This window comes from Anas platyrhynchos, chromosome 1, assembly GCF_047663525.1.
Source record: "Anas platyrhynchos isolate ZD024472 breed Pekin duck chromosome 1, IASCAAS_PekinDuck_T2T, whole genome shotgun sequence".
NCBI lineage: Eukaryota > Metazoa > Chordata > Aves > Anseriformes > Anatidae > Anas > Anas platyrhynchos.
In genome coordinates this window covers 87,687,023-87,965,493 of record NC_092587.1, presented here as the reverse complement: position 1 = coordinate 87,965,493, position 278,471 = coordinate 87,687,023, and the positions used below count along the sequence as shown (strand labels likewise).

Below are 278,471 nucleotides of genomic sequence, written 5' to 3'. Positions count from 1 at the left end.
CTCTGTGATGGCTGATTACTTCAAGACCCGTAGAATCAAGGCGTGTATGCCACACACGTCAGCATTTATCTATTTGAATGATGGCTTGGAAACAACCCAGTACATTGCACAGCTTCTTTTCTAAAGGTGAAATCCCATGTTAGAGCTGAGCTGAGCTGAGCTGAGCTGAGCTGAACTAACAGCATGCTGCAAATTAAAAAGGGGATAACCAACGCAGCAAAGGCCTCACTCTCTGTGGGTCTGCAAAGAATAAAAAAATTGAAGAGGTGTGACCTATCAAGCTCATCTCAGTGCAGTGATAAGCGAATGCTGATAATCAAAGGTCAGCCCTGCTAAATATTGAGTTCTACCCAGGAGAGATGATATGAAGAATCCTATATCTACACATTTGTTGTAAATAACTTCTCATTTTCAGTCTTAATCTTCACAAATGAGCGAACAATGGAAAATGGCAATCATTTATTCTGTTTGTCAGAAAGTGCAGAGCCCAGGAGAACAAGCTGTCAGTCATGCCGATGTAGAAGATAGACAAGTCAGGTTCAGGGAGCTCTGTACAGCTCCGAGCTGAACCAATCAATTTGGGTTATTGACATAAATTCAGTCAGTGTAAGCTGATTTATCTTTGGGGACTTCTGTGACAGGTTATGGGTAGGTAGGGTTGGAGGCCTTTGGATCGAAGTCTAATTTGACTCCAATCTCTAAAGTTAACCTAATTAAAATACAAGTAACGTTATGTCTTCCATCCTTCAGTGTCTTCCCTTGACTGCTGAAGAAAATTTTAAGAGATGTTTGAGAGGGTTCTCGAGCTCTGTTCTAGTGCATTGAGTGCACTTCCCAATGCACTGACGGATTCCAGCTTCATCTTTGAAAGTGGATGGATCCTCACTCAGGAAAAAACGCACTCAGCCCAGGAGCTCGTATTTATGTTTCAGAAATGTTCTGGTTACTGTTGTCACGCTAAGATTACTGTAATTGAAAAAAGATTTGGGGAAAAATTGCCCTGTTTTTCTAACATGGTTTCTGTAGTGTGTTTGACAGCTCTCGTGGATAGCTAGTTACACCAGTTCCTTTACGGTGTCACTTAGTCATCTCTCCTGTTTCTCAGAGTTTTTCACACAGTAATAGGAGAAAGACATATTTCAAAACAGGAAAATTTGATTGTGAAACCACTAAATTTTTCAGGGGAATCACTGAAAAATCAGACAGCTACACAGCTTGAAAGTGCTTTTGATTCCTTTCAAGTAGGGAAGATTTCCAGCCTCTGTTATTCTTTATAGCAGGTTTTAACCCACAGTAAAACCTTTTCTTCCCCCCAGAATGACTCAAGTTCCATGACAACCTCTTTAGAAATTCAGCTGTTAAAGAGTTTTTTCACACTGTAAAGAGACTTCTTTACTTTCTCAGACGTAATTCTCTCGTGTCTTTATTTCTTACAGTAACAATCTACAGTAGCATTTTGGTGCATCCCCCCTCCCCGCCCCCGCAGTTTAAACTTAGAGGTATAATGAACTGAAACAGTGATTACACCACAAGTAAATGACTAACTGTATCTTGGAATTAACATATTATATGAGTCAGAGCAAGTTATGATCGAAAAGGCAGTACCGGATGCTTGGAAGAGGCCAGCTACAATAGGCTGAGCTCTGCATTCTCCTTCTACCATCAGAGTGCCTGTGACCACTTAGCAAGGCTTGTCTGGAATGAGGAGAGAGAGAAACAAACAGAAGGGCTTTGTACTAGGGTAGAAATTGCTAAAGTACTGTCAGAGTTTTTTATGTGGCAGGTTTGTGACTCTGAAAATGTAGCCACAACAGCGCAGGATGGAGTACAGGCTGAAAATCTGCCCCGCGCACTGGATGAGTAGTAAGTAGTTTGAGTGCTGTGAGTTTCGTGACAGAAATACATGAACCAGCTGCCCTGAGTTGATGTGACTCAGACTCTTGAAGCTGCAATCACAGCTTTTTCAGTGACAACGCATCTTTAAAAGGGCAGCATTGGACACAATAAAAGACTTACAGCTTTATTGTTAGTTTCCCTTTAATACTCTTTTATCCGTATTTGTCATTATTCCTTGAAAATGTATTCTATTCCCATTTCATTTTCTTTAGGCCTTTTCCCCATCTTCAGAAATTCCATTCTTCCTCACACCCAAATTCTTCTTTTATTCTCCTTGTAAGCCGTTTCTGTTCTGCCACCATTAGTGTCCTTTGCAGTGTCAGTCTCTTTTCTGCTGTCTCATCCAAACTCAAATGGCAAATTTAAAACACAGCCAGAAAATGACACTTTTTCACTGTAAACTCTAGTTTTTCAATATGAATTGTCTGCAGCATGGCAGGAATTCTTCTAGATTTCAAACTTTAATATCAGGAAGTGGCTTCATATGTTGCAGAGAGCTGAGCACACTGGCAGAACTTCATAAAGAACCTAAGGTTTCAGTCTTCATGTTCAAGACGGAATATACCTTTGCAGTTGCCAAATACTAGTTGTTAATGTTTCTATGATCTTCTCATGCTCTATAGCTTTCTTCAGTGTCCTTTCAAGCAGTAACTCAAAACAGTTGTTTTTGTAGGCAAAGGAATGATGTTAAATCTCACCTAGCTGGAGATGAGATTTGATACAGTGTCCTCTCAAAAATTGTAAATTAAGCCAAAGAAAGGAGGGGTAACTGGAGGGAAGTATGATGGGTAAAAACTGTATCAAGGAGAGAAAGCAAAAGGCAGAGTTGAAAGGAAGTGTCAGGTTGAAGGTAGCTTGCTGATGATGTTTCTCAGCAGGCAAATTTTATACAAATTCTGTTTAGCATTCTTAATAACGGTGTTGGCATTTGTATCAGGAGTGTGTGAGGAAATTTGTTGAAGGCAGAAAGCATATGGTAGTATTAATATAAAGAAGGGAGATGTCACAGAAGAAGAAATCATTAAAATCCGTCAGCTCAAAATGTAATAACAATGAAAATAGTTATTACAATAAATTGAGAAGCATTTCATGATAGAATGCCTGCAAAAATGATTTGATGCAGTGATTTAGAGGTCTTTTCTTGAGGCTGTATTTGAGCAAAAGGGCTATGTCTCAATAAAAAACATGGCTTTGTAGAAAAAAGGATAGGTATGCTGCACTATTGGCCGTGTTAATGTTTGAGTGATGTGTTGGAATCATCTAGTTTGCAGAATTAACACCTTTGCTCAAACCCTCCACCGAAAATAAATCATCACTGAACTTAACAAGCTGTTGTATTTTATATGACCCTGGCTGTTAACTTTGAACTTGCTAGAGCAACCTCTGCGTGCAGGGTGAGTAGATCTTTATCCTTGCAGAATGTCAGCTGGAATAGATGGGAGGAGAAGGGGCTTACGCTGTATGCCAAAGGGGTTTGGGTAGTATTTCTTCCAGAGTAGCACTGTGACGCCCTGTGTAACAAACTGCAAAGACCCTCTGGACACTTCCCACTACAGATAGAGATGCAGAGTGTTTCATACTCTGTTCTGCGTGCTGAATTTGACTTTCTACTCTCTTCCTCTTGAGAAGACCAAAAAAAAAAATTAATATTGTTTATTTACGCTTAAGTGTCATTTTCCTGTTATTCCAAACAAAAATAGAGCATTGACTGCAAAAGGTGGGTTGTATGCCCTCTTCTTCATACTTTCCAGAGAGCAGATAAGGGACTGCTGTGAAAACACACTAATGACTTCACTTTTCTATAGTTAGAATCGCAGTCACACCTTGCTTAGTGTTCGGCTTTAGCATTGTAATTTTTTTTCTAGCCTTTTCTTACTCGATACAAAGATAAGGCAGCATAAGAAGATTCCCTACGCTTTATTCTTCTGAAAGATTGTACCTCTGTGTACAAAATATATCAGCTGCGAGTATTAAGTAGAATGTACATCTGCAAGTGCATTACCAATTAAAGAAAAGCTGCTTTATAGTCATAGAGTGTGCGGTGTACTTGCAAAACCGAACTCCTCCGTTTCTGGGGTTTTGAAACTAGACACCTTTAGACATCGTGCTTGGACCATATCAAAGTAAAATGTTATGTCACATGAGCATGCTTTGAAGATTGTATTAGGGCAATTTAGATGACTTCTGAGAATTTTTTTTGTTTAATTTAATAGTATGGAGTTCTGTTTTAAGTGTTTGTGTAAGAAAAAAAAGGCTGTTGTGATGTAAAATGTGTTTTTAGTGTAAAAGAAGACAAAATAATTCTAGCACATAGAACCAAAGGAGCAGCAGAGCAATAGTGAAATCGAGACAAACGTGTATTTATCAGAATTGGTTTTTAGCCTATGATTTTTGTATCAGGAGCAAGATTGCAGAGTAAACTAGAATAGGAGGCAACAGAGACAAGAGCACTGAAACACCCAAAGACAGTGGAAATGAGAAGGCAGTAAAACACCCTAGTCTACTAACACTAGTGAAGGAGAATTTAAAAGTTTTTGTTTGTTTGTTTGTTTGTTTGTTTTTAAGGGAAGAAGCTAAGTAAAAGCAGTTGCATTCAAGAAAGTTAGGTATCTGGGTGAACTTGTACTATAGACAGGTGGCTCTGAAGTTTTAATTCACTGTTATGCACCTCGTACACTCTAATTTCTGCACTGAGGCAATGCCATTGTTTTCATTTTTTTACTCTTGGTAAAATTGAGCTAACATAGAGAATCACATCTCCTTATTGACATCAGATTTCTTTGTGCTTGCACTGAAGCACACTGTCATATCTGTTGTCACAGGCTAGTACTACAGATCCAGGACTTACACAGCTGATCATTGCAAATGTTACTCCGATAAAAAGAGTTTAATTGTATGAACCTCCTATAGAAAAACTTGCTCTCCCTTATCCCCTTTCCTTTGGAGTACACACACAACCACGAGGTGTCTTATTTGTTTAGTTAAACAAATAAATAATTTGTTTAGTTAAACAAATCCGCCTATGAGGATTCCTATAGAAGGGTTGGTAGTACAGATCGTGCACCAGCAGCTTCCATAGCATACTGTCCAGCCATGCTTGGGGACAGATCTAGACACAACAATCATGAAGTTGCTGCCCCTTCCTCAGCTGTAAAAACTGACCACGGCACATGAGGCAACATATTAAAAATATGTTAAGGCAAACATTAGCACAGGTAAAGCCTGGTTATGCACAAGAGTTTTTGCATGACCTTATTTCATTCAGGGTAGCTTGCTCTGGTCTTCAGAAGGGGAGCATAGTTCCTTCGAGCTTCATACAACGTTAAACTTCTCTGGATAGAGAACACACACTAGATCATCTTAACACATCTGGCCTGTGATCTCTAAGGGAAAAACCTCGTCACTACACCTTGCTGAGAACCGTCACAATAATATTGAAGGAAACATGTTTAAAAACAGCCTTAGCTAAGATCTTCCCATCAAAAGTGTGCTGTTTGTTTCGGAGGGGGGAGGTTCAAACGTGAAGTTAGATTTTAACACATCTTTTTTGTGTGTTCTTTGAAGGGGAATATCATTGATTCAAGACACCAAAAGGTTGAAATCTAATTGTCTTCTGGATGAAAAAGAGAACTTTTTTTTGGCATTAGATTTTTTTTTTATATATATTTCCAGCAAAGTCCCACTTTAAAAAGAAATTTTGCCTGTAGGATTCTCCTTTGTCTCCCCCATTTTCTTCAACAGTTTGTGACATGTCCATGCTCCTTTACTTTTTGAGCAGCTGTACTCAAAAGCATAGACTGTCTCTGATGCTACCATAACCTGTGTGTATTACCGTGAGACAGTTCCTCGGTATTCTTCTGAGATAATTTCTTTACTGGAAGAATGGGGACAAGGGAAGGGAATGTTTTTTTTTGTTTGTTTGTTTGTCTTTAACCTCTAGTGTGCCTGTTGTGAGTCTACTAATGCAGAGTTTAGAAAAAGTGTGTGAAGATTTCTTTTTTTTTTTTAATGTGTGGCACTGAGGTTATCATTTTGATCTCACTTGATCTGCCAAACACACTACAGGCAGGTGTTCCCTCACTGATAGCAATAACTGTATCCATTTTACTTACAAATATCTGTATATTTTAATATCTTTAAGGATAGTATCTTCTTTTCTGTCCAAGTGGAATGAAATATTTCATGTCCATGCAGCTTAATCCTACTTGTCCATAATAGTAATGGACATAAGCATGTTACATGTTATTCAGAGATGTCCCTAGCTGGCAGTTTAGGTTTCTGGAACTGCTGCTCAAATCCCTAATTACATGAGCAAGTCCCTGGACCGCCGCATGGCATCTGAAAGAGCACAAGCTCTAGAAATGCAAATGAAATAAACCTAGGAGACATTAGCTGTCATAGCTAGAATATATTAAAACTAACCCAACTACACTAATAGACAGAGTCAGAAAGGATTAGGAATGTCACTATCTTTGACACCAAAGCCCTGGCTGTGCCTGATAGCAATCATTCCTGTTAGCCTCAGAATGAAATTGCAGAAACTGCTCCCGGCTGTCAGCACACCAGTGATCTTCCACCACTCCTAAGAAAGACACGAGATCCCTGCCCTGTTTCGTAGTGTCTACCACCTCTCCTCAGCAGAAACCTCATGGCCAAAAGCTTCACGTTCACAAACGCCTTCCTGGGCATATTTTTAATAGATCAAATGGATCAGTTTCTCAGAGGATGTGGATTTAGTGGTCTTAGTAAATAGGCTGTCTGTGACTAGCGGTACGTTATAGCCATGAGTCACTAAATAATTGCCTGTATAGAAGTCACAGGGATAATGACTGGCAGCCTTGTGACCACTGAGAAAAGAAAAGCAGGAGCAGATATTTGGGAAGCATGTTTTGATTGTGCTCCGTCATTTTTAACAACTAAAGAAAGTCATAACATGACACATAGCCCTTACGGGGAGAAAAGATCTGTGCACGTTTCCATTTCTTCCACCCTGACAGCTGAGCAGTCCCAGAGAACAGTTAGACTCACCCGTTATTCTTGTGAGCTTGGTGATGGTGAGCAGCACGAAAATACACGCAGCCTTTCCAGCAATCTTCATGTCAGCTCCTTTTTTCATGGCTCAGGCGGCTCCGTCACTCCATCCGTCCCACTGCCAACCTAGCTGTGGTCATGGGGCATATTTCTTGCCTGCCAGTGCATCCTCAGCAGCCCAGGCGAGCGTTTTCTCTTCCCCCAACCTTCCCCACTCCTCTCCTGACTGCCTGGCTCCTCAAAGCTGGAGAGGTTCCTCCTTCTGCCTTTGAGAGCAGGAGGCTTCCTGTGCTGAGAGCCTGGGCGAACGCTGAGGAAACAGACTGAACAGCTCTGCCTTCCGTTCATTGGCTCTCCTCAGGAGGCTGATGAGTGAAGATAAACCCTGCAGCACAGCTCAGATGGGGTAGCAGTGGAGGAGATCATTTAAGCCTGACTTTAATATCAAACAGAAAATCTTCATTTTGTGGCGCTAGAGAGAAACTTTTTCTTCATCCTTGCCACTGCTGCTATTCTGCATCTTCAGCACTTCTTTGTCACTACCTCAAAGAAAAATCCTTCCTCCTGTCTTAATGATTTCTCCCTTCAGAAGCTTTGTTTCCACCTTGAACAACAAAGCTTTCCAGACCCCCAGGCCCTTGGAGGAGAGACTGAGTGAGAGAAAAGAAATACTCTTTTACATACTTTTCAGCAGAAATCATAGGAAATCAAGCTGGCCCACATCTTTCAATTATTTTTTTTTTCTTCAGGATACTGCGGTTTTTGGGTTTTGTTGTTAGTTTTTTGTTGTTAGTTTTTTGTTGTTGTTGTTGTTAGCACCATACCTGTCTCTCCACTTCCTCACTTTAATCTTCAGATTCAGAGCTTTCTTTTCCTTTCTTAAGCCACAGCTCTTCCCTGGCACAATTCTGTGGGCCAGCAGTAGAGAAGGTTTCAGCTGTTGAAAATCTACAAATCAGAATGATTACCACCAAGGACAGAGACAAAAACAGTAAAGACAGAAAAGACAGATCAACAAAAATCAACAAGAAATTGAGGTGTTCAGGAGCTTGGGCAGCCCAGCACATTCGGACATTGTCAGGCTGCAGTGATGACAGTAGTCTGATGGTCTGGTAATTTTGTTGGGTCAGACTAGTGTTCAAAAACGGTCTGCATTAATGTTCACTGGAGCAAAGGACTATGAATTAAGGTCTTAAGTAAATAAGTAAAAAGACTGATAAGGAACATGTAAAGAAAATCAGGCAAGGCAGAAAGAAATTTAATCTTCTTGGTCCTAGAGTCTTATTATTGACTGCAGTTTTGTGTGGTGAGGAGTACTGTACTTTTGTCCCACTTAATTTTGAAGCTCAGTTTAATGTTTTGATGCTTCTCAGCAGTTTTCTGAGGTTTTCAATGTGCTATCCACAGTAACACTCTGGTTTATATTTTGAGTAATTACCGTTGATCTAGGAATTAGTGATGCATGTGAATAGATAACAGGTATATTTTAGACAAGGACACGGGGAGGAAGAAGTGTTTGTGTAAAGGAAAGAATTAGGCAACGTGTAAGCAGTATGAGGCCTTGGATGTGTAAGAAATGGTGCTCAAAGTTGATGCAAAGGCCAAATGAAACTAAGCTGGTGTAAATGTGAGACTGTATGTAAATTGGCAGACTGGATGATTGCTGAATGAAATGAGAGTCTTGAAAAACGAACAATGCAACGGGGTAGAAGAGATTTAAGAAGAGAGTTAGCTATGTTAATAATAAAAATGCTACTTTAAGTCGTCAGAATTATGGGTGTCTGACATTCCTACAGGGATTCCTTCAGAACCAGAAACTGGACAGCCGGATTCTTTTGCTAGGCAAATGTCATTTAAGACGTTATTAAGAAGCCTTGTGAGCAACTTTCGACTTGAAGCTTGGGTGTCCAGAAAAAAGCTGGAGGCTCATGTAAGAAGGTAGGACAGAAACCTGAGGATGCCTGAGAATGGGAAGTACTACCACCGTGCCTCTTTTTACCTTTTTGAAATTACTACTACAGACACTGGAATTTAGGAAGCGAGACACGCAGTCTGTGGCAGGACATTACTGAAAACATAAATTTACCACAAGAAGTGGTGAATCTTTATTTCTTCTTCCTGTCCTCTCAGTTACACAGTGGGAACCGGGATCCCATAACAGAGGAACTGACCCTGAGAAAGGCCAGACTGTGACAGAGGAGAAATAATGCGTGGAGACAGGAGAAAGGTGTTGGGGTTTGCTGGCTGCATCAGTCAGAAATGTGGTGTGCATTTGATGGAAACGAGGAGAAAGAGAGGGATAAACTGATTGTGAGAGCTGAGTCTGAAGCCTGAGACATAGTTGAAAAAGAAGAAGTTGCCAACAAGGTGCAATTAAAGGCACTTCCAGTGAGTGCACATTTCTACACAGCAGCAGAGAAAACCCAAAGCCATTGCAGTCTTTCTGGAGTCTGAACTTTCCCTGTCTTTTGTGTACAGAGAGCACAGATCTGGGCTTTGCCTGTGGTTTTCAGTGTGGGTGATTGCAGACCCATTTTATGTTAATTATCATAATGTCATCAGATATTATTTGACAAAGGCACAGTCTGTGATCTGCTCTGTTTGAAGTGGTTTTACTCAGCCTTAAAGTCCTTGCTGACAGCAGATTCCATGCTAATAACTTGTTCAATAAGAAGTGCAGGAGTGCAGAGCTGGGTTTTAACTACCAAGGTGCAGACAGAAGATTTTTTTTTCCAGGAACTTCATTTCCAGTGATGACATAAATACCAGTGTGCTGGAACCTCAGCTGGTATAAACTCATAACCTGGATTGAGTCTGTTGACTTCTCACAGAGCTGCCACGATTTTGTCCACAAGAGAATTCTCCCTGCTGTGTCACCTTCTGTGTCAGCTGAGGACCCTAAGTCTTGGGACCATACACATAGCACAACAGGCTGCACATGTGTAAGAAAATCCAGTGATATCTGGAGCTGAGAATGGTTCTGGAAAAGTGTTGTGGAAAGTGTCTGTGCAACTGAGAGATGTGTTTTACTCGCAGAGTAAGTGCACACCCTAGTAATGAAATAAAATGATCTGGTCTGGGAATTTGGCAGGTAAGTGTACTTAAGGCTGGATTACATTATGTAACGGTCTTGCCCGATGTATAGGGCATTGAAAACACTTGAATTCTTCCAGAAATAGCATTGTGCGTCACACTTGTAAGTGAATTTCCTGCCTTGCGATGTTCTTAGAGACGAGAACTTGTTACATTAACAATGAAGGAAAAAAAAAATCATAAGTTTTATTTGCATCCTTTGTAACAAAATACACTAATTTTGCATATGGAGGTACGTGATAGAGAAAGCAAAAGTATTGGATAGCCTCACTTCTTGTGTGGGCAGATGCAAAACTTCTCCTACATCTACCTTGCAAACGCACTTTACTGTGACTGGCTGTTCCTCCTACTGTTTCACTTCAGAACTTTAATAGAGTTCATCCAGTCTATGTGGAATATGACTGACAGGCCTGCCCAAAATATGATTGAATGCTTGCAATCGCAGGCTCTGTAATTTCAGCTCTTGCTTTCAGCATGCCGTGAAGGACGGGGCGCAGTGGACATTTCCTAGCCCATCACATGGCAAGTCCCTTAGCAGAATGGCACAATGTGGTAGGCTGGCTCTGGAGATACCATTTATAAACTTTGCAGCACTAAAGTGACACGATATGCTTATAAAGCCGCTTCCTGGTTGTTCTGTGGTTGAGTGTTGTTTATTCCTGGAAACACCCACACACCTGAAAGTCCTGATGAGAACACGGTTTCTTTCACCTACCTCCTGCTGGAGGGTAGGTAAGCCTGAGGTGAAGCCCACATTGCCAGCGTCCCTCTCCCTTCAGGGAAGCTTGCATTTAATAGCAAGACGGAAACAGGAGGACCTGACTTTGTGTTCAGAGCTGTTGTGCGCCATTTATACACGTGTAGGTAAACAAAATTATACCCATGTTTCAAAGTATTCCTGTGGGGGTGTTGTGTGGGAGGCTAAATGCACTAAACACTTCCCTGCGGCCTAGTCTGAAATTCTGCTCCCCGTGCCTCCTTGGATTCCTGCCTCAAGCCTTCTGCAGGCCATGCCCGTGCCGTGCAGTTGCTGAGAGTGCAAAGCTCCCCAAGCTGGCTTGGAGCTAGCTTCAGAAATGGCAGTGGGACGCTCAGAACAGCACAGCACCTAGCCGGGGCACAGCAGCCTGTTTGTGCACCTAACTGCTGCCCTGAGGGGATGAATGTTTCTACCCAGTACGATGCGATGGCATGTCGGCTTACGGGAGCTAATTCTGGTGTCGCTAACATATGCGTAAGGCACAGTTTCTGCTGGTATGAAATGGTGTGGCTCTTTTGAAATCAGCCTTAACATCACTAACATGCGTGATGTTGGCCTGCTCTGAGCTCCAGCGTCGGCCACAAAACTCAGGAGTTTCACCCTGTGATACGCCGTGTTTATGGGCCAGCCTGCCTCCCAGCAAGGCTTCCCTTGAACCATGCTCCAGATTGTGCAAAAAAGACTGGGCTTACTTGGAGAAGTGCGCTGAGGGCGTATGATGAAAAGTGGGGAGGAAGTGACTCAGAGCACCGGATGAGCTGAGACAGATGTTTGGTGAGAGGGAAGGAGTGGGAACTTGCAGATGAGCCCTAGCTCCCCTCCGTGCTGGAGTTCCAAAGTGTTGGAGTCAGCCCTTCTTTGCTTCGGTCGGGAGGAAAATCTTGCAAGACGTTGCACTGAAATAAGTAATTAAGGCTCTGCTTTCTCAATAGGAAGACGTTTCACTTCTCTGATTCCTTAAAGTGCTGAAATCCTTGGTTAGATGGAAGGAACAGGATATGGAGACATTTCCACGGTGTTTTCGTATTTCCGCAATAGCTGGTAGGTACAGGGGTACATAGCCCATTTATGCAATGAAGGAAGTGACTTCGTTTTCTTAGCTTGAAGTTGGTATGAGAAGTGGTCAAGCATCCTGCCATTCTTACATAATAAAGGGAAACAGAAACCAATTTCTAGTCCTAATAATGACTATTAGCTAACCAAACGTGGCTTCTAATCCTTCTGCCCTTCTAAAAACTGTGTGTGTTTTGTTTTTTTTCCAGTCTGCATTTCACTTCACCTTCAATTTCCATTTTTCCCTCTCTGATTACCTGTTTGAATCAGAGGGCTTCATCCTCAATGTCACTAAAATTGCAGTCCTCTGATGAACTTGTGGAGTTGCCTCTTGTCTGAAGAGGTTTGGTACAGCAAGATGTTTTGCTTGTCTGCCACAACCTTTTGCCACAATAAGAGCCCCCGTTACAACTACGAGGTTTTTCAGGGGTGAGGCCTGTCTGAAGGGCAAGTTGGTCAAACCGCTACGATGTGGGTTTTTTTTCATTTAGTGCAGCTGCTGAGATTCACAGTCTGTCTGTGCTTTGGTTTTCATCTGTTAAATAAGGATGGCAACAGTCACCTGTTTCATAGGGAAGTGTGGTGGGTGCCATGATGACAATCTTACTCTCGGGCACATGAGGCTGCTGTCACCAGATAGCCATCTTTTTAAGGAAATCCTGCATGCAGGCAGGATATGAGTTTCTGTGTAATCCTATGGTGGACAGAGTGATGAAAAGTAAATGTTACGGTCATGTGGTTGCAGTGTGGGGAGTCTTTGATTAAAGGTGTGATCACGGGGAGAATGACGCCTGATGTTTTCTGTTCCTTAGGTGAAAAAAACGTGAGAGGCGATTTCTGGATTTCTCACAGGTAGTTTTCCTACTGCTCTTTAATTTGCAAACCACTTTATTAAAACCTGTTTTGGAATCTAGAAATCCACATACCCTAAGCGCGAACAATATTCAGGTTCTTAACTTCTTAACACAGAAAAACTGAGGGCAGGAATGTGCTATCTCCCTCCGGCTGCAGAAGGGCTAGTGTTGGAGGTTGTAGTAAGAAAAACATAGGTCAGAGATCAACAGATAGAAGAGAGAGCCAAATGCCACGGCCTGGTAGATTCTGGCATGTTCATTTGAAGCTGTAGTCTGTAAGAGAGATGAGATCAGTGGCCACATAGATAAAGTGGGGAAAGGTGACCAAAAGGTGCCGATTGTTTTTCAGTCTTGCACTTCCTCTAGATGCATCAAGAGAGCTTGCCAAAGGCAGCTCTACTGCCACAGAGAGTTAGCAAGGCTCAGGTTTGCCATTTGGAATGAAAGAGATGAAAGAGAGAGAAGGAGAGACGGCATCCCAATTCCAAAGCAGGGATATTGAGGTGAGAGCCAAGAGAGGAAGAGTGGAGCACACGGTGAGTCACAGTGCACAGAGCAGGGCACCCAGACAGAACTGTAGGTACTGTGATACTGCAGTAATGTCAGCAGCTAATAGCTGTAACTGGGACATAGTTGTACTGAGCGCCTGTTTGCCAACAGTATCAAGTGCAGCTTTCTGGAATTTGGTGGAGTGGTGGGACTAAAAATGGGAAAGAAAGCCCTTCTTTATAGGATCACCACCATCAAATTAACCAAGAGCATTTGTTGATATTTCTCATCCTGAAAAGGCCGAACTTTACAAGCTATACAGGAACAAATTTATCAGTTTTAGTGGAATTTTTGCCTAAGGTTTGAAGCAAACTCTGTGAACTAAACTGACAGATTATCTTGGCTTGTACACTTCCATATCCTCAAATAAGAAATACCTTTCTAGAAGCTCTAAACCTTTAGTTAGATAGCTATAACAGCATATATATATATATAAAAAAGGACATTTTGACTGCATGAAAAAGTTGCAACACCCACCAAGTTACAGCAAGTCAAATTTAAACTGTAAATCAGGCGTGTGTTTTTAACAGTGAACATGACCAAGTGCTTGAACAAAGTACCATAGGAAGTGGTGATTACAATGTCTTGATGTCATCAGGTTAAAAACTAGCAGTCTTCTGAGAAAAGTGCTCCACTGAAGCCTGAGTTTTCTCACAAGAGAATGAGAACTAGCAGTACCTCTACTGAGATGAAGAACAGGCTTCATGTGACATTTGAAACACACTTTATTCATACCTATTCACTCCGCTTTAACACCCTAATAAATTGTATAGCAGTGATGAACCTAATCTGTAAATAATTAAGGGAAGTTATGTGTTGTCAGCTTTAGGTTTTTACCCTGCACTGTTCTTCATTTTTCCAGTGAAAGACAAAGAGCTATAGTGGGAAAGGAGGACTGAATTGAAAAATAATAAGAAACTCATGATTTTCTCAAGGCTATGAAAGACCTGAATTAAGATACTATCACTGAATCTTGTCCCATGCTTTTCCTCACCTCATCTCTGGGTATCTCTTTCTCAAGGGTGCTGATAAAAGTAACCCTCTAGAAACTGAAACAGGGGACAGTAGCCATTGTCTCTGTTCCAGCAGAGTACATCTTACTTTCTGAAGAAAATGTTATTCCATGAAATAGGATTTTTCTAGCAAAGGATTCTATGCTGTGATCCAGGTCATGCTGAAATTAGTATCTTCACATTCAGTCATCAGCCACAGATCTGGGAGGTCTGGAAATCTTACATTATTCAGATAATAGTCAGAAGTATTATGCAGATAATGTCTGTGCCTTCTTTTGCCTCTAATGTGATCAGCTCCTGTGTCACCTACTCTTTCAGAAAAAGGACACAATTTATACTCCATACTTAAAATTGTCATCTGGTTGAAAAACATTTAGCATTTGAGGAGTTCCCTCAAAATTTTTGGTAGTGGGGGTGCTACAGGGGTGGCCTCTGGGAGAAGAGGCTGGGGGCTTTCCTGTGCCGTACACAGCCAGTTCCAGCTGGGTCCAAAATGCAGCAGAGAGGAATTTCTGGGTACCATCAGTCCCCTCACATCCCCCTGGGCCTCTGGGGGAGGCAGAGGCATTGGGAATGAAGTTGAGCATAGGAAAGTGGGGAGGAAAGTTGTTCTTTGAATGTCTGTCTTCTTGTTTCCCACTACACAAATAAGTAATTAAATGGTTCTTTTAATTGATAATAAATTATTTTTGCCCAAATTGAGCCTGTTTTGCCCACGATGGTAATTGGTATGCAGTCACTTTGTTTCTGTCTTGACCCATGAGATTTCTCATTCTTGTTCTCCCAGTTTCTCCCCCTGTCCCACATAGGCTGAGAGGACTAAGTGAGCAGCTGGGTGGGAATTTATTAGTTAGCCAAGTCTAATCCACAACCGTTGTGTTAGGCATACAATAATTCAGTTATAATTGGTTTAATTAAGATGTGCAGAATTTAAATGAGTGTCTGTTGTAGCTCTGGAAAGACCAGTTTATTTATGTATTTTCCTGATGGAAAAATAATTTCCATCAATCTCAGTGTTTGTAGGATGGAATTTCCTGATTTCGATGTGCTGTTCTTTACACTTTCTAAGACAGGGAGGAGACTTAATCTGGGAGGATCGGACAGGCAGGAAGTAAAGATGACTCTTCCACCTTTGGCACTGGCTAATTCTGGTTCTTTTCTTTTTAGAAGTGAATTTTTAAAATGGCTTGTGTCAGCAGAGAAGCTCAACTACGTGTGTTGTATGCATATAATGCTTATGTAGTGATGTGAATGCATGTACTGGAAATCAACAACAAGTGGGCTTCTTTTATGTAAGCAGACTTGCTAAACTAAAGAGTTAATTATTTTTTTTCGATACAGATATATACTAGGAATCAGCCCTGCTCCTTAGACCGGAACAAACAAGGCTTGTCTGGCATGAGGAAATAACAGCCTACGGCTGTTAGCAATATAGGGCTAAGAGCACAAGGGGTATATCATCTGTATGAATCTGGAAGAGAAAGTTCTGCCAGTCCTGAAGACTAAAAAATCATTTCTCAACCCGCTGGCCACAGATCATATGACTACAAAAGAAATGCATTTGCTTAGGCGTTTTTGCTCTGTGACAATAATGGCTAGAATATGACATTCTAAAGAACTGTGTGATTCCAGAAGCTGAGGCATTAAGTGATATAAACATCACTTAATTTGGGAACTTGGCAATACTGACAACACTTCAGTGAAGAAAAGGACAAGATGGAAAAATTCGGGTAGTTACAATAAAATTGGCTTTTTATGTAGTTTTAATTGGGTCAAATTTTCTAAACTACATACTGGTGAATATAAGTTGTGACTTGAAATTTGCATCTCTCCAGTGCTGGGCAAGCTTGTCAGAGCAGCAACAAGAAAGAAGCAGTGGGTTAAAAGCTCAAAATAGTAATTTGTGCACTAGCAATGACATGTTTTCACACACAGCTCTGTTCTTTCTTTAGAAACTGCTGCTGCAGCTATTTAGGATGAAAATGCTGAAATCCTTACGTAGAATGAAACAACACTAAAATCCAGGAAATCCTGCAACTTCAGTTTTGATGAGACAAAAGGGTGGTATTTAGCTTCTCACTTTTGGATTGTTTTTGAAACCTTGTGCTCTTTGATTACGATGGCAAATTATGTCTGAAACTCTGAAAAGAGACGCTGTTTACCCTGATAAAGCTATAAATTTTAACAGCAACTTACTAATTAATGTGTTGCTTTTGTCAGTAGGAGTGCAGCAGAAGTACAGCAGTTTTCTTCCCCAAAAATCATTTTGTTGATATATTGTTGTGATTCAAATCACTGCTTAAAGTGAGTACAACTTTAGATTAAATCTTCTGTGATTAAATATTCTGCTTGTTTTCAAGGTAGGTTGGGATGCATCATTACATCATTATTTAGAATAGCTGAAGTTTCCTAATTCTCTCTGCAGTGACTTGGTTCAATACTACTGTCTAGAATACAAAATGGCATATACAGTTAATGCCTTGAACGGCAGAGGCTTTTTAGCATTGATTAATGTTTGATTTCTGGGAGAATCCAAATCTACATCTAAATCCAGAAGGATCTTGTTAATGTTCAGAACAAACTAAAAAAGGCAATGGAGAACACTGCAATGTGGAGTTCAGCCCAGGTTCTGCACCCTACAAATATCCCAGATTTTTCACTGGTATTGTCTTTATGTGTAAAAATACTTATCTGAGAACTCTAATCACGTGACTACTTTGAAAATAACTCTCCATCAGAGAGCTGAAGTAACTAAGATTTCCTGCATTGCTATCCACATTCAGCATGGACTTTTTACCTGATAGAGTTGGCCATCCATACCACCTGTGAGAATAATTCTTCTGCAAACCTACCAGCCTTCTTTTCTCCCTGGCTTGGTTTCTGTATCGTAAACATGTCACAAGGTCCTGTTTCACCAAAAATACTGAAAGACTAGAAGTGACTTTACAAGGAATACCTCATACGTGTTGCATGGTTCTACCGCTGTATCTACTTATATTCCACCCTACTCTTTCAGCTACTTTGGCAGTAAGATCTAAAAGATTGGTGTTATATGTCTTCCTATGGAGAAAACTGTTTTTCTCCGTTCTACCCCACAAATTTATTTAGAATTCACAGTGAGCTGAATTGTTGTTTTATCTTTTTCCCAGATGTCTCAAAACATAGTGTCAGATAGTCCTATTTGTTTTTCTCATCGTCCAGTCTGTAAGACTAGACAATTTTGATAATGTGCATTTGACCTGTGGGTAACTTCAATAGATTAAAGATACAGAAAACACTCTTATTGCGTTTTCATTTTCACCTTGTGATCAAACAAGATGATACTTCTCTCTTTCAGAAATACATTTTAGGATGGAATGAAACATGTTATTCAGCCCAAAGTATAATATTTAGTTTGCTCAGTGGAGTGGGATTTGTATTTTTAAAAGTATTTTTGAAGGTCTACTTTCTGTGAAACTTTAGGAGAAAAAGTCTGCACTACTGTATGATTTTTTACTGAATGTAATTACTTGAACAGGTATAGCATAATGATTGGTCATCATTATTTTAGGTTTATTTAAAAATATTTCAATCAAAAAGTTTTATTTAATTTAGACTGCTGCATTTAAGACTCCTGCAAAGGTTTGTCTTTGTCTATGAAATGTAATGTCATTCTTTGATATATTTGACAACAAGATAAACAGGAAAAAAAAAATCCTCATTAAATGGAAAACTAAAATTAATATGATGAAAATTGCTGCTTGCTCCCATGGCACGAAACATGAAATCAGCAGAACTGAGTTCCCTGTAATGATGTACTTGTATTACCTTGGAAGTACTTGAAAGCTGTGATTTAACTCCCTGTTCTAACAGACGACAGTAGACTAAGTTTGCAGTGGCTCTCAATGCAGCGTGTACAAATGGGCCATGTGTTTTCCCAGTTCTGTGGAATAGTAAGGGATTTGCTTACTCAGGTGGTTTGTAGCCCATGTGACAGTGAATATGAACGATCCTGATGCTAGATTTGTCTCCCTGTCTATAATTTCTTGCTCTACTCAGTCCAGCAATCCTGAAAAGAACCAAAGCTATTTGTCTGGAGTAAAATGCATGAAGTTACGATAAGTAGGCAGTGAAGCTCTTCAAATGGTGCACAGTGGGCTGCTGATACATCACAGAAAGTGAGCAGGTGGAAAAGCCGTACCAATACCTATTTTACACATAATCTTACAGTGCTTTTCATGGGCTCTCAACATTTCACATTCAAGTTCTTCCCACACATTCTTCTCTCTCTTGCAAAGATTCTCTCATACACATACATTGAAAACCCATGTGGTTTTCAAGTCCATCTCTGAGGCTCATCTTTTACTGTGACATTGTGTTCATAGAAGTTTCATAGAAGTTCCATAATTCTGTATTTGTCTGGGTGTAGTGGGCTACCCCCTTGCAAAACTTGAGATTCATTAGTTTAGAGGGTTGTTTGTGCTTGTCCTGTCTCATAACATGTTCCATTTTGATGACACTATCAGCAACATATGAAATGAACAAATTCTTCTTGATGCAGTTTAAGATAACCTTCAGATGCACAGATGTTAAGCGAATTACTTAATAGGAAAAAGTTAGTATGCATGAGTGGAAATATCACAAGTAGTAAAAATTAGCAAGGGCTGTCCAGCCTTCTGATGGAAGACAGATAGTAGTAAGTGAAGATTAGGCAGGCCCTACTTATTTTTCCGTAGTTAAACCGTCTGCATTGTGAATATTTGCAACTTCATTCTGCAGATTTGGCACTGGACAGTCCCCCATTGCTGAAGCCATGCCAGCAAGGAGGTCCTTTTGCACTGTTGGTCAGGCCTCACCTGAGCCTCCAATTCCACTCTCTGCCCATAGGCCCAGGAGCCCCATTCAAACCCCGGTAGGGGCCTTTGCTTCCTGCTTGAGCTGTGGTGCAGGAATGCCAATCTCTAACTTGGTCATGCCTCGCTATGGGCTGATTTCCCATCTTGACCTGTCTTGTCACTGTGAATATGTGTAATGCCTACTGGGCTGTTTCTGCGATGTGTCTGACCCCAGTTACCTTGATCTCATCTTATCTTATGGGACGTGTCCTGGCTTTTGCTCTGCCAGCCTCACTGTCCTTCTGTTTCCCTTGGGGAGCAGCTGACTCTTGCTGCTCTGTGACACCTCTGCCCTTTAAATTCCTTGTCCTCTTTAAATTCCTTGTCCTCAGCCTGCACAGGGATCCCACAGTATAGTGGCAGACAGAATTTCTTCCTGACTTCCTCAGTCTCTTCTCATTCTTCAGAAGGTGACGTGACCAATTGCCCTAATTTAAAATAATCATGATTTTATTTCCTTGAATGTGCAGATATCTACTTTGTGGAGTGTTATTTTTTAATCTTGGCAATATAGTGAACACTCCCTTGCCTCAACAGAGATAAAACTGTATCTCTCTCCCCTTATGGTGATTCATTGTTATTATTTCAATATGTTCTGAATATCATACTCCATAGCAATCTGTATGTCAAGAAATATACTTGGTATATATTTCAACATTTTCATATTTATTTTATCCTCAAATGACAATAGTAAACATAATCCATTAGTAGCCTTGAATGAGGTTAAAATCTAGTTAACAATTTCTCCTCAACTTCCTTCTCCTAGTCATCCAATAGAGTTGGTGGTTTCTCTTTAGAGCAACATTTCCAGGATTCCTGGGATGTCTGATCGAATGACAACATTCAGTGCCATATTTCTGAACTCTCTATTGTAGGGAAGGGGGTTGTTCAGTATACCAGGTATCTTGTTTCCCACTGTTCCCTTAAAAAATGGAAGGAAATACAACATATTGAGATAGTTATCAAATTCCTTAATATATTCTTTTGGGAAAGGAGAAGAAATAAAACAGGTCATGAAGAAGAGAGTGGGAAATGGTTGAGGTATTTTCTGCCCACATCCAACGTACTGTTCTGTGTTGGCCTTCAACCCTGCAACGTCAGGTAGGTATGAAGTCAATCCCATGGGGGAAGGAAGGAGTAACATTGCAGAACATATTATCTGACTACTGCAGTCCACCCCTGGTGCTGCACAGCACTTACTGGGTAAAGAAGCTGACATACCTCATTTCTCACAGGAAATTATCTTTGCTGTTTCCCCTGCCAGTTTCCCATCATGCTTTCTTCATGCCTGCTGTCTGTGGCATTATTTCGTATGTTCTAGCAGCCTGACAGAATGTGGAGTGTGTCACAGCAGAATGCCAAAAATGTCCTTCCCTCCAGGCAGAGTAATGTGTGGGGCTGACAGGGACACCTACTGCAGGATCATCTCTTGGACAGATTAGGGTGGTTCAGTCTTTCTAGTCCAGCTCAGCTCATAGCCATGAAAGTGATATATTTAAGCATTAGTCAAATGGAAGAAGTGGTTATTTTTCCATTTAATATGTAGGAGAAATTCTGCTCTTTTGCTTTGCTGTAAATAGGAACTCAGACTCCAACAGTGCTATCAGGCTTGCAATCTCGTAACTGAGAGAAATCTGAAAGAAGGCACGTCTGCAAACCCTGATAGATACCTCATAACCTTATGTCTGTCTTGCTCATCTGAACATTAGAAAAATATCTTTTTACTGATACTGTAATCTTCCTTGATGATGGGAAGCATTTTTATATCATGATTTCCTTAGCCTAACCTTGTATTGCATCTAAATCACTGATAATACAAGAGCAAGTGCTGCATTCTGCACCTGGGACAGGGCAACCCGGGCTATGTGTTCAGACTGGAGGATGAGAGGTTGGGGAGCAGCCTCACAGAAAGGGATTTGAGAGTGCTAGCTGACAGCATGTTGAATATAAACCAGCACTGTGCACAGGCAGCCAGGAGGGCCAACCCTACCCTGGGGTGCATCAGGCACAGCACTGCTAGCTGGTGAGGGAAGGGATTGTCCCACTCTGCTCTGCAATGGTGTGGCCTCACCTCGAGCACTGCATGCAGTTCTGAGTACCACAATATAAGAATGACATAAAACTGTTAGAGAGTGTCCAAAGGAGGGCTACAAAGATGGTGAGGGGAATAGAGGGAAAAACGTATGAGGAGCGGCTGAAATAATTTGATTTCTTCAGCCCAGGGAAGGGGAAACTGAGGGGAGGCCTCATGGCGGCCTGCAGCTCCCTCACGAGGGCAGGCACTGAGCTCTGCTCTCTGGGGACAGTGACAGGACCCGAGGGAACAGCATGGAGCTGGGACAGGGGAGGGTCAGGCTGGGGTTTAGGGAAACGGTCTGCACCTAGAAGTGGTCGGGCACTGGGACAGGCTCCCCAGGGCAATGGTCACAGCACCAAGGCTGCTGGAGTTCAGGAAGTGTTTGGTCAACGCTCTCAGACACATGGTCTGATTTTTGGGTGGTCCTGGGTGGACCCAGGATGGAATTGATGATCTCTGTGGGTTCCTTTCAACTCAGGATATTCTATTATTCTATGATAACAGGAGATAATTTTCCATCAGCTCTCAGAATTACACGTCTGAATGAGATCTTAGAGTTCTCATACAGCTGTGCTGGGAGCAGGAATCATTGGTGAGCGACGTCATCTATTTGTGTATAAATATCATATTCAGAAAAACTTATAATATATTCAGCACTGAACAGAAGAGATATTCCAAAAGGATGCAATCCCTAGAGCCACTTTTCAGGCACTTACAGAAAAATTGTATATTTGCAAAGTTTGATATTTTGTTCATAAGTTTTGTAAGTTTGATACTTATTTTTCATACCGCTTTTCTCCTTCCTGAAAGTTTGTTATGTTAATGTCAGCAAGAGGATGGCCAAATTCCAGAGGATGTGGGTCTCTGGCCAGTTTTTCCTGTCATACCATCCAATTATCCTGGAGCACATTTAGCTTTGGAAGAGCGGTTCTGCATTGTGATTACTATCAATATATTGGGTTAATGCAGCACATATTCCCATGAGAATCAGAACAGACATTTCACCTATGTCATTTCAGAAAGAAATGTGACTCTTCCTCAACTGTCCTCCACAATTTCTGCTTCCCTTCCTACATCTTGATGCCTCATTTGAACACCTGGGATTCTGACCTGTTCTCTGATGTAATCTGGTGTCTGGCCAAGACCATGGCAAAGTTAGAAAGAAACAGCCTGGGCACAGAGCCCTGGACCTGGTATGTACAAGCACTGTTTTCCAAAGAACCTTTGCACACGTGGTTTCTTCACACGAGGCACGAGCAGTTTTTGCAGCAGTGTTTGAGCCCGCTCTTGCCTCTGTGTCTCGGGTTTTCTGTTCACTGTGGTTTGTGTCAGTACATTTTCAGCAGAGTAACTGCTCCCTCTTCACTTCTGTGCTGTGACTCCCCACGCTTCTGGTGGACCAGATCCTTGAAGCTGGAGAGCTTCCACCCCCTGCCTTTTTAAGGAGCTGGGCTTCCTGTGCCTTCTTGGTTCTGCCTTTCCTCACAGAGCTGACCTGCGGCTGATAACCACCACAGCAGATGGGGTAGGAGTCTTTTCTGGTATCTTTGCTATCAAAGAGCATTACTGTTCTGACCTAGTGGAAGAGACAAGTTCTCCATTTAGCACTGAAAAAGCTGAAATTTTACCAGCGCCTCCCCAAGCTTTCTGCAAAGTGCTAACAGTATAAGCCTGTTTTTCATTTGCATGGCTGATGCTTTTTCCAGTGCAGAGGTGCTCAGCCTGGGACAAGCTGGCAAGTACTGATGGTTATAGCAGTAATAATGAGTCTGTAGTCAGGTGTTTGCTGTTTCCTAGGTAAATCTATTTGTGTTCACCTAAGTCTTGAAACTTGTCGACTGGACATTTTTGGTAGGGGAAATGTGAAGGCAATTTCTGGATCTCTTAGGGAAAAGTCTGCTATTTATTTCTCTTACAGCTTGTCTAGACAACATTTCACCAGTTTGGAGAAACCTAAGTAGCAAATAGAATGAAGATAAAAAACACTAGTGGCTAAAAACCAAATATGGCTGGTACTCAGAGGAAGTTGCTGACAAAGTATCTCTCTGCAAGTAAAATATATTTCTCTGATAATATCTGAAACCATGGCAAGGCCCACAGTCTCATGAGTGAGGATGCTGAAGAATGATATCCACAAAATATGCAGTACACCCTTTGTACCCCCAGCGTCCTAGGTTTGTAACTTGTCTCAGAGAGGCCTCAGTAGGTCTTGAAGCATAACCTGCTTTTGTGACCAGGGAGTGGCTCCCCCTGTGCATGAGCAATGCTAGGTGTGCATCCGCTGCGTGACTGAATATGAGCTCAGGTTGTTCTGATGAAAAAAAAAAAAAAAGAAAAAGGATCTGTAATAACCGAGCACGTTTCAACTGCAGCAGGATCACTTTGATGGCATGAACTTGATTTTCGTGATAATTTAAATATATATTCAGGCTCGCATAGCTTTCTGCTGCTGAATTCTTTGTGGCTTTCAGTTATGCAGTTATATTACCACAAGAACTAATATCAACACCAGTTTAGTCATGTGAAGTGCTTATTGTGCTGCTTCTCACTTTTCAGCACAAAAGGAAAAAGTTTTTAGGTCTGGTGGCTTTATTTACACCACATTTTGACTTTGTATATAGACCATGTAGAAACTGTACTGCCTACAGAAACATACACAGATAAACTTGTATGTCTAGATGATGCCTCTCAGTAGGTTTAACTTATTTTTCTTCAAAAAGAAAAAAAATAAAAATAAAAAACAAAAACATGGACATGGCTTTTGTCTGTTCCAAAATTATGGTCAAAATTACTGACTTATCAGGTTGAAATCTGACCCGTACCTATGTTCTCCAGCTAAACTGCCGACAAGAGCTTGGCTGTGAGGGAAAGAGAGCATGAGAAAATGTTTGGAGGACAGAGAATAGCAGAACCTTCAAAGTCAGACCATAACAGGTTTCTTTCAGCCTCCACGTCTTGCTGGTCATGGTCATGGACAATGATCATTCTCCTGCCCATTAGAGGGTAAGAGCTTGGTATGTCAGAGCACATGACTATGCTGGGCAAAGAGAACAAAACAAATGTTTTTATCCAGAGCAGCCATATAAGTTTCTGTGGACATTCTCAACACTGTTTGCAACTTCACATGTCTCAATGGTGTACAACAGAATACAAGTGGGAAGAAACCTCTCCATGCTGTAATTTTTTGCATACCCATAGTATCTGCTTTTTCCCAAAGAACAGCTTAATTTACTTATGTCCCAGAGGAATGAATAACTGGAATTTCTCTTAAGAATACCTCTTTACAATTTCTCCCTTCTGGAAGGACTTACTGTGACTGATATATGGCCTCCCAGACACTGAAGGAAATATTACATACTTACGAAAATGGAGTTTTTTCTACTTTGTATGCAGGTAATTCCAGCGCTGAACCTCGTGGTAGCTGCATCTGCTACGTAGTGGTGTTGATACAGCTAGAGCTGAAAAGCGGAAAGGCTGGTCCAGGACTTCTTTCTTCAGTCACTGGCTCTGCTGTCTTTGGCCCATTTTCTGAGCCGTCTCTGTACCTGGACTGCTTCTGTAAATGGAACCCAAGGATTCAGGTCCCACAGAGGACAGCTATTCACCCACATAGGGCAGCCAAAAGTCAGGCTTGGTTTTCCCAGTGCTTCACCCTTCTGATCTTCCTGGTGTACAGTTTTATCTCTCGGTGTAGCATAAAGTACAAAGAGATTTTTCAGACAGGTTTCTAAACCAAGCTCTTTCTTCTAGACTTCACAGAGAATAGAGACTAAAGTGACTTGTCTATCACTCTCAGTTTCCTTGTCCCTCCTCAGCGGTTGTTTGAAATTGGATTGGTCATAGCTATAGGTTTCTTTATTAGGCCATTTCTCTTCTGCTGGACTTTTCCTCTGAACCCCAGAGGCTTACTGTGCATTCCTGTCATGATAACTCTAGCAATCCTAAATCCCCCTGACTTAAATACAACAACTGTTCCTCTCTGTCCTGATTTACAAAGGGCTGTTACACGAACTCCACTTCCCTTTTCTGACATGGCAGGCCCAGCTCTTTTTTATTCTGTTCGTACTTGTAAGATTAGAGTTATTTTGAATTTGAATTTATGCAGATACATTCATCTGTCTTTAGAAATACTTCTATTTCAAAATGTAATTGCCCTTTGCAAGGACTTTAGGGTCTGGGCTTGCACTCATATTTTTGTGAATAAAGACGTGGAGCAGCACTGGGCTGTACCTGAGCTTTCAGCCTCTGGAACTCCTGCATGCTCATTTGGGATGAAAGATTCGTTGAATAGAGCAGTGCACGTATGAGATGTACATTTATAAAGTCTTGTTCCGTGATTAATTTGGACCAGGCCTTTGTGGGACTCAGCACAGCATGTCATTAACAGAAAGGTAAATGCTGACATGTATTTACCCCCTGATCTAAAATATATCACTGCTACAGCTTTTTCCAATAAAAGCCTGTCCACACTTTTGGATATGAGCAAACGGTTCTTGGAGGTTATTGACCTAAGCTAAAAAGTAAAGGAATAAAATCAAATACCATGCTGAGGCAGACATCTACCACAGATAATCCAGCATAAACATTTAGCAATATAATAAACTGTAGGAAACATTCGTATAACGGAACTGTCACGCATTCTTAAGGGCTGACCGTATCACTCCTGCTTACAAGCACCCACACATCCTTCTGCACAGTACTTGTGCTGAAGATTACTTGTATAAAAATAATAAAAACAACAACAACATAGACAAACAAACACAACAATATAGTTAGTTCCGTGTAAAAGGCTTTGCCTACTACTCATATTTCAGGAGGTTCACTTTTTGATAAATGATTAAATTCTATTTTGCCTCTTCTTTTTATCTAATCCTTTTCCAAAGTAAATTAGCAGAATGTCCCTCAGCCATTTCATGCCCTTCCAGTAGTAATATTGCATGAAAGAAGAGGTCTAGTGACTAAGGTGCCACGCTGTCTGTAGCATAACCTCAGCTCAGCTTTGTTCCAGACTTCAGGCTTCCTGTTTGCTGGTGAGCAGGTAGCTGCTTGTAATTTCCTAGCTATAAGCACATACATATTCAAAGGGCTGTTGTGTGAGTAAACACATGGAAGATGAAGAGGTGCTTACATAGCAAGGTATTGCTAACTTGAGATAGGTAGAACGGAGGTCACGGGGGAGCTCACATGCTGAGAAGATGTAGGTGGATTTTTCATAACCCTCTGATGGACAGATACACTGAGTAAAAAATAAAGACTGTGTGGTCACAGATTTGCTGTTTTGCAACTAAGCATGTGTGGCAGAGGAAGACTTGAAACTTACTGATCTCAGTTTGTTTTGGTAATGGAAAGTTAGAAGTAATGGTTGGTTTTCTCACAAAAAGCTCTTTCTACTTCTTGCTCGCTTTATAGCATTAGCATAAATATAATACATCAAGAAGTAACACAAACAGAAAAAAAAAAGAAAAACAAACAAACAAACATGAAAATCATGTTTAAAACACATTATTAGAGGCTTGAAAACTAAGCAAATGGAAGATGTAAGAGAAGGTCCAAACAATCTACAAATGTAGCATATGAGCATTATTTTACAGTCTGTAATTCCTAACAATGTGATATGAGCACAGACCAAAGGGAAAGGCTATCCAGAAGCAATTAATGAGGGGTGTCGTTATTTTGCCCAGCTGTGGCTGGGCAGTTGCTTGCATGGATGACAGCTGAGATGAGTTGGGTCTGTAGGAGAGAAGAAACTGGGAGGGGGGATGGGAACAGCTTCCTTAGAAGTGCTGGCGATAACTTTGTAGGGTTGTTTGTTTGTTTTTACTTGCTTGACATAGAGGCACTTTGGAACTCAGAGAGGCATCTGCTGCTCTGGATTCTGCTCTTTTTTCTCCTCCAAAATCAGTTCAAGTGTGAATTATCTGCAAGTTGTGGGGAGCTTCTGTTTCACCTGTGATCCTGTGGTATCCAGAGTGCAATGCTGAGCCTGGTTAGCCCTGAGGGGAGTGAAACCTGCGGCTGGGTATGTAGAAAGAAATTGTTAAATGAGATGCTAACTCTTTCGTTTCTGTTGTGCCCTGGCTGGACTCCTGCAAAAGTACAGTAAGGTTACTGCTTCGATAAAGCCTGGCAGGAAGTGGTGGAGAGTGCTCAGAGCAACTTTTCTGTGGCACTTAGGAAATTTTGACCTGACCTAGCAGTGATACCTGGCTGTAGAGTCTTGCTTGGTCTCATAAAGTTGAATGAGACATAAGTGTGCCTGTTGGTGAGGTATGTCTTGGCAGGTGCATGCAAAGCTGCCCTGATTCAGGTCACCTGAGCGCCTTCCATTGTAACCAGCTTGTTTTACTGTGGCACCTTGCTCGCTAGCGTGAGAACAAACATGAGTTGGGTCAGAGTGGTTTTCTGTGTCTAGACCTCTTGTGGCTTTCAGCAATATAGATTCCTTATCGTGAAACAACAACAGAACCATAAGAGATGTTTGAAATGAAGTCCTTTCTTATGCCTATGGTTGATTTGCATGTTTTTCCTGCTCCATAAGATTGAAATGATTTGATGGCTCAAGTAACTGTGCCCAAGTATACAACACAGAAATCCATGTTTACGGTTAGTCTTAAGTTGTACAAGTTTAACGAGGGATTTTTTTCTGGTGCTAAAGACAGCAAGTTTTTGTGGAGACCAGTAGAGCTGTGGGACATAGAACTTTTCTTCCCCTGACAACTGCTTCCAACTCAACCCATCTCAGAAATTGATTTAATTGAAGAAAAGCTTCCTGCTAGTGTGAGTGAGAATAAAGGCGTTCTCCCCAGTGGAAGTGCAACTTTTTCTAACAAGTTTAGTGCTAAAATTTTGAAGGTCCATTTATGAATAAAAGGTGCCTCTCTTCACCTCATTCCTAATTCCCTCATGGCTTGGCACTGGTTTAATTCTTTCTCTTTGTTGAAAAGTTCATGTCTGAAAACTAGTTCTTTTGACAAAGATTTGATTACTTATAATCTATCAAAGCCATCCAAGATGAAATACCAGGTGCTAAAGGAGTCTTCTGTGAGAAATGTGTGCTGTCCATTAATGGCTGGAAATCATAGCCAAACAAATTCTAACAGGAAAATAGGTACAGATTTATTTTCCCTTTAGTCTTACCCTATGACTAAAGCTCGCTCTAGTAGTAATGTTTGCCAACAGACCTGCTCTTATGGGGAAGACTGTTCCTACTGGATCTCTCTGAAGATAGGTTTGGTCTCTTCTGTCATGAAGGATAATGTCTGCTACCCCTACTACAGGGGGGTCTGTGGCAAAACCCATACTTTTCTTTCAGGAAAATGTTTCCAAAAGATATGCTAATGAAGAATTATAGTTAAAATGCATTGTAGGAGGAGAAATTTACTTACCTTCTAGCTCATGAGCCACAGTTTCTTTTATTTCTGCAAATAAGAGTGAAGAAAGGCTTGGGTTATAAGAAGAGACAAAAGCAAAGTCTGATTAAAACTGACTCTCAGATTCTGGAGTTACGTGGCAATGCCAGGTGCCCCCAGTCTCAGAGGCTATACTGTTCTTCAGAGCTTGGGAAATGACTCCAGACCTAGCGCAGTAATTCAGCCAGGACTCTGTTCACCAGCATGATGCCTGATGTCAGGTTAATACAACGCCTTGCTGCTGTGTTATGAGCAGACATGCAGAATCATTAAGCATCTAGGTGAATGTGAAGGGAGCAGGGGAGACCCTGTCTTCTCTTCAGCTCCACCTCTTTGGCTGAGGGTGCAGGACCATGTGCAGGCAACTCTAATACCTGACTGTGGTGTTTGCCTCCAAAGTCTCATCCTAAGGTGTTACTGCTCTCGTTCAGATGTGGACTGCTATGACAATGCTATTTTATTTGTACATTTCCATGTGAATACACTCCTTGATATACCTCCAGATATTTTTTAATCTGTTGTTTTTTTCACATCTTGGTGCACGAGATATACTTTCTGATGTATGATATGCTAATGTAATTTCTAATATACTTTCTCATATGCTTTTTTTGTGTAAAACCAAGGTAACAGTTCCAAAATAGACTATCTGCTCTTTAATCTCCATCTTACACGTCAAGCAAGTAGTAACACTTAACTTTTAGGGTGGAATGAGAGTTTTCACTGAGCCAAAACAGCACTTGATTCATTGTGAGGATTTCCTGTGCATCTTTTTTGGTTGTTGTTAGACATCAGTCAAGACTTGGTTTTCTACATGTTGAATCTAAATGTTTAATTCTGAGGCTTCGTTGGCTGAAACAAACTGAAGTATTCAGAAATTCAACAAGCATCATAAATATATTCCCAGCTCTCTCTTTGGTACAGAATTCTTCTCCAAACTCTTCTGCACTGTTTTCTGTTTGTGTTTTTGTTTTTCCTTCAGTTTAACTCCGAATGGATTTGCAGTGGCAAGCATCTGCTTTATCTGGTGCCCTGAGCTTTTTGTGCATGGATGGAGCTTTACAACAGATGTTTAAGCATAGCTGTGGAAACCACAGAGCACGCACAGTTTCCTATTAGCTATTCCCCTCCAAACACAGGAGCAATCTAACTGCTAGATATGTGGGGTTCAGTGGTTTTCTTCTGTGATGTTGTTTGGCAATCATGATGGCAAGCGCTGTTTAAGCGCTTTAAGGAAGATAGCGACACAGTTGTCTTTACTTAATGCATTTGTTTTCCTAACCCAGAAAGTGTTTGTCCTTCTGGATGGCGTCCGGTTCTGGTACACCTCACGAAGGGACCTTGGTGGCTATGCCTTGGCCTGTGTTGTGATGGGCCAGGCAGCCAGTTGGATCTGCTGTCTACTCCAAGACAACCTCCTGTCCTCAGCTTTATGTGTCAGACAGAAGCCTGCTTTGATGCATGTTCCTCTGAGTAGGTTCAATAGTGAGCTTCCATCAAAGGATTTTCTCTAAAAAAATCTGTCTGAAGTGTTTTGAAGAGAGCCTGAACCCAGGGGAAATACCAGCTTGTATCAACCAACAAAAAGCCCAGTGAAAGCCACTGGCATGCGTTGCTGGATAGTTTGGAACCCCTAGATAGGGATTTGTTTTTCCTGTCAAAAGCTAAACATCTTCTATGCTGTTTCCTGCGAACTTTCTCCCACACATCCCCCCCAACCCCTCAAAACCCACCAAAGCTCACTGCCTTCCTCCCTCTCTGTCCAGCAGCGAACCAGGAAAGGCCATTTGGATGCTCTCTCAGCTGAGAGTTTGCGGTGTGGCCTCGTGACAGGGAAACGTGGGGAGCACACTTGCTTGGTCTCATTTTTCTGAAAGACTTCCCACTGGAGGGGAACACAGGCTACTGCATTTATATTGCAGCTCCTGCAGTGAACTTTCTTCTGTCCTTTTTCCATCCAGCTGTTGATTAGTACCCTGTTCCTGATGTGAACATGCTATCTAGCCATGGGTGCAACCAAGCTAAGGAACAATTGGTGCACATTCTCCTGACCTCCAGCATCAACAGCTGCTTGCTCCTGAAGGCAGTCTGCCCTGGTTGTTGCTCCAATAGCAAGCAGTGGGAAGGCTCAGGCAATTTTCCAACAAATTTCATGCCAAATTTGCTCTCAGTGCTCAGTGGATGAGTCGCTCAGCTGCGTAGGAAGACCTTGCTGCTGTGCTCTCAGGAGTTGGCATCGCTGTTTGCTGTGCCAGACCACCCTGACCAGCCTGCTCCCAAATGGTCTGCTTGAGATCCCTTTTCACAACACCAAGCTTCCTGTGCTGGCAGTCTGGGAAGGCGTGTGGAAATAGATATAGTGACTGTGACTTCTGTTTGTCCCCCCTTCTCACACAGCAGCTGGGTGAAGATAAATTTTGCTTTAGATGTTACGGAACTGGAGGAAACGTTTTTCCTCTAGTAATGACAGGGTGTTATCACTGTCCAGGCATGACCCGGGCTTATTCCCCAAAAAACTAATAATCTGATACCTTTTCTTTACAGTGTGATCTTCTGCCAGTGCCTGAACGTGTCCAAAGACAGAAAAGTAGTGACAGGGTTTTCAAAACAGCTTTTGGAGAAGGCAGCTGTGCCAGAATGGGGGAGACTCACTAGCAGGGTTAAGCAGAAATGCCTGTTGTTTATTCACCTCTAGATACCAGAAGAGCTCTTTAAAATGAGTGGCCATGTCTTCCCTTGCAGTCTGCTTTGCAGTTTCTTTACCGCTGTAGAGATATTGCCTCTAACTAGAACACAACTTCTCTCTTGTGCTGGAGCACCACCGGTGTTTGAGAGGACTAAGCAGCTGCTGCTGTGTAAGGAGATGCCTTCACCTGCCCTGCCACCTCCGGGCCAGTCCTTTCCCCTGCCGTGCTGCTTCCTCCCTTAAGGCAGTCTTGGGGTAGATCAGACCTCAACGCTGACTCGTTTTTACATACCAAGTTGCCCAACTGCTAATTGAGGAGCTGCATAAACTGGTACCAGTTTCAGTGATGGGACACTTATGGCACACAACCAAGAAACAACCATGTTTTGTACATATCCTGCCAATACTACAAACCCGAGATCAAAAGAGGGAGCTGGGCTGTCTCTTGCTTTAATCTCTAGCTCTGGCTCCCTTAGCACCTTTTTCCTTTTGAGTCACCCTCTTGGCTTAAAGTGAGGAGTTTTGACAGCCACCCCAAAAACACCCAGAAGGAGAGGACTGTTTTTCCCAGTGTTCTGTCAGTTTGGTCATTCTCGCACCCACGTTACTTCTACGCAGATCTGGGAGACAGAAGCAGGGATGCAAACACTTCATAAGATTTTCTGAAGTAACCCAATCTTACGCTACCCACAATGAGAAACACACACGTGCCATTTTCTGCATCTTTGTTCACATGTTTATACATCGAATGGGAGGTCACTGTGAGAATCACACTCTCCTGTTCGTTTTATCTTGCTTTTTCCAGCTGTACAAATTGTAGCAGGTGGAAGAAAAGCAGGGTTCTCTACAGGTCTGTGTGAGAGCTTGTCAGGGGAATGACGTGGGTGTGTGTGCTTGTGCCGAGCTTCAGAAACACTCTGTGGAAGTGAGAACGTCTTTCAGCGTCTGTGTTCCTGTTTGCTGGGCTCAGACAGCACTGGGGGGATATGAGGAGAATTGTGCTAGGGATTTGTGACTAGTAATGTGGAAGAGATGCAGCTGGCGACGCTGGAGAGCTCTGAGTGAATTCCGCAAAAGAACAGGATGTGAGAGGGGGTTTATGTAACACTCTGGGGCAAGCTCACCACGCACAAATAATAAGACTCTGTGGTCTCTCAGTTGTGCGAACATGATGGGGAAGGACTGAAACTTAGAGAAGTCAGTTCTTATTTAGGGGTGGAGGTGGGGGAGAAAAATTGGTGCAGTCTGAGTTTGTTAGAAGTTTTTCCTCCTTTGTTTTTTTGTTTGCTTGTTTTTTGAGGGGGGGAAGAATAGCTTAAAACTGGTATATTAAAATACCCCCAGTGACAGCTAAAGAAAGAAAAAGGCAAGCAATCTTTTCCTGCCAAAGCTCTTTGTGTAGTGAGCACACCAATGAGAGGATGGGGCATCCAGTGAAGGAAAGGAAGAAGCATTCTCGGTTGCTCCTGTAGTTGCCCAGGAGACTGGGCTGAAACTCGGACTGTAGAAAGCCTAGGTTGCTTTATCCTCTGTCCTGCAGAAGGATTTGTGATGGCTTTGGGAGTAAATAGACCAAGGAATAGGGGCAAGGCTGGTCACACAATCCTGTGGACTCTGCTGTGCGAGTTTGATCTCTTTCGTCCCTAAAGGAGGGTAGAAGGACCCTGAGCCATTTGAATGGAAATGGTGGCAAAGAATGTAAGTTATTTTTCTTTCTGGCTAGAGTCCTGAGCAGTCTGGAGAACAGGAAGGGAAGTACAGTAGGTTAGCCCCAAACAAGAGGTACAGCAAGTCTCAGATTCATGTCCTGAGTACTACTGACACTGGCGGGCTATTGTTAACTTAGGGCATGTCTTTGGCATCTCTGAAATTTTGCCTGCCTACGGTTTGCAAAGAGAGGAAAGGAAGAGATCTCTGCGTGCTCCCTTTGTCTGTAATATACTTAGTAAGAGTCAAGCAGAGTTGCAGCTTTGCAGGTGGTCTCAACGTAAAATGCAGTGGTGGAGAAGCTGTGTGCTTGTGGGCAGGTTTGTACGTACGGGTGCTCGGAGCTTGCTCAGCTGCTGCAGAGATGCGACTTAGCCGAGTGTGATGTGCGTGCAGTCAGTCAGTTGATGTGCGCTGTGGAAACCAACTCGCCAGGATAACTACAAATATCTACTGAAGTCAGTGTGGTTTTCTGCTGGCCTTTGATAAGGCAGTTCAGTCACCACAAAGAACTAGCAGTAACTCAGCCATCCCAAGCGTTTCTTCGTTTAGCTCTCATCTCCGAGTTCATTTGCATCGTGTGCCAGCTGTGCAGCGTTTGAAGCTCTGTGACCAAGCAGCTGTGTGTAGCAGCACACGGGCACAACAGGGCCACATCAGTGAGTGAAAGGAGCGGTTTCACTGCACTCTGTCAGCAGAATCACTCTGCGTTTGTACGGTGTCATGGCCAGAAACACCCCAAAACAGCCATTTATAGGAGTCTGTTGGCCACACGTGAAGAACGTGAGGAGAAGCAGGGCAGTGGTGTGTAAATTAGCTGTTCAGCTACGAAGTGGAAGCCAAGCTGGTTTGCTACTCCGAGAGGAAACAAGACATCTTCCACGTTATCAGGTTATGAGCAAGACTGTTAATAGACAAGAATAAGCATAAACCATCTTGAGACTCTTAATATCTAAATATAAGTTGCAGGCCTGATGCCTAAGAGAGGCCAGGGACTGTCAGACAGCCATGCTGCTAGAAAAGCTGCACAAGGTGTGTGGTGACACAGCATTTTGTGTTCTCGATAAAGCTAGATGACTATTCTCCATGTGCTGAGACTTACAAGCTTGCTCTTCTTATCACTGAAGTTTATATGAGGTTTTGGTGCTGGCTCAGATATGAAATAAGGCTCGCAAAGCTTGAGAAGTGGTCAGTCATGCACAGAAGCAGTGAATGAAGAACACAAATCAAGATCATCTTCCAGATTTCTGAAAGCCGTGGAGTTCCCTGTTCTCTGCCTTCTCTTCCAGCTACCTAAGTTCAAGCTCAGCCCAGTCAGGTGCTATTCTGGCCAGGGGGTGCCGGCAATCACCCTGTTTTGTCAGCCTTAAGCCTAGCGTTTGTACACAAGGTGCTAGAACAAACGTATTAAACCTGGTTGAACTTCATCAATGCCCTCAAAACACCAGAGGTTTGTGGTCATTTGTGGAGAAAAGCCACTCTCCTGAAGAGCCTCCAAGGTCCAGGGGAGTTTAATAACTTAGTTTCTGTGTTTTACTTTCTCTGTAATATATTAATGCTCCAGTTTTAAGCACACCTTGCTGGCTGAGAGCTAGAGATCTGTGTAATTGATACTCCAAACAAACAAATGCTTGAATGGCTGTTGATGTGAGGAGTGGGCATGGGAGGTGTAATTAACATCATGTGGGATCAGAAGAGTTGTAAAGAGGATAGAGAGGCCTAACAGCTGGCAGATGGAAAAGGTCTCCAGGTGTACTAGTTTGGAACAGGGTCTTCTGTATAGTGATGCTGATGAGACCTGGATTTCTGCTGAGTCTGGAGAAATGAGGTGGGTGTGAAATACCTACTGCTTCTTTGAAATTTCAGGTGCAGAGTAATACTCAGCTCTACCTGAAATAGAAGTTCAGAAATGATGAACAGGCACGGTTATGTTTAGAGGCTTAGAAGTGGCAGCCTGTCATCAACTGGAAGATTACAGTCAAGGACTGCCTTGTGTTAGGGCCATTAAGATGTGTTTAAAGAAACTGGTTATTAAAGAGCTGTGTTGCATGGGCTCTCTGGATTATGCAAAGAGGTACGTGCAAGTGTGAGGCTTAGATCTCAGGATTGTAATATCTTCTATGTTTCAGGTGGCATAACTGCTCAAGATCATTTTTTTTAAATTTATTTTTAGTTCTTATTGATGCATCTTTAAAACTCATATAGGGACAATGAGAACGCTGCTCACATTTAGCTTCAGTGCTGCGTAACCATACTTGGAAAGCTACTTCTCATTAGTATGCAAGAAAACTTCTGATTTATCTTAACCAATAAGATAGGCTACTTAAATACTAGGATATAATCTATTTAAAACAGAGTGACTTGTTTTCATACAAGGCAAATTAATTTCTTATTGCATGTATGTTAGATTTGGTTTTATTAAAAAAAAAAATATGCTTTTTTTTTTTTTTTTTTAATTATCAGCTTTTTGTCTGGGTGATAACGTCTGCAGTTGCACTAGAGAAATGGTATAAAAAAAGCTGACAAAGGTCAGGTAGGGTCTGCCCTGCATGCCATGTTTCGGTGCAGTTACACTGGCTGCACTGTGGATGCTTGTTTCTTCTTCCTGCGTGCTTTGGCACTGGTGAGTCCCTGCTGCATCTCGCAGTGCTGATTGGGAGTTTCTTTCATCTCTCCTCAGGTGCTGCGTTACAAATAGCCCCAGACACAGCTCTGCAGATGGAATGTGCCTTGGCCTTTACTGCTTCCTCATTGTCCTAGGAAACAAGACATCAATACTGTAAGTATGAGGACCAGTCTCTCTCGTGAATGCAGTTTTGGGCTCTAGGAACATTAAAACAGAAATCCTCCCCCTTATTTTGATAGGGATCTCAGGAATAGAAGGCTTTTTATTTGAGATCTCACCTTCATACTTCCTGCACTTCACTGCCCCCGCCTTCCATAGTTTCATTTGAGTAAGACAAGATCATCCAGAAGTCTGGCTCCAACGTCAGAAAGGCAATTTGCTGCCTGGCAATCCTTGTTCAGATCCATCAACCAGCCAGATAAAACTACCCATTCCCGTTGTGTTTCTGCTGCTGGAAGAAGTATGGCAGCAGCTCTGTAACACCACATGAATGGCCTCTAAGACCAGCTGTGCAAACTGAACTAGCTTGCTTGTGAAAGCCTGAGGTGACTGCACATGACATGGAGTACCAGAAGCCCTTCTAAACTTCCCATGGACTGGCCAGAGGGGTTTGTGTACTGGTCTTGCACATACCTGTTATCACAGAATACGTAGAGGTGAAAAAGAGCAAAAAGGAAAATGAGGCTCAGCAGACAACCAAGGATCATGACGTGGTGAAGAAACCATGTGACGCTGTCTGAAGAGAAACAGTTCTTTTAGGTACATTTCACAGATCATTTACCGTGTGCCCCTTTCAGGATCATACTTTCTAGACAACACTCTTTTGTGTACATCTGAATAATCCTGTCTTCTCACAGCCCTATCTGTGGGAGGGAAGACTACAGAAATCTATCATTCTGACTAAAATTTCACAGAGCACTTTTCAATTCTCACAGCATTTTTATCTTTCCCTGACCCCAACAAATTTCTCCCCGGAAACTTCAGCTCAGCTGCATGGCTCCTGCTGCAATCTTCCTAGCGTCACTGATGCCTGTCATAGTGCTTGAACAGAGGGCTAGGCAGGATTTTGAATGCTGAACACGCAAGGGGGAGCTTACGTGAGGAACAGTCTGTGGACATGGTCTCATTCAGAGTTGCGTGGTACACCTTGCAGGTTACAGTCTTCCTGTTGGTGCTGTGTGCTGTGAACCTGCTGAGCACGGTCACTGTCCCGTTGTCGTGGCTGTCTATTTCAGTCGTGGAGCTGTTCTCTGGAACCCACAAGATCTCAGCAGCCGGCCTCCCTGCCGCTGCCTCGCACACGGGGATGCTGTGGTTGTCACAGTACAGGGACAGCCTTGGGGGCACTGCAAAACATTAGGAACGGGAGACGTGTGGGTTCCTGCAGTTGGCAGAGGCTGTTCTTATTCTTTACCCAAAAGGAACGTCATGAGAAGAGGAGAGTCAGGTTGGAGGTGCCATCCCGTCACAGCAATGTGTGCCAAACTGACAAGGACAGATTTCTTTTTTTTTTCCTCATTTTGGACACCTCTCCCACATTGAGGTGAGTTACCACAGCCATGTACCATTAGAGGAGGCATCTCAGGACGTGGAGGTGGGAAATTGCCCAGAATACAGGGCTGAATCAGACTTCTGTCCCGATCAGCCTTCATGCATGTGGCTTAAAATGGATTTGAATGCCAGGCTAGCAGGAATTGGGGCTGTTCTTCCTGCCTGGGTAACAACATCCCGTGTTTGATCGAATAGCTCAGTACTCGGAGGTGTTGCCCTGCTGTGTTTTTGTCATATTAAAGTAGCGTGTTAGTGAGTGACTACAGGAAAACAAGATGCACGTGCAGACTCCTTCTGTAGTGTACTGGGGATTGCTTCACACCCATCACTTGTAACTCTGCGGGGGAGAAAGGGGCAGCAGAAGGGATAAATGTTTTGGCAACTGAGGAGAGGGAAGAAACAGAGCTACTAAATGACTGCGTGACCATTTGTGCCACTGAGAAAGCTCCTCTTCTCAGTGCACGCTTCTTCCTGTGCGGGAGGAGAGGAGCTTTGTCTGTCTGGGGCTGGAGGTGGTCCTTTGGAGAAGAGAGAAATGAGGAAGGAGTCCCTTACCTAGCACGGTCAGCTGGTACATCTGGTGGAAATTCCCTTCCTGATTTACCACTTCGCAGCTGTAATATCCTTCATCAGCCATTCCCACTTGCTGTATCTCAAGGGCATAAAACTGTTCTGGTTTGAATTCACTTTTCACGCTGTCACTGCAGTTTGTTCTGTGCACCCTGTTCTGATCAGCCCTGAATTCCAAGGTGCAAGGGCCTCCTATCTTGGGGCTTATTTTCCACGTCACCATAGTTGCTCCTGTTCTGTGAGGGCAGGCCATCACAGCGCTGTGACCCGCTTGTGCTGCCATTCTGTTTCCTGGAGGAGACAAAGTAGAAGGATGTGTGAAAAGGTGCCCAAGGATGTCACTCACAGCCTTGGAGTTCTGGTCTGTGCTTCGGAGGGAAATGTCAGCTCTGTTACACTCCAGAGAGAGGTCCTGTCTGTGCCAGCCCAAGGGCTGCATGTCTCCTTTTTTAGACAGAAAGAAATAGCCAAATTCATGGCTGTGTTTGCAAAAGTTGGTCCTTGGTACTCTTTTCTTATGCAGAGTTCTCCTCCCTAAAGCACTAGATAAACAACATGACTGGGAAGCAGAGTCTGGCTGAGCTGCAGAGCCCACCTGTATGGGAAGATCTCTGGTTGCTTTTCTCTCTACATCACTGCCCGATACAGGAGAAAAATGACAGAAGACATTGACTCTACTTTTGTGCTGGCTATGAGCAGCCCTCCTAATAAGGTCAAGCACAAATGACAAATTTTGTCCTGTTCATATGAACCAATTTCCCTGGTACTAGTGCTGTCAAATGGAACAGTGGAAGAGTCAGTATGACATTTAACTGGAAATAAAACACACGCCTGCTTTCTGTCGGATGAAGAGATCCCTATTCGACTCATGATCTCTGCCCCATAACCACCTGTCTTACCTGATCCCAATAAAAACAAACGTGAATTTTCATAGTTAATGTAGGGTAGGGAGGAGAAAGGTTATTGCTGTCTTTTCAGATCCCATTGTCTTTGGGCTTTATCTTTTTAAAGTATTTAGCAGAGTTTGTGAAGAAGAACGAACCTTCCCATTAAATCTTAAACTCTTGCAGGTTATTGCTTCTGCATCAGAAAAGGCCCTTCAGCTCTTTCTAAAGATTCCTTCCCCTAGACTTTTTCCCCCAAAGAAGAATTGAGAAAACATGACTGTGATGCATTCCCCCTTAGCCCTTAATAGCTGCTTGGTCCCAAGATGCTGCCAGAACTACCTGTGGCTCCTGTGACTGCAGTGATGGTGAGGAGGACGACGATGTAAATGGTCTTCCAGATCTCTTCCAAGGCAGCTCTTGCGTGTCTGGATGATGCAGGTCTCCTGCACCATCTTGCTTGCTGTGAGATCCTCATCATCCCCTGCCAGTGATCCTCAGCAGTCAGAGCCACCGCTCTTCCTAGGCTCCTGAAGGTTCCTGACTGCAGCTACAAACAACACAGAGCACTTCTTCATAGCACAGAGCTTCTTCCTGTGCTGAGAATTGGTGAACGCAGAGGAAATGGTATCAATGTGTGCTTTCTGTACACTTCTCACAGTACCACTATGCAAGAAAACCTATGGCAGAACTTGCACAAAGTATAAGCCGAGTGATTTTCATGCCTGGTTCTGATCTGACAGTGAGGATTTTATCCAAGAGGAAAAAAAAAATAAAAAGCTACCTAACAGCTTAAGATCTTTCCTCTAGGAGATACTGGCAATCCCTCCTACCCTCCAGGCAGGGAATGTAGGTGGGTAGAATCTTTCTGTGTGATAACACTGCTGTCTTCTACCAGCAAAGGTACCTTCTCTGGATAGAAGATGAACTTCCCAGGAAATTAATACACTAAACTGAATTTAATCAGAACAGCGTTAGCCTCCCCAGACTGTGAAGCCACGAGGCTGATGTAAGGTGGTGCCTGTTTGCTTGTTCTAGGAGACAAAACTCTTTCCCCACAGCAACAGGCACAGCTGGTTTATGCATTTCCATGGCTGTGCTGAAATGTGCCCACCTGGAAGGGTTTCCGTTCCCTGGCCAAATGGTTGCAAGGCCTCACTGATCCAGAGAATCACTGGAGGAAGGCAAACATCCTGGCCCCCCTCCAGGTAGTAGGTACAGGTTAACTGAGAAGAGGCAGAGCACCTGTTGGGAACACAAAGGTAAAGCTGGGTGAGATCAAAAAGGAAATTAGGCATCCTGTGATTGCAGCTCTTATAGTGAGAGAAGCCAGCAGCAGTGACATAATGAAATCCTCGTCTCTGCCGGCTGCTGTCGCTGCAGTTTTCTTTCTGAAACTCTCTTTGACGATTTCAGCTATCTTGGTCAGTGCAGCTTCAGCTGTGTGGTTTGGAGCTTATGTGCAACAAAAGCTTCTCACATTTAGAGGTGGGTCCGAGACACAAGGATCACATTTGTCTCTCTGAGACAGAGATCCCTGCAGCATGGGAGGTACTGTAGCTTCAGCCATGCTCATCAGGGTGACATAGCTCAGCACTAGATGGTGGAGGCAGCAAGAAGCAGGTGGGAAGGTTGTGTATTAGCAATCTGGCTGAGATCAGGTGGGGCTGTCAGGTGTTTTTGTATTTCTGGAAGCCCAAACTCTGTCTGCCTTTAGAGCTGGAGCCACACAGTGTGGTAATACTGTGGTAAGGGCATCACTGCCGTGTCCTGGGCAGCTGCTCCGAGCTTCTGGCTTTGTTGTCTGTCTCCAGCACAGCCCTGGGGCTGGTTTTAAGTGTCCTTCAACCTCAGATTGCTGCTGCCTCCTCCTCAGCTCAGAAGATGTCTCCCCAAGTGGCTCCGTGCCTCCAGCAGCGGGCCTTATCCTCCCTTGCTGCCCTCCCGGCCCCATCCCTGATGTGCCAGGTGCAGTTTGGTCCCACTTCACCCTCCGGGCTGCCTCCTGCAAGAGGCCGCGCTGTGCTGCGCTCTCATCTCCATCTCCTGGGCGAGGCGGGCAACGGCACCCGCCTGGAGATGCTCCTGCAGCGAGCAGCTGCTGGGTCCCGAACGAAGCCTGCCCTTTTGCTTTTAGGGATGGTCTGTTTTGCTTTCCAGCCTTACTGCGTTTATGAATTATCAAGGATTTTGCCCAGATCCTCTCCTGAAATGCTTTCTGGATGGATTACTGGAGAACATGTGTGGTGGTTTTACCGTGCTGGGCAGCTAAACCCCACAACCGCTCTCTCACTCCGCCTCCTTTAGAGGAGGAGGGGGAGAAGTAAAGCAAAGAACAACTCACGGGTTGAGACAAGGATAATTTAATTAAAGGGAAATAATTATAATAATTAAATAAAGACTACCATGAACTAAACAATTTAACTAAGGGGAAATAAAAGGGAAAGGGGAAAAGGAAAAATAAAAAGAAGTGAGGAAAACAAACAAAATAAATTAAGGCTATGTGGAAGTGTAGAGGAAAGAAATTACTCTCTACTTCCCACAAATGAGCGATGATGGACCACGTCCTTGAAGCAAGGCCTCAACACACGGAGCCGGTGTTCGAGAGGAAGACCGACGTTTTCTCAACGAGAGCCCACTCCTCCCCTCTTCTTCCTGTTTCCACCTTTTATTGCTGAGTGTGACATCACATGGTATGGAATATCCCTTTGGTTGGTTTAGCCCAGCTGCCCTGGTGATGTTTCTCTCCTCACTTTTTGCCCACCCCGTAGGAGGGTTAGAGAAAGGCCCGATGCTGTGCCACTGCTGCTTAGCAGCAGACACAACACTGGTGTGATAACACTGCTGTTCCAGCTACAAGTGCAGAGTACGGCACTGTATGGGCTGCTGCCGGGAAAGTTAACATTCCAGCCAGACCCAGCACAACATGGTAATCTGAGCAGCCATGTCATAGATCTGTGAGGGGCAGGAGCCAACGCTTACAAGGGCAGTCTGGGAGCAGTCTCAGAGTTGTGGCCTGTGCGAGCCATCAGCACCGCTGAATGATGTCGCACGATGGCCTTTGGATGCCCTGGCCACAAAAACTCCCACATGCTGAAAAGGGCAGTCCTGAGCTGGTGCCTGGAGACCTGCCTGGCTACGGAGGAAAAAGCTGGCAGCGGGAGACCACGGGGAGAACAAAATCAGACAAGGTTGTTCCTTCCCACCTGAACACGATCAGCCTTGCTGAAGGTCTGGGAATGCTACAGCCACACAGAGAGGGACATCTGCACAGCGAGGGCGCGTCTGTCACCCGGGCTGTGTGCAGGGGAGCGAGGCTTTAGGTGGCAGCTCTGTCTGTCTGCCAGCCTTTGGGATGGCCCCACAGGGACTCCCCGTGGGGAATGCCAGCGGCAGTGAGCTGTGTGGGACAAAAATACCTGAAAGCACCCACTCTGCTTATTTATGTATTTATTTATTTATTTATTTATTTATTTTAAAGCCTTTGGCTTAAAAATGTGGAAATCTGCCTACCAGGATGGTTACAAAGCCGATCTCTGGCCAGGGTGGGTTTTCTGGTACCGGCTTCACCGCAGAGTTTAATTAAGCTAGGTTGTTAAACCACCACAAAGCACTAGCGGTGTGCCTAAACTAGTCCTTGCGGTGTTTGTTCCTCTGCTTTTTCTCTCCGCACCCACCTGTGATTTACTCGCACCAGGGGGCTGGCAGGAGAGAGGCGCTCTGCCTACACACAAATCACACCTTTACTCGCTAGCGCTGTGCGTGCAGCAGGCAGCGACTGTGGCCTGACTGGAGCTCGAAGCATTAGAGCTCCACCTTGCTGCAGGAGGAGCAGAGTTTAAGGGGACGCAGCGCTGTGCCCTGCTGCCATGCGGCTGCTGCGGGCGGCCCGCGGCCGGGGACGGGGACCGGGAGTGGGGCCGGGACCGGGACCCTAGAGCGGGACCTAGCTTGAAGAGGACTTTTCTGTTAGTTGATGGTGTAGTAGGACTGCAGAAAACAGACCATATTGCAGTAGAGATGCTGGAAGAGTTTGGGATTCCGTATGTGGTAAGCGATGCTTTGTTCTTGAAAAGGTAGAACAAAAACTTGTGTTATTTTATGCTAAAGGCAGTCTGTGTAGCTGTGTACCCTCTGCCTGAGCTTTGCACGTTGTTCTACCTAAGTAGAATACCTTCTAGCCCACCTTTGTTGTTAGTAACGTAGGTCTAAAGTATGTCTGGGGGGATTTGAATGACTTTTTGCTTGATTTATTAAATGAACGCTTTTTTCAGTGCTTAGATCAAGGAATGTGAAAAAGTCCACAGCTTATGCAGGCTGTGGAAGTGTTTTGATGAACTGTATTATACCATTTTTTCCAATTAGGTAAGACCCGGAGCTTTCAGCCTGCCTTGCAAGATACTCCGGCATAGTAGCAAAATAATCTCTTTTTCCTGTCTCAATCTTCCCTTTCTGTATCTGTGCAGATGGTGTTAACAAAAATTGACCGAGCTTCCAAGGGACTGTTGTTAAAGAATGTACTGGGGATCCAGGAGTTTGTGAAGGAGAAAACTCAAGGATGCTTTCCTCAGCTATTCCTGGTCAGGTAAAGCTCTTCTTTGTTGCTGCTGTTGGCTTTCAGGTGATGATTTGCACTGGACAAGCTACCTAAAATGGGTCTCTCTGCACTAGGGATGACAATTCCTTGTGCCCCAAAGATGGCAGGTGATCTTCCTGCACAGGAATGCCCCTCTCCTTCTTCCCCATCCTCTACAGCTGAGTTGAGTTCAGCTTTGAAGGCTGCTGAGAAGGGCAGCAGTACCTATGCTGCCTGGTAGCGGGCTTTGTCACTTTGTTTGGAGCTGTGTTAACAGCAGCAGGCCATAATTGATTACATTGTAGAAGTGCTTACATCCCCCCAGTGCAGTACAACCTTAAAGTAATTTAATACAGCCAGAGGCTGAGCTTGTTTGTAGTACGTGAAGGTAATGCAGCATCAGGGACTGAATATACATGTCTATGTTTCCACAGTTCTGTAGAGTTTTCAGGAATCCACTTGCTAAGGTGTTTTATAGCCCATGTTACTGGAAACCTGCCTACTATAGAGGACAGCTGAAGACTGGCTCCTGATCTGCTCGGCTCATCCAAAACATAAGGTACCAAAACCAGAAGTCTAGATTTTCATCATAAATAACCTGAAGCATTGAAGTTTATTTCTGGATAAATTTGTATAAAATGTTGGATAAATTAATGTTTGCAATGATAAGTTTTTTCTTTAATAAACTCATCAGTTCAGGAATTTTGCACTGTGAATTAATCCAGGGTATTTTAGAACTATTTTTCAAACCTACGTGATTGTGCGGAGAAAAAAACACTCAGACCCTCCAAAGACAAGCTAGATTTTAATACAGCATTTCCTCTCCCTCCAGGGAAATGTTCAAAAAGCTACCACTGCATACATAAGCTCTGCGGTAGTTAGGGTACTAGAGGGAGTCTAGTAATCTTATTTAGAAACTGAATGTCTTTGTATAGAAAAACTATAGCTCTAATATTAAGCAGACTGTACTTGCCAGATTGAACTGAATGATATCCCAAGGTTTATTTTTCTCAGCTGATGTAGCAGAGACTGAAAACTAGCAATTGGGCATCAGCCTGCTCTGAGGCTATGTTGAGTGGAGTTAGCCAACGCTTTCTGCGGGGCTTTTGGGGAACTTTTTGTAGTTTTTTGCTCTTGTAACCTCTCTGCATTGTGCATTCCATAGGTTCAGCATTACAGCGTGCCTCGCTTGCATCCAATTGTCCCTGTTCCAGGTAGATGCAGGAAAGGAAACATTTAATGGGATCTGCATCTTGGTTGCTGTCAGCTTGAAGCAGTATGATAGATGAATGACACCTAGGGGGAGCCTGTCCTTCTGCCCGTTACCATCAGTCAGCGCTGCGTCTGCCTTCTGATTTAAATCCCATAGAGAGTTCTGCAGCTGCACTCAGATGAATTGCCAGAGACAAATCCATTCTCTGCATCTGCCCTACCCTGGAAGCTGGAGCACAGTACCGGTGTACCACAGCAGCTGAATGTGGCTATGAACACCTGACTGGGGGGAGACCAGAGCTGGCTGGTTAAAAGGTACAGAATCAGCAATAAGGATTGCCTTTAAATAGCAGTAGCTGTATGAGGACATTTAGACGAAAGCTATTAAGTGCCTGTGTTAATCTCTGGCACTCGTCTTGTCCAGTCTTAAGATTGCCAACTGTGTGCATGCAGCTCTCAAAGTTACTTAACATTCAGTTCTTGGGAAAGCGTAGCTCTGTAAACTGCTGAGGGTTAAAAGGTAGGATTTCTAGTATTTTGTTATGTTACAGAATTTATTGTAATGCTCAGATTAGACTGGAATGAAGTAAGGTCTGTTTCCAGTGCATACATAGGAAGTGGCAGTGTATGAGGGATGCAGGAGACAGCTGTGTATCTCTAGTTTCCACACCTGAGCAGAGGTCAAGCCTGTAGTTCTGTGATATCTTACCTCTAATCCAAAAGTGTTCCACAGCAAACCAGCCTGCGGGATGTTTGATCCTAGGGGTAAATACAGTACTATGTAGACAGATGGAATTATGTGCAAGTCTTAAAGACCAATATCTTTCAAAAGCATCAGTGTTTTAGTCTCTCTTCAGAGCAAAATCCTTTACAATGCTAGGAAGTGTTTTATTAACTATTTAAGTACATCAAATAAGTTTGGTAAGTCCATTTGTAAAAATAAAAAGTGTTTTAAAGTGGCAGCAGACTGAATCAGACCCTGTAATCCTTGAGTGTGTGTAGGGTTGCTGCGAGGTGTCCTTGGGGGCACCAACATGAAGCTAGGTTGTACGGTTTCTTAGAGCCATACTGGAGTCAGCAGGCAGAGTCCTATCCTGAAACAACAGCCTTACCTCTGGATATACATGTATTTGAGTTTTCTGCTGTGATGGCCAAAAGATTCTCATTCAGGAATGCTTCAAGTACTGCAAAAGCTCCTACTGTGTTCAGCCATTTGCAAGAGAGAACACACATCAGTTATTACATGTAGGAATCAGTGCCCCTGTGGCAGGTAAGATAGGTAAATAAAGTCCTCTGCTGGACTTTAATATTAATCTTGGTAAGTGCATTGGCCTTGTCTGTACCTGTTGTGTACAGAAATGGTGTTTGTTTGAGTACTGGTTTCTAAGGAAAAGGATTCCCACCTTGAGCATCCTCTGGTTGGTTAGTTGGTTTGTTTGTTATTTTTTTTTGTTGTTGTGAGATATGTTCATCTGATTCGTGTCAGTATGGAACAATGCTAGGGCTGCACGGTCTGATGAATGTGACCTTCTGTCCTACATACCCTTGTATAACCACAAGTCTAAGAAAAACAGAGTGGTTAATGTATGTAGCTCTTGTATCTTGCAAAGGAATGTTTTAGCAATTTCTGTCAATAGAGAGCTTGAAGGGAAATGCAGTTGTAGGCTTTTCCTTGAAGTCTCTGATATCTGGGGGGTTTCAGAATAACTGCTAACTCTTATGACTATTGCATGGGACACTATGCAAGTCTCTGCTATCTGGCCAGAAGATTAAGGAGACGGGGAGAGCTGAAGAACAACTAAAAGGCAAAGCTTGCAGGGGACACTGCACAAGTGTCTGATATACAGCCAAGTTGGACAAAGGAGAAGGACAAGAGGGAGGAAGACTATGAGCCTTCAGCACGAGAGACCCCCAGAGGGACCACCAGAGACTGATACACATGCTCCAGTAGGAGGGTTTGGATTCTGGAAACTAATTATAATAACCCTGGGTTTTTTTAGAAGTAGTAATGAATATATATCAGCCTAGGAGCATAAAAATCAGCTGCTTGATGTAACTGTTGTGCGTCTTGGTGGAGCAGAGAGTCCCAGTGCACCCAGTGCTGTTTGCTTATCTCTACTCCTTTAATAAATTGCAAACTTTGATTATAGTCTTATTTTGAAGACTGAGCCATTTATAACAGTTGGGGGCTCGTCTGGGATGGCTTTGGTTCCTGAATTCTGATTTAATCTAGGAGAGGCACCCCACCATTTGGTGGCTCCTGTTTGAGTCGGGTCGGAACTAATGCCATCTTGAACCTGAATAAAGGTAAGCAAAGATTTTGATTTTTTTATGAGGTCCGTTGCTGGCTGCAGCACTGTATTTTGCTCATAATTCTGCGCGCGAAGATCCAAATGAAGATGACGGAGTCATAAGTGTTTAAGGAGTATACCGCTCGGTTGGGTGGGATTCGGTTAGCTGTGTGTGTAAGAGTGTAACTGAGACGTAACTTATTTCTGAAGTGAGTGTGGAGGTCTTCTAACCGCAGTTCCAATCTCCCATGAGGAACTTGGCCGGTGAAGGACTTAAGCAATTCCTGTAGGGTTCGTGGGTGGGTGATAGGTCCTAAACCCCCTGCAAGACACTCTTACTAAGGTAACCAAGGGCTGTGGGAATTGCCATAGTAAAATCCCTAGATGGGTCAGACAGAATTGAAGACCAAGGACCAGAAGAAAGAGAGCAAATTACCAGAAAGTCCATTAGGAATAGTGATTAGAAATTGGAACAATAGGGGCCCCAGAAAACAAAAGAGTAAATTAAAGATGGTCCAGTATTATATGATAGAATGACCCAAAGAACCCTTAAGACCCCATGTATTTTGGCTGATATTTGGGTCTGCAGAGGACAGGGTCTGTCAGGCTTTGAACATTTAATATTAATAGTAGAATACCCGTGGATCCGGAAGAGAGCAAGTATGCTGTAGCTGAAACATTGGAATTAGAAATTAGAGAGCAATTGATTAAGAATGAATATGTGCTACATTTGCGATGTACTGTGCCTGTGCTGCACTTAGACCTCCAGATAACAGGAGTCCCTTGGACCCCGAGAACCGGATCAAAACAACCTCATGGTTCCGACTTTAACCAAGGGGTCTGAGATAAGGAGGACTGTTCACAAAGGGACAGGTTATGCATATGTATAGGAGTGTTGGGAAACTTCATGTATATGTAACTCTTTACTAGATACAACGAAAGCAAGTTGCCATGTTAGGCATGCACGACTTTGGTGGGACTACTCCCCCCCCCCCCCCCCCCCCCCCCCGTGCCGCCCAGAACTGAGTAAACATGCCTACTTTACAATCTTACTGATCGTGGAGTGAGCTTTCTGTGAGTCATTTCGGAGAGCCAGGCAGGAGACACTCTGCTCGGCTGCAGGATCTGCTGCGGAGCGGACACCCCTAGGTGCACCCTGAGTGTTTTGCTCGGAGGGGACTCCACTCTCAGCTGCTCACCACAGGAGCAGACAAAGATCTCCTGAAGCTGCGGACAAACGGTATGTTTTCGGCTGCTGGAGGGATACGAACTGGAGTGTTAATAATTGTATGTCTTATTCTTAAATGTCCAGGTATTTTGTGTTGAAAGTATTTGTGTAAGTGTAAGGGTTTGAAACAAAGTGGAATAAGTCACTCCACGAAGAACACAGTCAGAGACAATACTTGTTTGGTTGGTTATCATTCTAAATTATATTCTTGTGGTATTGTTATATATGGAGTGGTAATTCGTGTCGAGAAAATGGTTGATATTAATAAAGAAAGGAGAGATTTGGGAATGTGGCCATGGGGGTTGGAAAGCCCCATGGTTGAGATAACATTAGACTCTTAACGATGAGGCCATCAGGAATGTAAAAGAGGTTAGAGGGAACAAAGAAGGGTGATTCAGGAGACTCCATGCAGTCTCCGGTTTCTTGTTCTCCAGCCGTTACGGCATGGAAGTGTCTGGGTGTTTGCTGTTGTTGTTACATTCAAAGTTGCTTGACCAATGAAAAGTTGTTTTGAAAAGACCTACTGTGGAGAAAAGGGTGTAAGAGGGGAGCCTGCCCTCAAGAAAGAAGAAAAAGAAAAAAGGAAAAAAAGGCAACACGAGGAAGTTACGTCATCAATAAGAAGCAGGAAAAAGAAGTGAGGGGGAACAGGCTGGCAGAATGGAGACCAGGACAGGAACAGGCACTTTGATCGCCTCATGAAGATAGGTTGGGCCAGACTCAGCAAACCGCTCAGAGAGCTCGTACTGAAAGTCACTGGAAACAGGCGCACCGAAGCTGGAGAGAAGCTCGAGCTGAGAGAAGCAGAGCCGTGCACACAACTGCCTCTTGCTGGTAAGCAGTTGCGCATTATGGGGAATCATACGTCCTTGGAAACAAAGACTGTCCTGGTAACCTTACAGCTTATTCTCCTTATGAACAACTGGACAGATTATGAGCCTGAAATATGGGACCAAACTGAGGTCAAGGTGTGGGGTTGCGGTGGGATTGCTCGGCACCTGGCGAGCAGTCTCTGAGGCCTTGAAGAGCTACGTGGAGCCACAATCACAAACGTGTGGCTTGCCAGACTGTGAGGGAGCTGCGGGCTCCTTTACTGATCCGACTGCTATGCCATCGCCATGGGCCCCTCCGCTGCCACAGCCATCGAAGGCTTTTGCTGTTATGCCCCCTGCTGACCTGGACGTGCCTTTTGATCCAGGCCCTGTTGGCCTTGAAAAGGAGATGAATATGCTTCTCTTCGATCCGGGAAGAACGGGATACATAAGGCCTGAAGACCGGGTTGCTTGACAAATTGAAGCGAGACATATTGTTCAAAGGGAATGGAAAATGGAGACTTGTTAGTAATCAAGAAAAGGAATGGAAAATGGAGACTGTTAAGTCATGGAACTTAAAGGATTGTTTGTTACCTTTCCTGGTTGTACATACGTATAGGCACAATCGGGTTTAGTATGTAAAGCAATGTTCTGTATATTTAGAAAGTTTGATGTTCGTGTGTGCGTGTTGGTGGAGCGTAGACTGCCTGCACACCCAGCGCTGTTTACTTGCCTTTTATACCTTTTAGAAATATTTGTTTTATAAATATTACAAAATTCAGAGTTGAGACCTCATTTATAACAGTATGAATGAGATGTGCTAGAGGCCTCTCTGTGTGATTGTGCTGTGTGAGCGAGACGCAGCGTCGCTGCAAAGCGAGTGCGGAGTTCCGATCTGCGGCTCCGTATTCTCCGCGAGGGGAATGGGCAGAAACGAACGAAGTGCGTGACAGACCGAAAAGAAGGGCTGTTTTAGTCGAGGTTTGATTGGTGGTGCCCAATATATGGGCCTGGCGGTGTATCTTGTGATCCTATTCTTGCTCTTAAGTGCTTTGAGTGTGACAAGAAAAAAAAGGCGGGAGCGTTATCTAAGTAACTAACAGTTGAGCAGTGTTGGCGTATTTGCTGTGGTGTTTGGTCAGTTTCCCACGTACTGGGGGGGGAGGGGGCTGACTGATTGTCAAAGCAGAACTGAAAGAGTCATTTCTTCGGTGGTTCGGGCTCGAGCCTTGGGGAATTTGGTAAGAAGGGGGAGAGCGAATTTATTTAGGCCTCAATAGCTTTTTAAACCCCCATATTGACGGATAAGCAGGAGTGATTCCTTGTTTTGTATGGGCTTCCTAACAAAGTGCATGAGAAAAATTGGCATTCGGCTCGAAATTCGGTCCTGTTGAAATGTAAATTTTGTGGAAAAGGTGGTAATGTTTGTCTAGAAGACAGAAGGCTGAGTGCTTCAGCTGTCTTCCTGAAGTTCCGTGGATTCATGATTGGAATGAGGCTCATTAATCTGAAATAGTACAGTTTGTATGTGGGAAGAAGCGTTGAATCCCAGAGAATTGGGACATTGGGGAAGAAGATTAGAAAAAGATAGTAAAAACCTGCAGTAAAAAGGTTTGTGTGGAAATTGAAACAAAGGACAGTAACTAGTAAGAAATAGTAATAAATAAATAAACAAATAAAAGGGAATGGGAAATCAAGGAAATGGGTAATGCCCAAACCAAAGACGTTTTAAAGAAAGCCTCCTTGGGTGCATATTGGCACATTGGAAGGATATTGTTAGAACTGGGGACACAGAAAGCAAGAGGACTTTCACTAAGTATTGCAATCAGTGGTGGCCGCTATATAAACTAAATGGCCACTTTATAATCGACTATAACACTAACTTGCTATTAATGTTGTTTTAGAGGAGAGAAGGAAAATGAGATGACGTGTATTATACCGATATGTTGTTTCAGCGTCTTAGAGGGAAAAGGAGTGGAATTAAGTTGGCCCCTGACTGAGCCTTTGGTGTTGGCATGGGAAAAGTACAGGCTGGAGAAAGATAAAGGAAGGGTTAAAAGAGTTGTTGAAGGTGTTAAAGGCGTGGCATGTAGTATATAACAGAGCTGTTTGAAGTTGAATGAGCAGGGAAAGAGGATGTAAATAGTTCTGCCTCCACAGGAGGCTGTGATCTCAAAATCATAGGTGTGAGCCCTCTGGGGCAGAGGGCCATGATGGGTGCGAGAGAGTTGTCATGGAAACAGAAAAGCAGTTAACCCTTAAAACAACCTGAGTTTGAGTGAGCTCAGATTGCCAATGGGACCGCTCAGGGAACTGTTGGCAATTGCATTCCCCTGACGGACCCCACACTGGGACTATAGTCACCCCGGAAATAACGATAAATACCAAAATCTGGTTAAATTGGGAATGGAGAATCTGTTCCAACAAAATTCAAAAGAAACCCCTATGGAATTTTTGGACCGACTCTGAAATGCAATGGAAAACAAAACAAACAAACAAAACTGGAGAAAATAGGGGATAAATTAAAACAAGGAAAACGGACACCACCAGACAGGCAAGAGATATTGCCAAAAGATTATGTGAAGCAAACATTGGGACATTTGCATGCACAAACACATTGGGGTACAAAGGCATTAAGTGATCATTTACTAAAACAATTTGGTTGCACTGTTGTGTTTTTGTTTTGTTTTTTGTTCACAAGATAAATAAGAAAGAGTTTCAACAAGCAGCCACGGGAGGGAGAGGGGAAAAAACAACAACAACAACAACAACAACAAAAAACAGCTTCAAAACAGCTTATAGGCCTTTTGAGAAAGTACAAGTTGATTTCACTGAATTGCCCAAAGTAGAGAGGATAAAATATCTATTGGTAATAGTAGATCCATTAACACAATGGGTAGAAGCTTATCCCGTAGCACGAGCTACGGCACAAATGGTGGTAAAAATTCTATTAGAACACCTGATACCTAGATATGGGATAATCCAGTGCATTGATTCTGATCAGGGCACACACTTCACTTCTAAAATAATAAAATTATTATGTCAATCATTAGGTATTCAGTGGGAATACCATACTCCGTGGCACCCACAAAGCTCAGGGGAAGCAGAAAGACTGAATCAAACAATAAAACAACAATTGGCTAAATTAATGATCGAGACACAAATGCCCTGAATGAAATGCTTACCCTTGGCACTTTTAAACAGAAGAACTAAACCACACAGTGAGACTGGATTATCACCATATGAAATGTTATATGATATGCCTTATTCTCAAGGGATGACTCTAGGGAACAATGTAGTTGAGGATCATAGCATCCAGAAATGTATAATTACTATTGGAAGGAGATTACAAGAGCTAAGAGAAATTGGAATGATGGCTCAAACACCACCTTTAGGATTTGCTATTCAAGATACAACCAGGAGACAAGGTCTTAATAAATAAACCTGGAGGGAAGAATCACTGAACCCCCCATGTGAGGGACTGTACCTTGTTTTACTTACTACTGAAACAGCTGTGAGAACCGCAGAAAGGGGTTGGACCCACGCATCCAGAATAAAAGGACCAGTAACTACCAAAACTTGGAGGGTTGAGTCCGCTCCTGGGGAACTGAAACTCAAGCTAAGGAAGAACTAATATTCTGGCAACAAGGCTCTGCATGAATTAAGGATGCCAATAAAGGGGACAAGCCTGAAGGGAGGAAAGGGAGAAGGCAAGACCGGGGCAGGACCCTCCACTGTGGTGTGTATGGTCTACTGAGGGAGGCAGCCCCTAAGGGTATTGACTGCCGAGTTAGAGGGCCTTGACTGGACTTCTCCCACACTAAGGTCAGGTTGTCCTGAGAAAATAACGTAAGAACCTTTTTTTTTTTAAACCTATATAAAATTGTGATTCATTTTCCAGAAGCTGGATCACCCTGACAGGCTGAATGGTGACACAAACCCAAATCGACCCTGAAAGCGGGCCCAACCCCTTGATTGAAGGCGTTTGCCTATCATGATCCAGCTACGTGGGCAGAAGATGCATCCTGGGGCTATAGGACCCCAATATATATACTTAATAGAATAATTAGGTTACAAGCTGTAATAGAAATAGTTATAAATAAAACAGGAGATGTGCTTGGATTAATTGCAAAGCAAAATACCAAGATGAGAACTACTTTGTATCAAAATTGCCTAGCTTTGGATTATTTACTAGCACAAGAAGGAGAAGTCTGTGGAAAATGTAACTTTAGTAATTGCAGTTTAAAGATTGATGATGAGGGTGTTTCTTCCTAGTAGGTGGTAGAATGCTATGTTCTGGCTTAGGATGAGAAGAGTGCTGATAATATGCTGATGTTTTAATTGTTGCCAAGCAGTGCTTACACCAAGCCAAGGACCTTTCAGCTTCTCACTCTGTCCTGCCAGCGGGCAGGCTTGGGGGTGCAAGAGCTGGGAGGAGGGCCGGACTGCTCAGGGTTAGGCTGGGCATCGGACAGCAGGTGGTGAGCAGTTGCATTGTGCATCACTTGTTTCGTACACATTATTAATAGTGGTACTATTATCATCATTATTGTCATTATTATTATTGTCATTATTATTATTGTTATTATTATTTTCTTGTCTTTATCTCAGCTCACAGGCTTCACTTTCCCATTTCTCTCTCCCATCCCAGAGAAGGAAGGGGGGAGGTGAGCGAGCGGCCGTGTGTTGTTTAGCTGCCTGCTGGGTTAAACCACAACAGAAAGAAAAGCTGTAGATGAACTTGGAAAAGGAAACGAAGAAAATTGCACATGTCCCAGTTCAAATTTGGAATGGAATCGATCTAAGAGGATTATGGAAGGGGGCTTTATGGGTGGTGATTGGTTTGCTACAATAAGGATGGTTGTATTGGGGATATGTGGAGGCTTGTTAATAATTCCATGTTTAATACCTTGTATTACCAGACTAATACACTCGGTTATACAAGGAATGCAAATACCTGTGGTACCTGTTGACCCAGAACTAGGGAAAGTGAAAACCCATTCCCTGATGATAATAAAAACAAAGATTCAAAATTGTTATCAGTTGGTATCAATTTGGCAAGTATTGACTTGATTGGAAAGGAAAACACGAATCAATGCCATGAAAAAGGAGATGGGGGATTGTGAAATGTGTTCATCTGATTCGTGTCAGTATGGAACAATGCTAGGGCCACATGGTATGATGAATGTGACCTTCTGTCCTACATACCCTTGTATAACCACAAGTCTAAGAAAAACAGAGTGGTTAATGTATGTAGCTCTTGTATCTTGCAAAGGAATGTTTTAGCAATTCCTGTCAATAGAGAGCTTGAAGGGAAATGCAGTTGTAGGCTTTTCCTTGGTCTCTGATATCTGGGGGGTTTCAGAATAACTGCTATGATGACTATTGCATGGGACACTATGCAAGTCTCTGCTATCTGGCCAGAAGATTAAGGAGACGGGGAGAGCTGAAGAACAACTAAAAGGCAAAGCTTGCAGGGGACGCTGCACAAGTGTCTGACATACAGCCAAGTTGGACAAAGGAGAAGGACAAGAGGGAGGAAGACTATGAGCCTTCAGCACGAGAGACCCCCAGAGGGACCACCGGAGACTGATACGCATGCTCCAGTAGGAGGGGTTGGATTCCGGAAACTAATTATAATAACCCTGGTTTTTTTTAGAAGTAGTAATGAATATATATCAGCCTAGGAGCATAAAAATCAGCTGCTTGATGTAACTGTTGTGCGTCTTGGTGGAGCAGAGAGTCCCGGTGCACCCAGCGCTGTTTGCTTGCCTCTATTCCTTTAATAAATTGTAAACTTTGATTATAGTCCTATTTTGAAGACTGAGCCATTTATTACATTACAATCCTGAGATCTATGTTTCAGGTGGCATAAATGTTCAAGATCATTTTTTTTTTAAATTATTTTTAGCTCTTAGTGATACATCTTTAAAACTCATATAGGGAAAATAAGAACGCTGCTCACATTTAGCTTCAGTGCTGCATAACCATACTTGGAAAGCTACTTCTCATTAGTATGCAAGAAAACTTCTTCTGATTTATCTTAACCACTAAGATAGGCTACTTAAATACTAGGATATAATCTATTTAAAACAGAGTGACTTGTTTACATACAAGGCAAATTAATTTCTTATTGCATGTATGTTAGATTTGGTTTTATTTAAAAAAAAATTATACATATTTTTTAAGTATCAGCTTGTTGTCTGGGTGATAACGTCTACAGTTGCACTAGAGAAATGGTATAAAAAAGCTGACAAAGGTCAGGTAGGGTCTGCCCTGCATGCCACGTTTCGGTGCAGTTACACTGGCTGCACTGTGGATGCTTGTTTCTTCTTCCTGCGTGCTTTGGCACTGGTGAGTCCCTGCTGATCTCGCAGTGCTGATTGGGAGTTTCTTTCATCTCTCCTCAGGTGCTGCGTTACAAATAGCCCCAGACACAGCTCTGCAGATGGAATGTGCCTTGGCCTTTACTGCTTCCTCATTGTCCTAGGAAACAAGACATCAATACTGTAAGTATGAGGACCAGTCTCTCTCGTGAATGCAGTTTTGGGCTCCAGGAACATTAAAACAGAATTCCTCCCCCTTATTTTGATAGGGATCTCAGGAATAGAAGGCTTTTTTATTTGAGATCTCACCTTCATACTTCCTGCACTTCACTGCCCCCGCCTTCCATAGTTTCATTTGAGTAAGACAAGATCATCCAGAAGTCTGGCTCCAACCTCAGAAAGGCAATTTGCTGCCTCTTTTTCTTCATAGCCTGGCAATCCTTGTTCAGATCCATCAACCAGCCAGATAAAACTACCCATTCCCATTGTGTTTCTGCTGCTGGAAGAAGTATGGCAGCAGCTCTGTAACACCACATGAATGGCCTCTAAGACCAGCTGTGCAAACTGAACTACCTTGCTTGTGAAAGCCTGAGGTGACTGCACATGACATGGAGTACCAGAAGCCCTTCTAAACTTCCCGTGGACTGGCCAGAGGGGTTTGTGTGTACTAGGTCTTGCACATACCTGTTATTACAGAATACGTAGAGGTAAAAAAAAGCAAAAAGGAAAATGAGGCTCAGCAGATAACCAAGGATGATGACGTGGTGAAGAGACCGTGCGTCGCTGTCTGAAAAGAAACAGTTCTTTTAGGTACATTTCACAGATCATTTACCGTGTGCCCCTTTCAGTATCATACCTTCTAGACAACACTCTTCTGTGTACGTCTGAATAATCCTGTCTTCTCACAGCCCTATCTGTGGGAGGGAAGACTACAGAAATCTATCATTCTGACTAAAATTTCACAGAGCACTTTTCAATTCTCACAGCATTTTTATCTTTCCCTGACCCCAACAAATTTCTCCCTGGAAACGTCAGATCAGCTGCATGGCTCCTGCTGCAATCTTCCTAGGGTCACTGATGCCTGTCATAGTGCTTGAACAGAGGGCTAGGCAGGATTTTGAATGCTGAACACACAAGGGGGAGCTTACGTGAGGAGCAGTCTGTGGACATGGTCTCATTCAGAGTTGCGTGGTACACCTTGCAGGTTACAGTCTTCCTGTCGGTGCTGTGTGCTGTGAACCTGCTGAGCACGGTCACTGTCCCGTTGTCGTGGCTGTCTATTTCAGTCGTGGAGTTGTTCTCTGGGACCCACAAGATCTCAGCAGCCGGCCTCCCCGCCGCTGCCTCGCACACAGGGATGCTGTGGTTGTCACAGTACAGGGACAGCCTTGGGGGCACTGCAAAGCATCAGGAAGGGGAGACGTGTGGGTTGCTGCAGTTGGCAGAGGCTGTTCTTATTCTTTACCCAAAAGGAACGTCATGAGAAGAGGAGAGTCAGGTTGGAGGTGCCATCCCATCACAGCAATGTGTGCCAAAGTGACAAGGACAGATTTCTTTTTTTTTTTTTTTCCTCATTTTGGACACCTCTCCCACATTGAGGTGAGTTACCAAAGCCATGTACCATTAGAGGAGGCATCTCAGGATGTGGAGGTGGGGAATTGCCCAGAATACAGGGCTGAATCAGACTTCTGTCCCGATCAGCCTTCATGCATATGGCTTACAATGGATTTGAATGCCAGGCTAGCAGGAATTGGGGCTGTTCTTCCTGCCTGGGTAACAACATCCCGTGTTTGGTCGAATAGCTCAGTACTCGGAGGTGTTGCCCTGCTGTGTTTTTGTCATATTAAAGTAGCGTGTTAGTGAGTGACTACAGGAAAACAAGATGCACGTGCAGACTCCTTCTGTAGTGTACTGGGGATTGCTTCACACCCATCACTTGTAACTCTGCGGGGGAGAAAGGGGCAGCAGAAGGGAGTTTTGGCAAATGAGGAGAGGGAAGAAACAGAGCTACTAAATGACATGCGTGACCATTTGTGCCACTGAGAAAGCTCCTCTTCTCAGTGCACGCTTCTTCCTGTGCGGGAGGAGAGGAGCTTTGTCTGTCTGGGGCTGGAGGTGGTCCTTTGCAGAAGAGAGAAATGAGGAAGGAGTCCCTTACCTAGCACGGTCAGCTGGTACATCTGGTGGAAATTCCCTTCATGATTTACCACTTCGCAGCTGTAATTTCCTTCATCAGCCATTCCCACTTGCTGTATCTCAAGGGCATAAAACTGTTCTGGTTTGAATTCACTTTTCACATTGTCACTGCAGTTTGTTCTGTGCACCAGCTTCTGATCAGCCCTGAATACCAAGGTGCAAGAGCCTCCTATCTTGGGGCTTATTTTCCACGTCACCATAGTTGCTCTTGTTCTGTGAGAGCAGGTCATCACAGCGCTGTGACCCGCTTGTGCTGCCGTTCTGTTTCCTGGAGGAGACAAAGAAGGAGAAGGATGTGTGAAAAGGTGCCCAAGGATGTCACTCACAGCCTTGGAGTTCTGGCCTGTGCTTTGGAGGGAAATGTCAGCTCTGTTACACTCCAGAGTGAGGCCCTGTCTGTGCCAGCCCAAGGGCTGCATGTCTCCTTTTTTAGACAGAAAGAAATAGCCAAATTCATGGCTGTGTTTGCAAAAGTTGGTCCTTGGTTTTACTCTTTTCTTATGCAGAGTTCTCCTCCCTAAAGCACTAGATAAACAACATGACTGGGAAGCAGAGTCTGGCTGAGCTGCAGAGCCCACCTGTACGGGAAGATCTCTGGTTGCTTTTCTCTCTACATCACTGCCCGATACAGGAGAAAAATGACAGAAGACGTTGACTCTACTTTTGTGCTGGCTATGAGCAGCCCTCCTAATAAGGTCAAGCACAAATGACAAATTTTGTCCTGTTCATATGAACCAATTTCCCTGGTACTAGTGCTGTCAAATGGAACAGTGGAAGAGTCAGTATGACATTTAACTGGAAATAAAACACACGCCTGCTTTCTGTCGGATGAAGAGATCCCTATTCGACTCATGATCTCTGCCCCATAACCACCTGTCTTACCTGATCCCAATAAAAACAAACGTGAATTTTCATAGTTAATGTAGGGTAGGGAGGAGAAAGGTTATTGCTGTCTTTTCAGATCCCATTGTCTTTGGGCTTTATCTTTTTAAAGTATTTAGCAGAGTTTGTGAAGAAGAACGAACCTTCCCATTAAATCTTAAACTCTTGCAGGTTATTGCTTCTGCATCAGAAAAGGCCCTTCAGCTCTTTCTAAAGATTCCTTCCCCTAGACTTTTTCCCCCAAAGAAGAATTGAGAAAACATGACTGTGATGCATTCCCCCTTAGCCCTTAATAGCTGCTTGGTCCCAAGATGCTGCCAGAACTACCTGTGGCTCCTGTGACTGCAGTGATGGTGAGCAGGACGACGATGTAAATGGTCTTCCAGATCTCTTCCAAGGCAGCTCTTGCGTGTCTGGATGATGCAGGTCTCCTGCACCATCTTGCTTGCTGTGAGATCCTCATCATCCCCTGCCAGTGATCCTCAGCAGTCACAGCCACCGCTCCTCCTACGCTCCTGAAGGTTCCTGACTGCAGCTACAAATAGCAAAGAACACTTCTTCATAGCACAGAGCTTCTTCCTGTGCTGAGAATAGGTGAACGCAGAGGAAATGGTATCAATGTGTGCTTTCTGTACACTTCTCACCTCACAGTAGCACTATGCAAGAAAACCTATGGCAGAACTTGCACAAAGTATAAGCTGAGTGATTTTCATGCCTGGTTCTGATCTGACAGTGAGGATTTTATCCAAGAGGAAAAAAAAATAAAAAGCTACCTAACAGCTTAAGATCTTTCCTCTAGGAGATACTGGCAATCCCTCCTTCCCTCCAGGCAGGGAATGTAGGTGGGTAGAATCTTTCTGTGTGATAACACTGCTGTCTTCTACCAGCAAAGGTACCTTCTCTGGATAGAAGATGAACTTCCCAGGAAATTAATGCACTAAACTGAATTTAATCAGAACAGCGTTAGCCTCCCCAGACTGTGAAGCCACGAGGCTGATGTAAGGTGGTGCCTGTTTGCTTGTTCTAGGAGACAAAACTCTTTCCCCACAGCAACAGGCACAGCTGGTTTATGCATTTCCATGGCTGTGCTGAAATGTGCCCACCTGGAAGGGTTTCCGTTCCCTGGCCAAATGGTTGCAAGGCCTCACTGATCCAGAGAATCACTGGAGGAAGGCAAACATCCCAGTCCCCCTCCAGGTAGTAGGTACAGGTTAACTGAGAAGAGGCAGAGCACCTGTTGGGAACACAAAGGTAAAGCTGGGTGAGATCAAAAAGGAAATTAGGCGTCCTGTGATTGCAGCTCTTATAGTGAGAGAAGCCAGCAGCAGTGACATAATGAAATCCTCGTCTCTGCCGGCTGCTGTCGCTGCGGTTTTCTTTCTGAAACTCACTTTGACGATTTCAGCTGTCTTGGTCAGTGCAGCTTCAGCTGTGTGGTTTGGAGCTTATGTGCAACAAAAGCTTCTCACATTTAGAGGTGGGTCCGAGACGCAAGGATCACATTTGTCTCTCTGAGACAGAGATCCCTGCAGCATGGGAGGTACTGTAGCTTCAGCCATGCTCATCAGGGTGACATAGCTCAGCACTAGAAGGTGGAGACAGCAAGAAGCAGGTGGGAAGGTTGTGTATTAGCAATCTGGCTGAGATCAGGTGGAGGTGTCAGGTGTTTTGCATTTCTGGAAGCCCAAACTCTGTCTGCCTCTAGAGCTGGAGCCACACAGGGTGGTAATACTGTGGTAAGAGCATCACTGCCGTGTCCTGGGCAGCTGCTCCGAGCTTCTGGCTTTGTTGTCTGTCTCCAGCACAGCCCTGGGGCTGGTTTTAAGTGTCCTTCAACCTCAGATTGCTGCTGCCTCCTCCTCAGCTCAGAAGATGTCTCCCCAAGTGGCTCCGTGCCTCCAGCAGCGGGCCTTATCCTCCCTTGCTGCCCTCCCGGCCCCATCCCTGATGTGCCAGGTGCAGTTTGGTCCCACTTCACCCTCCGGGCTGCCTCCTGCAAGAGGCCGCGCTGTGCTGCGCTCTCATCTCCATCTCCTGGGCGAGGCGGGCAACGGCACCCGCCTGGAGATGCTCCTGCAGCGAGCAGCTGCTGGGTCCCGAACGAAGCCTGCCCTTTTGCTTTTAGGGATGGTCTGTTTTGCTTTCCAGCCTTACTGCGTTTATGAATTATCAAGGATTTTGCCCAGATCCTCTCCTGAAATGCTTTCTGGATGGATTACTGGAGAACATGTGTGGTGGTTTTACCGTGCTGGGCAGCTAAACCCCACAACCGCTCTCTCACTCCGCCTCCTTTAGATGAGGAGGGGGAGAAGTAAAGCAAAGAACAACTCACGGGTTGAGACAAGGATAATTTAATTAAAGGGAAATAATTATAATAATTAAATAAAGACTACCATGAACTAAACAATTTAACTAAGGGGAAATAAAAGGGAAAGGGGAGGGGAAAAGGAAAAATAAAAAGAAGTGAGGAAAACAAACAAAATAAATTAAGGCTATATGGAAGTGCAGAGGAAAGAAATTACTCTCTACTTCCCACAAATGAGCGATGATGGACCACGTCCTTGAAGCAAGGCCTCAACGCAAACAGCCGGTGTTCAAGAGGAGGACCAATGTCTTCTCAACAAGAGCCCACCCCTCCCTTCTTCTTCCTGTTTCCACCTTTTATTGCTGTGTGACATCACATGGTATGGAATATCCCTTTGATTGGTTTAGCCCAGCTGCCCTGGTGATGTTTCTCTCCTCACTTTTTGCCCATCCCCTAGGAGGGTTAGAGAAAGGCCCGATGCTGTGCCACTGCTGCTCAGCAGTAGACACAACACTGGTGTGATAACACTGCTGTTCCAGCTACAAGTACAGAGTACGGCACTGTATGGGCTGCTGCCGGGAAAGTTAACATCCCAGCCAGACCCAGTACAACATGGTAATCTGAGCAACCATGTCATAGATCTGTGAGGGGCAGGAGCCAACTCACAAGGGCAGTCTGGGAGCAGTCTCGGAGTTGTGGCCTGTGCGAGCCATCAGCACCGCTGAATGATGTCGCACGATGGCCTCTGGATGCCCTGGCCACAAAAACTCCCATATGCTGAAAAGGGCAGTCCTGAGCTGGTGCCTGGAGACCTGCCTGGCTACGGAGGAAAAAGCTGGCAGCAGGAGACCACGGGGAGAACAAAATCAGACAAGGTTGTTCCTTCCCACCTGAACACGATCAGCCTTGCTGAAGGTCTGGGAATGCTACAGCCACACAGAGAGGGACATCTGCACAGCGAGGGCGCGTCTGTCATCCAGGGTGTGTGCAGGTGAGCGAGGCATTACGTGGCAGCTCTGTCTGTCTGCCAGCCTTTGGGATGGCCCCACAGGGACTCCCCGTGGGGAATGCCAGCGGCAGTGAGCTGTGTGGGACAACAATACCTGAAAGCACCCACTCTGCTTATTTATGTATTTATTTATTTATTTATTTTAAAGCTTTTGGCTTAAAAGTGTGGCAATCTGCCTACCAGGATGGTTACAAAGCTGATCTCTGGCCAGGGTGGGTTTTCTGGTACCGGCTTCACCGCAGAGTTTAATTAAGCTCGGTTGTTAAACCACCACAAAGCACTAGCACTGTGCCTAAACCAGTCCTTGCGGTGTTTGTTCCTCTGCTTTTTCTCTCCTAACCCACCTGTGATTTACTCGCACCAGGGGGCTGGCAGGAGAGAGGCGCTCTGCCTACACACAAATCACACCTTTACTCGCTAGCGCTGTGCGTGCAGCAGGCAGCGACTGTGGCCTGACTGGAGCTCGAAGCATTAGAGCTCCACCTTGCTGCAGGAGGAGCAGAGTTTAAGGGGACGCAGCGCTGCGCCCTGCTGCCATGCGGCTGCTGCGGGCGGCCCGCGGACGGGGACGGGGACCGGGAGCGGGAGCGGGGCCGGGACCTAGAGCGGGGCCGGCGGCCCTGTCGCAGGCGCTGCGGCTGGAGCGGAGCCGGCGCTCGGGCTCGGCCCTGGTGTTCCCGCTGCAGGGGCTGGCCCGCTGCCTGCTGCCCGGCGCCGAGGCGGCGGCCCTCGGCCTCTTCCAGCCCGGCCTGGCCGCGCTGCGCAGCGCCGAGCGGCTCTTCGCGGCCGGGCCCGGCCACGCCGTCGGCTACCTCAGCTCCGCCGTGCGCATGGAGCACGCCCCGCCGCCCGCCCTGCCCGAGGTGGGGGCCGGGGGCACGGGGATGGAGATGGGGCCGGGGGCCCCGCCCGGAGTGCGGGGCGCAGCCTGAGCGCCCGCCCTCCTGTCCCGCTGCCCCAGGTGTGCTTCATCGGCCGCAGCAACGTGGGCAAGTCGTCGCTGATCCGCGCCCTGTTCGCGCTGTCGCCGGCAGTGGAGGTCAGGGTGTCCAAAACGCCGGTGAGTGCCGCGCTGCCGCCCTGCGCTGAGTTAGTTTTAGGCGCCGCTGCTAAGCCGGGCGAGAAGGGTGAAGGGAGCGAGGGCTGGAGAAACATGAGGTGACAGGGAGCGTGCCAGCTCGCACCCAGCACAGGCTTGGCTTCTGCAAAGGAAAGGGTAAAAAGTGCCCAGCTTTACACCTCAGCCAGGGCTGGCACAGGCGGCCAAGTCTTGCAAGCCAAGCAGTCGTGATGTTAAGCCCTTTGGGAAGCACCGGGCACAGAGATGAGCATAGGTATTTTGAGCCTGTTATTTTAAGGATAGAGCCATTTGGGATTGCAAAAAGGAGAAAACAGCTTAAAGCAGCACTAGCATTTTTGCAGCTTTCTCTGGGGCGTAGGGTATAGCATGGATATACTTTGCAGCGCATCTCCTGCTCCGCTACTTAAAGCAACTTCTTAACCCTCTGTCTTAAACATTTTTAAATCCTCTCCCCAGGGCCACACAAAGAAGATGAATTTCTTCAAAGTCGGGAAGTACTTTACTCTGGTGGATATGCCAGGATATGGCTACCGTGCCCCAGAAGACTTTGTGGAGATGGTGGAGGCCTACCTGCAGAAACGGCAGAAGTAAGGAACGTAACTGCACCTCCATTCAGCAGTGGGAGCTGAACACCCATATGCAGCATCGAGGGGCTGGATGGAAAAATGCAGCAGAGGTGGCTGCTTTCAGGGGTAGTGCAGAAAAGAAAGATGGAGGTGCTGCTCCACGCTGACATCTCAGTTGCCGTGCATGGCCCAAATCCTACATTACTTGTTCATGCTTACGAATTTGGAAGTAGCACAGTGGGATGATATAACGGTGGTGATTAACGTTGCCTGTATTTCTGACAGCTTGAAGAGGACTTTTCTGTTAGTTGATGGTGTAGTAGGACTGCAGAAAACAGACCATATTGCAGTAGAGATGCTGGAAGAGTTTGGGATTCCGTATGTGGTAAGCGATGCTTTGTTCTTGAAAAGGTAGAACAAAAACTTGTGTTAGTTTTATGCTAAAGGCAATCTGTGCAGCTGTGTACCCTCTGGCTGAGCCTTTGCAAGTTGTCCTACCTAAGTAAAATACATTCTACCCCACCTTTATTGTTAGTAACGTAGGCCTAAAGTATGGCTGGGGTATTTGAAGGACTTTTTTTTCTTGATTTATTCCAGGATAGCAGCAAAGTAATCTTCTTTTCCTGTCTTAATCTTCCCTTTTTGTATCTGTGCAGATGGTGTTAACAAAAATTGACCGAGCTTCCAAGGGACTGTTGTTAAAGAATGTACTGGGGATCCAGGAGTTTGTGAAGGAGAAAACTCAAGGATGCTTTCCTCAGCTATTCCTGGTCAGGTAAAGCTCTTCTTCGTTGCTGCTGTTGGCTTTCAGGTGATGATTTGCAAGCTACCTACAATGGGTCTCTCTGCACTAGGGATGACAATTCCTTGTGCCCCAAGGATGGCAGATGGGCTGCCTGCACAGGAACGCCCCTCTCCTTCTTTCCCATCCTCTACAGCTGAGTTGAGTTCAGCTTTGAAGGCTGCTGAGAAGGGCAGCAGTACCTATGCTGCCTGGTAGCGGGCTTTGTCACTTTGTTTGGAGTTGTGTTAACAGCAGCAGGCCATAATTGATCACGCTGTAGAAGTGCTTGCATCCCCCCAGTGCAGTACAACCTTAAAGTAATTTGATACAGCCAGTGGCTGAGCTTGTTTGTAGTACGTGAAGGTAATGCAGTATCAGGGACTGAATATACGTGTCTTTGTTTCCACAGTTCTGTAGAGTTTTCAGGAATCCACTTGCTAAGGTGTTTTATAGCCCATGTTACTGGAAACCTGCCTACTGTAGAGGACAGCTGAAGACTGGCTCCCGATCTGCTCGGCTCATCCAGCACAAAAGGTACCAAAACTACAGGTCTAAACTTTCATTGTAAATAACCTGAAGCATTGAAGTTTATTTCTGGATAAATTTGTATAAAATGTTGGATAAATTAATGTTTGCAATGACAAGTTTTTTTTCTTTAATAAACTCATCAGTTCAGGAACTTTGCACTGTGAATTAATCCAGGGTACTTTAGAACTATTTTATAAACCTACGTGATTGTGTGGAGAAAAAAAAAATCAGAACCTCCAAAGACAAGCTAGGTTTTAATACAGCATTTCCTATCCCTCCAGGTAAATGTTCAAAAAGCTACCACATACATAAGCTCTGCAGTAGTTAGGGTACCAGAGGGGTCTAGTAATCTTACTTAGAAACTGAATGTCTTTGTATCAAAGAAAAACTATAGCTCTAATATTAAGCAAACTGTACTTGCTACATGGAACTGAATGATGCCCCAAGGTTTATTTTTCTCAGCTGATGTAGCAGAGACTGAAAACTAGCAAGTGGGCACCCTGCCTGCTCTGAGGCTATGTGGAGTGGAGATAGCCAACGCTTTGTGCGGGGCTTTTGGGGAACTTTTTGTAGTTTTTTGCTCTTGTAACCTCTCTGCATTGTGCATTCCATAGGTTCAGCATTACAGCGTGCCTCGCTTGCATCCAATTGTCCCTGTTGCAGGTAGACGCAGGAAAGGAAACATTTAATGGGATCTGCATCTTGGTTGCTGTTGGCGTGAAGCAGTGCGATAGATGAATGACACCTAGGGGGAGTCTCACCTTCTGCCCGTTACCATCAGTCAGCGCTGCGTCTGCCTTCTGATTTAAATCTCATAGGGAGTTCTGCAGCTGCACTGAGATGAGTTGCCAGAGATGAAACCATTCTCTGCATCTGCCTTACGATGGAAGCTGGAGCACAATAAAGGGGTCCCACAGCAGCTGAACATTGCTATGAACACCTGATTGGGGGGAGACCAGAGCTGGCTGGTTACAAGGTACAGAATCAGTACATAGGATGTGGCAGTGTGTGAGGGAAGCAGGAGGCAGCTGTGTATCTCTAGTTTCCACACCTGAGCAGAGGTCAAGCCTGTAGTTCTGTGATATCTTACCTCACAGCAAACCAGCCTGCAGGATGTTTGATCCTAGGGGTAAATACAGTACTATGTAGACAGATGGAATTATGTGCAAGTCTTAAAGACCAGTGTCTTTCAAAAGCATCAACATAGTCAAGGTTATAATTTTTGAGGCCTCAGCCTTGACTGAGGAGCTTCTAAAAATAAGCCTGTACAGTTAATGGGTGCGTGTAAAAGAAAGCATATTTCTGGTTTTAGTCTCTCTTCAGAGCAAAATCCTTTACAATGCTAGGAAGTGTTTTATTGGCTATCTAAATACATCAAGTGTGTCTGTGAAGTCCGTTTGTAAAAATAAAAAGTGCTTTAAAGTGGCAGCAGACTGAATCAGACCCTGTGATCCTTGAGTGTGTGTAGGGTTGCTGCGAGGTGTCCTTGGGGGCACCAACATGAAGCTCTTGGTTTCTTAGAGCCATCCTAGAGTCAGTAGGCAGAGTCTTATCCTGAAAAAACAGCTTTACCTCTGGATGTATTTGGGTTTTCTGCTGTGTTGGCCAAAAGTTTCTCATTCAAGAATGCTCCAAATACTGCAAGAACTTTTATTTTGTTCAGCCATTTGCAAGAGAGAACGCTCATCAGTTTGTTACATGTAGGAATCGGTGCCCCAGTGGCAGGTAAGATAGGTAAATAAAATCAAGTCCCCTGCTGGACTTTAATATTAATCTCGGTAATTGCATTGGCCTTGTCTGTACCTGTTGTGTACAGCATGGTGTTTGAGTCCCGTTCCCCTCCGCGCCGCGAGATGGCGGCCGGCGGCGGGGCGGGGTGGGGCGGGCGGAGGCGGAGCGGGGCGGTGGCGGGCGGCCATGGCTGACGAGGAGGAGGACGCGCCGGTGAGCGGGGACGGGAGCGGGGCTGGGCGGGAGCGGGGCCGGGTGCGGGTCCCCGTGTGGGACCCCCGCGCTGACGGCGCCTCTTCCCCGCGCTGAGCCCAGTTCGAGGAGGATGCGGAGGAAGGCGGCGGAGGCCTGGACGGCGGGCAGGGCCGCAGGAAGCGGCTCTTCTCCAAGGAGCGTGAGTCGGGGCTGCGGCGGGGAGGGGGGAGCGGGGACAGGGCGAGGCGAGCAGGGCTCACCCCGCGCCTCCCCGCAGTCAGGTGCATGATGTACGGCTTCGGGGACGACCAGAACCCCTACACCGAGTCCGTGGACATCCTGGAGGACCTGGTCATCGAGTTCATCACGGAGATGGTGAGTCGTATAGAGCTGTATGCGCAGTGGGGTGACAGCACTTCGCAGTTCTGGGACTAGGGACTAGGACGGTGGTGCCCAGATCCTGAAATTGCCAGCTTCTTGATTATAAAAGTGCCAGGGAATGAAGCTGCACAGAGCTGAAAAAACCCTCAGGGGCCAGAGGAACGCTGTTTTTCGTCTTGTCTCTTACAGACACACAAGGCCATGTCAATCGGCCGGCAGGGGCGCGTACAGGTGGAGGACATCGTCTTTCTAATCCGCAAGGACCCCCGCAAGTTTGCCAGGGTTAAAGACCTCCTGACCATGAACGAAGAACTGAAACGAGCCAGGAAGGCCTTTGATGAAGCAAACTACGGGTCCTGATCCTGTGCGCAGGCTGCTCTGGGGCATGTCTCAGGCAGCTGCTGCCCAGCAGGAAGCAATGTCACTTGTTGTTTGGAGGGGTCACTCGGGATGGACACCATCCCTGAGGGATATCAGCTCTGCCCCTTCAGAGAGGTGTTCAGGCAGCTGAATGTTACCCAACTGGAGGTGGTATGTTTTTGTACTATTCTATCACTTCAAGAAACGAGCTGTAAAGATTCTTTGAAGGGCACAATTTTGTTTGAAGTAGGACTGTGATGAACGAGACACCTAGAGGGCTAATGATTTATTTTTTTTTTCCCGTTTTGGTTATCACTAGGTAATCTGTTTACAGGAAACTTAGAAAATGGATTTCGGTTAAGTGGATAAACCAAGTTTTCTAGCCCAAACTCTGATAAGTTCTTGCTGTCTGTTCTGTATATACTCCTTGAATAAAATAGTTTGAGTTTACGTGTGCTCATTATTCATAAAAATTTATAAGGATCACTTCACACTGGGTGCATAATGTGTTGTGTTTTTTTTAAAGCACCTAAGCGGCTGTTGGGGTTCTATCCATGTAGACACAGCTCTCTCTTTTTTTTTTTTTTACCCTAAATTAAATTAGGAAGCTGAAGCTCTAGCTTTACTTGCACTTAGACATCTTTCTTACCCCTGTTGGGCAGGTAAATACAGCAATAAAGCTGCTTAGTCTTTGTTCTGAGAATTTTTTCTACGTAGTTTCCTGGTGATGCTGATCTTGAGACTTGGGCTTTGGCTTGTAACTGATGGAAAGCACTGACCTCACTGCTTGTTCTAACGTTATTTTGTAAGTACTTGGTGGAATAGCCCACCTTACCTTGCCAAGCAGGCAGAAATTGCACACTGAGAAGACTTCAGGCAGTGGGAGACAAGTTCATGGGTAAGGAATTTACTCTTACAGGCCCCAGCTGTGCTTTGCCCCATTTCTGGAGCAGCAGGATTCAGGTAACTCCCCATTTCAGGACAAGGACAACAAATACTGAACAGTGATAACACTGCAAGACAAGGCCCTCACCTAAATGAGGCAGCAAAAAAGGAAGAGTATAATGTATGATCTGGTCCGAAGCAACAGCATGTGCTCAGCTGCAGCCCTCTGCCTTGGGTGGTAGTTATTTGCTGACGGTCCAGCAACAGAGAAAGGATTTTAAATAAGAGGTAACTCAAAGCTGCTGTTCCTGAAAGGTCTAGGTGAAAGGATAAAGATTGCTCAGTAGTTTTGAACACTGTTCCAATAAAAAAATACTATTTTATAAAAATATACTGAAATATTTTCTTGGCAGAATGTAGGGTACGAGTTACCAAAACACTGCAAGTATTCTGAGAGTTTTACATAGAAAAAGACACCCCCTGATCTTCCCAGTCCAAGATCAGACCCCCATTGCAGCAAAAATAGAATCGATATCCGTGTTGTCAGAGACTTCTTCCTGCACGGAGCCAGGAAGCAACCGCTTCGGGGTCCCTGCCACGCTCAGTTTGTCAGCGGCTGTACAAGCGATGGGAGGTCCAGCCTGACCTGAAGGCCCCACGCTGAGCAAAGCCCGGTTCTCACAGACTCTGAAAAGCTCAGCCTGGTTTGGCCGTGCAGTCCGAGTTCTCTTCAAGCGCCTGGACGATTTCACTTTCCTCTGCCAGAGCTGTGCCCCCAGGTACTGCCTTGGCCAGCGCCTGCGCTGTGAGCCACACAGGAGGTACTTGCAGAGAGAGGTTTTGACGCAGCACAGCTTCTTCCGCAGGCTTAAGGGAAGGAAGGTGCAAAACAGAAACAAAACAGAACTTTTAGCAGCTGTTAAGTTACCTCTGGTGCTCTCAGAGATTTGGTTATTGGCGTTCTCTGCCATTTTACTTATCACACCCATGAGATACAGCAGCACCTTTACAATACTAGCTAGGGCTTTCTGAAGAAGCCTGGCACCCTTAACATCATCTAGCAGTTACCACTTACATGCCTGTGGTTAAAACTGCATTTTCACTCTCCTGCTTTATTCTGTTATTTGTGCATCTCTTTACATTTTAAATCCTCTCACAAATGAAACCAAACAGAACATTCACATCACAGCATGTAGTGACCTGAAGTAGTGATCCTGTTGCAGCTCAACAAAAGGGGTTAGATCACTGCATTTCCCTGCACTGCAGCAAAACACAACATTAAGGTGTAGTGCCAGATCCAGAACCCCCTGCATGTGCAACATACCTGCATCCTTGTGCCTCCACATGGTGTAGCCGGTTGCTTTTCAACAATTTGTTACGAAAAAAATAAGCTGCTGGCTTGAGTTTGTGGCCTTTGCACCACAGAATAGCTTTTCTGAGTGCCTCTGATAGCTCCCCAAAAGATGCAGCTGTTTGGAACAGCTGTAGGAGAGACCCAGTGTGCTGCAATTTCACCATGTAAGAGGAGAGCGACTCTGGCATTTCTTTAAAAGGTGTTGATGTAAGGTATCTATCCTGAAACAAGGAATAACAGAAATAGTTACCTTTTAGAAGTTACATCACAGTGTTAGGAGCTTTGAAGTTAAAATAAAGAATGTGTAAAATGGTGGCACACACACCTCTTGTGTTGGAGGTCTGGATGGTCTAAGTAAGCTCTTCACGTCAAAGCCCAGCTGCTTTCCTGGAGGAAGAGAGCAGCGTTCCCATTATGAGGTTTTGAGTTTTATGCCTTTGCACACAGACACTACCGCTTTGTCCTGCAGAGCTCTCGGCTCTCCTTCCCTCTCAGCAGGCTCATGCCTGCATTCAACACTCTCCTCCTCTTCCAAGGACAGGAGAGGGGAGTTTGTAGTCAAAACGCCCCCTCTGTGTAGTAAAGTGCCTGGCTGTGTTGGGCATAGGTTGCGGTCACCTCAGCTGCCAGACAGCAGTGGCACCGCGGCATGCGGCCTTACCTCTGTTCTCTCTGGTCACCAGAACTGGCTCTCCAACATCCATAGGGATGCTTGGGTTTTTCATAGCACTCTCACAGGTCACAAAACCATTCCCAGCCTCTGACTCTGCCTTTGGCATGTCTGGGAAAAGCTTCTTCACCCAGCTGGTGGGTCGTTTTGCTGTTAGTATTGCAGCCTTTTGCTTCTTCACCTCAGAAGAAAGGTCAGCTCCAAGAAAGTTTCTGATATCAGACGGGAAGGCAAAACCCTTAATGTAAGGCATCTGCTGGGTCTCGGACACCAGACGCAGTGATGCTGACAGCACGCCGTACAAGGAAATGAGGCTCTGCAATATGCATCTGTACTGAATCCTGAGGAGAGAAGAGATTGGAGTCTCCTCTAGCAAGACCTTGTGCTTGCACTCACGGAACAACTCCTTCAACTCAAGAGGAAGAGCTCAAAGAAAAGATCCCAAGCTGCCCTTCCCCTCTACTCCCCCTCAGTACACTTTTCACACTCCACCACCACGTTTTCCTTTAGTATCAGTCGGAGCTCCCCCTGCTGACACCTTCCACCTTTCAGGCACACTCCTGATCAGAGCATAAGACTAGCAAAGCGGATTTCCCTGAAAAATTCAGCAGTGATGTAGAATAACTTTATCACAGCCCTTCCGTTTCAGCATGAGGCAGGCTTGCTGCTCGCTGCAAGGAGTACCAGATGCCAGGGTCTGTGGCAGGCTGGTGTTAACGCTGTGGTTTTACCAGCACCCTAGAATCAGGTCCAAAAGCACGGAGGGATCTCTGATTCATAAAATTTTTTTCCCCCTCTCCTCCCAGCTGAATAAAGCTCACTCAGCAGCAAGACTTTAATTACAAGCCCTTCTCCCTGACAGGCAAGTCAAACAGACAGACAACAAACAAGACTTGACTACACAAACCATAGGCGGCTCAACAACCCCGAAGCCACGGTGTTCAGAAGTATGTATTCTTGTGAGCAGAGGTGCTTAACGGACAAGCTGGAGATTACACCAGTTAAGGCTAAAAAATAAACAGCCTGTAATGAAACTTGCTGAGCACACCAACTAGAGGCGGCTCGCAAGGCAATATCCTAGATTATTTGGGGAGATGAGTATCAAAACTTTGGGCTGCTCAAGGAGAGGAGAGCAGCCAGCCAACAGCCCAGGGTTCCCACTTAATAACTTGAAAATGAGATGTTTGGCTATCAAAGAAGCTTCAAGTTGCATACATGAGTTGCACTGCTGAATCCATCAGCAATACAGGTGCTACAGCAGACCTGATTTTGCTCTCATAAACTGGTGACCTGTAGGAATGTTCACGCAGTGAGAAAAGGATACAGAAATGCTTTACAGCAGCAGTCCAGCAGACGCAGAATGAGCTTGCAGCCTCCCAGTACCTTCACAGCCACCGTTTCCAGCATAGGCTGGCTGGGAACTAAGTACTCCGCATGGGCCTCGAATTTATTTTTCCTGTGGCAATACAAAGACAAGGAGATGGCTATGATCTAGCACCTTCTCGTTCAGCTCTGAAGACTGAGTCAACGGGCAGTATAATGTACAGCATCACGATGCTTACTTGGGAATCAGTTCTGCCAGCGTTTCAATGCTGCCCACCAAGTTCATCTTCCACAGGCGCTTCAAGCATTGTTCCACCTGGAGAAAAGAGAATTCCTTCCATCTCAAAACTGGTGCTTTGAGATGTGAGTGCCTTGGTCTCAGAACTGTCACTATAAGCACTACGGTGAATGGTGAGTTCAGTTTTTGTCTTAAATGAAGTACCTGAGAGAGTGGCCTGTGGTTGCTCCTCCCCCCCTCCCCATTATAATTAATTGGGATTCAAATCCCTGTACTAATATTTAACGGTACACAGTTGTGCATACTTCAGGTCTTGGTACAAGCAAGAGAGGGTTGACTACTAGTTATAAAAGGCTGAAGAGTGCAAATTCATAGGATCACAGAAACATTAAGGTTGGAAAAGCCCTCCAGGATCATCTGGTCCTACCATCCCCCTGCCACCAGTGTCACCCACTGACCATGTCCCTCAGCACCGTGTCCAGCCTCTCCTTGAACACCTCAGGGACGGTGACGCCACCACCTCCCTGAGCATCCCATCCCCGTGCCTGCCTGCTCTTTCTGAGGAGAAATGTCTCCTCAGTGCCAACCTACAAAGAGCACTGACAGCAGAGAGCCTGGAAACCCACGTTGGACTGAACCGACGCGACTTAACGACGGGCACAACGCAAAGACGAAGAAACCTGTGGTGTTTTTTTTTACATGCATATGGCTTTGTGCTATTTTCTATTTCTCCCCACAGCCCTCACTCACCTGCTGCAGGGCCAGGTACGGCCGGTGCCGGAGCAGCCTGCGGCGGTATGCGTACAGCAGCCCCCTCAGCACGCCGCCCTCCACGGCCGGGCCCTTCCCGCGCAGCCCCCGCACGGCCGCCAGGCAGCGGCGCCTCAGCTCCGGCAGGCTCCTCACTGCGGGCGGGAGGCACTCAGTAACCACCATAACTGCTAACCCAACCGCCACAACCGCCAACCCACCCGCCATAACCGTCCCGGGGACCTGCGGGGTGCGGGGCCGCCACGGGCAGCGTGTGGCTGCCGGCCGGCCACGCCAGCTCCAGCCGGTTCCACGCCGCCTCGCCCGCCGCCATCTTCTCCCCGTCAGGGCGGGGCGGGACGCGCTGAGGGGAGCCGGGCACCCTCCAGCGGCTGCTGCTGGGATGAAGGAATAAAGTTGAATTAAACACGGATCTCGCTAGTTTGTGTCTTTTTTTCGGAAGCCCCTTTGCTATACACTTCACCTTGTTTCTGTCAAAGCGGCGTCCCTTTAAAAAAAAAAATGTGGAGCAAATTTGGCGTTAACGATGGCACCTGGGAGGGAGGGAGGGAGCTGTGGGAGAGCAGAACTGATAAAAGGCTGCTGCGCCAACAGCCCCTGTCCTGGATGGGGTGTTGAGCTCCTAGGTTGGGGGCACAGCCTGGGATGTGAGGTGTGAGGGTGCACATGGAGCCCCCGTGCTGCGAGCAGAGGGCTGCCAAGGTGTCTCTGGCTGAGGTCCTGAGGTGCTTCGAGCACCCCATAAGCGAGGAGCAAGCCTGGGCGCTTTGCTTTCAGTGCTGCTGCAAGATGAAGCAGTTGGCGCAGGGGCTGTCCCCGTCGCTCCACTCCGTGTTCATAAAAGGCCCTGGGAGCATTTTTATCCACGCTGATGGCACTGCTTCCTTCAGGGTGTACCATAAGTCTGGTAAGAGTGAGACCAGCTGAGGATGCTAGGGGTTGTTATAACTGGTTGAAACTTAGGGGCAAAGTGGGAGAAATTTTTTTTTATTCCTCCTCTATATGTTTTTCAGTGTGTTCTGACTGTATAGGCTGTTTTGTTGCCTATGTTTTATTTTAAAGGGCCAAGGGAATAGCTGAGATGAAAGCTTATTACAACTTACGTTAATATAAATTGTTATTTAAAATAAAGCCTCAGATTGTTTCATGTCCTGCTCTGTTCATCTCTGAGCTTTGGCTCCCTTCCACTAACTCTCAAAGCAAATCTAAAACTGACTTTTTTTTTTTTATCACTATGTGCAGCTAGCAAACAGCAACAAGCTTTGTCTTATGTAGTTGCACTACTGCAGAGTTCATTGCTCTGAGGGGGCAAGAGTATGCATGGAGTAAAGAAAGAAGATAAATATCCATGGCCTTCCTTGTGGTTAGATACCTACCAGCAAACAAAAGGAAGCAACCAGCATCAGTTAGTTTGGGGCTAATGCTCACAGTAAGCAAAAAGAGTATCTGGTATTTCTCTGCAGCAAATGCAGGCCTGGTTTCCTCGGGTGGGACTGACCTTATTGAGAAGGATTTGTTTCCTTACTACCAAGAACTCTTCCAATTTCTGTCTCTCAACAGAACTATTAAAAGCTGTTTATCAAAGCCTATGCAGTTACATTCCCCTTACCTCCTCTCTTGTTTCCCTTTCAGATGTTGGCAGCATTCAGCAGTCAGAGGACAAGGTAAGCCCATCTCTTTGCCTTCCTATGTGTGCAGATACAATCCTGCAGTGGTAGCAGGCCAGCCTGGGAGATGCCGGTGTCTGAAACTGCCAAGGTGTCTGTACTTGCTGAGCGTTGCGGGAGTCACTGTCCCCTGCAATCTGGAAAATGAAACAAGATGCTAGGAGTGAACTCAATTAAAACAATGTGCACAGATGTTGTGTACCCTGGAATAGCCCACAGACTTTTTGTCCTGGTAACAGATCGTTTAGAGGTGCTAGATAAATCCTTTAAAAGTGTAAAATAGCTTATCTGGGGAGTGTTTCAGGTTACTTGATGAGCACCAGGTTGCTTTTGGAGCCCTTCTCATCCTGAGCGTTGTGCTCAGCTGTGAGGGCAGCAGAGGGCCCCCCATGGCTGGGAAGTGAGGGCCGTGCAGGTCATTCACAACACTTGGTGCTGCACTGCTTCCTTGGCCTCTGTCTGCAGCTGCTGGAGTACTTGGGAGTGGTGATCTATGAAGCCCTGGACTGGGGAATCGACAGCCAAGTGGAGCGAGAACTGAGTGAGCCCCTGGAGAAGCTGCTCTGCCTGATGTTGAAGCTGGATGACGAGGCAATGAAGCCAGCGGTCACCCTGCAGGATATTATCCAGGTTTCCTTCTTCCTGCTTAGTAAATGCAGCAGCTTTGGAGGAGCTGAAGGTTAACAATGGTGTTAACCAAGATGACAGACCATTTAGGGGGAAAAGCTGAGTAGCTTGTGGGAGGACATAGAGGGAACACACGGCTTTCCCATCAGAAGGAGAAGGCAAAAACATTTTAGGTGTGCTCAAGTACCTATGGAAAAGAACTAATAAAGAAGACTGAGCATGGCTCTTGCAGCTCTGTCTACAAAGTCTTTCTGTGCATAGTCACAAAAGGCAGCATTCAATAGCTGGGTGACTGGACAAGTGACTTGTTTCAATATCCATAAGATTTGGTCTCTGCAAGAGGACTCAGATGTCACAACTCAAATTAAGAGCTTCCTCTCAACCATAATTTAAGGGTACAAGACACCTTCTATGCCCCAGTCTGATCAGGGTAGGGGAGCAAGGGGGAAAAAGAACATGAGGAGTGACTGCACCTGCTGTTTTGTTGTGGGGTGTGTGTGTGTGTTGGAAGCTTTCCCTTCCAGGCACTTGTTTCAAAGCATACATTATGGAGAACAAGATAGATAAATTACACACAGCTACTTAAGTTATTGTACGTGTGAGGTTAGGCATTTTGCTTCTTTGCTCCTCTGCATCTGCAATAGAACAAACAGAAAAGATACAATGGAACTGAGGAAGATAATTTTTAACCATACATCAAGAAATTGAATTTTGCTTTCTTCCAGCCTTCCATGTTTTTTCATTTCAAGATCTCTCTATTAAATAGCTCCACTTCTTTCAGGCCTGTGAGGAGCGCTTGTCTGTGCCTTCTGAGGCTAAGAGCCATTATGAAATGACCTGTAGGAGTCTTTTTACTGAATTTATGGAACTTCAGAAGCTTGTGTCCATCATCCAGACCTCCAAAGAGGTATATTTGGGATCACCCCTTAGCTACTATCCTTTCTACCTGCATAAATTGATCTAATTATAAAGTACTCTTCCTGTTGCACTAGAAATGGAGTACCTAGATGAAGGGCTATTTTGATTATGTGAATGACTTCTGTCTCTGCAACACAGTAGTGATTTATTGTAGCTTTTGAATGTCTGGGTGTTTGGGGCTTCTAAGCTTTTCAACGTTAATAATTCATACTGGATAGATGAAAAAGCACTGGACAGCCCAACGTAATTACCTCATTTGTTCGCTTCTCAGAGTCTGAGAAAAATGGATGTTGAAGATTTGCTGGAAACGCCCCTGCAGAAGAAGGAAAAACAGAGGGTAAGGGATTTAATTCCTTCATTATGGTAGGTTGGGCTTTTTTTTTTTTTTGTCCACCCATGCTTCTCTGAGGTTTTCTAATGACTCTCTATAAAACAAAGAAGGGAGCTTGAACACCAACAAAACTTCTTAGGTTGTTCAAGAGCCTAAGTAGTTAAAGACTTGTCTGCAAAACAAGCTGGGAGTGAACTTGAAGTTAAATTATTTCATATGCTTACCTCATGCGGACACTTATTCTGCACAAAGAGCCTCTTTGTGGTTCAACTTAAACCACTTCTAAAAGTGAAATTGGAGGCACTCTTTGGAATAAGTGTCCACAAGTAGTTTCTCATGCTGTTTCTTCCTGAAAATGAGCCCCAAACTCCATCTCTTGGCAGGAATTGATACCTGCCAGAAGCAGCCTGCTTCCTTCTGCAGCTGGATTGACAGCTCCCAGAAAACTGATCTCTTGGTGGCAGGAATAAGGTGGATGAGATCATTTTATCGCGTGGGGTCTGTGCTGGTTCAGGGCTGGAGAAGCTAAAGGTATTTGGTAGCTCTGACCATCCTTTTGAGCTTCAGCAGCTCAAAAAAGGCAGAAAGGAGGGGGAGACTGGAGATGTAGCTCCTATCTCCTGCTCGTTATCTTTCCTGTCCTTCCATTCCGTCCTTCTGTAGATCTTGGACTGTGCGTTTGGGGCAGAGAAAGCAACTCCCTCTGTTCTTTTCAAGGCCCTCCATAGCTAGGGCTCAATCAGAAACAAATAGCTCTTCTGGCTGGAGCTCTGCCCGGCATAAACAAATGCAGTGTAGTCTGGAGTCTGTGGAGACAAACGGCAAGCCCCGAGAGACTTGTGGACTCGCTCCCTTTGTCTAAATAGCACTCGCTTTGAAGCGTGCTCAAACTATTCGTATGAAAATGTTTGTGAAATGTGTGTTCGGGCATATTCTCAATTTTGTGATCTATTAAAATAAACTGGCAAGCTATCTCAAACCACAAACTCATCAACAGCAGTTGATGCTCTTTTCTGCAGGGAATACATGAATAAATACATGGGCTTTGCCGTGTGGCCTGAAGGCCAGTGTATTTGGCCTCTGCTCCTTCAGGAGACATAAATTCCAAAAGCAGGATGTCTGTTGCAAATCCTCTGCCTCTGGTTTCCAACTCCCTGTGCACCACTCGATTGCATCGTTCCGACACACTCTTGAGTTTAAAATAACCAGGGTGCCAGCTTTGCTGGGAGCCCGCAGATTGGAGCTGATGCCTTGAGCGGTGCCACGCAGTTAACGCTGTCTGTGGACCAGGCTTTTCCATCCTGGCTGCTCTGAAAAAAGGGCTTCTGAAACACAGGCCACAAGCTGGTGTCATGCAGGGCTGTACCATCTCAGCAGAGCTGACCGTGTGTGCCAGAGGACACTCTTCACCTTGAAATCTAAGCACCGAGACCTCTTATGAACAGCTGTCTTCCCATGAATGAAAAGAATGAAATGTGTTTGGTGTTGTACAGGAAGCAATGCTGATCAGTTTGCCCAGCTCTTTTTTCAGTAGGACTTTGATTTTTATTTTTTTTTTGTGTTCTCCCAAACAAGAATTATGTTAATCCAGGAGATATGGCTAGCGTGTGGCTACTGTCTGAGTGTCCTGCTGGTCTGGAGTTGAGATCCAACTGTTCCAAAGCCTGGCTAAAACAATCCAACTGAGCATCCTTCTCCTTGAAGGCAGCCCATCAGTCAGAGCTTGCATAAGACTTTTCTGATATTATACCAAGATACCTGAAAGGATAAGTTAAGAGAAGGTGCTTCACCCTGTAAGTGAAAGAGGGAGAGGAATTCAAGTCAGAAGCTTTGTTCTGAGGCAGTTTTAAAAATGTTTTACTTCCTTTTCACTGTTTATAATACAATCACTCGTTCTTACTCAATTTGCCTTTGGGATCCAGATAAGCTGTTGACTTAGCACTTCCATTACAATGTTGTCTAAACAGGCTATTGAGTGGATTATGTTTTTTTTCCTGTCTTAACTTTTGTTGGGTTATCCTGCGTGCCTGAGCATCCTGTGGAAACAGGTATTAATACAGGAAGAGGATGAGCAGATGTCAGTGTTATCAGATTGTGTCTCCAGGCTGAAAAAGCTAGCATAAGCTGCTGCAAAGGTGGAAGTGGGAGATCTTTTTCCCTTTGTCTTCCTCTTTGGTCTGTGGGTCCTTCAATCCTTGGCTTCTGAAAATTCAGAGGATTTTAATGGTAAGGTTTGGGATTTCATTCTCAGCATTTCCTAGGAGGTAATAAAATGGAGAAGGATGAAAAAAAAAAACCAATAACAAAATCGTCTAGCACCTGCAGTACTTCCAAGAAGCACTTATTCAAGAAAATGGGCCTAGGTACCTAGTAAGAGAAGCTGTTTTGCTGAAGTATATTCATAAAGTTGATGACGACATTCAGGAATGAACTGGGGAACCAACTCATTTATTTTAAAGTGATTCTGTAGAGAGAAGCAATTCTACATCTTGGTACTGTGCCCCACAAGTGGGTTGAAGGGGGCGTTAAGGACACATTTGTGTTTCTGCAAGACCTAAGCTGCTAAGTGTGCCCTGTGACAGGGAGGGTGAGGATGCTGCTCTGTGTGTTTCTGCCCGCTGGTGACTTGTCCCTTGCTGGCTTCTCCTAGGCACCCCTGTGGCCCAGCATCATCTGCGAGCTGCAGGCTGGGGTGAGGCTGCGCAAGGCCACCGAGCGACTGCAGTGCCCTGCCCCGCTCAAAGAGCGTGCCTGCTCCCCCTATGAACGACTTCTGGATGACATTCAGCACAGGAGGTACAACCTTCGGAAGGTGAGTGACTGACCGACTACCGTCAGTAGACAGTTTTGCAACCACCTGCTCTAACTACTTGGTTTCTAAACCATCCTTGCTGAAACCTCTTCCCCAAATCTTGTTTTAAAGCCTTTCTCAAAGGTACTCCTAGTCCAGAACTGTCTGGAGCTTCCTCTCAGCTGTAACTCTATATTTGATCACCACGTTTATCCACCCAAACACTTTATTTCCAGCACTGTTTTATTTCAGGAGTAGCCAGACTTTTATGAAGCTGGATGGTAAACTTGTTCTCCCTACAGGGCAGCAGCTCCATGAAACAGACCCTTGCCTGCTTATGCTTTCTTCCTCAGACCTTTATGTCTTCACAGGCTCCTAGAGCTGTACTGTCTGGCATTTCTTACTAGTTTTTCTTGCCTTTTCAGCTGCTGTGGGATGCATGAAAGTGTAAAATCACTTTTGAGCGAGTGCTCTGCTCAGCCTGGGGCAGAGGCCTGTAGGCAGTGTAAACAGGCTGCTGCAGGAATTTAGGCAGGGTTTTTAAAAAAAATAAATCCAAACTGCTTCCAGGGGCTGTGGTGCTGACTCAAGAGGTAGGGGCTTCCAGCAATGTTGATGGTGCTGAAGATGCCCGGATACAAAAACGTCTGAGTGCCTCTGAAGGTTTGGGATGCTGTTCACTTGCTGCAGCTTGAGCTGGGAGCGATGAGCAGATCTAAAACATTGGCATGAGGCTTTGTGGCCTTGGCGTGCTTTGCAAACAGACATCTTGGCAGGAGATGAGACGATTCTACTTGTAATAAAGAGCAATATTTTAGAAAGTGTAAAGTTTGCTTACCATGCTAGACAGCAGCTTTTTTTCCTCCCCTTGATGGTGCTCCTTGAGTGCAGGGGGTTAACAGCTGCAGCTAAACCATGCGCCCCTACAGAAGTTCTCACTTTCCTTGGCTGTGGCTCCAGCCTTCCGAAAAGGCTCTGGCATTTGTCTGGAGAATGATAATTTGTTCAATAAATAAATGGATAGTAACAGAAGGGAGAAAATACATCACTACTTGTATTTTTTTGCAGTGCACGACAGAATCGTTGCACTGTGCAGTACAAAACTGTAGCTCCAGGTGGCAGGATGAACTGCCTTTTGATTCCTTTTTTCTTCCCGGGGTTGATGAGAAGTACAAGCTTCAGTCTGAAGTCCCAAATGCTAGAAGGAAGCACGGAGTACTTACTACTTAGGCCTTTGTGAAAGCTCTTCAGCGAGGATTTCCCCATCTGCAAAGCTACTTTAAACTCCTGTAGCAAACAGTGGTCTAATTTGCAAATGAATGAGAGCCCAGCAAGTGTGGGAAGCTGTTGTGGTGTTCTACCTGCACTCCCACATGTTCTCCGCTTGTACACACAGAGTAAATAGCATCGCCTTTGAGTAAGAATAAGTGAACCAGGCAGCTGGAGGCAGCTTGACTTCTTTTCTGCAGTGCTCCCCTCTGCAGCAAGCACCTCATCGTTCTGTATTTCCCTGTGCCATTTTTAAGTCTTCCCCACATTCCTCACTCCCAAATTCTGACTTGAGTTAACTGTGCCACTGACCAGAAAGATGTATGAGGAGTAGAGAAAACCTTATTGCTTAAGCATAATTTCTGTTCTTTCAGGTGATCGTCGAGCAAAAACGCAGGACCCCCAGTGATGATGTAGCTGCTCCCAAGCCTCATCTGAAACCTGTAGGTGACCTGCAGAGCTGATGGGATGTTTTGTAAGAATATAGAGTTAATGTCTTAGCTACTGGCTTGGGTTTGGGAGAGGCACGTGTGAGCCATACTTAAATTTTGGGCAGACCCTCTGCCAACATACCACGTCAGGAACATGGTAGGTGACAAATCTTCAGGGGAGAAAGATCAGTCTCCCTATTTCTGTTGCTGTTTCTTCCATCTGGAACATTTTGTGGTCCCGAAAATACTCCACACTCTTTGATCAAGCCTTGCCTCAAATTTGAGAGTTTCTAAAAGTATTTGACAGCAAACACGCTATCTGAAGCTTCTCATGTGCCTCAAAAACCAGAAATAAGGTATGGAAAGCACAAGTGCACAGGGCCCAGAGCCCTTTTAGGGAGAGGCAGCTGTAGAACAGTGCCATTGCTGAAGATCCAGTTGTCACCACTGGTCTCACTCTTCCTGTCTCTCTCTGGTGCTATGCTCTGCCTGCAGGTGCTGCAGAGGAAGCTGAGAGAGTGCGTGCCACAGGAGTCCAGGTGGCACCAACAGCTCCTGGCAGAAACAAAGCGACCCCAGACGCCGCAGCCATCCACAGCAAGGGAAAGCGGGGGCAGGCCCACAGGTACCTGCTGCAAAGGGACCCATCAAGCGTGCAAGGGAAGTCATGGCTGGCTAAAAATAAGGGATGGCCCTTGAAATGGAAGCCCACTTTTTTTTTCCCATAGCATATAATGCAAGAGAGGTGGGAATGTGAATTTTATATTGATAAAGGTGATATGGCACAAGAATTCTTTAGAAAATCTACTTGTGGTGTATTAAGACTTGAAAATGTTTCAACACTACCCTTTTTTAGGGAGTTCAAATTTGTCAGCTAAGTTAGAGAACAGGATTTTAACCATCACCTGAAACTAAAGACTATCTAACAGAACAAAGTTAAACCAAATACCAAATTCTGATCTGTGGGTATAAAATCTGTTATTTTCTTGCCACAGCAAAATGTCTTATCTTGTGTGTGTTTTTCTTCCCTTCTCCTAACCCTCAGAAATGCCTGTGATGCCTAAAATCGCCTTGAGATCTCCAAGTGATCGTTTCTTAACATTTCAATATGCCAGTCCAGAGTTTAAAACTGTCAGTGCTGTAGCACAGGAGCTGGGACCAGAAGTTCAGGTAAGGCTTTAAATGAAGGGACTGGAGAGGTGTAAATAGTCTGGTCTGGGCTTTGGATCTGTACACACACATCCTAGAACATGAGGTTTAAATCTTAGTGTGAGTAATCTTGTCCATCTAAAGTGAATAAACATGACATTATTAGGTTCACTGAAGGCCTTGCCTCTACAGAAGCTCATGTGATGTTTAAACACTTCATTGTGGCATGACTGCAGCCTATAAAAGCTAACTTCTGATCTGGTCTCTAAAATTAGGGCTCGCAGAAGTCTTGATACGCTCAGAAGTTTGACCAATATGGGCCAAAACTACTCCCATTTTACCTCACAGTGAGGCAGCTGATGCTAGGAATATTTGCATTTCACGTGATTTATTTTCAGGAAGCATCTTCACTGGTGAATTCCCACTCTTCTGCCTGTGGAGCAACTGAAGGAGTACCATTCTTCAGTAAACTGGGATATGTGGCCCCTGGGTTCCTTAACTCCTCAGACTGCTGATGAAAAGCTCCACTGCTCGATTCTGGGATTCAGTCTGAGCGTAGTTGGAAACTCTGCGGAACAGAACTTGAGCCCTAACACATCGTGTCTAGCACAGATGCTCTGGCAAACAATCAGCAATCTGCTTTCTGTAAACATCAGCCTGGAATACAATTGCTTAACTGAGGAAAACGGATATGAATTAATAAAAGCAGAAAAATGTAGCTATATTTGTACAAGTCTGTGCTACTTGTAGGAATGCTCGGTGCTTGAGGAGCACGTGGTTGGTGTATTGCTGGAAGGACCTTCTTTATGGAGACTGCAATATGATTGAATTGTGTTCCTAATTATCTAGAGAAGTTAGAAAATGCTGCCTAGATACAGCATTGGGTTTGAACTGGGTTACTGGGGCATAGTTTCTTCTTCTCCAGTGTTGCTACGTGTGAGCTGGAGCCAAGAAAATGGCAAGGTACTCTGAAAGCTGTGAAGGAAGAACCTAGAGTAGTTGGTTCCTGACCAGATAAAGCTAAAATCTTCATTAAGCTAAGTGAGGGAGATAACAGGGGAATCTGAAATGTCACCAGCTTGACCAGAGCTTCCTTGCTGGGGGCAATTAACTTGTAATTGCTTCTTGGAACACAAAGTTTTTGAATATACCACAGTTTGTTTTTTTTTTTTTTCTCCCCTCCACTACTGACTAAGCCTTGGACTATTTCTGGTCAGTTTTGGGTCCTGGGTGTTTTGTTTAGCAGCAGTGCTTCTGAACAAGTGGGCTTGGTCTCTCCTGTGTGCAGCTTAAGAAAATCTCATCCTCTGATCCACAGGAGCCTACTCCCAAGCTGTCTTCCAGCACCCACCTTGCCTCAGCCAGGTCATCAGTGTCCTGCAAGAGCACAGGTCAGTCTCCTTTTTGGTGCAAATCCAAACTCAGTGGTGATAAAGTGTAGTCAGAGTCAGTGCCTGCTGGGCTGCCAAAGCCTTAGGTTGGGGCTCACTGTGCTACACCTCTCTGATCACCTAAAGACACTTGACAGAGGAGAAGCTCTGACATCAATTAATGAGTTTAGGGAGGTGCACTTAGGGAACCATTCCTCTGCAGTTGACTGAAGCTTGTATGGCTCCTGCAGCTTCAAAGCAATGATAGCATGTCCCCGAAGGCATAAGTGGCAATCACAGTAAAAGCTAAATGAACATTTTGAATGTTCAAGAAGAAAGCACATTTTATTAAACTAAATGGTGCTAACTATCAAAAGCTCATCACTCTACTGACAACTGTAATTACTGTAACCTCTGCTTTTTGTGATCAGGGCTGATGGAGGTTGAGGGCTGGGAAAGCAGGCCTTGGTGCTTTCAGAAAGGAGGGGTAATGCTATTGAGCAGTCAGCTTTTGGGGAGAATATTTAGAAGTTGATATTCCTTTTTTCTTTCTGCAATCCGAAACTCTCTCTTCCTGCCCAGGTCTCACTGCAGATTGTACACGTCCTCCCGTGAGTGCACCCATGCTGGCAGACATCAAATCTGAGTGTTCCCTGAACGCTGGCCAACAGCAGCTGCCTCCTTACAGAGCAAGATCCAAATCTTTAGAGAGTGGCCTTCAAAGCAGGGAACGTGTAAGTGGGGCATATCAGCTGGCAAGCTGTTCTGATACATCTGGTGGTGACTCCAGAAGGCACCTTGAACCTTGTGCATGCAGTGATCACGTTATATTGGTTTCACTTAAGCCCAGTTGCGTGCTAATCTTCAGTTGGGACATTTGTTTCCTTGGAGGTGGTGTAAAACAAGGCTGCTGTGGTGTCCTTGTGGAATTTCTTACCGTTCAGTTTGAACAACATGAAAGAGTTCTTCCTCATGTAAGACAAATCGAAGTCCCAAGAGACTGGCTCTGGGGATGGGATTAACTGCTATGGGGACCGAAGGACCTGCTTCAGGAAGCTGCTTGCATTCTTGTCTATAAGCTCAAAAACTAAGCAGGATTCCCTGCATGTTCTTTACTAGTATTGTCAGTCAACGCCTCCTGCCTATCGCTAGCAGAACTGAGTTTTGGGACAAATGCTGCTGAGCCTCCTGGGACCCAATTTTGAGGATGGCTTCCCCAAATACGTGTGCCTTCAGCTTTCTCTGATGCTTAACTCCTGTCTTTGGATAGGACCATCACCTTCCTAACATGTGGCCATCACCAACCATTGCTGAACTGATCGGAACCAGATACACAATGAGAGTGCTGGAAGGGGAAGGCGTCTCCCAGGGAGGCAGTGATGGTGCCTCTTCAAGAGGAAAGGTAAGTTTCTTTTCCTTGTTGTTGTGCTGTCCGTGCCTTTGCTAAAGCTGGCTGCCTTCACGTCCCTCAGTGCCGAACTGCTGAGGTGCTCTCTGCCTCAATTTATCCTGTTCATGCAGCTGTTCTGAGTTTGGCCCACGGCTGCATGAAATCTTTTCATACTTGTGCTGTGATGACTTCTAATCAAACATAAGCTGCGTAAGTTGCCTAGGAAGTAACCCAGCCATTGCTAAATACTTCTTGACTGTTGTTTCCGTGCTAGCAGAACTGTTCCTGTTGGCCAGCTCTAAAATCACAAAGATATTTGACTGGGATTTGGTACATGGTGAAGCAAAGGCTGTTAACTCCCACAGTTAACTGAGCCGTGTTGATGTGAACCACCCTGCTGAGTGGTGGCTGCACAGGCTGGGGAGATGAGGGGCAGGGAACAACCTGCAGCACAGGCCTGCTGGCTGCTCCCTTGTTTACTCACCCAGTCTGCTCTAGAGGGCTTGTTCCATCGAGCCCCTCTAGAGCAGATGCCTTCAGTGCAAGCCCTTTGCAACACAGGTGTGAAGAATTTCATGCTGCTTGTTTTGGGGACCAGCTTTTTGCCCTCACTTATTTAGCAGACAGCTCTGATACTTCCCCACCCTCTTTATCTTGTGCTCCTGGATCCGTTTTCTTCTCACCTTGCTCACCGACCCTGCTTTAACTTGCCTCTCTCTGCCTATGCTAAAATAGCCTTCTTACCCTCTTTGTGTTCCTGCTGCTGAAGTTTTTTTAGCTTTCTCAAGCTGTTTCTCAAGATAATATCACTTCTGACTGCCAGCTGTGTATGAATGTTCTTTTTTATAAAGTTCAAGCGACTCATCAGCTTCCTTATAACTTTTTTTTTTTTTTTTGCTTCAGGATTGGATTCAAAGTTGCCCTGACTTAATCTCTTTGGGATTGCTGCAGTCTACCTCAAAGAATGTCTCTCTTCTTCCCTCTCTTAACTAGCTACTGTTACACTCTTGCACAATACAGCTATTGTTTGTTCAAGAGCCTTTTTTTAAACTCCTGTTGTCTGGCAGCTGCCCCAAACCTCTGCATCATAAAAACACAGGCTTACAAATAAGGCTTTTTTTGCCTTTTTAGCCTTTAATTCCTGTCTCTCTGCTATCCTTTGGATCTCTGTTATTGTATGTGGATCTAAAGCCCTTGGAAGGTTAGTTTATGTGCTTGCTCTTTGGCAGGCGGTGGATGCTGTTGGTAGGAAGATATTTCCAGTTGGCATTCACAAATATAACTTTCCATTCCACAGATCTGTTTCAGCTGCCGTAAGCAGATGTTTCTGAAGTGGCCTTACAGCTGTTACCTCTGCAGCAGGTGAGCTGGTACAAAGGGACTGAACAGGGAGGGAGAAGAGTGAAAGAACAGTGCTGAAACACTCAGTATTCAAACAGTTGGAGCACTTGGATGGGAACGGGTTCCTTAGCCTTTCAGCTTTGCCTTACTACACAAGCCTGGCTGAAGCCTCTACAGCTGCAGAGGAGATGGAAAAACTTGCCTCTGAAGTGGTATCAATATTAACTCCTAGTATTAAGCTAGCAATAACCAAATTTACTGTGCTATTGGTTCTTCTCAGCAATTAGTCCCTTCATTTCGCTCTGTAGGTTGCATTTTACTTCAGTCAAGGGCTTGAGAGGTTCTGGGAGAGGCTTTGCAGCAGAATCTTCCATTTAGGACTGGAAAAGCAGACTCCAGACCTTGTGACTGGGAATGATGTTAGACCCACAAGTATCCACTTATTTGTTTTTCTCATGGGAGAGAAGAATTTCAGGCTCATTCAGGCTCACTTAAATCTATTTGAAGCAGCAGCAAAGCATTGAATTGGTTACAAGCAAACCACTGGGAGTTTAGTAACTGATGGTGCTGGGTGAGAAGCAGTGGGTACTTGCAGATAAAGCCTTCAAGCTATGACTGCTGATGTGCTTCAGCTGGCTAAAACTACCATAAACAGGAGGGCTGGAAAACCAAATGGGGTGTTCTAGACTTGTTCCCTTTGCCATCAAGTGATTGTGCCACGATCACATGTTAAGGCTGCTTTGGGAAAGTCACCCTTAGCTACAGCATTGCTGTCTGCTGAGCTTTACCCAAATGATAATGCTGGGAATTTTTTTCTCTTAGTGTCGTCTGCTGTGACTGCTGCATCAAGGCAAGTCTAGTCTTTACAACAGCAATTTTTTTTTTCTGTTTTTTTTCCTACACCTCACCTAGTCATAGGAAGCTTTCCTTCACCCCACTGATACCTCAAATCTACCTTCTAGTTTTTTTTTGTAAGAAAAGAGGCCATAATACAAGGTGCAAAAGCAGCCAGGACAGACAGACTGTTCAGCTGAAACAGCTCTGGCTCCTCTTTCTTTGATCCTGTGTAAAGTGGTTGGGATTACTCCATGCTCTATTTATACAAGGGTCAGGGAGTTCACTGCATTAATGTTTATCTTGTAAGTGCGGTAATAAATCAACTACATGCCATGCAAATTTTCTTGCTAAGGAGGAGGTTTTCCTTGAGAACTCGAGTGACTTGTGCTGTGATTGTAGATGTCCGTGCCCTTCAGAACGTGTGTTCATCTCCCACTCCACTTCTTAAAACTTGTGAGGCTCTCCAGAGAGGAAGACCCAGCTACACAGGAGAGGAAGAACTCGGAGTTGCTGCATGAAGTAGAGCACTGGGAGTGTTCTAGGTAGGCTGGGACAGATACGGTTTCACCTTGAAAGGTGGTACCTGTTACTTGTACATGCAAATCAACAAACGTGATAGCAACTACTCTGTGTAGTCCTGTGCTGGTCAACTGCATGTTATGCTGGATGATTCATTTAGCTTCATTTAGATTTGTTTAGGTATAACTAAGAGTAATGCAACAACTGGTTTCCTGAGTCCTCCCCTAGACATACCCTTTCCTTTTTGTCCCTGGAAAGGGAATTTTTGCAAAATAAGCTTCTGAGTGGAAAAGGCAGACCTTGTGAGTGTAAGTGTAATATCTAGGACTGGAAACATAGGTTCTGTTCTCTTCTTTCCAAATACATGTTTGTATATATTCTACTGGGTGAACAGGTATCTTTTCTCTCTGAAACTGTTCTTTAATGTAAGTAAAATAGCTGCAGTGGTTTCTGGTTCAAATGCTCTTACCTCAGTGTTCACTACTGATGTTATCACTGACAGTCCTTTGCCAATGCTGCAGAAGAAGGTCTCAGTGATGGCATTACTGCCATCCTTCCAGATGTCAAAGAAACATCCTACAGCACATGCTGTAAGGATTCAGCCATAACCCTGGATCAATCAGATATCCATTAACCCTTTAGCTGAAATGTTGTGTTAGTCAACAGAGGTGTCAGTAAATGAAGCTGCTCTGGTGCTTAGTAGCTTCCCCAGGTGGAGCTGACTGCCCACACTCATGCATTTAGATAAATCACTTAATGTTGGATCTGGCCTGGGGGAAGGGTGGAAAAACTCTGTACCCTCTAACAGATACCCAGGTCAGTTTTCATGTTTTTTTTTGTTTTGTTTTGTTTTTTCCTCTCCTGCTCCAGCGTGCCTGTTATTTTGGAGCCTCATTGCCTAGCACGGCCTCTGTGCTGTTACTCGAGGACCATGGCAGACTGGCTGACTGCAGACCTCTGCACCCAGTGTGAGCAGTATCTGCTGAGCGTGGCTTCCAACCAACAGCAGAACATCCCACTCAGGAGAACTTCACAGTCTTGGACTAAACTGGAATGACTGCCATGCATTTCTCCTGTCACTTGTTCTGTACCTGAATAATTTAAACAGCTTTATGCACTTTCTGACATAAAGGCCTGAATAAAAGACTTCCCTGCTGCTTAGTCTAAGCAGGAAGCACAGTTAGTATTTATGTATCGCGAAGTGTTATAAAACATTGTGGTTTTTAGAACTGTTTTAATTCTTTTATGTGTCTTTGGGGAAAATAAATGTTGAAGCACTATCACGCCTCTAGCATTTCCTCGTTTGCACCTGCAGTTGTCATTTTGTGGCACTGTTTGCATTCCTTGCTAAGCTGACTTTCCCTATATTCATGGCATAGGGCAAACTTTTAAGCTAAAACCTCTATTTCATTTTGCAAACACTTATTCTTCCCTGATAGCTCACTGCAAAGCACCCGAACTCACTGCTGTGATGAATGTAACACTAGTGAAGGCTGTCAGGCAGCCTGCTCCAGCTGTTTGCTCAGGAATTGCTCTTGATTTCTTTTGTGTGTGTGTGCTAGCTGTGCTTTGCCAGCAGAGCTCTTCACGGCACTAGTCGATCTCAGTGCCATCATCACCTGAGGGAGGGTGGCTGTTTTCTAGGGGATCTTGCTTTTTGTATTGGTCTACAGCTTTGCCCTAAGCTAAACTGGACTATTGCAACCTGTGTGACACTGGAACAATAAAGAACACTTTGGTAAATTCTTTGCCTCTTTGTCCCCAGGAGTTGCTTATATGGAAGGGGTGTAGGTGCTCTGATTTGTTTTCCACAGGACTCTCTGTGGTGTGGCTCATGGGGCCTGGATAGACAGTGCTGAAGGATACAATGGACTTGCAGTTGGAATGAGTCATGCTGAAGAAAATAATGACTGCAAAGGGAAGTGAAGAGCCAGTTTCCCCAGAGAGTGGAGAAGGGAAGAAAGGCATGTTTAAGCTGAGCTCAAGGTGTGCCTCCAAACTGCCAGAAGGGTCAATATCTCCAACTGACTTGTGCTAGCCTAACTCTGCTTCCTCTAAATTGCCTGTCTGCAAGCTGATGCCTACATGCACGTTTGGGCAAGCTCTGCAAGTCAGTGAATGCAGGGAGGCTGAAGCTTTTGCTTCCTTTTGGAGCAAGTTCAAGTGTTCTTCCTTCAGTCAATTAGGAGGGGTGCAGCCTGCCTGCCTGCCTGGGTCCTCTCCTGCATGTGCTAATTGCTGGCGCTGCTGGGAGGCACATCCATATCAGGCAGGTGGGCTCCTTGCAGGCTGCAGGGAATGGCAGCCAAGCCACAGCTGCGCTTGCTGGCGAGATGGGCACACAGCGTGGGGCCAGGGGCATGAGGTGCTCCTGGATTCCTGCTGAGTGAGGTAGTACAGACTGAGCAAGAAATGAGCTGAGATCAGCCTGTCTTGAGTAATCTGCAAGCCCAAAGAGCCTCTCAGGGCCTAGGTACAGTAGTATGGGGAAAAAGGTGTCTGTATTGTGCTGATGTAGGTGATTTATCAGGGTTGGAGGAAAGCATTCCCTCTGTGAGGCTGCAGCAGGATTTGATCCGTCTTCTAGCCTTTTGCTGGTTCCTCTCACTATACAGACCTGAGCTTCCCCTGCTCCCAGTTAACTGATCCCAGTTGTTTGTGTTACATACAGGTGGAACTTACCTGTGGGATTTGGGGCCTCGTGGTATCCTCACACAGCTGCAGGGAGCGCTTCGTGCCCAGCCTCTGGCCTTAGGTCCCCTCACGCAGTCCCTCAAAGCACAGCTGCGCTCTTCAGTGCTATCCCAGTAGCGAACCATGACTGAAATGGGGGCAAAGAAGTCTAATTACTACAACTGGCGATAGCGAGAAGCCCTTTTTTAAGGGTTAAATATAATTATACGCTGAATATAGCCGCCCCGGGCCCGGCAGGGGGCAGCCACGGCCCGCGGCGGGGCTGGGCCTGGCCCCGGGGATGGCGCCGGTGGAGCTGCCTCAGGAGCGGGCGGGACTCGGTGTGCGGCCGCCCGGCTTCGTCCCCGGCCCGGTGTTGGCCGTTTTCTGGAAAATAAAGGATATATTTGTCATATATAAACGGCCTCTGTTTTGTTTTGTTTGTCACTGCTGGGTTGGGCAGCGGGAGGCGAGGGGTGGTTGGGCTGAGGGGTGACAGGGTGCGACACACACAGGTGTGCAAGGCCAGGGAGCGGGGATGGAGATAGCCGAACAAAAAGGGGGTTTTAGGTGTTGGCCAGCCAGCAGGAGAGGCCTTACTGCAGTAACATTGCGTAAATTTCAACATCTTTCTCTGTGTGATGCCATAAGGCAGCTGGGAAAACATAGGGACTGACCCTTGTAGGCACAAACCCACTTTAATAACCTCACCTGGTGAGCCTGTGCCAGCTAAATGAAAGGTTGTTTTCAGTGGGCTTTCACCCCCTGTTCAATTCAGACCTGCTTAATTTTCTTCCTTCTCTTATTAAAGTCAAGGGTGACATTTTATATCTGAAGTAAAACTGTGGATATAGTGTTGGACAGAATTAAATTTTAAAAATAAATTAGCCAAAGCGGGGAAAGGGTCTGGAAGAAACAGGAGGCCATTCAATACGGGTGAGTGGAAAGTCTTACACTTCAGCAGCAATACGAGCTCCACAAAGCCCGGCGAGGGAGTGGCGGGTTAACTAGCACTTCTTCAGAAAAAGGATCAAAAGCTGAATGCAAGTCGGCTATGTCACGGTGTTGAGGTGATGGAAAATGAGAAGAGATGTGGAGTAATTGGATCCAGCCCAGAGGAGAGCAGGGAGAACAACCGGAAGCCTACAAACTATTACCTGCCAGGAAAGCTTGAAAGAACCGAAATTCCCCATCCCAAAGGAGGAGAGAACTGAAGTCTTTAAGCACATAAAAGGGCACAATCTTTACTCCTTGTCTGTGATGGAAAAAGAGAAAGAAGGAAAAAAAAATAAAAGGCTTAAATCACAGCAGGAAAGACTCAATTTAGATGTTAGGAAAAACTTTCTAATGACAGGGATAATAAAGAATAGACTGCCTGGGGAGTGGAGAGCTTTAAGATCAAGTTAGGCAACATCTGTCAGGGATGCCCGAGGTTTAGGTGATGCTGCCTTGGGTTAGAGGGATGGACTGGTCTGACCTTTTGAGGTCCCTTTCAGCCCTAATTTTTCAGTGGTTCTGCGGGCCGACATTAATCTTCTTAATGGTATTTAAACAGTCAGCAGCTTCTCTTAAGTAACTGCTAGCAAGTCTCTTCTCTTGCCTGCGGTTTAAAATTAGCTTAATTTCCATGCATCACTTTCACCCTCCAGCTCCTGAGTCCTGCACAGCCAACCAGCGGCTGAATTCCTTGACTGCCTGTCAGTACCTTGCTCGTGGCTCTGTAAATATCCAAAAAGAAGAAGAAGGGATAGAAATAATGAATATGGGTGGCTGTCTTCAGGGGGAGGGCGGCCTCCTTTTATGCCTTTTTATGTAGGAGATACAGTCCCCTTTCTTGTAATGGCCCAAACTTGCATACAGTTGTTTCAGTGCCTGCCCTGCACCCCAGCAACCTCCCTTTCCACCCCACTGCAGCTTTCTGAGGGAGCTTTTTGTACCCCACTCTGCCACTGAGTGAGGAAAGAGCCACCTCTAGCAAAGGTTGACCTCTTCCCTGCTGTTGGTTTGTCATAGGGCAAGTAGGGAGTGTCCAAGCCCAGAAGCTACCCAACATGTGTGGGCACTATGACAATGCTAAGGTGTGTAACAGCAGGTGTTGGCGTTAATACATTGTCCACAGGTGATCTCTGCTCAAATGGCACAAAGCCTAGAAAAGGTGAGTCTGTGGTGTGGGGCTGGCCCTTGGTCTGGGAGCATATACTACCACTCCTTGAAACCTCAAATGAAGGTGAGTTGAGTTTTCCATCTGCTAGCAATGGAGTTGAGAACTGGGGAGAAAACGGCAAGGCTCTGCAATCCTTGTCTAGTGGGCTCAGTTCTTGGAAATCAGATGAGCTGGGGAGTGCATCTTGGAGGCAGAGGTGTTTGCAAACTTTTTAGTTATTTGCTTAAAGTAGAAAAGATGGTGTTTCCATAGCTGGGAAAAACTGCCCCTAACAAAAGGGGGAAACAAAAGTATCTTGTCTGCCCACAGAGAAGCCGTCACAGATTCTACCACTTATCTTCTGCAGTGGTTTTAACCAGCTGAGATAATCGTGGGGCAGACATGCAAGCCTCCCCATTCTCTTTTGTTAACAGACAAGAGCTGTGCTATCTCTCTGTGACTGTTAAGTATTAAGAGTGTTATTTTATATGTGGGAGTAATGTACAAAGAAGCAAAGTGGCCACCGCAGTAGCAGGCTGGAACACAGGGTCTTTCACTCTCAGCCCTGAGCACCTTCTTCCAGACCGTGTTGCCAGCTCGGAGACTTGGGGGCTTGTTATTTATATGCATAATAAAACACCACCTGAATGCAGCTGGAATCCTACCTTTGAGCACCATTAACACTCCAGTGACTTCATTTACAGTTATTTCACTTTGCCTCTCTTGGAATGAGAGCTTCAGGTGTGCTCTCCTTTAAAAAAAAAAAAAAAAAAAAGCTGTGAAATATGCATATTTTACAGGAGGCTGTGCTTTTGTAGAGTCTACCCAGACTATATAATAGCCACTCTGTGCACAAATTGTACAGCCAGTTCCACTATCAGAACTATGATAGTTTGAAGCAGACTTTCTGAGACCTCAAATTTTAAGGTACTTTTAGGAACAAATACACCAAGCTCCTAAGTTCCTCATGAGTTAAGGGTGAAGCAAACTTATTCTGCTGTGGCTTGGTAGAGCTTTTTAAAGCTTTTTTTTTTTTTTTTTTTTTAAAGTGCTATAAAATTCATAAACTTTCTTGAGGTATTCTGAACGCTGCTGTCTTCCAGGATTTGGGGGTAGGATAAGATTAGTCTCCCAAATATAAGTTATTTGAATGAAGTAATTTATATAAAGCGCAGTGGGATATTTCATGGGAAGAGGAAATCAGGGCCTTTTTTATTTCCTGACCAGACACTGCCACCTGGGGAACCGTGGTCCATTTCAGCCAAGCACCCTGCATTTTTGGGTGCTGCAGACTCAGAGGTTTTTCCATTTGAGCATTGCTGCCAGCCACAGCGAGCTCGATCTCTGTGTAGCTCCAGAGCTGGAGCCAGACTGCACGCTAGCACAGAATGGCTGCAGGCCTTTTTGGTGTTTTTACTCTGTGGAGTTTTTATGAGACCATATCTGTCAAACGTATGTGTGAAGATAAATCAAACAAGCACAGCCACGGCTATTAAATAAATGTGAAATCTGAGTGGCTTCCACCAGCCCCTCAGTCCCTCCCCCCCCCAGCTGCCGTGTGTGCTGAGTGTTTTACAGAAACAGGAGGGTGAGGGATGGCTGGTTATGGGAAAGGGAAAGCAGAAGGGAGGCAGCTCCTGGGGAAGGGACTGATTTCTTTGCGGGGGAGGCAGAGCTACGAGAAGGGTTTGGGGCTCATGCTGCCAAAAGATTTGGGTCTGGAAAGAGCTTGTTTGAGATTTTTTATGACTTTTGAAGAGGTAGGGGCTCAAAGCATTCCATCAGGAATGCGGTCTGACTGCTCTCACGACATCCAAAGTGCAGTGAGGATGGGAGGAAGTTTCTCCAAGAAGTGTGATCAGTTGGCAGTCCCAGACCATGTGTGAGCACCATGAGGTGGCTGTGCAGTGAATACCAAAGCCTGAGAAGGACACCCAGCTTCTACACGCCTCACAGACTGTCCTCTCCTGTGGAATAAAATTATCTCAACCTGATCTCCACTCAATTTTTCTCCTGTCCTTCCCCCAGGAGAAGGGTGGTCCTTCCAAGGTCAGGGTTGAGGCTGCTGACAGGTCAGGGAGGGCAAGGTCAGGCTTGAAGCTGGCTGCCTGTACCAAATCTGTCCCGTATAGGGAGAGGGCCGTGCAGTTTCCAAAGCCATCAATCTCCTCCTCACTTTCACCAGCTATTCACCTCTCCCAGTTTTAAGTGGAAGAAAATACAGCCAAGCTCTTCAAGCCCTTGTGTCGCGCCTCTGGGAGCTGCATTCTTGCCCTCGAGTGGTCAGTCAGCGAAGCAGAATAGCCAATATATCACTCGCGGAGCCTTTATTGGAGGCTTGAATCTGGATCAACGTATCTGAAGGCTACTGTAACCGGGAAATGATTCTTCTGATTCCTGACAATGGGTCCTCTTCTGTCGCGAAGGAAGCATTTGTCATTTCCCCCTGGCTGCACTTGGGTTTGGCTGAGCGTGCTTATTTACCCCAGCACTTTGTACACACCGGGAGAGCGTCCTTGGGGAGGAGATGGGGCCAACACGAGCCAAGGCTAACAAATTGTGCAGTAACGCAGCGTGCCATGCTTGTGCCCAAGGTGAAACAGGAGGGCAACACTGTGATGTGCTCTGGACATGGCCTGTAAGGCAGGAGCAGGGGACAGAGGGTATTTGACTTGGGTCCTATGTACGTGAAACCATTGCACCTCTGTCGAATTGCAGTGCTGCTTTCTGCTGGCCCCAATACAGTCTGCTCTGTGTAGTGTGTCGTGAAGTCTCTGCGACGTTGTGGTCTGCGTCTATCACCAGCGTTCAGCTGAAAGAAAATAAATATCAGAGATGCTTTTTGCCAGTAAAAACATAAAAGGAAAGAGAAGGCTAACATACTACTAAGTGCATTTCTGCTAAGTTGCTAATGCAAGGCCAAAAGATTGTTAGTAATAATTAGCAATGAATGTGAGACAGCTGTTGAATAAATGATTGATTAACACCTGGAAGGCCACTTAGGACCAATCTTTCCTTGAAGGCAAGTCATTCAGATTGAACTTGATGGGCTTATAGGGCCAGGTTGCTCAGCTGTGTGTCTGTTCTTAGTTGATGTGCTGGCACTGTTACCTTCAATGAAATCTGAATCAGACAATTTAGGTGATCTGAAAAATCTTAAGTTTTCTGTTGATTGTGGTTAACATTAACTATTTAAGGGACTAGCTTTTCATTCAGTATTGGGGATAGTTTTGTGTTTGTTTGTTTTTTTTTCTTTTTTGGCTGTTTGTTTTGGAAATGCAATTCCATTTCCAAGCACAGGTGTTTCATGGAACAGAAGTAACACGATGGTGAACCCAGCCCAGGATAACTTTTAATTCTCCGGCCCTCCATTTATTCTTCCTCTTTCTGCTTGTGGTCACCAGTAATCTTCTGTTTACATTACTGCCCTGTAACCAGCAGCAGAACCTTGTTAAGATCACTCTAGGGATGTCGATTGGCTTCGACATGTAATGTTTTGAGTGAAAAAACAAACAAAAGCCTCCCACTGAGATCTGCAGCACGCGCTAAGGTGCTCACAACATTGGCGCTTGCCTTGGGTGCCAGACTCGCAGCCTTTCCCTCTGCTTTGCCCAGAGGAGAAGGCGCTGGTTGCTGAAGAAGTGTGAAACCAAACCATGGTTTTCTCACCTCCCATGGGCATCAACCTCTGCTGCTGTCACTGCTGGCAGTTGTGACTGCAGGGAGCCTCCTTTTGCCGCAGCAAGAGCTGTTCCCCCACCAACAGCATCGGGAGCAGCAAGCCCTGTTTCCCAGGGTTTTCAGTGCTCTTGGGTCTGGCCTGGCCTCCTTCACCTCCCCGTGGCAGGGGAAGTCTAGGCTGGCCCTTGCAGCTCCTCAGATGTGCGAAAAGATCTGAGCACAGCAGATCAGTGACTGCAAGGGGAGAAAGCGCAGAGGGGTAAGGGTGATTTAGGGGAGCAGGCTGAGGGAGGGCAAGGAGAAACGCCTTGGCTACCTGCCCCGCTGAATGCTCTTAGCAAGGCCCTCCGTTTCAGGAGGACCTTTCCCAGCCCTCTCCCTCAGCCAGCTCCCCCAGAGGAGGCTCTGACGGCCGCCAGATCTCTGTTCCCCCTCCAGATCCCTGGGGCAGGACACTTATGTCATTCCTGTCAGCTCTCCAGCCTGTTCTTCAAGCTCTCCCCTCACAGAGGCTTCGCAGCTGGATACTTTATGCGTTTCTTCCATCTATTTGCCCTAATAGTTTCATAACATCAGGCCTGAATCTTTCTAACTGCAGATTAAGCCTGTTAATGTATCCTAACCTTTCCCTTATAGGCAGATAAGACTGGTCAGTGCCTTTCTTCCGTTGCAGCAATCATTTGTGAACATGCAGACTTGTGCTTCTCCTTGGTCTTCTTTTCTTGAGGCTAAACTTCAACAATTCTTTCAGATTTTCCCCAAGATCACGTTCTCTAGACATCTGATTATTCTTTTTTTTTTTTCTTTCCTCTGGACTGTATCTAATTAGCCCACATCTTTTTTTTTTCTTGGCTCTTCCAAGAGCATGGCACTGATGACAAACAGTTTGGTTTTCAATCTGCTCTAAACCTCAGCTCCAGTGGTTCCACATCCATATTTGTGCAGCCAGTTATTCCTCAGTGTGGAGCCTTGCATGGATTCCTACTGTGCCCGTTCTTTTTTTCCCCTGACTGTTTCTCTAATTCATCAAGCCGTTTTTAAAAAAAACTCTGTTCCTGCCTTCAGTGTACTTGCAGAGCTTTCCAGCTTTGGACATCCTGCAAATTTAATCATCTTCCTTCTTGTTCAAAGTCCAAGTCACTGACTGACTGGAGTCAGACCCAGGGAGAAACCTGTGGATCTCTCTTCGATGTGTATTTGGTATAATGTGTGTATTTGGTCCTGTTCACGACTTTCTGGGTACCAGTGCTGCATCTGCTCTGCAGTAGACAGACCACACATTCCTTGCTGGTTTAAGAGGATTTCATGCAAGCCAGTGTCAAAGAGCTTAGCTCAAGTAAAGATACTGACGTCTGCTGCTTCTCACCAGCCTACGAGATCCGTCTCCTTGTTTTAAAAGGAAATTGGATGGGTTTGTCAAGACTAGACTGTGAAGCTAATATTGGTTGTTACCCATTCCATTTCCATTCTCTTCAGTGGTGTAGACCTTGCTGCCTTCCTGTCCCAGGAACTCACTGGGTGCAAAAATCTCCCGTTACTATCAAAGCCTGGGCTGTGGTTGGAAGCTGCTGTTGCTTCCTGGCTTGTTGGCTTGCAGGAGACCTGTTGTTGTGATGAGTCCTACATCTGGTGACCTGTAGGCCATCCTATGCTGTTGATACCCATGTTTTCTCCTTGCACTATATTAACTATAGCATTTCACCTAGCAGATCTGGGTGAGAGTCACCATGGAGCTACCCACCTCAGCACGGGTGCCACCTCATTTCTTTTTTTTTTGTTTTGTTTCATCTTGTTAGAAATGCGTGAATGAGATGGTCACATCCTCAGCGATGCCCAGCAGCTATCCATTGCAGCTACTCTGGAAGAGATGGAATCAAAAGTGAGCACCGCTGGCAAACCAATTCCTCCCTTGCAATTACTTTTCTTAGCCTTTGAAGTGAAGGCTGGATCTGCATCGCTCTACTGGCAATGAAGTCCTAACTCAGGCCATCTTTGCATAATGTTTGCTCAGGTGTGATGTTGGAAGTGAAATCATCGCTGCCCCTTTCCCAGAAAAAATAGTCATTATTTGCCACCTTTAATTAAGTTTTCTCCTCCATTCACGCCCCCTCCCCCAGCCAGATCTGAAGTTAGTTTTATAGTTTCCTCTCAGCCTTCTCCTTTGATCCTAAAGTAGCTGTCACCTCAGTACCTACAGCCATTCCTTTCTCACCTTGGCCAGCATAAAATGTGTTTGTGTGTTAATGGCTTTCTCCTCGGGGGCTGCTGACTCTCTTTACTAGTCAGCTGGATGCTAGATGAAATCATTCTCCCTGCTGTTGCAAGTATGTCACATATATATTTCCCCGCCTGTGCTTTATGTTCCATCCCAAATTCGCTCATAGGAAATGACTCTGTTTGAGTTCATTTTGTTTTGGAAAGTGAATCTGTTGCCAGGGGAATGCAAGAGGTTTCCAGGCGTGGGGTCCAGGTTTGGTGCAGGAAGGTGCTGTGCAGACCTTGCCACACACAGCCTGCTGCAGCTCCTCGCTCCTGCTCTGCGAGGAATTATTCTCTCCTCAGCACTGACCATGCTCAAACAAAAGTGTCCTAAGTTGTGTCAGATCTCTGCCTTGGTCAGCTGTGCGTGTGACCCACTCTCTACACCTCATCTGATTTGTGTCAGCTAACTCGCCCTGAACGAGAACTGAGCCTTGAGCTCCTTAGCTGTGGTTTTGGGATGAAAACACAGGATCCATCTCACGGGCATGGTGTACTGAGAGGGCTAATGGGGGACAGGGCTGATGTGAGGAGAGTCTGGAAGAGCAAATCTAGAAGGGAGGAGTGACAGCGTGAGTGAAATGCCAGCAAAGAGACGTGTGCAGCTACATGTAGATGCAGGGACCTCAATGTGCTCCCACGCTGCTCCTCAGAGGTGAAACCTTAAGCCCCCATAATCAGTGGCAGATGCTGGCTGCTGAACCAGAACCAGGAGAGGGAAGTGAAGACGAGGGTTGTGCAGAGATGTGTTAGAGTGGCGTGTGAGGAATGGTTGCAGATTAGTCTCCAAAATGAACAAATGTTGTTCGCTAGCATTTGCTGAAGATTAAATTTTCTTTTAAACGACCCCCCCCCCCCCCCCATTTGTAGAAAAGGTCTGTGATTTTTGCTCTCTTTTTTTTTTTTTTTTTCTTGGCTTATTGCTCTGTGAGCAAGCTTATTAAATCTTAGTTCTGCAGATCATTTTCAAATTTATGCTTACATTATGACCAAAAAAAAAAATGAAGGAAAAAGATACCTCCATCCAAAAAAATGGCTGGCAGAGGATGAAAAGAAGTCTGCTTTGGAAATGAACGCTGTCTCTCCCTCTCTAATTCATATGCACACATAGCCTTGGTGGGCAGACCACTGCTGATCAAGGTTACTAACAAAAGTTAAGGCCAAATCTGGAACAAGGGAGAACTCTGAGTAGAAACAGCTCAGCAGATGCACATTTATTTATTACATTCACTGCAGCAGCAAAGAAAAAACAAAACAAAACAAAAATATTTCTTGGTGCCTGCATCTGATTTGCCTGCGATGACCTCTCTTTCCTTCGAGCCAAGTCCTTTCTTTCTGCAGATCTCCATGTATGGTTGGCATTCCACAATTAGGGAGGCGTCAATAAATCAGTGACAGGCAAGCAGGGACTTCAGCCTTCCCTAGAGCTTGCACTGCCAAAAGTTCATCTCCGAGTGCTCCCCCTTCGTTGTGAGCAGCAGTCAGCATGCCTGGGGTTTGCGAGCAGGAGCAGCGTGGGCCCGAAGCCGGCCAAGCTCCGAAGCTGGAATCGGAGGGGGTGGGGACAGGGATCACATTAGGTTGAACTGAACGCTGTTAGATATTGGGCTGCGCCGTGAGCCAAGAACTTGGGTGGTAGCTATTGTTGTGAATCACGATCGAGAAATGTTGTTATTACATAGTGCTGTACAATGGGCTGGGGCCTGATGCAAGCGGCGGGGATCCAGCTTTGCAGAACAGAAAGACCTCAGAAAGGCTCGTGGGGCAAAGGGGTAGAAACGCCTGTGTGTGGTGGAGAAGGTGCTCTATGAAGTGCCAGTGGTGTGGTGCAGTTGCCCAGGTGCCATCTGAGGTACCCACGGTGTGTCTGTCACAGAATGGTTTGGGTGGGACAGGGCCTCAGCTGGGCCCTGGCCTCAGCTGGGCCCTAGCCTCGGCCCCCACTAAGTGCAAGGCTTCTCCCAAAGCTAGATCAAGTTGTCCAGGCCCCTGTCCAGCTGCATTTTGGAAATCTCCAAGGATGAGGATTGAAATAAGGCAGATTCCCCCTTAGCTTTCTCTGCTCCAGGCTGGACAGGTCCATTTCTCTCAGCTTCTCCTGACAAGGCCTGCTGCAGCCCCCAGCCCTCTTAGTGGGAAGTAATTTTTTTTTTATCCTTGTCTATTTAAGGTCTTTAAAGTAAGGTCTGTGGGATGGGTCTTGTTATTTGGTACGCATGTGGCTATTTGAGACCTCCTGGATCTCTCTGCAGGGGTCTTGCAAGTTCACTGCATGTAAATAAATAACAGAGCACACATCAGCTTTGGAAACCCTCTGAGACCCGGGTGTGCAGAGGGGCCTGGGGAGGTGATGAGTTAGAGTGGGGAGGCGAGGGCGATGGATGATCCCTTTATAGGACAGTTTTCTCCTGGGGGTTGCCCCATTCCATTGCCTATTGGAAATCAGAGAGGGGCTGCAAGAAAATCTGCAGGATCACGTGGAGAGCAGGACTGGGAAGGAATACACTACTGGGCACTTGGTAATGGTGTCATAGATGTCCGCACCTAAAATGTACAGGTGAAGGAGAGCCTACAGTATCCTTAATTGGCTCCAAAGCCTCCCCATTAGTGCTCAGCTGGCCTAAATCTTTGCAAACCCAGTTCTCCTCGTGCTGCTCCTTTGGACTCTAGTCTTTAGCACGAGCCTTTATGTATTGAAATCCTGTTATGTTCCCACTTAGTTTTCTCTTCACTAGACTAAACAAACTCAATTCTTTCAATCTCCCCTCATAGATTGTTTTCTAAAGCTTTTATCGTGCTTGCTGTTGCACCTCGGAGCGCTTCCCAGTTTGTTTACCCCACTGGAGATTGCTGCCACGGCGTCCCCGCTGCCAACTGCAGCATGGTTGTTTTCTCCCATGCCTGGCTTATGCATCTCGTATTCATGCGTCCCATCGAGAGACTTGTCTGTTTTGAAACAGCATGACAGCATTGACTAGATTTTTGTCTGTGGTGCCGGGAGCCTGTCCTGCAGCCGTGCTCTTTGTGCAATTAGTCCCCGCTTTGCGCCGCAGTCCCAGCACCTCGCTGAGGCATTCTGTGCTTGCTCTGGTGTGATTTCCATCCCGCTGATTTGAGACCAGCTCTCCAATTTATCTGGATTGTTTTGAAATCTGTTGCTGCCTTCCCCTCCACACACCCCACGGCTTCAACTCCTCCCAGCTCAGCGGTGCTCGTGAATGCTGCCCTGCTTTCTCTACAGCATCCCTGCAGATGCTGTCCCCATGATCCCTTCTCCTGCAGCCAGCCAAGCTGTTGAACTGCGTGGGGCCTGGGGCAGAGCCCTGCTTGCAGCAAAGGCAGTGGCTAAACTTTGAAGGCAGCCTTATGGGGAACTGCACACCTTCCTCCAGGGTGGTTTCACCTGGTGGTTTCTGAGGTGGTTCTGCACACTGGTGGGCACCATGCCTTGCTGCTGCTTGGTCTGTTGGGAGCAGCATTGCAAAGGACCAGCCCCAAAAGCTACCTTGCAGTTCACAGCTGTGAGGATCTGAACTGTGGGGAAAAGAAAAAACAGAGGCAACTTGGAGGCAGGTGGGCGGACTGGAAGGTCAGGCTGCAGCACCGTGAATACCTGAAGCACTTGGACTAGATGATCTTCAGAGGTCCCTTCCAACCCCATCCATTTTGTGATTCTGTGAATCCCCCTGGGCCCCTGCTGGTCCCACAGTGGGACCCACCTGTTTCAAGTTCAATTGCAACAGCATCCTCTACACCTGTTAATGCTTTTGATTTAGGTATGACATTCCTTTGATGCATAACTGCTCATATGATGCTCAGGGGATTCATATGTCTGAGGACAGTGTTTATAGCTTGCCTGTTGTCTTTGCAGGACCGCCATTTCAAAGTAAGTGCAGTTCTCAGAAATGCATTGGTTGTGTTTCCACAACTGCCATTCCCTGGCAATTCAAAGGGAATAAAGAGATGGTCGATTCTGTGTCTTGTAGACTCTGTTTGGAACAAGTACCCACATCCTGATGGGGACACCAAGTCTTGCACATTTTCATTCATCTCTGTTAAAGGCAGACTCACTACCGACCTCCTAAAGGGATCTCTGTTCAAAGAGCTGCTCTTCCGTCCCACTTTGCTAACTTCTTCCATTCGCTCTCCTCAGGTGCGAGGCCCTAATTTAGCAAGGTGTTTAAACACCTCTTTAAGCCTAGGATGAGGCAGAGCCCTTTAGCATGCCCTCAACCCCAGGCGTGAGTCACCCTGCAGTACAGCGAGCAACGAAGCAGGTGCGTGGCCGGAGCAGAGCCTAATGACTCCTTAGGTCCTTTGTGAGAGCAGCATAAATCCTCCTGGTGACAGGGCTGGGAGTGTGGATGGATGTATGCCGTTATCATCACCCCCTCCCCAAAGCTGGGCTTGCTCCTGAAGGCCGCCTGCTGCATTCCTCTCTCCGCTCCCCAGCTGCTGGGTAGCCTTCACCTCTCTGAGAGGAGCAGTGACCTGCTACACACCCACATTTACAGAAATTTTGGCGAGATCATCCTCCGTTTCACAGGAACGTGGGCTGAGGGCAAGGAAGGGAGGCTGGGATCCCCCCAGGGCTGGCTCCCGGTGACCCGAGCAGGGCGATGACGGCGGGGCCGCCCCAGTTGACGCCTGCTGGGGACGTGAGGGGCAGCGAGGGAGGGAAAGGTTTTCTTTGGTTTTGTTTCTCGGAGCACACGGGGGCCGGGAAGCCCTCCTGCAGCCGCCTCATCGCTTGGAAAGCGGAGCACCATCTCTGTTTAATTTTAATGCAGCCCATTAACTAAGCTGCCTCGCTGCACTTTGTCCATCTGGGTCACCCTGTGCGCGCCAGCGTTTCCCTTTCACATTATTCCCCCTTGTGAGACTCACCCCCCTCTCCCAGCCCATCCCCATTGTGCTGCTCAGGGCCGCAGCACAACCTGCTGCTGCTCCTGCACCGAAAGGTGCCAGCGTGTCCAAAGATAAGCTGTGTGTGTATTGCAAGAAACTTTTAAAAAATGCCATTATTTCATGAGAAAGGGAGTAAATGCAAAGCAGGGCTAGCACTGTGCACAATTGTTAACCAGTAAAAAAAATAAAAGGGGAGAGGGGAGGAGGAGGATGGAGGAACTGGGGGCAAGGGAGGCAGCTAGGAAAGCGGGGTCCCTCTGCTGCAGCCATCAATTACGGGGCTCGGAGCTTGGTAGCTGCTGTTGTCGGCAGCGTGGAGGGTTGTTTTCTCCCTCTCTCTTTATTTTTTTTGTGAGGTCTGGGCAAGGAGGGCGAGCAGCCGGGGGCGGGGAAGGAGGGTGAATGCGGGATTTTGCCCAACCCAGTGATTCTCAATGGAGGCTCCGGGCGATGCTCAAAGAAAGGCACCCGCGGGGCTGCGGCGTCCATTGCCGGTGGGATGCTGAGGAAATTTTGGCGCCCTCGGAGGCCCCCGAGCTCAGTCCCTGCGCTTGTGCTCCGCTGTAAAACCCAGGCGGGTAAATAAATAGGCTGTGCAGCACGGAGCTTTGGCCGGGGCGATGCTGGCCTGCGCCAGCTGGGGCTGTGCGTGCGTGTAAAGCTACACATCCACATGCTTGTCGAGATATATAATATACACACACACACGTATATAACACATTCCTGTGCAGAGCGTGGGCTTTACGGCCATCGGCGGAGACTGCTGGGGCTCTCCCCCTCGCAGTTTGTGCAGTCCCCAGCTAGGTGATATCATCTCTTCCAGGAAAACATCTGGTCCTGATTTACCGGCTGCCCTTCTGGGTAATGTGCTCCTCGGATTAATTACTTTCACAGTTAAAAACGTGCACCTTGACTTCACAGTCTGAAGCTGTCCGGCCTCGGCTCCCCGCAGCTGGTCCTCATCATGCCCCTTTTCTGCCAGATTAAAGGGCTCTTTGATATCGGGAATCCCTCTCCCCCTTGAAGTGCTGGTAGATCAAATCACTCCTCGGACGCACCGAGGAGCCTGTGCTTTTTAAATTACACACAATAGGGCAGGTTGGCTGGGCGTCACGTCCCACCTCCCCAGCAGAAACCTTTCCAAATTGAGCTGTGCGGCGTTAAATATCCCGTGGCATCTGCACCTGCTCCTGCTCCTACTCTCTCACCTGTGGCTGAGGCAGGCACAGTGGCAGTCATGCCCTGGTTGGGCTGCTCCCACAGTGTAAAAGGAGCAATTAAAAGGAAATTCACTGTCCTTTTTGCCAACGGGAAAGTCACGGCACACCAAGCAAGGGAGGCCAGCGGCCAGCACATTTTTTGCTACCACTCTTTGAGGAACAGATTCATCTCTTGGGCCAAAGGGTGTTTAGCCACAACAATTTAAATTTGGAAAAAAAAAAGTTTATTTTTAGGAACCTTTTGCTTTTTTTTGATTGTTGGCTTACAACACACTTTCAGATTTTATCTTGTCATCGTAGTGTGACACGAATGGAGCACAGCTTTTCAAGGAAGCCAAATGTGAAGGTGTCTCCCCACCCAGCTTTGCAGATGCCTGTGTCCTAGAGGGGACCCTGGGAAAGCTCAGCTTGGCTGAAACAGAAAGGAGAGCCACGTTGTATCCCCACATGCTGCATTTTATAGCTTTTTTGTTGTTGCTCATAAGCCGTTCAGCACAGTATTGCTTCTGCATTTATTAAGCTTGAGAATCACGCAGGACAGCGTGTGGTTCCACCCAGATTTTAAACAGTTCTCTACTTTTAGCATTCCTGTACGTGGTCTTTGCTTCTGGCCCTGTCCTGTTTGAGTAAGTCTGATTCCTTTCTCCAAGAATTTGGCGTAAATAGGAGCAACCCCACCTCGGTATAAGGAGCTGGCTGGGGAAGCTGTCCAGCTACAGCTGTACGGGGGACCTGAGCTCTTCTAGCTTGTCACTGAACCATCTCCCAGGTGGAGCCATTTCTCAAGAACATCAGATCGGGAAGAGAGAAGACTGGCTTGGGCAGCCTCTCCCACTAAATGACATCTCTAAAACTAGGGATTTCTCTCTCGCAGTGTGTTTTATGCAGAACTAGGAGTTTCAAGGCGAGGGCAAAGCAGACCTTTATTCCCCATCCTCTGAACTCAGGAGTTAAAGCCATGGGGTGTCCCGGGGGGAGCACTGACACAATATAGCCCAACCCCTGGTAAATGTAGGCAGCCAAACTTTCCTCCAATGATGGCTTAAAATTAATCTTTTGGAAAGCTTGCCTTTCTTTACAGGCTCTGTGTGACCTCCAGTTGGGCCTCTACCTGCTGCAAATTAAAGCTAATTGAAAAAGTCTCTTCAAGCCACCCAAGCGAGCTGACTGAGGCACTCCGTCCCCACTGGTGTGCCGACTGGTGGGGTATTTCCACCAGGCCCGTATCTCCATCAGCAAAAACAGAGAGAGCACTTGGCTCCTCAGACATCAAACCTCCTGCTTCCCGTGTGGTGCTCAGTGCTAATGGGAATGGAAAGGAGAAAGATCTCCTTTCTTGCCTCCAATCCTCCTACCCCACGTCCCAGTCCCAGGGGTCCCGTGTGATATGAGACATGTGTTTTCCTTTCATCCCTGCTTGAGAAACTCATGTTTCTACATTAGCATGCAAGATGGAAGGGAGCCAGCCGTTCAGCGGGGCTACTTTGGGAGGATTTCATCCCGAAGACCACTTTTACCTTTTCCTCGCTGTCTCCCCAGCATTGCCTGAAGCAAGAAACTCCTGTCAGTGTGTTACCTGCTGGTTCCTGGAGGTGCTTAGCTGTGTCTCCTGACCCTGTTGGTGATACACTTGGAAAAGATGATGAGCATTACTCACCAGAGCCTTTTTTTGGCAGCTCAGGTACAAGGTGCCCTATGGAGCTGGTGGCGAAGGGGTGGAGAGAGGAGGTAGCTCTTGCCTCACTTGGTGGAGAGGTGCTAATTAAGGTGGCTACGTTGATTTTCCTCCCCTGACACACTTTTTCAGGTTTCCCACAGCCCAGTTAGACTGTCATGACCAAACCGACCTCCAACCTACTCCTCTCTTCATCACAGGTCCCTTGCCCAGGTACCCGAGCATGCTTTTATTAAGAATAAAAAAACCTGCTTGTCCTGCAGCGCAGTGCTGCTCTGTGGGGAAACGGTGAATATATTGTGCCTTTTTATTAGGCCTACAACTGCTTGCTGAGAGAGGAGCCCCAGAGGAACGCTTCCTAACCAGACATGGGCCAGACCTTCGCTGTGTGACCTTCTGGCTTGTAGGCAGCAGTTTTGCTAGCACTTCCAAAACAAACCTATCCTTTGTCCAGATGCAGAAACTGCACGGAGGCTGCTGCGTTTAGAAGCCCTTCTTCACACGGCTTATACCCCTGGCGGACCAGGAGGGCTGTCAGCCTCTCTTGTGAACTATTTACCACCTCTGCCCTTTGTAATACCGAGACTTCTTGCTGCCCTGCTCCCTTCCCCGGGACCAGCGGCCTGCAAGCAATAGCGCACACCCCATTCCAGCTCTGCGTGACTCCCCCAGCTCTGCCTTCATTATAAATAAGCCAGTTGGGCCTGGCCAGCCCTTCACGGACATCCGTGAATTTTTCCATTCCCAGCGAAGCAGGGACACTTTAAGTTTCCTCTTTCCCACTGCAATAGCCCAGAGCTTGCTGTCTCGATCTGATTTGGAATGGGGCAGGGGTTCACGGTTCCGTACCGCCGCCAAGCCGTGGGTGGGAGCAGAGAGGAGGGTTTCTTTCCTAGGGACTTGAAATCTCTTCTCGCTCAGTTTCTGAAAGATTTCATCTCTCCAGGAAGCAGCGCTCTCCCGGGATGAGCTGTTTGTGCGAGGCTCGGCCCTGTGGGCTCGTGCTGAAGACTTCAGACATAGCCAAACCAAAAGCCTGCTCTTTTTCTGGGCTTGCTCCAGCCAGGATCCATATTTCAGGGGAGCCTTCCCATCCAAGAAACTGAATCTGAGCCGCTCGTATCTCCAACTGGGAAGCGTTTCAGATGAAAGAATAGCTTTAGCCCAAGGAGGCATGTGGGACGCCGTCGCCCTGACTTAGCTTTCCCTCCAGGCAGAAGACAAAGCCGTGGGCCGGGGGGCTGCTCGTGGCCGGGGTGGGCGGGCGATGAAGGGACTGGACAAAGGGCACACAAACAGGCTGCAGCAGCGACGGGAGGGGGGGGGAAAACTGACGTGCTGTTTTGTTATCCCTCTCCGGTCCGCAGGGACTGGTCTGCACAGCTGGGTGTGGATCAGAAAAAAAAAAAAAGAAAAAAAAAAAAGGAAAGATAAAGATACAGAGATTGAGTTAGGAGCGAGCAGACCCCATTTCTAAGGGGCTTTTAGCAGTGGTGCCAAAGCTGGGGGCCGTGTGAAACACACCCCGCTTTAGATCATGAAAGCCAGCACCTGGGGCAGATTTTCTTCCAGGGCTGAAAGCGTGGGAATGCCTTCTCTCGAGGTGTATCTTATTTCTTTGCTCTGGCTAAAGAGGTCCCTCGCTCCCAGACCGTCACAGCCTTTTGTCTCGCTCCCAAACCTCCCAGCACAAATGTTTGCCTTGAGATCAGCTGCCACCTCCCTGCGCCGGTCCCTGCTGTATTTGCCAGCCCGGTGTGTTTTATTTCAGACTGTACATCTTGGGATGAGCTGTGCTTCAGGCTGTATGTACCCAGAGGAGTATTTTGGAGGCTGAACATCCTCGCACCCAGCAGCAGCATCCCTCCCCCTTTCCGAAAAGCCGGCGTGGGTGGAGGTGGCGGGGGAAATAAGATGTCACTCTTGTCCCGGGCAGGGAGACAGGGACTTGTCACTGGAGGTGGGGGCAGAAGGGGCTGGGGGAGAGGAAGAAGGTGCTGACAGCCCCTCCCCGAGATGTCCCTGACCCCTGCCCAGGCTTTCCTCATTGCCCCAGTGCATGCTCTGGCCAGCGGCGCGGGGGGCCCTTAAAAAGCCTTGCTGAGAAAGGTATTTCTTGTGGGGGGCATGAAAAAAAAAAAAAGCAGGAGGTGGTGGTGGGGGAGAAGAGAGAGGGCAGGCCCCTTCGCTCCCCACTGAGCCCATTTCTCCTGCTTTGCCGGAGCTGTCAGCCTTGAATCCCGGCGGCGTCCCGGAACGAATTGGCAGCAATGGGGGCTTTGGGAGCCGGGCGAGCGCGGGCGCGGGGGGCGTTGGGGATAAAGGCGCCTGTCACCTCCTTTGTGCCTGCCCGTGGGGGCGTGCGCCCCTCGCTGCGGCGGGCTCGGCTGGGGGGCGAGGGGATGGAGACGGGGGCAGGAGGGAGCTGCTCCCAAAGGGATGGGGGGCACAGGGCTGCTCCTGCTGCCCCCCACAAGGAGGGAGCAGGATGGGGTTGTGCTGTGATGTTGGGGAGATGGAGAGGCCAGCACCCCGTTTTCCATCCCGCTGACGAGCCCTTGTTGTGTCTGAGCGAAAATCTCCTTCCCCAGGTGAGAGCTGGGAGCTCTGTCGCTGCGCTTAGGTCTCTGAGTTCATCTTCTGGAGGCAGAGGCTGGGGCTTCTCCTTTGTCACGGAGCCAGTTGCACAACCACGTCACAGCGTCGCAGACCAAATATTGTCCAGGCGACGTTTTTAATGGCTTGGGCTGACTCATGTAAAAGCGCCTCGCCGCCCGTGACATTTGCGGAGACAATCTGCTGATAAAAGGATTCGTGCGCTTGCAAATGGAAAGAAAGACAGAAAAATAACAATTGCGCTTCCCAAGGGTCCTTCACAGTGGAATTTAATAACTGAAGCAACCAAACAGGGACAAGTGTAGGAAAAACAGGCTCCTGAGGCAGTTGGGCAAGAGTACAGTCAGCGAGCACACACAGCACAGCGCTGCTCGTAGCGTGCGACATTTCTGCTTTGTACCCAGTCTGCACCCAGCTTTCGGGACAGAAAATAAGTGAAAGATGGGCCATGCATTCATAGGTCTGAGGGCCAAAAGAGATAATTAGACCATCTAGTCTGAACTTTTTGTTTCACAAAGACCCCAGGGTGACACCCAACTATCCTTATTTTGAGCTAAATGACTTGGATCTGACCAGTAGTTTTCTTTATAGCAGTGTCTTGTCTCTGGAGCTTGAGTAGACCCTGTGTAAAAAAGTCTGGGCTCTTGGCTAAATTAATTTACAGTTCTGTGTTTGCCTCACCTGGCTGGTGCTTGTCCGTGCTTCATCCATCCAGTGGCCACCAGCTCCAGTCCAAGCTCCCAAGGAGCTCTGTAAAGAGACTGAGACAGCTCAGAAAGGATCGAGACCCTGCTGTGTGCTCCAAACAGTTGTTGAGAAATGGCTGCACTGGTCCTTGGCCACTTGTAATGGTTGCACCATGGGCTCTGTGGAGCACAGGCCGCCTAAATGCTCTGTGTTTTCAGGGCACCTCACTCAGTACAACGTTAATGTGTAATATTAATTACCCCAGCCCACGTTCAATGCCAAGGCCCTCCTGCGAGGGTGCGAGTGGGGCTGGCATCGCTTTTGCAGTGATTTTTCAGGAGCTGCACAGATGGGCATGCTGCCCACAGCCAGGGCTCTGCTGTGCCCGAGAAGAAGTGGTTCCTGGCAGAGGCATCAGCACAAGCCTCCCATTTGCTCTCTCAACTGACAGCAAAAAAAAAAAAAAAAAATTCATTTTCAGGTAATACGGTGCTGTTCTTTCCATGTGGAAAAATTGGGAAGGCATGCTAGACTGTCACTCTTGCATTGTTCTTCTTGCTAATTGCGTTGATTTCTGCCTCCCCACTCCCAGCTGCCGCTCCCCTCCAAGTTGCCCTTTCTGACTCCTCGATTAGCTTCTTTGTCCACCCGTTTACCACTAAGGACATGGCGACCCTGAGATGTAAATCTGCACTGACGTCCCTGCCGCTTGCCTGCTTTTCTAGGGGCTGACATCTGCGAGACTCCTGGCAGCACCGAGCAGTGCTCTCCTCCCCGAGGGCTGCTGGCCCCTTCCCAAAACCCAGCGCCTTGGTCTGGGACAGAAAGCCAACAGCGAGCAGCCTGGGTGACTGCTGATGCTGGTCTCCAGCCACCAGGTGCCATGTGAGCCCTCGTGTAGTCTGTACCCTCTGGTTTCTGCTGGCTCACTCACTCACCTTGCTTGCCATCACCTCCTCAAGCCATGGGCTGTCTTTATTCACTGCGTTAATTTGGGCAGACACTCCTGGTGAGACTTTGGTTAATTTGGGGCCCGGGCCAAGCTTTCACAAGCTTTGCTTTGGAGCTAAACTGTGCTTTTAAGACGGCATCTTGGGAGTCACTTTGAGGGTGGAAACAAGGACAGCTGGGCACAGGCTTCTTTTGAGCCATCATGACAGACCAGAGTTGGTTTTTGGGCAGAGCAGAGACTTGAATAAGTCCCCAGCCCACATGCAATGCCCTTTGTGGAGCATGGGAGCCACAGCTGTTTGAAATGGGAGGTTTGTTCATCCTAGCAGGAAGATGGAGGAGTTTTGGGGACACCTCCAGAGTCAGGACAAGGTGTGTTTGCTCCTAATGTCACCTCAGGGTGAAACAGATCCTCCCTACACAGCAAATCTCTGACAAGCCTCACAACAGGAGGGGGGCCAGAGATGGTGGCAGGCCCTGATGGTGCATCCCAGACCGTACTAATAGGAAGGGTGGCCACAGCACCACTTTCCAGGGGCAGGGCCCTATAAACTCTTGAAGGAGATGCACAGTTATTTCCCAAATGAGGTCCTAGGCTGTGACATAACAGCATTATTTGCCCAGATATGGGCTTTATTCTGTATTCAGTCTGACTCTTAAGGCCTGGTAGAGGCAAGCAAAGCACTTGTCCTGGAGCCCTGCAGCTGGCACCGCCGCTGCCAGGCGGAGGACAGGGCCCTTGCTCAAAGTCCTTGTGAGCCACTGAGGGAAATGATCTGGTTGATGTTTATGGATTGAGCCCTTTATCTTCTGCTCAGCATTATCCAAATCAAGCAAGACGACTTTGTGGAGGTTGAAGTAAATATGCTGGGCAAGCTGAAAATCCCAGCCTTGATACGCTTGGATCATGGCCTTGCTTCATTGGAGGGTGTGCTCTGATGATGTTGCTGTCCTGTGCCCAGCTGCTTGAAAGATTTCTTTTAATTACTTTCTTTTAACGTAGCTTCCCTTAGCACGAAAGGAGCCATAAACATCGCAGCTGTGCAAAACGATGTGAAGACGTGATACAAACCTATGTGCTCGAGAGGCCTGTGAGCCTGACAGCACGCTGTAGGCAAATGGTTTTTAATGAAATCATATGCAAGCTGCGTTCCACCAGGGGTTTCATCTGTCTCTTCCCACTCAAGTGAAAGGAAACAGAGGGGCATACTCTTTAAAAAATGATTTTTAAGGTTTTAGAAAGAAGCAGAGAGAAAAGAGAGTGGGACTAACAGGTGGCCTGTGTTCTGCCCGGGGCTCTCCCATGGGCTAGCTGTATGGTTGTGTTTGGTTCCCACCACCGCTCTGCTCCTCTGCGTCCCCATATGTGGGATGGAAAGAAAGACAACGAGTAGATAAGGAAAATGGGAGCACAGATAGGGACGAGTAGGTGGATAACGAGAGGAAAAGATTAAAAGGGTCATCAATTCTCAGGCTGCAGGATTCAGCTCAATATTTATACACTGCCAGGAGGAAATCTGGGAGCTGTATGATACGACTGCTCCCAGCCAGATTTCGTGCACTTTCTCGTTATTCTTATTAGGGATGACCGGCTGGAAGGGCCCAGGCGAGTCTCCACCCCACCACGGCCCACAATGGGGCGATTACAAGGCAGCAAGTTAAGCGTGAGCTTCGGGGGCTGCTGCCTTGAGCTCTTCCAGCTCGGGCTCCCTCTGCTTTAGGAGGGGTTTGTGCCCTGGGAGGAAGGGTGCCGGCTCTGCCATCCCCTCGCCCCCGGTGCTGTGGGAATGCGGCTGCGTGCCGAGGGCCTGCAGAGCTGCCCTGCCTCTGGGGCTGAGGGCTGGGGGGAGAGCCGGTGGAAGGGGGGAAAGGAAGCAACTTTTTAAATAAAAAAAAAAAAAAAATAAGTGATGAATAGATCGGCTAATCCCGGGAAAGCTTGAGAATATAGAGCAGCGTCTGTGGGGCCTCCCTTTTTTCTTTTCTTTTTTTAATTTTCTTTTCTTTAATTTCGCTGCAGCACGTATAATCAATTATGGCCTGAATCGGGGATAAGGGGAGGGAAAGTACTTCAATTCATAAATCAATTTTATACGGTCATCAGTCAGGTTGTGAATGCAAATACCTCTGTCGGTTTAGGTTATTCAGAATTAATTGACTCCCACCGGGCTGGGCTGCAGATGGAGAGGAGCTTTCTCACAAAGTCTGCTCGGGCTCAGCATGGGGGCAGGCAGGCGGGCCGGCTTCCTCCTCCTCCTCCTCTTCCTCCGCTTTCCTCTCCCCGAGCATTATGCTGCTGGCGTTGGGGAGAGTTTTGTGTGCGTGTGCGCGTCTGTGAGAGGGAGCGGGAGAGATGCTTGAAGAAAGAAAGGGATATGCAAAGATTAAAGTCACAAGCCCCCTCTTCAGCCCCGGCCTGCGCAGACACTTTTATGTGATTAGGAATGCTTTGCTTTCAAGGGTTTGCTTTTAAGCCTTGAGCTTCTCTTGAACTTCTCCAATAAGAAAACAAACAGCAGTGTCAAAGCCTCCCCCTGTGCCTGGAATTCGGGCGAGAATCGTGTCATTAAAAAGCCACTTTGCTACTGGGACTTTGGCATCTGAGCCACTGTTTCAAAGCCCGTCTGGGGCAGGAGAGATCGAAAGTCATTAAACATCTAGTGGTTGTTTTGGTGGCCTATTGAAAAATGAGTTTTGGAGGGGTTTGGGCCACTGGGAGGACGCGGGACACACGCTGCCACCTGGATCCCCCCTCCCTGCTCCTCCTGGCTGTGGCAGACCAGTGGCCAAATTATTTGGTGGAGGGGTCTTTTTGGAGGGGGCTTTTTGGAGGAAGCCCGAGGTATGGATTTGCTGTGAGGGTGAAGATTTGTGTAGCCCATAGCCCCTCTTTTCTGCCCACATTAGCGCTGCCCTGCTTTGCTGTGACTTTGCAGACCTGGGCATCTCAGCTCCAAAGCCCAGGAGAACTTCCTCTCAGCTCTCCAAACTCTACAGAAGGAGGCCCTCAGATATGCACCAGTAAATAGCTAACTTATTCCATCAGCAGATACAAGATCAAGTGCCAAGAACAGTTGGCACATGCAACCCTCTTTTAAACAGGGGTAAACTGAGGCAGAAATGATGTGGCCCAATCCAAAACACTACCCTTTAAAAATGGCATAGCTGGAAATAAAGCCTAGGTCCTGTGATCTCCACTTCATTACTGTATCTGCCAGGGCACAGACAGCAGCTCGCCAGAGAGCTGAACAAACACTTCTACCTATTGTAAAGTAAAAGATAGGGCATGTTCATTCCTGTTTTGGGTTTTGGTGGGGCTGGAGGATCTGGTCTAAGCTGACCTGATGGAGCTGATCCATACGATCGTGTAGAAACAACAGGTCAGCAATGCTGAAAGCTCAGAAGATACCATGGAGACAACCATCCCTGAGGCCTGGCTATGCTCAAAGTGCCCCAGGAGGAGGAGGCTGCAGAGGAAGATGTCTGTAACTGTTTGCAGTTCAGTGGGGAGGTGGAAAGCTGCCTTGCAGTCCTTCAGCAGGAGGAGTTCGCTGCAGACCTTGGCAAGGAGAAGTGAGAGGGAGCAGCAGAACAAGAGAGCCATGCAACTTCCCCTCAAAGCCCTCCTCCATTTTGGGCAAGTCTGCTATTGTGGTGATAACCAACGAGCCAGGTGCTCTGGACAGCCTTTCACAAGGCTCTGCCAACTTCACAGCACCCCTTATCTTCAAAACCCTCTGCTATTTTTTACACATGCAATTTTGCCAAAGCCTCGATTTTGCCAAATACCGTAGTCTAGAGATGACACAGGCTGGTTTGCTAACTCCAGCACTGACCTAAGAGCTCCAGGGAATTTACCACCACTGCTGTATGTTCAAGTGCAACCTATGAGAAAGAACAGAATGGGTATTTGCAGGAGTGTTGAATCCTTCAGGATGAAAATGAGAATTGTGTGGACATGTTCAGCTCCCTTCTGCTGGCGTTGGTGTGTCTGGCTGTGTCTCCCTCCTTGGAGATCTTCAGAAACCACCTGGGCATGGTCCTGGGCTGCCTGCTCCAGGAGGCCCTACTCAAGCAGAGGGTTGGACCAGATGACCTCCAGAGGTCCCTTCCCACCTCAGCCCTTCTGGGCTCCTGTTGCTCTGTTTGCTGTGGTCAGCATGGTTTCTCTGCTGCTCCTGCTCTTCACAGGAGGAGTGTTTGGTGTGTCCAACTTGTGGTGCCACAGATGAACCTCAGCTGTGTGGCTCCTTGTGTAGCAGCCAGGTGCTCTTTCTTCCCATGCCCAGTGCCAGAAAACTCATGCCTTAGATAAAACATGACGCTGTGGCCTGTTTCGCTCCAGCGCTCCACTCTTTGTGGACTTTGTCCTGGTCCCATGTTCCCGCTGGCCTGACAGGAACCAGGCCTGACTCCTCCTAAACACAGCCCCCGGGGCCAGAAGCTGGGATATGTGCCGTGCCGGAGCCAAATCCCCATGTTAGAAGCCCCTGAGATGATCTGCTTGGGATCCGCCAAGTTACAAAGTAGTTTAAAAAGCCTTTCTGCTCGCCAAGCAAATTTCATGTGCGAGAGCAAACCTACTTTAACACCCCGCCGGCTCTCCCCGCATTCCCTCGCTGCTTCATCGTTCAGCGCCCGACAATGCTTCGTGTGTTTCTGTTTGCTCAGCGTGCAGAGGGGAGGCCTCCCCCTTCGCCGGAGCTTTCTTAGCATTTTTAATCATGTTTATAAAGTCAAATACCTAAGTGACCAAGAGCCGCCGGAGCCGCTTCTCTGCCCGGCGGGGTACCGAAATCTCTCCTTGAAGTCCGTGGGGAGAGCCACGCTCCGCCGAAACGCCGACCAGAGCCGGGGCGCTCGCAGAGGGGAGGAGCGAGCCCCTTGTTCGACTACACAGCCCCTTTTCACGGGGGCCCGGGGAAGGAGGGGGAAATCTTTACACCCGCGGTGGGACTTCTGAAGAATTTACAGTCGTCTTTCCTGGAGACACTAAAGATTTTACAGCCCTGGTACCAGCGGTTACAATGCCCTATGGAGCGCGGGGCTGAGCGTGTGCCAGGGACCCCTTCATCTCGCCAGAGGCTGGCCGGCGGCCAGGGTCTTCGAGCGGGGCCGTGCTTTTCAGCGAGGGAAGGGAGCAAAGCAGGAGCAGGGGAGAGGCCGAGCAGAGGGGGCGAGGAGGGGAACAAAGGAGCGCGGGATGGGATGGGAGCGCTGCGGGAGGAGAGGAGGCAGCGAGGAGCGAAGGGAGGCAGAGGAAGGAGAGGAGGCGAGAGTGGAGGATGAGGTGGAGGGAGCCTGGGGAGAAGCAGCCGGAGTGAGGAAGGAGAGGGAGGGAGAAGAAATGGGAAGGGCGGTGGAGGGAGGAAATGTGAGAAGAAGGAATAACAAAAAGGGAGCCAGGAAGAGGGAAAGGAAGGAATAGCAAATAAGAGCTGAAGAAAGTTATAAAGCAAAACAGGGTCTTCAAGCAGGTACGGCGAGGAGGCTCAGAAACAGCTCACAGCCACGGCGAGGAGGCTCAGAAACAGCTCACAGCCCAGTCCCCTGGGCAGCCCCAGCAGAGAAAATGAGGCTTTGCAGAGACCCTCCCCAAGCCTTTACACTCTCAGAGGTGCTGGCAGCTCTCCTGCATGCCCCATTCTGCGTAAATCTGCACACCAGGTGCCTCCCAGGCAAATTCTCACCACAACAAACACACGAGTGCACACACCGCTACATGCATGTGCAGGTGTGTCACACACACCCCCCGACGTGTGACATCCGTGCTGTGCACCTGCTGTGCACCAGCGGGCTCTCCCCATGCCTTCCCTGCCCATGCAGCACCCACACACTCAGCTCCAGCTCCACTCCCTCTTCGGCTGGCTGCAACACAAGGCTTGTGCTCCGTGAAAAATGCCGAGGTTTGGGCATATGCGTTCACTTTTTTTTTTTTTTTTTTTTTTTTTTTTTTTTTTTGGAGGTGCGGGGGAAAGAATCCAGCAGAAAAATGAATAGCTGGGGTAATTTCCGAATGCTGCATGTGCTTGGTTTGCAAATGGGAGGGTCCCATGTGCTGGTACACCTCCTGCTAGCAGAGCCGTGGCAAACGTGTTGCTCTCAGACCAAAAGGGACATACAGAGCTACTGCCAAGTGTGTGCCTGATACACTGTGTTTTTAAAGCAGGATATGCCAACCTATCCTCCTGGAAAGTCAGCCACAATCATAAAAGTCCCTTGTAGTGAACTTCATGCTCAACACACCTCTGCCTGGTTATAATGGACAGAAAATAGCTTGCAACAGAGGTTTTCTAGACTTTTATATACATTTCTGTAGCCCAGAAAAGGTAGGGAACTAAAGGGTGAGAGGCCTGGTAACTGCGTGTTGGGATGAAGAAGCAAAAATGGTTTAATTTTCCGTTAAAATCTCTCCCCATGAGCTGTGCAAACTTTCTCCTGCTAGAGAAATGCCATGCAAAGGGCAACACATTGCTGGTGGCACTCTCCCACATGGACAAGAACCACAGGCCTGAGCGAGAGGCCCAGCCAGCAGCCCGCGGAGGTGGGTTTGTGCACATGAACATGTCCTGACATCTGAGCACCACAGCGGAGCCACAAGGACCTCAGGAGATCATCCTCTGGTGTCAGACCTCCTCTGTGGGCACCCCAGGGGACACAGCTCATTGGGAACAGCTGGAGAGACAAGTGCCATTATTTCGAGGCCTACCATGTGTGCATCTCCTTCAGCATGTAGACCGGCCTTTTGGGAATGCCCACCTAGTGCCACTGGCTGTTACCACCTCCTGTTAAAACACCGCTGCTTCAGAAATGCCCCCATCTCCTTTCTCCCCATATTTTCCTTGAATCTTTTGGCTTTCCCAACGAATAACCAGAAAAGCATAGGGCATGGTGCATGCATTGAGGGGACAACCAATGTGAAACAGAAAGGAAATGACAGGAGCATGTATTGGGCACGCTCTCTGAAACCAGCAGTGCAGGTTGAATTTGCTTTGTTTTTAGTCTTCAACCTGTTCTTGTTTGGTCATCACAGGTGGCAGCAAAGCCGAGACGATGCTTTGGATACACACGGTCATTTTTGCTAGGAGAGATCACTGGGGAGCTTACATGTCAGGGCAGGAGCGGAAAATTGCTGGCTCTTGTGCCGAGACTTTCTTGTTAATCCAAGCAATTCACCCACAAAAAACCCTAATGACTTCAAACCGGAGTCCAGTGGGGCCCCAGCATCCTCCAGCCATAAACAGAAGAGAGAAATGGATCTGATAAAGAGCAGCCTGTCTGGTAGGCTTGGAGGAATGTTAAGTGCGTAGTCCATGGGAGCGGGAACAGGCATGGCAGAGCACAGATCTTGGCTCCGGGGCTGATATACCACAGATTGTGCACATCTTTCTCTCCTGCGGGTGAATGATTGTCCCCCCGGCTGGTGGGGAGCGGGTTCCTCCTCCAGCCTAACCTGGCCTTCAGCTACGACACACCGTCCAAACGTTTCCAGACTCCAGCAGCAGCCCATACGAAGCGAAGGAGCTTGGCACCTTGGGAGGTGTGGCCCACAGCCTTCATTCCTGATGTTATTTGGTTCCCTAATTTTGGAAAGAGCAGTGGAAACAATTAGGTCTCTTAATTTCTCCGAGGCAAGATCCAAATACAGAAAAGAATACATCTCCCAGGCAGGGAGAAGCGGGGAATTAACTGCCTTTTTTTGGATGAGATCAGAGAAAGCTGATTTATGAAGCAAAGAGAAAGCAAAGTGCTTTTATGGGTAAAATGTTCCCTGCTTATTTCCTTTCTGTCAGACTACGTTCCTCCCACGCTTCTGGCTGCAAGCTTGCTCCTTGGAAGCCTGTTTAAGCATTTCAGCATGTGCTGATTTAACTGGGCAAGGATTCTGACAGATCTTTGCAGAAAACATCACAGGAGCTGCTGGAGGTGACTGCCTAATGCTGACCTGGGGCACACCGAAGAGGACCAGGCTGGCGAGCAGAGATGCAGCCAGCTTCATGCCCTTGCAGCTCCCCCAGAGCATCAAGCTCTCAGGAGATGCTCCTCCTGCTCTGCTGGGTCGGGGTGTATCTCCCCACCTGCTTTTTCTCCTCTTGAGGAGTTAGAGGCGAGTCCAGTCTATGAACAGGGGGGCTGAAGCCTCTCTGAGACCGGGGGCGTTTGGTTCCAGCTCAGCCAGAGCGAGTGAAAGCAGAACAGGAGAGAAATTCAAGCGGGTGGGTGTGGAATGAGAAAGCTTGTGCGAGTGAGTTTCCACACACGGGGCTTTCAGCTCCTGCCAACGTACACACGGGACGGATGAACTCAGGGGAACTCAGAGAGGCTTGTGTCTGCTAAGGGAGGCCGGAGCAAACATCTGACATTGAGCTACAGGGTACCGGGGCTAAGGCTGAGGTATCTGAAATGCTGACAGTCTAGCCATGCTGCCGGCACGGTCCTGGTGACAAAGGTGTCTCTTCAGGGCCAGACTGAGCTGCAAAAATCATCTGCAGTGCAATGCCTTGCAAGCACAGCCCATTTTTGACAGAGGTAGGTGCAGGCATTGCTGGAGGGAACAGGAGCGGAGCTGTGCTGGTGTTTTATGGAGCAGGTGAGTGCAGCCTGGTTTGCACACACACTAGACTGTCCTGCAGGGGTGTGCCAAAGTCTTGTGCCAGCGGCTGCCACCCCTGCTCAGGTACCACCTGCTGATGAGGTGTCCCCCAGAAAGGACACCTTAAGGAGGCTGTAAGGGACAAGAACAGCCCAACACCTGGCATACCCTCACAGCATCAAATCAGCAGAGGGGACGAAATGAAATTATCCCCCCTCGAAGTCAGGCAAAAGAGGGAAATATCATTTAATAACAACCACAGTGATGTCTAGAAGACCCCGTGCTCAGACCCCAAACTGCGGTAGGTTTACAGGGAGGAGGAGGGGGGTAGGGAAGAGAAAGCCCCACAAATTGACCTCTCTCCCCCCTGCCCCCGCCTCTTTCTTTAAATCCCCACCTAGTCAGGAGTGCTCATTAAGGATGGCTCTCGTTTCCCTAATTAGGCTGCCCCCTTCTCTTCACGGGGCTCCAGACCTCTGCCATTCAGCAATAACAAGAATAACAAGAAACTCGTTATTTTACAACCTGGGCCGGGGAGGAGGGGCGAGGGGGAGAAGATGGGCTTTGTGATGGGCTGCTGGGAGGGAAGCCAGCTCAGAGGAACCTGGGGGCTGCGGGGAGGGCGTTTTTAAGTGCAAAGTGACATTTAGGCACGGGGAACTCGGGTAGGGACAAAGCGATGCCAGCCCTGGAGGTGTGGCGAAGCGCTCAGAGGTCCTACTGAAGGACCAGGTTGGCGCATGCTTTGCATAGCATCCTGCCCCGTGCCCAGCCACCACGACCCCACATGTGTTTAAGTGTTTTTCTGGATGAAGGGGGGAAAACAAAAAAAAAAAGCAATGCTCGCCACCTTGCAAAATCAGCCCCTCCCTGGCCATTTGGAATGAATTTTGTCAAGAACAGCTTATCGTCTCCATAAATTGTCACAGATCCATGCTATTTTGCAGAGTTAAACATTTCAACATTTTATCCACATTACCAATTAAGCCATCTTTGCTCAATTTATGCCTCATTTAAATAACTTATTACATCAGATATAGCTTTTTTATAGTTTGGTTTTAAGTCTCTTTCTCATACTCTCTTTAAGACTTGTCTAAGTCTTTCAAGATGTTCTTTAAAGCCCTCAGACCAAATTAAAACATCATTCACTGGAGCTTCGGCACTTAGCAGTTTCTCACAGATCTGGCAGTTACCCTTTGAAATACCTCGGGAGCAGAACAAATGCCAAATGGTGTCTGCCTCAACTTATACAGGAACGTTTTCAAGCACGAACGTCGAGTTATGCCTCAAAATAGGTGCAAGGCGTGCGAGCCAGCAGCCCTGATTTTTCTGAGGTGACGACCGTCCTGCAACAGTGTCCTGAAGGATTTATGATATCAATTACTTGGATTTTGCCTCCGAGCCTTTCTTACAATGATGGGTCATATTGTTTTCTAAATTCATGCTCATGCCTTAACTCAGTTGCATCTGCTAACGGGTTCAGATTGCCCTGATTGTAAATAGGCAAACAAATATGTATCTGCTGGGACCGAGGTTGACTGTGCCAAACCCTCTGTAAGCCCTCTTCTCTTCTCTTCTTCCCACAAAGAGAGAAAAAAAAAAAGAAAAAGAAAAAATCACCCCCCCCCAAAAAAAAAAAAAAAAAAAAAAAAGTAGAGCAAGGCAAATTGTTTCAGCTGAAAGTTTTCTCATGGTAGGTTTTTTTGTGCCACTCCCACCCCACCCCCAAAAGTTGGGCCACCTGAAACATTTAGCAAATTTGCAAATTCTCCCACCAAGAAATGTTTGGTGAGGACTTGGGCTGGAGAGGAGGCATCTTATGGCTTTGTGGATGGCCTGAGCTGGCGGAGCCTGCTCCAGCCTGTGGAGACGTTCAGTATCTTCAGGACTTTGCCTTTTCCTCATGGTAAAATACATTTTTTTCTTTCCTGGTTACTCTGGCCCCTCTGCCCAGAGGAGCACTTGATGTTTTGCCTGTGCTGGGGCTGGGAGATGTCTTGGCCACGGTGGGAAGGAAGAGAGTGCCTTGGATTGCACATCTGGTTCTGCATCTCCTCTCGCTCCTCTGTTTCAAGCAGAAACACATGGCAGGTATCTTTACAAGCTCAGCGTATCTGTGTTACACCAAGTGCATCTGCGTTGCACTTGGAGGGGAGCTCAGAAGTTGCTTTCCATGTTAGGCTTGCTGTCTTTACCAGCAGTGGATGTGGGAAGGTGGAAGGGTCCCAGTGTGCCCCAGCACCCCCACTGCTGTCCCCACACTGCTGAACTGGTGCCTTGAGATGAAGGTGGGGAAGACCCTGGCTTCAGACAACTGAGTGGCTTCTCCACAGAAGCAGAGAGCCATGTGTGAGTGCTATTGACTTGCACCTCAGGGATATTACAGGCTCCTTTACTTGCTGAAAGGGGCGATGGAGGAAAAAGCCCCATTTTCTTTCCCCCGCCCCACTCTGTCCCTGTTGCCCCGGGTGCATTGTCCCCTTTTGTCCCCGAGAAGCACGCGTGTCCGGTAGCACTGCAGTTATTTTTAGGACAGCTTGGCCAGCATCCACGCTGGTGGTGGCTTTGGTGAGCTGGGAGAAGCCGACTTTTCTCTCTCTGCCTTTCAATGTTTGGAAACAGTGAGGCTGCCAAGGGAGCCCGTCTCCTGCTCTGCACTTCCAGCCTCTGGAAAGCGAGAGTGAGCCCTGAAAAGCCTGGCAGGATGGCCGGGCGAGCGTGCCAGGGAGCCAGCAGCGCGGTGCCAACACCATCGGCCCTTCTCTGCGACCGGCCAGAGAAAGACAGAGCTGGAGAGTGTGTGTGTGTGTTTGGGGGGGGTGAACGGGAAGCAGGGGCGGAGGGAGAGGCTGGAAAAATTGCACAAGGCTCCTCAGGGGGAGACTTTTCATTTCCTGCGCCTGGCTTTCTGCGTTGGGCACGAAGGCAGCTGGGGAGGGGGCCAGCATCAGCACAGCGGATGGAGCGGGGAGGTGGGGAAAGACAGCAGTCTTCCCCCAAAAATGGTGCCCTTGGCCTCCTGATGCCTGGTGAGAAGGGACAAAGGCATCCTTAGGTAGGTCAGCAGTGAAGAGCTGGACGCTGCAGTGCTGGGGACACAGAGGATGCTTTGTACCTGAGGTGCTCCTGGTGGAGCAAAGACCGGGTGTAGTGCAGCCTGCTCAGCCAGCCCGTGCTGCCTGTGCTGTTTTTGCCCCAGCCACTCCAAATCTCGCCTCTGAATGAAAGTGTATTTTCTTCTGGTATTTAAAAAAAATCATAATAAAGGAGCAGAAGGCGTATCTTTGTACCAAAAGCACTGCGGATACCCCATGCCATGCCGTCGGGCTCCCCTCCCACCCCGCTCTCCTCACACAGCGGGATTAATCCATCAGCCCGCGCCACGGAGGAGGAGGGGCGAGGAGCCCGCACTCCAGTGAGCACTGGAGAGGCCCCCATTCATGGGTCAACAAAACCGGGGAGGACTCTTGGACTTAATCAGCCAAGGAGCGCTCCAGCCCTGCAGACAATTAACATCAAAGCAGGGCAGGAGGGAGAGGAGATGGGGCAGAGGGGAAAGCCTGCAAACCCGTGTGTAAATCCCCTTTGAAAGAGAGGGAGGAGGCCGGGGCGGCGTGCAGGATGGGGAAGCTGAGGTGCGAGGCCGTGGCCTTGCTGGGGACAGCCTCCCAGCTTCCCCACACTCCTCCCCAAAACCTCTCGCTGAGGCCCTGCCTCGCTCAGAAGGCTATTTCCAACAGGCCTGTCATAACCCACATAAGCAGGGAAAAAATTGTTAATATTTTGTGACTAGAGAGAAGCTCCTGCCTCTGTGGTTGTGTGAGCACGGCAAACTCAATGGAGAGGGGTGCTTGGAAGGAGAAAGGCTGGTGGAGGAGGCCATGGGGCCTTTTTCTGGCACTCGTGCTGCAGGCTTCCCCTCGGCGGGCCTCCCTCTGCAGAGACCTTTCCACACCTCAGGAGCACCATGAGGAAACGTAAGGCTGCTGGCCAGCCCTTTCAGTTGTGATTTACCATCTTCTGAGTGGCTACGTGGGGACTGAGTGGAAAATCGTATCCGTGCCACAGCTTGACAGCTTATTCCTTCTCCTCAGCCTCACGCCGTTTTGGGCTTCTCCTGCCTGAAGCTTCGTGACAGGTATTGCTGGTGCTGTGTTGAGATGTTACAGCCCACGTAACAGCTTCATCCATGACGAGGGTGGTGTTATCATTACGTCAGGGCTGCCAAAACACTGCTGCCAGCAGCTGGGTCTGTGGGACTTGCTCCTGCAGTGGCAAAGCACCAGTCCTTGCAGCTCAGAAGCTGGCACCACAGCTCTGTTCTTCTAAAATTTACCTAGGGGTGTGTATGCATCGTGGTGATTAGGATGAACGCCTCATTTCGGGGAGCAGGGAGTTCTGGCTCATGCTTTTTGAAGAAACCACACAGAGACACAACCCTGTTACAGACTGTGAAGAGAAATCAGGGGAGATGGAGCATGCAGAGTAACTTCTAGAGCATTTCTGAAGGTGCTTTCTGAAAAGCTTTTATTATCTCTTTCACCATGAAAATGGTAGCCCCATCCCTCTGTACATCCCAAGAGCTGATCACTGCAAGCCTTGCTGTTTGGGGACAGGAGCTGATGAGCTTTCCTTTCTCCATCCATCCTGATGCTGGTCTCCAAGCTGTGAGTAGCCAAGCAGGACAAGGACAGGGCTCTGTGCATCCCTCAGAGAGCAGGACTCTAAGGATGGGCTCAGGCCAAGGCCCACTCCTCCAGGTGGGTTTGTGGGTTTGTGCCGGGGTGGTTATCTCAGTGTGGGTACATCAGCGGCTGGCTGGCAGGCACAGGAGCAGCTCTCGGGGTATCCATTACGTCTTAATTGTAGCTGTCTGGCCACGAGGAAGGACAGGAAGGTGAGTGCAGGGCCAGCCTTGGCTTTGGTTTCATGCGCTGAACTTTCAGGCGCCTCTTTCCTTTCTTCCACCCACCCGTTTTTCCTCGGGTAGAGCTACTCACACCACGCGTACTCCTGTTTTGTCCCGCCGTGGCTCTTCTCCAAGAGCTGTTTTTTTGGGAGGGGGGAGAAGGGGTTGCAATGAGGTAAAGCAGCGTAATGCATTCCTGCACCTTCCTCCTCCTCTGTGCCGTCTCCTGAGCATCCCTCCCTCTTCCTCAGCAGGTACCTGTGAAAAGTGACCCTGTCAACAAAACCCCAGCAGGACTGGCCTTTGGTCTCGCTCAGGCAGCTGGTTCCCATTAAATGTTCTCAATCACGGAGAATTCTTTCTCTCATCTGAAATATTTTATTATTGCTTTTCCTTTCTCCCAGTTTCCTAAGGAGAAAGGAGGGGGTGTGAGTGCAGTGAACTAAAGGAAGGGAATGTAAAGCTTGATCTTATCACTCCCATGTGGAGGGCCTGTGAGCTAGCCAGCAGCTGGGACATGTATTCCCTCTCTTATGTGCACAATGTATTCCTCCTCATCTTTTCATCCCCCCAATGCCCCAGGTAGGGTCAAAACAGATGAGAAAAGCTTCTGTTACCCTGAGCACAAGTCTCTCCTGCTGCTTATGTGCAACTAAGTGAGTCCAGGAGTTAAAATGGGTTGGGTTACCCATGGCAGGAGGCTGAGGGGACAAATATGAGCATGCTGGTTTTGCCTAGGCGCGACAGCTTTTGGAGTAAGAGAGAAATATTTGGCTGGACTGTTTGCTGGTACCCTCTCTCCTGGACCAACACCGTATTTTTCCCCTTTTTGCTTCTCTACAGCAGATGAGGGTGAGGTGAAGGGTGTGGGAACAGCTCAAGAAAGGGAAGGAGAACAGTAACAAGGAGGCACATGTTTTTTGTCTGGCTGGTAAAGAGGGTAGGAGTGCTTCTCCTTGTGAAGAGAAGGAAGTGTATGACTGCATAAAACCACCATTTTGCCAGGACTGACTCCAGTGTTTAACATCTTAGGTAGGTTTGCTGCAGAGCTGCCATGGCCCAGAATGACAGAAATGGGCACGTACATTTTCACGAGTCACTTTCCAACCTCTGTTGCCTTGGGAAGACAAAGAAGACGTGAAGTCCCACCTTGTCCAATGAGCAAATGCCTGTGCTTGGTCTTCTCCTCTGGAATTTCAGCCATTTGTCTCTGCTGTTCGTCTCTATCCTGCTGACTGACTGTGGCCTGGTGCGCTGCCTGCAATGTTTCTCTTGGGGCCAGAGACACGTTTCTCCTCACAGCTCGTTACGAGGAACTGTCATATCATCTTCAGCCATCTGAGAAAGTATCCTCAGTATCCTCATCTCCTTGCTCGCAACTGACTTGCGAACAGCTTCCCTGTTGGGCTGGATGGCGAAGGATCCTGCAGCTCTCCTGCCTTAGCATGGACACATGAGAAAGAAATCAGCCCTGAGTGCTTCACAGTAGGGATGTAGAGCTGGAAGGGATCCCCTATTTTACCACGTCTCGTCCCTTGCTATTGTCAGCAATCGCATAATGCAATCATTCTCACAAACGCGAAGCTCCAAACAATCCTAACAAGTTTTAAGATTCTCCCACTACCCCAATTAGTTGGCTATTCCAGAACTTGACAGCTCTGAGGCTTCAGCCATTCTTCTTATTTCCAGTCTCAATTTATTCCTGGCTGGAGCATGCCCACTTGTTCTCCTGCCAACATTGTTCCCAAGCTTAAATAGCTCTGCTCCCTCCCTGGTGCTCGTCCCTCTGATGTGTTTACCAAGAACAATCATATCCATTCTCAGCCTGCGTTTTGCTGGGTGAAATAAATCAACGGGTTCCTATCCTGTGATAGGCACCCTTTTCCCCTGACCATCCAGCTAGCCTTTGTCTGCACCTCCTCTGCTCTCAGCTCTTCTCTTTCCAGCACGGGTGGTGAGAACCACAGACCATTCTCCACTATCTGTGCCTGGGGCAGGGACTCAAGTAGCTCCGGGATTTCTGATGGTGCCCCGGAGACAGAAGGTCCAAGCATGGGGCTTTTTATAGGCACAAACTGCTTTTCCCAGTGGATTTGGTTTTCAACCCCCTAGTGCTGTGGGATGCAACCTTATCTCGGGGTGGTTTTCTTGACACTGCTATGGAGTCAGCGGTCCCACTTGGCTCTGAAGCTATTGTTGCTCAGCTTTCTATAAAACATGCAATGCTTGCTTGCAGAACCGTAGGTATAAAGTTACTCTTGAGGTTTTGACTCATTTGGTGGCACTGGCTGTTAAAGCTGGGTCTCCGATTTCCCAGTGTAGTGAGGCACCCTGAGTCGTATCACTGGATAGCTTTAGCAGAAGGTTTTGTTTATCCTTCTTTTTATTTTTTTATTTTTTACAGAGCAATAGGTCCGCATACTTTTTTTTTTTTTTTTTTCTCCCTGCGATGCTTTCCTGGACAGTCTGAATTCCTGTCAACAGGATATTGAGAGGCCCAGATAAAATTATATAAGTGTGTGTGTGCTTCTCACATAATTTACTATGTATCTGACCCTCTACCTCTCCTATAACACTTCATTTTTTCCTCTTGTGAAAGGTGTGCAGAGTGGAGATGACAGATTTTAGGCTGGAATACTCTGCAGCAGAAAGAAACAAATAGATCTACTTTTCAGTTAAGCCAAACCTGGGCTTCAGGGAGAAAAAAAAAAAAAAAAAAAAGGAAGAAAAAAGCCAATTTCAGCTCCTCAAAGTGTAGGAATTCAGCCATGCTCCTCATTACTGTACTCTGTGGCTCATCCTTTACACACAGGGTACTCTCCTAGTACCATGCCTTTTAGATTTGAGGAAGGCAAGCAGTTGTGCAAGTGCATTGCAGTATTATTTTAGGAGCTGGAGTTAGAAGTGACTAGCTGAAAGGGAGATGTGCACAGGCTACAGTCCTCGGGGTGCAAAGTCTGCCTCTGGGTGCCTCTCACCAGCTCGTAGTTGTGTTTTCTTACGTGCTGTTATAAGGGTGCCGTAAAGAAATCTGAGTTTTGCCCTGTATATCTCATTTTTGGTGTGCAGTAGGCTTTTCTGGATATGTTGTCAGGACTGTGAATTCATGCAGGTGTTTTACTGTGACCCTGGAGGTTCAGAAATAACAGTGCCTGACGCTGGCAGAGAGGTGCTGAAAGGCACTGCACCCTTTCTGCCGCCTAAGAGGCTCTGGATCACAGAAGTCTGCCCTTACTGATAGCTGTCCATCACCTTCATTCACTTCAGTTTTGTACATCTGTAACACCACTGCTTGTGTCTTGTCAGAATCCTATATTCTGAATATTGGGACCCAAGATCTCAGCAAATACTCAGCAATGTAGAAGCAGTGCAGCACGGAGATCTGCCTCCTGGTGAATTGGCTTTACACTTGAGGAAATGGACTCTGTAAGCAAGCACCCATGGGATAAATTAATCTGGGTTCTCCCTGGTGCTACACAACTCCAGGTTTTGCACCTTCTGTCTGCACAGGGAGGCTGAGGTAAAACAGGAAACAACTACTCAAAAACCTGAATCTTTTTCTCCCCTGAAGTCTTTTGTTCCTGAAGCCAAAGCACAGTAAATCAAGGGGTTCTGCCTGATAGGCAATTAAAGTGGTCTTTAAAAAAAAAAAAAACACAACCCCAAAAACTACCAACTCCCCAAGTCCCAGAAAGGAAGAGGAGGAGGAGGAAAAGATGGGACCTCAGAGAGGCTTCATAAATCACGTTGCAATGGACCTGGTGCAGATGTTCCTGCACTCAGCCCACCAGGCATAGCGCAGCACCATAATGGGACTGAACAGCCACATGTGAAAGCAGACAGAAGACAGCTGACTTGGAGGAGACGTGCTCTCTCTGGCACATATAACACATGCTCGGTCCCTGCCCTGGCCTCCCTCGGTCCCTCCTGCCAAAAAATAAACAAGCCAGATCAAACCTGTCATGGTCTGGAAGTCTTCAGCTATCCCTTTTATTGTAACGTGGTGTGCATGGTCTAGTTTCCCAGTGCTTAATGCCTTGGCATAGCACTGAAAAAATGTCTCGATCTCCGGATCTGGGACTGTGGCTTCCCACCTGGCTGTCCGGGCAGCACCTGGGCCCAGGGCAGCAAGACACAGCAAGGAGGTGAAGGAAAGGGATGGGAATTTCTCCACAGCCAGACTTTTCCTATTTTTTCATAGGTGGCAGGTGAAGTTTAAAGCCAGGTGTTTGGTGTATTCGGGTACCCATCTGCCAGTATCTCAGGGCACCAGCAAGTGCAGAAACGGGCAGCCACCTTGTCTTTGTCCCCTGAGAGGCACAGAAGCAGACACACATCATGTCATGTGGGCATGCCAGTGGGGAGACGTCATTTTTCCCTGCCATTATTATTTTATTTTTTTCATTATTTGATTTGTCCTCATTTCAAGAAGCAGGAATCATTCTCGTAGGGGTTTTGTCCTTTGTGTGAGGGAAGGAAAAGACACGTTGGGAATTCCAGCAGGCTTTGGGGCAGCCAGCACCTGGGTGGTGCATTGTCTTTAAAATGGTCTCCAAAAATAACCAGGACCGCAAAAGGGGAAAAATTAATAAGGATAATTAACTGGTTTCCATCTCCAAATGCTTTGGAGACATGAGCTAATCAGTCTGTAGACACATACAAACACACACAATGTCTGTAATTAGTTTGCTCTCCTACTTCCTTACCTCTTCCCCTAGCAGATTGCCCACCGAGATCCCTATCGGGCAGAACAGGTCTCTTTCTGCCCCCTTTGCAGAGGCCTGACAGCCTTGCCTCTGCTCATATTGCACCGTGTCTCTGTCAGTCTGTCTGTCTGTCTGCTTCCCTCCCCTGCTGGCCAAGATCAGATTTCACCAAATGAATCACAGTCTAGTGGAAACTCCCTCAGATCTTTGCCAAGAATTGCAAAGTTGATGAAAATGGGACTCACAGCCAAAGGGGATTCAGCACGGTTCCTTACTGGTTCCAACCAACTGGGTTCCCACTGCCGTTGGTTGCTTCTGGTTGTCCCGTTTCCACGTTCGGCCTGGCACATCTCCTCCACCAGGAGCATCGTTCCCAGGATTATCGAGTTCATTACCAGATGCTGCACCACACCTCCCAGGCCCTCCTGGTAGCTGCAGACCGCTCAACTCTTCCCTTCCACCTGGGTGTTTCCTGCTTGCTTTTTTTTTTTTTTTTTTTCAGTGAAGACCAAATGCCCATGCAGCCAGATCACCAGCATGGGTTTAACCATCTTCTCTATTGAGTAGGCATTTTTTAAAATCTGGTATAGCCTTTAAACCTTACTTCCCTCTCTGACGACTTCATGGTGCTGCTGGTTTCAGCGCTTGGTCTAGCAGAGGAGGTAGCCTCTGGCTGAGAACCACAAGTCCCCTTCCAGATGGGGCCCAGACTCCACGTGGGACCTTAGGCAAAGTTACTTTGCTTCTGACCCTCATCTTCTCCACCAGTAAAATGAGTGTAATAAACTCCCTTTCATAAAATGTTTTAGGGAAGACACTGGGTTTAGTGCTGGAGGGGTAACGCATGACAGAGAGAAACCACTGTGTGGTCTCCTGGGGCCTCCAGCACACAGAAAGGAGGCTGCTTCTTGCCAAGAAAACTCCCAAACAACCTCAAGATAACCCCCAAACACTTAGTGACAATCTTTTCCTCAGCCCCAGGCTGTGATGCTGAAGTGGACATCCTGGGGGCTGCAGCACTGGGGCCTTCAGATTCTCCATCCAGACAAAGCTGATCCTTTTGAGGAGTTACTGAGGGAGAAAGGTCCCAGTGCTTTCAGCCTTAGCATCCCATCTTTGTGATCACCTTGGGTTGGTGTTGTCCCACGTGTCCAGAAGCAAGCCTGCACCTCAGGCGGCTCCTGAGAAGCCACTGAAGAGGAAACCCTTAAAGTTTGGTGGTCGGTAGGAAGCTCTTCATCCCCAGGGCTCCAGCATCTCCAGCCCCATGAGGCCCAGGTGTGCTGCAGCTCTGCCTCCATGAGCACGAACCTTCCCCAGAGCAGGGAGCAGCTCCCGGGGCCAGTGTTGGGTTTCCACCAGGAGAAGGCAATGCTCCTCTGCCACAGGGAGGGCTGCAGGCCCTTATCACCAGCCAGCCCCTTGCTGCGAGGAGGAGCGATCATTTTCCTTTCTGGGTCTCCCCGCGCTCCCTCCAGCCCTCTGCTCTCTCTTTCCCTCTCATCTATTTCCTTTGACGCCAGGCCCAGGCCCACTGCCAAGTCTCAGATCCATTAGCGAGGTGCCTCGCTGACTGAAGCACAAATCAGGATGGATCCGGGTGCAATTAACAGCTTCTAGCACCTCATCTGGAAGGCATTAGCTTGGCTTTTGGGGGAGGGGGTTATGGGTTGGGAGGAGAAGTGAGAAATAAGAGGGAATGGATATAGATGCCAAACAGAATAAATAAGCTATTTCTGCCCCTCTTAGGAACCACCATCCAGCATCTGACAGCAGCACACAAGCAGATGTGCAGTCGCCATCAGCGGGGAGTGCAGTTACTCCCAATGATGTCCCAGAGCAACGCTTGTGGTTATGGGACCTGTAAGTACACTTTGGTCTACCTTGTCCTTGTTTTCCTGTGGTGCTCTATTCCGTCTGGCTCTCAGTGTACTAAAACCCCTAACAGCATGATGCTCCGGTGTCTCTCTTGCACTAGGAGAGCCAAGACAGACCAGCATATATTGGTTATGGTGGCCCATAGGTGTGTTGTAGACCAAGAAGCCACAGATAATACAATTCTCACCTGTACAAATACATTGGCCTTCACCCAGCCTCATACATACCATTGAGGAAACCTCTGGTAATGCTCTCAGCAGAGACAAAGGCCAGCCCCACTCCTCACCAGCTTGCTTGGGGTGCACAAATGCACAAGTGTCTGTGGCTCTCGGGCAGCCTCAGCCCTAATCTGAAGGGATAAGGCAAGCCTACTTGTGGTGTAGCCGTCATGCTCCCAGACAGGGCATGCTGTTTTCTAAAATGGTGTACACTGGGGGGAAAACAAACACCAATTGCCCTCTCCTCGTGTGGCAGAGCCTGCTAGCCTGCAAGGCAAGAGAGCCTGGGTTTTATTTATACATCTGGGTGCGATCCCAGTGCCCAGGCGCCAGCTCCCCGTGCCACAGCTCACAAGGTTTTCCACTTCCAGGGCCACCTGCTGATGGCCAGAGGCTGAGGAAGCCAAGGCGTCCTCCGAGCCAGTGATCTCATGTTATTCCTGCACAGGCAGCAGCTGGAAGTAGCTGGAGACAGCCCTCAGAGTAATTTTTCCTATGCCGGCTGTTGCCAAACGATGGTCTGTGGAGCCCTGCTGGTTGGTGAGCTCATGGAAAGCCATCTGCACCTGGGCTCGGGGGCCATCCGGCCGAAACGGTGGTGACATAGGTGCGGGGCTGCGTGGGGGAAATGTGGAGGGCTGGTATTTGTTGGTTCAAGCAGCCCGGGACGTGTTGTTACAGCCGGTGCTCTCTGTCCTGTTCCTGCTGGCAGACACACGTATGGCAAGTGGATGCAGAGGGCAGCGAGGGGGAGTGGATGCGCTCGGCCGTGCCTTGCTGCCTGCGGAGGAGGACGCATGCTCGCGCTCGGCCGGCGGCTGCCTGCACATATTCCCTTGTTTTCCCGGCTGGGATGGAGGGAGAAGGCCTGGTTTCGGTTAAGCCCTTGGTCACACGAAGATGCCTTTCCTATTACTCTTTTGTTTTCCCTTCCCAGTACCGTTCCCGTTTAACTCTTCCAGCTCTTCCCCGGGGTGCAGCTCGCCCTTCCTGAGGGATGGCCCGAGGCAGGGGCAATTCAGGAGCAAGGGGCGGTCGTGGGGGTCCAGGGCTGGAGCCCCTCAACCCCACACACAGGCTTGAAGAAGCTGGTGCAGGGGAGGATGACAGTGCTGAGAAGAGCTGGGGTGCCAGGAGGAAGATACTCCAACGCCACAGTGCTGAGCTGTGGTGGAAATACCTAATGAGTCAGTCACGGTGTTATCATGGCTGAATTTGGCTCCAAACTTCAAATCTGCGAAGGGGGAGCGCTGAGGGGGGGGCAGAAAAGAAAACATGCAAAGGCCTTTTCAAAACCAAAGACCACAAGAAAAAACTTCCTATAAACAAATCAAATGGAAATATTTTTTTAGTTCTATAAACATTTCCCCTTGAAGCGTTCAACCCAAATATTGCATCACTGTGCTAAGACATAAACAAAGCTTACAGTGAAAGAGATGCACACCAACAATAGACTAGCCTGTTTGCCTTGTCCGGGCTGTGAGAAGTGCAAAAAATAAACAAACAGGGCAAAGAGTGACAAACAGAAGAGAGAGATGCCTGAGCAGTGCTTGTCTGAGCTTTTAAGGGAGGGGAGACCCCCACCACCACCAATTCCCACTGAAGTTCAAGGAGGAAATTCGGCTCCTTCAGGGTCCTGAGGAAATCCCAGGTCACAGGACACAGGGCAGATGGGCCAGATGGCAAGGTGGCCCCAGGGTTTTCCCCAAATACATTAACCCTTTGTAGGGTTGTTTAAAAAAAATGTGTTTTACGCAAATATTTCTTGGGTAGAGATATATTAATTTTGTGGCGATGGTAATGGTGGTAGCACGAACAAAACCGGCCGAGCTGTGCAGTGTTTGATACTGATGTCGTGCTTCCCTACAGGAAGTCCAGCCTCTTGACCATGGAGAGGTTGTTGTCCTCTGAGCAGCAGCGAGCAGGCCTTCAGAAGGGGGCAGGGTCTGGGGGCCTGGTTTTTAGTTTGGATGCACTCTAGGAGGAAGAATTTGGCACTAAATGAGAAAATCTGACATCCCCCACACACCCAAGAAACGTGCCTGAGAGGCAGCAGCATCGGGTCACGCTGGGGTCTTCAGGGCTGTATTTTGCTCTATCTTCTTTGGGTATAAGAATCTCTAATGTGGCACAGCCTCATTTTACATGTTTTGGAGACATGCCTTGACCCCACACACGAAGATCCTCAGTGATGGCACATGGAGAGACCTCGACAAGGACGGGATGGGAGGATGAGGCAGCAGAAGCAGGTAAGGGATGAGGCGGTGAGCACCATAGCACAACCACACGAGGCAATTCGGTTATCACTCAGTATCATGGTCTAACTGGGACTGGTACATCCCTCACCCCTCACAAGCAGGCTGTAGGATCTCCTGTTATGTCTCTCCCACCAAGAGAGACAGGCAAGGAGCTGCACAAGCTGCTCTGGTGGGAGGGGAATTCCCTGTCCTTGCAGCTCACGCAAGGGACACTGTAGGAAAAGCCACAAAAAAAAAGCAAGCTGCCCTGCACTTCAGTCTCATGGGAAAGTTTCACTACCAGAAAGCTGGTATAACTTGAAACCTCTCGAGCAAACTGACCCTATATTCTAATGAGAGGAAAGGGGAAGGAGATTATGCTTGATCGCTCAGCTGGGGTCACTCTGCTTGGTCAGCGCAATGAGCAGAAGAAATGTGGATTTTCCTGGTGGCTTTATGCCCTCACTCCACGAGTGCTCAGCGACCCCAGCCACATGGTCTGCAGGCCTGCATGGTACAGCAAACCTTCGGAGAGCATTTGATCTGCCCAGGCTCCCTACAAAAGCTTCTTGATGCGTGCTTTGGTCTCGCCAAAATGACTTCAGGTGCTGCTGCAGGAGGTGATTTACGAGAGGAGGCCAGAAGAAAGGGCCTCACACACTTCTCGCGTTACATTGCCTCCACACCACTGGGAATTTGGGGGCTCCTACACCCAGGTAGCTGAGGGAGAACTGGGCCCAAACTCAGACTATTTGCCTGACCAACAAACAGGACCAAAGGGCTGTGAGCACTAAGCTGGGGTGGTCCAAAACAGCAGGCCCAAGTAGGCCCAGAAGTAACGAAGTGAGCTGTTCCTATACCACCAAAAACATGAGCTGTATGGAAGGGATTGCGCCCCTTTTCTGCCTTCCACAAGGAGCCTGCAGGCATGGTCTGTGGCAGGCAGGAGGGGATTGCATGGATCTTGGCCTTGGTGCTGCCTGGCAGGCTACGCAAGGGTGTTGGGAGCACCGATGGCTCGCAGGGCTTCAGGAGGTGGTCCACAACTGGGCCACAGCATCCTCCTCCGAGTCCTCCCCCCGTACCCTCACGCCTCGTGCAACATCTAACACATGCAGCCAAATGAAACAGCGGCAAATAAAAGCAGCTGGGAGAAATGAAAAAAAAAAAAAAAAAGCAGAATTTCAAAGCTTTGGCTGATCTTTCTTTGGCAGCGCATGCTGGCTGCTGTGTGGTATCACTCTGTGAAAGAATCTGTGGATTTTTTATTATTTTTTTTTCTTCCCCCAAAGGTTAGTTTGTTCTCTGGATTAAAAAAGGCTCAGAAACACTAAGCTGTATAACCTTTTAAAGTCCATCTAACCCTTGTCCTCAGAAACCGTATACCCCTGAGCACCGCGGCCTTGCTATCAGCCGTGCTTCTCTTTTCTAAAGGGGGACCTGGTTTCTAAAGTTACAAAGAAATGCCTGGGAGGTGCTTTGCTATCCTGCTCTTTAACATGCAACAGGAGTGTGTGTGTGCACAGCCTAATGAGAGGACAAAACCGGGCAGACGCGCAGAGAGGCACGGAGCTGTAAGAGCAGCTTTCTTTTACACGGTCCGCAGATTGCAGTGGGGTGTCAGCCTTCGGTTTCCGAGACAAAAGTAGCATTTTGGAGGGGAGAGCGTTAAAGGAGTAATGTAGGCAGGCAATGCATAGCCAGCCTAACCCAAAGGAGAGGCACTTAAAGCAGTTCAGAAGTCAGGGGCTGCAAGTCTAAACACCAGAGGGCTGGGATATTGCTGAGGGTGATATGAAAGGGTCGCTCCAGGAATAATGAACAAAGATAGAAAGGCAGCTCGGTACCACAATGATATTTTAGGAGATGCCTCTGTCTGAGTTGGACAAGAGCACACCAGGGAGCACCCCTCTCCTAGGGCAGTCTCTTGCGGGCTCCCCAGGTTTGCCTAGCTGCAGGGACACGGCTGCACAAGGTCGGCTTATGAAGGGTGGCACCTCTGATGTTCCTTGGGAGGTGAGGAACCTCCCCTGGCCAGGGGGACCTCCAGGAGAGGGGAGTTGTCCTCAGGAAGGACTAGGGGCTGGCTGAGTAGGACCCACCTGCACCATGGGTGCTTCCCCACATGCCTTGTCGTCTCCAGGCTGGGCCGTGGGCTCACAGATTTTTTTCCAGGCTGTTTCTCCGGGATCCCTGACAGAGCCCATCAGAGCTGCCTTTTATCAGCACTGCATGCCCTAGCGAGCCTGACCTGGCTCAAAAGTTCTCCGTGCAGGGTCAATCCGGACGGATTTCACGCTGGGGATGCAGGTGATGGCAGGGTGGGGGCACGGGGACAGACGGGGGGCTGGTGGGGATGAGGACTTTTTGGAGGGCTCTTCCAAGGGGCAGAACAAGGCACAGGTGATGAAAAAGAAGGAAGGCAAGGCAACAGGTGTGTGGGGAAGCGGTGGAGGAGGAGAGATTACGGGTAAATAATAGGTGAATAGACCGACTGCCACAAAGAGAGAATGTGATGTAAAGGAGATCTGCATGCCTTAAAATGTAAGCTCCCTTGCTGATAGACATGACAGGTAGCTATTTATCATCAGTGTAATTACTCGGGGACTGCACCCCAGCTAAAGGGGTCTTTTCAGCCTTCAGCATTAACCCAGAACACCTTTAGGATGCCTCCCTATCTTGGCTGTTGATGTCTGTAAACCCCAAAAGACTTACTTCAGATTAAGGGAATCAGTAAAAAGTGTGAAATCCTAAACCCTGTAGTGATGGGAATAAGACTCCTATTGACTATATGGTAGCACCAGATTTCCACGCAGCATCTCCACAGAGAAAAAAAAAGTGGTTCATCTAGCATGAGAAGAAAATGCTTTTTTGCATCACTGTCCCAGCAAAAGAGGAAATGCACGGTCTTGATTTTATGTTCTGTCCCATCAGGCTTATAACTCTGAGGTGGATTTTGGCGATGAAGCCACATGCAGGAGGGCAGGTGTTGAAGAATCAGCACGAGCTCTTTCTGCACACGCCAGGTTCGTGGTGCTCCTGTGTCCATGCTCAGGACTTCCCACACTGCTCTGTGGTCATGATCATAAACGTGGCTGTATTGGCACGATCCTGCATTGGAAAGCAGGATCTCAGGGGGAAAAAAGGCTGTTTACTTAGGGTGTTTGAGCTCCTTACTCAAGCGAAAGGTTTTGCCTTTTGCATTGGATTATTTCCAATTAACAAAGGCTTTGCTTAAAGACCCTGTCCCCCACCTAAAATGCTTAGTGGCATTATAAAGCACTCCCCAAACACCAGACAATCTCTCCAACTGTAGATTCCTGAACTTTTTAAGACAAGGAGACAAATGAACATGAACTTGACCATCTCATAGACCTGGAAGCCCCGGAGTCCAAATATTTTGTATCAATGAGCCTGCCACTAACAGAACGATACTTCTTTAGAAAGTCCCCCTTATGCATATAATGCAACACCCGGAGTGTAGGCACAGCTATACCTACATGTAACACATTTTATACCAATATAACTTTCACTGTGCAAAAGGAGAATGACACGTTTCTGGGGGAATCTTTCTTATATGCTGGTTTTACTGTGTCTGAAATAGGGACTGTACCGATAAAACCACCCTGTTGCCAGCCCCTACCCGAAACCAGGCAGATCTACCACCAGTTTACCCCTCAGGTTACAAGAGTTACACCACACCCGTATTCTGAAATAACATCTCAGCCAAAGTGGGACATCTCTGTCCAACTTCAGGGCGAGCTTCTCACAAGCAAGTCTAAGTCCCTGACTCTAGGTCCTAGTGGTGAAACTAAACTGACCTCAGGCTGGTTGAGTTTACTCCAGCACAGATTTCCTAATATAGCCAGGCCCTATCTCTTGTCATCCCGTCCCACCCCCCCTCTTTAATTTGGCTCTCTTGAGTTTTGATGACTGAATCGCTTCCTTCTTTCTTTCTCTGATTACTTTCTTAATCTTCTGCCCCTGCAAGATGCTTAGATCCTGAATCCCTGTACAAATACACTTTCCTTTCTAAGCTGTTCACCAGCCAAACAAGGTTTTATTTGTTTATTTAATTTGACAAGCCGGGAGAGAAATGATCCCATTTCCTATGGATTATCGAAGTAACAAATAGCTTTACAAGAGGGTAAACAAAGCAAAACTCATGCTGAAACCCCTTTGAACCAGGGGCTTCCCATTCGCTTCCCCACTTGGGTTGGAGGCTGCTGCCCTCAGACTGGTCAGCTCCTGGAGATGCATCCTTGCCACTTTCTTCTCTTCTCTCATCAGACTCACCATGAATTCCCTACAAGGCAGCCACATGGCTTTGAAGAGGGCTTTCTGCACCTTGCCTTTGGCTCCATGGCCCCATGCCTCCTGTGGGAACAGAAAGACCTGGGGGCAAGTCCAGGAGCCTCGATGGAGGCAGGAATGCTGCGTGGATTTTTGCTGGAGTTTCACTTGACTCAAAGGCTGGGCATGGACACCAGGAAGCATCACTCTGTGCACATACCTCCTGCAATGTGTATTTCTGAAAAGAGAGAGGCACAAATCTGGGCTAAAATTTACATAGAGTCAGAGTTAGTAGTGCTGATGGACCCCCCAGGAAAACAGCCAGGACAGCAGTGTGCAGGTCACTGTTTTTTGGGGAGCCCAGGTTTGGGGGCTGGGGGCTGCCCGTCTCTCCCCCACCCCCAGCATCCCCGTCTGTTTATTGCTCCGTCCATAATTGGGAGGCATGTGTGGATGAATTAAACATAGCAGGGCGGATGAGAAAACTCTCCCTCTTAGCTGGCTGAATGAGCAAATTTAACTGAGCCTGTTACCCACTGCGTATCGTGCCGACATGCCAGGGTCCGGTTTCCTTTGAGCTCGCCCTTTCATGCGGAGTCCCTCGGTGCCCCCCGCCTTGCTCCGCACAATGTCAAACAGCTGGAGCTCCTGCGGCCCCGAGGAGGAGCCTTTGCATCCGACAGCAGCAGCAGTGGGAATTTTGCCTGGGATCGCAGAGGGCTGGGGCCAAGGATCGGGATGCTCCGGCACCTCCCGAGGGGGACAGGTCCCCCCCAGCCGCAGCTTGCCCACGGTAAAAGCTTCCTGAAACCCTACAGAATGGGGCTAAAGGAGGGGTTTTTGGCTTTCTCGCTGCTTTGAACTTCAGCCAGGTCAATGACAACCTGAGGGCAGTTCTGGTGGGTGGTTTTTTAGTAAAGGGGTGCCAGCCTAGAGCCGGTGAACTTGTCTGTGGGTGCACAGGGGGCATGGCTGCATGAACCAGCTTCCTACTTCATCCCCAAGGCATTTCATAGAGTGATGTGGGAAGAATAGTAAATGAAGGGTGCTGCTGCACCCCACGTTTCCTGCTCCCTGTGGATAAACAGGGAATGCAATCCTGTGGGGCTGCAATCCTGGCCTTTTTTTTTTTTTTTTTCCTAGCACGAAACAAGCCCCAGGGCACTTCTTTGCACAGGGTAGCTTTAATTCTTCTCCCTCACCTCTTTCTTCCCACCTCTGTAAGCCTAAAACTCGTCAGGGCTAATTCAATTCCTGTTTTAATTTAGGACAGTTTACGACTGCTCTAAATTAGGAAACCGCTGCTTTTCAGATAAGGCAGGTGCTAGAGGTCTCAGCACTTGTAAAAATTAGCCCACTTAGTGAGGTGTCTACATATGGATTTAGCACCTAAGGGCTGTGTTGCTGGGCAATGAAAAGAAAAAGCTTGGACTCTGGGAAACAGATCTTTAAAAGATAATTGGACAGCAAAGTTAATGCTGGGGAGGAAGGAAGTTTGTGTTCAACTTGGTAAGCCTGCCCATTCATGTACAAGTCGAGGAGCCATCAGCACATATTTCCTTGGAAATCCAGAAACCCCGCAGACGAATGAGTTTTGAAATTTTCAGTACCCCATCATAAAACAAGGAAACTCAAAACTCAAAACCAAGCAGAAACAACATCAACAAGAAAAATCAGATTTAAAAACTGTATCACGTGTATCATCTATGCCCTGTGCATGGCAAAGGTGTGAGAAACCTGTTCATAGTTCGTAAACAGTCCTAGTCTGACCTTGCAGTGGCAGCAGATTTGTTTCAAACTTGTCTTTATTGCAGGACTTTTAAAGGATTTCCCAGCACCTCTGGGGTAATTTTACTAGCTTGTGTGTTGTTGGGCACATATACATCCTTTGGAGTGGAGGGAGGCAGCGAGCAGGAGCTGGTTTGGTTTAATCCCAGGGACTGGTGTCTTTGCCTTTTTTGAAGATTTGTGCCTGAAATGATTTCCCCAAGGGTTAGCACCTGCCAGGGGGGATGGTTGGAAGAAAAAGTCTTCTTCTTGTCTCACTTTTCTCCACATCCCCTTCAGAGAAGCTGTATTTGAGGGTTAATTTGTGGAGGAAACTGGTCTGTGAGGCAGCAATGGAGATGTTTGAACTCCATTCGCACAACTGGGGAAACTGAGGCACGCAGTGTCAACAGGGACTTGCCCAGTCGCACCCTGCAAGCCATCACCAGAGCCTGGAGGAAGGATCTAACTCTCCTGCAGACATGCAACACGCAGAGCTGAGCATAACACAGAAACCTGGCATGGCTCGGTGTTGGCAGGTTTGCCAGAAAGAGCAGGGATGGCTGAAGAAGCTGCCCGGCTTGTGAGGCTGCAGGTCAGGGCATGCCGGGGCATGGATGCTCGTAGGTACCTCCGGCGGGTGCCTACTGCTGAGCTGGCAGACCCATAGGAAAGCTGTCTGACCCCTTGAATTTCAACAGGTGCTTGGCGAAACTTCCACACAACTTTCCCAGCGTGATGCCCACGGTGGCACTGCCCGTCCCTCCCGACCCCATGCTGAGGCAGCCGCTCCGTGTGGTGAGCTCTGGCGGCCATCTCCCCTCCGGGCCCGGAGGAGCCATGGCCCTGCCGCCACCATCCCGCTGGCCACCCCGTTGTTGCCCCAGCCGCCACGGCGGCCTCCCTCCTTGTCAGGCCAAACTTTTCGGCCCAACTTTCCCGCTTCCGCCTGCCGGGGGGAGTGCGGCGGCCGGGCGGGCAGCAGCCCCGTGGGTGCTGGCGGCCTCCCTTCGGGGTAGGCAGTGGCCAGATGATGCTGGTTATTGTTATTGCTGGGGGTGTGTGTGTGGAGGGGTGAACAGGCGGCCGCTGCCTTGCTTTTTGGGGAAGGGAGTTGAATTTTGTGTTTTCTCCCTCCTCTGGCTCCTCCTCTTCATCCCTCCTCCTCCTCAGGGGGAGGGGAGGAGGGAGAGGCGCTGGGGCAGGAGTAGCCGGAGCAGGGAATTGTTTGGGAGTTCAGTCATCCAAAAGCCGTCTCCCGTATGGAGGGTCTGGCTCCCCGCGTCCTCGCTCCCCTTCCCTCCTCCTCCTCCTCCTTCTCCTCCTCCTCCTCCTCCTCCTCCTCCACCCGCGCTGCTCTCCCCGCCGTGCCTCAGCTCCACATATAACCAGCCGCAAAACACCGCCGGCAACCCCCAAGTCAAGGGCCCCCACCTTCCCCTCCCTTCTTCCCCCCAAAACAGGCTTTTTTTCCTTTCTCTCTCTCTCTCTTTTTTTTTTTTTCCTCTTTTTATTATTACTATTTTTCTTTTCTCTGTGTGTGTGTGCTGAATTCCCCGCAGATCCGGCCTGGAAGTTGCCAGCTCCTGGAGTTAAGCCTCTTTGTTGCTTCGCTCAATTTCGGGCACGGTCGCGTTCCCCCCGCCTGCTGGGCCGGAGCCCCCGGTGAGTGAAGCGGAGGGGAGCGGGCCAGGGGGGCATCCAGCCAAAGGGGCGAGGGGCTTTCCCCCTCCTCAGCCCCCCGGCTTTGTGCCGGAGTTGGGGAAGTTGCCGTCGGGATGCTGGGAAGGGGTCAGCGGGCGCGTAAAGGAGGTGACAAGAGAAGAGCGATGTCCCGCCGATCCCAGCCTGCGCGGGGTTTGGGTTTGTGCTGGGGCAGGTGGGATTTGGGGAGCGGGTCAGCCTCCCCCAGCCCTTCCTCCTCGGCCAGGCAGTGTTAATGGAGGGCCCGGAGCACATCCATGCTGCAGTGCTCCAGCGCTTTGCTTAAAACTTCCCCTAAAGCTTGGTCCACGACATCTCCCTGTCCCCGCCACCGGCTGGCCGAGGAGTGCGGTGGAGAGAGGGAGAGGGAAAAGCTGTGCGAAAAAAAAAAAAAAAAAATGTTTTCGTCTCCTGTTGCTCCAGCTCTTGTCAAAAGCAGATGGGAGTTTGCAGGCAAGTCGCAGCCCCTGCAAACACAACCAAATACACTTTGGTTTGTGCTGTGTGAAGGGGCTGCTCCTGCAAAGACGAGCGTGGGTGGGTAATCCGTGAGCAAAATTTCAGTCCTTCTCTTGTGCAACGGTAGATTTTTATCGCTGGTGCAAGGACGAGGAGCGATTTGGGTTGGGGGAAGTGACTTTCTGCTCTGCGGCGGGATGCTGGAGGAGTCGTGCGTGTGTGCCTTGCTGCTGGTGCTGGAGCTTTGGCAGGTCTCGGTGGTGGCTGCAACTAGCAAATGTGCTGGGGACAAAGCGGGATGCAGCATTTGTAGCCGTGTCCAAATGAGACTTTTCCCAGTGCTCTGCATATGCTAATAATTACTTTGAAAAGTAACAAGGGACTTTTCCCAATACCTCCAGCTGGCAAAAGGTATTTAATAGAAATCTGGTGTCTTTGAGCGCTTCCTCGGCTAATTCTGGCACCCCGAGTGTGATTTCACTGGCATTGTGGGAAAGGCAGTTCAGGTCCATTAAAGGTTTTTTTTGTCCTTGTTTGTTTTAAAGAAACTCTCTTGACCTCTCTGCAGCATTATGCAAGTGGGATAACAGGCTTCCACACACACTGTGTGCCCGCCCGTAATTCCAGGCGTGTCTTAAATTGTTTGATTTCCTTGGTGTCCAGTTCTAATTTCTATATTCCTACCATGGTATCTTTTTGGTACGTTAATTCACAATCTGCCATTAAAGTTTATTTTCCCATGGGCTAAAAAACTATCATGGAAAATATTAGAAGAATGTGGGTGCTTTTGCGAGTAGGGCTTTAACTTTGTTTTCTTGTTTTGAACTGCCTCAGTGTGCCTACGTTTGAAGGAGGGCTCCTACATATATATGCATAAATACATACATGCACGTGGTTTTTTCAGTGGGTTGGATATTGAGGTTTATGGCTCTGGCAAGGACTTCAGCAGAAACATTTCACGGGTTTGCAGTGAAGATTTGTTCTGTTTATTTAAGTGACCTAAAGAAATGAAGGTGAAATAACTTCCCTCGCTAATGGGAGTCATCTTGGGACCTTCTAAAGTAAATAGGACAATTAGGGAGAGCTGTGAGCTCCCTGCTGAGTGAGTGATATTCTCTGACAAGAAATAAATGGAGTTTTGTGCTATGTACTTTTTTAAACCCTCCCACCCCCTCCCAGCTACAATTACAGAGACTCATCCCACACTCCAACACAGACAAGAGGTGTTTGCTGTGAGGGTTGGAGTCAGGTAGGGAGCAGTCCTCCCCACTGGGGAAAATGGGGCAGGTTCATCTGAAGAGTGCACAAGGGTCCTGTGGAGATTTGGAAAGTAAGTTCAGTTTCTCCTCTCTCTCATGCATACACATGCACACCCATGACACCTTTCTTTGAGAGATATCCCAGCTGACACCACAAACATCTCTTCTCTGCTTGGTGCAAAGGAGAACTTCTACAGGTGAATATATGTGCTACAAACTGGCATGTGAGTCTTATGGATGCTTTGTAGCCCTGTAGGGGCTACAATATCCCCAGTAAGTAAAGGACGAGAGGCTCTTCATCACTGCAAAGTGAAGCTGGGTGCCTGCTGTTTGCAGAGGCCTTCCCAGCCAGTCAGGTGTGAGACTCTCAGTTTGGAGGTTTGCTCTTTTAGAGGACAGGTGAATTATTGCCCAGTGCAGGTGGGGCTGGGAAGCGAGCAGCCTGCTCTGTCCCCACTCTCTCCAGAGATGCTGAGGGGACACTTCCTTCCCTCAGTTAAGAAAACTAATCTGTTTAAAGCAGACCTGATTTTTTGTTGTTTCTCTCCTTCCTTACTGGATGACCATGCTTGACTAAAATACCAGGCAAGGTATGAGTGACAGGGGAGGAAAGACAATCTTCAGGTGGCCACAGAGGTTTGGATGTTGAGCTGTCAGGACTGTGACCAATGCACATGCGTTGCATGAGCTTAAACAATTTCCTTCATAGCTCCGTGCCTCAGTTTGCCCCTGCAGGAAACGGGGCTGAACCCTGTGCAGGTGGGATGAGTTGCCACCCAAATTGCCATCAAGAGCAGTGTCCCTCGTGTCTCAGGGCAGAGCTCAGACACACCAGGTGACACGAGCTTGGCCATGCTCCTCTGCACCTCCAAAACCTTTCCCTGCGCCCAGGTGGAGACAGGCCATCTCCCAAAGGGCCCCTTACCTACCAGGTTGGTAAGTCTCAATCACTCAGCCCTCAGAAAGTCCCAGCAGCAGTAGGCCAGAGTAACTCTGGGTTAACACGAGTTTCTTGGGCAACAAATAATGGTCAGCTGGTCATTTTAGTGCCTGAAACCGTGTCTCAGATGTATGAGGAGCAATTCCCTTGGACTTCTTTGACGTGCAAGGGTATTTTGATGTGTTACTGCTTGCGTCTTGTGGACCAGGGATTGCAAATCTCTTGGTTTAAACCATAGCCTCCCAGGCTAGGAGCTCTGCCCTGCAAAGTCTGCTGCTGGGATGGGGTATCCCACAACGCAGAAGCTCTCTTGCAAAACCTTCGGAGACTTCCTGTTTCTGGTTAGACTGAAAACATCCTGAGGGAAAAACCTGCTGCTGTGTACTTTGGTGCTCCTGTGGTCAAGGCTCAGCTTAAAAGGTTGTTAAGTATTCCAGCTCCTAGGCCACAAGGACAATTTGCAGGGTAATGAATAAAGGGATTGCAGGTCCCGGAGAAGACCGGCTTCCATTTTTTTTTTTTTTCTCCTAAATGTATTTTTGAACAACTGTTCGACCAAATGCATCGCAAACATCTTTCCTGATTTCCTGGTGCCTGGTTCAGTCCTTCTTGGCCCTGAATCCCACGGCATTGTTCCCGCTGCTTCCTTGGCTGAGCGCAGCGCTCGCAGGATGGGAAGCCTCCAAAATTTGCTTTGCACGCACATTTGCGCGCAAGGCTCCTTCAAATCTGCTCTCCACAGGAGCGTGGGCTCCAGCAGCACAGCAGAGACAAAAGGGGCTGGAGCACGGTGGAAGCGGAGGAGCTCGGAGAGTTGTTTGTTGTAGGGGAAAAGCCTGCGGTGCTGAAGCTGCCGCGGGCAGTGCGGGGTTTTGTACATAAACAGGGAACGACAGATCCCTGCCCTGAGGAGCCTGCATGCTCCTTTTATTCAAAGGGCCCCTTTTCTTCCCTGCAAAAGGACGAGCAGGCTGAGGGGCTCAGCTGTGCCTGATGGAGTTGTTAGCAGAGCACCTGGCGCAGAGGAGGCTCAGTGGCTGAGAGGGGCTCTCGGGCTGCTCTTGTGCCTTACAGGAGGGCTTGAGCAGGAGCCAGTGCCAATTTATTTTGGCTCTGCTGGGACCGATGGAGGAAAATGTGCTTCGGGGAGCGTGTGGGACGTGCTCGAGCTTCTTCGCCCTCTTTGTGGGCAGCATGCCAGCGCAGAGGTGAGAGCCAAATTTTACCCTCCCTTTCAGCTCGGCTGCTCCGGGGATGCTGCAGCCCTGTGGCCAAAACCTTCCCCGAGCTCCCCTCGGACGTGGGGCTGGGGACTGCACCTTGTGCCCGTGCAGTGGGTCGGAGGCTGGCTGGGCATCATCCAAACCACGCAGCAGCGTGTTGCTGCTATGAAAACCTGCTGCCGTGGGGATCACAAGAGGTTTGGGGCCATGGTGTGTGTCTGTGAGAGCCAGATGGTGGCTTGGAAAGCGGGCACCTTCTGTGAGCTCCTGCTCCTGGCAGAGGGAGCGAGTCTTTCACCCCAAGCCCTGCGATGGCGATGCCATTTTTGCTCTGCAAGGTCTGCGCTGGAAAAGGGATTAGCCAGCAAGTCCTGCACTTGTGCAGAGCTGTGGCCCTACAGCCCTGCCAAGTGCAAGGATGGGTTCGCTGCCTGCCATGCCAGCGAGTCTGAACAAGCTTCTGTGTCTAAAGGCTGTGCATCGGGCTCTTCTGCTCCTTAAATCCTACAAGTGGAGAGAAAAAGGGTGTGAAGGTCCCTGTCAGAGTTGCGTTGGCAGCTTTCAGGTATCCCAGGGAGGTTGCTTTTTGTTTTATTGCCTAACTAACAAAGGACAGGTGAGGCAGAGCTCAATGTTGGGCTTGGTGTGGTAAAGAAAGCTTGTGTGGATGCAAACCTACTGAGGTAGTGTTTGAGAAATAAACCTCAAATGTGGGTGCACTGGCCTGAAATATACCATTTATATGCAAAAAGCAGCTTCCCCTGGTAATGTCACTCTCACTTATTGTGGTACTTTGAGGAAGAGCAGCTACCTGGCTCAGTGATGCCAGCCTTTTAGGGCAGGAGAGCTGGCTTTGGTTCTTTGCATCCCGATTCCCCCCTGGCTTAGGGCAAGTTTCCTCAGTTCTCCACCTGCACAACCTGAGAGCGGCGCTTCCCTGCCTCCTTGTGGTGCCGAGGGTAGGGCTGCTGGAGATCCGCAGAGGCCGTGGCTTTGCTGGCTGCCACAAAAACCCTCTCGGATTAGGACCGCCGTGGGTTTCAGCTGCTGCGGTCACCTCAGGGGACGTCCACCCGTGCATGCTGGGTGGATGTGGGCTCTGGTTTTGCTCTGGGGGCAGGCTGGCTGTCCTGCTGGAGGGGAGCCGCTCGTTGAGCAGGACCCGTGAGGAGCCTAGCGTAGGTAGCAGCCCTGCAGCTGCAGCAAATTTATGGCTGCAGCCAGCGGTGGTACAGAGAGGCCATTGTAGTCTTATGTACTACTGTACAGTGTGTATCTCGACAAGCAAAGTGGCTCCTGTTTTTTGTTTTTTTTTTTTCCCTCTCTTTCCCTCCTCCTCTCCATCCCTCCGTGTCTAGCTTTATGAAGTTCCACCCCTTAAATTGCAAATTTGGCCTTATCTTCAAAGAAGCCCTCTGGTGCCAAGCTTTTAAAGGTAGGTAGGAGGCAAGAGCAAAAACATCAAATCCATTAACAGCCCGGTTGCCAGAGAAAATGTTTTTTAAAACAAAATCTGAAAGTTTAGTGTTTGAGATCCAACACCAAGATTGAATACAAGTATGGGCCTTGTCCCCGGAGAGTGGCAGTACTGGGAATATGCTGGCAGAGACCACGGAGCGAGGATTCTTGTGCATGCACGCACACAAATAGACAATTATTTGGAAGCCAATGGCGTTCTGGATGCTGAATAATAATTTACTTCATCTAGCGCCTTCTGTCCCAAGTTGCTCCCTGGGCTGTAGCTGACGTGGAGCCTTCTCGTGGCTCCAGCCCTCTGCTGGATGGCAGTCCCCTCTGGGGCAGGAAGGTGGTGCTTGCTTGCACGTTCCTTGGCCGTGGGTGGTAAAAGGGACGAGCTGGCCCCACTTCTTCAGAGCCCGCTGCTGTCCCTGAGCGATTCCTTTGGCCCCCCTGAATCTAAGCTGATGGTGAATGCGATTTATTTGTTGTTTTTTTTCCCCCTCACCGAAAGCTGCTTGTTGAACAAACCCAAGCACTGTCAGGTTGAAGGGGTGGGTTCGAGTCATGGTGTCAGGAGATGTTTTCAGAAACGTGCTGGGTGGGATTTTTCAGGAGCACCTGGCGTGACTTAATGGCATGGTGGAGAGTATCTGCCAGCCTTTGCATCCCCATGGGGACTTCCTTACCCCTCAGCTGGCCAAGCTGGACATCTGGCATGTAGCTCTTGGGCACCTCTGGAGCCTGATGCTTGTGGGGTGAGTCAGGGCTGTGAGAAGACAGAGAACAGAGGGCTCCTAAGAGAGGCATGGAAGCTGCTCTGGATGTGTCCATCATCACCAGGGACACATCCAAAGCTGGAGATGGCCTGAAGAAGAGAGATTTTTGCTTCAGAGGAGGCAAGGAGTAGATCTTGTTGTGTGCCAACTTGTGCCTGAACACTTGACCTAATGGTGTAGAGGAAGAGTGTGAGACAGCGCAAGGGTGACTTGCTTTGGAGGACCTTGCCCCTCTTGCACCACCTGAGCAGTGGTGAACATTGCATGAGTAGCTTAGTGCCTTGGCACCCAAGCTCCAGGTCCTGTCAGAGACTTCTTCCCAGCTAGCAGAGAGGAAGAAGGTCTCAGGTTGATGGTCAGCCACGCTCGGTGACCGTGCAGCCCATGGGCTCCAAAAACACACAGCACAAGTTGTGGGACCCTGCTGATTGCCTCATGGAGTCTGCTGGCTTTTGTGCAAGCAAGGGTCAACTATTTGTGTTAACACACCAAGTTAGGCAGGAACATACGTGCTGTATGTACAGTGGTAGGGTTTTCCTCATGATTGCCTGGCTGCAGATTTGGGGTGGAGGGAGAAGGAGCACAAAGTGGACAATGTCAAGAGCAAAGTGGCAAGTCTGTGTTTATCATTGATGCCTGACCACCTCGCCTGCTCTCTGCCCTATAATCTGCCTCCCCTGGGACAGCTTTGGACACTCCTACCATCCGAGCCACTTCAAAGAACCACCTTCCCAAAAATTTCCCAAACGAGTGACCAAGCAAACAAGCACGGATTTCAGCAGCCACAAAAATCTGAGCGTAACCCAGTTTGTGCGTAGCCAAAGCATTGAAGATAAGTAGAGGTTTCTTAACACTGGCTCCCTGGGCGAAGGCCTGAGGAAGGCCTGCCACGCCACCACTGTATTCCAAAACCTCAATTATTATTTGTATTGTAGTAGTGTCTACAAGGTTTAACTGAGACGGGGACCCAGCCACGTTAGACACTGTTGAAACAGCAAGACAAAAGCAGGACCAGAGATGAAAACAAAGCATGAAGAAGGACTTGTGTGCCTTGGGGTCGCTCAGCACGTTGGGGTTGGAGCTTACTATGGACACTGTGTTGCCTGATACCCAGCCCCATGCTCTATCCTCCACCTTGCCCTGCTCTTCAGAAGAGCATCACTGGGGATATTTTGCATCAAAGTTCTCCAGCTGAGAGTTGTCCATAGCAGAGTTTCATCTTCATTAGCCCTTGCATCAGTCAACGAAGGATGGTGGCTCCAGTGAGTGGTTGTCCACCTGGGGCCCCTGGCACTGCACGTATTGTTGGTAGTGTCTTGCCCCTGCAGGACTTGGTGGCTGAGGAGAAGGGAATGACTTCAATTCTCTCCTGTCAGCTGGTTTTTGGTTGTGGTGTGGTGCTTTGAAAGATAGCTGGGAGAGCGGGGAGCCAGCGTAATGAAAGTGCGTGCTGCGAGCAAAACGATCTCGCTGCATAAATACCGCGTGCCTTCTTTCTCCAGGGGTCTGGGACCGTGCTCCTCCTGCTCTGGAGGCACTTAATTTTAGCACACGAGCCAAGGATGAGCTCTAGCAGACACTGCCAAGGCCAAGCCCACATGCTGCAGCCCAGATGCAAGAGGACGCGTTGCTTGCTGCTCTGCAGTCAGCACATAAATACCGTGTGTTGCAGGGAGGTGCAGGAGGAGGGATGAGGAATGAAAGAGCTGCTCTTCCTGAGAGCTCCCGACCACGTTGAATATTGGGCTGGGGACATGCTGGGTGCCTGGATGCCCAGCTCCTGCTTGGTGCAGGTAGCCCGGGATGCTGTGGGGTGGGGAAGATAACAAAAAAAAAAAAAAAAAAAAGGGTTGTGCCACCCATCTCTCCTCATGCTTAGTGAAAATAACATCTCCCTTCTTCCCAGCATAGACATCCCTCTCAGTTCTGCTTTCTTCTTGGACTTGGCCATGGGGAATGATACTGGGATTACAGCGGGTCCTGCGAACGCATGCCCGTTCCCCAAGCACGTGCTGCCTCCTAAAGGATGTGGGGGCTGCTGCTGGGCCCTCACGCCTCCCTCCTTCCCAATTTCCTGGCTTCAATTCACCCTCTTCTGCCTGAGGTCCCTGTGCCGGGGCCGAGCAAGGCTTGTTGGGCCGTATCCCGAGCGCCCCTGTCCTTACTTGTTCTGGGGAGGGCTGATAAGGCACCGCTGGCGGTGCCTCCGCGCTGCTGGAGCGCGACCCGGGGCGAGCGCAGGGCTCTGGCGTGTCGGAGCGGGTTTGGGGAGCCCTTGCCCAGGCAGGCAAGGCTGCAGCCTCCCCGGAGGCCGCTCTTGGAGACAGACCAGCCTCCCTGGAAAGGGGAGCCATGGCTCTGCTTCCCTCCTTCCCCTCATTACCCGCAGATCGGGGCCCAGGGGTCCAGAGGCAAATTTATCAGCATTTCAGATCTCCCAATGCTGGGCCTGGAGGTGTTTGTGTGGGCCTGGAGGTATTTGTGTGGACCCAGCTCCCTTCAGGTGGCCGGAGGAGAGGCTCAGCAAGGCTGGCAGACACGGCGTGTGGCAGGCCAGGAGGCCTCAGCAGGACATCTTTGAGCCACAGCAAGGCAGCCTTGGCTGGGAGCCCGCAGCCTGGAGCCTCCAGGGCTTTCTGCTGAAGCAGTCGATAAGTAAAAGCTGCTGGTAGATAAGGGATAGGAAGGCAGATCCTAAAATAGAGAGCGTTGGAAAGTCACGCCTGGGGTGGCCTTCGAGGGATCGCCTCCACCACAGACTCCTCGCGTGCTGTTCCTGAAGGTCTCCTTAACTACTGGGGCCCTTATTGGGGGCTGTAAAAAAAATAAAAATAAAAAAAAAATCGTTTTCCATGTAACACTTCTGTAGTCAATAGAGAAAGCTGGCAGAGGTTTCTCTGTGGCTTTTATAGCAGGGGCTCCCAGGGGCTTTGCTGAGGTACAGAGCCCCAGAGGCTGCGAGGGGTCTGTTCCCCTCTTGCACGAGGGAGGACGCCCCTACCAGATGTTTGTTATCGGCAGGGCAGGGGGGGCTGGAAAACAGACAGACTTCAGCTGGCGAGAAGAACAGAGGGAAATTATCATCGTTTCCCTATTAGGCTTGTAGAGGGAGTTCTGGAAGCTGCTTTTTGTCCCGTTGTTACACTTTATGTTTAGATAGCTTATCTCTTTCATGAGAGACTTAAATCCTGAAGCGTGTTGTAGATGTAACTACCTGAGAGTGGTTTGCTTTATCCATCCCAGAACAGGGCATGGCAGATGCCCAACAGGACTTGAAATCATGGAGCAGCATCTCCGCAAAACCGAGGAGTACTTTTCATCCTAAAACAGTTTATGGAATTTTGCAAGTTAACAAATGATCACTGTTTTCCATACTGATACATCTGAGATTGGATTTCCCTTGTATGGATGAGTTTTCCCAGTTGCTAAAGAGTGAGGAAAAAGTCTTTCTTCCTTCCCACTTCTCACATTGCCTGTGTGGTCTGTAGCAAGTGACGGTATATAGTGTACTTTGGAGGGGATGGTGTTGGGGTAGGTACTGAGCTGGTCTACAGATGACTTTGCACGGAACAGTGAAAGTTTTTTCTAGGGGTATTTGGTGCTATGGGACAGTCACAGACTTCCCTTCTCAAAGAAGGCGTTGACAGGCTCTGTAAGCAATTAGAGAGGCATTCTTTGAGGCAGAGGATGTCTTTTTATTGCAGTTCTGTAGAGTACCTAATGCTGTTGTCTTAAAAGAACCTCTGTAAGATCAGAGACTCGAATGTTCCCTATTTTCCTTTACTGGACAGGTAACGTGAGGATCTTTGGAAGACCCAAAGAGTTTTGTTTCTTTTTCCCTAATAGACAACTGAGCAAATACCAGAGGCCGCATCTTTCAAGAATTTCTTGTGCTCATCGGCGTACATTAAGAAATGGATGCTAGATTCCTGTCTGCTCTGCATCTCCCATTGCCAGCCCCCCAGGGCCTGGTGGCTGGTTATGGTGTGTCACTGCTTCTGCCCAGTCTCCTCCCTGGGTACAGTCCTCTCCAAAAGTGACTAAGCACATAAAGCAAGGATTGGGTTGTTGGTTTTTTGGTCTATTTTTTTTTTCTTCCCCTATTCCAGCACAGACATTGACCACAGTCATGCATTTGTTTTTTCTCTCTTACTTCCAAATGCAGTCACATAACAATAGTTTGGAAAAAAAAAAATATTGGAAGCAATTTGGTCGTGGATTTGTTTCCTTTTTTGGGCTAGGAGAAGTGGCTGAGCGTTGGGGTGAGGAGGCCTGGAGCTCCGAGCCATCTTTTTCAGGGTTTAATGGGCTCCATCCTGCTCAAACGAGAAGCGCTGTGGAAAGCCATCCTTTTGGGGGCAAGCACTTCCATTGCTCTGTGTGCAGGGCCTCGGGCTGGGGGCCTTTTTTTCCTCAGATGGCTCCAAGACATGATTTCCTATTTACGTAACAGCCAAGTCTTGCACAGACGCTGCTGAACAGGCTTTGTCTGGCGGACAGGGGAAGGGCTGGGGGAGAAATGCTGCTTCCCCTGTCAGACTTCTTCTCAAGTGGGTGGCTGTTTGCTTTCCTTAGCAGATCGCTAATAGAAGGTGGTGGGTGTTGTTGTAATCCTTACTATTTTACGTAGGATGTCACGACAGGTGGTGGTTTTGAATATTTTTTTTTACAGCTGTAGAAACAGAATACTCGCTAAAACAAGTTGACAAGGATGGAGGAGTGAGAGCTGATGAGGGATGGGATGATCTGGTATGAGGAAGACAGGTCAGGGTGCTGGGCAGTACCCTCACAAGGAATGGGAGAAGTGTTTTGCAGACAGGACTGGGGGATATCTTTGGGTCCTGAGAGAAGGCACCACCTTTTGCAAGACAAATAGAAGGCCATCAGGTGGGACAAGAACGAGACCGGCACGCTGGTCAGAAGGGTGCTTGGCTGTTAAAATCCCAAACAATGCAGGCAATGAAATCCTGAAATTTTATCCATGGTTCAGTGGATTTGGTCCTTATGGGAGGGAAAGCGTCAGCAAGCGGAGCTTACACATACCAGAGAGAGAATGCCACTTGCAAAAGGCTAGAGCTGTAGGTGAAGTTCTCGGATCACAGGAAGTTTCCTTAAAGTATTTATTTATTTATGGCTTTGCTGAAAAAAAAAATAAAAATTTGCAACCAGCTGTGTTTAAAAATATACCAGTAACGAGATACTTAAAGAAAAGGAGTCAATCTCTTCCCCTCCTGACGTGTTGACCACGGCAGGGCCCGGCAGCCTCCAGCACCAGCCTGGGGCTCTGGGGGATCGCCCTCTGGCCCTGTTCCAGGGGCAGCCAGGGCTGGCTTTGCCCGGGCTGCTGAGGAGCCTTGAACTGTCTCTGACAGCCCCAGTGGGGAAATGTGGGAATGAGGAGGAGGAGGGGAAGCCGAGGGCTTTTGTACTGAGGGAACAAAAAACATCCTCCGCGCGTCCCCGGCTTCAGGATCTGCAGGCTGTCCAAACTGGCTTGCGTTTTCTGTGGTGATTTTTTTCCCCCTCTCCTTAAATGCTTCTTTAACTGATGTGATTGTTGTGTTTTTGGCTGGAGGGTGTCTGTTTGGGAGCCTGAAGCCGTCTGGGGCTCATCTTTTGGCCCATCCAGCTGACCTACAAAGTACACACAACCCTCTTCCTCTAGGACTCCCGGTGGCTTTGCCGAGGCCAGGCCTTCGTGTTTGGCGCTGAAGGCAGAGGGGCCACCAAACGGGCCAGCTGGCTGGGCTGCGTCCTCCAACCTTCTTCCCATGAGGGCTTGGGGGGTGGTTTGGCCTTGTGGCAAAACCTTTTGGGGGTAAAATATTCAGATTGTGGTCCAGGGACCAGCACAAGGTAGGAGCGTGTGGTCTCCACCAGCCCTGGGTGCCCCTTTCTACCATCCAGGAGAGCTGCAGCTTATGGGAGAGGTGAAAAATGTATCCAGCGGTAGGCAGGAAAACATTTTGAGGAAGAAGGTGCTTCTTCTGGTGACGGTCTGGACAGGCAAAGCAAGTTAGTTTTGGGCCTAGGTGGAGGGTTGTGTGGAGAAGTCTTGTCTCCTCTGGGCCCATTGGTTTTGGCCCCAAGATGACACGACATATCACAAGGGAAAAACCTCTCCCCTCTGTTTCCTTTCTCCACCACTGGTAGCTAATCAAGATTCAATTTTAATGACTTCCCTCTACTCTCTCTGCTTCCTCTCCCCCTGCCCCACACATGCCTTTTTTTATATTATTTTTTAATGCATTTCTTTTTGGCAGGAGTTAAAACGCGAGAAGCATTTGGACCAAGATGAAACCAGTCGAGGAACATGTTGGGCAGTGCAATGCTTTGTTCTGAGTTCAGGGGGAGAAGAGGGGGAAGTGAGGGGAGGGAGGGATGTCATTTCCCAGATGGGGACCCTGCCAAAGATGTTCTTGCTTTGGAAAGCAAAGAGCGGTTTTGAGGCTATACCAGCTTTAACCCTTCGTCATTCCACTTCTGTCACGCAGGGAAGCTCCAAAGTTGTAGTCCTAAAATGTTGGCCGCTTTTTTGCTGTATAGCCCAGGTGACCTGAACAGTCCCAAGCCAAAGTTTGCTGTTGTGACTGAGGACTGGTGGCAGCCCCAGGTTCTTGCTGCTGGAAAACGGAGTGGATGAGAAATCTGCGTCTGTTTATCAGCAAGGGTCCAGAAATGGTGTGGTTGCTGTTCAGAGAACAAAATCAGCTTTCTCCCCATGGGGAGTCGGGACCGCTGTGCCGTTTCCTGCCCTGCCAGAAGCACCTGGTGGGATTTGGGATGCTGCTGAACTCTGCTTCAGCTGTTCCCATCAGGGGGCCTCATGACGTGCAAGACGCTTTGGAAACACCTTGTCCTTCAGCGCCTGGGGCCAGAGGAGCCCTGCCAGGGGGGCATCGGAGGGCATGGCAGGGTGCGAAGCCTACACAGGTACATTCTGCTGTACTGGCAACTGCCTTGGGCCACAAATACCACACAGTTCGTGGGCTGCTGATTTAATTGCCCCAGGGATGTTGCCCAGTAGCTGAGGGTAAGAATACAGGGAAGGGAAAGTTAAAGCCACAGGATCTTTTCATTAAGATGTTTTCTTGCAGCACTTGTGTCAGGTCTCCAGAGGAGGTCATGCCCCTCCTGATTAAAAAACCCTAGGGCTCAATCTGTGGTGTTGGGCAGTTTGATGGTGTGGAGACCTGGACCAATGGCATGAACACCCTCATGATACGAAATGCATAAACGTCCCGTAGTATACACCCAGGCAGAGAGTTTGTGGCTGCTAAACCTGAAATATCTTTCTTCATGGGGACCAGCAGTCTCTCTAGCCCTCCAATCTCTCATAACCCCCTTTCATCCAGATAGGGAGAAAATAACTTTCCTAATCCCCCCACAAACCTCTTGAACATAGCCACGACCTTCATCTCCAAAGAAGGTGTCAGTAACTTTGGTCTGGAGACCATAAGCTTCCTCTCCCCAACAGCTGTGGCAGCAACGTGTGAATTTTTGGTCTCTTGCATGTAGCTCAGATGGTCCCAGATGTGCCACGGGGTGGCTACAGCAGCAAGGCTGTGGGCGCAGTGGTCACCAGGAGCAACGTGCCCAGTGCTGGCCTTGAAACATGCCTTGTGTCCTGCGTGCTTCTTTCTAGGCTGCCAAGAGGGGCCTGATCTGTAGCTAATGAGTATCTGTGATATTGGGTTTCACCTGTCGGGATGGGGTGGAACCATGGATAGGGAGCACTGACCGACGGGCAGGCTTTTGAGTGAGTGGGAAGCAAAGTTTCCCTCCTGTGCTCCACTGCACGACTAAAAGACATTTCCTTTGCCTCCTCAGTCTGCTCTGCCCGCACCTATCTGGCTCTCTGACAGTATTTTGAAGGCGTGACTTGCTTCTCGTTCTGCTGCCGTAGTGGTGGTCTTCCTCTTGTAGCTCAGCCCCCTGGCTCCACGATGGGCTCGGGTGGGCTGCGACAGCCGACCACGGGGCGCTGGCACATGGTGGCACGTTGACTCGGCTGCTTCTCCTTCCTTCCCTGTTTGCTTAGTTCTTGGCAGCCGGCTGTTTGAATGTTTGTAGCTCAATGTTGTTTGAACGCTGCAGTGTTTGCTTGACAAACACTTTCCCCGGAGTCTGTGATTACGGAAAGTTTAGTCTGACGAGGCCCGCTGAATTATCCTGTTCTCTGTTGTCAATAATCTCTTGGATGTTGTCTCCCTTAACCGCAATATTTTGTGTGTGGTGCAAATTCTTTTCTTTCCCCTTGTTGTAATCAGCCTGCCCCTCCCTGCTTGGTTCAGCTGATGAAGCTGTAACCCTAGGATGCTGACATCTGTACTTTGCTAATCCAGAAATCCTGGGGCTACCAGGAAGCAGGATAAATAATAAGACCGCATACCTGTCTGGCACCTGAGAATCCCAAGCTGTCTGACGCACGTACTGCTTGCACCGCCTGGGGTTTGCCATTCCTGTTTCCTCAGCCCGGGAAGCTGAGGCACAAGGTAGGGCTGTGTTTTGTCCAAAAGATGAAGTGAAATGTGGAGTCATAACTTCTGTGACCGAGTTGCTGTCCCTCTTTGTCTTCCAAAATGTGAACCCTCAAAAGAAAGCGATTGGAGTGGGCTGCGCGGTTTCAAGCAAGGCTTTATTTGCAGTGATCCACAGCCGTTTTGGCACCCCAAAAATCCAATCAGAGAACAAAAAAGCAATCGTGGGATTTCTCCAGGGTAAGCTGTGTTCCCTGGCTGCGGCCAGACGTCCCTAACGTGGCTCGCAGGAGGGGGGATGTCAAAGCACCGTGTCTTGTGGTCAGCTCGGTGGTTTGGAGTGATGCTGAGGGACAGGCGCTCGCGGTGGTTCTGGGGAGGGGAAAGATCTCACTGTGCTTCAGGGGAGGTAATGAGACCCCTGGAAATCTGCCTGCAGGGGGCCGAGTGGCCAGGCTGGGCCGCTGCTGGTTTCCTTACCACCTCCAAGCCATGGGCCTGCCAAAATAACCAGGGCTGGCTTACAGCTTTGGGTGGAAACCACAGGCAAACCACGTCGAATCGCTGGACTCTACCCCAAACCAGGCAATGTGCAAGGGCTCCTGTTTAGTGTCGCTCAGAGATAGAGAGAGACGGAGGAAAGCTGGGGCGGCTCCGGCGTTGACATGAGGCCGTAGGTAGCCTGCAAATGCCGTTCCCACGGCTGGATCGTACCGGTGAGAGCCAAATAATGCCCCAGCAGACATCCCCTGGGAGCTGGGGTGTAAGAGGAGGAATATTTTGTCTGCAGCCCTTTCAGAAAGGGACAGTTGGGGGGTGGGGGGAAGGAAAAAAAAAAAAAAAAAAAAAAAAAGGCTGGCGAGATGAGGATTAGGGTGAATGCGTGCCCTCGAGGCACGTAATCTCCACTGAGGCTTTGGGGAAGTTGGGTCAGTGATCCCAGCACCGGGGGCTGACCCCCTGCAGCAGGGATAGGAAACCCTCGGGCTGAGCAAGCCCCAGGGGGTAAAAGCGTATTTGTTTTTCTTGTGCTGCATCAAAAATATACATGGCAGGGAGGCAAGCGTGTGCAAAAACATGCTAGGGAAGGGGGGGATGAGCACGGTGCCGAATAGCTCAGAAAATGTAAAAGAGCTGCATCCACGCAGAGCACGAGAGCGGCACCCTCACGTACATGCCCGGGTTTTTAATGCGTCGCACTCTTCCCTTGGTGCTGGGGCACCCCCAGCTCTTTTCACTCTGCCCTTTCCTCCTCTTCCCCCTTCTCCCATGTGCTTTTATTCCTCCTGCGAGCAGAGCAGCGTGCGCCAAATCCAACTTCACAGCTGGCTCGGCTCCACGTGTTTGTTTTCTGTGCCTGCGCGGCGCTTGCCAGCGCCGCTTGCGCCCTTGCTCCGAGGTGGAGGCGGGGGGGGGAGAGAGCAGGGGCGGTGGGGAGGGAAACAGGAGCAGGCTGCTGCTTTCCAAACCCTTATTTGTTTAAAGCTTAAGCCTGTTTGAGAGCGCCTTTTTGGAGTGAGGGGTAAGTGGCAGGGGCGGGATGCGGGGGAATGGAGAAAGTAAACTGTGTGTCAAGGAAAGCAAACTTTGCAGCTGGAATTGCTGCTGGTGCTCATTGTGTGAAGGGGCCGGGGAGGTGCCTCCGGCTCCGGGGACGTGCCGGCCCTCTCGGCACGGACACGAGCGTGAAAGGATGAGGATGGAGAGCAGGGAGCTGGCGAGGGACCGGCACCATGCCACAGCGCTGGTGGCTGGCACGTGGGTGCTGCTGCCCAGCAAGCGCTGGTGGTGGGTCCGCATCGAGCACGGCAGCGTTTGGAGAAGTGTTCATTACTGGGATGATAAATGGGGCAGAAGGGTGCACAGAAATTACCTTAAACAACAAAAAAAAAAGCATCGGGATGCAGGGCAGTGTGACAGCTGGGTGCTGAGCCCGTGCCCCACCTAGGTGCTGGGCACCAGCCGGGGGGTTTTCTGTGGGTGCTCATCAATGTCCCTTTATTTTGCTGCCCTCAAGCTTCCTCTTGTGTTTTTTGGAGCAGTGACATGTTTTCCTGGGGAAATCAGTCCCAGCAGAGAGTCCTAGAGGCTTTTGACCTGCTCCCATAATCAAAATGATTATTGCTGGTGAGAAGCATTTGAGTGACAGCAATGGAGAGGAAAAACTCCCATTCATTCCCAACCTCTAAAAAAAAAAAAAAAAAAAAAAGGTAAAACCCCTCTTAAATACGATCTTCAAAGGCCAGGAAAAATGGACTTGTGCTCTTTTGCATCCCAGCAACAAGTCGTTGCTGAAAGGAGTGCAAACGAGAAGGCAGTTTTTCTTTATGGTGGTGATGGGGATGCCTCTAAAGCCAGCCATCTGGGGATTAAACTTTGTATTGACGTTACTGGCGAGCACTTTGTCCTGTCTCTTTTGTATGCTCTTCTGGATTTTGATGTCAACTGTGTTAAACTAGCCTTGCACTTGTTAATGCAATTTCTGGGCCTGCTCCCATTGAAGTCGTGGCAAAGATCACGCCGAGTTTGGAGGCAGCAGGATCAAGTCCTCTGCTATGATCATCTCAGTGCGCTGTTTTAGCAGGTATTTCTGACGTGTATTTCATATAGGCTTGGTTGGTTTTTTTTTTGACTGTTAATGCTGCAACTGTTGTAGGTGCCCTCACTGCCAAATACACCCAGGACAAAGGCTCAAAAGCTAGGAAAGTAGCCAAGGCTTCTCTCTGCCCCATCAGGAAACTTTCCCCATTGCCACTGCCCCCCAAGGAAAGCTTAACAGTTTGTCGCTGGCACTTTCTATGGGCTTTTCTGGTTTGGGGTGGGTTGTTTGTTTGTTTGCTTTTTCACTCTGTTATTGTTCCTAATTTGACACGGTGAAGATTTTTCTATTGTTCGTAGACAAAGAATTTTTATTTAAAAAAAAAAAAAAAAGGAGCTTGGAGGTAGGTTCGTGCTTAAGCATGTAAAGAAGAGGGCTGCTCTCAGCAAGAGTGGTTTGCTCTCTGTGATGAAGATCCCACAATTAAGCGAAGCGTAGGTGAGCCCTTGACTTCCTTGTCGCTGTTTAATTGTCCTGATTCGAGCTTTCTGCCACCTCTGTTCCCCGCTTTCCTTTGGTGTCTCACAGGGCTCTCCCCCCGCGTTATTTTCCCTGCTTCTCGCCGGGCCTGTCTCCTCGCTGACCTCTCCCTAACCCAAGAGGCAATTAAAGCCTCAACCTCAAGACTTCGAGTCTTGTTTTTTTGTTTGGAGAGGATGAGAAAGGAAAAACAAAAGCGGTGGTGCCTTGACTCGTGTAAACTAGCCACAGGCACATCTGTGGCGGCGCGATGACGGCTCCCGGCGGGAGCTGCCCGGCCCTCCCGGCGCTCTGCTCCCCGTGGCTGTTGGCGGAGGGGGGGGGACGACAGCGACCTGATGTCCCACTCATGTCTGGGGGAAATTTGGGCTCCGTGGCAGGCAGGTTGTGCATCCTTCCCACCTTGAGGTTGGTACTGAGTGGCTAGGGCTTGGTGGAAATGGCTCGTGGGGGTGCTTTGCAGCCCTGAAGCCCTCCTGATGTGTTAGGAGGTCTGTGGGGTGATACCAGCAGCTCTGCAGAGCTGTGTAATGCTGGCCGGCCTCTTAGGGCACGCCAAAGCAGAGGCAAGTGCTTCATGCTTCGCCCTGCCTCTCCAAGTAGGAAAAGATGTGGATGGATAAGTTTTTTGTTACCCCTTGCATCAAACATCCTAAGGCGAGTAGCGCTCCTAGCCTGTGGTTTGAAGTCTCTAGGGCGTGGGGTGGTTTTTGCTCTGCTTTGTGCAGCATCTGTCTGCAGCTGTGCCTGCATTGACAGTGGGCTCTGGCTTGAATTGCGACGTGAATGATAAAATGAGTGTCATTTGCACAAGGCTGGGATGCTGGGGTTGACCAACAAGCATGCAGTGCAGTACATTCCCAGGCTGGCAGGACGAGTGGTGGTTTTCACAGCACACCTGGGGCAGCGGGTGACCCCGTTCCTGCTCCATCCTCAGCCACAGAGCTGCAATGCTGTCCTGCTGCACAGCCCCACATCAGCCGGCCTTCCCTGCTGCTCCAGGAGCTGAATTAACACCACGATAGCTCCTCAGGTTGGACCCAAAACAGGACCAAGCCTCAACCCCAAAGTGGGGCTAAGGCTTTTAGCTGGAGGCGCACCCCGTGGCAGCCCCAGCGAGCGCTCTGGGCGCACCGTAGCGGGTTGGAGAAGGAGCCAGCGAGCTGCTGGGCTTGTTGCAGCAACAACATCTGTTTCCTGGGTGCACTTTGTCTCTGAAGAGCCCGCTCAGCACGCTCCATCTGCGCCCTTCTTGTTTTTTGTTTTTTTTTTTTCTTGTGCCGCGCTTCGAAGCGCCGGCCAGGACGGGGGTCTCTGGGGGGCTCCGGGGCGTTGGGAGAGCCCAGCCGGGCAGCCCCCATCCTCACCCCCCTGTCCCCATCCCCGGCCATCCCTTCTGGGAGCCCCCAGCCTCTCCAGATTAGAGCTCTCCAGGGACTGGGGGGGGGCTTTTGAAAGGAAGAAAGGGAAAAAGGGGGGTGTGGGGTGGGGAGGGGAGGGAGGAAAAGGGAGAAGGAGGGGGGGGGAGGAAAAAAGAAAGAGGGGGAGCAGAAGAATGAAAACAGACCCAAGGGGCAATAGTCCCTCGAGCCATTTCACTGCATTACAATGAATATGGACTCTATTAAGCTCCGTTCTGCCTGTTAGTGTTTCCCAGGGCAACACAGCTCCCATATGGCAAGCATGCAGCAGATTAGGATGGGCCTCCGGGCTTCATTGAGGGCCCGGGGCTTGACTGGCAGTTGAACCCCATTCCTCCCCCCCCCCTCCTCCTCCTCACACTTGACACTGCCTGTGTTTATCTAAAGGGGAAAAAAAAAAGGGGGCCGGGGTGGGAGAAGGGGGCATTTGGGGGGTTATTGTCCCGGGCAATGGGAGAGGGCAGGGAATAGGGGTGGGAGGGGGTCGGGGGTGGGGAGGAGGGGGGGGGGGTGCAGCCCCTCATACATATGCAGGAGGGGCCGTGAATGGGCAGAGGAGAAATAAAGCAGATGGAATTCGTGTTAAAGAACAGCCACAATCGCCCTCGGAAAACCAGCAGAGAAAAGCGGGCGGCCTTCAAGGAGCGCGGGGAGCAGCGTTTATCCAATTAGCAGGGTTGTCAGATTGAATTTACTCAGGACGGAGCCTTGGGAGGGGGGGGGACGAGGGAAATTAAGTGCCGAGGGCATGGTGGGGGGGGTGCCTTGGCTTGGCTTGGCTGCCTTGCTGTGGTAGTTTCGTCTTTTCAAGGGCCTGAGGTGGTTTTGGGGCTCTTCGCGCCCTGCTGCTGCTTCCAGGCCCTGCGATGCCACCGGGGGCTGGTGTGGGAAGGGGCTGCCCGTGGGGCTTCGTCCTGAGGAGATTTAAGGAGAAAGTCCCAGATCGATCACAGCGTGTTGCGTTTGGTGGACGTGAGCAGCTCTGCTCAACAAGTAGGAGCTGTTTTACTTGCCAGTTTGTTTTGTGTCCTTCAGGCAGGTGTCTATCGCCACCGAATTGCTCGGGACTGGCCTGGGGGAAATCTGTGGTGATTTTTTTTTTTTAGGGCCAGCTGGCGCCCAGGTGTGGTCTGCAGTTAGCAGGCCAGCTCGCTGGTTTGCAGGGTGGTGGTGCCGTGCCAGCTTTGGCTCTGGGTGTTTTCCTTCCCCTAGCTGTGAGCACAAAGTTATCCCACAGAACTGCTGACCCGCGCGGGTGTCTCACCTTGTGTGGTGGCTTTTCTCAGAGGGGACAGCAGCGATTTGGGGTCCAGGAACCATTTGCCTTATGGGGTGGACATCCCAGGTGGAAAGCTTTTGGTTTCCAGCCCTGCCATTGCTTCATGACAGGGCCTTACACCAGGTGGGCTTCTCAGCAGGCCCTCACATTACCTCAGCTGTGAAGGGGATGGGTGCTGCGGCTCTTCCTTCTTCATCTTCCTTATCAGTGCCTTAAGCTCTGATAACCACAAACCACCCAGCCCTCTCTTGTATTAGAAACTAAAGATTACAGGCAACATTGGCATGATGCAAAAAATGCTTCTTGTGAGGAGCTTGAATCCCAAAGCAGAGATCTGGGGGTGCCCCTGCCCAACCTGCTGGTACCTGGCCTCAGCCCCTTCCCCTTCACCCCATCTGTCCCCACCTGCAGGCTGGCTGTGTCCCCGTCCCCCCACCCTCAGGTTTTGTCCTTTTCCCTGTCTGCCCACGCTGCTGGGGACAGGACAGGGGCTGGTTTCTATTTGGGCCCCTTGTAAATCACAGGCGGCGTGGCTGTAACGAGGGCTGCCCGGCCGGCCCTCGTTAAGCAGGAGGGGGCTCGGGGCTGTGGGCAGCGTTTCCTCAGTAAAACCTTCAGCTTCTAATCACCCAACACCTCTCACCCAACGCCTTTAATTCGGGCCCCTTTTCCCCTTCCAGCCTTCGCCTCCCTTCCCTCTCACGGCCTCCCCTCGCCGTCCCCGTCCCGCTCCTCTCCCTCATTGAGGAGGGCTTCGGCGTGGGGCAGGGGGCTTTGGGGTGGGGCGGGAAGCGGAGCCGACAGGTTTTACACCCCCCTGCCGTCCCCCCCATCCGACGAAGCCCTCGTTAATTCGGTTCTCCTAATGGCCCCTCCTTTGATTTAGTGGGCTGGCTGAGGGGAGCTTCGAGCCTTCGCTCCCCTGACAGGAAATTGTTATTTCAACCTGACAGGAAAGAATTAAAAATAAATAAGTAAATAACTCCCCCCCAACACCAGCCCCTTTTTGGAGCTCTTCCCATCCCTTTAACTCCTTCTTTTCCTCCAGCAGAGGCTGGTGGCCACAGAAGTGCCAGCAGCCGGGGATGTTGCACCCGGGGCCGCCGGGCGGATCGAAAGCCGCCCGATTAATAAAGTTCCTCGCTCTGCACCACTGCAGGCTGCTTAAGGGCAGCGCTTTCAAAAGGGGTCAGCTCCCATTTAGGCGTCGAAATAAGTTGGTTGCCTATTCAGGAGAGCTCAGCATGTCAAGCACTGAATGCTTTTGAAAATCTGGCTTCAATTGTGGAAGCTGAGAATTTCGAAATCTGGCCCCAGATCCTAATAGTCCTTTTTGGAGTTGATGTTTTCATTCATTTTCCTCATTATTTTTTATGCCGGCCATTTACTTTTTGTCCTTCGCTCAGCTGTGAAAGAAATGGCCACATGTCCCCATTTGGAGCTCATATTCTGCCTGGAGGTTTGGGGAGGCACTGTACACTTGTTGCAGCACACCTCTCCTTGCTCTCCGCTTGGTGCTGGTCCATCCGCCAAATTTTGGCCTCACCACCCCCCACCTATTGCTCTTCTTCTCTCCACAGACCTGGGGACGGCCAGTTGGGTCCTTGCCTCCATGTGCCTGGGTGGTCTTTGCTCGTGAAGGGTCCATCGCGTGTCTGCGCCCTTGGCTCTGCCCTGCTGGCCAGAGGCGTTGCTGCAGGGAGGTCTGGTTGGGAACCTCTTCGCCGCCCCCCTCCTCCTGCATGGGCTCGGAGGAGTCCAACCCTTTTCCGTCCAACATTTTCCCATCCTGCTGCCAAACCCATCCAGAGAGGGCGAGTGAGTCAGCTTTGCTCCGTGGGCTTCTTCCAGCACCGAGGAGCAAGGCTCGAGTCCTACCCCAAAATGATTCTTCTGCTTTGGTGGAAGACTGGCCGTCCCCGGTGTGCCTCCTGGTGTGAGGTAGAAACCCAAATTTGAAGCCTAACCCAATGCAAAGTCTTTTTTAGGTTAAAGTGGCACATCGGTGGTGTCAATGGAGGTACTGCTCTGCTAGGGGACCTTGGGCACTTCTACTGCCGTGGTCAGTGGTGGCTGAGGCACAAGGGAGGATGCTTTGGTAGCTGCCTTTGGTGGAGAAATGAACTGGAGTGACTCAGATGTTCTCCACGCCGATAGCTGGAGGATCTCCAGCCACAGTCTGCGCTGGTTAGCGGGCAAAATGCCTCAAAGCCAAATCCTTGAGGCTCTTCCCTCCTCGGGGGAGGAGAGCGGTGCTGGGAAGGCTGAGGCACGTGGGAGGGAGGTTTCCGTGTTATCGCTTTGGCGCTGGTGGTTACCCACAGAGGATTTCCACATGTCAAGGAGCTGTGGGCTGCAGCAGCGTGGCTTCAGCTGCCCTTTCTGGGAGCCTGCAGGGTCTACAGCAGCTCCTAGGGACACAGCAAGCGTGAACTAATTTGCCCTGCCTCTCGGCAGAGCTTGTTATCTTGGGCTCTTTTTGACCGAGATGGGTATGGAAAGGAGGTGGTCAAACTGGTCCTTGCTTGAGCCGTGTAGATCTTTGGTCCCCCTTGCCAGCTTTGTTAGTGTTACTGTTGGTTCCTTGTGATGGGTGGCCTTGGGCTTCGCGTTTTTGGAATATTGTTGATGCTTTCAAACGTGAACCTGGTGGTTTGTCCAGACAGATAGTCAACTCAAAACGGGCTGTGTGTTTCAGGCTGAGTAGTTAATCTAAACTTTGCCATCTTTTTTTGTCACCCACAGGAAGCCGCTGCCGCACCTCCACCACATCCCTTGAAGCATCTTATGGGACCCTTCCCTGGGCGCCTCTGCCCCAGGAGACACCGCATGGGATGGCAATGACACGTGGAAAGAAGAGACCCATGTCCCCTGTCCCTTGCCTCCTCCTCGCAGCTGCTAGCTGCTTTGCCCAACTGAGTGAGTGTTTTGCTCTTTTATATTCTGTTTTATTTATGGTTTGTCTCAAGGCGAGCTGAGCTGCTGGGATCCCACTTCTTTCTGGCTTCAGGTGCTCCTCAAAGGGAGAAAGGGTGACAGGTGGGGCTGGACATCCCTGCCAAGGAGAAATGAGGCTGCTGTGTGTCTCCAAGTCCTAGTGGGGGAGGATGGGGAGCTGAGGGGAGGGTGAGGCATGTGTAGAAGCGATGGGGAATGCAAAATGCAGCAGCACTGCAGGTTTTTCCTTTTACCAAGACTCATGGGGCTTTCCTCCTGCTGTTTCTTTCTCTCCGTGCAGGTGAATCTCTGCAGGTCACCGTGCAGCCCGCCTCCATTGTCCAAAAATTCGGGGGCCCGGTCAGCCTGGGGTGTGTGGTGGACCCCCCCGGCGTGAACCTCACCTGGAGACTGAACGGGAAGGAGCTGGCCGGGTCGGACGAGGCGCTGGGTGTCCAGGTCGAGCGAGGGAAACTCGTCGTGGCAGCCCTCAACAACCACACCGTGGGGCGGTACCAGTGCATCGCTCGTGTGCCCGAGGGAGTCATCGCCAGCGTCCCTGCAGTGGTCACGCTAGCTAGTGAGTAGCTTCTGCCATCCCCTGCACTGCCCAGGCCTCTGCTCACCCATCCTGAGAGGTTTTCATAAGCTCCCTCGCTCGCTCTGGCAGAAAAGGAGGGCTCCTTGGACTTCTCAGGACACTTTGCCTTCACAGCAAGGGGGAGCGTGGGGCTAAGCCTTAAGAAAGCACCGAAGTGAAGATGTTTGTGCGGAGTGGGGGCTGGTTTGGCTTTAAAGCCAAGAGCGATTGGCTTGTCACTGATACATTAATCAGAAGTGAAATGTTTAGGCCAGGCTGGGTGGGAGGAGGAGGAGGAGGTGAGGGGGAGTTGCTGCGCTCCGAAGCGGGGCGGGAGGGGGCTGTCACGGGGCCGAACCCGTCGGGGGATTTGGCCCGAGCTCCGCGCTGAGATTAAGTTTCGGAGAAGGCATTCCAGAGCAGAAAGGGGGCTGTGTGCGCTGGTGGCCTGATAGAGGGGAGGAGAGAAGGGGAGAGGTGGATGGGGTTACCAAGGACATGGTTTGCATTTAGGAGAGCAGAGCACGGCAGTTTGAGGGTCTTCCTGGGTCTGGCATCAGCGGTGGGCAGGAGACAGGTCCTACAGCACCAGAAGGTCCCCGAGGTTGTGTGGCTGCCTCGGATGGGGAAGGCTTGGAAAGCTGTGAGTGAAGAGAGGGAAGGGGCAGCCCTGGAAAGAAATAGGGCTGAAGGTGTAGGAGGGGCTGGCATTGCCATTGGCACCTTGGGCTTCTCCCAGCGCACCGGCTTCAAAAAGTCTTGGGAGAAAACCCTCTGAAAGTCTTGGCCCCAGCCTAAAATTGCTTTTGGAGGTGGAGGAGAGAAACTGGAAGGTGAACGAAAAAAAGCAGGAGGCAGAAAGGAGTGTTTTCCAGCTTATGATTTCAGTTGATTTTGGAAGCGGATCAGGGCTCGTTGGAAAAAGCGTCCTGCTAGGTTTCGAGGGGCGTAGGTAATATCTGGCCAACTTTGGGGCTCTTTCTCACCTCCTCCCTTGGAGGAAACCCCCTCGAGTGCCCCAGGTGCTGCATGCCCAGTCCCTCAGGGCCCCCTCGGCCTCACTGGCGACGGCCTCGGGGCCCTGGGGCAGAGGTGGCGTGAAGAGGGGAGAGAAGGAAAACAGAGGTGCTGCCTGCGGAGGCCAGGGGGAGCGGGGCTCAGGGATGCACCTGGGGCTCGTGAGCGAGCCAGAGGCTGTAGGGCAGCCCGGGTGTGCCCGCAAGGGCCGTGGAGAGGACTTTCACCTCGAGGGCCTGCTTTTTATTTCCTCAGGCTCCTTGTCCCGAGTTATTTATGGCCTCCCATTCATTTAATCCGCTCCGTCTCGCTGCTTGGCCCCCGGCCGCGGGCCGCAGCTGGTTTCGCTCCCCGCTGACAGCGGCGCAGGCAGCTTGCGGGGCTGACCCTCCTCGCGCCTCCGAGTGGGCAGATGGACGTGAGCAAGGGCCCTCTGCTCACGCTCCTTCATGCTCACAGACACCAAAATCAGAATAATCGTAAGCCCCGCTAGCCCCTTTGCAGCCAGGAGCAAGTTTCTCCCAGCCACCGGGGTGCGGCGGGGCCGTGGGGCTGCACAGAGGCCGTGTGCATGTGCAGCTCCCTGCCAGCGGTGCTGGGGCCGATGCCTTGGCTCCGAAAGCTTCGTTTGGCCGTGATGAACGCAGACCACCAAGGCGCACATTAATTTCCCCGATGCTCGTTTATATTTTGGCGATGGGAGAAGCATGTGCGATGCGGGCAGGCGGACGCTGGGTTCTCGCCCCTTCTCCACCTCCTTCCATTTCTGCGGCTCTCGTTCTTTTTTATTCCTTGATCGAGGATTAAAAAAAAAAAAAAAAAAAGTGAAGAGGGGAAAATGCCCAGCACCCTGCCCCTCCCCAGCGGGAACTTTCGTTGCTGGAGGAGTGCGGGGCGCCGCCAGCTTTTCACAAGTGAAGAGTTAACCTTCATCTGGCTTTAATACCCAGTGGAAACATGGCTCCCCTCCTCGGCCTGTCTTAAAGGATTAATGGCATTGCTGCAGCTCGCCCTTATTCCTTCTTTTTGGTATTATTATTTTATTATTATTATTATTTTTTTTTTAATTGAACGGTGCCAAGAAATTCCAGGAGTATGAAAGCATGTTCGCTGCAAATCATTTTTATGACATTGCAAAACCTCCCCTCCCCTGCTCGGCCTCCTCCCCTCCCCTCGGACCCGGGCACGGGAACACTCGCTCCCCCAGCAGCCGCCCGGCAGCCCCTCCGCGCCGCCTTCGGGGAGGCTTTCTCGCCGCCCTGCCAAGAGGGCTGGTTTTTATTTAAACCCCATCAAGGATCTTGCTTTAATCAGAAAGTCTGCTTGAGAAATTTCATGTCACTTTTCCATGACTGTGGGTGGGAGAAGCTCGGAGCCAGCCTTGTCTCTTGCTCTTGGAGCGCTGCTATGTTTCCCAGAGAACAAAAACACATTTTTTTGCCGGCTCAGCTGCCAAGGGAAGGCTGCGTGGAGCCCGCCCTCCACGAGCCGTCGTGCCCCCCAGCTCTCCAAACTGCCCACGGGCACTTGGATGGGTTCAGAGGGGACGGCCGAGCGCAGGGCGGGTGTCCTCGTCCTGGTGTAGCAGCTGCTGCCTGCCTTGGCAGGGGCAGGTGCCCCCTATTTGCACTTTCTGGCTCCCTGTTTCCATAATTCTTTTGTACAAAGGGTGCCCTGAGCAGAGAGGCCGGCTGCTGGAGCTCTGGATGAGCACAGGGCAGCTCTGGCTGCAAGAGCTGCTTGCTGGGAACAGCTCCTGTCCTCTGCCAGCACCAGGCAAGCAGCCCTGTCCTTGCTTTGTTCCCCGTGCAGATCTCAAGGACTTCAAGTTTGACGGCCAGCACGTGATTGAGGTGGACGAGGGCAACACGGCCGTCATCGCCTGCGACCTGCCCGAGAGCCACCCCAAGGCCCAGGTGCGCTACAGCGTGAAGCACGAGTGGCTGGAGGCCTCCCGAGGTGAGCACCAAGGGGTCTGTCCCCCCGTGTCCCCCCACAGCCTCAATTTTACCTTTCCCTGCCAGCAGCAGCACTGTCTGCCTCCCTCTTGTCCCTTTTTGGCCAGTTTGAGGACAGGCTCTTTTAGGGTGTAACACCAGCTTGTGGAAGGGGGAAGGAAGCAGAATTAGGCGATGCGCCATGGTGCTCTTCATTGGGCATCCCTGTACGTCCGTGCAGTGTTCCTCTAGCTCAGCCCCTGGATAAAGATGTTTCTGGACATGGGGAATTTTAAAAAACTCGAGTCTCAATTCAACAGCTTCACTCCATCTGCTACAGGCACTTGTGGTGAGCTGGCTTCACCCGAGGCGCTCTTCCTTCCACAATTGCATCACTGCTCCTCCTGATGTTTGAATGAAAAGGGGACATTTCAGCATTCTCCTGCTGTTTTTTTCCCTTCCCACTTGCCCACCTTTTCTACAGGGCACAGTGTTTCTTCCAGGACACACACCTTATGACCGTCTCCTCTTCTCTCCCTGCAGACAATTACCTTATCATGCCATCCGGGAACCTGCAGATTGTCAACGCCAGCCAGGAGGATGAGGGGACCTACAAATGTGCTGCCTACAACCCCGTGACGCAGGAGGTGAAAACCTCCGTGTCCAGCGAGAGGCTCCGCGTGAGACGTAAGCCGCTCTCCTTTCTTTGCATGTCTGAGCCATTCTGGCCCTGGGTGCACATACAAAGTACGAACAAAGTATGTTCCTGGGATCGCTGTGCCTTCCTCGGGATTTATTTTTGGTGTCACAAGAGGAAAGGTCCTCAGTCCTTCAGCAAGAACTACTTGCTGCATGCACGCATCCCTTAAAGAATGATTTTGTCATGCACTGCCGCCTTCCTCCCACCTACCTCCTTCCTCCTCTCGTCACCAGGCTCCACGGCGGAGGCAGCTCGGATCATCTACCCCCCCGAGGCTCAGACCATCATCGTCACCAAAGGCCAAAGCCTCATCCTGGAGTGCGTGGCCAGCGGGATCCCCCCGCCACGGGTCACCTGGGCCAAGGACGGCTCCAGCGTCTCAGCGTTCAACAAGACGCGCTTCCTGCTCAGCAACCTCCTCATCGACCCCACCAGCGAGGAGGACTCGGGGACCTACAGCTGCACGGCAGACAATGGGGTCGGCGAGGCCGGAGCCGCATTCATCTTCTACAACGTGCAGGTGTTCGGTGAGTGCTGCCGTAGCCCTCGCTTGAGGAGGGGCTTGGGCTTTCCCCACTGCTTGCAGGTTCCAGTTCTGAGGAGACAGGATGAATTCTGGCTTGAGGGTGGTGGTTCCTCCTTCCTGGCTCCCACCGTGAGCTGGAGGTGATGGATCTTCCCTCCTTTGGGGAAGGTTTACTCTAACACTCTCTAGTGGAGGACTGGCTGCTTCTCAGATATATTTGAGCTAGATAACAGCAAAGAGATGAGTGTGTCTTGTTTTTCACTCTGTTCTGTAGGAAAGCTCTCTGTGGGGTGAGAAACATAAGGGGTACCACGCCTTCCATGTTTCTATCACACATCCTTCTCCTTCTCACGAGCATTAGGGAGGATAAGCTTGAGTTTTGTTAGATTTCATCTCATCCAAGTGCTGAAGTGTTATTGGCACGAGCACAAGCTTTGCAGAGCGATGTTTCAGCTAAGAGAAACGGGACTCGTAGGTGCCTGCTGTCATCATGTGGCTCAGAGGGACACCTCTGTGCGGTCAATGTGGATGCTAAAGGGGAATACCACATCCATGTGGGACCCCTCAAAGCTAGCAAGACTGGCAGGGAGGGTTGAGAACCTACAGAAAACAGCGCAAAGCCACGACGCTGCCGCGCTCCCTGCCGGGCGCTGCTCAGCAGCCGTGCTTTTTCCCCTGGCAGAGCCCCCGGAGGTCACGATGGAGCTGTCCCAGCAGATCATCCCCTGGGGCCAGAGCGCCAAGTTCACCTGCGAGGTGCGGGGGAACCCCCAGCCCTCCGTCGTGTGGCTGCGCAACGCCGTGCCCCTCTCCGCCAGCCACCGGCTCCGGCTCTCCCGCCGGGCGCTGCGCCTGGTCAGCGTGGGGCCCGAGGATGACGGCATCTACCAGTGCATGGCAGAGAACGAGGTCGGCAGCGCGCAGGCCATGGTGCAGCTGAGGACAGCCCGGCCAGGTCAGTCCCTCTCTGGGAGCTTGTGGGCACTCGGTGCTGGAGCCCTAATGCATGGGGAAAGAGCAGAGGGGAGCGGGAGAAAGTTGGGGTATCACCCTCCTGCTTGGGTTTGAGCTCTTCCTTCCTTTTCACCCTACATTGTGAGGGTTTCTGGAGGTGCCACCTGTTTCCTTGGACCCTGATGGACTTCTCCAGGGTATGAGGGTGTAGGAAGCCCTGTTTGGCCAAGGCCTGTTCTGGGAGAGTCCCCAGCAAGACATTATGTTTACGCCAGGAGAGAAAGCTTGTTTCTAACACCTTTTGGCGTGGCACAGCTGGCAGCACCATCTGGGACCTGATACCTCTAAGGGACTTGCGGTGCAGCGTGGGGATAGCTCTGGTCTTTGGAGAGGAATCAGGGGGCTTCTCGCAGCTCTGTCCTCGCCACAGGACTGGGTCAGGCCTTTCCCCTGCCCTTAACCACCCAGTCACTTTTGACATTTTGCCTTTCAGGAGCTACCCTCAACCCTGGGCGAGACGCCCGGCCAGGCTCAGCTCAGCCACCCACGCCACCTTCCCGGGAGGGTGCCTTAAAGCTGCCCCTGGATAAAGCTGGGCTGCCGAAGCCTGGGAGCACCCCGCTGGCAGCGGCTGCACAGTGCGCAGCCAGCAGGGAGCTGGTGTCTCCAGCCGAGGCCCCCGTCATCCTCAGCTCTCCCCGCACGTCGAAGACAGACAGCTACGACCTGGTGTGGAGACCCCGGCCGGACAGCAGAGCCCCCATCCTCTACTACGTGGTGAAGCACCGCAAGGTAGCGATTGCTGTTTTGCCCTACTCGTGTGCTTTCTTCTGTGCTGGTCTCCAGGTGGGCTGTGAGCCTTGGGTTTGTTTGTTTAATACCTGTATTTCCTTTGGGTAGGCAGAGGGTTGCAATGGAGGTAGGTTTTGCTCTGGGCTTTGAGTACGGTTCAGATCTGGTGTGTTTGATTCCCAGCCACTGCAAGGCACCGTTTTGTGTGAAAATATGTATCTATTTTCCTGGAGTTGCTTGACTTCATGAACATACGATATAACAGAAGGCTTCTATAACACCACCATGTTCTTGATTTCTTTCTAAACAAAACTTAGGCTGAGGGTTTCAGCCATCTCTTTACATAGCCCTTTAAAACAAAGGCAGAAGATGCCAACGCAAGAGCACAACAGGGCAAGTTTAGAAAAAAAATAAATAAAAACAACACAAAAAATGCCAAAATCCTCACAAGACTGCAGGGTCTAGTTGCCTGCCAGGAGGAGGTTTGTCCCCCAGTGGTGTATCATGTAACAAGCAGTGCTGCCTGCAATCTTAACTTGCAGGCTGGAGTTTGTCCATATTTTATTTGTTTTTCAGCGCTTCACCTGGAAGGGGCTGCAGGGCAGTGGAGGTCACCATGGGTCACTGCAGTTTGCAGTAATATGTTTTCAGTGTAGTCCAAATTCTCAGCTGGAGACTCTTTCTTGGGACGCTGAAGGATTGTGTGGAAAGGAATTAGTCCCACTAACCCTTAAACTTGTTTAGAAAGAGGCTCTTTCTATGCGATCTGTAGGATCAAGTTATATAATGATCTGGTTTTAACATCTCTGACTGGAAAAGCGTGTTTGTAGAGAGGGAAGGAATCAATTCAGCAACAAAAGAAAAGGCTCTTTGTGTGAAAGATGGCTAAGGAAAGTAAAACCTAATGACAGGAGGCTTAAAATTGTGCTGGGCAAGGGTCTGTTTCTCTTCTGGAAACTATCTGCGGCTGTCTCTTTCCCCAGTTCGTGCGCTGACCCTAAATTCTCAGCAGCCTGCAAGCAGTCAGATGCCATGCAGCCATTATCTTTGTTTCTTAAGAATTTCTCTTTTTCTTCCCTGGATATTAGCAGTCTTGAGGGCTCCCCTCCCTGGCCTCACAGCTCCGCGGGCTCAGGAATAAAAATAAAACGAGGCAGGCATTAATCAGTCAGTGTCAAATGCTGGGAGAAGATGAATGATACAGCAGAGGCCTGGCATTTCCGTTTTGTTGCGTTGCCTGCATTGCTAATGCTCCTTTCGGCACCGGGTCACTTCGGTGTCCTGTGTGTTTGCTTGAAAAAATATTATCCTTGCAGCTGGGGAGAAGGAGGAGAGTCCCACCTTCCCTCCTGCTCCTCATGGGGCGGCGGGACATCACCAGAAAATATTATTTCCACGTCTTTCTGTGGGCTGTGGGAGTACGTGATCTGTTCCCTGCATAAGGTGCTGTGGTTCCACCACAAAATGTTGGAGGAGAGGCTTCAGAGCCTTAACTCTGCCCTTCACCAAGCATCCTACAGCTCCCCCAAATCCTACTGCATAATCAAAGCCCGGGCAGGCTTTGAACGCTCCCACAGCTCTGCAAAATCGGGCTGAAAACATCTCCCTCCTGCACAGACAGGAGGAGGTTTAGCCCCCACTTGATCCACAACCCCAAGGGAACGTTTCTGGGCTCGGTGCTGACCCCCAGCTTTGCGACGCCTGCCTCGGTCTCTCAGCAGGTCACCAACGCCTCGGACAGCTGGGCAGTGAGGGACGTCCCGGCCTCGCAGCACCGCCTGACGCTCACCAGGCTGGACCCCGGGAGCCTCTACGAGGTGGAGATGGCCGCCCACAACTGTGCCGGCGAGGGACAGACGGCCATGGTGACCTTCCGGACTGGTAAAGGTCCAGCCTGGCCCCGGGTGTTTTGATCTGAGTTAAGGGAGGGCCCCTCCAAGCGTCCTTCCTCCCTCTGTGGCTCAGTTGGACACCTGCAGAAGTGAAGCAAAGAGGCCTGGGGGGGCTGTCAGGAGGTTGTTAATCCATCCTGTGCCTTTGGGGGTTATTCCTGAGCTGTCTTTGTCCAATCTGTTCATAAAACCTTGTCCTGCACTGAAGGGAACTGCAGGCCCTCCTCCAGCAGCCTGTGTCATGCTGAGCTGGCTGCACCACCAAAAGGCTGCTCCAAATGCCTAAGCTCAGTCCCCCCGTCCCATGCTGCTTATCCTGTCCCCCAGCAAGGGTGGGGAATGGCATTCCCTTCCTTGAAACCTTCCCCATGGTGCTGGGCCTGCTCACGTATCCTCTCAGGCCCCTGCACTGTGCTAATTACCACCTCCTCGGGCAGCAATCTAGCAACAGGATTTCCAGAAAACCAATTAAAAGTTTTTAGAAAATTAAATATTAGCGGGGGCAAAAAAAAAAAAAAAAAGCAATTAACAGTAGAACAACTCTGCCCTTTTAGCTTCGGTTCCTGGCTGCAAGTTGAGCACGTTGAAGCCCTAGGGCTGTTTGAGTCCAAGGAGTATTTACCTCGGCATCACAGCTGGGAATCTTTTCTTTATTCACGACAGCAACAATTAACTCTGACCTGCATTGCCGTGTCCCTGATGCCATTTCTCCTTTCTGCGCAGGCCGGCGTCCAAAACCAGAGATCGTTGCCAGCAAAGAGCAGCAAATCCAGAGGGATGACCCCGGCACCAGCACCCAGAGCAGTAACCAGTCCGACAACAGCCGCCTGTCCCGTAAGGCCCTGCCAGGGCTGGGTGGGCAAGGAGGGAGGGTGAGGGGAGCCGGGTTGGTGCTGGGGTTAGAGTCAGTCCTGGGTAAAGCAAGGCTGGGTGGTCTCTAGCTCCTGACCAGGAGATGTCCTTCTCGGACACCTCTGTGCTTCTCGGCAGCAGGCAGCCTTTGGAGGGGAAGCTGATCCCATGGCCTGTCCCCACCGTTAACACAAGGACCTGTCAGAAACTAAAACGGGGCAGTTAGGGTAGGAGGTTGCTCCATTTGGGCGTTTTGCTGCATTGGAGGAACACCAGGTCCTGCCTGGTTAATCCAATTTGTTGTTTCTCACCTTGGGCCCACCTCTGGTAGTCACCGGTGCCATCATCCCTTCTGTAATTCACGCGTTCCCTTTGCTTTCATCCCCACAGCTCCGTCCATCTCTTTCCTTCCCATCTTTTGACTGTTTTTTGTATCAGGTTATATTTCTGCAGTTCAGAATTCTTCCATATTTCCTCCTTAGCTGGTTCCTCTCAGCCTTTCTTGTTTTCACCTCCTACACCTGTCTGTCCTCTTCCTGTCCAGTCGGGCCTCTCCCCCTCCATCTCAAGCCCTGCGCCCACACCTCTCGAGGTGCAAACAGGAGTAAAAGATGTCTGGAGAGATTGAAAGGAGCAAGGATTTGGGGGTGTCAGCTCTAATGAAGAGGCAGAAAGAAATTAGCACTCAGGACTCAGCACGTGGGTGGGTGCAGTGCAGGCAGTCCTTCACCCGCTTACCTCTGAGCTATGGGATCCTCCAGACACGGTGAGAGGAGCGTGTTTCATGTCTTTGATGTCCACCTTTGCAGCCCCAGAGGCCCCGGATCGTCCAACCATCTCCATGGCATCGGAGACATCCGTGTACGTGACCTGGATCCCGCGGGGGAACGGTGGGTTTCCCATCCAGTCTTTCCGCGTGGAGTACAAGAAGCTGAAGAAGCTGGGAGACTGGGTCCTGGCCACCAGCGACATTCCTCCCTCCCGCCTCTCCGTGGAAATCCCCGGCCTGGAGAAAGGTAGGCAGGTGTTTTCCTCCCCACATCCTGGGGGGCTGTGGGAGAGCTCTGCGGCCCCTGTAGGATGGCCAGGCAGCTGCTGCAGCTCACTCGGCCCTGCCCTGTGGGATCCGAACAAAGCCGCCCCAGCTCCAGCCTGGGCTGCTTGGGGAAATGCTGCAGATGCTTCTCCAATTTCTCCAGCTGCAGAGACCAGCGTAGATTTGACCTCCCTCAGGGAGGCTTGCACATGCTTTTCTGCCTTACAGGACAGTTACTGAAAGCATGAGTGCCTTGTCTGTGCCTTTTACTAGACAGGACAGAGCTTTATTTCCTTAGCCGCAGGCAAGGCAGACGGACACACAATTCCCATTGCACTTCAGATGAGAAAAAAGGCATCACTGAGTGGGACAGCTTTGAAGGACAAAATATCTACCCAAACTAAAAGAGAAAAAAAACGATGTTTGGTTAAACATTACTTAGGCTTAGAGCTTTTATCTGAGATTTCTATGCCTGATTACCATTTAGTAGAGGAAGGACACCATCCCATAGCTGCTCAGGGGTAAGGACAGCTGCTCAGGGGTAAGGACATACCTTCCATAATTGCGACCCAGCCTCTAGACCATCCAGACAGGAACTGGGAGAGGCAAATAAAAGCAGGCTCAGTCTAGCACGTGGCTGAAATCTGGTCATGCAGTGTTTATACTCGATCAAAGCCTGGCTGTAGTCTCTCCACCTTCTGGAGATGTGGCCTGTGCTGACAGCAGAAGCCTTGGAAGACATCAACGCTGTCTTGGTCAAACTCTTATCTCCCGTTTCTCCCCTAGGCACTTCCTATAAGTTCCGTGTCCGAGCACTGAACATCCTGGGGGAGAGTGAGCCCAGTGCTGCGTCCCGGCCGTACGTGGTGTCTGGGTACAGCAACCGCGTCTACGAGCGCCCCGTGGCCGGGCCGTACATCACCTTCACAGATGCCATCAACGAGACCACCATCATGCTCAAGTGGATGGTAAGGTTTGTAGGGGGGAAAGAACTCTGAAGGTGCAGGGTGCAGGCGTGTGGGGGCTACCTGCCTGGCTTACAGATCTTCCAGGTTACCCCACTGGAGCCTGGCAGCAGCACGAATGGAGTGGGGATCCGACAGCTCTCAGAGACAGCAAGGGTCGGGCTTGGGCCATGTAGAAGTGGAGGAAGTCAGAGCACCTAGGAAGCTCTTTTCATCTGAATCCAGTGTTGTGCACAGGAGGCATTTCAGTGGATAACCTCAGGGTCTCGACCATTTCATCCAACAAGCATGGTTCAGCCACGCTGGGGGTGGCTGCTTGCTCCCCTGGCCAAATTCCTGGAATCCATTAGCACCTCTGTTCCTGTAGCTCCCAGCAGACGTGTCCTTCACTGTCACTTGCTGAATAGCAGCTGGAAGTGCTGGTAATCGTTTACAGCAGTCCAGCCCAGAGGATTTGTTTTTAGGAGTGGGCAGGATCTTTCGGGTCACAAGCCCAGATCTAAGTGTTTCCAACAGCTTATTCAGAGGGGTGCATCACCCTCTTTTCTCTCCCAACTTCTTCTGGCTCGAAAATGCTACAGGGCAGGATGGGCACTGCTGTTATTGTAAACACAGTAGCTGATACAGCACTGGGTGACATGCAGCACAAGCACATGGAGCTAGGGCAGTACAGCTTCGGGTAGAGGAGGAGCAGAGCTGTCCACACAAACATGAGACTTCTCCAGTCACTGGCTCATGGCAAGAGAGCTGCTGTGTGTCTGGAAGCAGTGAGACTGTTAGAGTCAAGGTGAAGGTGTGTTTGTCCTTGCCCAGCTGAGTCACTGCTGCTAGGTGCAGAGTATGGGATGTTTGGGTTGACAGGGACCAGATTCATGGCCTGCCTGTTACCTGAGAGAAGATGTTAGAGTATAAAATAGCAACGAGCTCCTGGAAGGAAGCCCTTACTGTGAAAACCAGCGGCAAGACAAGGAAGAGCTCCCTGCGGGTCTTCCTCCTGCTTCATCCCTTTTATCCTGACTCTTCCTTGCCCAACAGAGTACGGATACAACAGCACAGGCATCTCTGCTAATTTTTTCCCTCTCTCCCATTCTCTGCAGTACATCCCTGCCAGCAACAACAACACGCCCATCCATGGCTTTTACATCTACTACCGCCCCACCGACAGTGACAACGACAGCGACTACAAGAAGGACGTGGTGGAAGGTAGGAGATTTTGGAAATTGATCCTAGCTCTCGATTTCTTCTATAAGAATACCTGGCCAGAAGGAGCCTTGTATACCAAAGTCACGAGGCTGCTGCTGCTGGCTGGTCCTGCTTCACTTAGCTCTGAATCCAGCTGCAAGTTCCCCACGGGAGCTAAAGACACCTTGTGTGTGTTCCCTCCTCAGGAGACCGCTACTGGCACTCCATCAGCCACCTTCAGCCAGAAACCTCGTATGACATCAAGATGCAGTGCTTCAACGAGGGCGGCGAAAGCGAGTTCAGCAATGTGATGATCTGTGAAACCAAAGGTGAGCAGCTTCACGGGTACCAGCTCTGCCTGACCGTACGCCATCCACACTCAGGCAAGGAGGTGGAGGCAGAACAGAAAAGCAGGCTCGGTTTGATGCTGGTGCTCAGTTTGTGTATACACCCGTACCAGTACTCACAGACACCTGGCGCAGCCCTGCAAGTCCATCAGCATTTCCCTCAGAGCAGCACTGACCTTTTCCTAAGTGCCACATCGATGGTGACTGGAACCAGAAGGGCTAACTCCCCCCTGCTGGTCTCAACTGCTGTGCTTGATTATAAGTGAGTCCCATCTCGTCTTCCAAGCAGCTGCACTGTTGCAACAGGGACAGCATTAAGTCCAAGTGGGTGTTTTGGAGGCTTTCCCTTTTTTATGTGCTTTAGCAGCCCAAGAGCCTGGCAGATCTGTAAAGCAAGCACAAAGAACTCATCTGTATGGCAGTATGCTTCAGCCCGAGAAATCCTCTGGCATCCAGAAGCGCTTCTTCAAAGCCACTGCAGAAGCATGTTCGCTCCACAGAAGTGTAGACATCCCTGGAGTGCTGCTCTTGCTCCTGCCCTGTCTGTGTCTCACTCTGTCTCTTTCCTTCACAGCTCGGAAGTCTCTTGGTCTGCCGGGTCGTCTTCCACCCTCAACAGTGGCCCCCCAGCAGCATCCCCCACTCGGCGGCGGGCACAGTGGCCTGGGGACAGGAGCCATGGTGGCCCGTTCCAGCGACTTGCCATACTTGATTGTGGGCGTCGTGCTGGGCTCCATTGTGCTCCTCATCGTGGCCTTCATCCCCTTTTGCCTTTGGAGAGCCTGGTCCAAGCAGAGTGAGTGTCCTTTCTTGAGGGCTGATGTACAAGATGTGCTCACCCTGTGGGTTAGATCTGATCCTAGGTGTAGTTGGGTCAAACATAGAATGTGAAGGCTGCACATTCTAGGAAGCAGGGAGAAGGGCGGGAAGAGGACAAGTCTCAAGTGTCCTGTAGAAGTCCTCTGTGAAGAGAAAAGCTACTGGTCCATCCCTTGTCCTTGTCTAGTCCCAGAAGGAACCCTGGGACTAGAAGAGGCGGCACTGCTTTTATTTTTGTCCAGGGCCTCTTTCCACCATTTGTCTCCAAGGGTGCTTTGAGTGCCCGATACCTGCCTGACTGGACAGCAGCTCACTTCAAGAAGTTCAGCTTCACCTCTGCTTTTGGGCTCAGATTTCCTTTTTCTTCCCTCTGCAGAGCAAACCATCGACATGGGCTTCCCGGGAGCTGGGCTGCTGGTATCATCCTGCCAGTACACCATGGTGCCCCTGAGGGCCATCTCTGCTCCTCGTGCCAACGGCCACCCCTATGTCAATGGGCAGCCCTACGCCAACGGGGCGCATCTGAACGGCATCTGCCCCTCTGCTGGAGTGGGCTATGCGAGCACCAAGCCCCGAGACTACAGCCCAGACATGCAGCAGGTATGGCCACATCTGCAGTTAACAGCTGATTCGACTTTGAGCTGGAGGCCATGGTTGCACTGGGAGGTTTGTAGCATGCAGAAGTGCCCAAACTGGCTCCTTTCGTACATGCGAGTTCCCCAGATACCTAGGATGAGCAGGAAGGTCTCCAAATCACTCGTGATGAGGTGGTTTCCTGGGGCAGTGGCTCTTAAAGTTCGGAAGAGGCAGTGGGCAGAAGCTGCTCTTAATGGAAATGGTTCCTGTTTCTCCTAAGCAAAGCCTAGACAGACTGGCAATGTTGATGATTCTGTGTGTAAATGGTAACATAAAGCAAGGCAGTGCCACCACTGAGACTGTGCATTGGTTTTCATGAGCCAGTAATTCAGCAGTAAGCATGAAGTTCTGCTCTATCTGCTATGGCAAAAGGAACAGTTTTGGCTTTACCTACTAAGCAACAGCTTCACCATTCTGCCCCATGGCTCTGTTTCTGCTGGGGATCAGCACCTACCTCTTAATGCTGCTTCGTGGCATCACTGAGATTCTTCTCTCTCATTCCAGTCACACGAGGAGACCAACGCCTTGCTGCAGGCACGAGTGCTGCAAAATGGGAGTGCCCAGCGAGACTACCAACCCTCCAGGTTAGTCCTGGCTTATGGAGGGGGAGGACGGAAGAATCCAGTGGGGCCCACCAGAAAATATCTGCTCACAAAAGTTAGCCCTCAGCGTGCTCTCTTGTCTGTCCCAGTTCATTTGGGAAACAAAACTGTGCTTCTAAGCAGGAGACTAAAAAGTACAAAGAGAGAAACCAGCATCTGTGGCTGGATGCTGATAAACAGATGCTCAGAATCTGGCTAGTCACAGGCGCTCTGTCTTGCTGTTCACACTTCAAGCCATTATTTATTCCCCCGCTCCCTGGGAGGCATTACTCCTCCCAGCTCCTGTGGCACTCACCAAGTTTTGAATGGTTGATACCAGTTCCCATCACCTCATTCCCATCCCACAAGTATATCCCAATTTCCCCTCATTTATGAATGTTTTGTCATTCCATTGATGCAGCTAGCTGCTACATAGATCATCTCTTTCAAGGAGGAAACATCTGTGCTTAGTACTAAACTTCTTTCTTTGTCTGTCTGCCTCCCCAGATTGCCCAGTTCCAGACCAGAAGACAGCTCTTTCCTCTACAGCCTCCCAGATGACTCCACTCACCAACTTCTCCAGCCACAAGACGACTGTCCTCACCTTCAAGAGCACTTCATTGGCCTGCATCATCCAGTGATGGGCAGCAAAGTTGGAGGCCCTAGTTTGGACGCTCGGCGGGATCCGCTGTTCCACCAAGGTCAGTGGGCTGGAAAACTCAGTGTTTGCTTCATCTCATTTTTTTGGGCTGATCATGAAGGGAAATCTTACCGGAGAGCCTTTCTGATGGCTTTGTTCATGCTCATTTCTGTGGTGCACAGACTTAATAATGTGTAGAGCAGCTTAAAAAAGGCCACACCAGCAGCTGGGGACTGTGAATTTCCTGGGACAGTCGTACAGAACAGATTTCTCAGTTCTCTGAGAACATGAAACTGTATGCTGCTGGAAGGGCACACACCTACCTGCACTTGCAGCAGAGGCACTGTCCCTTAGTCCTTCATCTCGCATCTTCCAGACCACCCGTCCAGCACCAAAGTCCCTGAAGAATTACGAGAATCCCTTCCCCTAGGACATGATCCTTTGATCCACCCCTCCTGTAGCATGGATTAAACTCATTGTGTGCAAGCATAGGTTTAAACTCTCACATAGACAGGCCTTTTAGAATGCAGTTCTTTGTCTTTGATCAGAGCACCTGTCCTCATAAAATGGACTGCTGAGAAGAAAGCTACCACAGCACCTCTCATTTCTGTATGCATTTTAAAAATCTCTCGCTCCTCTGTCTTTCAGGAAGCCCTTGCTGCCTAGGCCTAGTGCCAGTTGAAGAGGTAGAAAGACTAGACTGCTGCCAGTCCAGAGGAGACCTCCACCCCCAGAATCCAGTCATCACATCCTTGAGTCAGGACCTACCAGGACATCTGAACAGCAGCCCGCCACCGCTGAGGCCCTTAGAGACTCATTCTCCTACCAGTTAGGGACCAAGCTGCCTTTTGCAAAGACTTATTCTAAAGAGAAAAAGAGAATGGGTATTTATTTTTGTATAACACCCCTATTTATATATTTATGCACTTGTATATAGATGTATATGTGCCTTTTATAATGCTACGGAGACAGAAGGTATCCTCAGCAAGGCAACGGGAGGGCTGAAGGAACAAGGCCGCAACTATCCGTGGCACGGGGCTGTTGGTCAGAGCACAAGACTGAACCAGCAGCACGAGACATCGCAAGACACGGGGCCAAACAGAGCTGCCACCACCGAGATCTAGCACCCTCTTGCAGTGAGGGCTTCGTGCAAGATAACGCTACCAGGAAGGTCTTTTCTCCTCGCCCACAGGAAGGCATGTCCTGGGAACACGCTCCTGAGGGTGGCCTGGAGTTACGCACTCTGCCTAATCAACTTAAACAACCCTTCACATAGACGCCATCTGTAAAGACAAACCCACGCTTTAACACCTAAAATAAAGGCTTAAGTCTTTTCTGGGGCTGGCTGTATGCTAAATCCTCCCACAGAATGAACCTACGCTTTTTTTTTTTTCTCCATTGCAGGAATATAGCAAACAGGATACCTGGGGAAAGGTGACATCTCCCTGCAGCTAGAGTTTCCAGTAGGCCAGCCAAGTGAACCTTCTCAATGCTGAACTCAGGAGAAGAGGGACTGCCAGTGCCTGTGCCAGTTAAGTGACGTGAGACCTGTAGGGGGAGCAGAGCTAAGGGAGATTTTCATTCATCTCCAAGGACAGATACATAAAATTTGGGGTGGACACCCAAATCCCTGACGCCCCCAACATCCTGGGGTTTTGTTGCTTCAGAAACTTCCAGCATCCAGGTTTGGGGATAAGGCTGTTTTCTTTTTTCCCCCCCGAGGAAACAAAATGCGCAGCACCTTCATAGGGACCACTGAAAAGGCTGCCAGCACGAATGCCTTTCACTGGGTTGTGCTGAAGCCAGCAGGGGCAGTTCTTGTGCCTGGCAAGGATACAGTTGGATCCTGCCTCAAGGTATACCTAACAGAGGAGTAATGACCAGGGAGGGAGTAGGGAAGAGGAGCAAGAGCAGCTGTGGGTTGCTCAAGCTGTTTAATTTAAAAATAGCAACAAGTTCCAAACTTTCCTGTACATTGTTAGAAACTTCGCAATGTTCTTACGTTGCAACAAAACCCTTCCACTTTGGGGTTGAAGGAACCCTTCACGGTAAGACCAAGGTAAGTGCTATAAATGGTTGTTCACTGTCAGCATCCCAAGTGCCAGTTAAAAACATTATTTTATATATATATATAAAACTGAAAATAGACAAAGCCTGGCTCTGCTCTCAGTCTGGTCTACTGCTGCAAGCCAGAATTAAAGGCAAACATCACTGCCCACCTGTTGCTACAGCCTCTTCATGCCAAGTAAATCTGATTCATGCACTTTAGTGAGTTTCCCACTTCTGTAGAGCAGGCAGGTCTCCGACTGGCACCATACCCATCTGAGGACGCACTGTAGGCCCAGGACAAAGGTCCCCTTGCCTTCTCCAACCACACAGCACTTCCCATCTCAAGAAAACTGCTGTTGCTGCTAGGATGTTCAACAAACAATAAGATGTATGCCCAAGACAGACCTCCGTTACCACTTCTGAGAACACAGGTACCAAAGATAGTTTCAGACAGACAAAACTTTCTCATACCCAGCCTTCCAAAGCCCCTTTTTGTGCTGAGAGATACGAACAGGCATACACAGCTGCACATGCAATACACATACACAGAGCATCTGTCCAGTGCAGAGCTCTGAATAGACTAGTAACAGCATTTACTGGTTGCATTTGCCCATTTTTATTCCACATCTGCCACTATAGTCATATTTTGACAGGGAAAACCCTTTACAACTACCCCTCTGCTTAACTAAAACAGTACATTTTGCACTTCTAGGTATTACTACAGCTGCAGTTAAATACATCCATTTTTAAGGGACACTGGGGCTGCTAGTTACCGTACATGGTGTAAGAACAGGGAAGGGTTCAGAGAGTGTCTCAGAGTCCTGTGGTGATGAAGGCTGTAGAAAGAAGCACCCATCTTTTCTGGCTAGCAGACTGAATTGTTCTCTCACGCATCCGTCTTTTCTTCTGAGAAGATTGATTTCTTCCCTTAGGATGGCAATGTCATGAGCCCTGTGTTTCAGCAGTGACTCCATCCTGGCCTTCTCTTTGATGTCTGTACTTCGGGGGCCCTGAAACTCTGCTCCCTGTAAAGAGAGAAAAAAATAGCTCCTATAAAACACTCAAGAATTAAGAGTGGAAACATATTTCCTTTGGGAAAGTGAGGCTTCCCAAGACCCAGGACAGCTTCATGACTATGCCACAGTCCAAACTGTTCCAAAGTCAGATTGAGGGACTGTCAACTAAGGCTCAGTCTGACTTAATTCCCTAATACTTTGGTCTCAAAGAATACACCTTAACTCATTTGGCTGTTTGCATGTTTCAAAGGAATAATTTTGACTTCCTGAAAGACATTTTCTAATTAGAAATAACAGGAGTTTGTTAAATCAGAAAGCATCTAAGAAATTACCAGAGAATTTAAAATATGGCCTACTTCAGGGAAATAACAAGCTTACTAGATCATCATTTAGTGAATCCAGTGTAGTTTCAAGTTGCTGCTTTTCAAGGCAGAAGCGGTTCAGCTGCTGCAGCTTTCTGGTATTTTCCTTTGTCAGCATCATCAGCTTCTGCTGCAGGTCAAAGGTTCTTTTCTAGAATGATTAAAAAAAGTTGAACTAGGTTGAGAAAGGATAATCAGTGTGAATGAAATAGGGAACAAGCGCTAAGCAGAATATGTCACAGAAAGAGGTAAACAACAAACTGATTCTACGTATATCATATGATCCCACAATATGTTTAGTGCAACGTCTTTTTCTTCCTTTTTTTTTTTTTCCTTTTTCTTTCTATTATTGCAAATAACTAAGCATTTAGTTTAAAGCAGGTAGGCAAAAACATTGGAAAGAGAAAACTGTTAGATACCTACTACGCCATATGCATGTGAGGTATTAAGCTGCCTCCTACACCTGCCACAAACCAGCATAAAAGACACAGAAGTCTGGGGCTGTGAATTTCCACTTTGAAATCTGGCTCTCATACCCAAGTCCAGAAGGAGGAGGGGGTTCTTTGCATAGCTACAAACACAAGACAAGCAGGAGAGCAAGGAGCTGCTGGAAATCTGAACACTCTGCCTTCCTGAAAATGTGTCATGCTGTACAAACATGCGAGGAACGGACAGGACAGTTCATTACCAACTTTTTGTTGGTAATGAAACAAAAACCAACTTGTGCCCTTCTGGAGTTCATTACAGAAGCCTTAAAACACATCTAGATGTGTGCTGTGTTGAATGACACCAGACTCACTTCCCTAAGGAGCAGTGTATATCCCACATCAAGGCTAACCTCAAAACATGGTAGCAATTTACATGAACAGAAAAAAAAGTAGAAATCATGAAACCTATTACGTACATACATACACACACACACATATATATAATATATATATAAGAAGGATAAAGGTGATGATGCTTTACTGCTCAGGAGGGGTGGGGGAAGATCTCAGTCAAGCAATTTAAACAAGACATGATACTTGCTCATAGAGATAGTTTCTGGATCTCTTGAGATCATCTCATTTTCTGTTTTTTCTCTCTCCATATTTTTTTAAAAAGACAGACAATGACAGCACTCTGTAAGGCCAGCATAAGTGTGTTGCCTGTTTGTACTACAGTAGCTGCGCCTTAGGCCTCCCAGACAGGGACAAGCACTTCTCATACTGCACAGTCTAGTGTCTGAGACATAAGCCAGCACTGCCCTGCACTCAAATAGTTTGTCACCAGATGCGATGGGAAGAGGCAGCAGGTACTGAATGCCAGCTGAAAACCAAATGAAAGCTCTCTGGAAGAACTGAAGGATGCATTTAAGGAAAGTGTTGTTGTTTAAAAAAAAAAAAAAGTATTGTCAAGAAAATAGGATGAATACATTCACAAAACATGAATATGTTAACAAAAAACGTTAGCGTAGCTATTCAGCCCCAGCAAATGAAGCCCTAATAGAATAACGGAGACAAATATATTTCCTATTCCTACTCCTTACCTCCCACTCTTTGAGTTCCTGGGAGTGCTCATATTCTTTCTGCATTATTTCTACTTCCAACTCTTCCAAGTTTATGTTAACGGAGCGTTCTTGAACTGCTTCAAAATCAACCATCCGGCCAAACTTCAGCATCATCATCCGATTGCACTCCTCTTCCAGTTCTAAAAGAGAAGGCATGGCACAAATGGTAGAACTGCTTTTCATTGATTAATAAAAATTTACCTCCAGCTTTCTGTCTGAGCTTGGTGGCATACGCTCTAGAATAAATAATTTACACAAAGCCACACAGAAATCACAACAGCATATTGCCACTGGTTCTTGCCCATGACCACACCTGTGTTGTCACAAAGCCACACTCTCAGCCAGTCCTAGTGAGCCACCTCCACACCATGGACTATAAAAAGCTTCAGTGGGTTGGCAGGAGGAGGTTCGGTGGTGGAGACACCGGGACATCTCTGGGTCTGGTTCCCCATTTTATGTTTGTAAATGTCTTGAATAGAGCTTTTATCATTCTTATGTTACACGGAGAAGGAACTTGCATGAAAAGCTTATGTGGCTTTTCCAAAAGAACTGTTTTCTAGCAGCTCCTGCATAGAGCCAGAAATAGCAATTGTGTGTCCTGATTCCCAGTGTCTCATCTCAGTCAGCGCTCCTTTTACTAAGTTCCCAAATTATTTAACATAGCCTAATGACTCTGCAGTGCTGGAGAACTACCAATACTTCGTCAGAACAATCCACCCGATCCCCTCTGGTTTATTTTCTACAGTAACCAGCTGTGACATTTGGGTGAGAGTAAAGACAGACATCTGCTGAGCGACCCACACCCAGAGAGGGGACAGCATGAGCACTAGAAGGCTGTGTTGTTTGGAGTCTGTTACTCACGGCGAATATTTATCTCCATCTCCTTTTTGTCATGGATAAGTTTCTTATGTTGCTGCTGTGCCTTCTTATACATCTCTCTCTGCATTATTTTTTCATTACGTAGGTCCACAATTCTCTTCTGCAGATACTCTAAGGACTGGTTGGTAAATACCAGGGCTTGGGAGAGGTCACTGGGTATCTCCCCATTAACGAAGTATTCCACCTGTCAGAAGCAGAAATTACCCATAAGCAAGGCTAATTTGACTTGTTAAGGGCACCGATGATCACTCTGGACAACAAATGTATAAGAATTTGAAAACTAAGGAATGAGATAATAGTGTGAGCACAGTTCTTATGTTTTGGGCCACGGAATTACTACCACTCAGCAGCTCAAAGGCTACTTAGAGCCGTGATGATTCCCTGTATACAAAGCTGTCTTCCTTTCTGTAGCACTGGAAATAGAGTAGGGGACTCCCTGTTGAGTGTCTCTGTGCTTCTGAATGAACTGAGACCTACAGAATTGCATAGACAGAAGAGTGACAGGCCCTGCTTTCTTACCAACATTTTAATGCAGGTAGGGAAAACAAATGGAGAGAGCTGAGTTTGCTTCAGAGGTGTATGAGCAACAAGAGGCAAAAGCCTATGTTTTTTCTCTGAGGACAAGATGCAGCCCAGAGGAAATAACAGTATTGTCTTGAGTTTTCATCTTCATTTTCTACTAATCATCCCTGGGATAACAGCTGCACAGATGGATACATTTTTGCATACAATTCAGCATTCTTGAATTGGGAAAAACTCCCATGACTTTCAGTAGTTTGTTGTTGGTGGTTTTGTTTCTTTGTTTTTATTAGTTTTGTTTGCAGGAGAGTATCAGCAAACATAGACCTGAAGGAATATTCCATGCCAAACCTATAAAACACTTGAAGGCTGCACACATTTCAGCAACGTGCTGCCCCTACCTGTCCTTACTTGAAGGAAAACAAACCTAGAGGAAATAGCATTATGAAGTTCAATTAATGACACTGTCACTCCATGGAGACTATAGTAAATTAGGAAGTAAAAGCTCAAAAAACGAGTAACACTACTGTTTAGATGTACATAGGCCATTCTGCACCTGCCGGAAGTAATAAATACATGAAATCCTGAATTACCTGATGAAGTTTCAAAGGCACAACTGCATATAACTCATTAAGTTTATGCTGCTTTTCCCATTGAAAGGTGTCCAGTTCCCTCTCTGCTGTGTTCAGACTGGCTTCTACTGCTTTTGCCTGCAGAAAGACAAAATGTGGACAGACAAAAACCTTACAGTACTCAAATACACAAGACAGCAAGGATCTGTGTTAGAGTCCTTGATCTGAAGCAAAAGAAGCATGGAAAGAATGCTCTTTTTTTCCATGTATTATGACAGATGAGTTTCATAGGTTAACATGAGGCTCATCTATGTATTCAAACAAAATTCTATGCTGAATACTTTTGTACGCATGTACACTTAAATATATCTTCTTACTTGAGAAGCCCTGTATGTATCAAGAGACAGTTTCTTTGTTTAGTGTCCAATACACTTCTAGATCAACAGAGTCTGCAAGATATTTTTTTATTGTTTTATGCCTGGAAATGCTTATTGATTCTGCATGAGAAAGAAACAATTCAAACTCAAATGTCAGACCCCAGGGTGAATATGTGGCAGCTGGCACTTAGGAAAGCCTTTAAAAACTAAACAAAAAACGTTGTAAGTTAAGCATATTTGCTGGGACATTTTTGAGACACAATAAAAGCAAGCCTTGCATAATGGTATTTTGGCAGAACTCTCCCTCTATCCCAGAAAACCCTCTAAATTAAGATATTTTTGAATTAATATAAATCAAATGTCTTGATGAATGCAGGAGCTCAAAAAAGCTAAAAGGAAAACTTGCACCAAGTGAGTTTATTCAATAATTACTATGACAAAGAGCAGAAGAAAATAACTAAAAGCAAAAGAAACAGATGGAAGGATAGCATTTTTATGGTTTATTTTAGTATGCATGTGTGTTAGGGCGACTCTTTATGTTCTCCAACCCCATACACATGCACACGGGATGGGCCAAGCTACACCGGGCATTGCATCTGAATCAGAGTCTGGTTTCTGCTGCTGCATGTGGTTAGACAACTGGGGAGAAACTGGACCTAAAACCTGGATCCAGCCCCCTACCAGCTAAGGTCAGACCACCTTGATTGACGCTTTCCAGGAGGATGGGTGACCCATGGTGAGCTGCCTCCTGCCTGGGTGCTAGCATGGTTATCTCTACCCAAACTGAGGCCACGTAAAAGGTAATGATTTCCATTTTAAATCTTAGCCAAAACCAATAGCACAACATTTTCATTGTACTGGAGCCAGCTCATGCCTTCTGAGAAGACAACAGCACCATACCTTTTGGACCAAGACGTTATATTTCTTTCTGAGGTTAGCAGCAACTCTCTTCTCCTTTGTTAAAGACTCCTCAATGTCTAACCACTTCTCCCGGAGCTGGATGGTGTTTTGGAAGAGCGCCTTATCACAGTCTGAGAAGAAAAGGGTCAGAGGATAGCTTAGTTTCATTATGACTGTACAGTAGCTACAAGCTTGAGCTACTAGCTTCTCCTAATGTGCAGGTTGCCCAGCATTTCCCATAATAAGACCATGTTCTTGATTCCTTAGAACTTTGTCAACTTAAATGTTATGGGCCAAATTCCTCCATGAGAGGATAGATGTCTTGGATGGATCTTTTTTCTTTATATTCAATCAAGACAGTTTGTTTCCAGAAGTAAGACTAAATGCATCAAATAAGACTAAATGCATCAAATAAGACTAAAATATTAAAGCCAAGTGCTCAAAAGTTAGCCTTTGTAACTAATTCAGTCCCAGTAATTAATACATGTTCCAGTACAATCTTTAGTTACGTGAACATGTAGTTGTTTATCTGTGAATTTCTACCTGGTGCAGCAATTTCAGTCATACTAATTAATTCAGCACAGTTAACACAAATTAATTCACGTTAAAAAAAAGGCAAGGCAAATTACACTTAAAGACCATGTATGGAGAGGCTGATGTAATGTCATTTCCCTATTAAATCAGTAATTTGGATTTTTTCAATAAAAAGTAAAAAATATTCTATATTTCTTCCCAACATTTCTCTGAAAAAGAAGATGGACAAGGAGTTAAGAAAGAATTCAATTCATGAAAATGAAAAATCCAATGTGAAAAAAAAAAAAATAAGGTAATTTACTGGTAAATTCTAGCAGGAAAAAAAAAAAAGTAGTGTTGTTAAGTGGTCACTGATATCTCACTCAAAGATCTTAAAAAAAAAAAAACAAACAAACCACAAAATAGTTAAACTCCTACAAAAGAAAAGAAGAGCTTGCTTGCTTTTACTGAATGAATTCATTAATGAATTCATTAATTAATTAATGAATTAATGAATGAAGAGGATTTTGCAAAGCTCCTACCTTTTCAGATGATTAGAGAAGCCTAGAAACATGCAATTACTGCATAAATCCACGAGGTGGTAACAAAGAGCTTAATTTAACATTATTGTGGTGTCCCCACAGATCTTCCCTGAACAGGGATCCAGCTAGGCCTGGCGGCAGGTTTCCGGAGAGCAGCTGCAGCCTCACTCCAGCTCCGCTTCTGTGAGGAGCCTTTCCTCTCCAGAAACACAGCCATGAAATGCTGAATGGTGATTTACATAAAATAATTAATTTTTAGCACTTAGAGAAGTTTTATTTTTCCAAACTTTTTAATTACTGTACCCTCTACTGTCAGCGGTTCCATTATCTTCACTGAGATTTCCTGGGGACAAATACTGCACCCAGGAGGACTGCACACATTCTGGCCCTTAATGGCATTTATGTGAGGTGAATAATGAAAAATTCCTTTTAAAAACACAATATTGTCCCGAAAGCTCAACAAGTACTCAACCCAACAAAATGATATCTTAGTACTCTTTGGACAAACGGAGACATCAAAGACTTCATCTTCAGATCTAGAATCTTCTTCATCACTCCCCAAGGTGGACTCTTCATCAGTCTCCCATTCACTCTCATATTTCTCATCTGGAAGAAAAGGACAGTACTGCTGATTTGCAGAACACCCCTCAAACTCACTAGCTGTGCATTATGTGAATGAACACATCCCCAACAATCAACAAAAAAGCAACCATTTTGCATTCATTTGATAATTTAACAGAAAGAAAAAAAAATGTGGGAGAGAGAAATCACCTAGTAGTGCCAAACGCACAAACACAGGCAAATCTTTTGAGACTTTCTTCAATTTTTCCTCTCTTTATGTGTGTTAAGAATTTGGAATTTAAACCTTGTAGGTTTACCATTCTTCTACAGAGATTAAACAACCAAGAAAAATGCACAGAAGCACAAAACTGTCACAAAAGCATCACTGTTGATTGCACTTTTTGCTAATCATGTCCCAGTGGAAATCAAAAGCCAAGTCAAAGAGAGGGTGCAAGTGTTTTAGCCCAGTAAGACTGCCTGGCCTTAACAATTAAAACCCAGTCACTAAAATAAATGAAATCCTTTCATAATATGTTTAGTCGTGTGACTAATAGATGATAGCAGATTAGGTCTGTGATCTCTCATTAGTCAATGGACAGATTAAAGGAGAATGTCATGAATATGGCAGACTAATCACTTATCCATAGCTCCCATTGGCACAGCACAGGAAGCAGCTATTTAAAGCTTTGCCTCTTCTTCATACTAATTATCAATCCTCAATATTGACATACAGGAAGTAGGTTGTAGGAGCTGTGATCAGACCAAATATAATCATGTTAGAGGCTGAATTACACCGTTATCATCATTCAGGTTGGCTTCTATAGAACATGGGGTGGTACAGAAACAAAACCCAGGTAGGTGGGTTTTGTTTTTTTTGTTCTATTTGTTTTTTTGAACCGAGTTCAGCATTGGATGTATCTGGGGATCCAGCTAGACTGAGGCACGTTTACTTTACTGCACAGAAGTATACGCAACAAATCCAAACAATTAGAACAGCATCTCCAACCTGCTTCTCTTTTTACTTTTTTTTCCATGCACTTGATTTTCTTCTTCAGAACCTTGGTCAGAAAACGGGCGAACTTGTTGTTTTCTCCAAGGGATGCTCGGAAGCTGGCATAAAGAGCTTTCTTACGTTCCCGAAGCTTTACCATCTCAGAATTTGTATGCTCCATCAGTGCAAGGTAGCTGTTCACTTTTGACTAAAAACAAAACAAAACAAAAAAAAACCTTCTTTAGTCAACAGGCACACAACCTTTGAACTTTTATGTAGGTAAGACGTATCAGTGAAGATCTGGAAATGCAAAACTTGACTTTCTCTCTTTGAATTCCTGCTCCGATCAAGCAAAACCCAGAAGTATGTTCTTAAATAAAGTATATGATTTGTCATTGACTCCACGTCATGAAGAAACTATAAAAATACGACTACTTAGACTGTGAAAAGATTAACTATTGGAAGTTAAAAGCAACCATCCTAGGCTGATCACCAAGAGTTTCTTGCTTTTCTAAATTTAGCACTAGATATTAGATCAGTGCTCAAAGGAAGCAAAGAGAAGCCACCATTTATCTGATGCCTTACTTTCTTTTCAGACCACTCATCAGCAGTATTTTTAAGTCCAGGCACACATGGCCTACATACCTGTGTGGCCTCCTTCTCACTGTGGAGGGTGGTAACACGCCCCTGGAGATCATTCTCAGTTTTCTCAACATCATTCAGGATAAGCAGCTCTTCATACCACGTGATGTAGCGCAGGTCAGCATGCTTCAACTGCATATCCAGCTGCAGTTTCTTGTGCCGCAGGACACGAAGTTCAGCATCAAAGTTTATCACCAGTGCATTGATCTGGAGTGAAAGAGAACTGCAAATGAGGAATGAGGAGAGTATTCGGAGTAGAGTTAAACATGTAAAGCAAGAGAAAGGAGCAGAACGGAAAAATTCTGTCAAGTCAACAACTTGCTCATGCTATCCACTAATGATTACTGAAGCACTTAAAAAGACAAAGTTAACTCCAATTATTTCTATACTCTCGGTATAATAACACAAAAATCACCAGGGCTTCACAGGGATGTTTCACTGCATCCCACTCCACCCAAGAAGTATTTTACTCTTCAGAGAATGTTTTACAGTAGTCTGTAGTACATTTAAGGAGTCCATGTAACAACCCAGACATAGCAATAATTACTGTCTTCTGAGAGAAGTGTGCCAAGGCAGAATACCTGACAGCTCTTCCCTTAGACATTTACAGTTAAATCAGTACTAGCAGCTGCCATCGTGGCCATATCCATATGTGATGGTCATAGCAGCATTTGGATATTCTCTCAAAACCTCCATACACATGAACATAAGGGTATCTGTGTCAGATTAAACCGAAGAGTCAATGACCAACAACAGATATTAGAGAAAAGAAGGTATGAAACAGAGCCAACAAGTGAATGGTGATACACCTCTCACAAGCTCCTCACTGTACCCTCCTAAACTCTGATTTATGGACATCTGGAGCTTGCAGTACTATGTTTGCATTTAACATCTTGAACGGATTTTTTTCTTCCAGAGTTTATCAAACTGTAGCTACCCCCACATCCAAAGTTTAGTTATTGGTTGCATAGGAACAACAAGCTTTCCACCCCACCATTTCATTTGGTCTCTCTCCTTCTTTTAAGAGCTGATTGCCACTCTCCTTTTCTTATGCTATTCATAATTTTGTCACCTCTGGTACATTCCTTTCAGTAGTCCTTTTCCCAGACCAAGGATGCCTTATACATGTAGATATTCCTTTTAAAGAAGCTTTTTCATGACCTTAAGCCTGGCACATTTAAAATTATTTTTAAGACTACAGTGTCAGGACTAGTCATGTTACTTAAAAGCTGAGAACTTCATGAATCATAACAAAAAATAAGAATCAGATCTATTGCCTGGACTCAAAAAGTGATGAAGAAAAAATCTAACATGCTATTTGCCTTTTTTTTTTTTTTTTTTGGCCACTGAGCTCATAGTTTCACATATCAATAACAAATTAGAAATCTGATTTTCAATTTATCATAGTTAGCACAGAGGTCACTGTTACAGATTTATACTGATTTACCCTGTAAATTAGTACTAGATAGCATTTTCTTGAAATTCTGAAAGGCAAGAGTATCTGCAGTCCTAAGACAGAAGGAAAGGGGTTCATTTCTGATCGAGATTGTTCAATGTGAAAAAAAAAAAACTTCTGATTTCCTACCTTTTTAATCAAGGAATCCTGCAAGTATAGGTTTTTTATCTTCTCCCTCTTTAAAATTTCCAGTTCCATTTCAGTTGGCTCTGCCTTCTCAATCTCAAGAAGCTTTTTCTGCTCTACGACCACAGATGGCGTTATTTTCATTGGGTGTTCTCTTGCAGGCTGTGTCACGGAGCCAGACTCTTTAAGGGAAGAAGGCTTTAGAAAACTACGCCTAGGTGCACCAGATGAGGGAGACCCTTCCAATGGTTCCTGGAACTTTGCCTTGGCCTCCTGCTCCTGTTTGAACTTAAGGAGGATGTCAGTGTCATACTCAAATTTTTTTTCTGGAACCTCATCTGGTTGTAACTGAGGGATCAGGGGAAGAGGGAGATGTTCTGATAAATCCAACGCTGCCTGTATGGATTTCAATTCTTGCACTAAACACTTGATTTCGTCAATAACAGAAACCTTCAAATCCCGCAAGGACAAGATCTGTTTGTTCATATTCACTTTCTTCTTATGAATCTGTAAAGAGAAAAAAAATTAGTAGGATTTCCCCAGTGATATTTACATAATATGCAGTCTTCCCCAACACAGGTAATGGAGAAGAGGCTTGTCATACTGACCTTCCTTCTTTCCATACTAGCTTTCTTTTCTGTACCACCTCCACACACGTGTTTTTAAACAGCTGTCTTTCCCTCTCCGTTTTTAAAAACTGTGGAACCACCTCTCTAAATCTTCTTTAAAAGAAAATAGTAGAAGAGTAGAAATGAGGCTTGCCCTCTCTCTCCTGACTTGATTGTCTGTTTTCTGCACTGCTTCAACATCTCACGTCAAGAAATTCACAAGGACTGTGATAATTAGCTGTGGGTTTTAGAGGATTAGTCATCTGGGCTGTCTCTCATTAAATACAGAGAGCATCTCAGCTTTGATACACGGCTCTCTTCTCAGGCATATTGTACAATTCATATACCAACAAAGAGAAAAATAGATCTCTTTATTTTGTAAAGCAAAATTTCCAACCCAAGAGGAAAGGAACTACACCTGAGAAGACCTTTAGCACTCCTAAATGCACATCTGTACAGAGATCTAGACTTCTTGGACAGTCCTTGAAACAAAGCAGTTATCTCATATAAACACCAAAGACACTGAAGCAGTCCTTCACAAACATAGGTTCTGGAATGCAGATGTGATTCTCGTCAATAAAGTAAGTGAAATTGAAGCTGAAATCACAACCACTGCAGACAGAAATGGAACAAAGTTCTGAATTTTCAAAGTATAGTTGATAGCAGTATTAAAGGCAAGAAAGTAACATCCTTTCAAATGCTTTTGGATTTGATAAAAAGCCACTAGATGTCCAAAACAAATCCTCTCCAGGCCTTCCAGCAATCTGGAGTGCCAAAGTCAACTCAGAAAATTTTGGCATTAGGTGAATATTTTTCCCCAACTTGAGGTGAAGATCTACTAATCCAAGAAGTGACACTTGAATCAGATGTAAAAATAGAATCATAGAATCATTTAGATTGGAAAAGACCTTGGCAGAATCCTCTCTAATCTTTATAAAATAAAACAATCTTATACATCAGGCATCTGAAGTAACTGTAATACTTTGTCTGTATAAATCTGGGATTTAAAACTAGAACTATTCCTTTTGCTTGCTTTGGCTTGTCCGACCAAGTCAGGTTAACCACTGGGTATCTAGAAACATCAGCACCACAATCTAGTCCTGGAGCCCAAGCATGAGATTAAAGCAACCCAACAAATTTCCTAAGACTGTGGCATTGCTTCTCTAATGCTGAGACCTCACTGCCAAAGCAACCCAGGCTAAAAGGAGCCTGAGACTAGGCAACGTGTTTGAGAGGATAAGACTATGGGAGATTCATGGCCACAGAATATGACGAACCATGCAGTGCAAGAGGCTCCTCTGTCAGTAGAAAAGCCAAGAAATAAGCCTCCATGTCAAAAAGTAACTTGACAGTTCCAGGTTAAATGGATACATTTCTTCATTGTCGTTTTTCCTAAAGAAATTCATCATCCCTCTTTTACACTCCAGATAAATAGAATGAGAAATAGAAGCTGGGAGTGAGAAAGGGTGCTGGCAGAAGTCAGAAGGAAAGCAGCAAAGTTACTGCACAACGTTTGAGCTTGTTGGGTCTTTCTGGTTAAAAGACATGAAGTAGCTGTAGGAGTTCTGTTGCAGGAAGGCAGTTCCAGAACATCTAGTTTCCCAGAAGGCTCCAATATTTAGTACCCAGAAGCAGTGATTACTGAAGCGCATATATGAAGAGGCTATGCTAAAAAGACCTATCTTTGCTCATACCCCCGTTTTTGTAAAGGTATTTCATAGCAGGGATTAGCTCAGTGATGTAAGGAAAGCATCAGTCACTAGATGGTAAGACTTTTAATCCTTTAAAAAAAAAGAAAAAAAAAAAGGCATCTTCCTGCTGAAATACTGGAAAATGTGGCTTTTTTGCATAAAAAGAGCCATCTGAGAGTTTTCCTGGATTGATTCAGTTTTGAGTTTGGTGAAGCACTAACAGTCCACAAGAGAAAGGCTCATTTGTAACTAAATCTGAATTGACACAATTGGTCCTTCAATGGCTCTTCCCACAACCACTTCAATTTCCTTTCAAAAAAAACGTATTCAGCATTTAATCAACTATCCTCCCTCCCGTAAAATGGCAGAAATATCCACATCAGTGAATCAGTTTACATACCAACACTTCCAAGGATTCAAGCTGCTTCACCTTCTTTTCAGTTTTCATTTGTTCGTGCTGAGGGACTCTGTAATCGGTGGCAGTCTTCAGCTTATAACACCCCATATTTTCCCGTGCTTCTTTAATGGCCTGAACATCCTCGGGGTTTTCATAGTCATCACTAGGCTTGCTCTTGTATCTGGTAGATACAAAACAAAGATGAACTTTAAGACAGAAAACATTCAGATGGGGACAGAAAGCATACAGTACAAAACAGGGTCACTTCATACCTTCTGATGCATGCAGAAAGGCTCGGGAGGATCAAGAAAGAATCACATACCTCTTTCAGAAAACAGTGACTACTTTGGAAAGGATATCTTTGCACATTTGAAAGAAAAATTCAGACATTTCCCTCCTCCTTCCCCCCCCCCAAAAAAAACAACGCACTAGTAGGTAATGGGCTTCTTGTGTAACTAACTTAACCCACAGCTCTTGCAGCATCTGGTATATCTGGTGCTGGTAGGGTTAACTGAAGAGGCTGACTGTGATGGTCTAGGTGTCCCTAAATCATGATTGATTTAGATACCCTCTTAATCCCTATATGAAGATGCAGCCACGTAGCTGAATTCAAGTTGTTTAATGTTTTAGAAGAACCATGGAAATTAAAAGATTTCAATTGTCTCTTGAGACTCTGAGGTACACAGAGCCTCATGTATTTTAATTTCACCCATTAGGAATATAAGAAACCAGGCAGAGATTTGATAGTGCCATATAACAGCTAAATAGTATCGTTTGACCTCAGACAAGATGCAGAACTAAAAGGGCACAGAGTCCAATTAAGACTCACAGTTCTTCCCACTCTGCTTTCCTCTTCATTATCTTAGCTTTCACCTTGTTGGATTTCTCAGCAATTCTTCTGATTTGCTTACGTTTGTTTTCTATAAAACGTGCTGTTGGCTTTTGGACCTCTGACTTCACCTTTTCGGCCTCCTCCTCAAAAACTCTAGCATCTGAACAAAAAATAACCATGTGAAAATGTAAATACCATGCAACACAGTACAATCTCAACTACTGGAAACTCCCTGGGACAACTTTTGTAAAATTGGTGTCCACCAGGATAGTTCCACTGTAGTGGATGTTCTGAACATATTCAAGCTCTGTGAATCAGCTCTTAGTTGAGTTCTACCCACAGTGTTGACAGGTGATTGCTGACATTGCATTAAATGTGGAAAACTACGTATGTATGTTACAATGTATGTAGGTACTAAAAAACAACAGTTATATTTCTTTACCCATACCTGGAGGAATTATCATTTCTTTAGCCTGGACTCAGGAAAACAAACTGAGATGAAAGACAAAAGCATATTACTGGGAAACTGTAAAAGGCCATCATTAGCCCTATGCTTACGCTTTGCCTCTTTGACGGCCTCCTTTTTTTCCATCTTTTTCCATGCCCGCTTAAGTACTGTCTTCCTCCAAGATGGATGTTCCATATCTTGGCGGTACTTTTCAGAGAGTGCTAGAAGTCTGTAGGTGGAAATCTGATGATTGCTTTGAATAGCATGAACAACAAGGGTGTCAAATTCCAGTGAGGACCGAAACCTGAAGAGGTAAATTAGACAAAACTGTCTGGTGTCAGTAGGTGCAAGCTACCATTTTTCCTTCAACAAAAGGACCCGAGTAAAGCAGTTTACTTATTACATACACAATCATTACATACAAATACAGTAACTACATAAGAGCATGATGACATCTGACACCATCTATTGACTTTTATCTGATGTAGGAATAGAGACGCTCAAGAATAAATATAGTAACACTGCTCCCAGTATCAAAACTTATACCAGGTTCTTTCTACATGAGAGTATCTTTCATTTTCCATGAAGGGCTGCTTAAAAATATGTTCATTCAATTCTCCTTTCCAGTTGTACACTCTCTGTGACTAAATGGTTTTTGTTACTGTGTATTATTTCTATTGTGCATTTATTTTTATGAATTCATCTTTTGCTATAAGAAGAGCAACCAAAAACGCACTGCTTTGTGCTTTAACTTGCGTTCTTGAGGAAGTTAATTTCATAACTTTAAACTGTATAGAGAATATTGTGTTAACAATGACATGAAAGTATTTGACAGACATGCAGCATACTTGAAAAACGGGAGTTTGTTTCATAGGTTGCACTTCAAAGCTCCAGTAAGAATTCCTGGTTCTTACTGACATTTACTGGCAAAACGCAAACTTATTCTCCTCCCAACAACAAAAAAAAAGACCACCTTTCTTCTTAAAGAAGTAAATCAGAATTAAGCTACTTTCTTGATAAGAACATCTGAATTTTGACCAAGGATTCAAAAGAAGCACACCCAAAAATCAATGTATACTCTTGTGTATGTTTCAAATCAAATAAGGGCATAACCATAAGAGAAGAATATAAATGTTTATTATATGACTGGAAAAAAAAATATATTTTTCCTTGTGGTAGGTAAAAATCAGTAAATAATAAGCCCCGTGCAAGGTCAGTGGGAGAGGTAGAAGAAAAGAGGTACTTACCAATTTCGTAGTTTCTGCAGTCCAATCAAGTTTTTCTCATGCTCCCAAGCTAGTTCCTTTTCCACTAACTGGATTTTCTGTGCTGTCTGCCTATTCAGATCCTCAAAGATCCTATGGTCCATCTCGTACTGCTGCAGAAGCACAGAAGACCCAGCATCACATTATCTTATCTGCTAAGTTTTGCTAAGAAATATTTTGGACCTGATGCCAGCATTTCATGCACATTGGCATAATTATTTATTTCAGGAGCTATTCAGATCTCCACAGATAATCACTTTTTTTTTTCCCCCATATGCTTCTTAAATGGCACAAATCATCAGCTGTGATTTAGAAATCTTGCAAAATTACACAGTCAAGTGCATCAACCCATAGCACTAGACATCTTTGGCCCCAACACATAGGACAGCAACATTTTAGAAGGTACCTCTTATGGTAAATGATTTATGAAAAACAAACATACGTCTCTGTGCAGCTGCATGTGCTTTGGCAACTCCTGATTCTTCTGAAGCAGAAAAAGAAACTCTTCTCTCAGAGCAGTTAACTCCTCTCTTTTCTTGCTTTTTTTGTCTTCAGCTTCCTTCATGATCCGTTCATACTCCTCTTTCTGCTTGACTTCCTCAATGCTGAAAATGCAAGGAGGAGGAAACAGTATTATCCCAATGGAATAGAGTGTGGTGGTTTTACCGTACTGGGCAGCTAAACCCCACAACCGCTCTCTCACTCCCCCTCCTTTAGATGAGGTTTTAGATTAAAGTTTATGTAACCTTCTAGATTTCCTTGATGGGCTTAAACTTCCAGTGAACTCAGCGGCCCTGAAGGTAACTTAGGAAGAAGCCACTTACTGTATATTTATACAGCCCGAACATAATGGGACTTTGACCTCCACCTTGTGTTGTCTCTGTAGGCTCAAGTTAAATAAGTCTCACAGTACCATATTTGAATTACTTCCACAGAAAAGTAGAAGAAATGGAAAGGAAGTGTGACAAAACTTTGTGTGTAATGAGGAAATAATCCAAATTCAGTGTGATCACCTCTTCTCTTAAAAAGAAAAAGGAGGTATGTGGTCTGAAGAAAGAGCTTTCAACAGTTGGACATCTCTTTCATCATTACCCAAGCATCTCTTACTTGTAGGCATTGGGATCCTCAATGTCTTCAGCAGCTTTCTCCATCTCAAGACCACTCTGGAATAAAAATGTCCTGCCTTTAAACAAGCAATAATAGTTTCAACAGACAATAAAGCTTTTACAAACATTAAGACAGAGTTTCCTCTCAGAAAAACAAAAGAACCCTTCATGATCAATATTGCTCTACTGGTCTTAAATACCAGGCTTTGATGTTTCAAGAACAAGAAACAATTAAGTTGGCTTACATGGAAAAGAACAAACGAAGCTGAGTTCTTGGGGACAGAGAACAAAAATTCTATAATCTCCTCATCAACATTAACCCCTAAATCACTGCTGGTCCCAACTTCACTCTGTCCCATAACATCTTTGGTTCTCCATCCCACAGACCCAATTCTCTTGTCCCCTCTAACTGCCAGGCTGACAAGAGACATCATATCCCAGGCTAATTCCAAGTTACACGTGTAATTCATCTGGTTTGCTTCTGCTGACTGTGTAATGGGTTCACAATTATTAGCTGTGAGGAATGACGGATGGACAGTGCAGTCATACAAGCCTCATTTCCTTAGGAAATCATGCTCTAAGACAAGAGGGGGGTCTATCACCCTACAGTGAATACAGTGGTACTAAATTGATCTGTAATTTAACTCAATTAGTTTCAGAGGACTTGTATTTGATTCTCTAGGAATCTCATTAAGTTTAATGATGATGGAATTTTTAAAATCTTCCACATGACTTAAAACTAGAATAGATACTTAATGAAGATTTACTTTGATAAGGAAAAAACTCTATTAGGGTGGTCATTAAGCAGCGTTCCTAGCCTGCACAATAGCAATTAACTGTAAAGATCTTTATATAGAGCTACTTACATATTCAAAATGATATAACTGTATGTATGCTTTATAATTGTATGTTAATTACTACTTGTAATACAGGAGCTAGCAAGGCTCTGATACCACAGGTTTCCATCATTCACTTAGTTTAAAAAAATTCTTTGGAGTCTACTCCTAGTGTTATATACTCTTGTGACACTGGTAAAGAATTCCAACTGGCCTTGAACAATTTAACCAAATTACTGAAGTCCCAATTTCCTCTGTCTCCCTCACTATGCATCTTTCAAAAACTAGCTACTGACTGATATTAAAAATATTTAAAAGTTACATTTGTTTTATCTTGACACTTATTGTGTCGTAAAATTAAAATTTTAACTGTACCAAACGTATAACCAACACAAATGTCATTGCACATGATAGTACTTCTTTACTCAACATATCTCATTACTTTTTTCAAGTTAAATATGTTTCATTGTACAACACTGAAAGAGGAACAGTATCATCATCATGCTATGCAATTTTGCAAATTTAAAAAAATTCCAGCCTATAAATTGTACAGTAAATGGTACCAAGAGCATTGAGAAACTATACATTTGGCATTCTCCAATGTTATTTCTAGAATCCCCATCGAAAGCAGAATCATACTCTACTGGAATAAAATCAAAGACAGATATTAATTTTGCCAAATGCTTGTGGTATTTCCATCCTAGGTATGCCTATGATTATACTTTTGAGTGAGAAAAAGACAGTACAATATGATACATGAACCACACATACTATGTGTATTTGGAGAAAAACACAAAACATTGAGAAGGAGCAATGCAGTTATTGCAAAATATACCTTAAGAAACAAGCAATATAACTCTTCTCCCAAATCGTTTGGGAAACCTCAGCTTTTGCTATAAAAGATCTATGATGCCAATTAATTGAACTGGATTTTGGCCATATGCTGTAGTTTCATAGCAAACAGACCTAGTTCAGTGAAAGAAGATGGCACAGTATGTATGTATTCAGAGTTGTTCTATAATCAGAGTTATAATTCTCCATATGATAGAAACAAGAGTTTGGGAGATCTTCATTTAGTGACTTACCCTAGGAGAGGGGATTTTGGCTTTTAGCTCTTTGTGAATATCCTCTGGAGACAAGATGTTGAAGGTAAAAATGTTTCCATCTTCACCACAGGTAATCAGAAACCTATCATCATAACTAGAACAGATCCCCCGGATCTGGCCATAGTCATTGTCATGTACATTGAAGGACCAGTATTCCTTCAGGGTATTTGCTGAGAGGTCTTTATCCTGAAGAGCATAAACACGCAGTGCTCCATTCTGCATCCCACAGAACATCAATAGTCTGCTGGTACTGTCAAATAAGCAACCAGAAACAATAATAGAAAGTAACTCGCAACAAGTAAGGCCGCAACTCAAAACACAATGCTTCTAAAGAAGAGCTAATCTAGCTGAATAAATGTAGACTTTCCAACTTTTGCTTTGTGTGTGCAAAGTATTTGGACCATTTAAAGTATGTGTGGGACTACTGCAGCCTTTTTCCCAGCTGTTTGCTCAGTAATGTTCTAGCATCTACTGGGTGTCGCAGAACTGGTCTCAGCCCTCAATTGGACAGTGTAGAAGACAACAAGTTTAGAGATAAAAAAAACAGTTTTCCCTCCCCAATCCTCATCTACTAGGGATGGTGGCCAACTGGAATGCAGCCAGCTGTGGATTAAAGTCTGAACTAAACCTGCCTCCTTAGAAGCAGCTCATGCCTAGTCTTATAGGAAACACTGGGAGACTGAAAATAGCTCACTCGTTTCATTTGTGCAGTTCACAGAATGTCCTGGGAAGCCTCTACTCTTTAGACAAGAGGGAAAGACTGATTCCTCCATGTTCTCCTCAAGGCCCAATTGTGTCCCCTCTTTGCTAGCTAGTAAAGAGAACCAGTGGTCTGGTGATCATAATTTGCAATCCAATTAAAAGGATAGTGAAGACTTCTAATGGTTCTTCTGGAGATCTTCAAGCTAGGATGTGTGAGCCTTAATCAATACTTAATTAGAAATCAGACATTTTCATCTTGAAGGGCTTAGATATTCTGTCAGATACACTGTCCAGTTGTGTTCATTATGAATTTTAAATGAAACTTGGTGCCTGAGGAACCAAGGAGAGTACCTGCGTACTAGAACTGACCCACAATTAAAAAGGGACAAAGCAGTGTCCCCTTCTCCTTTCCAAGTTCAGTATCATTAAGCTTTGTAACAAAGCTATCTGTTACACTAAACTGTTTTACCAGAACGAGATCCGGTGGATGGGATTGTTGTCAGTATCCTCAATAGGAATAACTTCAAAGGGTTCATCTTGCCTTTGTTCAGGGTCTTCTTGGTGCTGATTTGAGGAGAATGCACAATGATAGAGGAATCCTGAGTCATATCCACCCTGAAGAGAAGGACCATAAAGAAATGTTGACAAAAGAACACTGATGCAGCTGACCAGGTAAATGCAATCTTCTAAATATTTTTTCCTTTCTTAAGGATCTACTGTAGGATAAGAAATGTTACTTCCGAACAATGAGAGATCCTATTTACCCATAGAGAAAATCTATAATGATCACTGGCAATACAACCCATCCTACCAATATGTCAAATTCTACTTTCTGCTAGTGAGGGGACAGGTTAGCCTTTGTGCCCAATTCAGGCATCACAAAGAATAGTATCTATTAGAAATTTACTGAGCAATCTGAGCTGGAGTGGCACTACTGATTTAATTCAAAAACATCACCGAAAACATCAGCTATGACAGAAAATCCATGTCCTAGAGATGGCAGGTTTCAAATGAGTTTTCTAAGATACCCAGATGTGAGGGGAAGGTTGCCACATCTTGCAATCCCATCAATATGAAATAAAAATTGATTTACCAAGGAAAGCCAAAATTTCCCTGGTGCTGAATAAAACCCACAGAGAATGGGACTGGGCTCCTCTGGTATGTAGAGAGGTGGCAATGGCTCTTCTTCAGGTTCCTCTTCAGGTTCTTCTTCTATGTCCTTTCCCATCTCCTGTTGCTGCTTTATCCATTCAAGCCTTGCTTTCTCCTTCTCCTGCTTTTTTTTCTCTCTCAGTGCAATCTCCTCTTCCAGCTGTTTAAACAAACAGTGAAACACAGAGACATGAAACTGACTGGAGGAGCCTAATAAATGCAATCCAAGAAGGTCCTGGCATTATATACACAGAATATCCAAAGAAATCTCTTTTTCTTCAACTAATTTCAGTGCTTCACCATCCTTACCGTTAAATAGCTTTCCTTTCATTTATATAAAATATCCTTGTTGCAACTTATTAATTATTGTTCTATTCCCAAATGGGGAAAAAAAAAAAAAAGGAGGGGGACAATTAATATTCTTTCTCTCCGTAGAAGCCTTTTCTATTTTTTAAAAGAATTACAGTGTCTCCCAACAATGTTACCTGATTTGGACCAAAAAGCTAGTTCTTATTCAGAAATACATAGATCTCAATATCGAATGTTTGTTTTTCACATAAAAAACAATGCCCCTCTTAAGTTGTAACAGCATAAAAAAAATCAGAAATATATAACTGCCAAAAATAAAAAAAAGATATCATGTTTGCCTTAAGAGAGACCACATAGGTGTTTTATGACTGCTCAAAGGAATTTCCTACAGGGTTACCATCAACCACAAGAAACATACTTTTTCTGAAAATTACCGAAATGAAAATATTTTAAAAACTAATGTGCTAACTTCACTTTCACTAACATTATCTTCTAATTCCAATAGAAATACACATCATGCTGACAGTTTTCTACTTGAATAAACAAACAGTAACTTGTAAATCTAAATGTTATAACACAACTACAGATGGACTCTATCTTGCCTTCCTCTCTAAGAAGTTTAGCAAAAATCACATGCTTTAATGCAGGGAGTAGAAACTTTTTTAGGTAGTTTTGTCCTCTGAACATGAAATTCCTCCGCAGGAGAGTACTTTACCTTGATTCGGGATTTAATGCTATAAAAATGAAAGTACTGTGTTGGCAGGTTTTTGATTTGGTAGGTGGATGCTGTATCCTGTTCCTCAGGGACAGGAGCAGGAACCTGGAGAACAAAGCCATTCTCACAAAGGATGAGCAGCATGCTCTCCACCTGTACAAAAACACATAAAATACAAGTATGGGGCAGGTGCACAAATGAAATTGGGAGAAAGGGAAAAAAGTCAGTACATGAACAGGCACAAAACCAAGCTCCAGCCAGGCAGCATTAACTCTTAATTGTGCTGTCATTTAAGTGGACACTTTTAAATGGACATTAGAAATCGCTGAGCCTTTCCTATCCTGTGTATTGTGGGCAAAGTTAAGGAAATTGAAGTCCTTGCCATATACAAAACAGCTATCATTCTGACACCATCTAGCAGGGAAGCATCACAATGGTATTTTGGGAGTTTGGTTAAATTGAAGGCTAGATCTGACCCATAAGTTAGGAGGTGAGATTTTTATTTTGGAAATTACTTGAAAATTTGTATGTTTCTATATTACCTAAAACCCTTAATACGTTCAAGACTAGGCTGGGAATCTTGCCAGCTGCTATTTACCTTTCAGTTTGTTTGTTTGGGTTTTTTAAATTTCTGCTACCTGTCAGGTCCCTTAAAATACCAAGTAAGGAAGAATAGCCAAGGTGAAGGTAATAATTTTTCAGTGTTTTGAGATTTTAAAAGGCAACTCTTTATGTAGTTTCAATTTTCATAAGCTATCTGGAGAACAGACAGAGTCTTATTTATCTGAACCGTCACTAAAAATGTGCAGAGGGGGTATATTAGAGTTGCTATGGAAACCTTAGCTAGGAATTATATGGTTCTTGTATAAAATTTCAGCCTTACAAACACATTCATTAGATTTATAGTCTTTAATTACCATGGTGCTCATTTTAAAGAGGGAAAAAAAAAACTCAGATGTTTTAATCATGTTTAGCCAGTGTTCATATCCAGCAGTGGAGACCTAATACTGATAAACACAATTACTAAGAGGAATCTGAAAAAATCAAACACACATTGTGTGATTTTTAGTAGTAGGGAGTATCTTGTCCTCAAGGAAAGGACCCAAAATGTAAATGTCAGATCAAGATCTGTCATTTCTATAGTAAGACAGAGTTCATATCAGCAAGAGTTCTTTTGCCAGCACAGTTTTTATCTGTTCTCACAAACAAGTAATAGCTACAGCTTGCTGTTGTACACCATTTTAATGCATCCTGGTGGCCACTTTGTCAGTATTAAATACAAATAACTATCTCCTTCTAAATAAGATTACTGGACTGACAAAAAAATCACAAGTTACTCTAACCTCATCAGACTTTTAAAATAAGTATTAGCAAGAATCTATTTGAATAACTCTGAACAACTTCAAATAGAGAACACAAGTTCTGAGAAGTACCCAAAAGTCTTCTGAAAGCTTTGTCTGCAATTGCCTGTTTTAACATCAGCAAGAGACACAGGCAAAAATACTCAAGCAATGCTTCTGAGGAAAAAAAGAAAAAAGAAAAAAAAAAAAAAAAAAGACATTCCAAAAGTTAAGGCACCTGTCAGCTCAAGGCAGCGACTCAAAACACTGACCGAAATTCTGTGGTTTACATGTTTCTGCTCTTGATTATCCAAAGTCCAAACTATGTCCAAATTAACTGAATCAGACATTCAGCTACACAGGATCTATCTGTCATTCCGAAGCAGCATGCAAAACAAAGCAGCAAAACATCTTTTGCAGTGTCTATAGAGAACATGGCTAGAGTGATAGATCCTTGTTTTCAATGGAAGCTCTTTCAAAATGACATTCTGACACTGTAGGGAAGGAAAAAACCAAACGTGTTACTCACATGAGAAGGTGGAGACCACTGTAATGCCTGCACAGGCCCGGGGACATGGATGAATCCAATTGGCTCATATTTCTCTTCAACAGCAAAAAAGAAAACTGTTTTGTCTTTACTCTGATGAAAAAAAAAAAGAAAAAAAGAGAATGACTGAATGAAAGCTGACCAAAAAATCTGTAGTACTGCATGAAATACATACTTCAGATGTTTTGTGGTTAGATACGAGGACCTACAAGTGCCTTGGAACTTAGAATTGGATTTCCATACTGATTACAGTTGGAGGGGGAATAAAAATCCTGCTCGTCTTCCTCCAGGGCCCTGACTGCACTCATAGGCTTTAATCACTGTGATGTGCCTCTGCTGGCATCTCCATCCATGCATGTTGTGCCCATTGCCCCAGGAGCTCACTTAAACCTTGGGCCCAGGTCTTCAGCCCTGGCATAAGCTATGTCATGGGCATGCCTGTTTCCAGCCCAGTATCCTGCTGTTCCCAAGCAATACTCTGGATTTCCTCCTTTGATTTCTTACGTATCTTGTTACTTTGCCTTTGACTCGTGATTGCTGGACTGTTGGTGGAAGTGTTTGCTGTCACCAGCCCTGCTCTGCTCACCCAGCTCAGGCCCTGTGGGATTGTGCCCTGTGTTGGGGCACTGCCCCTGCTTGCGTTGAGGCCACCACAGTGGAGCAGCCCGACTGTTGCTGCTCTCAGAAAACCCTCATATTAGGAACGGCTCTCTGAAGTACTCCCTGAGTTCTTCTCTTCACCTTCTGCTTTCATTTATATTTCTCTCATCTCAGTATCGCATATATTTACTGTGCAACGCTGTCATGCACCTGCTTGTTACAGAGGTGATTTGTAAGACATGACAGCACAGGCTGATCTCAGATACTAAGAAAATCCAGAACTGGTGCACAAGATGAAGCACGGCAGCTTGAATTTTGCACTAAATGAAATACATGGCAATCAAGGAATATGAAACTGCAACTGAACTGCTCATGGCTGAAGGCCAGGTTTTAAAAAGAGACACCCCACTGACTAGAAGTCATTTCAAAGCCTAGCAGGCACACTGACAACCTGATCGGTCAATCATGCTGTCATGCAAACCAGTGTTGGGTAGCAGCTGGAGTGCTGCCAAGGTGGTGTACAAATGGACTTGCTTTTACTAAATCCAAGGTACTACTAAACTAATTCAAAAATAAGCCAAATGCATCTTCAAAATGGATTACAGAATTCATACTAAACAGTCTAGTAATTCACAGAATGATGGTATGGATTGCACGGTTGGTTTCCTTCATGCAACAAAGGTATGTGCAAACAGATCCATCTCTTCCCCCAGCACTACAGAGAACTACAAGAAACGATCAACAGCAATAATGGAAGCATAACTGCATTGTCAGTAACCAAACTTTGCCTTATTTCTTTAAATAATCTCTACAGTTGTGGACTAATAAAAATAACCAAATGAAGTGATACATACCCCTGTGGCAAGGACATCTCCATTTTGTTCATAAGCCAAGGCTGTAACTGCAGAAGTATGAGGTTTGAAAGCTTGTTTCAGATTTATCTCTGTGTTACCTATATTGGTCCGTCCTCTGAGAGCAGACAGTCCTTTGGGATCATAAATTTCAATTATGCGGACAACGCCATCTTCAAAGCCCACAGCAATTAGACCTCCTTTAGGATTTACCTTTGAGTGGAAGAAGGAAGAAAAAAAAATCACAACGTACATCAGTGAGTTTAGAATAAGAATCTGTGTCACGTCTTTTGGTGTTAAACTCAAACTCACCTTACACAAACACAGCGTTAAAGCACAAAGAATGTTCCATACATGGGAAATCTTGTTTATCCTTTCTAATATGCTACCATAAAGGGAGGGGGAAGACTAGGGGTGGGAGGAGGTTGTTTTAATTTTTTTATATATATATTTTATTTTATTTTTTACTCATGACATGCCATTGGGTCTGGCAGTGTCAGTGAGGATGTCTTTGCAATTTATGAGCAAAAGTCATTTCATACTTATATACTTATATATCACTATCTTCTTCTTAAGCAGAAGAGTTGGAAGTCAAAAAAGAATTATTATACTACCCCGAATATAATATTTGACATTGAATGTGAGCACGATTTGTGAAGAGATGAGGGCACAGATTTTATGACATCCAACAGGATCCCAAGATCCTTCTCTGCAGAACTGCTTTCCAGCTGGTAGGCTCCCAAGCAGTACTCGTGTCTGTGGTATTCCTCCCCAGATGCAGGACTTTGCATTTTCCCTTGTTGAACTTCATGAGATTCCTCTCAGCCTAAATCCTCAGCCTGTCCAGATTCCTCCAAATGGCAGTACAGCTATCTGGTCTATCTATATCTTGCCACTCCTTTCCAGTTTTGTATCATCCGCAAACATACTGGCACTCTGTCCTAGCATCCAGGTCATTAATGAGGAGCATTGGTCCCTGTAACGACCCCTGGGGTACACAACTAGAGATTTGCTTCTAACTGGACTTTGTGCTGCTCATCACTACCCTCTGGTGCCTGGCTATTCAGGCAGTTTAAAATCCATATCACTGTTCACTTACCTAACCTGCACTTTGCCAGCTTGCCTATGAGGATGTAACAGGATACAGGTGTTTCAAAATATTTGGGACAAAATTTTCTTGGCACAAATTTTCATTCAAGCACTTTAAACTATGGGTAATTATCTAATGGGATTTTAAAAGAAGCTAGCTAGACTAAGTACTTCTGTTTTTTTCAGCCTATGCTTAGTACCAACTTTTGTAAAACTGATCTGAAACAGTTTTGTAATGTACACTTTATTGTGCTGATCAGCTTACCTCTTGAACGTACAGGTCATCACCTAATAGCATCCCTGCAGGTCTGCATGACAAGAATTATAGTCACAAGACTATAATGATGACTACCCTTGCCTTGGAAATTCAAGTAAAGCACTTTCCTCCATAAATTTACTTACAACGAAGCTGCCAGGCTTGCTATGTTTCCTTAAGAACATAACTAGACACTATTTTAATTAAAATTAGCAAATATGTCTAGAACTGATAGACCCCACACTCTACAAATGATCAGTTCTGGTGACATTTTTTTATGATTAATCTCCAAATGTTTGTGGATTGTCTGTGCTGTCATTTTGAAATGTGTTAACTAACTCATTTTAATTGACAATTACTTGGCTTGGATTAAATAGAAGCTGTTAGCCTATAAACTATCATTTCTTCCTGGACTGCATACAGAGATCTGATTTTAAAATCTCATGAAGACACAAAGTTGGACACATGACAATCCACAGTAAAGCCAAACTGTGCATATATATACTACATACATACTACTACAAAAGCTTATGCACACATACTACTACAGTAAATTCCAACACGGTCTAAACAGTAACTTATTTAAGGTTTTGTATTCTGAGCATCTTTCTTTATGCTTGCAGGCTCTTTATGATTTTTTGTTAACACACAAACAAAAACTTACAACACGAGGTGCCCACATCAGTGCTGTTCCTCCTTGTTTAAACTGAATTTCACTCAGCTGCCTGTTGCTGATGAAATCATAGATACGCACTGACCCTGTGTGGAAAGGAAACAATAGGGATTTATTTCTTGCAGTGCCGTTTCTATTTTAAGATTCATGGTAAAATGTCTACATGTATTTATTTGAATGAAAAGCAGAATGGAAAGTTATTAATTTTTCTGTTTGAGTACCAAACGTCCATCTGGAAAGACATTCCTGGTGGTTACAGAGTACCACAGCTATCATGGTGCTCATCAACAAAACAAGCTTTCTTCACTCTTCAGCTTACGCACTTCCATGAGTTGTCATGGCTGAGAGGTATAATAAGAAGTCCCATGCTGACCACCATGTGCAGTTTTTGAGTAATCACAGAACTGTGGCCTACTCTAAAGGGAAATTTGTACTGTCAACAGAGGAAAAGAAGATATGCTACAAACTGGAATTGCCTAAGGAGCAAACTATTTAAATGGATGAAAATGGGAGACTGTCCAAAAAAATCAATTTTCAAAGGTGAAATTAACAGATTGGTAGATATATACATTGGTCTGCATAAAGTTCCATTCCAGATGGCATATATCCTAAGTATCATTTGCTCAACTGGTACAAATTTGTCTTCAGGCTAGAGGTGCATATATATTGTATAACACAGGCAAATTACAAGATATGGCTAACAAGAATTGAGTTAAAGACCTTGTGGCATTTTCTGAGCAGCATGAATGACATTGTTAATGTTCTGGCCTGTGGTTCTTTCAAACCATGGTAAAGCTAACAGTAAGAAGCCTAAATAGCTGTATTTATATAAGTTAAACTAATCTCTGTAATTACACATTAGCTGTTGTTGAGAGCAAGATAGTTATTGCATTTTCTAAGAAAGCCACAAATATTAATTCATAATGACTTCCACAATACCAGAAATGTATGTAATTCCTTATAAAATAAAGATCCCAACACTTATCAATCCAGAAACTTCAATACAAATGCTGTTATTCAATACAAATGTCATCTTTCCAGCTGCTCCTTCAAATCAAACAGAATTTACAAAGCTTCCCATTAAAAACTTCTCTCTTTAATATCCCAGGCTTATAAGATTAAGCATTCCCAGTGTATTATTTCAAAACTTTGATGATTTGTCTTAACTGTAAAAGAACTGATCCAAGAATAACAGTTGATGGTAAATTGACTTTTCAAAAGCAAATACACAACTTCAGTTCAAAACAGAATAGTTCCAAAACCAAGCATCATTGCTTTGCAAAAACAGCGATGACAGTGGTATCAGAGGAAAGGAATTACTTACGATCGAGAGCAGTGGTGGCCATAAGGTATGTCACAGGAGAGACACTCACAGCCTCAATCCTTCCGGAGTGAAAGGTATACAGGCACTCTGGATCACGGGTCTGCAGTGCAAAACAGAAAACCAGAAATTCTGCTATGTGCTGGAGTTGCATTTATTACCAGCTGTACCTTTGGCAGGCATGAATTCCTTGTTTTAAAAATCAAATGTTCATGAGAAGATCATGAATGAATTAGTATAGGAACATTAAGCTGTTTCAAAATCCCATCATTTTCTATGTGTAAATAAGGGGAAATACAGGAAAACCACTTTCATTAAGTGGTTTCAGACCTGAAATGAGTATTTTCAATACAGAGTTATTGCTCTAAAGGCAAAGAAAATGCTCCCAGTCCTAGGCTTATACTGCCTTGGAGATCTTTTCATCATCCAAGGAATTCTAGTACTTGTCATTTATCTTTTACTTTAGTTTTTATACCATGTTTTATACATCTCTTTTTACCACAAAATTCTTGGAACATTATTTGTGTGTTAGCCCAGAACTTAATTCCAATCAAAGAGAAAATTCCAATTTACTTCAACGTATTCTGGAATAAAAACTAAATGCCTGTATTTTACCTTTGTCATTTCTTTCTTCATCAAAAACATCTCCAGGAGTAATACTAGTAGCCAGCTGGATAAAACATATCAAGTGTACTTCATCTTCTCCTTTTTTTTCCCCTAGTTCTTCATGTCATTTACAGGCAACAGTAATGACTGTCTCAAATACACCTAACTAGATAGGGTATGTAAGTACTCCTTGAACTCAATTCCTGCACTCATATAACTTCTATTTCCAGTTTATGAAAATAAAATTCCTTTAAGATAAATTTTAGTTGCCAAATTCAAATTAAGGAAGCAAAAATCAATAATTACTTTTGATAATCCTGCACAATCATTATTGTCAATAATGTTATGAAAATATCTTTTTAAAGAAGATCTTATCAATGCTAAAATTTCCAGCTTGCAACTTCACTAAGCACAAACTTCATTGTAGATGAATCCCATATAGTTAAATGAAGTAACTGCAAAGGAATTGAAATAAATCCAAAGAAAAATGAACTTACCATATTTGAAAAAGTCAAATCCAGCTTCCAGATTGCGCCATTGGCATCCTGAAGAAGCAAAACCAAAACATGTAACCTGAATATTTTCAAACTCAACATGGAAGTAAAATTGCCCACAAGGACTCCTCAAAAGTTCCTCCATGATTATCACTGTGATATGGAAATGACTGAAGGTAGTGCTATTGGTCCTATCAGTCCTATCCATCAGTTCAGGAGAATAGAACTCTGATAATAGATTTTGACATTCTCCTACTCTTACGCAGCTCTGGCTCTGCAAGTCATAATCTCACATGTTACCGAGTTCGAAATCTACAGAAAAGAGATATGCTGACCTGTAAGGTACTCCTGCTATAACTAAGCATTACTTCTCTCATTCTGTGTTTCTCCACAGGGCTGTATGTACTTGAGTGCATCTTACCTGAGCATACCAAATGGGCTGTCCATTGTCATGAACTTTTGACATGAAATTCAGACTGACGTTCTTGCCAACCTGAAGTTCGTTCATAGGTTCCACCTCCAATAACCCTGTGTCATCCACAGAATCAGCAGCATCTATTGCCTCAAAGTTCCACACCTTCATGGAATGAAAAAAAAAATTAGAAAGAAAAAAAAAAAGAGACTGGGTTTTTAACAGGTCAGAGCATGTTTTCATATACAATTGAAATGGAAATCCAAAATAATAAGAAACCAGGGGAGGGTAGAATCTATAGGTGAAGATGAAACCTGGCACGTATGCCTCACTGTTCTGAATCTAACCTGAAACAGGAATCAGCAAATATCATCTCATACAATTGGGTGCAATGCAAAATATATGCAAAAGTTCCCTCTCCAATTCTGATATAACAGTAGATTAAATACAGCCCTGGCACTGGCAGAACTATACATGGCAATGTCAGAGCTACAGAAATTAAATATCTGACAGCTCTGAGCATTGCTCATACTGAGGCAGCACGGAAGAAAGAATGGGAAATCCAACACATCCATGTTCTTCTCTGTGGTATAAGTCAGTTGGCACCTTGGAATCAGGTGAATTTTCCTAATGGGCTAAGATTAATTTATGAAATACAACAACAAAAACGGGGTGTTTGGAACCTTCTGTTGTCTAGAATAGCTTCCTGATGATTATCTGGGTCTATAAAACATGAGCAGAAGACACGTCTTCCCTTAAAGAGCAAGTAAACAAAATAGCAAAATCCTTGACAATTGACAGATGAGATCAGAAACTGGTATAGATACGCAAACCATTTTGACCTTAATTTATAGAATTGTGTGTTAACTTCAGGATGCCTGATGCTTTTTCTTTTGATTGTTCCTCTATTTCATTGCAGGGATCTCAGAGATAAAATGAAATAGAAATTAACTAATAACTTTAATAACCTCAGCATTAAAATAATCAGAAAATTTATTTCAAGTATTGCCATAATTTATCATTTGAAATAACACCAATGTATTACTACGTCTGAAAATTATAAAAATTAATCAAAACAACATATGAAAAAAAGTGTTAGAATGCAGGGAAGACCAAAGCTTTTAGAGAATCACTGAAAATTATTTTGATTTATTTTAGTAGAAGGTGATTTATTTATTTTTTTTTTACCACTGTGAAACAGAAAATGTTGTGTAAACAATACTTGATTCAAATATTTACACTGGAGACGTGTCTGACTTTTTTTTTTTTTTTAGAACAGAATACATTCTCATAAAGCAACTGTAATGGAAAAATGCCCCTATAAATGAGCTCCACCTCCTGACCAAAAATGTGCACACCTAAAGGCAGAGCAAAAGAACTCACCCGAATGAAGCCATCTTGCCCAACAGTGGTAAGTTCTCCTTCGTCCAAAACTAACTGGGTGATAGGGCCACTGTGACAAGGCTTGTGTCCAGCTCGACAGAGCTCTACTTTGATGAGGCCCCCTTCCCAAAGCAGCAAGTTGCCCCACTCAGCCCCTGAGATAACCTTCAATGCAAAGGAAGAGAAGCACTTAAGCACCTGCACTTAACCATACAGAAATATATGCAAAAATATGATTAACATTTGTGGCTTCCTTGTACAAAAGCATTAAATTAATAGCAATGTACAGATATTTCCAAGAGAAGGTGTAAAGGGAGACACGATTCACCTTTTTAGGAATACGACATCATTTACATGCACTGAAATGGTTGAGATTAGGGCTAACACACTTTTTATTTCTGTACATTAAGGTTTTCACTACCCCATTAGAGAAACCCCAGCTCTAAGCCAACAGAGATCTTTTGTCTGGGAACTACAATATTAACCGTACTTTTCAATTATTACAATGCAAGCATTTTCTTTGGCAAATTAATGTCAATATTAGCTTATCAGAGCAGTGCACTGAGGGTCTAATTCGTATCACTTAGAAGCAAATAGTAATTCTCCAACTAACTCAGTAGACTTTATATCAAAACCTGAGAGGGAACACAAAATCAATTAAACTTGTTCTGACTTACCTTGCCATCAGGTAGCTCCACATACCCTATAATGTCAGTCACTGATGTTTTTCCAAACCTGCCCAAAGCTCCTTGCAACTTGAGACCACTGAATGTGAGAGCCATCTTCCAGAACCTGAGTATAGAAAACACATTCCTCTATGATACAAGGCTTCCTAGACATGCTCTTTACTCTCTCAGACATAATAATAATCTTACCAGGGATGTCATTTTATGATGTTCATTTATTATTCTTTTTTCACAGGAGACCTTGGGTTTTTCTTTTTAAAATAAGATATAACTTTGTAACCTCACAAACTTTTCCATAGCCTACCTCTATGAAAAACGTGGGAGGAGGATTTGGCATGGATAGAACGAAGACTACGCTATTATTTAAAATAAGTAAGTGTAACACCCATAGCTATATCCTTCCTGATACAACCAATGCATGTAATCATAATAACGTCTATTATAGCCTTACTATCTCCACTGTATGATGTTCAACTTTGTAAATCCAAGGGACTAAGTCCCTTGCTAAATTTCATACAAGTACCACCATGAACTGGGGCATGACTGTAAAATCTCAGTGAGCAAAAACTTTTATCATAGATCTTCAAAGCTATTCCTATTTATTTTATAAATAGGAATTTTATATATTCCTATTTTACAAATAGGAATATATATTTTATTTATTTTATAAATAGGAATAGCTTTGAAGCTCTATGATAAAGTTTGAAGCTCTCATTTTTTTTTTTATTAGAAAAGAATCCATGAATTTACCAAAGGAGGCAGTATGTGGAAGTATATCTTTCATAAAGTTCAGTGTGAGTTTTTGGTGGTATCAGTGGCTTAAAGAACTTTCTTGGTTTTGTAATTGCAATAGGTAAAATAACATTCACTGCTGGTGCACGTTTGCTAACAATACATTCCTGCTAGTCACCATCTAGATGTTATGACTTTAGAGTTGATACATATTAATCATAATTGGCAAACGTACCTGATGTGTCCTACTCCCACTGTAGTTAGCTGTTCCTCATTATCAGGAGAAAATGTGACCCTGTAAACATCCTGTGAAAAAGCTTTTGACCTTAACACAATCTTTTCTTGTTTCCAGTCCCAGATAGTCAACATGTAGTCAGGGCTGCTTCCAATACTGGCCAGCAAAGTGCCAGCACGGTTGAAATCGCCAAAGACATAGGCTTTCTCTGTTCCACCTGAAGAAACATACAAGCCCCAATACACACATGCATGGAAAAGAGGAAAAAAACAATAGGAAAATATGTTTAAAAGGAGCTCAATGTTCACTGCAGATTTTTTTTTTCCTACTACTTAATAGTTCTCAGTTGGCTATTTCTACTGAATAAAGGCTTTCTCCAGTCCAATAATGAAAAAGCTGGAAACCAGTGTTTCCTATTCTGCTGGGAAGTACAAAAGGGTTGTAATTCTTTCTAAACTTAAAGTGGACCACTACTCCATCTGCTGGGATCTATAAACACTGGCCCATTTGTGTAAAATGAAAATAGTACATTTTACACTACCTCGTAGAATTCTGTAGGGCCTCAGTGAAGGATAGTCGTAGATGATGAGGTTTGGTTTCTCTCCTTTTTCTCCTACTGCGAAGTACTGCTTAGTAGGGTGTGCCTTGAAAAAAACAAAAAGTCCTGTTGCATGTTGTAATGACATCTTTGTCTTTATTCTGACAGTTAAGTCATTGTATTTGCTCACACATTAGTCAAAAGATATTGCTTTAAATACCAGGTTGCATTTTTCTGTATGTTTGTCCTGAACAACTGCCAATCTATTACTCAATACCAGAATAAAGTCACTATACAAACACAATGGTAAAACCATTATGCACACAAAATGGAATTATTGTGCATATACTGCAGAATCATGACAAACTGTGAAACTGTACAATAATCTCCTTTATTATACATCCTTTTGCTATTTCTACCTCACTCAACCCACCGGCTGCTTGTACCATGTGCATCATTTGGATCAGCAGCCATCTACGTGGAAAGCCACAGAAAAGCCAACCTGAATTATGTTGTTCTGAAGATAGATGTACCTTAATTCTCAATGAAAGGTTGCTTACAATGGAGCAGAACAATCTGAGGCTGGTATCCTGAAAGCCTTGCTCATATGGAATACAACATGCTCACACGGAATACAACTGAGAGATGGCAGAGCTGTTCACAGGGAAAGGTGCCACAAAACCAGAGAAAACATTTGAGATTCAGGCTTTTCATTGGAGTTTACTAGAGTGAAGCAAGATACTTCTTCTCTTCATTTATCTAGATACTTAATTTTCTAAATTTTAACTGCAGGCAAGACACTAAATTAGTATCAGCTGTGAATAGGAGAAGTTCAAGTGTTCAAGAAAAAAAGTTGATGAGCCAAAATATTAAAATAAGAAAATATGCATGCAATAGGGGCTAAAATGAATCCTAGCTGACACATGTCAGTCCTTTAAGGTACCTGGGCCTGAGACAGGTACAGAGATATTTGTGCTCTGCCAATCATACTGACAGGCTAAGTAGCTTGCACTGCATGGTCTACACATCCCTTTAATCCATACCATTTTCATATGTATATGTGCAACTACAGAATACTCCATTAAGCAATCAAGAGACCATGCCACTTTATAGAGAGGGACTAGCATCCTAAAACAAGAAAAGAAAAAAAAAAAAGCCATACCGTTATAAACCCAATTCCACCTCCACTGCTGCTCCGGAGATAACTTTGAGATTCAGTTTTCAGGTCCAGGAGCACTACCTGGTTGCCTGCTATATATAGCAGTGTTTGGCTGTCCATTGCCATCAGGTTTACGCTTCTTTTGCAGTCATATCCAAAAGAATGTCTGAGAAGAATGTAATAAGGAAAAGCTTTGACACTGGCTTTCTAGAAAAGCTTACTAAGTGGACAGAAATGCTTAAGTCAATACTGAGACGAATACTTAGCCAGGTGACTACAAGGCTGATGGCAACAGTTTTCTTCAATATACAGTGAAGGTAAACTATATCAAGTCTCTATAACTGAGGGGAAGGCAGAAGTATAGACCTTCTAAAACCTGTGATCCATCCTTCTATCTCCATTACAGGGTACACTTCTTGCCTCTGCTGGACAATCTGGGGCTGCAAGGAATTCATATTCTACCAGTTCAGCAATCCATTTTCAAGTATAAGAAATGTGCATCGGATTAGTCGTAACAATTCTACAGTTGACAGTTCAAACTAAGGAGCTACTCAGGCTCACTTCTTTAATGTCTACAGGCATTTGTAGAGAAGGGGAAATCCAGTCTTCAACAGCAACTTCTCTTTGTCTGCAGAGAAACCCACCAACACTTGTGAAAGTCACATATCATATCCAATTGACTGTACCTACCAAAGAACTTATAGCTCTCAATTGATTGGCATCACTTCCTTCATTCAACCAGCCTAGGTCTTTTGAGCAGCAAGCTACAAATCTACATAGTTTCTTCTGCACTTCCTCCTTAGCAGTTCTGTGAAGAAATATGAGGTACACAGCTGTGTACTCACCCCAGCTGCTTGGGGAACAACAGTATATAAAGGCAGAGCTTTGCTGGGGATATTCTTACCTAGTTCTCTGCCTAATCACATTACCTTGATTGATCTAGTCCTATGGTATTACTTACTAAAGTAATAATTATGCCTAATAAGTAATATTTATGAGGTCTAGAAAATGCTGAAGATTAAACTCATCCAGGACCATGACTGGTCAGGATTCCTAACTGTTTCAACCAAAGGTATCCTACTAACACCACACAGGGTACTCCATATTATACAATTTTAAGAACACATATTAAGAAATCCTTAGCTTTAAATCTGCACAATTTTACTGAACAGAAAGGATACTCAAGAGTAAGAAGGTTAATTGGTATCCCAGAGTCTTCAGTGACAAATGGCCGTGAATGTACATCTTCACTGTTATAGAAGAAAGTTTCCGATATTTTCTTTTCTATCTTCTCAGGGCTTTTTTCTGCCTCTGGGGCTACTTCAGTACTATCTTCTTCTTCCAAATCATCTGCTGCATGTCAAAAGTGTGAATATAAAGAAAATTTATACTCAGCATAGATCAGCATAGCTGAAAATGAGGGCATTTTGTCTTAGTGACAACCTGGCCTGAACAGCCTATAGCAAGCCCTCACTCCAGCTTTTAAAGACTTCACTGTAAATAATCAAATCTGAAGAACTTACAGGAAAAAAAAAATGAGATTTTTTTTTTAAAGAACATTGGTTTTAGTACTGAAGTAGTTCAGCTTTCTTTGGTGCGTAGGTCACTGCTTTAGAAACCAAATAGTATTGCAAATATCTTTTTTCAGCAGCTACTGAATGTACATAATCATAGAAAACTAGTAAAAGTACATACTCTGCTTTTTTCACATACAGCAGACCACCATAAGATATCATTGTCCCAGAAAATGCATACTTGATAAAAGTGCATTCAAGTTAGGTACCTCAGACTGAATTCCTATTACCTATTTTGCAAGCTTTTAATCTTATCTAATTTCTTTTCTCACCCAACAGAGGTGTCAGATACCAGCAAGGGGAAGGAATAAAATGAAGTACATGAGGTAAGCCAAAGAAAATGAGCAGTGAAACTCAGCTGCAATGTGATGGCACCGGTCTGAGATGCTGTTTATAACAACAGCATCCAAAGGAAAACTAGAAAGCAGTGGGATATTTAAGTTTAAGCCAACATCTCTTCAGTGGAAAGCAGTACCCACCAATGCTCTCTATGTCTGATACCCCTTCCTCCACATCTTCCTCTTGTTCCTCTGCAGGTGGTGACTCCTTTGGAAGACTAGTTCTGCTTTCTTCTGCAAAGGAAAATTGGGATCATTGTCTCTTGGGTATGAATTCATTTGACTAATTTAATACAGTTCTATAGTAGTAAAAATTAAAAAAAAATAAAATAAAAAAATCCCTTCTATCCAAAGATGGACTTCCTGCTGTTTAGCATCAAGTATAGGCAGAAGCTTGCTTTCAGATGACTGTATTTGAAAACTTAGGAGGAGGTAGGAAGGAAACACATCCCATAACAGGAAAAAGGTATAATAGAAAGATCAAACAAATGCCAAAGTAACATGCCAACGTAAGCATCAAAAATCTTTCAAAGATCCACAGGAGACTCACTACTGGATTCTGTTACCCATACTATCTAAATCTAGCATGTTAGATGACATGCAGGGTGGACTAAAATAGACACTGGACAGAAGCAGCTGTAGGTTCACTACTGGAATCATTGTATAACAGCAGAAATTACTCACGCACACCACTGGGATCTGCCTGTGTACCTTCTGCTGGCTTCTCATCTGCTCCCTCCTGTTCACCTGGAGATGACATGTCTTCTTTACCTGGTGGCAGTAAAGAGGAATTGCTAGTATTTTTGCCTTCATCTGCCAGGTAGACTATTTTCATTTCCTCTCAAATGCTCTGAGATTCCCAAATATAATTGTGTTCTGTCTGTATACTACAAATATGAATAATCCTAGGATTTGTCCTACTTTACAGGGTGAATTTGTTGTTTCAGTTTTTAAACCTCTGGGCTCTGTGTACATGGCTACAGACAGACTTTCATCTAAATACTGTGTAACAAGGGAAACAAGAGATTCACACATTTTTGGGCTTCTATTTAGGGTACTGGGGTGAGATTTGTTTCTGAGAGAACAAAGCTGTTCTTCCACCTTTCTGGTAGACTTCATAAAAATATCAGTAGACAGATATTCTGGGATCATCAGACATCTTGAATGGAGAAGCAGAAGAGATGAATCCTTAAAAAAAAAAAAAAAAGACTTTCTTCAAAACATTCTATACTGAGTTAATAAAATTAACACAATTTAAAAAAAAAAAATAAACTGCCTAACTAACTCCCTCCATCAATTCTTCAGCTTTCAGACTATTATTTTCAGAGTGCTACAATTTCCCTAGTTACCCCTGTCCTCTGGGGTGGGAAAATTGGAATTTTTCAAACACAAACCAAGCACGTTGATCATTTATATAAATTTCTCTGAAAGAAGCCAAAGAAGATAAATGTTGTGTTTATTCTAAATTTGTTCACTTTTTGATTTCAAATATGGTCTCTGTTACAAAAACAAACAAACAAAAAAAAAAACCTAACAACCACCTTAAAATGAACATGGGAGCAATTTTGTACAAATACTACAGCTGTAAAATATGATCAGAATTCAGGAAATTCATTAGTTGAATGAAAAGAAATCTAAATATTTAGAATAGCCAGAATGAAAGTGAATTTCTTTGTACGTGTGAGTTGGACTTCAATAGCAAGAGAAAGTCCCTAAAAATGCATTTCCTGTTTCTGGCATTGAGTCAGAAGCCATTTGAAAAAAAAAAGATCTTTTGAGGTGTCTCAGTCTTTTCAGGTATTTCATGAAAAACAAAGCGTCCAAACATAATGCCACCCTCCAGAAAGACAGTGAAGGCAAAGAAATGTAGCAGATGTGTTATTCATGTCACTACATGGTCAACCCACAATCTTCATCTGAAGGCTCTGAAGCTTTTCCAGAGTCTGACTTTGCTGCATAATTTCATTTAAGACTTAAAATGAGCTTTTACCGCTCGGGAATGCTGAGAAAGACTTGAAAATAGCCATGCAGAAAGTTTTAAATTCAGAAAACAAATCAAAAGAGAGCAATTCCAATATATCTCCAAACATTTAAATGAAATTCATGATTTTTTTTGTGAGCTAGTAGAACTGATATCATTGCAGTTGAAGGAATAGTTTCACACTAGTTGCATAAATATATGGTGGAGTGTTCAGAGACCTGGATTCTCACTCCAAACCCTGTAACGATGTGAACAATTTGCTGCAGCAGTTTCACCTTTGGCTGTCTCGCTTATCTCTTGTGAAAAATGAGATAATAACACTTACCCTTCTTAGCAAAGTGTTTTGATATCCATAGAGAAAAGTGCTATAACATTTCAAATTATTGTAACTAATTAGCAATCATTTATCTTCTAAAAATTAAGACTAGGAGTAGTTTTCATTATAAATTAATTCAACTCTGGAAAATGCTTTAGGCTGAAAGAGGGTCTGAACATTTCTGCCTGCATCGGTATCTGGGTTCCAGTCATAGAAAGCTACTGCAGTGTTCACTGTGCATGTTACTGTGATGGCATTCAAACACTGTGCCAATAATAATAATAATAATAATAATAATAATTTAATTTGATTTTAAGACTGTGGGGAGGTTCAAGAGAGGGATGTCCACTTTTGTTGCAGATTCTGGGTTTCATGGATTGACTGATCCAAGAAAACTTCCATGCACGTTCACTGTGACAAAGGCATGCATCTCTCTGAATGCTGATTTTATTTTCCTGTATATTTTTCACAAGAAAGTTTTCCTAAATAGCCTAGAAATAAGACTTTTGATACTGAAAACCGAGATAGTGGAAAGTAAAGCGACTATGACAGTTCTAGCGGGGAAAAAACAGGCTGGTAATCAGAAATTTTTGTCAACTCTAATCGTACAGTATGCCTGACCACAATGCTTTTATTTTTTCCCTTCCAATCCTAGTAATTCAACAAACTGACTTAGAATGCTGTACCAGATCCACATGAGTTCTACCGCCTTGCTTTCTGACAACTCACTCAGGAGTGAATTCAGGTTTTCTTTGATTCAGTGACCAGTGCGACAAACTGTGAACTTAGGCAATTTAAGGGAAAATGAAATTTTGCTGTTCTCTTGGCTACGTTCTCAAAAGCCGTAGATCGCCTCAGAATGGAGAAATACGTTCATTCAGGTATGTTCTCTCAGTTATTTCAAAACTAAGATGGCTCGTTGGCAATCTTGCTGCCACACAGAATCCTGACACACAGAAGGTTCTTCACAAATTCTCAGTAAACTTGGACATTAAGAGAACTCTCTTTTCAGGCAACTGTTTCATTTATGCCTTTATTCATCGTGAAGGAACTCAGCTGATCCTAGGATTCTGTTTCCCTGTATTGATTCCAGTCCTGACTCCTTTTAGCACAGTACTATAAGCTTCATGGGCTGGCCACTGCTGTCTTTCTGGCCTGGAGGAAACACTGACCTAAGGATTGAAACACTCTGCTATCGTGAGAGTTGTCTGCCATGGGGAATTACATGCTTTTCATCTGTCCCACGCTAAAGCGTCTTCCCCAAGTCTAGCTCTGCTTTGGAAATGTCAGATTTCTCCCTATCTGTCAAATCATGCTTGTTTAACTCAAGATATAGTTCTCTCAGAAATTTTTTCTGCCTCTTCCTTTATTTTTTTATTTTTTTTCAATGAAAACCACCACACTATTCAACAACTAAGAATTCCTTTTAGCCTTCAGACCACATCACAGCACATCAGCACTTTACTGGGCCAATGATAGGAACGTGTGCAAACAACAGAGTTTTTCAAAGCTTAACTTCACTCAAAAAGAAATCAAGATCTTTAAAGCGCTTATATACACAAATATATGAGGCTTTAGCTATCGAGTCCCATCGGTGTGTCACTATGTGTCTGCATTACCAAAAATTTACTATTAAGAGTCAGTGCCAGGCAATCAACCCAAAATCCCAAGGAAATCATTTTTCATAATGGAGTAGTGCTGTCTCTTATAATACGAGACTTGAGATGAGACTAACAGACAACACCAATTCCTGCAGCAATTAAGGTAAAGCATATAAAATATTTACTAGCCAGAGACTGAGGCAGCGAGGACAGGGCTGCAACGAAGGATTGAGACACATCACCTTTATTACAGCCTCGTTATCTCTTCTGATACCCAACAGAGAGAGAAAAGAAGGGGACGGGAGAGATCTGCTTAGAGCCAGGCTGTTGTTGCGGATCTTCAAAGCATTTTCCTACGCAATGGGAGAAATCAAACCAAACGCTGATGTCCAGCCCGGCGACTAACCCAGCCCTTTGCATGATCACGAGTCTATTAGAGCCTGCCCCTGCGAATAAAGGTTAGTTACTGGTTTCCTATTAAAGGAAAACACGGAGCGAGCGGTATCACCGCGGCTACTCATTAACTAGGGCAAAGCCATAAAAACGAGCTGCAGCGGGCAGTAAAATTAACCGCCCCTTCACACCCAGACAGGCAAAAACAACACAGCCCACCACTCTTCAGCAGCAGGGGGTCGCCCATGCCCGCTGCAGAGCTCCCCTCGTGTTTTACTGCCGGGATTTTGGGGCCGGGGGCTGCCCTCAGGGCAGGGGGGTGCCCACAGGGCAGGGGGGGCCCCTGACGGGCCCAGCCCCGCCGCCCCCTACCTGGGGCCGGCTCCAGCGCGGCGTCCGCGGTCTCCAGGCAACGGCCCCAGCGGCGCGCGGAGCACCATGGGAGATGTAGTTCGGGGGGCGGCGAGGGCGGCGCTGCTCCCACCATGTTTTAGAGAGGGGTTTGTGTGGGCTTGGGGCTTTTTTTTTGGAAAAGGAAGATACCTGTCAGGCAGCCTTTTCAAAAAATAAGCGGAAAACCTACTTGACTCCCCAAACTTTCAGCGTTTTCAAATATTTCTTGAAGTATTTGCATGCACGAACGTGGTTGAAATGAGGCGAGCTTTACAGCGCAGGGCTGCCTTCCTACCTGCTCCTGCTCCCACACGGTGGTCGGTGTTCCTGAAGACAGCAAAGCACGTACAAAAATCTGTATTGAGGTCTCCATCCGTATCCATTTCTCCCATGGATAATGGTGGCTTGAGTTCTGCCCCATGGCTGCCATCAGGAGGGGTGCTGCTTGGCGTGGTGCGGGTGCAGTGCCCTCAGGAGTCATCCCACACCTGTGTAAAGTGCCTTGTGGGCACAGTTCAGCTCAGCACTCAACCCCGTCCTCGCCATCTCCTCCAGAAACAACAGCCACTAAAGGTGTGACCCCAACGATGGCCCTACCAGAGCCACTAAGAAGCCCAAGACCACACCAACACTCCCCAGCATCCCACAGCTCCCACATGGGGCTGAAATGCTCCTGGGCACAGGTGGGAGCCCTTCCACACCAGATTTCCTCTCACAGTAGTTTCTGGGGAAGAAATCTGCAAACGCAGAGCTCCAGGAGCAAAATGCCTCCACCTGAGCTCCAGGAGAGCAGCCACCTGCCACCTCCCGCTGTGGAGGTTGGCTGTCAGCCACCACCACCTGCACACTATATATATATAAATATATATGTGTATTATACGTATGTGTAATATGTATATATTTTAAAGCGGTTCCTGAAGCTGTGAGGCCAGTATCTGCCCGCCCAGGTGCGGAGGAGGAGGAGGAGGCGGGGGCGGGCGGCAGGGAGGGGACAGGTGGCACGGGAAGGGGAGGACCCGGGCCAGACCCGGCCGGTGCTGGAGGAAGAGGAGGAGGAGGAAGAGGAGGAAGAAGCCCCGCCATGGCCCTGCTGCTGGCCTGCCTGCTGCTGGCCTGCCTGCCGGCCGGTGAGTGCAGCGGGGCGGTGGGATGGGGGCTGCCAGCCTCCCCTTCCTCCCCCCCGGCACACTTTGGGGCGAGCGGGCTGGGGCTGGGGGCATGGGGTCGCCCCCTTTTTGCCCAGTTTGGGGTTAGGGTGGCCTGGCCCCGGTCCTGAGCTTTTCTTGGGGCAGGCCGGAGGAGCAGTGCCCGGCCCAGCAGGGCGCACGGGCTGGTTTCGGTGCCCTAAAGGTGCGGCCGGCTCCCGGCCCAGGAGGGAGCGGCCTCGCCTCGGGGCAGGGAACAGGCACGGGGGGAGGGCTCTTGCACCTCGGCCACATGGGGTCTGGGAGCTTGGGATCTGCTTTTGGGGACCGAAACCATCGCTGTGCCTCCGGGGTTTGAAAGGAGCCCTTTCAAACAGAGCTTTGGTTTCAGTAAGTGAAAGTTACACGGGGGTTTTGCTTTTCCACGAGCCTCAGCAGGTCACAATTCTTATGGGAAAGATCCTTTTGGTTGCCGTCAACATCAAGGTTTTGAGGGTTCGGATTTTGGTTTGGTTTCTTGTGGTTTCCCACACAGATCCTGTGCATCAGCTGCTTCACAACAAAAGCAGAAACAAAGTGCATACAACTTAACATACAATGCAATTAAACAAGAGCCACTGCAACTAATCACCAGCCCTTGTCTTGCTACAGCATTGTAAAAATTACATTAGCCTTGCTTTTGCTGGAATTCTGCACAGCTGCTGCTATTTCTGTATTTAAGTGTCCATGTGTATATTTTATTTTTCAGAAAAGCCTTGAACTCAGAGTTTACCAGGTCCTCTCTGTGTTCACATGGCATTTTTTAAGCAAAAGAGCTCTCTCTGCTGTGCTTCGAGTTGGCTGGCCAAGAGTCTTACTTCAAGCTAGAAACTGAGCAAGCACTGCACTGCCAGTATCCTACTGCAACGACTTGTTGAGGCAATGCTGCACCTCCAGCTATATGGTTTCTACCTGGTGGAAACTGCCTGGAGCATACTCCATGCAGTCTAAGAGGACAGTGGAAGAAGGATGCTTTCAGATGCGATCCAGATGTTATTATATATTCCCTTATCCCTGTGCTTATCCTAAATATATGGAATAAAGGGAAAGACTTTGAATACGCAATACAAATCAAGTGCTTGTTCGTGACCCTTTTGGTTGGTGCCCTCCAGACCTCAACCTTTCCTTCCCTCCTTCCCTGCTGTCATGCTCCTCAGTCAAGAAAGCACCTAGCATAGTACTATAAGCCATGCCTTGTTCTCTGGGATGAATTCCAAACAGGGCATCCTACACTCACTCTGCGCTGTTTGTATTGCCTTATCAAAGGCAACTGGTGATAACTTCACTATTGTTTATGACAAGCACAACTTACTCTATTATCAAAGTTTAAACAAGATAGAAATGTCTCTGGAGTGTGGCTAAAATAAAGCATAGCTTATGAGAAACTTCGTAAAAACTTGCTTAGTGGATGCTGTTGCTTGGGTAGAAAATGCTGTGGAAGTTTTTGTGAATGAGTTCTAACCATGCACAACAACAGCTTCGTTAAAATGAGGTGTTGTAGACGCCCATGTGAGGTAAAGAGAAGCGTTATTTCAGTTGTGGGTCTGGTCCAGAGTGAAAGTTGTGATGTGATGTCTGCTCCTGAGGGCTGACTGCCTTCTGTTTTCTTGTTTGCAGGTTGTCTCTCCCTGCTGGTGACCGTGCCAGATACTGAGCGTTACACCACCTTATTTGCCAGCGTCATCCTCAAGTGTGATTACAGCACCTCAGCACAGCTGCAGGATGTCGTGGTGACCTGGCGCTTCAAATCCTTCTGCAAGGACCCCATCTTCGACTACTACTCAGCCTGTGAGTGTCAGGGGTGTCCTCCAAAAGCAATGGAAAAAGAAGGGGCAAATGGAGATTTTCAAATGGAAAACAAGGGGCAGGCAGACTTACTCGGGAATACAGGCTTTTGACCTCTTCCTAACCACAAGCCAGGTCTGGTTGGTGGTATTTCCCCAGGCTCCAAGAAAAAGAGGTTATGTCTGTGATTTTCTCTGCAATGTCAAGGCTTTATGATCCTGTTTCATAGAAACCCCAGCCAAATCAGTTCATCTGTCCTCCTCGTCATCATACCAGCAGGCAGTGAGATTCAGCTGTGTTTGACACATCTCAAACTTGGCAGCCCCTCCTGCTTCTGCTTATTTGAAAGCAAGGGTCCCACAACAGGTGGACTTGATGATTCCATGATGGGGCACAGGGTTGGAGCTAGAGTCCAGTTACTGGGTGTTACTGATTTTAGGAAGAAATACATGTGCTTTGGAGGGCAGAAAGACTTCTAAGTGCTAGCATTTAGTACCTGCAGCAGTTCTCCACGTGCAGACATTGTGGTGTGTGCAGCCTTGTTTCAGGGATGTTTATGGTTCTTAAGATGGTAGGTTTAAGACGGTCAACCTTAGATTAATTTTGCCCTTAAAAATTAATTCACAATTTGTCCTTTCTTCTCTTCATTGCAAATAGACAATGCTGTCTGAATGCTGTCTCCTCAAATCTCAGCTCCCAAATGCCTGGCTGTTAGATTATAACATGAATCTCTCAAGAGAGAGACAGAAATTGCCTCTAGTCCTCTGTTAATGCTGTTGGGCCTCTCCGCATAATCCTGAACTGGATTGGAACCCAGATGATGGGTTCTTTTTGTCTTTAGAAGCCCCACAACATGTAATGGCATACAGGAGGGACAGGGAGATAATTCCTATGGCAGTTCATGTATGTCTAGATACTTTGTTTGGTAAACACACTTACGGTTTTATTCCAGTAGTCCTGGGAGTTCTGTGACTTTTTTCTTTGCAGTTTGTCTTCACATTGGTACCTGCCCTTTTCCCTACCATTATTAGCTTCTTTCCATTGTTCTTTCTGTTGTGAGCACATGAGCTATCTCCACTGCAGCTCCTACATTCTCAAAATCTGCCATTCCTGTGGCTCTACCTCTTTTTGCTTTTAAGCACCCCAAAGCAACTTGTCCTTGCCCTTTTGAAGCCATGCTTTCTATTAGTGAACAAAAGCAAATGCACATGTGCATTCAAGAGTTTTCAAGAAGTTTTTGTACTGCTTACAAGGGGAATAGAAAATTAAATTTGAAATAATGACTTTTGGCATCTTTTCTGGTGATGTGTTTATAGCGTACCAGGCCGGTTTAGCTCTTGGCCAGGACCCTTCTGATGACTGCAATGACAGCCAGCGGAAGGTGCGCGTTGTCATCCAGAAATATGGACAGAATGAGCCTGTGCTGGGTGTGGACTACCGGCAACGGAAGATCACCATTCAGAACCGTAAGTGGCTTGGCCTCACAGGCAGGCAATGAGCTCAGTAACTATCCCATAGCTGGGCCTGTTAAGTGATGAGAAGCATAAATGTGGCTGCCATCTGGAGCCATACGTACTCTGTGAGGTGGCAATGGAATAAGTATTATGAAGGGCCAGCTCCCTTGTACCCAGCTGGCCCAAGGGTGCTGGGGGTATTACAAACTAAGGCTGAGTTGAGGATGTCTGAGCATTTCGCTGAAGGGCAAAGGTAAGCTGAGGAGTCCGGAGCCAAGAAAACAGTTTTCCTCTAACAAGTACTGCATAGTTGTCCACTCCATGCTGCCCCTGGAGCAGTAGCTGTTGCTACTGCCAGGGAGCTACTGGGATGTCTGACCTAATGGGGACTATGATCTCTGTTCCAAAACCAGTGTTGGCAGCATCCGTTTTAGCACCCATCACCTGGTAGCACTCTGGTATTTTCATGGCACAAAGAATTAGCCCCACTTTTAAGTATCGTTGCCTTCCAGTAAGATGAAGAGAAAAGAACTGGCAGTTACTGCTATTTACAGAAGTTCTCAGTGGTCTCAGAGGGGATTGTCTGAAGGTGATGGCTACCCTTGGGGAGAGGGGAGATGCAGTACTAAATGTTGGCTGCAGGCAGATGACCCTCCTAGAGTGGGGTCTGAAAGTGTCAGTCCCAAATAGTCTGCTGACCTCTCAGTCCTTCTTCCACAGGGGCAGACCTTGTCGTCAGTGAGGTCATGTGGTGGGACCATGGCGTGTACTACTGCACTGTGGAAGCACCAGGAGATACCTCAGGCGATCCAGACAAAGAAGTTAAGCTAATTGTGCTGCGTAAGTGCCAGTGCTCTGTTGCCTGGGTAGCAGATATCTCCTGTTCACTTCTTCTCCACCCAAAGATTTCTCCAGTGGTGGAGAGGTACTTTGTAATTTTCTGTGCCCAGGTACATAAGGATCCTCTTTCTCTCTCCGTTTCTTCCACAGACTGGCTCACAGTACTCCTCATCGTCCTCGGTGGCCTCATCCTCCTCTCGCTGATAGGAATATGCTGGTGCCAGTGCTGCCCCCAGTATTGCTGCTGCCACATTCGGTGTGTCTGCTGCCCAACCCGCTGCTGCTGTAATGAGGAAGGTGAGGTACCAGCAAATATCTGTTCATGGCTTCTGCAAAGAGAAAAGCCTGAGATGCAGCTTGCTCAGTTCCACTTTCTCCCTCCAGTTCATTGTCCGTATAGACTGAGACATTTATTTGGGCAATGTAACGTTCATAACAACTTCATTTGAGATTAGAGACAGAGAGAGAAGGGGAGCTAGGGATGTGGATCCCATCTTGCACCTCCACATCCTACTTTCAGGAGTTCGTCCCCACTGCCTCATTGCCAGCTTTGCCCATGTCATCCAGGGCATGGTCACTGGCCTTTTGTGAGTAGCTCAAGACTGTTTTCATCTCTGTCTTGTGGTTCTCATGCCTGTGCACACGAGGAAGGCAAACAAATACCTTGTCCTTATTGTGATGTTACTCTCCAAACTGGCCTAATCTTGAAGTGTGTTGCTCTGAGAGGTACTTGTATAAAAATTGGATTTTTGTTTCTTATTGTCATTTTTGGACATACCTCTTTCACAAGAAAAAGGTTTGTTTGTTTGTTTTATGGGGGGAAGGAAGTGAGAAAGATGGTCTGTCGTGGTGGTCAACACTGCAAATGTTTTCTGAAACTTATCAGCAACACAAGGTAGAATACCCCCACAGTTTACACAATTTGATAGAAACAAAATGCAGCAAATGCATTTACGTACCACTGAAATCATCAGATTCTTCCCTGGATGCTGCAAGAAGATTTGTGAACAAGGAGCTGTGTTTCTGGTTTCCTTTTAACTGCAAAAGAATTACTTGGTATACCTTGGGTGTTAGTAGGCTTTCTAAGAGCTAAAAGAAGCACCTGTGAGAGGTTTAGATGGAAGTTTAATCTGTTTAGCCTTTGCAAAGAGCCACCAGACTATCTCATTTGCTAAAGGCAAAACCAAACAAAATGCTTTCTGAGGCTTTATGGGCTGTCAAGTGAAACGTATGATGGTGAGGACGCTAAGCAAATTTGGCAATGAAATTACTTTCCATGAGGGGAGAGAGGTGATAGACATGAAAGACTCACACCTCCAGACTTCCTAGTTTTCATCAAAAAAGGATTCTGAAAACACATGAGCTTTTTTGGAGGGTTTTCTTTTCTGTAGGAGATGATGGCGTGCTCCAGGGTGATGCTTTTGTCTTGCCTGCCTCCTGCTTAGGATAAACATGAGATTCTTGTGCGGTTCCCAAAACCTCACCCTGCTCACGAGAGAAGGTACAGGTTCAGCCTCCTTGACTGGCTGCTGGATTCTGTGACTGCGATTTCCATCCCAGATGCCTGCCCTCTTTATCATCCACTTTGCAAGGGATCCTTGTGATTGCTCCCTTGCTTTAGTGCTCCTTCACTTCATCCTGCACCTGACTGACTTTTTGGCCTTCAGGAAATGAATTGGAGACTTAAAAAACAAAAGAAGATTGATATGGGAAGCATCTCAAAAACCAGTCCTGAGGCGTAACGGTTCCGCACAACTGAAGAGAAGGCAAAAAAATTCTCAGTTAAATCTTAGAATTACAGTGCAAGTTGTGGTTGATTTCTTCCCACTTACTGGCCACTAGAGGGTAGCCTAGGTCTGCTGAATGGGCATAGAATACACTGAGGCAAAGTAATTCTGGATGTTTTAAGTCAGGTCATCAGCTAACGTGATTTTGAACCTAGTAATAGAAGTGATTTGTTTGGGTAATTCAGAATTGGTGTTACAGAAATATTAAATATGCCCCAGGGGCAAACCAATTATACTCCCCATGGAAAACTCTGTGAAAACTCTGCTAGTACAGATACTGTGGTAAATACTTGTTTGACCTCCTTCTGTTCCTATTAGTTCCTTTTCTTCCATGGACTTCTCCTACTAATGAATTGGTGCACAAGGATGTATTTGCACTAGAGTCTGAATAAGTTGGAAAGTAATTTTTTTAGAATTGGATTATTGTCCTGGCAGCTGTAAAGTCTGTCAAAGGTAAAGAACAAACTCTCTGCAGGGAATGGGTGGAAGAAGCAACAAAACATCCTGCCAGAGTTTTTCAGCAGGTATGTTTTAGAACTAGGGTGAAGATAAATATGTTCACAAGCACTTTAGAAAAGAGATCTGTAACTTTACCTCCATTTTTTAAGGGAACCAGAGTGCGTAGTTCAGTGAGTTCCAGTATCAGTTTCAAACTGGAAGGCAAAGTATCTGGAGGACGAAGAGAAGATGAGGTTATTGGAGGAAGTCTTGGATAATTCTGCATTTATTCAACTGTAGGGATAGATCAGAGAATCACAGGCACAGAACTACTTTGGTCCTAGCAAGTGCTTTCATACCCTAAGGAGGAGAACCTGCAGTGCAGTTGTTATGCTTGTAGCTGCTGAGCCTTTCACTGCTCAGGCCAGACTGCATTCAAAGCCCAGGGATGTGCATTCAGCAGGTGCTAGAACATTCTCAAGGTGATAACCAGAGGGCTGGGAGAAGAACAGATAAGGCCTTTCTCTTCCTTTTATGCCTCTTCATTTTGTTTTCCCTCTTCCTTCCAAGTTTAAAAGCTGAACTGGAGGAGAATCCCTTGGGGGAAAAAAAAGTAACGATTGAATTTTGACATAAAATTATTGAAAACTGCTACCTCAGGCCACACTGCTTTGAAGAAAAATCACAGTATTTGGATTAAACCCCCTGAAGCCCCCAGCTGTGTAGTTCGCTCTGTTTGGAGCCAAGCTGGAGAGGGGGAAATAGCATGGAGTGAAGAACAAAGTGGAGCTGCACGAACTGGGGGGAAAGGAAAGGCTGTGTGGAGAGGCATGGTCAGTCCCTGTTATGCCACAAGTGATGCTCCGTGTAAATTTAGTGAAACTGCTGACGGAAGGCATATGTACCATCTGTTTAAGAAATGAAGTGCCACGTGAGATGAAGGGAGGAGTTGAGACCCAAAGAGCACGCAGTCTAAATGTTGCTTGCCACAGATGAACCCAGGGGGCAGAATTAATTGGAGCTTAGCTGTAGCCTGGTTTCTTAAAGAAGGAAGACTTACGTAGTCAGCCTGTCTATCCCCAGTCTCTTCCCCTCCAGTAACTTTTAATTTTGTCAACTTCAGCCAGATTTATCAGAGGGACATATTTAAATTTGAGACATATTTAAATGTCTCAAAGGCAATTACATTCCTGTCTTCTGAAATGTGTGGGCAAGAATGTGCTTTTAGTGCCTTACAGGAGAAGAGGCTGCAGTGAAATTCTGCCTCTTCTGAGGCTTCAGAGAAGCCATTTAAGAGAAATTTTGCAGAAGTCCCAATTACAGAAAAGTTTCACAGAGTAGTGAAAGACAAACCATGCAGAGTTGGGCTTTGTAAGGTCTGGGGCTTGCAGAATTTCCTGGTACTCTTGAGTTTTGATTGTACATGGTGGAAGGAGTAAGTTTCTTTAAGATGTTTTTATCTATTCTCCCCCCCCCCCCCCCCAAAAAAAAAAAAAAAGCATCAATGAATGATGGTTTTGAAGACAGAGGTGGTAGGACTGTCTCTGTAGGGGTGAGATGGAAGTACTGAAAAGGTGAAGTGGGATTGGAACCTTGGTGTAGGGCTCTGGAGTTAGTGGCAGAAAAATAACGAGGGAGAGGAATTTCCATAGAGTTTGCTCTTTGGTCTCACAGGACATTGCAGCTGAGAATAGGAAATTTAGTTTGTTCACTAATTTGACCACCCTGTCCAAAGGGGTTTAAGTTTAGCAGTCATGCTGAAGTAAAACAGAGAGACAACAAAAGCAGTTGAAAAACTAGACAGGGAGAAGCTGGACAATGCATCTCTGAGTGCTTTGTGTGTGGAACAGAGAGGAAACAATTAAGGCTTCTGAGTGTGGTGTGGAAGATAAGATCTGGATAAAGCCTACATGAAGGGGGCAAGAAAGGTCTCATTTAGCTCTGGAGGACCAATGGAAAACTGAAAGAGTTTTAAGAGAGAAAAGTGTGCTATATGTCCTGCTGTCTGAGCTGTTATTTCACAACTTTCTACAACTGTACTCATAATGAGATGGCAGGCAGAAGCCCTGCATTTGGTTACGTGCTGTGTACTTAATCATAGTGCTATTTGTTCCCAGTTCCTGGAAATGTACCCTAAATGTCTGGCAGTAACCCTTTCCTTCAGTTTTAGGTACCTTTTTGAAGCCATACAACTTTGTGTTGAAATTTCCTATTCTTTATTTTTAACCTTTGTCACCGGTTGGCAAGAGCTTTTCATTCTGTGAATTTTACGTACCCGATCACATTCAAAGACTGTAGTCTTGTCAAGCAAAATGGCATGTGTACTGCAAGCTGGGCTAGGGGGAGTTGCCCTAAGCTTTCTTCCTCTTTTACAGCCCTGGAACGGCATCGGTTCGTGAAGCAGGCTCAGGCACTCGCGCCTTGGATGCCACCTAACGTGTTCTACAGAGGTGGCGACAGGAACTCGCAACTTTCCTCTTACCAGCTGAACCCTCTACTGCAACGAGGTGAGGTCACGGGTATCGTTTCAGAGGGAAACCAGGATGAGAAGCAGGACACTTCTCAGGCAGGTTCAGCTGTGAGGCTTCATCCTCTCTGTTGCAGAAGCGAGGAAGATGTTCCTAGCATGACAGCTGTGCAACATCTGCTCTTTAGACTTGCCTGGGTGGATAAAGACAGGATATCTGCCTTAAGTGTCCTCCTAGACTCAGTGCCAGAGAAGTAGTTTAATGCTAACTAAGGCATAGCTTGTGCTACCCCACAGTGACTGCAGGGTAAATATACCCAGCTTATCTCCCTTCGTGTGGTAGAGGAGGGTACTGTCTCTTTGTTCTGCTGTACTGGTCACGGTCAACTCCTTATAGCCAACATTGACATGACAAGAGAGGTGCAATTTGTTTGAGTTCTTATCAAATGTCTAGTCTTCATATGATTGAGGGCAAACTCCCTCCCGTGCAATAGACCTAGCCTGCAAGCAGTGAAGAATAAAGGACTCGTTACTGAACACAGAAGAACTTGCTAGACGTTCTGCCCCAAAATCCTACATCAGTGGTATATGTTTCTGCCTTAATGGAGGAGGAAAGATGGAGTATATGAAGCTATAGAGAAATAAGTAATAAAATAACTTACTCAGCTATACCATTTAATAACCCCAGAAAATTAGGGGATTTCAATATAATTGTAAGACAGAATGCACTGAGACTTCTGGAGGAAATGTATGTGCATCCTGGCAGAGTACAAGGAACGACTAAATTCCTCAGGCTGTTTCTTAGCATGTTTCAGGTCAACTTTGAATTTTTAGAGGTGCTGGGTGGAAGGGAACTCTAAGGTCATCTAGTGCTGGCTCTTGCTTACAGCAGGACTGACTCCAGACTCAGTCATATTAGCTGTGGCTTTGTCCAGCTGAGTCCTGGAAACCTGCAAGGATGGCGATTCTATGACCTTTGTGGATAACTGTTCCAGAGCAGCACCAGCTTCCTAGTGAAGAAACGTGTGTGTTCATGTGCATTTGTATTACAAGAAAATCTTTTGCAGTATTGATCCATATTACTTCCAGTTCAGTGAAATCTAGGAGGAAACACCGAACTTTCTCTAATGTAAAAAAAAAAATATATTAAGAAAAAAATGGTGTCAATGCTGTAGGAAAAAAACTGTTCCTCTCTGAACATGTTTCTTGGTGTTCTGGATGACTTTGATTTCTTGCCTCTGTGCTGCTCAAAACACAGATCCTGGCTGCAACTTACCAGTTACTACACTTTACAACCGCCCAAGGTAAGATGTAGTGCTTGAGTTTGAAGAGCTCTTGCAGTGAGGAAGAGAAGAGAGGCTCAGAAGGGATTTAGCCAAAAACATGAGTTTTTTTTCTTTATTGCTTCTCCTTGACTTGCTGCATTCCCTTGTGCTTTTACCCCTAGATGTGTCTCTGCACAACAGCCTCCCGCTGGTGCAGCCACCAGCTCAACTTGCCCCTAACAATGGTGTTCTGGACTACCTGGAGTCTGAAATCCAAAAGCTGAGCCTGTCGCAGCCCCAGCCACCTCCCCACCAGCGACAGGCTGTGCAGCCCAGCCTGCTGTCCTCCCTGGGCTCCGAGGTGGTGCCGCGCAGCCTACCAGGACCTCCTCCTCCGCTCGCCGACCGCGTCCCCTCCTCCCATGGGGGCAGCAACTCCTCACGGCCACCCAGAGATGCCCGCAGCCACAGGCATTGGGATTCAGCAGCAGAGAACAGGAGGGAAAATCAGAGGTGGCCCTTGCCGTCCAGTGGGGATTCTCGTTCCAGCTACAGTCGGGAGCCCCGGGACAGGCAGCGAGAGGATTATCCGCAGCGGCAGAGGACAGGTGGCTACACCAGCAGGCCCCAGCACTCCAGGCGGGATGCATCACCCCCCCGCCGGACTGAGAGGGGCAAGAGCAGCAGCAGCAGCTGCAGTTTCTATTCGGAGGAGCCCAGGGAGCGCCCTGGCCACCATCGTGGTGGGAGGCGAGAGTACCAGCAGCACGCCGGGAGGAGCAATAGCTCAGGTCAGCGGAGGCACAGCTACTCTCCTCCGTCCCGCCGGGGCTCCTGGAGCTCCTCAGAAGAGCATGATCACGTCCCAGCAACCAACCGCAGGCGGCGCAATCGGTCTCGGGACTGGCCAGAAGACAAACCCCCCAGTTACCGCTCGCTGGAAATCATCCCAGATCGGGGCAGCAAGCACAGGGACGGTGTGGGACTGCGGTCGGTGAGTCAGCTGCCCTTTTTGCCCTCCCGCCAAAGGGAAGAGCTGGGTTCTGGGGTTGGGAGTGAATGATTGTTACTTTCTGCAACCTGTTTCCCTGCCTTCAAACGTGTGTTGCATGGCTCTAGTGTGTTCAGGGACAAAGTGAGAAGCGAAATAAAGCAGGTCACCTATCACATCCCACAAGGGATGACATGTTATACCCTCTCAATTCTGCCCCTACTTAGAGCCATTTGGGGTTCTGTGTGCTAGCATCAAGGTAAGATGCCTGAAGCTGCATGAAACAGGCTTTTAAGATCACGGGTGGCTGTAGTGGTGGGAAACGCGTGATCCTTCAGGCCAGGTGGGTGAGAGTGACTTCCTTGTTGCAGCTCCTGAGGACTGGATTTGCGTTATATGGGCAGTGAATAGCTATTGTTTGCATCTCATCTTGCCAGTTCATGCTGGGAGTATATTTCAGCCAGCATCCTGTGTGTGAGAAGTTTCATATCCAATTGCTAGCTTCTGAGACACCATGTTCTCTCTTTAAAAATGGATTTTTAAAAAAAAAACAAAAAAAAAGTTAAATGTCCATTACTGCCTACATGCAGTATTTTACCAGGTGGCAGCCTTCAAGAAGGACTGCATTTTGCATATAACAACTTTCCCCTCTGAATTTTTTAAGGAAATGGAGCTCTAGAACCAGCTGGGATGTACGGGTGGTTTTGTTGTGGTGCTCAGAGCAGGTAGAAAGAAGCATGTTTTCCATCCGTCTTTCCTTGTTCCTGAATCTTTTATTTTCTCTTGCAGGACAGAGGGAGTTCCCACAGTGCAAGAAGCATAGTCATTTAATGCCACTGCTGAAAGAACTGGGATTCCCAGTGGACTCCTCTTAGCTTTTCAGCTATGTGCATTGGAACGGCTGCTTTTAATTGAACAGGCAACCAGCAAACAAGACAAAAGATGAAGCTACTTCCCCTTAAACTTGTGACCCTGAAGAATTTATGTCTAGTGACCTTGAAAGCAATATGTAATGCCTTTTTGTTACTGCTTTGATTTCGAGACTTAAGTTTTTAATGGGCTGTGATCCACTGAAAATTTTCTATTGGAAACAGCGGAATTTTTTAATAAACATTGTATTCCCAGACTTCAAAGAGAGACATCAGTTGCCTTCGTTAGGTACCCTGGCCCTACAAGGAGCCCAGTCTGTAGAATGCTGGTCCTTTGCACACCAGTTACTAGAGAATGACTCAGATAATCGCAGAGCTGTGAAGTCACAGAACACTAGAATAATTTTAAGTTGGAGGAGGCCTCTGGAGCTCATCTGATCAGGCCCCCTCAGAGTCTGGTGCAGGGAAGTACAACATCTCCTTTCGTAGGCCCTCTGTTATACTTCAGAATATGTAACATTTCTGCTTCTGCCTGGCTATTCAGCATAGTTAGGCATTTACTTCCTTTTGTCTCTGGTAAGCCTCTCTCCCTAAAAGAATTTACTTGTAAATGTAACAGGCTAAAATTTACCAAAGCTTGGTTGTCCCCCACAAGGACTGAGCAGGGTATGACTGGTGTCCCTCATATGGTGGACCAGAACTTCCTTCAGCTCTAGGAAGCATGACTTTGATGGTTGTATGCTTCCTGAGCTATCTGTTCTTTTTTTATGTGTTTTATGTTCTCCCTTTGCTCGCTGTGCCATGTATTATATACATGGGGTGGGATAAAGGGCTCTGAAGAAGTCTTACAGTCACAATTTTTACTATTGTCTTCTTGATCTTTACCTCAACACACCAGTTTTGAATACATGGTGCATCTGATCTACAGTTAGGTTGCAGAGTTTTCTTATCTCTTACCTTGCAACCTGAACACAGGATTTCTCTGTGCTTTGAGACCAGCTGCAAAGGGGAATGGCTTGCCATTTCTCTTTGTGATTCATCCCTTGTTTTCATTTAAGATGTGCTGGTAAAATTGATGTTCTCTGGGTGTTGTAGTTGCATGCTGGCTGCTTCCACAGGAAACTGGCTTGCCAAAGGCACTTCTGGATTCAAGACTCAACTGTTGGCAAGGAGCTTTAGGAGCATCTTGTGAATTATTGTGTAACCCAGAGGCACAGAGATTGGCCAGTGTTAATCGCTGCATCGCCCAGCTTATTTCCCAACCAGTGCCACATGGGACACTTTCAATTATTTGTTCTTTTATGTCCCTATTACTGGTGTCCCTGGAAGACAGACTTGGGCATGCTTTCATTTTGCCCACCTCCCTTTTTCTTTTCTTTCGACAATGATGGGAAACATAATGCTAGAAGCAAGCACTCCTAGCTGGATATCTGATGCAGTTGCTGATCGACCAAAGGCTACAATGGAGAGCACTCATTTTCCTACAGTTTCTTGGCTGACACTGCTTATTTCTGATGCCTTTGTATGGAGATAGAGCAGCAGGATCCACTAGCTTCTCGACCCAGCCTAAATGTCCAGGCTTCAGGGAATGCACCTTTCTCCTTCAAGAGCAGAGCCTATTGGGACATCAGTAGTGATCCTGGTATGGCAGCACGGGGAAGAGTTTCCTTTCCTTAATGTTTAACTGTGTATAAGCCAACACATGTCCAGCGAGTTTTACTAAGAAAACCCAGGTGATTGTGTGTAACAGCAGCAGTGGTTGAAGCGTGATGCGCTAGTGTGAGCACGACAACTGCAGAGGTTGCATTTTTGTGATCTAAATACCGTGAAAGAGCCTTCCATCGCTACTTGTCACCGTGGGCCCCATGCTTGTGCTAGGGTGACTAACTGTAGATTGTGTGAATTCACACAATTTGTGCTGTGTGAAAGTCTGGAGTTTTATCTTTATCATGCTTGAGCTGCTCTTCAGTCACTTTGTTCACAGTTACAAAAATGTTAAACAAAACTCTTCAGGGAAAAGTGATTATATCTCAGACTTAATTCTGTGACTTAAACTGCAGACAGAAGTCGATTAGGTTTTCCAGCAGGGAAGCAGAAATGGTACCAGGTTTGCTAAGATCTGGTCCACAGAACGCTGTAGTTCATAAAGCACCAGTTGGTGGGCTGTGAAACAATTAAAAAGGAAATCTATAAATGCATGCTTTGCAACTGAAAGCAGGCAGAAAAGCTGGAAGGAAATAGGCTACATTTTAAATGCTCATTTCTCTTTTTAATTGGCTATAAATGGAAGTCTTTGTAACAGCACTGCTCAATGCTGTGTATATTCCCTTTTTTTTCCCCGGTAAGATTACCAGATCTTTGACTTTTTTTAAAAGAGAGATTGAATTGAGTAGGTCAAATACTACACACTGAAAGAAGTAATGGTAGGAAATGGCCTAGCCTCATTCTTTCTAGGCTGTAACTTACTGGTGTTTAATTTTTTAGCCATTCCAAAGAGCTGATGTTCATGTGTCAGCCTGTTTGTGGTGAAAGAAATTGGACATGTTTAGAGTTATTGTCACTCTAGGCTTTTGTTTCTTCCTGTCATGCAGCTGAAGGAACGTACCTTTACCATAAAGAATAAATTTCCTTCATCACGAGTGCCTTGATAGTGCCACAGGAGTTATCCTAATTAAAATGATAATGTAATGAGTGAGTGACCGTGACCCATGGGGCAGATAAGGACACCCACGCTGCTTCTGTCAGCTGCTTTCTACCTCAGGCCAGAGATTCATCACAAAAGATTTTTTTTTTAAGTAATAAATTATTTTTTCTTTGATTCAGAAAGGACTTGCAATACCTGGCTTTCTTGCTTATTTGCAGAGCACCCTGCCATTCCAGGATGCCATTCCAGGAACGGGGGGCAAGGGCTGCTGCTTGTGCAATCATTGATCTGGGCTTGGCAATTGCCTGTTTGGCAGTAGAAAGTGCTGAAAGGCCCAGTTGCTATCTCTGGGGTTGTGTTCATGATAGCGCTAGGTAAAGTTAGGCTAACTTGGTGGGGAGGGTAAGTTGCCTCGTGATAGCAAGCACAATGCGAAACTCCACGGTTGTACATAACCCTACACAGGGCAGCTAAACCCCCTTGGTATTACTACCTCGAGCAGCACATCAGTATAAAATACCCCTTTAATATGGTCAGAGACTGCCATTTGTTGACCCGACATAGGAGAAAGATGATGTGATGTTAATTAACACCCATAGTAATAACTGCTTGTTGCAATTTCTGTTAAGTTTAATGCTTATAATGTGCCTCGTACTGGTGTTCTCAATGTTAGTGCAGCTGTAAGAGCAGATGGTAAATGTGTAGAGTCTTTTCAATGATTGCTGAATGTACCATTAAAATATAAGGGAACTTACAAATTGTTGCTCCCGTGTCTTCTTCCTAGACCATAAATTGCTTTTGAGTATTTTCACCAGAAGTGGAACTGGAAATTCTCTGTTCTGACTTCTGGAAATAAACTTCTGGAAATAACCTCGATAGACATTAGTAAGAATTTTTTGTTGCTATTTTTTGGACAAAAGTGCAATATGATTTTTCCATGATTTTTTTTTTTTTTTTTTTGTCAATGTTTGCAATAGTTTCAGGAGGGTTTTTCATACTTTCAGGAGTTTTTTTTTTTTTAATTTTTATTAAAAAAAAAAAATTATTAAAAAAAAATATTTTTTATTAAAAAAAAAAAAAATCTTTTCACCAAGAAAGTAGGAAAATTGTCTGGGAACCCACTGGCAACCCTCTTGAATGATGTGCCCTGAGTTGTATCGCTGCTGCAATCGCTGACTTGGCTGCCCTGTCTGTGGTAGGGGAACACTTGCTTTCTGACTGGGCCCAGTTCCCCGGGCAGCCTGGGGAGGAATTATATTTCCCCAGTCCAATGTTTTGACAGCTGGCTCAGGTGCATGCCCATCTCGTCAGCCTGTGCAGAAAGGCTTGGATATGGGGACAGAAGAACTGCGAGAGTGCAGCATGGATGTGTGAGCTCACCTGCATGCCTCAGTTGGTTAATGGACGTGTTGGAAACAGAGGGTGAAATATGGATGAGCGTAATAGCCACAAATAATTTGCATCTGTCAGTGCAGTGAGGTTACGGCATGGGCCTTCCCACAGGAGCAGCGGGAGCAAAATTCAGCCCAGCTCCAGCTCCTGTTAATGTGGAATTTGGTCAGCTTATGAAAGGGGCCTCCATGACATGGTTGCCTGAAAAGTGGGGGACTCAGTGACCCAGGAGCTGCCTTCCACGTCTCCTAGGCTCAGGTCAGACTGACCCTCCGTTACCAAATCCCAACAACAGCAAAAGAGCAAATGGGGAAACAAAGCAGGACCTTTGACCCCTTGCTATCTCTATATTAGCTCTGCATAAATGCCGGTGTCTCAGATGAGCATCTACCTCAGCTTCGGCCTGAGAGAGAGAAAGCAGGACAGGTAAGAGCCGCACTGCCTGTTCTGGGTGGCATGGACTTTGTGACTGGTGTACGTAGGATGTAGAGAAGTGAGTGGAGGGGGAAGAGGGTGGAAGTGCTTGAGCAACCTGGACTGAAGCTGAGTGATGGATGCTCCATAGGACACTCATAGGAGGGCTGAGCCCATGGTAGGGATTACAGAGTTTCAGTGTTGGAAAATGTCTAACTTTTTTCACAGCTGCTCTCAACACAGGGGCTACAGGCTTTAAAGCAGGTAAGATCCCCTCTTCACGCTCCTGGGAAGAAAATTTGTAACTTTTATCTACAGAGGGAGAATTTCTCTCTAGGATTAAAAATCAAGGGAGGGTGGTAACTGAGGAACTGCTGCCAGTTGGCAAATGTCTAGCAAGGATGGAGTTGTAACTTTTTGAGGTAATCTGTGCTTAGAAGGAGAACAAAATGGGAATAAACTGTTTTACTGTGGAATAAGAGGGAGTGCTGACTAGTGCCACTACCTGGAACAGGATTTAGCAAAGATTTCATATGGAATAGGCTTGCAGCCTTCTTTTTGACATTGCAGGTCTCAGTACCACAATGTTTACTTCATGTTGTTCTGACATGTCACGCTGTAAGTCAGGCTGTAATCAGTTTTAACTTCTAAAAACCTTTCTAAGAACACTGTGTTTGAAAATCTTGTTTAGATGCAATGTCATCCTTTCGATGTACTAAGTACCAACTTTTCAAGAGTTCCTCTGCCTTTTTTAATAGACAAAAGGATGTTGGATGAGGCTGAAGTTTGTACTTATTCCCTTCTAAAAATGTGTTCTGCTTGGGTTGCCAGCTGATTCACCAATCACAGCGTGGAAAAGAGAAGAACCTGGTTAAGTCTTTTCTCAACTAGCTCAAGACAAAATACTCTGATCACTGGGTCATTCAGATCATTTTATATGAAGCACTGACTAACACAAGATTCGTTAGAGCCATTTGCAAAAGATCAAACCAAAATTCCCTTAATAGACTTTTTGCAGTTGTACCTATGTGTAGAAGAAGTCTATTCTGATCACTGCCAGTTTCGTTTGCTCAAATACTGAAACAAGGAATTTTAGTTATCTTATTAAAAAAAAATGTTTAATTATATATATATATTTATAATAAAAAAGTGATTGTAACTGCCACAGATTCCTTGGAACTCTGAAAGTTATCATTCGTTGTGGATATTTGCTATTACACAAATAAAATAATACTTTTTTTTGTACAATCTTTTCCTCACTCCTTCAAAAGAAATGCACCAAATGATCATTCCTGCTTTCTTTTTCATTTATTCATTAGGTTTGTTGCACAAATGTGGTGTTTAACAGACATGTTTTATTTCTCTGAAAACAAACAAAGCATTGTGCTGTGATTCCAGCAGGTCTCCAGGTGTGCGGGGCTGAACTGGGACCGCAAACCATGGTGCAATACAGGGCATTGGTGATAGCTCTGATCCTGCTCCTTAGCACCACCGTTCCCGGTAAGTCTGAAAAGCTTTTGTGATGGGTTTTAACTTGCCTTAGAGAAGTCTGTTCCATCCATAAGGTAAAACCATGAATTTATGGTGCTAGCTAAGTGAAACCAGACAGGAGGAGCTTGGTGTACAAACCATCCATACCTGGTGCAAATATTCTAGCATGTAAAGCCTATGACTCAAGTACCCCCAAACTAGCAATGAGGTGCTGTTGGATGCTGCTAGAGCAAATCAAATTCTGGGGGAGGCTGTGAACCTGAGAGTTTCATGTCTTTTCCCATTGCGCGTGGGGGAAGACATCAGAGGGACTGGAGAAACCTCATGTTTTTTGCCTCCTCCTTCGCAGAAGTGCACTCAAAGTCCATCTTTGAGAGAGACCGTCGTGACTGGTTGGTCATCCCCGATGCAATTGCAGCTTACATCTACGAAACTGTGAACAAGATGTCCCCTAGAGTTGGTCAGTTCTTGGCGGATGCTGCCCAGACTCCAGTAGTTGTTGGGACCAGGTATGGAGAATCTGCGCTAGCATTGCAATAGCCATGGGTGGAAAGGGAGAGGGAGGAGGGGAAGAAAGAACAGATTAATGCACTATCAGTAGAAGGAGACCCAATGAGCAGTGAATCAACAACCAAAGCCTGATTGACTATAATGAAAAGCGAGGTTGATATGGCTTTGTATCACAGTGCAACCTCTTCCCAGGGATGCACATTGAATACAATACTCATGGGGATAGCACATACTGCTCTTTAGACATGGGTAGTGAGGGAGAGGCCACTGGCTGGTGGGGAATCAGCTCCCATGGAAGGAGCTGGGTAGGTGGAGTGGTGCTGTCTGGGAAGGGCTGAGTACTGAAGGTGCCAGCAAACACTGGTGGCACTCAAATCACAGAATTGGCTCTAACTGTAAATATATATTCCTCAAAGAACGGGAAAGAATTTCCTCCTGAAAGGAAAAGCAAGATGACCCAGGAGATACAGTTTCATCTAAGTCATGGAAAATACAGACTGCCTATTCCTATCTTCCGAGGAAAGCCCCTCTAGGAGTGCTGAGGACCATTGCACTCTCAATGAAAAAGGCAGTGTGAAAGAAGGGTAGTTTGATAACTACTGCAGATGCAGACTGCCCTCACTCACATACGTGTATATCTTACCACATATGCCGTTGTCTCCTGCAGGACCTTCCTCATCAGAGAAACGACCAAACTCAGTTTACTGGCTGAACAGCTGATGGAAAAAATAAAGAACCTGTGGTACACAAAAGTGCTAGGCTACTAGTCAGAAGAAGACAAGTCAGTGTTTCCTGATGTAAGTTGGTAGCATCCTGCAGTGTCCTCTTCCCCCTGCCCCTTCTACGGACCCAGATCAGTCAATAACACAGAATCGATGCTCCTGTTAATGCCACTAGAGGGAACCCAGCGTCAAAGACCCAAGGATGGAAGAAACCTGCTGAAGTCTCCCCCGAAAAAAAAAAGTAATAATAATAATAAAGCTGCTGGGCATGGGGAAGGCAATGAGATTGCAGAGCTCTTCTGTAGCCAAATCTTGAAAATTAATTCCTCCTGAATGACTTGGCTATTGACCTTCTAATAAAAAAATTCTTGTTGTTACACTTCCTTAGGTTTCCTACTGGTATTGATTGTTATTAAATCACATCCACCTTGGCACCCCATTGTGCTGAGAACATAGCTGCGATTCGCAATAAGTCGTTGCAGGCTGTAGTAATAAACCCTGACAGTACAGGCACATTTAACTAAGCTCAGGCTCCTCTTGGTGGGTGGGGGAACAGGACAGGACAGGATAACTACCTGAACATCTTTTCGGGTAGCCACAGCATGGCAATCATAACCTCACATCAAGACAGACAAGGGAGTGCTGAGTCCTACTGATTGGGCTCCTTGGTTAGATAAGAAGCAAGCAGGTGCACCTGCATCAAGTGTCTGAAGTGATTTCAAATCACTTGGGAAAACAAGTGCAGTAAACCAAACTGTGCCTCAGTTTGAGTAGGACTCTGAAAGCACGATTCATCATCCAAGCAGGGAGGGAGCCTTTCCAAAGGAGAAAGGAGGGGAAAATCCCTCAGTAGGTTCAGGATGGAGGGTGATCAGTTTATGAGATGGGCGCCTATGCCCAGAGCTGTTTTTGAAGACCTAGAAGGTCCTTGCCAGCCCTGTGTAACAGTGCCTTATCTCAGATACCCACGTTAAGTAAAGAAATCCACCTACCTGGTCATCAAGGAAGGAGAAACAAGTAGGCGATGTCTGAAATCACAGCGGGAGACCGCAGCAGAAGCTAAAACAAGACACTGCTAGTCACGAGATCTAGCAGTCACGGGCACATGTGCAGGGCTACTGCTCAGAAGGGAGAGCATTTCTACGGCTGACAAAAGGAGATTTGCCTAAAAACTGCAAAGCAGCACTGCTGTCCTTTAGGGCACATCTCTGTTTGGTTTCCACTCGTTGGGGTCAGAGTTACGGGAGTGTCACTGCCCATACTGCGGTCCCTGCTGGCTCTTGGCTTGTCCTCCCTCTTGGAGCAGCCCAGCACCTGCTGCTCCCTGACACTATTTCTAGGTTATCTGGTAATCAGCAATAAGTAAAGGAAGCAGGAAAAGGAGGAAAGCCCAAGGAGGAATTGGGAGACATTAGTGTTCAGCTGTCATGGACATATGGAAGAGAGTAAGGGGTGACAGAGAGGAGGGAGAAGCAATAGGCACTGAAGGAAGACAGAACAACAATCTCAAGACTATCCCTTCCCCTAGTTGAGTCTGACTGTAGAAATGAATTCACATAGCTGACAAAAGGCTAAATAACAGACAACAGGTATATTTCATCCTGTATCTCTGCTCCAACCTCCCACTAGTGTTGGTAGAAGAGTTGCCCTGTCTCTACAAACACAGTTCTAGCTTTGGATTTTACCCTGCAGTCCACAATTTAGAACAGCATTTGGCCTTGTCAAGAGACCAGGCTTTGCCATTGTCAAGCTTCAGTAGTTGTATTGCTTTGGCAGCCTTATGATGGGGGAAAGAAAGTCCTAATTGAGCAGGAAGGCTTTCTTTGGCACGGAGCACTGGATACTGAAAATGTACCTATCCACTTTCTTTCTTATGGGTCAGAAAGACTTATTGGCAGCAGTACCTGATTCTCCAAAGTTTCCTGTTGTCCCACCCTCAACTTCCTCTTCTAAGGTCTCCCCTACAAGAGGAGTTTGCTTCAGCACAAACCCAAACGTGCTCTAGCTGTTGTCCTGTTGAAGCTATTTGGCAGGCTGCAAATAATACAGCACGGTGGTCTTTTGGGCAAATGGTATTCCTACGTTTTAGGGGTTGTTTGTTTCTTAATTATTAGTTGGATCAGCTATTGATGTAAATTTGCACTTAACCAGTTGTCTTGAATAACAAATCTCTTTTCATATTTTCTGTGTCTCAGCAGGTACGTGGCATCATGCACAGCTGGAGTGAAATCAGTCCCTATGCAGAGCAGCAAGCTCTTTCACCTTTAGCTACTTCACCACTTTTGCAGACCTATTTTGCAGATTTCTTTATTGCTGCCAGTTTTGCTTAGACAAGTTCCGCTTCCCTGGTCACGCATGAATGTGCCACATGCATATATGAATTACAGTAATGCACCAGTACTGAGAAAAAGGCTTAGAAAATCGCAGTTTGTGCTGATAAGCATATTGACCACATGAAAAAAAAAAAAAAATGAAAAAAAAAAGAAACTTCAGTCCTTTCTGCTACAGAAATAATTTTCTACCTGCTTGTTTTGCATGTCTGCTCAGCCTCTCTCTTTCTTCCCGAATGTAACCCTTGCAGGCAAAGCTCTGTAGCTTAAATCCACTCCTGCATTCACCATCCTGCAACTTCTCAGGACACGGCTTGTTCTCACTGCCTGGGCACTCCACGTGTATTTCCTTCTTAAAAGAATGAAAGTCATGGGTCTTATCAATATGTCCTTAGAGTTATGTGTCCTGGAAACTGATGCTTCTGACTTCTCTTTGTATGTGCTGCTAAAAAAAAATTGGTAAGGAAAAGTTTGGAAAGTAGAGGGGAATTCACCTTGTGTTTTGAGCTGGTTGTATTGCTTTGTCGATGCAAGCCGGTGTCACTTCTCTACTGAATTGTGGCATAGCTGGAGCAGAGCAGCACTTGCTGTGAATTCCATGCTAAAACTGAAAGAAGTTTTTATATTTTGTTAAACACACATGTAACCTGTTCATTCCTCTGCAGTGTAACTTCCAGAAAATCTTAGCCAGCCACATTTGATATCTGATCAGTTTTGGTATACGGGCAAAACTGAATCAGCACGGAGATCTCTGATTCTCCCGAATCTCACAATCACTGAGTTATCTGAGCACTTGTGTCCTTTAAAAGAAGTAAACAGAAAATTTCTCGGGTGGCTAATCTGCTGCATAATCTACAAAGTAGGACAATCTACGAAATAAAAAACCTGCCACTGACACTTGTGACCCTTTTAATCTTTTATCTTTTTTTTAAGGATTTTTTAATCTTTTGGCAAGTTCTTTAAAAGCAGAAACTAGCAGCTGAGATCTGGCACAGCATTCAGGCTGGGACTAGGTAGAAAAAATAAAATAAAAATAAAAGCATTTTATCCCAACAGGGATCCTGGGGCAAACTGATGGGACTGGTAGTGAAGGGGTCTTATATATTTTACTCTCAAATTATTTCACATCTGCTCAGTGGGAATAAACAGCTTGATCTTAATCTGCCTGTAATTTCTTTGTAAAATAGAGGTGGAAAACGCTTCCCAGGCGATGCCTCTGAAAGTTCACTGAGTGCCCTGACTTTCTTGGAGAGACTTTGTGAGGAAAGTGTTTGCTTGGGTTGATATTCACGCTACAGAAACTTTCGTTGTGAGTAATCATCATTCACTTACCAGCTTTGGGAAGGCTTGTGGTATAACTGGTTCAACTGAATCCATTGAGACGAAACCTTCAGAGCTGTCCGTTTGCTGTCGTTTCTGAGAGGGATGAATAACACCTCGGGTGTTCCTGATCTCTGCAAAAAAAAACCACCCTTTCTTGGTAAATACCTACATTGCTGAGTGGTTTATGTTGTTTTCTGTTTCTCAGCCTGCTGATGGCACGGAACTTTTTGCTTTTTTATGTATCCCAGCTCCCTTTACCTGCAGGACATGGCAAAATCACACCTTGCTGCTGACGAGCACTGCTGCGCGGGGGAGGGCTGACAACCAGCGGCAGCCCTTGGGGAGCAGCAAGCCGAAACATCAAATTTACCCCCTCCGACGCCCCTTTTTGCCACCTTTCTCCCCTCAGGGCTCGGTGGGCACGGTGTGTGTGTGTGTGTATTGGGGGGGGGGGGGAGCCGCCAGCCCTTGCGTGCCAGGCGCCGGCCGGAGATCACTCAGCGCCGCTCTCTCTTTCAGCCGCAGCCCGCTCTCCCCCGCCGCCGCGGCCGGCCCTGACTCAAAGCAGCACCGCTGCCGAGCTCCCTTCGCACGCGAGGCCGCCTCCCCCGGCCCCAAACCCTGCCCCAAACCCGGTCCCGGTCCCGGGGTCGGTCCCGGATCCGCCACACTCGGGTCCCGATGCGGCGGAGCGGCCGCGGCGCTCAGGTAGGGCTGAGGCGAGCAGCGCCCTGCGCCATGCTGGCTTCGAGGGGGGAGCGGGCATGGGGAGAGCGGGGTCAGAGCACGAGGAGGAGGAGGAAGGAGCGGTTCTGCCCCAATCTCCCTCCTGCTTTATGGCCGGGCTGGGTGGGGAGGACCCCCTGGGGTTGTTTCCACGCCGAAGTTGGGTTTTTGGGGTTGCGCTGCGAGGCGGGGGCTGCTTTCGGTTGGGTGTGACGGCGCTGTGGGGTGAGCGGGGAGCCCGGCCGGCCCCATAGTGCAGCATCCCGCTGTGTTTGCTTTGGGTTTTGGGGGGGACGTGGGGCTAGGCAACTCTGCAAAGAAAAATGCTTCGAGAAGCATTTCCGTTTTCGCTATTCCAGACCTAAACAAGCGCAGCGTCAGGGGCTGCAGGTGTGAGCTAACCGCCCTAGAGCTGTAGGATATCGAGGTGGCAGGGACCAACAAGGATGCCCTGAGAGTAGCTGAGATAAAACTGGCTTTGTAACATGCCATGAACACTGTGGTGTCAGCACAGGCCATCGCATCAGGTACCTCATCATGCCTCATGGGAGGCCATGTCTCTGAAAATGGCGTTGCAGAGATGTTCCCTATAGCCCCGAGTGGCACTGACTGTGCCAGCAGAATAAATACGCACAGGTGTAGCTGAGGCGTGTGTCAGCGAAGAGCACAGCTCTGCCATGTCCACAGCCACTTGCACCAGGTCTGCAGCAGCACCCCCGCTAACCTGCTTCAGACACTGCGTTGGAGGCTGCTCGGGTCAGGGCCTGCAGGGGACTCTAAAGAGAAAACACGCAACTCATCCTTTGCGAACAGCTTTATTTTAGTTCTGACTTTTATTTTTACGGTTTTTATTTTGGTCCTGGCTGCTCCCTTCCCTCCAGGGGTTCCCATGTCCCTGGCCTATGCCAGGGACATCGCGCCGGGGTCCACAAAATGGCGCACGTGGTGCCGTGAAGGCGGCGGCGGCATCTGCAGGACCCGGCCGCTTTCTGTTGTGGTCAGTAAAACACTGGGCTCTTCTTTTGCAAATAAAACAAACAAACAAACAAACAAACAAAAAAATAGAAAGGCCTAGTCTTGTTAATAGTTAGATGTCGCACTGGTATTCTTAGTTTCATACTGTCTTTTTTGGGGGGAGGAGGGGAGGTGACGCTGCCATTGTTGCTGTGAGCTAATTCAGCATTTTTAGGTTTCCCGTTTAGAGCTTCTGAGCTGCTCTGCTCAGTGCAAAAGTGTGAAGGCTCTTGTGTTTCTCCTGTTTGGGTGTCAAAAACTGCTGGAGTTATGTGCAGGTGCTGCTGTTTTAGCTATTTAAGCAACTCATTGAGTCGTTTAGCAGGTAAAAGCTTGCAGTGGTTTTAGATTTAAAAGAAGCTTGTAGATTTCTAACAAAGTTGACTTGAAATTAGTTACATTTCATATGTAACAACTCTGGTAGATACCAGCTGTGGGAGAGAATGCGAGTTTTATTTTTAGTTAACCATTCTACCAAATAACAGTTTGATACCTCAGATAAACAAAGATCTATTGTGTAAAACCAATGCTCACACGACATTTAATACTGTAATATTTATTGAGAATCAGTTCTTCATCCAAAATAGTGCTGAAATGATTCCAAATGATTTCTTTTAAAAATGTGTCACATGAAAGTACATTTTCTTGCCTTGACCCTAGTGATGGGGCTGATCTGCATCTGCTCAGAAGAGGCTAGCACTGCAAATAGGGCAGCAAATACCAACTTTCAGCTTCCGTGTCTGTAAAAGCAACCTTTGCCTATGTAAACTCTGTCCTCCTCCTCCTCCTCAGCGACTTCTTACGAGCAGTTCGGTTTAATTTTTTTCCACTTGAATGGTGAGCTCCTTTTGCTTCATCACGCATTATTGCCGAGGGTGCACTGGGTGACAGACGGAGGGAGGAAAAAAAACCCGTCTGCATCGCGTCGCCTCAGCGGGTGTCTGTAGCTTTTGCCAGCCCACATGCGGTGCTGGAAATAGGCTGGAGGCAATTGCCTTCGCTCAACCTGGAGAAAAATGCTTGTGGTGAAAGGCAAGATAGAAGAGTACCAGGCAGTGCTGCAAGTTTTTTGGGTGGCTCACTGGCTGCCAGCCCCCATGGAGGGTTGGCAAGGCAGTACAGGCACTGCTAACTCATGCCATGACCAGACGTGGCATCAAAATCCTGAGTATGAAGGGTTTGGGTTGGAAGGGACCTTAAAGAGCATCTAATTCCAACCCCCCTGCCATGGGCAGGGACACCTCCCACCAGCCCAGGCTGCCCAAAGCCCCATCCAGCCTGGCCTTGAGCACCTCCAGGGATGGGGCACCCACAGCTTCTCTGGGCAGCCTGTGCCAGGGCCTCACTGCCGTCACAGGAAATAATTTATTTCTACAGTCTAATCTAACCCTGCCCTTCTTTATTTTAAAACTACCCTTTTTTGGTTTAGAAGTACTTCCCTGCTCCGCAAGCACTTGCTGCCACAGGGTGCGGATGTTTGTGGTGTCACTGCCATGACCCAGCAAGTGCCAGAGCTGGCTGGCACAACCCAGCGAGCTGGCGCTTTGCTGGTGCTGGTGGCTGGGTACGGCCTCACAGCACATCAGCTTTCTTTTTAATCAGAGGTTTCTTTCCATTCCTGTTTGCAAAGAAAGCACGTGTGGTTTGAGGATAAACCAGCAAGTTCAAGAGCAAGGAAAAGGACTTTCTAAACAGATCTGTGTGGGATTTCATGATTTTCAACGCATTGATTGAGTTCTGAGGAGAAGTGAATTGCTACCAGTATGTGTTTTTTTTTGTCAGATACGTGTCAAGAACAGTCGACGTGTATTTGCTGGTGATCTAGACAATTGCCTGAGGTCTCCTCCAGCTGTGCTGCACTGGTAATGACACTGGCATTAAAACATGAGTCAGAAAACATGGTGACTTTCTTAAAATAAAAGGAAGGCTGCCTGTCTCTGTCCTGCCTGCCAACAGGAGCCGTTCTCCAAGACTGCAACCAGCAGCCATCAACAGCTCTTGGCAGACACCAACACTACGGCTTCTTACTGTGGCACCATGTGTGTCTCGCACACCAAATACACCCACCGTGTATTGGGTTACCCACCGTGGGGCAGGAGGCCCTGCTTTATTTTCTGGCCTCGTAAAAATGCAGACACTGCCATGTAAAGGCCGCGTTCAGCACGAGATAAATCGACAGCTGCTTGCTGTTGCTGTTCTAGTTTAATTATACATGTAAGACTGAAAACGTATACTTGGGTCGTTGTTCACTCTGTGCAGTGTTTTGGAAATCCTGTTTTTATTGTAATCTTCCTTTTTCACTTCCTCTGGACCTTTTATTGATTTAGGGCAGATGCTATCCTATCAGGTCTTATGACAAATACAGATTTTATTTATTTATTTATTGAGATGCTTAGCTTCTCTTTCCAGCTCAGGCTTTCACGTCTGGCTGAAGTAAGCATTGTCCAGGGACGTGGCCCACGGAAAGCATCTGGAGAAGGGAGACTGAGCCTTCAAACACATGAAGCAAACTCCTGGACCACTGGTGTTTGGCTGGGTAATGAACTGGCTTATAGCTGTGGGTGAGGACATGGGTTTAGGACACCTGAGCTGCTTTCAGCTGGCTGGTTCACAGGATTGGTGTGGTTGAAGAAACGCCAGCATGCACTTTAGTGTCACCTTGCAGCCCAAGCAGATAGCCCCAGTCCCCTGGGACTTGTTCATCCATCACCATCATCTGCTGAATGGCAATTTGGGGAAGTTGTGGCCGATGCCATCAGGGAACTGAGCCCAGCAGCACAGCCCCGAGCATCTATTCAGATGCCTCTTGTCTTTGCGGGGGGCTGTGTAATTATAGGAGTTCCATGGGACCTCAGGCTGTTTGGAGATGAATCACTAGCATGAACTCTGAAAGAGGGCACGCTGATCCCACTGAGTTCACTGCTGGCTGCGCAGTCTGTGGGTTAGGCTTTCGGTCTTATCATGCAGCCAAACCCCAACTCTCTTGAAGTTAGCCCTATAAAACTCCAGATAATTCCAGTGAAAGCAGGAGTTTCCCCACCGACTTTAAGTGGTATTTATTTGTGTGACAGTGGGGTTAGGGATTTAGAAGCGTCACAAGTCCAGTTGCCAAAGTCCTTGAAAAATAAGAATAATGGGAGGGTTGCATCACCTTTCAGCAAGGATTTTGGATGTTTCTAATAGCCTCGGGATGGTTGCAGTCTCTGCAGGAGCTGTACGGGTGGGAGCATGCTACATTGCTATTGCTTTATCCTCTCAAAACTTTAGCCCTAGACGCTGTGGGGTTATCAGGGTTATTTCAGGATTATCCTTTGCTTCCTCCAGCTAGATCTTTTCCCTTTTTGCACAGCAACCTTGCTCTAAAATGTTTTCTCTTCTCAGGTGCCAGCTTAGTTTCTTCTCATGGGCACCTTGTTTTAGCACACCTCCTATCTGCTGCATGCCCTGCTCTGCTCCTGCAAAGAAGCGGGTGCTCTCCAGGTCTCTCCGTGCCCTGAATTCTCTTGATTTTTCTCTCAGCTGACTTCTCTGTACCAGCAAGGTGTGCACATGTTTTTTTTAACCACCTGACTATTCCTAAGTGCCCTGAAGTGCTACGTTCTTTGATGGGAAATCAAAATAGCTGGGTGCCATTCACCTCACCTCCAGCTGAGCTGCTGGGAAGCCTTGGGCATGCAATTGCACTTCTCGATGCAGTCATCTGACTTCTCTTTGCCTCCTAACACCCCTCCATCTGTACTGTCCTGGACGGCTATGAGGAGGGCAGAGGTTTGCATGCACGTATTTCTTGAGAGCTGTCGAGCTCCCACCCTTACCTGCAACATTTCCTTCGGTGGCATGATTGCACGCGTGGCGGGCAACTCCCACAGGTTCAAAGCTGCGCAAAAAAAAAAGCGTGCATCTCTTCTTTTTTTTTTTTTTATGGTTTTTATGTTTTGCTGCGTGTGAAGCGTGGGTAGGTATTTCTGTGGTTCCCAGAGGAGGGAGGGTGAGGAGGGGGTGACGGGGGAAATGGGTGGTAAGGACCGGGGCTGTGTGGTCATGCAGGTGTTTCGGCAGCGCATGGGGGGAAGTCGAGCGAGTGGTCAAGTCAGGTGCGTGCGACTGTATATGGCAAATATATCGATTTATACGTGGTGCTCTTCAGTGGAAAAACTCTTCTTCGCATTTTAGGTCTGTCCTTCTGGTCATTTTGCCCGCTGGTTTTGAAGCTAGACTGAAAATCTGTATGGCTTTTAAAACCGCCGTCCAAGTTTCGTGCTCAGAGCAGAGTGTCACGCAGTTTCGTGCTTGCTCTGGTTTTCTTTGCCTCAAACTCAGGGTAAAACAAAGGGCATCCTTCAGGTGGCAGCTGTCATTTTGTATTAATAGTAGCTAGTTTTATCTACAAACAGAGAAAGACCATCAAATTTTGGGACAAAGGTGGGTTACTTACGGACTTGACTAGCGACTGTTGGACGCATCCAGTTATTCTGTGTGATTATCTAATTGATTTATTTTGGAAGAACCAGCTGTTTAGAAACTGAGTACTCAGCCCTTTCTGGAAATCAGTGCTTTGCAAAGGGTCTGAAGCTAGACATCCACAAATGAAAGCCTCAGAAGTCACCAGTCACTTCGTGGGAAGCGTTTTCTTTCAGCACAGATTCCTGCCTTGCCTCCCCCATGCCCCACCCCAGTACCCAAAGCAGCAAAACGCAGTCCAAATTTCCAGAGAACCACTGGTCTCTTCTCTTCTGTTGTAGGGATGCCTGTGGTAAAACCCCAAGTGCTTTAGAAAATGTGAAAAGTAAACAGTAGAGGAAGTAAGTTCACTGACTGGACTTAGTGGGAGCTTCTGACTAAGAATATGAATCTCTTACTAAGAAAGAAACTGTTTTGAAGTTTGAAAAGATGTATTTTGGTTACAATGCATTATTTAGATGATTGATACTGATAATGTTGCGTGCTCTCAAACACAACACGTGACCCCTATTTCTAAAGCTGCATTTATCTGTTACAGAAACACAGGAGCGGTGAGTTGGGAAAATAAGACCTGAAATTCAATTCGTATTTAAAATAAATAACAACCCTACCAGCGTGGCCTTTGTAGGGCTTTCCTTCTGAGTGATGAATCCTCTTCACTTTCTCATCCCCCGTATTTCACGTTCTTGTACTTTATTATGAACTCCTGTCTTACATGCCTAGGTGTTTGGGGCCAGATTCTCTCTGGACTTTACTGAGCATCGTGTGGGAACTCAGTTCCTTTAGTGGGCTCTCCAGAACCTCCTGTCACGTGCAGTGGGACTCCAGCAGGGCGCTGAAGACCCACATCTGGAAACTGAGCAGGTGCTTGGGTTGTTACTGAAACCTCGAGCGCACTAACTGCAGGTTTTGTGGTATAGAATTAAAATGTTACGTGAGGTAATGTGGGCTGCTTCTGGTTTCCTAGGGCTACCTGTGTGTGTGACATTAGGTAGCATAGTAATTACTTTCGAGTCCATTTTAATGCATTGTCAGTGCGTATTTCCACTGGGCAGGAATTTAGGGAGTTCTTCCCTTGTTCCTGTTCATCATCCAATCTCAGTTTCTCTGACTGCATGCAAAATGCTGGTGTATTTGGTAACCAGTCTGTGTGGGTGTGTTTCCCATTGTAGGAGCGTCTTCAAGCCATTTGCTTTAACTTCTTCCTGTTCTTCCTTTGCCAGGCTTTTACCTCAAATAATGTTCCTTAACTGGGAGCCTTTTAAACATGAGAAGAACCAAAATTGTTTTTCAGTTAGAAATTTTGGAGCACGCAATGATTTGTGTTCACTGCTTGCAGATCTGCTCACGAGTCTCTACTGACTCATGAATGTAAGTGATTATACAAGAACAGCAAATTGATATTCCAGCAGTATATAACTGCTAAAAGTGCACATAAGTGTCCCCACTCGTGAGCTGGCATCCACTTATAATATATGCTTTACTAGCACCTGTAAAAGAAACCTTATTTTCTCCTATTTCTTTTATTTCTCTATTTTCTCTTACTGTTCCTGTGCAGCAATCAACAGATTTTACTGGATGTAGCATGGCAGTGTCTTTGTGCAGCTGTCCACATTGGTACATCTGGTGCTGAGATGAAGGCTGCGTAAATTCCTTGCTCAGTTAAGTAAGCATCGATTCTGGGTATAGTTTTCCTTTGTGTTGAGATGAAACACTTTATTTCTGGAAAATGTTGATTCGTTGAAGCCAAAACGGAGACCAAGAGATGCATCTGACCGGGTCTGACTTACGTCAAGAAGCAGAGGCACTTGACCTTCAATTGTGTACACCTCAGGAAAGAGCACTAACCTCTAGATTGTTTTTTTTATTATTATTTATAGTTGTTTTCATGAAAACCTCAGAGGTCTCGATTTCATTCCAAATCGAGAACAAAAATATCTCTGAAATCATGAAAAGCTCTGTGAGATGGGCAGATACACGTTCCCACCCAGAGCTGCGGACAGCTTTCTAGTTAGTAATACCGTGCTACATTTCCATGACAATGAAAGGAGAAGTTAGATTGAAAACAAACAAACAAACAAACCCCACGTTTCATAGCTGGAATCATCTCCGATTTATTAAAAAGAAGTCCAGATTGCTTACCAAGATCCGTAGTAGGTGTCATGTCAGAATCGCACCTCTTCCATGTCACACAGCAAAGCACTCTGGAGTCAACAAGCTCTTTAACAAGGATAAAATAGGCAGGCTGTTACCTTACTCAAAACTACCAGGTTAATTACTTGAAATCACGATAATTGTGGTACCATCCTAAGCAGTATTAGTGCTATCAAACAAATAATGAATATTAACATGAAGTAGTCAAAATTCCAGAAGTTTGTTCAACTTACTTCTGTTGTCTTTCGCTTATAAGAACTAACTGAAAGTAAGGTTTACGTTCTAAAACAGATCTGCAGTTCGCAAAAATAAAATCAGCACCTTCATAGGGTATGGTCTTTTGGATGAAAGCCTAAAATAATCCTGAGAGTTTTGCTTTGTTGAAATAATTACCTCCTTTGTAGGTTTTTTCCCTCGTGTGAAACATTCACTGTGGCATTGCATGTGATTCTCTTCAAGCCTTGAAATATTTAGCAAATTTGTTGCTTTATTATTATTATTATTATTTTTTCCAGGGGCTAGTGTGAAAGGTTAGGTAGTGGAAGGAGATCCTGGTAGATTTTCTAGGTCCAACTTGGTCTGGTATTTTGAAGCAAAACCAAATGAAAGCAGCAGCACTAACTTAAAATAAGTGAAATTCCTGTAGATTTATTCTATTCCAAAGAGATTGTTCTGCTTTGGATGGGATTGAGGCTGAGGGAAATAATAAGTGAGTCTGACTCACTAAGAAAATGCTCTTTAAAACAAGATGTGATATTTTTTTTCAGTAATAGAGATCTCAGGTTATTTGGAACGTAAATCAGAGATTTCTTTTCTTTTTCAACTAAAAAATAAGCCACTTGTTAGATACTAATAAAAGTAGACAGAGGGTAAAGGGTTGGCGAGAGGAGACAATTGAGACAGTCGTTTTTGAAAGTCACTGCAAACAAGACTGAAATTTGAACTGCAGCACTCTGATTTCCAGACACAGGAAGGTCTGAAAACGCAGTCGTCGTTCTGCGTGCCATCTGTAAGCCTGAAGCAGGCGGGTGGCAGTTAGGTGTGGGGAGTAAAGTTTCTCACGTGGAGGAAGAAAAACAAAACCTTTTAGAAGAGGTAGTGGGGGAGAAAAAAAAAAAAAAGCATGCAGTGAAGGGAGGGGAGCGTGAAAAGCTGGTGTGTGGCTCAGGTACTCCCTTGCGACCCAGGCACACATCGCAGCATCTCTTTGATGATCCCCTCATCTCATCCCAGCCACCTGTGGATGGCTAGAAGATGCTTTTGCCTGCACTTACCCTAGCAGGGTGGGGGTCTATGCCTTGGTTGATGGGCTTGTGCTGCCATAGGGTGAGGTTTGCTTTCGTGTCTCTGCCTTCATTAAGCAGCTCTGCTGCAAGTCTCAAGAAAAAATGCAAATACCAGAATTTATTCATAACACTCAAAATAGTTATCCCTACTACAGATGTTTAGAGAATACAGAGGAAAGGCAAGGCAAGGGAAAAGCTGTAATGAATGCAGTTGTGCTGCAGTTGCATCAGAAACGTACCTCCTCCATCACCCAGTTTGCACATTTTTTTCCCTTGCGACCAGACAGTGCTCAGGGCTTTGCCCGTCTCTCTCTGGTTTTGATGAATTGTGTTGGCTGCTGTGGTATAGCTGTCTTCTCTTTGAAGCCTTGCAGCCCGTCTGCACGGGTGCCACCGTTCACCCTGCAAGTTCTTCTGTCTTCTTCCTAGGTCAGAGACGATTGCTCTTTTTATTAATCGCCCTCTTTAATTAGAATAAAAGTTATTTTCCACACATTTACAAAACATCTGTGTTACTCTAGGAACAATCTTCTGTGCCTCATTACCTAGAAAACAACTCAGCTTCAATGAAATGGAAAAGTCTCTTCTCTAACACTCAAAAGGATCTCAGGACTATGGATGCAGACCCTTGTTCGTGAAGGAGCTGTGCCTGAGCTGCTCGGGTCAGTGATGGCACTGGTCTGTTGGCCAGCTCATTCCTGCCCTGGCAAAGCTCATTCCCATCCCTACAAGAAGGGAATGATCACAGAACTAAACTTGTATAGCTTAGCTTTAAACTCTGCCCCCAGTGAAGTGGGAAGGGGTTCCCTGTGTAGCATCTCATGGAAGTTGTCACCACCTTATTTTACTTTTTAAAAAGTAGAGCCAAAGATGTATACTTGCTGACTTGTTGGTTTCAGCTGGCAGAAGTGAAAATGCCTTACTTACAGGGCTGTAAATATCATTACATATCTTTTAGTTATTGCAGTTCAAGATTTGTTTCCATATATGTTGCTTAATCACTTTGTGATCAGATGTCTTCTGCCTCTAAAGTCAACACGTTTGCGGGTTTTGCGAAAGCTAGTTCAAAAACTTCAAAGGCTAAGTGTCAAAGAGGAGAAAGATAGAAATCTCGAAAAATCAGGAAATACAGAAGGAAAGTTTCTAACAGTCTTTTGACTCAGTCACATTACACACCCAAGGTGCTTTAAGGTATTGATTTATTGGATTTATGACAAGCAGCAGCATGTTAAGCTAAACATTTTACAGGGGAGACGACAGAACATGAGACATCGCAACACAGCCAAGGTATCAGTGCTGTTGGAAGTCCAATTCATATTTTAGCTGTGCACTTTAAAACATTGTACCCTTTGTTTTAAGAAAAGGTTTCTGTCACTGGCATTTAGAAAGAGAAGTCCATTACCAGATTTCTGATGAGCTGCTTCACTCCGTATTTGTTCAGCTTGTTCTTCTACGAGGTGTTACAGCTGTTAACAACGAGGAGCTTCTCTATTTCCCCATCCCATTTGCTGTCAGACTTGACAGCAGTTGGGCAAGTGGTATCTCCTCCGCAATATATAAAATGCAAGACATCTGCATTTCCCAGAGACCGCTAAGTAGGAATGGAACAGCTTCATAGAGCTTTTATTATTATTGTTACTATTTATGTACAGAATTTAACTCGTATCAATGAACTAACAGAGTGAGGCTTTTGAATTCCTTTTCTGTGAGCATTCCTGCACCCAAGGTTCCTCAGCATTCTCTGTTTCACTCAAACGTTTGTGAAACTGGATAATTTTGCTTTTGAGGCACATTTGCATTTGACTTTGCTTGTATCTTGACATAAACTGGTCCCAGCTAAACTCAGCAAACCAGGACTTCGAATGGTGCACAGCGTCCTACTGTTATACAGCAACCCAAGCAATCAGAAATTGTGTCAGATCCCCAAAAAACATCTTAAAAGCTGTGAAGGTGTTGTTTTGTTTTGGGTTTTTTTTTTTGGTCTTTGTGGTTGGGTTGTTATTGTGTTTTTTTTTTTACTTGTTTGTTTTTAAGAAAAAATGTTAAATGCGGAGTCTCATTGGCTTGTCTTCTGGTTTCTCTGCCTTCAACCTTTTTTTTTTTTTTTTTTCTGAAATCATAGGGGCTAGAAACTTATCTTAATTACTGTGATTAAAACTGAGATTTAATCCCATAATCAAGAAGCTGACACTTTTAAGGAAAACACACAAGGCTGAAGTTATGACAGCAGGTAACAGCAATTCAGTAAAACATTGCATTTCTAAACCCAGAAAACCTCCAGAAAAGTAGCATCGATCAGGTTGTTTCCAGGACGTTGCGATGCTTTCGTGTGTAGGCTAGGAACCAAAGAGAAGCAATCCTTGTGTTTTTCTTGCTCCGAGCAGAACAAAAACCCTCATTTCAGTTCAAAGCCTGCCTCGGGGTGGCTCCGACTGATCGGCCTCCCCCTTGCATGTGTTGGGAAGGCTCCGTGGATCTCTCTCAGGGCAGCGTTTTCAGGCTTGCACGGCGCAGGGATACAGCACTCACCGTGAACCAGTGGTTAAGGTTTCCTATTCCATTTACCTGTCTTTAAAGGGAAGTGCTGCGCCTCCAGCCTGACGTGCAGGCTGCACTACAGCTGCAGCTCTGCCTCTGTTGCTCGTTTCCTTTTTTCCCCTTTCCTTGCTTTAGTCTCTTCCTGCCGTCTCTGGAGAGAGAGGTCCCTTCCTCTGTGGTCCTGGCTCCCAGTCAGAGGGACACCGAGCGCTTCCTCTTCCTAGCAGCGTACTCCCCCGCGATGAAATTGGATAAGGAGTGGCTCAGGCGGGTGTCCAACGTGTCAGAGACGCTGCCACTGCTGCTGACTTTCACCCACGGGCACAGGCACCTGAGCATGGCCCTGCGGATGTAGTTGTCAAAGCAGTAGTAGATGAAAGGGTTGGCACAGCTGTTGGCGAAGGCAAAGGGGCTGCTCACCTGCATGCCCACCTCGGCCACCACGTCAGGAAAACAGTCGGGCAGCTTCCGCAGTCCCAACAGGATGGCCATGAGCTTGAAGAGGTTGAAGGGCACCCAGGAGATGACAAAAGCAGCCACTACGATGAAGACGATCTTGATGGATTTTCTCAGTTTCTTGTCGTGTTTCCCGGACCTCTGGTAATGCATGCAGAGCCTCCTGGTGATGGAGCAGTAAAAGGTCAGGATGCTCAGCAGCGGGAAGAAGAAAGCCAGGATCAACATCATCAGCGACACAATCTGTTTGGATTCTGTCACGGCTTTGTCTGCGCAGTACGTCTTGCCGTAGCGCTCCTTCAGTTCCCGGGACAGCAGGGTCGGGATCCCCAGGCAGCAGGATAACAACCAGACGCAGATGCAGAGGCCGGTGGAATAGGATCTAGTCCTGATCCTTCTGGCGACAGCGGGGTACATGATGGCAAGGTAGCGGTCCGCACTCATGCAAGTGAGGAGGAGGATGCTGCAGTACATGTTGACGGAGATGATAAAAGAACTGGCTTTACAAAGGAAGGATCCTACCCTCCAGCTCCCGTCCGACACCTCCTTGTCCACCCAGAAGGGCAGCGTGATGAGGAAGATGAAGTCAGAGGCGGCGAGGTTGATGATGAAGATGTCGATCAGCCTCTGGACCCGGCGCTTGAAGACCAAGGCCGCTATCAGGATGGAGTTGCCGACGATGCCCACCAGGAACACGATGGTGTACAGGATGGGGAGGAAAGTAGTCATGTGCTGCAGATGCTTGTACTGGCAGTTGTCCTCGTAGAAGTAGTCGTCGTAGTTCAAAGTGACCATAGTCACAGGCGACAGCTGGCTGAGGTCCATTTCTGGCCAGGCCGTCCTCATCCTGGCGCTGAGGAAGGCTCCGAGTTCCCCCTACCCTTCCCCTCGAGGCCTGCTTTAAAAACATGTTCACGATAAGGGGGGAGGAGAGGGGGAAGGAGGAGGAGAAAAGTGGTTTTGGGGGGGGTAATTCTTACACTTTTAGCCAATCGTGTAGGAAACGTACAAGCGGCGAGCGTCTCTGATTAGTCAAAACCCTGTCCTATGAATAAAGAGCTGCAGCTTTTTTTTTTTTTTTAAAAAAAAATCAGGTTTAGTTTTACTGATTTTATCTTCATTTTATGTTTGCCTGTAGAGGTGAAGGAGGTTTGTGTATTGCTTTTGTTTTGGGGGGTGGAAGGTTGTTTTCAAGATTCTGAACTTTTTATTTTTTTTTTAGGACAGGATATTACTGGTTTGCAGAGGTTAAAGATTGTAAAGAGTGGTGAATTCAGGTGCCACGTTCTCTCTTTCGTCAAGTTTTGTTGTTTTTTTTTTTTTGCATAAGTTGCCTTTTGGGGCAAGCTCAGCTCTTCTGCAGCTTGGAGGCTTTTGTACTTTCTTTGTTTATGATTGCTGTTTTCTGTTGAGAGTAATTCTCTCATGTGGTATGCTTAGGCAAAAAACATTTAAAATGTTTAGGGTCCGAACCCTCACTTGGTGTTCCCATCCCTGCACCAGCTTCCTTGTAGGCCGCACTCCCGGTCCCCAGAATGGTGGCGTGGTCCTTCTCCTCCTGACCCCGAAGCCTCCATCCCTTTGAGCCATTCTTAGATATGCTGCCCACTTTTCCTAAAGAGCCCTAATTTCCTCCGTCATTTGTTCGCAGTTTCATGCACGGCTCCAGCTGTAGCTTAACCGTACAGTCAGCTCTCGTGGTGTTGCATAAATCAAGTGAAAATTCTCACTTTTTGAGGTACCGATGTTACTACGTCTTTGTCAGTGTGTACTAACTTGAAACAACCTCTACTATTGTTCTTCATCATCCTTCCTCTCTTCTGCAGATCAGTTCGTCTTCCCCTTCCCCTCCCACCTGCATGTTCACAGCCCCGGCGTGTCCTGGGGCTTCTCAAAGCTTTGAGCAAATCGTTCCTGGAAAGCTCTCCAGTTTCAGCCAGGTAGGTCAGGACCACGTACGTCTGTCTCCACAAGCAGAGAGAAACTCTGCATTGTACAGGCAGCAAATTAATCCCCTCCAGGGCACTCTGGATGCCCTCAGGCTCACTCAGAGGTGCTGAGGTTGTGCTCTCCAGTGTGGCAGGAGCCTGGACAGGCAGACAGCTGCTATTAGACTGATGGATCTAGGGGTATTAGATCCATCGCTGTCCACTGCAGATATTTTGATGATTAATAAGGAGCCCGTTATACATGACAGCCTTCCTTTCCATGGGGCACTACTGAACTCCTCTCTCACAAGCTTTATAAATCAGGCACAGCCTTCTCTCCCTCCATCTCACATCACGAGATACTCCTTGAAATTCCCTCCCTCCCTCTCTTCATCCCAAAGTACACAAAAAGGCAAGTAACTTTTAAAGAAGCTTAACAGAACCATGAGGTAAGCATATACCCATGCCCTCTTGTGCTTGTGCTGCCTCACCTTGTTGTCTCCGTGCAATTTAATAGCCTTACATAGCAAAACAAAAAATTGGATAGTAAACCTTTTCCAGCAGGGATCAGTTCTGCTCTCTGGGGTGAGCTCTGTACTTTGTGAATGCGTCAGAGAGGACAGAGGACTTGCAAAAATGCTATGATGTGTTCTCGTAAATGATGAAGCTGTCTGTAGTTGTCTCAGTGAAGCAGCAGCAGGTGTGTTTGCAGGTGGTCTGTAAGCCTTGTCTTTTTTTAATGTGGTATTGATTTGCTTAGGGCTTATCTTCGCACAGGATCTGCATCTTCCAGAGCTCATTTCCCTGAAGGAGAGCTCTCAAAAACACTCAGCACACAGAAATGCCCCTCACAACGCTGCTGTGCAGATAACCCTAGAAAGCATGACGTGCTAAGACCCAGAGATGCCATGAGAGTTGTCACCAGGAGGACAACCTCCACCCCTCCTCACCACCCTCCTAGACATCTTACAGCACCCTCCTCCTCCTCCCGGACCTCCCCAGGTAGGTGTCAGTCCTTTTCCTGGACAAAAGGCTCTGCTGCAGCAGCAGCCACTGGCTTGGCTGCAGCGTATTTCCTTCCACCCGGGGTACCCGTCCTCTCCAGCCCTTGCCACAGTGCTCTTGAGGCAATGTGAAACGCGCGGCCACCAGGTGCCGAGTTGTTTTGAACCTGAGAGTGAACCTGAAGCTCTTGTGACCACACGCGACAGATGCTGTTGTTGTGGCCGTGCGTGTGGTCAGAGCCACTTCAGCGCTTCTGCTTCTCTGATGGCCCTGTTTTTTTAAAAATGCACTTGTGTAGTGCATCGTGTCGGTGTTTGTGCCGTTCCTTAAACCTGCCTAATAGGAAATACTGCAGTCACTGAACTGCAGGCAGCTGCTCGGTCTGGCAGGTACAGCTCAAAACATGATCACACTCTGGTAAAGCCTCAGCAGCTTTTCTGACAGTAGTGAGGGAAAACATTTAACATTATTGTTCTCAGTTGGGTAAAGCTTGTTGACACGTGCTATGGTGGCCTTATAATGTTATGGCAAAATGAGTAAAAGATATGCAGCAAAACTATCTGTACAGGAAGTATGTGGGGTGTTGATTTAATTTGTTGATTTAATTTCTTTCACCACCACCCCTTACAGATCTCTACAATTGAAGCATTTCTGGTAGCAAGGTGGGTGGTTTTTTTTTTTCTTCATCTGTTTTACTGCCAGGTTAAGTGTTTTATTCTAACTTGTACATGTGCTTTTATATAAGCACAGGCATTTAGATGAAATTAGTGTGCATCAGTAAATTATTAATGATGATAAATGCTGAGAAGGAACAGAGCTTCATTTGGCCATGAAGGAAAGTGTAGTAGTTTCTAAATGATTGTACTTCAAAAACCTTCTGTAAGGAATAGAGATTTGCAGACCAAATAAAAAAATATTGGCTGAAACTGTCCTACTGTGCTACAACTGTGGTGAAGGCAAGCTCAGAGGAAACCAGATGAATGCCAAATAACAGAAGTTTCATCCCAAAATGAAGAGGAGAGGGTGGAACTGATTCAAGTAAAATCGTGGGTGCCGAGAAGTGCACCAGGATGGGCTGAAGTAGTTTCCTACCTAGAGGAAATGGTCTTCAACGTGGGATGCGGGAAGAAAATATTTTTGGTGCAATTAGTAAATAAAACTATTTTTGAAAAAGTGTTTATTTCTTTCCTCTTTTTCTCCTCCTTTTTTAATTTCTATTTTTGTGTTTGTTTTATGATGTGCATATGTTAGTACAGTAGTAAGTGTAATTGATTTATAAATAAATGTACATATAATGGAGGTGCATGCTCAAAAATCTTTCACTAATTGGTGTCCACGATCAAAAAAGTTTGGAGACCCCTGACCTGGAGATTGAGTGGGTATCTTTACAGAGAACCTGTGCTATTTGTCGTATTTGGAAGAAGCACATCTGGAAGGTCTTCTTTCTGTGAAAAATGTAATTAGGGTAGGATTTGCTTTGCCCACAGTCTTCTGTGCCAAAGATAAAAAAAAATACAGAAGGCAAAAATAAAACCAGGGTGACTCTATATAAAGGTTTGAGGGGAATCCATGGGATTTCTGCTGCATTGTCTGTGTGAAATGTTCATAGATTGTGCCTAAAACACGAAAATTAAAACTGCCATTTTTATTAAAGACAATCTGTTGGGAAAAGCAATATCTTGTAGTAAACAAGCTAGTAATACTGAAAGAAATAGGCAATCTTTCAAGCACCTTTTTCAGGTCTGAATCAGTAACTCAAGAAGTGAATGTGGTATTTGAAGTAATCTTTTTGATTTCTCATCCATTACCAACTCCATTTAATACAGATAATGCCTCCTCCTCTGAGTGTTTACTTATTTCCTTTGTGTGCAAGAGCTAAAACACCACAAATTCTGTGTGAAGATTTTCTTTCACAACACAGGAGGTTTTTGTTGGCTTGTTTGCAACACCGCTGTAAAACTGTCAGTGCAGGAACACTTGCTGGAGGTACAAGACACGATACAGGTCTGCTGTCTAAGAAACTACAGATCTGCACAAGGCAGGAACAGCTTTTAATCTGTAGCCATCAGCATTATTCACTTTGTGCTTTCATGTGTGAACTACCGCAGTTTCTAAAGCAAACTTTTACTTTGAAAATCTTCTGGAATAATCCTATTGTGTAGCTGATCTGATCTAGCAGAGGTTCTGCTGAAGCAGATTGAGGAGGTGTGAAAAGAAAATGGCAAAATATCGGTGTTAGCAGTGAACATTTGTTTGTAATGTTTTTATTGGGTTACCCTTATTATATGAAGTGGTTTTCTTCCAGAAAAAAAACAAAAACAAACAAACAAACAAAAAAACAGGTGAAATTAGTTGAGAGCATTTTAAATTAAATTAAATGGACATGCAACTCTCTTTCCTATGGTTGTTTTTAAGCAGCTGCACATATCACTGATCAGGGCGGATGATGAGTAAGAAGAGGCCAATGTAGTCTAATTCAATAATGGGAGTAGCAATGACTGACGAATTTTCCGGAAATGACTCTCAATTTTACAAGATTAGATCATTTAGGGAAACAAACAAACAAACAAACAAACAAAAACTGTAGGCTTGCCAGTGTTAGATTATTCGCTATGATTTATAGTGATTGCAAGTCTTCTTATTCCATAGTTTACAATACAGAGTTGTTTAGCATGTGTGTTTTTTCTTTAAACATTTTCTAGCTTAAAATTCTGATAGTTTTGCCATGAAAAATTATTACTGATTTTTTGTTCCCTATTGTCATTACTTGTGTTTTATGATCTTGTAACTCCTTAGCTCTCTTTTCAATATACTATACTGGCTAACCTTCTTTGATATGTTTCCCTGAAAAAGGTTTTCTCATTGCACAGTGATTTTCATGCCCCTTTCCAGGTTCATCTCTGCTTTGCCAACATGTCAAAACTAGACACAGTATGTCAGCAGCCAGTGGCAACTCCAGAGCTGATATAACTCCTGTCCTCCTTGTGATTTCTCTGTTTATACACCCACGGCTGCAGGAACATGGGGTTTTTTTTGGCCACAGCCACATCTTGGCAGCTGGAAATCCACCATGACTCATTTGTCCTTTTCATTTTTCCCAGGATAAAGTCTTCTGCCATGCAAGTATAGCCTCCACTCTGTGCTCTTAAATGAACGTGCTCATTGATGACCCTATTGACACATATGTTTGCTTGCCCCCAGCTTCCAAACGACCAGGTCACCCTGTACCAGTGCTCTACCCATTTAATTATTTACCCTTCCCTCAGGCCTTGTGTCATCTGTGAGGTTTATCAGTGATGATGCTCTGCATTCTTCCAGGCCATCGATAAAAATGCTGAATATTTTAGAATCCAACCTAAATCTGGTCAGAACCCAGACAACTTCCTAGCTTAGAGTTATGAGGTGCTGGTGAACCAGCAACATGATCTGGAAAGGTGTGCCATGCTGGAAAGGGTTTTTTTAACTAAAAATACCCATCACTGATGTCACCTTTACCATCCCAGCCTCTTATCCCACTGAAAAAAATGCTTCCTGGCCGCCCGAGAAGAGGAGCTGGATGGGGTTCTTTCCCCAGAAGTCCCCAGAGATGTGAAAACCTTGGACGTGACTCCGTTTGCTGGGTGTGCATTTGCTGGTTTGGAGGTTGGTGAAACCAAAACTGGGTGTGGAGGTCTCAGCGGGTGGCTGCTAACCACCGTTAGGAGACCTCCTGCAGCTTGTATGGGGGGCAACACAGGGACTGGGGGCAACGTCCAACGTGGGGCATGGAGTCAGTGCTGCCATTTTTTGTAATTTTTACTAAATTCTTATTTTTTTTTAATGTGGTCTTTTCCCAAGTCACGCTGCAAGGATATCGCAGCACCATTTTTACAAGAAACGGAGCAGAAAGGGACGAAAGTTGAGCTTTGTGGCTGCACAGGGAGACGAAGTAATGACATTGCGGAAGGCAGAAGGGCACTGCGCAGTGTTTTTGGGGTGATTTTGGGGGATCTCGTGGCTGTTTAACCCAGTAGGGGCCGTCTCACTGAAAGTGCTGCCACTGCCAGCCCCCAGCCTGAGCTGAGGGCACCAAGCGAGGCGGGTGTGGTGGTGGTGGTGGGGGAACTACAACTCCCAGCGTGCCTCGCGGCGGGCCCGCGGTACCATGGGGCTGGGCGGGCGGGCGGACTACATCCCCCAGCGTGCCTCGCGCGGCGAGGGCGTGGCATGGGGGCGCGAGGCGGCGGCCGGTGGGTGCCGCGCGCCGCGGCGGTTGCGACCGTTGGGGGCCGTTGGGGACCGTTGGCGGTCGGGTGCTGAGGGCGTGAGGGGAGCGAGGAAGGGGCCGGGGCCGTGTGTGGGCGGCCCGGGGCTGTGAGGGGTGGGGAGGAAGGGGTCCTGGGGTGGGCGATGGCCGCCGCTGTGCTTCCAGGTGGCGGAGCGGGCGCTGCGCAGCCGGGATGGCTGCAGGAGCCGGGGCTGGCGGCTGCGGGTGCTCAGGGCTTTGGCTTCCCGCAGGACGCGAGGAAGGCGGCGCGCTGAGGTGGGCGGCGGTCACCGGAACCCTGTGCTGAGGGGCGGCGGGGAGCGCTGAGGTAAAAAACCCTTCGCTGCCGTCCTTTCCTAACCCTGCTTTATACCCTCAGTGCCAAAAAGAGGCTCCTGTGTATCAGTGTTCCTCCCCACGCTCCCTTTTTTTTTTTTTTTTTTTTTTTTTTTTCAGGCCTTCCTCTTCTTTTCTCCCCCACAGCAGCCCAGTCTCAAGTATGTTTTCTGTAAAAACGCCAGCCCTCGCTAGGCTGCCTTTGTGGCCTTCCTCTGTTGTGATGGCAAGTGAAATGAGCTTCCTGCGTGTGGTGGCCTGCTCCTGGCTGAGGGGAGGTAGCAGTTGCTGCCACAGCAGAGAAATGCTTTTATTTTTGTATTCCCTTCCCCCATGGCGTAGCGACTTTGTAAAATGCTTGTTCATTTCCTAGCCTTGTAGTTGTTCGTTTGCCCCAATACTTGCTGTTGTGCTCTTCTGTGTTATTTCTTTTTTCAACTCTACTTGTGCTTTTTTTCCTTATGTGAATCACATGCGTCTTTCCATTCCTTTGTATGTTGCTGCTGGTTTGGACTTTACCTTCTTTCTTACAAACTGATGCTTTCAATTTTTTAAGTCTCCTTTAAAAAAAAAATGTAATTATAATGTCCTATGAAGCATTTATGCTTGAGTGCCTGTATGCCACTGCCTTGCATTTGTTTTATATTCACTGCGTAGTTTAGTTTCAGGAATAACTCAATTGAAATGGTGTTTGCTGTTGGGATGAAGTGTGCTGGCAGTGCTGTATGAACATATATACCTCTCCTAAAACGATGAAGGTTCTTGCTGACAGTCTGTGATGGCAGGAAGTATTTCTGTTTAGTATCAGTCTTTGTCTATAATTACTGTCAGCTCTGATAGTAGTGATGTTGGCGGTTGTTTTTTTCTGTAAGTAGTCTTATGCTAAAGCACCTCCTACATGTTTTTCTGCACAAAATCTTTTGGGAAGCGTGTCATAATCTCAGAAACATGCCACGTCTTTCTTCGTGATCTTTCTATGGTAACTCTCTTTGACTGGCATTGCCTACTACTCCCATTGAGTTCTGCCTGGGGCTGGAAGCGTGATTCTGTCTGTAATAGAGCAAAGGACACCTCGTTTAAGTGGGCGTGTGTCTGCTGCAAATGAAGATGCACTGGGTACGCACTGCAAATGAGCAGGATAGTCCAGTCTTCTGGGGTGTTTGCAGTGGGAAGAACTTATAGTTCAAAACTGGCCTAAAGTGTTGCTGAGTGCATCTCTTCTGTAATTCTTTTTGTCTTCTGAAAGTACTTCAGGGGTTAGCAGAAGCAGTGAGAGGGCTGTTTTATAAGGAGGTGGGGGTGTGCTCTTTCCTTGGCACAGTCTTGTACATTCTGCAAATCCATGTGTGTTCTTTCTGGAGCAAGCTGACACAAACCACCTGCTAATTTTTAGGGACTGTAGCCACCTCGCCTGCTTCTGCCTGTCCCCAGAGCTGTGCATTACAATGATTGAGCACCACTGGGTGGCCATGTCTCTTTTGGCCTGTGGGTAACAAACACTGAGCAGTGCTTGCATTTTTTCTTAACTCTTCAATTGGCTTCTTGGTTGTCAGCTGCCATAACTCTGCTAAACCTGCTGTACGTTTCCCAGTGCTTAGCAAGCTGGCCAGAAGCGTGTGGTTGCATTTTAATGATGCCTTGATAAGCATATTTCGAGTACCAACGTTCTGGACCTGGCAGCAGGGATGTCATATATGAAAGTACGCCTTCTTGAGCCACTTGTTTTCTTTCTGTATGCTAGCTACTAAGGACTTTGTAAGCATTTATAGCAAAAGGCTGCAAAACAGTGGCCTGGTAATGTCCTGCTTACAACCTTGTTTCACCAAATACAACTTTGAGGATAGAGCTTGTAGGCTCGCTTGCGCTTCCTCCTTCCAGAGAGAGCTCTCTGAAGAGAGGAGCCCAGTGCCGAGGGCTCCTCTTGCAGTGACTGCAGTGTAGTGGAAAATCCTGACCGGCCTGCTCGCCAGCTGGTTCTGCTGCTTACCTGAAACAGTTCCCAGGGATCTGTTCAGCTCAGCGGGGCAGCAGCCAGGCAGCACGACATTAGCTGCGGAGATGCCGCGTGTGCTGTTTGCTTTGTGAGAAGTTTGTGAAGGGGAAGAAATCTCCAAGTGAACTTGGTGTGGAAGAATAGAGGGGCGGTCCTATACGGCAGCTTGCTTGTCCCTGTTCTGCTCATCCAACGCCCTGTGCGCTTTGAGCTAGATGCTGGGATATCAAGGGAGAGTGCAAGCGCGTAACCAAAGATGAAACAGTGCAGAGCATTTGCTTCTGAGTCTGGATTTGATTCTGCGTCTTCTAGATGACTAAGCCCAGGTATGGTGTTTTCTTCCTCTTAATATGATTGCCAGGATTTTAAAATCACAGCTTCTGGATTCACAGTTCACAGAGTTGTAGTTCGTGAACTTCTTAGTGCTTTAAATGGGCGCTGTTTGTCAATTCACCAAAAAACAGTTCTATTCTTGATCATTTCTGATCTTTTGAGGTCCCTTCCAACCCCTACAGTTCTGTGATTTCTAAGGAAGCACTTAAATGAGACATACTCTCTAACAATCCCTCTTCAAATATAGAAATGAAACATGGGATGATACAAGTATACATCATCTGATCCCAACCCTGTCAGCTTGAACCAAATAGAGGAGCAGATAGGAGGGAAAAGGAATGAAAAAGGCACTGTTAGCAGCAAACACTGGTGTGCCTTTGAAACTCTCTGCTTATTTTGCACTTTGTTGCATAGTTCAGAATTACTTACTGGCAGGTCTGACTTGAGCACTCATATTTTCCCTTGTGAATGTTGCATGTTTAAGCATTTGTTGTTTCCTGTTCCACTCCATTCAGCTGCAAAGAAACAAGACTAAAGTGTTTTGATCAGAGTGTGTGGGAGAAGGAAGGTAAAACAAGCAGTAAAGAAGAACTGATTAGATAGTAGATCGTGCCACCAGAATAGCTCTAGCTGCAAAGGTAACTTCGATTAATATTTTATTTGGCAGGTGCATCAAGCCTGATTTATCATAATCCATAAACTTAATCAAGCACAGCAAATGCACCAGCATAACAGGCATTTGGAAGTCCTCTGACGCATTGCACTCTCTGCAAAACATTACGTGTGTTAGCAATCAATTACTCATTAAAATCACAGTACTGTCAAAGTGTAAGTGCATGTGGAGTCTGGTGTTTTTTTGTTTTTTTTTGTTTTTGTTTTGTTTTGTTTTGTTTTGTTTTGTTTTTTTTTTCCATGTCTTCTTTACCCTGAGTTTATGCTGTGAGCACAGGCCTATGAAGGAGGGAATTAGTGACCTCCTGCAGGGAGCCAGACCAAGGCCCTCATGCTGGTGCGTGAAGGTATTTCAGTTTTGGAAACTCCTGTCATCCAGTGCCTGTGGAACAGGGCACTCCCCTTGTATTGTTTTAGTTCTTCAGACACGCCTCTGTACACACTGTGGCATTGTTGCAGTTTTTATTGTCATTTCCAAGCTTGTCTTTCAGCACTTTCTTCGTGTTCTGTCTCTAGTGCCTAGATACGTTTCAGTGTTTCCCAAAAGGCATTCCAGTATCTTGGCATGGCTGCCCTTTGTGAACAGTCTGGAAAAGCTTTTTTGGCATGCTTGCGATTCTTATCTGTGCTGTAAACACAAGCTGTGGAAGCCGTATGGGATGGCAGGCTAAAAATAACTTCTACCCTCAGTAATCTCTTAAGGCAAGCTAAGTCTTCTGACTGAGCGCTGTAGGTGGATTCTCTGCTCCGTGGTTCCCTACCGTCAGGATCAGAAGTGCCAGTGAGCCGTGCCATCTGCTCTGGGGACACGACTGCTGTTGGTCTCTCGGGGAGAGAGGAGAGCAGCTAGCACAGAGCGCTGCAGGAGCCTGGGAGGAAGGCGACAGCTGTGCCTTGAGCACCCGACCCCATGGGTGTGGGCTTGTGCTGCAGACATAGCGCTGCTGTGCTTCCAGTCTCCTGGCAGGGGAAGAGATGCGTGTCCTGAGGGCGCATTGCGTAACAGGAGCGACGTCATGAGCATGATGTTGCTCAGATAACTCTGTTAGTATCTGAGGAGTTACTTATTTGGCCTTCTCTTTCCTTTCAGCAGCAAGGGCGCAATGATGGATAACCGTTTTGCTACAGCGCTAGTAATCGCCTGCGTTCTCAGCCTCATCTCCACCATATACATGGCGGCTTCCATCGGCACTGATTTTTGGTACGAATACCACACCCTGTCCCCTGTAGAGAACATTACAGAAGCTGGCCGGAGCGTCTGGGAAGAATTCGTCAGTGAAGAGGCAGACGAGAAGACCTACACAGATGCGCTCTTCCGGTGCAACGGCACCGTTGGGTTGTGGCGGAGGTGTATCACTGTACCCAAAAACTCTCACTGGTACAGCCCACCAGGTATCTGGAGTAAATTGCATGTAACCCTCTAGGCAAGCTAGGGAAGTGTTTACTTCCTCACACATGTCCGTGTCACTTTCTTCATCCAGAAAACTTATTTCTAGATTGTATGTGTTAATTCCTTTTTTTTTTTTTTTTTTTTTTTTTTTAAATAAAGGCAGTCTAAGCTTTTAAGGAAGCGAAAGGTAAAAGTCTGTGGCTGTCAGTGCTACAGATTCAGAATTTGACACATTATGTTTCATCTAAATTTAGTCTAGTGTAACTTGGTTTTCCTTAGCGTCCACTGCCCATCAGGTGATACAGTTGCTGTTGCTTTGCCCATCACCCTCTTTACAGGAGAGGTCAAGGGATCCAGCAATGGGGAAATAACTGCTTTATCAAGGTGACACTCAGTCCTTTTAGCTAGTCATTCGTTTAGCTTGTCTGTTCCAAGTGTCCCACTGTGGCACCACCATGTTTTGGACTCCTTGTAGCATTGGATATGGTCTGAACTATTTATATTCCCTTCTTTGACAGTTGTTGGAGGATATAAAGAAGTGCAGTGAGCAATTGTTTTAATTCCTTCAAAGTAGGGTTTGAAAATGTATATAAAGCCCTTATTCTGAACCCTTTTGGAAAAAATACTTTAAAATGTTTTTTCTGGAGAAGACATTACATAAAATACATTTTTTTTCCTCTAATGAAAACGCATTTTGAAAGAAATGTAAGAACAACTCTGCTCATTAGCATTCTCCAAGCGATACCTAACTGAGAGGCAAAAAGGGAGAAAATTAGTATAAAAAGCAGGTATTTCTTTAAGCAGTCCTCTCTATCTCATTTTTTTCATGAAATGTTGAGTAAGATATCACATTCTGCATGTGGATATACGCACAGCTCTGTTACGGGAGTACAGGAATGTGAGACAACATAGTTAAGCATCATATGCCACATTTTATCCCTACTTGCATGGTACTGATCTATGTATTACCCAGGTGAGCTTAAAGGTTCTGCATGTTTAAATGTTACTATGTTTAAAACTATGTTATGCTTACTGCCTGCTAAAGTGTCCTTCAGATCTCTTTTGAGAGGTTTTTTGTTTGTTTTGTTTGTCTAAAATAGAACTTGGAGGAGCTTCCCAGCTTAAGAGGTTGGAAGAGGAGGAATTGGTAGAGATGGGGTGGGGGGAACCTAATGGTAATTGTATTTTTTGTTTTTCTGTTCCAGAAACTGATATGACTACAAACTGCATCAGTTTTTCCCTCTCTGATCAGTTTATGGAAAAGTACATAGAGCCTGGAAACCACAACAGTGGCACAGACTTGAATCGGACTTGTAAGTGTCTTTCACATCTGGCAGGTAGAAAAGTCAGATAAAAGAGAATGGGATTTTCCAAATGCAGTCAGTAGTGAGGAAGCATCTGCATTTTGCTCTGCTTTTTTTTTTTTTTTTTTTTTTCCAAGTAGCACAGGTAGTAGGTCAAAGTTTAAAATGAAAACTTAGGTGCTTTAGCAAAGATTTTGGTCATGAAAGAGCTTGGGAGTTAACCAATAAAGTTCTTCGTACTTCAGTTGGAGCCTTTGGACCTTTCTTAGCTAAGCCAATGAATTAGTGTGGGTAGAAATATAACCTGATGGGAGAAGGTTAGTTTTTAGCACATCCTTGAGAAACCTGTCTTGTGTGTTTTCTTTAATGTGCAGATCTGTGGAGATTGCAGTTTCTCCTGCCCTTTGTCAGCCTTGGCCTCATGTGCTTTGGAGCTCTGATTGGGCTCTGTGCATGTGCCTGTCGCAGCCTCTACCCTGCCATCGCCACGGGAGTCCTCCATTTCCTCGCAGGTTGGTCTCCTGCCACCCACCTCTTCCCCTCCCTCCTCCAGAAGCTCTTGGCGAGAGCCAGAGCTCTCCAACAGCAATCTCATCACACTTCACTTCTTCCTTCCTCAGGACTTTGTACGCTGGGCCTGGTTGGCTGCTATGTAGCTGGGATCGAGCTGCTCCATAAGAAGCTGCCCCTGCCTGACGATGTGAGGGGTGAATTTGGCTGGTCCTTTTGCCTAGCCTGTGTCTCGGCACCTCTGCAGTTCATGGCAGCCGCTCTCTTCATCTGGGCGGCTCGCACCAACAGGAAGGAATTCACTCTCTTGAAAGCGTACCGTGTAGCATAAATGCTAATGCCTAAGTGTTAGGTTTCCTTGTTATAGCCTCTTCTCCACGTGGCCCTGTCTACATTTTTCTTCTTTTATTCAGAATTTCACCTTGTACTGCGTGCTTCTCGCCAGTATAGCCTGCAGGGCCTGAAGACAAAGACCTCTGGGGTAAATGACCAAACTGTGCCAGAAGTCTGCAGAAATTTAACAGTTTTTTAATTATGTTTTTTAAAGAATTATTGTTTTTTAATCTTCATTTGGTTGTTGAATATCCCCTTGGGTAGATGTACATGCCCCTTCCTCATTTTATTTCCTTCTCATCCTGTAGGAAATGAGAGGGGTCGTGAGGAGGAAATGAGATAGGAAAAGATGGAGGTAGGGAATGGGGACTACAGAGCAGAAATAATAAATAATCAGGAGTTGTCCGCTGCATGACCTATGGAGAGCACCCAAGAGACATGGGGGAGCAAAGGTACCTTCGTTGTGGAAATGCTGTCGTTAAATCAGTGTTGTAGCTTGGCTGTGGGGCTCTTATTCTCACTAGCTCACTACTTGTGGCTTCTGCTGAAACTGGTGTAGGCAGGGCAGCTGGCTCTGGGATCGCACAGCACGCCGTCCTAAATGGAGAATCCGAAGTGGAGAATCGGTGCTGCTTTTGCTACAGAACAGGAGAAGTTGGGACCCCTACGGAGCTTTGTGCTGCTCTAGCTGCACTGCTTCCAGGGCCCGGGATGGTTCGGTATCTGCACTGCATGTGATTGTGCACTCTAATCCTATCATGTGGTGTTTTTGCTTGCTGTGAAATAAGGCTTTCCTCTCTCTGATGGTGTTGAAGAGAACCCCTCGCAACCTTCTTCATTTTTAATTTGGTTTAGTGTATGTGTGTATATGTACATAAACGTTTTTTTAAAACTCACCTATTTATCCTTTATAGCACACGACAGGGTTTTTTTAAAAGGTGCTGCTCAATTCCCACATTGCCCCAAACCTATTGTTTAAATGAAATAAAACAACCCTCAGATATTTTCAGTGTTGTGTTAATTTGATGGGAGGGTGTGGGAGTGTTCTGGAGTTAATTTTGGTTGGGGAAAGAAAAAAGTGTCCGTATCTCTTTCTGTGTTCGGGGAAATGTCAGTAGAAGCAAATATGTTTGATTATGTTTCTTAGGAAATTCTTGGGCTTCTGTGAACTTTAAATATTCCTTTACTCATCACTGGGGGACACAACACTCCATAATTTCTGATTAGCACTTTGCTTACTTTGCACTTATTTATCCTAAATCACTGCATGACTGGACAGCATGCCTTTTCTTGGAAGACTTTTCTAGATGAAACTGTTTAATTCTGAGGCCTTAACTCCCCTCGTTTATAAGAAATGTTTTAGAAGGAATAAATCCTGACAAAATGGATGACTCTGGGGTGTCAAGGGTTCTGTGAGTTACCTTTGATGAGACTGACATGGAAGTAGGCATTGTATAGCTCTGCTGGGTTTTGCTTTGTTTGAGTAGGTGTTATTTGCAGTCACCAGTTTCCTAAATATCAGGGATCTCTTTCAGTATTGTTTCTTCAGTGTGTTTTTACCTTGTTTGATAGGGATGAACCTACTTTTTTTATAACCATCACTGCAGTTTTTATAAAATGAAAGAAGATAGACTCATCCATGATGCTGAAAACTGGGATCACCAAGAAAGCTGCAATGGAAACTGTTCGTTCAGGATAACCCCCCTCCCCCCTGCTATTCAGTAATTTTTCACCTCTCCACCTAAAAAACAACTTTTTTTCCCGCTCTGTGATCTCTGAGCCAATTCTAACCCTGTGAGAGGGGCTGTGGTACTTCTTTGCAGAGTCTGAGGATAAATGAAAATCCTTGCTGCTGATATGTACTAAGTTGTTTTGTTTTCAGTCATTAGCTATCTCTGATTTACATAGATAAGGCCCAACTGCTTAGCTTATCATCTCTCATTTGGCAGAAATACTAGGGCATACAAGGCTCAGTTTGGGTCAAAGGGTCCGGAAGGTGCTTATTCAGCACTCTGTGAGAGGAAACACTGCTGGTTATTTTATCTCGTACAGTGATTTATTTTTTCTCCTTTCCTAGGAGCTGACAGAATTTAATCTGAGCAATGGGAGTCCTGCTTGTTCTCTCCTTCTCTTGTATCAGACACCAGTTTCCTTGAAGCATGAATTGATAATTTTTAATGCTAACACTCTTGTTTCCAAAGGATGTGTTGTTTTGGGTAGGAAGGGAGATGTTAGAGGTGCTCTTGGTACTTTCTTGGTCACCTTAATTATCAGTGGAAACAAGATTGCCTGCTCTTATCTGTCTCAGATAAATACTTGTTTTTCTGTGTCCTGAAATGAAGAAGTGGGGGGAAAAAAGCCTTGATTTGAAGCATTTGTGTAAAATCTGTGCTGCCTTTCAAGTTTTTATTTTTTCACTCTTGTGTAGAGACTATCAGAATGGATTTCAGAGAGAGAAAGAAGCAGCTTACTTACAGAGAGGGCTAGCCCTCTCCATGGTCTGGGATGATGGATCTGCACCTAGCTCTCTTGCTGTGTTACTGTGTGCCTTGCTCATGGTAAAGACTGAGAAGAGTTCTTGGGCTGCCAGCTTGGAAGCTCTTAGTTAGCTCCTGGAAGAAGGAAGCAGCACGCAGGCAGATCCTTGTGTCGTGTCCAGAGGTTGGCTGCATTCAGAGAAGCTTGGGGCCTTTGTGCTGATTATATGCATATCTGCAAGTGCAGACACCCACAAAAAAAAAAAAAAAATAAAGAAAGGGTGCTCCAACTCTGAAAGCAAATGGTGAGATGCAAGGCCGATTTGTGTCCCTCAGTATCTTGTGGTCTGACCATGGGAGATGTTTATTGATACTGGCTGAGCACTGGAGATAGGAATGAGATAGATACGGACAGTGAGATCAGAAGAGATGTTTTCTTTAAAAGGAAAAAAAATGTTCTTCTGTGTTCGCATATGTGTGTGTGCAGGGGAGGTGGCACCAATCTGTCACACTTAAACTTGAAGATCTCTCAAAGGGAAAGGAGAACAAAAACCGAGGAAGAATCCCTTCAAACCAAGAGTGGACTCTTAACAGCACATGGAAACAAGCACCAACGACTCCAGTGTAACTCTTCCTGTGGTACTGCAAAGGTCAGCTGCTGCTCCTCCACCACAGTGCTGAGGTAGCATAGCCAAGTGGGTGAACTCATCTGCTTATGAGAAAAGCACGCGAAGGCTCTGTCCCCTGAATCCACTGTATTACACTCCTCTCTCTTCCTCCCTTGTAAAATTACTACTTTTACAAATAGCCATGGGGATAGATTTTGTTTATTGGTCAGGTTTAAGCAGTAGTGTCAGATGTCTCTGTCCTCCTTGCTGTGTACAGACAGAGGATGAGGTGGATGCTCATCGATTTTTTGTGAAGGATCCAAGCATCTTTCTGGCCTCAAGTTTTCTGATGTGAAGATTGAAGACTCAAGAAAACTGGAACATTCCTTTCAATCAAAATTAATCATTATTCAATCAAAACCCTTCTTAAAAACAAAACCAACCAAACGAAGAGCTAGTGAATGTTTAATGCCTTTCTTTTTCCAGCTTACTCATGCTTTTCACCTGCATTTTTTAAGTGTTTCATGTTAAGTGATTTTCGAACAGCCTTTTTTTAGTTTGATGTTTGTGAAGAAGGTAGCCTCCCAATGTATTCTGTATCAATGTCTTTGGAAAGGGAAAACCCTTACATATGTAACTTTTTAATAGACTGAAACATTTTGTTAATTTGGGCTAGTTTTTGGTATCAGACCTGCATTTTTTTTTTCAGTTTGTTGTACCCATTAAATAATTTGAGGGATCCAAACATGCTTATAACCTTTCAAAAAAGTAACTAATGAGGGAGTGTTTCCACAGGACTTTGTTAGCGAGGCTTCCTTCTGTCCCATGTCATGATTTAGGTGTTTGGACCTTTATTATTTTTATATTTTTTTCTATTTAGCCTCCAGAGCAGAATACACATGCAGATTTTGCTGCACAATAGAAGAACATTAACGTGAATTGTTGCTGAGGACCATTCCCTGTTGTAACTTCACCTTTATTGTCCTCATGATACAAGGGTTAAACTACACCATCTCTGTCCTTGGAAGGATGGGAGAAGCCTGGTGAAGAAGCAGCAGGTGGTCTCTGTGGAAGAACCATCTTCTGCTCACTGTCTGGAGGAAAACAAGGCATTCCCTCGCCAGCGGAGGGAGCCCAGCTCTGTGCCAGTGCCCGTCGTGGTTGTGCACTCATAAGCTTAGTGGAGGAGCCTCATGTTAGCTGTAACTGCCAATAATCAGGTGTCATCTGTGCTGTGTCAGGTGAGTGTGATTAAAGCCTTTCCCAGCAGTGTAAACTGTGATGTTCCTTAGGTGTATTCATCAGCTAAGCTACTGAATCAATACAGTACTGATGTATTGTTCTGTTTGTGTTTTGTTTAGGCCAAGCGCAACTTGTATATTTAACTAATATTATTCCTTGGGAATACTTCCCTGTATAGTCTGGTAGGAGGCACTGGCAACCCCTCTTTATGCCAGATGATTTCTGTGTAAATTCACTGAAGAACCTCTCCTTATCAGAAGATTTGCCTGCAACAAACGTGTACAGAGCATCAGAGCTGACAACTCATTGTTTTAATTCACCAGTTAGTCACCAAACTGACGTGGTGTGTTTTGAAGAACTGGCCTGATGAGACCAGGAATATGCTGGAGTTGCAGTGCTAATTTTCTGTGATGCCGATGGATGATTTTGATACCAGACACCAGAGAACTGGTTCTGCAGCCTCATGAAACCCTTCCTTCCACCTTCCTGCAAATCGGCCCTGTGCTGTACCTTGCTTCCTTACTGCTACTGATTCCCACATTTAAACTACTCGTGTGGGTGATTTTACGATCCCCATGACGTTACGGGTGTTGGATAAATGACTTAGGTACATAGCTTTAGTTGATAAAAGGGTGGGGTTCATCTTCACCAGAAATGAGCTCTGCTTTCTGGAATTGTTGAAGTAGTGGTTTTGTTCCTTTTTTTGGCAAACAAATCCATTTCGCCTTACACTCAAGTGACCCATTTAACGAGCTAGTCTTTGCTTTTGCATTTTGATGCTTACTTCCATGACAGCAAAGCAGCAAAAGTAGTATAAAGCCATATCATCTGACCAGTACTGGGATTGCCTGAGTTCTGTAAAGGTTAACCATCCACAACCAGTGAGGATATCACAAAGGGTGTCGATACCAGAATGCTGCTGGAGAAGTTAGATAAGCTGCCTATAAAACTG

The 278,471-nt window shown here is 46.3% G+C and overlaps 12 protein-coding genes and 3 long non-coding RNA genes across 46 annotated transcripts in view; 9 read left to right on the top strand and 6 right to left on the bottom strand.

Moving 5' to 3' along the window:
* Window positions 1–58,619, bottom strand: part of LOC101789696 (cell surface glycoprotein CD200 receptor 1-A) — a 68,854-nt gene extending 10,235 nt beyond the window's left edge. The window contains exons 1-5 of one of the 5 annotated variants that reach the window (XM_027449589.3): window positions 58,481–58,619; window positions 57,234–57,539; window positions 56,224–56,472; window positions 55,760–55,862; window positions 54,294–55,235 (exon numbers count right to left, since the gene is read on the bottom strand). In XM_027449589.3, coding sequence (XP_027305390.3) covers window positions 55,217–55,235; window positions 55,760–55,862; window positions 56,224–56,472; window positions 57,234–57,539; window positions 58,481–58,619 — 816 coding nt within the window. In that variant the 3' untranslated portion in view covers window positions 54,294–55,216. The other 4 variants (XM_027449587.3, XM_072044459.1, XM_027449588.3 and 1 more) reach the window with 4 other exon arrangements.
* On the bottom strand, window positions 35,092–38,198 carry LOC140003623 (cell surface glycoprotein CD200 receptor 1-B-like). Of its 3 annotated transcripts, XM_072044486.1 has the most exons (4): window positions 37,732–38,198; window positions 36,723–36,971; window positions 36,259–36,361; window positions 35,103–35,755 (listed from the first exon to the last, which is right to left on the bottom strand). In XM_072044486.1, exons 1-4 carry the CDS (start codon window positions 38,183–38,185, stop codon window positions 35,737–35,739), a joined length of 825 nt encoding a protein of 274 aa, XP_071900587.1. In that variant the 5' UTR covers window positions 38,186–38,198; the 3' UTR covers window positions 35,103–35,736. The 3 variants fall into 3 exon arrangements, with proteins under 3 accessions (XP_071900589.1, XP_071900587.1, XP_071900586.1); XM_072044488.1 differs by lacking the exon at window positions 36,259–36,361 and having other exon boundaries at window positions 35,092–35,755; XM_072044485.1 differs by lacking the exon at window positions 35,103–35,755 and having other exon boundaries at window positions 36,147–36,361.
* Window positions 58,620–61,463: 2,844 nt separating the features above from the next.
* GTPBP8 (GTP binding protein 8) lies at window positions 61,464–65,869 on the top strand. Its single transcript, XM_038182260.2, has 7 exons — window positions 61,464–62,330; window positions 62,429–62,527; window positions 63,005–63,135; window positions 63,400–63,499; window positions 63,771–63,889; window positions 64,308–64,432; window positions 65,041–65,869. Exons 1-6 carry the CDS (start codon window positions 62,004–62,006, stop codon window positions 64,390–64,392), a joined length of 861 nt encoding a protein of 286 aa, XP_038038188.2. The 5' UTR covers window positions 61,464–62,003; the 3' UTR covers window positions 64,393–64,432; window positions 65,041–65,869.
* A 411-nt stretch (window positions 65,870–66,280) lies between these two features.
* TAF13 (TATA-box binding protein associated factor 13) lies at window positions 66,281–67,543 on the top strand. Its single transcript, XM_027449591.3, has 4 exons — window positions 66,281–66,370; window positions 66,473–66,551; window positions 66,630–66,727; window positions 66,923–67,543. The coding sequence occupies exons 1-4, from the start codon at window positions 66,344–66,346 to the stop codon at window positions 67,091–67,093; spliced, it is 375 nt and encodes a 124-aa protein (XP_027305392.1). The 5' UTR covers window positions 66,281–66,343; the 3' UTR covers window positions 67,094–67,543.
* A 153-nt stretch (window positions 67,544–67,696) lies between these two features.
* NEPRO (nucleolus and neural progenitor protein) lies at window positions 67,697–72,717 on the bottom strand. Of its 2 annotated transcripts, none has more exons than XM_027449582.3 (9): window positions 72,557–72,717; window positions 72,314–72,468; window positions 71,565–71,641; window positions 71,327–71,458; window positions 70,910–70,987; window positions 69,994–70,343; window positions 69,658–69,719; window positions 69,303–69,553; window positions 67,697–68,845 (listed from the first exon to the last, which is right to left on the bottom strand). In XM_027449582.3, the coding sequence occupies exons 1-9, from the start codon at window positions 72,645–72,647 to the stop codon at window positions 68,479–68,481; spliced, it is 1,563 nt and encodes a 520-aa protein (XP_027305383.3). In that variant the 5' UTR covers window positions 72,648–72,717; the 3' UTR covers window positions 67,697–68,478. The 2 variants fall into 2 exon arrangements, with proteins under 2 accessions (XP_027305383.3, XP_027305384.3); XM_027449583.3 differs by having other exon boundaries at window positions 72,535–72,661.
* Window positions 72,718–72,917: 200 nt separating this feature from the next.
* On the top strand, window positions 72,918–88,717 carry LOC101790950 (protein spire homolog 1). 3 transcript variants are annotated; one of them, XM_027449581.3, is made up of 16 exons: window positions 72,918–73,241; window positions 73,967–73,998; window positions 74,467–74,631; window positions 75,410–75,535; window positions 75,818–75,883; window positions 78,528–78,689; window positions 80,312–80,380; window positions 80,864–80,993; window positions 81,414–81,538; window positions 82,836–82,908; window positions 83,470–83,621; window positions 84,158–84,289; window positions 85,575–85,639; window positions 86,441–86,468; window positions 86,855–86,997; window positions 87,845–88,717. In XM_027449581.3, exons 1-16 carry the CDS (start codon window positions 73,001–73,003, stop codon window positions 88,029–88,031), a joined length of 1,896 nt encoding a protein of 631 aa, XP_027305382.3. In that variant the 5' UTR covers window positions 72,918–73,000; the 3' UTR covers window positions 88,032–88,717. The 3 variants fall into 3 exon arrangements, 2 of the variants coding, with proteins under 2 accessions (XP_027305382.3, XP_071900537.1); XR_003494879.3 differs by lacking the exon at window positions 86,441–86,468 and having other exon boundaries at window positions 87,845–87,983; XM_072044436.1 differs by lacking the exon at window positions 86,441–86,468 and having other exon boundaries at window positions 86,808–86,997; window positions 87,845–87,983.
* Window positions 88,718–91,815: 3,098 nt separating this feature from the next.
* Window positions 91,816–106,709, top strand: LOC110354486 (uncharacterized). Its single transcript, XR_002406532.4, has 4 exons — window positions 91,816–91,874; window positions 105,398–105,539; window positions 105,666–105,746; window positions 105,848–106,709. It is a non-coding gene; the product is annotated as an uncharacterized lncRNA (long non-coding RNA).
* A 13,418-nt stretch (window positions 106,710–120,127) lies between these two features.
* LOC110354487 (uncharacterized) lies at window positions 120,128–127,283 on the top strand. The gene is made up of 2 exons (XR_002406533.4): window positions 120,128–120,286; window positions 124,322–127,283. It is a non-coding gene; the product is annotated as an uncharacterized lncRNA (long non-coding RNA).
* Window positions 127,284–139,111: 11,828 nt separating this feature from the next.
* BOC (BOC cell adhesion associated, oncogene regulated) lies at window positions 139,112–180,202 on the top strand. 7 transcript variants are annotated; one of them, XM_072044360.1, is made up of 20 exons: window positions 139,112–139,648; window positions 139,951–140,053; window positions 163,215–163,388; window positions 163,708–163,986; window positions 166,816–166,962; window positions 167,484–167,627; window positions 167,874–168,167; window positions 168,849–169,121; window positions 169,614–169,912; window positions 171,631–171,799; window positions 172,528–172,638; window positions 173,466–173,672; window positions 174,479–174,660; window positions 175,755–175,860; window positions 176,046–176,168; window positions 176,761–176,982; window positions 177,382–177,605; window positions 178,146–178,225; window positions 178,730–178,923; window positions 179,511–180,202. In XM_072044360.1, exons 1-20 carry the CDS (start codon window positions 139,127–139,129, stop codon window positions 179,693–179,695), a joined length of 4,038 nt encoding a protein of 1,345 aa, XP_071900461.1. In that variant the 5' UTR covers window positions 139,112–139,126; the 3' UTR covers window positions 179,696–180,202. The 7 variants fall into 7 exon arrangements, with proteins under 7 accessions (XP_071900461.1, XP_071900459.1, XP_071900447.1 ...); XM_072044358.1 differs by having other exon boundaries at window positions 139,112–139,657; window positions 171,634–171,793; XM_072044346.1 differs by having other exon boundaries at window positions 139,112–139,657; window positions 171,634–171,799.
* Window positions 180,203–181,503: 1,301 nt separating this feature from the next.
* Window positions 181,504–223,284, bottom strand: CFAP44 (cilia and flagella associated protein 44). Of its 5 annotated transcripts, none has more exons than XM_072044330.1 (36): window positions 222,581–222,622; window positions 219,019–219,105; window positions 218,602–218,688; window positions 218,059–218,151; window positions 217,187–217,358; window positions 216,009–216,171; window positions 214,850–214,952; window positions 214,309–214,525; window positions 213,333–213,447; window positions 212,656–212,820; window positions 211,282–211,437; window positions 210,864–210,911; window positions 209,764–209,863; window positions 208,431–208,525; window positions 206,425–206,634; window positions 204,953–205,063; window positions 203,084–203,236; window positions 202,001–202,219; window positions 201,377–201,522; window positions 200,185–200,455; window positions 198,265–198,320; window positions 197,600–197,762; window positions 197,140–197,270; window positions 196,003–196,196; window positions 195,442–195,604; window positions 194,616–194,793; window positions 191,920–192,423; window positions 190,338–190,541; window positions 189,708–189,900; window positions 188,636–188,746; window positions 187,086–187,216; window positions 185,830–185,946; window positions 184,700–184,901; window positions 183,818–183,978; window positions 182,306–182,440; window positions 181,504–181,936 (listed from the first exon to the last, which is right to left on the bottom strand). In XM_072044330.1, the coding sequence occupies exons 3-36, from the start codon at window positions 218,675–218,677 to the stop codon at window positions 181,658–181,660; spliced, it is 5,535 nt and encodes a 1,844-aa protein (XP_071900431.1). In that variant the 5' UTR covers window positions 218,678–218,688; window positions 219,019–219,105; window positions 222,581–222,622; the 3' UTR covers window positions 181,504–181,657. The 5 variants fall into 5 exon arrangements, with proteins under 5 accessions (XP_071900431.1, XP_071900436.1, XP_027305395.3 ...); XM_072044335.1 differs by lacking the exon at window positions 222,581–222,622 and adding an exon at window positions 222,058–222,189; XM_027449594.3 differs by lacking the exons at window positions 219,019–219,105; window positions 222,581–222,622 and adding an exon at window positions 222,897–223,284.
* On the top strand, window positions 212,547–235,945 carry ILDR1 (immunoglobulin like domain containing receptor 1). Of its 2 annotated transcripts, XM_072044369.1 has the most exons (13): window positions 212,547–212,683; window positions 213,577–213,713; window positions 217,859–217,905; window positions 218,116–218,184; window positions 220,870–221,095; window positions 222,097–222,273; window positions 225,403–225,573; window positions 226,887–227,036; window positions 227,745–227,864; window positions 228,015–228,161; window positions 232,465–232,596; window positions 234,004–234,815; window positions 235,602–235,945. In XM_072044369.1, the coding sequence occupies exons 5-13, from the start codon at window positions 221,074–221,076 to the stop codon at window positions 235,641–235,643; spliced, it is 1,773 nt and encodes a 590-aa protein (XP_071900470.1). In that variant the 5' UTR covers window positions 212,547–212,683; window positions 213,577–213,713; window positions 217,859–217,905; window positions 218,116–218,184; window positions 220,870–221,073; the 3' UTR covers window positions 235,644–235,945. The 2 variants fall into 2 exon arrangements, with proteins under 2 accessions (XP_071900470.1, XP_027305398.3); XM_027449597.3 differs by lacking the exons at window positions 212,547–212,683; window positions 213,577–213,713; window positions 217,859–217,905; ... (1 more) ...; window positions 220,870–221,095; window positions 222,097–222,273 and adding an exon at window positions 223,572–223,728.
* A 148-nt stretch (window positions 235,946–236,093) lies between these two features.
* LOC101797718 (apovitellenin-1-like) lies at window positions 236,094–243,237 on the top strand. 5 transcript variants are annotated; one of them, XM_072043641.1, is made up of 4 exons: window positions 236,094–236,257; window positions 241,533–241,631; window positions 241,972–242,131; window positions 242,800–243,237. In XM_072043641.1, exons 2-4 carry the CDS (start codon window positions 241,571–241,573, stop codon window positions 242,897–242,899), a joined length of 321 nt encoding a protein of 106 aa, XP_071899742.1. In that variant the 5' UTR covers window positions 236,094–236,257; window positions 241,533–241,570; the 3' UTR covers window positions 242,900–243,237.
* LOC106017353 (uncharacterized) lies at window positions 242,003–249,004 on the bottom strand. Of its 2 annotated transcripts, none has more exons than XR_011812546.1 (5): window positions 246,766–249,004; window positions 246,517–246,638; window positions 245,679–245,791; window positions 242,776–242,848; window positions 242,003–242,142 (listed from the first exon to the last, which is right to left on the bottom strand). It is a non-coding gene; the product is annotated as an uncharacterized lncRNA (long non-coding RNA). The 2 variants fall into 2 exon arrangements; XR_002402564.4 differs by having other exon boundaries at window positions 242,008–242,147; window positions 246,766–249,002.
* Window positions 249,005–257,330: 8,326 nt separating this feature from the next.
* On the bottom strand, window positions 257,331–261,983 carry GPR15 (G protein-coupled receptor 15). The gene has a single exon (XM_038188000.2). It carries the CDS (start codon window positions 259,986–259,988, stop codon window positions 258,879–258,881), a length of 1,110 nt encoding a protein of 369 aa, XP_038043928.1. The 5' UTR covers window positions 259,989–261,983; the 3' UTR covers window positions 257,331–258,878.
* A 4,249-nt stretch (window positions 261,984–266,232) lies between these two features.
* CLDND1 (claudin domain containing 1) lies at window positions 266,233–274,195 on the top strand. 7 transcript variants are annotated; one of them, XM_072044399.1, is made up of 6 exons: window positions 266,233–266,304; window positions 266,573–266,649; window positions 270,749–271,047; window positions 272,251–272,358; window positions 272,724–272,861; window positions 272,970–274,195. In XM_072044399.1, the coding sequence occupies exons 3-6, from the start codon at window positions 270,759–270,761 to the stop codon at window positions 273,188–273,190; spliced, it is 756 nt and encodes a 251-aa protein (XP_071900500.1). In that variant the 5' UTR covers window positions 266,233–266,304; window positions 266,573–266,649; window positions 270,749–270,758; the 3' UTR covers window positions 273,191–274,195. The 7 variants fall into 7 exon arrangements, with proteins under 7 accessions (XP_071900500.1, XP_071900506.1, XP_071900507.1 ...); XM_072044405.1 differs by having other exon boundaries at window positions 266,239–266,304; window positions 270,746–271,047; XM_072044406.1 differs by lacking the exon at window positions 266,233–266,304 and adding an exon at window positions 266,316–266,367.
* Window positions 274,196–278,471: the final 4,276 nt, after the last annotated feature.

What these genes read in the sequence shown, in the direction of transcription:
- LOC140003623 (XM_072044485.1), bottom strand. Translation starts at nt 38,185, where the DNA reads ATGCAGCCCTTGGGCTGGCACAGACAGGACCTCTCTCTGGAGTGTAAC. An exon ending in GTACCAGCTGACCGTGCTAG is followed by an intron (nt 36,972 to 37,731) that starts GTAAGGGACTCC and finishes AATGTTTTGCAG; the next exon opens with TGCCCCCAAGGCTGTCCCTG. An exon ending in GTCCACAGACTGTTCCTCAC is followed by an intron (nt 36,362 to 36,722) that starts GTAAGCTCCCCC and finishes GTTTCTCTTCAG; the next exon opens with ACAGCGTCACATGGTTTCTT.
- GTPBP8 (XM_038182260.2), top strand. Translation starts at nt 62,004, where the DNA reads ATGCGGCTGCTGCGGGCGGCCCGCGGACGGGGACGGGGACCGGGAGCG. An exon ending in TCAGGGTGTCCAAAACGCCG is followed by an intron (nt 62,528 to 63,004) that starts GTGAGTGCCGCG and finishes TCCTCTCCCCAG; the next exon opens with GGCCACACAAAGAAGATGAA. An exon ending in CCTCAGCTATTCCTGGTCAG is followed by an intron (nt 63,890 to 64,307) that starts GTAAAGCTCTTC and finishes TTGTTTCCACAG; the next exon opens with TTCTGTAGAGTTTTCAGGAA.
- TAF13 (XM_027449591.3), top strand. Translation starts at nt 66,344, where the DNA reads ATGGCTGACGAGGAGGAGGACGCGCCG. An exon ending in ACGAGGAGGAGGACGCGCCG is followed by an intron (nt 66,371 to 66,472) that starts GTGAGCGGGGAC and finishes CGCTGAGCCCAG; the next exon opens with TTCGAGGAGGATGCGGAGGA. An exon ending in GCGGCTCTTCTCCAAGGAGC is followed by an intron (nt 66,552 to 66,629) that starts GTGAGTCGGGGC and finishes GCCTCCCCGCAG; the next exon opens with TCAGGTGCATGATGTACGGC.
- NEPRO (XM_027449582.3), bottom strand. Translation starts at nt 72,647, where the DNA reads ATGGCGGCGGGCGAGGCGGCGTGGAACCGGCTGGAGCTGGCGTGGCCG. An exon ending in GGCGGCCCCGCACCCCGCAG is followed by an intron (nt 72,469 to 72,556) that starts GTCCCCGGGACG and finishes TCCCGCCCGCAG; the next exon opens with TGAGGAGCCTGCCGGAGCTG. An exon ending in CCAGACCTCCAACACAAGAG is followed by an intron (nt 69,554 to 69,657) that starts GTGTGTGTGCCA and finishes TCCTTGTTTCAG; the next exon opens with GATAGATACCTTACATCAAC.
- LOC101790950 (XM_027449581.3), top strand. Translation starts at nt 73,001, where the DNA reads ATGGAGCCCCCGTGCTGCGAGCAGAGGGCTGCCAAGGTGTCTCTGGCT. An exon ending in CCCTGCAGGATATTATCCAG is followed by an intron (nt 74,632 to 75,409) that starts GTTTCCTTCTTC and finishes CACTTCTTTCAG; the next exon opens with GCCTGTGAGGAGCGCTTGTC. An exon ending in GCCTTCAAAGCAGGGAACGT is followed by an intron (nt 83,622 to 84,157) that starts GTAAGTGGGGCA and finishes GTCTTTGGATAG; the next exon opens with GACCATCACCTTCCTAACAT.
- BOC (XM_072044344.1), top strand. Translation starts at nt 139,127, where the DNA reads ATGCCCACGGTGGCACTGCCCGTCCCTCCCGACCCCATGCTGAGGCAG. An exon ending in CGAGAGGCTCCGCGTGAGAC is followed by an intron (nt 167,628 to 167,873) that starts GTAAGCCGCTCT and finishes TCTCGTCACCAG; the next exon opens with GCTCCACGGCGGAGGCAGCT. An exon ending in CTACAACGTGCAGGTGTTCG is followed by an intron (nt 168,168 to 168,848) that starts GTGAGTGCTGCC and finishes TTCCCCTGGCAG; the next exon opens with AGCCCCCGGAGGTCACGATG.
- ILDR1 (XM_072044369.1), top strand. Translation starts at nt 221,074, where the DNA reads ATGGAGAAATACGTTCATTCAG. An exon ending in GGAGAAATACGTTCATTCAG is followed by an intron (nt 221,096 to 222,096) that starts GTATGTTCTCTC and finishes GATACCCAACAG; the next exon opens with AGAGAGAAAAGAAGGGGACG. An exon ending in GAACCCTCTACTGCAACGAG is followed by an intron (nt 232,597 to 234,003) that starts GTGAGGTCACGG and finishes TTTTACCCCTAG; the next exon opens with ATGTGTCTCTGCACAACAGC.
- CFAP44 (XM_027449594.3), bottom strand. Translation starts at nt 222,993, where the DNA reads ATGGGAGAAATGGATACGGATGGAGACCTCAATACAGATTTTTGTACG. An exon ending in GGCAAGATGGCTTCATTCGG is followed by an intron (nt 211,438 to 212,655) that starts GTGAGTTCTTTT and finishes CATTCCATGAAG; the next exon opens with GTGTGGAACTTTGAGGCAAT. An exon ending in AGTGGTCTCCACCTTCTCAT is followed by an intron (nt 203,237 to 204,952) that starts GTGAGTAACACG and finishes GTTTTTGTACAG; the next exon opens with GTGGAGAGCATGCTGCTCAT.
- LOC101797718 (XM_072043641.1), top strand. Translation starts at nt 241,571, where the DNA reads ATGGTGCAATACAGGGCATTGGTGATAGCTCTGATCCTGCTCCTTAGC. An exon ending in CCTTAGCACCACCGTTCCCG is followed by an intron (nt 241,632 to 241,971) that starts GTAAGTCTGAAA and finishes CCTCCTTCGCAG; the next exon opens with AAGTGCACTCAAAGTCCATC. An exon ending in CCAGTAGTTGTTGGGACCAG is followed by an intron (nt 242,132 to 242,799) that starts GTATGGAGAATC and finishes TGTCTCCTGCAG; the next exon opens with GACCTTCCTCATCAGAGAAA.
- GPR15 (XM_038188000.2), bottom strand. Translation starts at nt 259,988, where the DNA reads ATGAGGACGGCCTGGCCAGAAATGGACCTCAGCCAGCTGTCGCCTGTG.
- CLDND1 (XM_072044383.1), top strand. An exon ending in CACAGACTTGAATCGGACTT is followed by an intron (nt 272,359 to 272,723) that starts GTAAGTGTCTTT and finishes TTTAATGTGCAG; the next exon opens with ATCTGTGGAGATTGCAGTTT. An exon ending in AGTCCTCCATTTCCTCGCAG is followed by an intron (nt 272,862 to 272,969) that starts GTTGGTCTCCTG and finishes TTCCTTCCTCAG; the next exon opens with GACTTTGTACGCTGGGCCTG.